Genomic DNA, 288358 nt, shown 5'->3' with positions numbered 1-288358 from the left:
TCCAACAGTAAGGGAGCGGTCGGAGCGTGGGTGACGCAAGCAGCTCTTTACAATGTCATGCTACCCCTGCGTTGTCAAAATGTTAAGCATTCTTGAACAGATGGTCGTCGCCTTTATTCAGTGCTAAGCATTTGTATCATCATGAACCTTAGACATCGAAAGAAGAGATGTAATATTTTTCTTTTTTGAAGCTTTTGAAAACGTAGCTATGAAGGAAACTGGCAACAAGGCGGTACTCGGCTAAAAGCGATGTGGAGAGGAGAAAACAAATGACTGTCAGTGACGAATCTACATATTTTTGGCCCATTATTTAAGTTGCCTTGAATGTAAAACAAACACACTTGTGAAAGGAAATGATAAAACATTTCCTCCTGTTCAGTTTCTTCTATTTATGTATGTTGTTTGCGTGTGTCTGCAAAGATTTGATTTTGTTATTTAGCATCGCTTTTATACCACTTTGGCTAATCGCGACGATGAGGATGAGTGATGATAGGATGAAATTAGGAAATTGATGCAGAAACACTTACAAAGTACACCCACGTCCAGGGGGAGATGCGAACCGTAACCATTGGCTTCATAAACACTGTGCTAAGCAGTCCGTGCGGAGATCGGAGTTTTTTAAATGTATAGTTTTAAGTTCACTTTTTTGCACAGATCGGTTAAATGGGACAGGACCTATAGTTTTAAAATGATATCTAACATGGTATACCTCTGTAGAGGGAGGTAGAATTGGAGAGGTACTGTTTGGCAAAATCATGTGCAGATGAAACTTTCGATAAGTCACTTGTGACAGATGTTTAAGGATACAATTCAGCTGGGAATGATGGACCAATATCTATTGCATAATATTTCTACATTTGCTCGCTTTTACTTTTAATTTGTCGAGATTTGGGTTGGGTATGCAGCGGTTGTTAGGTAACTAAATCACGTTTGATGGTTCCCAATGTAAATAGTACTTTCGTTCTATCCACGGGATTTTCGTCCCTGTCGCAATTATTAATCATTCATTGAACAAACCATTCGTTAACTTAATATTACGCACGTTCTCTCCAAGAACCAAGTACTAAAGTTAACTGTTGCATTTCGAAGTCCCTCCCGCCTTTCGTTTCACGCTACGGGGTTAAGAATTTCAAATAAGACGTCCTTATGTTTCTTTGTTTGATTTTCCTTGTAGATACAAGATTTAAAGAAGAATAATATAATATATAATAACGAAATATTGGATCACAGGTCTGTTTCCTAACTAAATCGTCAAAGAAAAGTAAACGCTGTTATTAATTTCGTTGATTCATAGTTCATTCTTTGCTATCTTCTTTATGTTAATTTTAGCGAAAGAGAAAACTATTTCACTAATTAATCTTTAATAATAATAATAATAATAATAATAATAATAATAATAATAATCGCCATGTTATAACACATGAGGTATAATTTTGTTACACATTGCTTGCAGCCAGCAGCGAAAATTACATACCAGTCAAAATAATTGAAAGCACTACTACTCTCGCAGCCTGGCAGGTGGAACACGGGAGTGTAGATTACTGAAGCAGATAACATCCACTCCTGCAAGCAGCAGAAGAGCTCTGAAGTTGAATTATATCGAGCTGAGGCATTTGTACATCTTATCATGACGCAAGAAAGGACAAGTGCAAAAACATGCTTTTCTGGGTTTCAAACACTAAAACTTTAACCTTTCGCGCTACACGTAAACAAAGACGGACTGCAAATAGAGAAACGCTCGTTTTTTTTTTTTAATTTTTAGTTGATCTTTGTTATGAGGGAAAGGGTATATGCAGCAGATCTTTGGAAACACTCATATAGTTTGCAGGTAATGATAATTCCGTGTTAAAGTATTATATTCTGTGAAGTAAGGTATTTTTTGGGGGATCAGTGTAGTATTTTTTTTGTCACCAAGTAACTTGAAGTTCTAAATTATAATTTGACTGGTACAGTCCGGCCAAGGGAAACGAAACTAGCTGGAAAGTACGATTCCAAACGCGAGAAGGGAAGCAGGTAGAACACCACCCTGTGGCTCTTGCTTGCTATAGTAAAACCACAAGCAAAAAAACCTGCTCAGACCAGCAAAGCCTGTGCACCGTACTCCTGCGAGGAGAGGAGGGGGAGAGTGGACCAGGCTTCCTTATGGCACGAGATGAACGCTGGGACATTTCGTCCATGGTTTTTTCCTTGTGGTCGCTCTGTATGGTCCGCTTGCTGTGTTTATTACTGCTTTCTGTGTTGTGTTTGTGATGTCTCTTACAATTCGTAACAAACCGTTTCGAAGTGGAACAAAGAAAACAAAGACGTATTGGTCCCTGTTGCACATTCTACAAAACACCCTTGATATAATACACAATGCCACAAACCAATCAGTTACTACATGTTCTTTACTGTATTTATAATAGTTTGCATAATAATACTGTTGATACTATTCTGATTACTGCTGTGTACATTTGTGCTAATTATACGATTTAATAAGGATACCAATTTAATTGAATGACCGAAAATGAAGTTCCATGTTTACAAACAAGTTTATCTACTAATGTGACGTAATGAATACTTTCCTGATATGTTCCGTTTGCTTATATAGTATATGGATGGTTATTTCTTTCATTCTGTACCCTTACATAATTCGTAAACATCTATACGTATTTTGGCGGCGATGTTACTACGTTTGAAACTTCATTGTTTTTTCAACAGCTGACGATTTTCACGAAACCGGCTTCCTGAACAAAGTGCCCCTATTTTGCCAATGCGCACTTTCGTCCATGGTCTCAGCTAAGGTAGCCAGACAGTATGTCTGTAGGGCCACCCCGATGGTGGCAATCTCTGTGCCTTGTAAGCAAGGGGTCCTGTGTTCGATGGAGACACGTAGTGTTATAATTCAACATTAAACTCTAGGTCCACCATGACTAACCTATTTGTACATAAAGTGGATTTATAATAAAACCTTAAATCAATTTAACTGATTCTTCTAAGCTTTTAGGCCCAAAACATTAACAAAATATAGGATATATATTATTCGTAACTCCTTTTCGCTCTTAAATTTTACAGTGATTTTATACTTCTTTTTTTTAAATCCTGCAATATTGTATATTTCCCACTATTGAAATTTTTCTATACATATATTAATGCTGGACTAAGAACGCCTCAATTTCCAATCAAGCTTTGTAATCAAGGGGTCCCGGATTCGATGTCTAGTAGACACACATATTGGTTCGGATCCCATTCAGTCCCGATTAGTCTATCTGTTCACAAATCAGACTTGCAACAATCCATTATCTCTTTACCTTAATATCCAGGAACGGTAACTTGTCGATCTGAATTCTAATTTGCTAATTCTTCACATGTTTACCAACACGAGTCTGCGAGGAGTAGCGATCGACAAGCGAAAATAACAATTATACCAATACAAAATTAGATTATAGCAGTATACATTGACTTGCATTTTGTTACTTCCAGTTTGCAAATGCAGCAGTAGTCACGTTGTCATTGTGCACATATTTTGATTGAAAGAAAAGCTATAAGAAAACCGAGGACAATGTCAGAATGTCAAAGAACACGGCACACAGTAGTGGCAAGAGAGAGGGGTGAAGGTACACGTCGCGAAAATTGGTTGCTATTGCTAAGACCCTTCATTCATTTCTGACATTCACTTGCAACCTCGCAATTAGCCAGAAGTGGTAGAAATGCGACGTCAAATAAACTAAGTAAACTAACAATAAGTATAAAACAATTGCAAAAAACATGCATGACGCTTCGAAATATGGATTTTTGAATTTAGTAATCCTCTCTCAACAGTGGCGTAGCAACATATAGCGAAGCCCTGGATGAGATTAGAATGCGAGGCCCCCATCCAATGGTGGAAATTAAATGGAAGTGGGGGTGAGCAGTCGCTCCCCTCTTTTTTCAGAACTGTGCTGAACCTTATCTGCCAAGGGAAACTAAACTGACCTTGTAATTTTTGTTTTCTAATCATTGATGCGTGTTTACAAGACATTCCAATTTAGTCGGAACAGTCTATTCTTTCAAATCCCTGTCCCAATTTCTTTCAAACTCAAGTCGTAATTTGACTAAATGTTTCGAGGTTTTATTTTGGAGGCGTTAACCCCCATTTAAACATGTTCTTCATTTTAATAATGATTGCTAATTATTAATAATAATTAATTAATAATTATTTCTTCCTGATACTTTGGACCTTAACATTGCAACTCTACAATTCTACAATTAGGAAAGATAATAGTAGGCAAATTGTTCACCACCATTTTAATTCTCTCATTACTCTTTAGTGTTGCCCATGGGACGAGACGGGACAGGCTTTTAAACGAGACGAGCTTGACCATGTGTCATAAGACAAACGAATATTTTCGAGACGAGACAGCATTTCCACGAGACTCCACGAGACGAGATAGGCCAAAGTCACGTCTCGTGGGCAACACTACTCTACATCCTGTGTTCTTCTAAGGGGTCATTGATTCTTTTGATGCGAAGCTTATGTTGACTGCGTTTCTATTTCAACCCATTATCATGACACTGTGGAAAACAGACTGAATGAAAATACAGTGGAGATGGACATATTGCTTTTACCGTTGGGTGTACACTTAGCACTATTCGAGCTACGAGCTAGCACTAGCTCGTACAATAATACTACCGAAACATTGGTGGTCACATCCAGTACTCCCAACAGCATTTCACCGACCAGGGTCGACCACCTGGTTAGCACAACGCGCTACGACGCTGTGGGTTCCGGGTTCGAATCCAGGGTTGGGCATGGACGTTCTTTGTGAGTGTTCCGTGATCAATTTTCATCATATCATCACTCATCCTCATCATCGCGATCAGCCAAAAGTGTCAGAAAATCGACGTAAAATAACCTAACTCAACAAATCCAATAGAATTTCGGATCTTCTCTTTTGTTCCACATTTTCGGATCTGTCTCCAACCTCCTCAAAAAAATTCTGGGTACGGGCCTGTTCTAGGAAGGAAGGAAACAACGCAAGCGTTTAAATGTCTCGCGCTTGCTTCGTGCCAGTTAGAGGTGTTTGTTGTTAACTTATTAAAATCGGGAGTGCAGGGTCAAGAGATTGAAGAGAATACAAGACAAAGGACGTTCTATTCAATGAAAGAATAAATGTGTAAAAATGTCTAAGCAAGTTTTCGTAAATTTTTCCTAACTGTTTCACATGAGAAATACGACGATCATTTTTTACTTCTTTCGTGCCCCTTAGACTTAAGACCTGCCTGCCTGTATGTTATGCCTCTGATTGGACGTATTCTTTCAAATTATAACGTTTAACTAGAATTTAAAACCAGATAAATACAGAATGTTTTAATATTACTGCTCACAAAAAAATAGCATTTTCCATGACCCCCCCCCCCACTTCTATTTATAACATTTTTCATATCAAGCTCCTTTAAGCGCGAAGTCCCGTGCGGTCGCGCACTTCTTCCACCCCTTGCTACACCCCTGCCTCTCAATGCCTTGGATTGTCTCGAAAGTGAATATTCTTTACGTTGCTAAACTAACATTTTCCCCCTAGGATAGTGAAATGATCCACATTAATGAAGCGACTAAAGAATGCGACGTATGTTTACGTTAATTTTAAGCGTTTTTCTACGTCGTAGGTTAATCGTTAATGAGCATTAATGGTGGAATCCGAATGAACACGATGATATATTCATTCCTCACCCAGGATTCAAAAGTAGGGCTTCTGGCTTCGTAGCCACTTCTTCATGGAGGCTGGAAGGTAAGTAATGAATACATTTGATTAGATGATTTTTAGCGTCGCTTTTTTCATTTTTGGCTAATCCAAACGACGAGGATGAGTAATAATATGATGAAATTGATGAAGGGCACCGTCAAGGGAACACCATGCCATGTTCCTCCACCGCGTGTCGAACCCGCGACCCCTAGATACATCAGAGCGTGGTGTGTATCATTCATGTATCCTTCACTACGGCAGAGATCGAGAATGTGTGGAGCCATATCATTTGCTCGAATGGTGTCACGGCAGACTGCCATACACAGGGGAGAACTTTACCTTTTGTAGCAGTCGCCACATATATTTTGATGGCATAAAATCTTCGCTGTCCCTTCAAGTACAGTTGCTTCTGTAACTTTGTAAATATTGTTATATAAAGACCACACTGAGGGAAGGAATACGCTATCTTTCACTAAACCTGAATACTGTGTGACCATTTACTTCATTGCATTATTAATTATAAAATTCAATCAAATACACGGCTATAAATTATCAGGTTTAGAAACGGGAAGAGTATTTATGTCGTTTACATTTTATTTTGCCATCTAGAAAGTAATGTTTACTACAGTGGATTTAATATTTTCGTTAAGGTCATAGAAGGCAAATATGTTGTTTCCAGGCATTATATAAAAAATTAAATCGATGTCTTCAACTCGAGCTTTTTCCCTCAAAGTTTTCTGGTGGGGAACATTATCAAATGTACATGTCATTGTTCTCTCGGTTGTTTTATGCATAAGATGGCGCAGTGGTAGCGTCGTTGCCTTGTAATCAAGGGATCCTGGGTTCGATAACCGGTGGAAGCTCATAGTGGTTCGGATCCCACTTTAAACTGTAGGTCCAGTCCCGATTAGCCTTATTGTGCATAAAGTGGACTTAAAACACCAAATCAATTAATCAATTATGTATAAGCGAATATCTCTGCGTAAGCATTTGTATGTTATCTTTTTACATTTGAACTATGAAGAAACACACGCAAACCGAAGTGACGAGCAGGACACAGTTCCTACTTTGTGAAAATAACGCAATGGAGAGATCAAGCGTAAGATACCGTGACAACAGACACAGGGGGAAAATGCGCGGTGAACTTACTACAAGCAGGGAAGCGAATGGTTTGCCCCTGCGACGTTTTGGGGTAAAGACTTTCCCCTCTCGTTTAGTCGCACGTTAAACAGAGCGAGCGAGTACAGAAGACGTCAAATACGTGTAGCATGCAACGTCGCAAAAAGACATCGCAGCTCTCTGTCCACGGTTTCGGCGCGGCTGCAGAGGCGAGAGTGAAAACTTCGCTTCACTTATCAGTGTTGCCAAACACGACTGTTAAAAAAGAACTGCATTGAAATTAAATGTAGTTAAGGATTGCAATCAAGCCGTTAACTTTGAGAAGTATAAACGTTTGTCTTCGTGTTCTACGAATAGGGATCCTATGTTCGAATACCGTACGAGTCTTGGGATGCTTTCAGACCGAAGCGAGAAGCGACACGTGTCACTTGGAAACAAACACTCAATAATATATGCTATGCTGCACGGGTAGTGTTACTTCAGTGAGAAACCCCTCGTTGCTCGTCGCTTCGTCCCAATGGAACTTTCGTACCGAAGCGATAAATGGCTTTGGAAACAAAAATTCTTAAATAAATAAAACTTTCTAACAAATGTGATATGACAAACTACACGTGCCACTTGCATGTTTCACGCACTGGGGACGTTATGGTGTTACTTCGGTCTGGTGGTCATGCCTACGCATTGAATGCTTTCTTGCAGAGAGATTTTAAACCGAAACGACAGGCAACAAGTAGCAAACGACGGCTGCAAATGACACTGAAGTTCATACCGAAGTGACAAGCGAAAAGAAAGACAAGCCACTTCAGTCTTCAAGTAAGCATTCACTGTTAAAGCCCGAACACCAGACCTAGGTGACCCAATTCAGGATATTGACAAACGGAAGTAACAGGCGAGACTTGCTTCTTCGTTTCGAAACGTGTCGCTTCTCGGCTTCCGCTTCTGAAAGTCATGGATGTCATGCAGCGTGTCGCCTTGGTCTGTTAGAGCATTTGAGAAAAACGCTTGCTTGTAGACAGAGGTATCGTGTCACTTGTCACTTCGATATGAACACCCCCTCCCTTTTGCCGGATCGCTTGTCGCCTTGGTCAGAAATCTCCATTCTTATCCTCATCATGGCCGAAAGGAGACAAGTAACGAGTTTCTACTGATAGCATCGTTTCCTGGTAATGGAAGAAAATGAGCTTTACAAATGGAATTCTGTTTACCAGTATTATAGTAAAACCCAACTAATAATTTGTTATAGGCACATATAGAAGGGTCACATTTGGAGGAATAAATTCTATTGTAGCATTTTGTTTGATTGCAGGATTAAAGCCGACCCCCGTGGTGGAGTGGTTAACACATCGCGCTACGACACCAGGGTTCCCGAGTTCGAATCCCGGTCTGGGCATGGATGTTGTGGGAGTCGATTCATCAATTTCATGATATCATCAGTCATCCCCATCTTCGCAAATTAGCCATCAGTGGTACAAAAAGCGAAGTAAAACAAAACAAATCAATTACAATTACACTTGAGAAGATAATAGAAAAACAGATCTGGTTCCAAAGTTTTAAGTTGGCAACATTGACAGCTCGGAAGCAACAAGACGGCCAGGCGAGAGGGGAACCCCGTCGGCATTTGCACGTACCTTTCCTCGCCTCTCAACCCCCTGGGATGTTCGGTACCAATACATGCGAAATAGATCCAAGATTTTACACACCCACACTTCACGGTACCAAGGGATGCGATTAAACACCACAGTTTTACACAGCCTTGAAGGTACCAGGTTTCACCAGCAGGTGGCAGAGTGTAACACAGCGACATAAACACTAATCCAATAAATATGAACTTTTTGGTACCTTCGAAATACTTCGCGTACAGGTCGCAAGGGCTCTCAGGAGTCTCGAAATGCCTTTTCCTTATTGGGACCGGCAAAAAGTCCCAACATTTTTTTTGGTCCCATTAAGAAAGGTGTTTAAAGATACGCCGGTCCTAAGAAGAATATATCTGCGTACCCACACATACACACACACACACACACAGCACAGTGCTGAACCCAACTGATATTTTTTATTAAGCATAGAATTTTGATTTGACCCCCAAGAAATTGTATATAAATACCAAAGCCAAAAATATTAACACACATACACACACACACATATACACACACAGCACAGTGCTGAACCCAACTGATATTTTTTATTAAGCATAGAATTTTGATTTGACCCCCAAGAAATTGTATATAAATACCAAAGCCAAAAATATTAACACACATACACACATACACACACACACATATACACACACAGCACAGTGCTGAACCCAACTGATATTTTTTATTAAGCATAGAATTTTGATTTGACCCCCAAGAAATTGTATATAATAAACAACAACAAAAATGCCGAATCAAAAATATTGTAATCAATGCAAAAAAAATATATCCAGCCCCAATTGGGCTAAGCATCAAAGGAATTGTAATCCAGACAAATACAGAACTCCCACAAAAATTTGCCCCAAATGCCATAGAAAATATAGCATGGAATATTTCACATATAAACATAAAAATACTTGTTCTGCACAGTCATCAACATTGCCTCCACAACCATCTACATCTGGTCTGAAAAGAAAGCATGAAGCACCTCTTAATGCCAGAGCAGCAAAGCAGCCACGCTATGAACCTATCCATAGCAGTTTTAATGCCCAACTTAGGGATTACCGGTTTGTATCAGAGCCAAGATGTGGTATTAAGAATTTTTTGAACAATATAAATCCTGATCTGCAGGCAATTCTAAATGCACAAAATGGCTCTTATAAGCTGTCCCTCAAATTGTTTACACAATATAAGAAACCAAATGGCACAAAATTTACACAGCCCCACATAACAGAAACTGTACCTGTATATTCAAATGCAAATTCAGACAAAATAATAAGCAGATTGATAGATCAATTGAATATTAAACACTCTGAATTTGCTGGAAAAGAGTCTGGATGGAGCCTATGCGGATCTCCACACAAGTTATATGTTAATATTTCTGAATTCAGCCCATTACAAGGTTCCACATATCTGCCATTACCTGCCAATATTAAAAACAAAAGAGCCGTGGTTAATATTGAAAATAATGATGAGAAATGTTTTTTGTGGTGTATTTTAGCTGCTTTGTATCCAGTTTTAAGGGATCCAGAAAGAATAAGTTATTATAAACAACATGAACATGATTTTGATGAAGCAATGGAGGGTTTAGAATATCCAATGTCTATTCAGAATATTGATAAATTTGAAAAAAAGGCCAGGAATATCAATGATAAACAATTATCTATTAATGTATTTATTTGTTCCACTGGCCGTGGCAATTGCTTGATAGAACCTCTCAGAATCAGTACATTTGATGATGAATCTGCTGTTCCGATTGATTTGCTCTTAATTGAAGGGGATGGCACATATCATTACACTCTGATACATAATCTTGAAGCTTTAGTGAGAACACAACTTGACAAATCCAATACAATATTCAAGTTGTGCAGAAGATGTTTAAGTGTATTTGATGGCAGGAAAATGGTAAATAGGGTTCGGGAAGAGAATGCAGAAATTGCTAAAAACAAGTTAATTGAGCATCTGAAATACTGTGGCAACTATAAACCTGTTCATATGGTGATGCCAATGCCAAGTGAAAATTGCAAATTCAAAAAATTTGAAGCCTGGTTGGAACACCCAGCATATATTGTCTGTGATTTTGAATCAAACCTCAAACCTCTTGCATTCTGCAATCCAGATCCTGAAGAATCTTCAATTACACCATACCAGTTACATGAACCTTCCAGCTTTTATTATGTAATTGTACAGGATGGTGTTGTTAGTAAAAAAGATTCATACATGGGGCCAGATGCCATCAAAAAATTTGCACATAGAATAGAAATTGAGTGCTATGACATAGCATCTAATATCTTATTAAAATCAAAACTCATGTTGCCTTTAACAGAGAAACAGATTGAAGATTTCAACAATGCAGAAAAATGCCCGGTATGTAATTCTGAATTTTCAGATACAAAAATCAAGGTGAAACACCATTCTCATACAGATGGTAAATTCAAAATGGCCCTGTGTAATAGCTGTAATATTAAGATCAAGAGACCAAAATTTGTGCCAATATTTTGCCATGGAGCATCCAATTATGATTTTCATCATCTGATCAGATATGAGGGGTTTGACAAGCAGAATTTAAATATTTTAGCTGAAAATGATGAGAAATATATATCTATTAGCAAAATAATTAAAGTTAATGGTGTTCCTATTCACATAAGATTTCTTGATTCATACAGAATTTTATCTGCTAGCCTGGCTACACTGGCCACTCAATTATGTGATGATCAATTCAAAATCACATGTGCCTTGTTTCCAAATCAGGACCTGAAATTAATTAGGCGGAAGGGTGTATATCCATATGACTATGTTACAGATTTTTCTAAATTTGATGAATGTTCTTTGCCACCACAACAAGAGTTTTACAGCAAAATCAGAGGATCTGGAATCACTGATGATGATTATCACCATGCCCAATTGATGTGGAACAATTTAAAATGCCAGACATTTGGTGATTATCACATGGCATATTTGAAACTTGATGTCACTCTCTTAGCTGATATACTTCAAGCATTCAGAAAATCTTCTATGCAAAATTATAGGCTGGACCCAGTCTATTTTTACAGTGCCCCAGTCCTAGCATGGGCTGCAATGTTTTTAAATACTAAAAAGCAATTGGATCTAATCCAAGATCAGGACATGTATCTGTTTATGGAGCAATGTATAAGAGGAGGCATGGTGCAATGCTCTCAGAGATATGCCAGAGCAAATAATAAATATATTCCCGATTATGATCCAGCACTGCCATCAAATTATATACTGTATGTAGATGCCAACAGCCTCTATGGTTATGCCATGATGCAAAAACTGCCATATGCAGGGCTTGAATGGGTCGAAGATTTCAATATTGAAGATCTTCAGGACTTTGATGACAGTGACTATGGCCTCTTCTTAGAGGTTGATCTGACAATTCCTGATGATTTACACAACAAATTTTCTGATCTGCCCCCAATTCCCGAGGTTCAGTGCTCACCTGGCTCTAAACAGAAGAAGCTCATGATGACACTGGAGCCAAAACAGGGCTATGTTATATATTACAAAAACCTTCAGTTCCTGATGCATCATGGTGTTCAAGTGACCAAACTTGGCAAAGTTTTGAGGTTCAAGCACTCAAGATGGTTGAAAAAATATATTGATACAAACACAGAGCTTCGAACATCTGCAAACAGCCAATTTGATAAGGCCTTGTTTAAATTGATGGTCAATTCTGTATATGGCAAAACTATTGCAAATGTCAGAAAACATACCGATGTTAAAATAATTACTGACCCCAGCCCGAGCAAAAAATTGATTGCAAAGCCTAATTTCAATTATAGAAGAATTTATGATGAAAATATGGCACTTTTCAACATGTAAAGAACAAAGATTAAGTTTGATAAACCTATTTATGTAGGGGCTGTGATATTGGAATTGGCCAAATTACATATGTTAAAGCTCTATTATGATGTGTTGAAACCTTTTTATGGTGATAATATAAAATAAATGTACATGGACACGGATAGTTTTATTCTTGATATTCAGACAAAAGATGTTTATCAAGATATGTCACAGCCTGAATTGCTTGAATATTTTGATACCAGTGAACATACAAGGATTCAACCCCACAACAAAAAGGTGCCTGGCAAGTTAAAAGATGAGACACTTGGTGATGTTATTGTGGCATTTGCTGGGTTAAGAACCAAGATGTACAGTTTTGAGACATGTAGTGGTGCTGTTGCAAAAAAAGCCAAGGGCATTGGCAGAGTAACTGTTGAAAAAGAGCTTGAATTTGAGGATTACAAAAATTGCCTCAAATTATGTAGCACAATCAAAACATCAGAATCCAGAATTCAGAGTGTGGATCACTTATTGTCTAGCAATATTGTAAGAAAAGTGGCTCTGGACCCACATGATGATAAGAGATGCATTTTATCATGTGGCATACATACTCTACCATGGGGTCATTGTTATTTGAAAAATGGCAATCAATGCCCAATTACAGAGCATGATTTGAAATAAATAAACATGCCTATGAACTTATTTGGGTTCAAAAAACGGGCTGTTATGGAGCTGCCAACACCACAACCCTCTTCTGATATGATATCTAAACTGAGTGGTTTCTTAATTATTCATCTGAACAGCATACTTACAGATGTTGATGATGAAACAGGCAAAATATTGTACATATTTAACAATAATTTAAATCATTACCAATTACCTGTAGGTGGGCAATTACAATTTATTTCAACCCCTGAGGGTGATGTTAAAATTTCAGTAGGGAGAAATATTTATAGAATTAAGCACTCCAACATGGTTTCTGGCACTGTTTATACTGTTTCTGCTGGTGACTGCTTATATATTGAGGTCCCTGGATCATATGACAAGCTTATACCTTTTTTTATAGAATTAAGAATCAGATACTCTATAATAAATAACCACTAAATCAAAAATGCCTAATGATATTTTTGGCCATACAAGACATGAAGATCACAGTGATGAGATTCTGATGCTTGATGTCAGAGTCAAGAAATTAAGAAGTGATTTACAAGCTTTACAAACCACACTCAATGCCAGTCTTCAATTAGAAATTACAAATTTACAATCACAATGCATGGACCCTCTTCTTAAAATTGATTCTGAACTCAAATTGCTGCTTCAGAAATATACTGACCTGGCCACATTGGATAATTTTCAAAGTTTAGAAGAGGCTGTAGCAGCTCTTCAAGCCAAATTTAAGACCCAGGCCAACAACTCTGAGCAATTGAAACAGCAATTGGAAAAGCAGATAAATAATGTCCAGACACAGCTCCAAACAATTGTCAAAAGCATAAAATCACAAGAAGATTTTGATCTAGTGATTTCCACTCTAAAAGAACAGATTCAGTCACTCCAAATACCTAATCTGGACCCTCTGAACAATGCCATAGCCGAGGTTAAAGAAAAAATTGAGACACTTGAAAATTTTATGAACAACTTGCCATCTTCTGATGCTTTGAATGCAATAACTCGGAGTGTAGCAAATATTAAGCTGCAACTTGAAACATATGAAGATTTTGGAAAAATTCAAAGTTCCATAACCCATCTTGAAGGTACAATAGCAGCAGTGCAAAGTGATTTGACAAATGTACTAGAATCCCGATTGCCTGGGATTGTAGATACCCTTGTTAGTGTCCAGCAACAAATCACAAAGCTTGAAAACCTCAACACTGAATCTGAACTGTCTCATTTTCATTACTTGATAGATGATATCCAAACAAAACTTGAAATTTTACAACAATCCACACCCACTCAGGCAGATATAGCCCTGCTCCAAAATGCTAAGCAAAATATGGCTGATGCTTCTGAATTAAACAATGTGAAATTGGCACTTGAATTTTTGCAGAATACTGTATCAAATTTGCCTACATCACAGGAACTTAAAAATATTAAGAGGGCAGTGAATCGCATATTGAAATCAGAAGATATCAAGAATATCCAAGCAGAGATCAAACATCTCACTCAGACAGTGGCCACTCTACCAACCAATCAACATATTAATGAACTGCATGCCCTGTTTGAGGATATCAGAAGACAGGTCCATGATCTTACAGCTCAAAATTCAAAATTGGCAGTTGTTGAAAATTTGCAACAAATTGTAGCTAATATCAAGCAACAGCTAGGGACCATGGAATCCAATCAAGCAAATGCTCTGTCTGTTTTTGCCACCCAGCTTCAAGAAATTGTGCAACAATACAAGAAACTTGTTGTGGACATAAAAATCAAGCCAGGCCATGATGATGTTGTTAGGACCATCAATGAGCACCTTGAATCTGTAACAAGCAGATTGCTCACAGCAGAAAAAGAAATAACAGGCATAATCGAGAATCCAAAACATACAGTAATTCTTGAATTGTACAGCATCCCCAACAAAGAATATGATTCTCCATTTACACCAGGTGGCAAAATATATATGCTGTCCCCTGCACAATTTTATTACCAATTTTTTGTTGGGGGCACATTGAGACCAATCAAGATCAAATATTGGCTTCAACCACAGGCACACCACTACCCTACCTTATCAATAACAAATGCTGATAACAAAGTGAAAATCACTAGTGTAGAATTAGAGGATTTTACAGATCCCAATACATTAGAAACAGCATATGTTGAAGATGATGGCTCTTTGGAATTTAAAATACAAATAGGGGACAAATTATATTTAGAAAATCCTGTAGTATCAGCTGCTGAACACCCCATAGTTGCAATATTCTTGTTTACATATTATGTCTAGACAAATTATTGTTGATGAATTACACAGACAGGCCAGACATAATTTTAAGAGACTCCCAGTAGTCACAAAAAGCATAGATGATTTATGGCAGAGCGACTTGATTGAAATGTCAAGTGGACAGTTGAAAAACTTAGACAAAATCAACAAGAGCTACAAGTATCTACTCACTGTAATAGACACATTTTCAAAATTTGCCTGGGCTGTGCCACTCAAATCCAAGACTGGGGCATGTGTTACAGAAGCCATCAGAACAATCATCAATCAGAGTGGAAGATCCCCGCGCTATTTGCAAACAGATAATGGCAAAGAATTTTATAATTCAGTGTTTCAACAATTTATTAAAAGCCAGGCAATAAAACATTACTCGAATTACAGTGATCTCAAGGCCTCAATTGTAGAGAGATTCAACAGAACCCTAAAAAATCTTATGTATAAACAATTTACACTGCAGGGTAATTATAAATGGATTAATATTCTTCCAGAACTTCTACATAAATATAACAACTCGGTCCATTCCACAATCAACATGAAACCCTCTGAAGTAACTTCATCTGATGAGCAAAAATTGATCAGCACTGTTTATTATCCTAGATACCAGCCAACAACAAGAAGGGCCAAATACAAGATTGGTGATCAAGTAAGAATCAGCAAATATAAGCACTTATTCAAGAGAGGCTTTACAAGAAACTTGAGCACTGAATTATTTACAGTGGTTCAAGTTAAACCCGGGACTCTTAACACATATATAATAAAAGACCACCGAGGAGAAATTCTCAAAGGCCGATTCTATGAAGAAGAGCTCAGCAAAACTAAACAGCCTGACACATATCTTAGAAAAAATCATCCGCAGAAAAGGCAACAAGTTACTTGTCAAATGGCTAGGACTCCCAGAACACAGCTGGATCGATGCAAACAAAATAATAATATGAGCACCTGGGATGTTATAAAAAGGCTGCCAGAACCTGAACAACAGAATAAGAGAAATGGCAACTTGCTGCCTGATAATATTAGGTGTCTTATTGTTGGGCCATCTGCTTGTGGTAAAACTACACTAATGGTTGATAATTTTTTATTGGCACCCAACTGGTTAGACTGGAAAAACAGGCACTTGTATATCTTCTCTAAGAGCTTGGAACAATTAAAATATCAGCAGCTGATGAAGCTATATGATGGATTGGATATAGCCACTTTAGAACCAGATGTTAAGCCACTTCATGAATGTCTCGATAATTCTGTTGTTGTGTTTGATGACATTATACTGGATAATCAAAACAAGGTTAGAAATTTTTTTACACAGGGCCGACACAAAAATATTGATTGCTTCTACCTGGCACAGATTTTTCAAAAATACCGAAGCAACTGATCCGAGACAACAGCAATTTTATATGTGCGTTTCATCAGGATCATACCAACCTCAAACACATACATGATGAATATGTAGGTGGGGACTTGAGCTACAATGATTTTTCCAAGTTTTGCAGTTGGTGCTGGAACCAGGATAGTTATGGGTTTGTCACAATTGATATGACAAGAACACCTAACACTGGTAAATACAGAAATAAAATCAACAATTTTCTAGACGTAGAGACGTATATAAATAAACATGAAAAGGCCAATTATTGATGATCTTAAATTAAGAGATTATCTTGTAAAAAGATTTAAGGGATGGAAATCAGAGAACCGGGGAATTTATGAAAAACACAAACAAACAGAACAGCCCATAATTGATGCTATTCGTGAATTAGGTAAAAATATCAAAGCTGTTACAGAGCAAAATCAAAATTTGATCACAGAGCTTGTACCTGTAGCTGCAAGGAACATATTAGATTATCCATTCACCCCACTTTCCAGTATTTATACACCTAGTCCTATTGCTCCTAGAAGAATTGAAGCTACTCAGGATCCTATTGAATTGGGTCTTCTTGCTCAAAAATATTTAACCACACCTAAAGACAATAAAGATGAGGTTTTTGGCTTATATGCTGACACAGAGCTTGATGGTAGCATCATACATAGAATTGGCAATTTCAGAGTAACATTTATGGGAGATGATCTGATTGTATATTCAGAATCTCGTCTTGGAGAAAAAGGTGCTTTTGTTAAGTACCCCGGCACACCTGGAGTGTGGGAACTGATGACTAGGAAAAGGTCTGGCAGCTATACAGATCAAGATTATGAACATTACAAAGAAATATTAATAAAAGCAGATGCTCTATACCAGAACAATGATCCCACACAAAAAGGAGTCAAGTCTAGCAGTGGGGCAAAATACAACAATTTAATCAAGCCCATATGGTCTCAGATCAAGACTGGCAGTGGAATCAAACAATACAACACCCTGCCTAAAGAATTTGTGTGGGTTGATGATGTCAGGAAACTTGTAGATAGGTTGCTGGTGATAGCTGGGGAGGAAAATGCTGGGAACCACAATTTTTACAATGAAAAGGTTGGAATTATGGACATGATCAGCACCAAATTGTCTAATTTTATAGTGAATGACACTAAGGGGATTGGATATCTTATAAAAATTATTAATACTCTACCCCCCAAATTTTGGAATATCTCTGAGGGTCGGGGCTTGGTTAATGACATTATAAACAAACTGCCATTTGAACTACACATTCCAGGCTATCAGTATTGTGGTCCAGGCACAAAATTGGACCATAGATTAAACAGAGGTGATCCTGGTGTTAATCCCCTAGATGCTGCTTGTAGAGACCATGACATAGCATACAACACACATTCTGATCTTGACAAGAGACATGTTGCAGACAAGAAATTAGAAGAGGCTGCATTTGGTAGATTTGTAAGCAAAGATGCTTCTTTGAGTGAAAAAATAGCAGCATTGGGAACCACCATAGCCATGAGCACCAAACAAAAATTGGGGTGGGGGTTGTGAATATGTATATAATAAACCTACAATGAAGGCCAAGGGTGTTATGTATCAAATACCTTATGCTGGTCTCAAATCTCTTGGGCCTATTGATAGCCTTTTGACCAAAAAGCAGCGCAAGAAAAAAAATTCTTGTCTTGCAAAGGGACATGGTATGAAATTGTTACTTAGTACCCCCCAATTAAAAAAAATTACAGCAATCAAGAAAAAAATCACATGTGGGTGGATTTATATTTACTATCCCTGCCATCTTAGCAGCACTCGGGGCTGTTGGGAGCTTGGCCGGGGGATCAGCTGCCATAGCAAAAACAGTAATAGATGCCAAGAAGAATAGGGCAGAATTAGATGAGCAGAGGCGCCATAACCTGGCCATTGAGAAACAAGGCAAAGGTGTTAAGAGAGCCATGAATAAGTTTAAAAAAAACAAGAGCCGCTTACAAACCAAGATATTGAAGCTTTAATCAAGCCACTGGGCATCAAACATTTTAGAGGTGTGTACATGTCTGATTCTTTACCAGAACAACCACTCAACAAAGAGTGTGGCATTGTTAATTTGGATAAGTACAAAAATCAGGGCACTCACTGGATCTGCTATCTTAAATATTTAAAAGATGAGGCATTTGTGTTTGATTCATTTGGAGGTATTCCACCTGAAAATTTAATAAAATATCTAAATTCAGCTAATCTTTATTACAATAATGCCCGTATTCAAAACTTCAAAGATGTTAATTGTGGACATTTGTGTTTATCTGTTCTTAGATATATGTCTCAAATAAATAAACCATCAATTGAAGATTTTCAAAAAGCCCTGTGGTATTTAAAACATCATGGGGGTATTCCATCTCACCAGCCAAAATTCAATATTGAAACTCAAATTACATGATGACATAGTGTATCCCAAAACAATAGCTCTCAGGGCATTTTATGGCATGTACTTGATCCCTAATATTACACACCACAACAACAAAATTGCAGTTGGGGATGAAAAAATTGTCATCACTCCAGGGCAGTATAATCTGTCCACTCTAAATGCTCAATTACCCAGAGGTATAGTGTTAAGTCAAAATTCTGTCACTCACAGAGTAGAAATTGTATCTGCTACAGAAACAGTGGATCTGGGTACTATAGGAGAGCTGTTAGGCTTTGAGAACAACACAAAACTTGAACAAGGCATCAAACACACTGCTATGAATATACCTAAATTCTTAGCCATAGAGACTCTAAATATTCACTGTAATGTAGCAGAGGGTATGATCACCAAATCAAACGGCATAGGCACTCACAAACAAACTGGGATTATTGCAACATTCAAACCTAATTCTGAATTTATGGAGCCCATCATCTACAATCCATCCCCAACATTATATTTTCCTGTGTGCCATAACAGAATAGATTATATTGAATTGATGGTCACTAATGAAAAAGAAGAATTAGTTGATTTTGCTGGAGCCACAACAACTGCAATCATAGAGATTAATATTTAAATAAAAATACATACAAGAAAAAAATGGAAAATATTGAGAGTTATGAGCTACAATCATTCCCCCCAAACAGGAGGACATTTGCAAATTTAAATCAACCCAACACAGAGATTGAGGTTGATCTTGATGTAGGGGATGGCTTTATACACCCCCACAGAGCAGATCTATACATCAAATTTGATGTTGTAAAGCTCGATGGTACAGATTATCCGGCAAATTCAAATATAAGATTGGTAGATAATTTTGTGCCGCATCTGTTCTTTGAAATTGAGATCAGAAAGCATGGTGTTGTTATAAACAGAATAGATTATCCCGGCATTACCTCCACACCTTTGGCCACATTAAAATTATCCAAAACCGAGGCTTCTTACTACAAAATAGGTGGATTTGAGGCTGGTGATAAAATATTATCTAAAAACCACACTGTGCTGTTCCCTATGCGCCTATTGCCAGGATTCTTCTCAGATTACGAAGATATTATGTGGAAGGGTGGTTTAAGAATCACATTTAGAAGAGCTGCAAATGATAACAATGCTTTGATGAGGTACAGTGCAATAAACTCTACAGGGGAAGCTCTGCCTAATACCCTACCTGATGAGGGCAAATGCATTATTCAGACTATGGAGCTAAGAATCCCAGTTGTTGAATATGAGGCCAGCTATGCTCTTAAACACAAAGCAGATATAATAAAAAATCCACAGATTCCATTACAATTTTATACATATCAATGTGTACAGAAGCCCGCATCTGGTACCTATTATGAGTTTGATGCTACAAATTCATTCTCCAGCATACAATATGACATGCCTGATTTTGTGGTGGTACTGTTTCAGACTGGAAGACACAACAATCAGGAAAAAAATTCAAGTAAATTTGATAACTGCAACATCAAGAACATATATCTTAAAAATGGCAGAAATGAGGTATTTCCTAGAGAAAATTATAATTTAGACATGTCCAAGGATGATTTCCTCAAATTATATGAGGCATTTTCAGCATTCAAAAGGGTCACTACTGGCAATACTGACATGTATTACACACCAGATGAATTCAAAGCACAGAGACCCATGTTTGTAATCAACACTTCAAAAAGAAAACAAGTTGTGGTGAATGACAGGACAAATATTAAAATTATCTGTGAATTCCATGAGGCATTACCTGATGACACCATATGTAGTGTTATTCTCATAGGTGAAAAATCATATGTTTATGATGTAAGAAATGAGAGAGTCACGGAGCAATTCTAGAGGGTCTCTGCATATTGCATTGTTTTAATATACAATTTGAACCTGGTATCCAATTGAACTTAAACCGGAAGTAAATATGAGTGTGTGTGGGTGGGTGTAGGTGTGTATATGGGTGTGGGTGGCTTAGTTTTAAGTGTGGCCAAAAAAAAATATCAAGAAGAGCATATTTTTAACAAATTTATGGACAACAATCTCACAGAAGTGCCTTTTGTAAGTGTAGCCAAATCAATCTGAGGGGGGTCATACTTTCTCAGGAAATTTTTGAGGGCATTTTTACAAAAATCTTGGATTAGACAGGGTTCCACACTTGAGCAAAAAGCTCATATGGGCATGTTGAGCTTGTTTTAAGTATAGCCAAATCTGCTTGAGGGGGGTTCATACTTTCTCGCGCCAATAATACCACAAATACAACTACTGGAGGGACACAGGGGTCAGATCCTCACTTCAATTTTTCCTCATCTTGACATTTAAGGGGGTTTTGCCCCCTAAAACCTTTTTTTAGCTGAAACAAAAAAACACGTATTTCTTCATTTGGGCCCGTTTATACACACACCTGCCAAGTATCATGGAAATCGGAGGGGGACACAGTGGTCAGATCCTCACTTCAATTTGTCCTCATCTTGACATTTGAGGGGTTTTTGCCCTCTAAACCCGTTTTTTAGCTGAAACAAAAAACACGTAATTCTTCCTCTGGGCCCCACTATACACCTGCCAAGTTTCATGGAAATCGGAGGGGGATACTTAGATAACCTCCCTTGTAATTATTTAACACTGCATATATTATAATGTTTTATTTTAATTTGTAGAACTGTAACTGTAGAACAATTGTATATTTTTTGTATAACATTTCTATCTTGTTATATGTGTTAAAGGTTTCATCCTGGAATGGAATGTCTCACATTTATATGTGTTTTCATTTTCAATACATTCGAATGAATACATTTTCGTTTCAATGGCATTTACAAAATCACCTCTGACATGTGTGCACGAGTGTGTTAGCCGATGCGTAGCAAAGTATTTTAGGAACAACACTTGAAAAAAATTCTTGTAGGACTAACGAAAAATTTCTTTGTAATCGAAGATCATAATACCTTTTAAGGTGTGGTAATATTATAATGGGATTGAGATACGAAAATCTCGGATCCGGATCCGAAATTTTCGGATCCGGAACTCTCGGATCCGGATCCAGATCAGGAACTTTCGGATCCGGATCCAGATCCGAAACTTTCAGACCCGGATCCGGATCCGCGGATCCGGAACTCTCGGATCCGGATCCAGGTCCGGAACTTTCTGATACGGATCCAGATCCGAAACTTTCAGACCCGGATCCGGATCCGGAATTTTCGGATCCGGATCCGTTTGGCCATCCCTAGTTCAAATCCGCATGGTGGCAAAAACTTTTCGTAAGCTTTATTCGTTCCCATTGTTACTATTTGAATTATTCTTCTTTGAAACTAACAACGAAAGATTATACAATTAACTCTCTCTCTTTCAAAATGGTAATATGAGGACAGGTTTCTTATTATAAGAATTGGAAATTTTAGTGGTCTCAACGCATCTAAAATCCAAAATACTAGATCGACGTTATTTTCTACTGAATTCTAAATCCACATTATACACAGATAGGCTAATGGTGCCTGGACCTACAGTTTAAAGTGACATACGAAAAACTATGTGTCTCCACTTGTTATCCTGCACTGAACGTAAAACAAACAGCTCCCCGCCCCCATTTTTAAAACAAGTTTCCATTAAATATAGTATTTATAAGATAATCATCATTGATTTGATTGTTTTTATTACTGAACGTCAAATAAAACATTTTCCACAATCACCTCTTCGTCCCATCTCTCCCAATATCTTTCTGTCCCTCTCTTTTCCCCCTTCGCCACCACCCCCCGCACACACATGTATCAAAATAAATATTTTCTTAGGTTTTTATGTGTATAAATATAACATTAAATACCCCCAAAAATACTATTTATTTTCTACTTTACGTCACCCCTCTCCCACTCCCACAACCCCTCATTATTATTGGCGTTCGCCAGACCAAGTGGTAATGTATCGACGTCTTGTAATCAGTGTGTCCTTTTCCGAGTTCCAGTCAGGTCGCATAATGTTTCAGATTCCAATTTAAATGTATCCCGAGTCGTGATTAGCCTATGTGTGCAAAAAGTGATGTTAAAACGAACTCTTGACCTCAATAATACAAGTTGTGTATTTTCTTTCAGCTGTGGTTCCCTCTTTTCGCGAGAAATAACGAATTAACCTAATCATTAACTCAACAAATAAAAATGCATCTCTAAATTAATTAATGAAAACTGATATTACACCCAAACCACTATTTTATCGTAAATGTAAATGAAATGTCATCTCACGTAGTGAAAACAATGTGAAAATTGTTCTAATGAGTGATATATAATTGTCAAACACATACATGAATACATTATATTAAGCTCGTGAACTATAACTGGGACAATTTAATACTAATTTGAAACGATTAAAGGCATTAAAACGACAAAGTAAACTTTTGCGCAATCTTTCTGCTGATTCGCATTATTGAAACAATATTTAACCAATGGGGACGTTATCTCATATTTGGAAATGCTGCATTGGTTGAACTTCCTGTGGACAAGACCGTGAGTCACGCCTCCTGCTCCTCCGAATCGAACTTCACTCTGATTGGAGGATCGTATATTTCACAACACTTCCTTGTTTCAGAGCTACCAACATAATTTCGTAAGACGTTGGACTTAAAAAAAATCCATGCGACAGATTTTTTGAACATGACTGTACCATACATACACATGTATTCAAAATATCCAACTGGGTTCAGTGGTTGCCGGCTAGAAACAACTATATGAAGACGATAAGGAGTCATCATGTTGGGAAGCTCCACCTTGAAACGAATGCCTTAAAATACATGGCAGTGTTCTTACAAAATCAATACAATACAATAGAATTTCAATTACTTCTATTTTTCAGAAATCAAATTGGGTTGTACATAAATTGAATTTCTCTTAAATATGTTATTTAAGGTAAATATATAAATTCAAAAAATAGTATTTTAAGGGTTTAGTTTGTCTAAAGTTTTCTAACAAACATTTCCTAAAGTTTATAAATATACAACATTATTGTATGGTTCGAGAATTATTAAGACTTTTAACTCGGAGTTATTCACATAAAGTATTATAGTTTTCCATACAAAACCACTATTTTCATTTTTCAAAAATAGATTTATTGATATATTATGAAATTTTATACTATTTGAGCTTTTCTGAAAAATCCTGAAGTTGACAGGTGCTACCGTTCCTGAGATATACAAATCAAAAATATCCAATATGGCAGACTCCTTTCAAGATGACAGCCATCAGCACGCAGATGGCGATTGGCTACTCGACTGAACACGTCTTAAGTGGTATAACAATTGATTCTACCAAGTCTCATATGCTTTTATCGAAAACTCAGTGATTCTGGACTTTAAAGTGGACTGTGATAAAGACACACTTATTTGATGCTGTCCTCCATTTGGAGACACATTTTATGGCGCATCTTTCATTAAAATATATTACAACTCATATCGTTTTAAATCTTATAAATTAGGCCAAAACTTTTATTCAAAACAATTTTTTGTCATTTAATTTGATCGAAAGTTACAGGGCAAAAACTTCAGAAAGTACTATAAAAAAATCACTTTTTGAAGATTATTTTTTAATTACGGCAAAACCATTAACATTATCGAAACAGTTAAAAGAATCGTTTTTGTAGCCCATCTAATGAGAATTAAGAGTAAAAAAGGTTACCTGTCTACGATCCTTGGTTACGAAGATATAGGTGAATAACTGAGATTCTGCAAAATTGATGTTTGGGGGGGGTGCGGGGGGGAAGCACCGCGGGGAAGGGTGGGTATGTTTGGGATTTTGCACTACTAGTAGTGTTCTAACAACTGACCAAAATTCAGCTTTTACGGAATTATTCCCGACATTGGCCTTTTTGTCCTTGACTGGCTTTTGTATTAGCAGTACAGTTCAGTTACTGAAAACAGTAGACACAGTTGGGCTACTGAAAACAGTAGAAGACACTAGCAGTACAGTTCACCTCCTGAAAACAGTAGACACAGTTGGGCTACTAAAAAACAGTAGAAAACATTAGCAGTACAGTTCAGTTACTGAAAACAGTAGACACAGTTGGGCTACTGAAAACAGTAGAAGACACTAGCATTACAGTTCATCTACTGAGAACAGTAGATGTTTCAAAACAGCCATTCATCTACCGAAAACAGTAACAGAATTTTCAGTAGGGCTATCAAAAATAGGTTTGCACTGTACCATTGGAATTGATGGTTGAGATCTCAATTAATAAAATGGTTGCACCACAGTTGTAGACATGAAGTAATGATTTATATAATACAGAGCTCGGGATCCAATCCCAAATGATATATGCACAGAATGACAAGAATTTCCAGAGATTTCTACACAGAAACACCATTCCCTGTGTGCAAATGGTTCTTAAGTTCTATTTGCTATGCACCCTCGTCACATGTTTAGTAACTATATATATATATATATATATATATATATATATATATGGGTAAAATACTTGTCACATTTTAAACAATTAAAGAGTTTCTATTTGTATGAATTCTCATGTGTCTATTAAGGTGATATTTTTCGGCAAAATATTTGTTGCAAATTGTACACTTAAAAGATTTTTCATTCGTGTGTCCTCATATGTATATTAAGTGAGTCTTTGTAGGAAAATATATATGAATATATGTATAGAACAATTAAAAGTTTTCTCTTTTGTGTGTACTCTCATGTGTTTATTACGGTGATGTTTTTGGGAAAAATCTTTGTTCAAATTGTACACTTAAAAGATTTCTCCTTAGTGTGAATCCTCACATGCACTCGAAGACCTGCTTTCCGGGCAAAATCTTTGTCACAAACTGAACACTTAAAAGGCCTCTCTTTGGTGTGATACCTCAAATGCACATTACAGTCTGCTTTACGGGCAAAACCTTTGCCACAGATTGAGCACTTAAAAGGTCTATCTTCAGTGTGAAGCCTCATAGGTAGCTTAAGACAAGATCTCCAGGCAAATTCTTTCTTGCAAATTGCGCAAGTAAAAGGTTTCTCTTTGTTGTGAACCCTCATATGCATATTAAGACCTGTTTTCCGGGTAAAATGTTTGTTGCAAATTGAACACTTAAAAGGTTTCTCTTTGGTGTGAACTCTCATATGATTATTAAGGGTTGCTTTCTGGGTAAAATTTTGTTGCAAATCGAGCAATTAAAAGGTTTATCTTTGGTGTGAACCTTCATATGAATATTAAGGTTTGATTTCAGGGTAAAATCTTTGTTGCAAATTGAACAATTAAAAGGTTTATCTTTGGTGTGAATCCTCATATGAATATAAAGGTAATATTTCTGCGTAAAATCTTTGTTGCAAATTGAACAATTAAAAGGTTTATCATTGATGTGAACCCCTTTTTGTGTGCAAAGTTTATTTTCAGGAATAAATTTTCTCTTGCAAACTGAGTGATTAAAAAAATTCTCCTTTGCAAAGACATTTGAATGAAAAAATAAATAAATCTTCCTTGGAGAAAACTTGTTTGAACATTAAAGAGAGATGTTGTTTTTTCCTGTTACACTGCTTGGTATCTTCAATATCTGCCTTAGTTTTAGAGTATTTTGGTGAAGGTTCAGGTTCAAAGTTACCTTCTCTATTGACACATTCTGTAGTGTCGTTTGCTTGTTCTTGTTCATTTAATTTTCCTGATGGTACTAGTGTAACTGACCTTGAAACATCTTGGCTCTGTCCTTCCATGTAGTTCTTGTTCAGATATCTTAAAAAAAAAAGTCAGAGATTTACAGATCACTGAGAAGAAAGAATAGTAGAACAGACTGTCATTAAGAACATACTTGGAAAAATGTAAATATGTTACTGGTTCAGCAATATTTTTTGTCAGCTTTTGCCAAATCTATTAAGGTCAGTCAAATATTATTCACACGTTTGCAGTAGTTCACTTTAGGCTCGCCTTATTGCATATCAAAAGAGTGTACATTGTCATTGCATTAGTAAGTGAATGAAGTGAAAATTCCTAGTTGAGAGATGCTTGGTGAAATTTCAGGATATGCATGTATGTATTGATATCACTTATTAAATCGAACTATTTACATGCTTTGTAGCACATACAGTATTTGTATGGAACCATGGGTGCACCATGGGGGCAGTCCTGACACCATCAGGTCTTCATGACATTTTTCCAAAATTGTGTGATGGAAATTTTCTCATCCTTGTGGCATTTTCAAATAAGAGGATTCATTGTTTGGAATGGTACAGCAGCATGCATTAATTGTTGGAACTTATGATAACCTAATTCACGATTCACAAGTATACGTAAATTTCAAGATGCGTAATGAATGAATGTTTAGCGTTATTCAATAAGTGTGCCGAGTAGTGCGAAAAATGAATCAACATGATGGTCTTGCATTTACTCATGCAAAAGAGTGAGAACTGTCAATATTAATGGATGGGTTCACCTTCCACATAATCACAGTGTAGTATTTTGTTTTGAAGTGAAAAGGGGGCATGACTAAATAAGCGAGTGGTTAACTAACTAACTAACTAACTCTCTAGCCTTCTTAAACCCAAAGGTTCATGGCTGCAGCAACACAGGTCTTCCATCTGGCCCTATCTTGAGCAAGATCTATATACTCTTTTCCATCTCTACCGATTTCCTTTAGGTCCATCTCAACGTTGTCCCTCGATCTTCGTCTTGGCCTTCTTACAGGTCTCTTACCATCAGGTTTCCCAACAAGAATCCTGTAAACTCCTCTTTCCTCTCCCATTCGTGCCACATGGCCTGCCCACCTAAGTCTTGTTGATTTAATTATTCTAATAATATCTGGACATGAATACAAATTATGTAGTTCTAAATTATGTAACCTTCTCCACTCACCTGTCTCCTCATCCCTTTTAGGTCCAAAGATTTCCTAAGGATCCTATTTTCAAATACTCTCAATTTATGTTCCTCTTTCAATGTAAGGGACCAAGTTTCACACCCATATAATACTACAGGCAAAATTACTGTTTTGTATATTTTAACTTTTAGTTTCTTAGATATTAAACGAGAAGACAAAAGTTTATGAAGAGAGAAGTAACATGAATTTCCTGAATTAAGCCTACTTTTTATTTCCTCTTTAATATAATTTTCATTTTTTAATATTACTCCTAAGTATTTGAATTTGGAAACTGGTTCAAACAAGTTGTTATCAATAATTAGATTTTCATTATTACCTAACACTTGGTTTCGGCCTGTAAGCATATATTTAGTTTTCTCTTTGTTAACTTCCAAACCTATCTCTTTAGCAGTTTCGAAAAATATTTTAGCATTATTCTTAATTGTATTCACATCATCCCCCAGTAAGTCTACATCATCTGCATATGCTAACAACTGAGTCACACCATTTAATTTTAGTCCTTCTTTAGTTTCTTTTACCTTCCTAACAGCATATTCTAAGGCAAAATTAAAGAGCAATGGAGATAATGCATCTCCTTGTTTTAACCCATCATGAATTGTAAATTTGTCAGACATATTAATACCCACACGAATTTTACTTTCTGTTTCACTGGTGCATATTTTTATCATACTAACAAGCTTCTTAGGTATTCCAAACTCTACTAATATATTATATAATTTAACTCTTTTGACCGAATCATATGCTTTTTTGAAATCAATGAATAGATGATGGACATTTTGATTATATTCCCACTTTTTTTCAAGTGTCTGTCTGATGTGAAAAATTTGATCTGTAGTTTATCTGTTGCATTTAAATCCACATTGATAATCACCTATAATTTCATTAGCATATGGGGTTAGTTAAGCGAGTGGTTATCAATAATAATCGAGAATTGTTGAAGTTCTTGGATACCTTGAAAATATGTAACCTTGGCACAATACAATTTAGATACACGTGGGAAAAGTGAAACAATTTTTAGACATTCATGTTCCACATGAAAATTCTTGCAAATTAGAAAATAACCGTTCCCTAATTAGAATCTTACCTCCCTGAAAACATGAAGAACCAATAAGCATTCATTAATTAGGATTAAAATTTTATTTATATTGTTCAATATACATTATTTAAAAGTGATCTACTCAGGAGACATTTACTGTGGTAACACATGGTTAAGAAGTATAGATCGACCACAAGGAAAAAAACCTTGGGACGAAAAAGTCCCCGCGCAGCTTTCCCTTCTTCCCTCCACCTCAGGCCATAAGAAAGCATGGTCCACTCTCCCCCCTCCCCTACTCACGGGGTACGGTGCACAGGAGTCGCGAGTCTGCGCAGGGTGTTTTGCTCGTGGTTCCACTATAGTACTGTTTTATGGCATAAATGCACAGTGCATGAACTGCTGATTAATAACTGGCATCTAAAACAAAAACCTGAAGGTAATTTTGTAATTTGTCCTGGGGGGGGTCATGGACTATTGTATTTGCATGCCAAAACATATATACATAATTATAAGCTTGTTATTGGGAATTTACAAAAAAATAACGAATGGTGCAGTGTAGAAATTAATTATTTGTGAAGTGAATTTTCAATTATTGGTATGGCCATGAATTAATTTCATGAGTGCATGTTGCAATCTTATTAGCCAAACCACATGATCCAAGAGTAGTTACAATCATCAGATTTTCTATGTTTGTTATTATGCTATTGATTAATCAAAATTATTTTTTGATCATTTACACAACCCTAAGGCAAAGCAAATTTTGAAACTGTATTATTCTGGTCATATGACTTTGTCGGGATTTAGGGCCCGATCTATGATCAAAGTTATGTCGACCAGGAAACCCATTACATGCTGGACCATTTGTTATGGATTGACCCATATTGGTTTATTACTAGACATTTAGCATAAGCCATGTGGTTATTCATCTAGTCACACACACTTCTGGGTTGTAATGATCCCACTGTAAGTCAATGAAATTGTCACCACCCGGAAGTGTCCATGACTGTACTCTGGAAAAGTAAATGTCAAAAGGCAGAGTTTCTTTTTCCAAAACAGAAGTCTGGTTACTTACATTTATTGAAAGGGTGACTGTGTCATTCAGGCTCTTCACGGGACATGTTAAAATGTCTTTCAGATTAATAAAATATTGTTTTGTATCAGTGACCAAATGCATTCTGGTCCTTGAACAACAGCCAATTCTACTGAAGTTCAGAGTATTAAATAAATACAGTCAAAACCGGTTATAACGACTCCGAAAGGACAGCCAATTTACGGTCGTTATAGCCGATAGTCGCACAAACCGTTCTTTTTTTTCCTAAACATTTCAAATACATAAGTTTTATGTTTTAAACTTACTGTATGTGCTATAATAGTCATGAATGAAACATCCTCGTTCCAGTTACTGTATTAGAAAAATTCTGGGGTCATATTGTAAAACAAGCCAGTTTCATCTGCATTGAATAGATCATCTGGGTTGTAACCTTCACACAAAGCAGGCCACTTCTTAGATAGCCCCTTGTCTGTTACGCCATCAGGTACACCGGCAGCTTCGCCACAAATTTTCCTGGCGACAATATCATGGCGAGCTCGGAAACGTTGTATACAAGAGGAAGAACGGAAGAATTGCCCAACTGACGTGCAAATTCATTCGCTTTCGCTTGCAGAATAGGTCTATTGATCAGCACATTACTTGTTCTTTACTGCTTAAACCATCTAAGTAAAGTTTATTCAATGTCTTTGTGCTCAGATGATCTTGCCCACTTGATTTTTAGAGAATTTTGTTTGAAAACAAACTGTATTTTCTCTGTCCTTCCAAATTGTAGAAATTGTTGAGTGTGATACACCTAATTCCTTCGCGATGCAGACGTTTGTTTCCCCACTTTCTAATCGCCATATTATGTGTGAATAATCTTCAATATTAAACAGTTTCCTTTTCTTTGGCGACATCTTAACAGCGATGCTTACCTTGACTATTTAACAGACATACTGATTTGAAATCTACAATCTGCTGAAAACAAGAGTTTGAAAATAAGTGTTACATTGTTGTTGGCAATCCCCCCCCCAAAAAAAAAACATTGGATGTTATAGCCAACACATTTCTCCGAAAATGTGATAAAATATGTACGTCGCCTTATGTGATATGTCGTAATAAGCGATGTCGTACTAAGAGATTTTTTAAATATAGTGTTTATATAGGATTTAGACGGGACTGCTAGATTTCACCGTTATACCCAATACATTGTTACAAGCGATGTCGCTATCAACGGTTTCGACTGTAATTGTATTTCTTGTTACATACTTTCTGGCACCTTTGGCCAAATGCATTGATGAGGATGAATGATGATTGGATAAAATCGATGAAGTAAGTATGACATATCACAATTTGAACCCAAAACCTTTTACATAAAATGACTTGGGTTGACCTCACAACATTTTTTTCCAACAAAGCAGAAAAAGTAATAAATAGTAGGTATGAAGGAAACTAAACAACGAAATGACATATATCACTTAATTTATATTAATATTATTTAACACTACAATATGTAATTCGATGTTTTATGAACTTAGAAGGAATCGTAACCATATATTGTTGTATGAGGTTTGAAACACATACTATTTCTTCCATTAACATTCCTCACCTTGTGTCAAATTTCAGCCTCCCTACATATTTGCCTTAAAAGTATGTTATATTGCATCCCTAAAATACATCACAAGTTGGGATTTCTGTCCCTGGCTGTGTTTGCAATTATCAACCTTCATTTGTTTGAATAAAGTTCTCGCAAATGTCCGAGGGCTCTGCTGGTCATTCCTTCCTTCCCAGCAATTCCAAAACGAGAAAACTACTCTGTCGTTACAACTACTGGAAGCAACATGACCTAGTTACAGGCACGCGTCTACAAAGCCACACACATGCACGACGTCAAAAGCAACGAGCCTGAGAATGGGGGCAAGTGCATTGAAACGCTTCTTTGAGTATTGTGTTATAACTATGTGAAATGAACAGTGCTGTGAGTTTTATTTCTACTACGAGTAACAGTTTCATGATTTATGTCAATGTTTTGGAAGATTAAATTACCAGATTCTTGTCACGCCTGCAACATTTGTACATACGTCCTCAAGTATTAGATTGGAGTCCCGATACAGGACAGACAGAGAAACCAAGTACTGAAGGTTTCCACCATCCACATCAACTGTCTGAGACCTGGGTTCCAGTGTTGTAGAAGAAGGGGGGATGCTATATGAAGACCTGGCTGTATTCGCACACTCCATCCAATACTCGAATCACTTCTCTGGATCACAAAAGGGGGCACTTTATCAAGAAGGTATGAGTAGTGGAAATTAGTTGTTTCAAAGTAGCACTTTGTAGGTATCCTCTTTTTTTATCAATTGAATATCACTTTTTGACATATTTTGACAATTTTTTGTCAATGTTTTAGCGTTTAGCGATGTTTTAGTACAATTTTCAATGCACCACTTTTTTTCCCACCTCGCACTTGTAGGTATATCACGATCTTACGTGATATAACTTAACCTATTCATTTTTTTCGTGCTAAACTACACGAGAGCCTCTACGTGCTTTGACCTACTTTAGAGTAGTGCAGGTGGGACAGTTCACCAACATTAAGTGGGGTTCAGTGTTGCCAACCCACTCCAAGAAAATTTCACCATTGTGATATTTTACAGGCAAAGCTAACCTACCAATAGGAGTTGGCAACACTGACTAGTTGCTTCACAAACCTCTTGTTTTTTTTAAACATATGATATTTCACAGGCGAGGCTAACGTACAAGTTACAAGTTGACGGCGTAACCTTCTATAAGATGATAACTATGCAGTAAGATGAAGAAAAAGACGCCAACTGGCAATAGCGGTGTTAATGCTTCCTCCTCTCTACCCCCCCTCCCTTACCGGGCCTCCTCCCTTATGGCGGGAACCCAAAGTGTTCTGGCTGGGTCCTTTGATCTACTTTTTTTTTATTTTACGACGTGTTTTGTTTACGGAATAAACTAACCTACAATGGGAGAAAAGTGGACAGAAGAAAAGCTCTGGCATCACTTTTTTTTTAAGCTATTTTTTTACCTCCTGCTCTTATGCTAACCTCGCCCCTTTGACCTACTCTTGAAATGACTTTCCTATAAGTCTGCTGTCTCCTCTTACTGTAAGGTCCCTCATTGTAATCTACTACGACCTTGCTCTCAGCGTAATCTGCCACGATGTGTTTTTTAAAAACTCATGTGTGATCTTCTACAATGTGTGGCCCCATGCAACGACCTAAACGGGATACCTCTCCTACGATGGTTTTGGGCCCCTGCTACGATGTTTTTTTTTCTCCTCATGATGCAAAAAATGGTATTGTAGCGGTATTTGAAATCGACTGTGCTGCGTGAAGGGCATGTTCAGTGAACAATAGGAGAGTGGGAGAGTACAAGCAAGCGGCCCCCCCCTCAATATTTTTTTTTAAGAAATTCGATTTGTGATCCTAAAAAAAAACTCTGCATCCTTATTGGAGTGCTTTGGGCGTTTTTTTTAGATTAAAAATTTTGTAATGGGGTTGTAGAAAAGCTATTCTTGCTTGTTGGCGATATATTTAAAACTGCTCCGTGACCCTCTCGTTCTTCACGTCGTACGCGAAAGACTTCTCGGCGACCAGGATGACGCTGCACACGGTATCCTCGGGCAGCGCGTCGTGGAACCTGCAGACGACCTTGATGTTGGTGCGATCGTTGACCACGACCTGCTTCCTTTTTGTGGTATTGATGACGGACATGGGTCTGTGGGATTTGAATTCGCTGGGCGTGTAGTACATGTCCACGTTTCCCTCGGTCACGCGTTTGTAAGCAGAGTACGCTTCGTAAAGTTTGAGGTAATCATCTTTGGTCATGTCGAGGTTGTAATTTTCGCGCGGGAACACTTAGTTCCTGCCATTCTTGAGATAAACGTTCTTGATCTTGCAGTCGTCGAATTTGCTGGAATCTTTTTCCTGATTCTTGTCCCTCCCGGTCTGAAAGAGCACTACGACGAAATCTGGCACGTCGAACTGTATGTTGTTGAACTGCGTCGTCACGTCGAATTCCATGTGACTTCCGGACGCTAATTTTTGCACGCACTGGTAACCGTGAAAGTGAATCGGCACCTGCGGACTCTTCAAGATCTCCGCTTTGTACTTGAGGGCGTAGTTCGTTTCGTATTCCACCACCGGCATTCTCAACTCCATGCTTCGGATGACGCATTTGGCTGCTTCGGGTAAAGTGTTGGGCAGCGGCGTGGTGCCGTCCGGACCCAAAGTAGCGTATCGCATCAGTGCGTCGTTGTCGTTGGCCGCTCTTCGAAATGTGATTCTCAGACCTCCCTTCCACATGTTCTCCTTGTAGTCCGAGAAGAATCCCGGAAGCAGACGCATGGGAAAGAGCACCGTGTGACTTCTCGTCGATATTTTCGTCCCTGCTTCGAATCCTCCCGCCTGATAGTATGCTGCGTCCGTTTTGGATAATTTCAATGTTCCCACTGCCGTCGACGTGATGCCTGGATAATCGATTCTGTCGATGACGGTGTTGTGTTTCCTCACTTCCACCTGCGAGGACAGGTGAGGCACGAAGTTGTCCACGAGTATCAAATTTGCTGCTGCGGGGAACGCGTCTCCGCTTTCTTTCTTCATCACGTCGAATTGAAGGTAAAGGTCCGCTCTGTGAGGATGAACGAACCCGTCGCCTACGTCCACGTCGTATTCGATCTCCCGGTTCGCTTCGTTCAAATTGGCGAACGTGCGACAGTTCGGAGGGAAAGATTGCAATTCGTAACTTTCGATTTGCTCCATTTTTTTTTCACTATGCGTGTTATTTATTATACGTTGATCTCCTCGATGGCAGTGGTCGTTGCACCTGCGAAATCCACCACCTCTCCTTTCTCGTTCGTCACCACCAACTCTATGTCGTCTATGCGGTTGCGACATACTGGAAAATAGATCGGCGAAGAGGGTGTGTAGATGATCGGTTCCATGAATTCGGAACTGGGTTTGAACGTGGCGATGATTCCCGTCTGCTTGTGACTTCCCAGCAACCCCTCCCCGTCCGAAGATTTCGTGATCATGCCTTCCGCCACGTTGCAGTGTACGTTCAGAGTCTCTATGGCTAAGAATTTAGGAATGTTTGCTGCCATGTGCTTGATGCCAGCTTCGAGTTTTGGGTGATTGTTCTCGAAACCTAAAAGTTCTCCCATGGTGCCCAGGTCCACGATCTCCGTAGCGGACACGATTTCCACTCTGTGCGTGACCGAATTTTGAGAAAGGTACGTGCCTTTGGGTAAGTGAGCTTGCAAAGTAGAAAGATTGTATTCACCTGGCGTGACGACGATATGTTCGCTTCCGACGCTAATTTTGTTGTTGTGCTGCGTGACGTTAGGTATGAGGTACATGCTGTAGAATGCACGCAGAGCTATGGATTTAGGATAGACGATGTCGTCGTGCAGCGTGAGTTTCAAGATCGAATATTCGCTCGTGAGATGGAACACGCCCATCGTGATGCTGTTTCAGGTTCCACAATGCTTTCTGGAAATCTTCCACCTGCGGCTTATTTATTTTAGAGAGAAACGCGAGCACGGAGAGACAGAGATGACCGCAGTTTACGTCTCCGAAATTTTGAATGCGTTCGTCGTTGTAGTATATAGGATTGTTCGTTTTCAGATAACGAACTAAATTTGTACGTGGAACACCTCCGAAAGAATCGAAAACGAATGCTTTGTTGTTATTGTGGTAACATATCCAATGCGTGCCTGGATTTTCTTGACTGTCCAAGTTGACTACTCCACATTCTCTATTTTTAACGGTTGAAGGTAACGAGTCGGACATGAAAACGCCTCTGAAGTGTTTGATTTGTAATGGTTTGATCAGAGATTCAATGTCTCGGTTGGTGAGTGCTGTTTCTTTTTTTAAAACTTCCTCATGACCCCCTTCCCTTTCTTCTCCATGGCCAGATTGTGACGTTTCTGTTCTTCCAATTCCGCCTTGTTCTTCTTCGAGTCGATGACGGTTTTCGCGATGGCGGCGCTACCCCCAGCCAAACTTCCAACGGCCCCCAAAGCCGCAAGGATGGCCGGGATGCTGAATATGAACCCCCCTGTCTTTTGCTGTTTCCGCGAACGCTGCAACCGTCTCAATTGTGGAGTGCTGAAAAGTAATTTCATTCCGTGTCCTTTGGACAAGCAAGAACGTTTCTTCTCACGTTGTTTCTTGGTGAGTAACCCATCGAGGGCACCCAGCGTTTTCAGATTCGAATATGGTATCTGGTACACGACACCCTTGGGCTTCATTTTTTTTTCTTTCTTCACGGTATGTTATTTATATATGTGTTCTGAGATTTTTTTGTTTCCCTCAGTCGTGTAAATTTTTTTTTCAAGGTATGTTATTTTATATACTCCGCGCAGCCCGTTACACAAATTCTATTACGTGCTTCGTTTTCTTACCAAGAAGTTCCTTTGTCCCCTTGTACACGATTTGAGTTTTGTTCTCGATTAAAATAGCTAGCTTCTCGTCGGATAACATGATAGCGTATCGATCTGGTAAAAATAGACTGTATTGTCCGTTGAGCAACAGACGCACCTTGGGACCATACTGGGTAGAAACAATTGAACCGGAAGTTATCGAGTAAGGTTTGTCGACTTCCAATTCCTGAATTTTTACATACTCGACTGACAAATTTAGCATTTGTTTTAATGCTTGGAGGTCAGTCATATTGAACAGAAATTTCAGGGTGTTATAGAAATTTAATTTTTTTTTCACAATGTGTGTTATTTATATACCGAAGATTATTTTTTTTCACGATGTGTGTTATTTATATATCAAGTTATTTTTTTTGACACGTATATATTATTATTTTTTTTCACAGAGGAAGAAAGTTCGTGCTTCGGAAAACGCGATGATTTCTTCGGTCTCCTGTTTAGACTTGCGCCAATCATCCGTGTATCGTCTTCTCCCCTGCCTCGCCTCGTGAAGCTCGTCCATCTTCTTGTTTAATTTTTCCTCTGCGGCCGAAAGAAGAGTGTCGAGATAACCGCACCTCATGCCACTGATCTCCCGAAGATAATCCTTGACAACCATTTCACAAGGGATACGAAATGCAGGCGTTGTTTTTGCTATGATCAAAAGTTTCCCTACATCTCCGTTTACTGCGTGTTTGAATATTTTACATAGCAGTTCGTGTGGTAAGTCGGTTATACAAGACATGTTTCTATTATTATTTTTTTTACTGTATGTTATTTATTTATACACCCCATCCAAATTTTTGTTTCGTGCTCATGGCGATGGTGGTGCCCAGTGCTGCAACTCTTTCACCCAAAGAAGCGTCTCTGCTGACGAATCTTTCGAAAGCGGCATGCTCCACTTTCTTGTCTGCTTCGTGACGTGCATCCAGATCGGTGCGAGTATTGTTGTAAGCGATGTCGTGATCTTTGCATGCCGCGTCCAACGGATTCACACCCTTGTCTCCTCTCTCCAATCTTTTCTCGAGTTTGGTACCCGGTCCGCAGTACTGGTAGCCAGGTAAATGCATCTCGAAAGGTAACTTGTTGATGATGTCGTTCACGAGTCCCTTTCCTTCGGCCACGTTCCAGAATCTCGGAGGCAGCGTGTTGATGATTTTGATCAGGTAACCTATGCCCTTGTCGTCGTTCACGATGAAGTTGGAAAGTTTCGTGCTGATCATGTCCACGATGCCAACCTTCTCGTTGTAGAAATTACGATTGCCTGCATTCTCTTTGCCGGCTATCACTAACTATCGGTCGATGAGTTTCCTCACGTCGTCCACCCAAACGAATTCTTTGGGTAACGTGTTGTAGCGTTTGACGCCGCTTCCACTCTTCACCTCGTTCCAAATCGGTTTGATGAGATTCCTGTACTTCTCACCGCTGCTCGATTTCACCCTATTCTGCGAGGCATCGTTGTTCTGGTACATGGCATCCGTCATGATTAGAATTTCCCTGTAACTCTGGTAATCTTCGTCGGTGTAATCTTTCGGCTGCTTTTTCGCAACGAGTTCCCACAGTCCCACCGTACCCGGATACCTGGTCCAACTATTCTTATCGCCTAAATTAACTTTAATGTCGTTGCCTTCGAAGGTGACTTTCGATTTCCCAATCTTCCACACGACACCCTCGTTGGTTTCCATGCTCGGATACAATCCGAACACTTCATCCTTGTCGAATTTCCCCGTGCTCAGGTAGTCTCGTGCCAAAGGAGCCAACTTGATCTTATCCGAAGACGACGTGCTACCTATGGCTTGACGTCGTGCCGGTACTTCCTTCAGTTCGAACGGCGTCGAAGGAATGCTCGAAATGGGCGTGGGTACAGCGTAACTTTTAGCTGCGAGTGGTACGAGTTCGTTGATCAAATTTTTATTTTGTTCCGTGACACTTTTAATTTCTTTACCTAGACCGCTGATGGCGTCGATCACAGGTTGATCCTGACGTTTCTTCTCTTCGTAGAATCCGCGATTCTCGGATTTCCAACCTTTGAAGCGTTTCGCGAGGTATTCCCGCAACTTGAGATTTTCGTCTTCTTGAAATTGACGTTTTGACATTTTTCTATATACGTCGGAACGTTTCTGAAACGTCGAATTCTCAGCCTATACGTTCGGTTCTCGTAGTTTTCTTGCCGTCACCGCTTGAGACTATCCACTTTTCTAACACTCACTTTTTTGTTGTAATGGTTATTTTATATATGCTTGTCAGACGTTTGAAAAAAAAGAACGTTTTTTTTTCAAATTTTATTTTTTAGATTCTCGACCTTTGATTTTTTATTTTTTTCTTCTCGTTGCAAATCTGAAATTTTCCTCTTGTTAGCCTCTGAGACGTCTAGATAGACGTTTATTTTATTCCTATACTTTCCATGGTTTGCTTTTCGAGTCATGTCAATGGTCACGAATCCGAAATCACCTTGGTTCCAACAGTGGGAGAAGAATTTAGAAAATAGATTGTAATTCATTTCAGCCCCTACGTAATCATCATGTGCGTGTTTTAAATTGGTGTGGTCTTGTCGAAACAAGCAAATAAAATTAGCATTATCGCGTAGCAGTTGTTTCGGAACCTTGGAAAAAGTTTGTGCCAGGTAGAAACAATCTAATCCTTTGTGACGACCTCGAGTGAAAAAATTACGAATCTCGTTTTGATTTTCCAGGATCATGTCGTCGAACACCACAACGGAATTCTCGAGACAATCGTCCAGTGTAATGATTTCAGATGCGAAAGTTGCAATGCCCAGTCCCTTGTACAGTTTCATAAGTTGCTGGTATTTCGGTTGTTCGAGACTTTTCGAAAATACGTAGAGGTGTCTGTTTTCCCAGTCTAACCAATTGGGTGCGAGGATAAAATTATCAATGAGCAGTGTCGTCTTTCCGCACCCTGAAGGTCCTACGATCAGACACCGTATGCTATCGGGGAGCAATTCGCCGTTCCTTTTTTTCGTTTGACTTTCCGAATCAGGTAAACGTTTCACAACATTCCACGTACTCATAGAATCACTTCGTTCGAGTCGATCCAACTCGTTCCCGGGAGCTTATTATTGAAACTCGTTACGGTAGCTAGCTGACGAGTTGGTGGCTGAAGTCGGTTGCAAGACAAACGACATGGAATATACCGTATTATTGAAACTCACTCGTTCGCTGGCTCTCGAGTCGTTCCGTTCGCTAGCACTCGGTAGCTCATACCCAACCGAGATCAGTCGTTCGGTCGAGTCGTTTGCCATAATTGTCGAAGATGGATGTATATTTATGTTTGCTTTTGGTACTTCAGACAAGGATAATGTGAGATGCAAGAGAATACTTACATTCCAGGCCATCTTAGGGTGAGTATGTTACGATTTGTATTATTATTATTATAAACTTGCACATTAAAATAACAGTAATCAGCGATGTAAATATGCCGTTGTTAGTCAATGCATTTTTTTCGATTTCTTAAGGAAATATTGGTTTCCGCGTACGCATGCTTGACTTTGTTGAAGACATATTTGTCAATGTATATTGTATTGCAGTAGTACAAGGTGTAAATAAAAATATATTTAAAAAAATACAATAGGTTTTTCCAATGTTCTTCTAAGTTGCCTTCATGACACGGTGCTATATCCACGAAAAATATTACCTTTGCCCTTTTCTTGTGTAAAAAATAATATAAAAGCACTTTAATGCTCATGGGGTAAGGCGTTAATATATGATTGTCTCATCATATATATGTCATAAGTTCGCAGTTATTGTCGCGATTGATCCATATGATAGAAAAGCGGCGCAACAAATATTAAATTGAAAATACAGAAGCATCTTAAAGGTCATAAATGAGAAATAGAACACTAGCAGCTAACCTGAATTGTTTAACTACAAGAACACGTTTTGTGTTGATCAGAGTTACAAAATGTATAGAGAAATAATGGAATGGATATAAAATGCAAATGTGTACACACTTACTACTGAGTACTGATAATGTAGAACTAAATTCAAACATTTTTAGAATGTTTAGTGATGTTTATATTTGCTTTTTTGCAACAGGCAGGTACTAGTTGGCAGTGGCAAGAGATTGCAGAATTTCCATTTCCCAGGCCAGAGTCAGGAATTGCATCAAGCAAGACTTTCTCCCAAGAAGGGCAGAATACAGTGGAGAGGGTGAGTGTCTTTTTTAACACATTTATTCATGATTTCCAAAATTTAAGAAATGTTATTTTTGCAAAAGAAATGTAGAAAAAACTTATTTACCACACATGGAAGCGAATGTAGGTATTCTATTTTTCATTGATATGTGGTAAAATTTACATTTAGAGGTGTTCCACTAATTTATAACCATTGGTCCAATACTGACAATTTCAGAGGCCAACAAAATTAAAAATTAATACATACACATCAGTAATGTAAGTACTAATATAATCTGCATTTTTAAAAATATGTGGCAAACAAAACATTGGAACGTCAACTTATTCCTCTGTGTCTGACACATATACCTTGTATTAACAAAACCTTCCATGTCATCATCACTAAAACCCATAGCAGCCTCCCTGATGGCATAGCGGTAATGCAGTCACCTTGTAATGAAAGCATCCCAGGCTCGATACCTGGTTGGAGGCATATAGTGTTCCAGATTCCACTTTAAACTGTAGGTCCAGTCCCAATTAGTCTATCTGTGCATAAAAGTGGACTTAAAACAAAACTCAATCTCAAACTAAAGACCTCTAGCAGTTACAATTGAATGTATTACATAAATCATGACACCAGTATTCACTAGACTTTAAAAACTGAAACAAAATAAACAAGAGATAAGGTTACGTCAATGTCTGAACTTATTCTAAGCAGTTAAGAACATGGTTGACTGGAAGATACTGAGAATCCTCTCTTCTATGACTATGAGACTGAACTAACTAGTGTTGCCCGCGGGACAGGCTTTTAAAAATTCGAGACGAGACGAGATTGATCATGTGTCCCGAGACAAATGAATATTTTTGAGACGAGACAGGCCAAAGTCTCGTCTCGTGGGCAACACTAGAACTAACATGAAAGTTGGATGGTTAATGTAGCTACATAACAAGTTAGTGCATAACCACTGATTGAGATTTGCTGTGTTTATAACTGACAATACTCACAATACTTTGCTGCTAAAAAAAAATCTGCTTCTAAATAACAAATTTCTTGCTGATTTACAATATCGGAGATGAAATGCATGACATTATTTTAGAAAGTATTTAGAAAATGGCTCTGTGGAAGTAACTTCCCTTTTGAGGTCCTTAAGTTATATTCAATCTTAAGATTTTATGTTCATATGAACTAGATGCACACATAAATTCCCTTGCCTTAACAATTTGTATTTACTGTGCATGTAACCACAGTTAATATATATTTTATAATGTAAAGTTTCATGGATTTAGAAGGCCACAATTCTTGTTCTAGTACATAATGACACACTTATGCCATAAATGATTCCAGTAAATGTTTGAAAAAAAAATCAATTTTTTAACACGGTTGTGGGGATTACGGTAGTGATCCACTCGTTTATTTTCACATGCTTCTGTAGTTTGGCAACACTAATCACTTTGACTCCCAGTGTACAGTGGGATCCATGCGTATTACCGTGAAAATTGTCCATGACTATTTTAATTAATTTTTCTCTTACATCCTAAGTGTTTTTAAGCGATGGATTTTCATGTATGCTGGTGCAGAAGTTGTCAACAGCTTGTTTTGACTTTTCTTTTAATTCTTGAAGCTCTCATTGGGTCAAAGAAAGTGAACGAACATGGCGATGGACAATTTGCACGGTAATACTCATGGATCCCACTGTGCCTTCGTGGAAGAGTGCAGAAAGTCTGTTCAGCCATTATGTGAAATGTATCAATTGTTGACTTGTTATAAAGCTCACATTTCAGTGGAGCACAATAGGGATCCATGCAACTATTGACGGGAGTGTTTACAGACACACAGTATTTCTACATATACTAGTAATAGTTTCTAATATCCGTTATAAATGTATGAAATCCAAACTATGAAAAGCATGTATGAATTTTGTAGGGAAAAGTAACAATAAATGTAACAAACTAAGTTGTTATTTTCATCATATTGAAATGTAATTCATTAGATTTAGAATTTCCTTACCTCTGTAATGTATTGAGTGAAATGACTTTTTTTGCTAACGAAACCAGAATACTATTCATAGGACATTATTGCTGTAAAACCATGCTAGCATTTCACATGCTGCTGTTATCAAGCTGGTGTGCGTGTTTCTTTTTTTTAATAATCCTGTGTAAACAAAAATGAAAAATCCGGAGAGAAGTGGGAAAGTTTCTTTTTCCCATGGCATGACAGGTCGTGACGAACCTCTGATCATTGTCGTGGGTTTCCATGACCAGCTTACGCTACTCTTTCTTAGCTCCCCAATTTCCTCACGATGGCTGGTGGCCATGGGTTCCATACACAGGCTGAAATCTTGGGAAAATTTGTTATGCTTCCCCCAGGAGACCCAAACCTATGCATATCCCATAGTCAGAGCCAAATGCATGACACAGTGCAGATTAAACTTTTTTCCATTTATGTGTACTATATATATTTTTATAATCACAGTTTGTTACGAATGGGACAGCCCTATCGGTCAAGCATTAGTAGCAGCCAACATGAGCATATCACATTGGTCCACCCCAACCATATATATTTTTTTTTCCATTTTTCTCTTTGTGATACATGTACTATTTATACTCTTTTATTTTTTAGGATTTGAATATACTGCATGGCAGACAGACATGACCCTGGAACATATTGACACTGTGATGTCAGATTACAGGAACTTGCGAAGTATTTCAAGTGTCAAAAAGCAAATTTTACTGAAGACTTTCAATGAGAGTGCAGTTTTATAGTGGTCCCAGCAAGTTAACCATTTTAATGGCGGTTTCCCTGTGTTGAGTGCAGGCGCGGTTGGCCCTATAGCGCACAGGATCAGTGAACCCCCCAGTAATATACGATAATCACCTCGAGAATGAACAATAAACAATGTCTTTACATTTTCACATTATTTCGCTAAAAATTCTACACAATAAGTCATGTATTTGTGCCCGTAATACGGTGAACTCTTTTGCTGAGAAGAAGAAACCGCGATTCGGTCGCCCTGATACAGACCCTCAGTTGAACCCCCACAGGACAGCTCTTGCCATTGTGAAAGCTTCGTGCGGGAGCAGAAGCTCGAGGAGGGTATAGGACAAAATACATGGGAGGTGAGATTTGCAGAACCTATGTTCAACCCAACGGTCATGCGCAGTTCGTTCTCTCGCAGAAGGCGCGGGACAAGGCTCCGATCTCGCTGCTTCCTCCCTTCCAGTGTTGCTATGTGCGGTTCAAGTTTGAAGCGCACACATTACATATTCAATATTCTCTTTGTATCATTTTTGTACTGAACTTCTTGGAATAAATGCAAAATTGTGGCAGAGATGGATGAGTGGAAACAAATAAAAGCTGGAATTAGATGCGATGAATTAAAATAAAGGAGATACATTACCAAAATAGCTCGTGCATGCATTCAGAGGTTTTTCCTTAAAGGTGGAAACACTTCGGGTTCGCGAGAGAGAAAGAATGGCGCGAAGACGTGACTCGCTGTCGCTCGGTGTCAATCGTCTCAAGTTTGTTAGTTTTTGAAGTGCTTGGATACTTGTTGGAAAGTATTAAGTGATGCTGCGAGTGAAGCGAGGGATGGACTTTACCTAGGTTATGTCACATGATGCAGTGTAGGCGTTGCTGTCCGCGCAGGTAAGAAATGACCGATAGAAATGCACGTAATTAACGTAAACGAACTTCCTTGTCCACTGAAAAAAAGCGTGTGCTGGTCGACCAGCCCCAAATTCGAACAAAGCTATCTTGTATCAATGAAAGGGTCTCAGGTTCGATTTCTAGTATGCGCATGCCATTAGTTGCCATTTCCCTTTAACAAATGTAGGACCAGTTCTGATTAGTCAGCATGGACGTCCGGAAGGGGAATAGGGGGCCGCTCACCATGGAAATTGAATGTAAACCAAAAATTATATATTACACGCATATAATTTAATTTCAGTCACAGTAATTTTTGGTAATTATTATAAAAGCGTTGCAGTAACTTCAGACTGAAGGAGTGTTTTTTGCTCCTCCTGAGGAAAAAATATATTACTTGCCCCTACTTGAGGACGTCCATTCCAACAAAACTCAACTTTTTTCATAAAGGCACAATTTATTGTAGTTTCAGCCCTAAATTTATTCGCACACCCCTAATACAAAACCTTATACTCCCATATAAAAAAAATTCTGGACAAATCTTTTAAGCCCGCCCCCATCCTTTTGTTAGGCGAAGGAAGTTTATTTTGAGGAAACTGAATATATGTCACATGACTTCAGTGAACCCCCGGGTAAATAATGCACGAGCCGCGCCTGGTTGAGTGTACATGGGAGTTGTTCAGCATCCTGAATAGTAGACAAGTGGTCAAATGTCGTGTATATACGACTTTCTATCTGCAATACACTAGGAAACTGGCAAATTTCAGAAAACAAGTCGAGCAGGTGATTGGATGTTTGTTTGATTACAGAAAATATAGTATCCCGATATAAACAATACCTGCCCAATTTGTCAGTGCTAAACCAGGTGATGTAACACAAACAAAATTTTTCAAGTGTGTTGTGCTTTAATAATTTTTTGTTTGTCAGTGAATAGCTACGAATGTTGTTTTGACAACAGTGGAATTGCTAAACCCATGCAATGAATTCAAACTAATCTATTCTCTAAATATACTAGTGTGTATGGTGCAGTTTGGTTATTCACAGATCAACCCATATGCATAAATATTTCTAATAATTGTAATTTTTTTTTCTCTCTGGAAAGTGTGTATGTCTCTCCATATGAAATATTTTTGGATACAAATAAAGTACTATTATAGAAAAGTAGGATTTATTAATTTATATAAAAATAATAATCCTGTGCGTAACAGCCCATGAAGGGCCTTGGCTTACCTACCGGCCTCCCTCCTATGCTTTCCTTCATCACCACTAAGTGTGGAGATCTTCAACCAGGATTGGAATAGTCGGGGGGTCAGCGTGACGTATCCCCAACCATTGTAGTAGGTCTTCGTGACCGGATTACGCTTACTCATGATGGTGGATTGCCACCGGCCGAAAATTCCTGGAGACTGAACTTGGGATCGAACCCATACCGTCCCGCAGCTGCCATCCCGTGCCTTAGAAGGCACGGGCACAGAGGAGGACTTAATTTATATACGTTTACAAAATTAATATAATTGCAGTAGATTACAGACTATTTAGAGAAATATTGGATTGGTAAAAATATCTAATTTTACTTGAGTATATAACTGCTCTAATGAAAGTTGAAGTTGGCAGTGTGATTGGTATCTTCTGCACACTAATGTAAGTTATTTTTTTCTGTAAAATATATTTAAATATGCCCCCAGCATGGCAGTCAATGTCAAGGTTTAGTTGTGTGTGACCAAGAGCGGCTCTGCTGTAGTGCTTGTTAAAATATTGACCAAAGTGCTGCCTACAATGAAAAAAAGGTACAGCAGGTTTAGCTTAATTGCTTGTCAGTTTTGATTTGGTGAATCCTGCAATAACTGAACCGGTTACACGAATGCTCCCTTCATCAGACATTTATTTTTGAATAAATGTAAATAAAACTAAAAATAACAGTCTGATTAAGGGAGCATATGGTCTGCTGAAACGTCACAATGAAAAACTGTGTTTTTATGCTTGTAATGACTGTAGACTACAAGAGAAATAATTCTACAATGCAAGCAATGCGTACATACAAGAAAAATTATTTTCCAGAATATAGTAGTGGCACATTTTATGAACAGATGGAAAAGTTTTCGGAACCATGGAACTTCCTGTTTGAGGTAAAATGTATAACATAAAACAACATGGGTGATAATTGGTTTTCTTGGGATATCAACATGGGTGATTGTTGTGCTGTTTCTGTGGCATTGGGTTTTTGTTGAATACAGCATTCATTGTGTGACTAATTCACCTCATGCAATTAAATTTCAAGTACATATACTCAAGAACCTTCATTTCCTCTCAGTAGACCAAATGAATATGTTACGTTTAGTTGTTCACAACCAAATAAGAGCCCTTCAGCTTCTATGGTGCTTTCCACAACCATTAAGACTGAAGGGTGGCTGTGTAAACAATGCTAACTGATAAAGTATCAGGGGGAGGGAAATGGTGACAGAATTAACTTTTGCACACAACAATCACCACCAGAGATCTTTCAGAAAAGCCATTCACGAATGTCTCGCTTCTCATGCCAGCAGCACAAAGACATCCAAGCAGATTTTCATCTGCACCCATAGGATGTCAGCCAAAGGGTTGCAGGAAGCTTTGAAATATATTTTGCTTGTGAATTATTGTATGTTTGAAAAGAAATTGAGAACACTTTCAAGCACAAATAGAAACATTTCTTATAATTGAAAGGAACAGTCCACATAATTTGTCCTTTCAAGTTCCAACAAATGAATGAAGGTAGCTTTGTTACAGAAACCACTGTCACCAGAAAATAAGAAGAAATGTACTTTTAACCACTGTACCCCTTCGAGAGTTATCCTTTTTAATCAACCAATTTTGATGCTTTACGAAATATATAATTGATTATTGCATGCAGAAAACACAAACAACAGATATTTGAACCCAAATTATGGCCAGCACAAGTAGAAACCTGCCATCTCCGAATACTTTTGCTGCTTTTTATTAGTAAAAAATGCTTGTATGCACACTAAAATAATGAAAAACATGGAACTTTCTATAAGCTCCAAACCTAAGGCCCCCAACATAGTTGTGGAATGTCTTGTTGGGTGCTATATTCACTGACGGGAAGTCTTTGGGCTGTACTCCTTCACAGTAAAGTAACACGTTAAGGTATCAAATGTACTTTACTTCACAAAAACATGTTTCAGAGACCTAAAAACAACTGAAAATGTTCACAGCAAAACATTTCACAGGTACAGAGGGTTAAGGGTACCAAAGATACTTCAAATGAAGGATGAAAATACCCAAGCAAAATTTCTAATTTAGCAAAACACTTTTATTGTACGTAATAAACTAAGTAGAAAATAATTTTTTTTAAAAAAATTTACCGTTTTAGTTATGCATGTTTCTGCACTTTAGTTTATTTTTGTGGGTAGACAGGTATCAATTGTATTTATTTTATTTTGTTTCAATGAATGTGATGGTCACATAAAACATCTTATGTATTAATAGCACTGTTGAAAAATTGATTTAATGGTTGCAGCAACAAACTTAATTTTAAAACCAGTTTTCATTTTTAAAACATCAGCAAAAGTGAACATGTTAACAGCTCAAGAACATTCTTGTGATAAACAAAGCAACTGAATAAATTCACATCATTCCACTTGAAATCCCAGAACAAAACTGGAGCACATGCTGCATTAAGTAGATGCTCTAATTTTCCACATTACCGAAAACTATGTAAACTCACATGTATAACAGCCAGTCTCAGTGGCGGAGTGGTTAGCACAGCAAGCTACAATGCTAGGGTTGTCGGGTTTGAATCCCAGTCAAGGCATTGGTGCTCTTTTTTGAAAGTCCCTTCATCAATTTAATCTCATTACCATTCATCCTCACCTTTGCAATTAGCCAAAAGTGACAGAAAAGCGAAGTAATATAAACCAAACCAATCAATCACATATATAACGAAAACGAGCACTATACTTATTAATGGTAGTGTCACAGCACCCTTGCTGACAAGACAATATCTATGCATGTTTGATTTGGAATGCCTGGTCTTTTAGTACAGTACACATTTCAACATCCCCCAGAATCCTACATATGAACATTTTCTTCTCTGTAAATTTGTGTTTGTACCTGAAAGTAATAGGGATAGTCTAGTTTCAACTTCATGAGATCATTGTCTTTAGTTCAGCAAGATGATTTCACAGAGCAAATCTCATTCACAGTAAAGTTTCTCAAACTATGGGCACTTTATTCCATATAGTCCCTTCCCACAGCATCAGCAAATACTATTAACCATTCCATCTAGTATTGCGCCCATGCAAGGACAATTTTTGTTTAGGAATAACAGACATGTAGACATTAGTAGTAAGACCTTTGACTGTGTTCATACTCTCTCATGGGTTATACCTTAGTTACAAACTTCAGGAGAAAGGAAGAACTTGGTCTCAGTAGCTTAAAAAAATAGTGAAACAGATGGTGAAACTACCAGTTGTTTGATACAGTGTTCATCCCTGATTTGTACTGAAATCACTTTGAACTTCCTGCTTGACCACAAAATATAACTACATTTATTTTCCAACTCTGAGCACAAATACAGGTAGTTTGAGTGCAACCTGACATATTAAAGCACTTTTGATCACTAAATTTTGGCCAGGTGCCTAAATTGAATAACATAATTTTGAAGAAATACATCTCACTAGTCTTTTGTAGGTTTCGGAATGTTTACAAGAGACTGATATTTCATCGGTGATTTCGGTATCACTTATCATGTCCAACCTTCTTTTCTTCTGCACGGAAGCAACGAAGTCCATGATACTTATTGAAATGGTTAGTAGTGTTTACATATGAGGAAGCAGCCATTCATTTTCTTTTTCAATGCATGATAAATTATCCCTTTTTTGTACACCAGGTTCAAGCATGAAGATGATTGCAGCAAGATGAGACCTCTCCAATACCAGCCATACACAAACACAAGCCATATGTTACTTCCCCATCCTCTTTCAATTGGGAGTTCTGGGAATGCTTAATCTGAAACGCTGAAAGAAAAATGAAACGAATTAGAATGAAAAATATATACATAACTATCTGAAGTAATACACTAGCCAACATGGTAATGAATCAGATTGTGTAATGAAATTTGCAAGTTGTACAGAAAGATAAGAAATACATTTAGAATACTGAAAGTAAATTTAGAGAAACTGGTAACAGTTTAGTATATCGGAGACACATTTCTTCAATTTTACAGAAGAAACTACTTACGGAAATGAGTTTTTCCAAGGTTTACAATGTTCGTCAAGGTATTTTCTTTCATCGTGGAATATATTTGAGCAAGAAATCATGTATTTTTTAAGAGAAATATATCACCGATGCACAATTGCCATTGCTTTCATTTGCTTGCCCTACGACAACCGGATGCTGCATACGTTTGATAACGTAAGCCCCTGTCAGTGTTTCCAATCCCTTTTTTTTTAAAATATGCTTGCCTAACCTAACCAAACCTAACCTTATAGGAAATGGTTCGTGGGGCTATCCGTCAGCTACCCGTGCATAATGTACAATTTGCACAAGTGACAAACATGACAGTAGGTATTTTTGGTGAAGAAGGTTGGAAACACTGTATACCCACTACGGTAGTCAACCTCAGCCCGCCATATTGTGTGTTACGAAAGCGAAGAAATGAATCAAAAGAAGTACTCTGTATGTGAAAATATTTTTTTTTTCTTTTCGTGTAAAAAGCATAATGGCACCTTGAACTATGTTCCGCAATACACAATTGGTAAGTACGAACCATTCCAAAACAAAATATTAGATTTAAATGTGTCTCCGATATACTAAACTCTTACCGACAAACTAATTTGTACATTTTAAATATGAAGAATGCATTAATTCATGAGGAATTGTTGTGAAAAGTAGCTTGTGCAGGCTACTCTGCCACAAATCACTGATGTATGAAAAATGTTCTATATTTGTGTAGCACATCAAGGAACATGTGGAAATGTTAAAGTATCCAAACCCACTTAAAATGTAAAATTAGTAATACTGTATGTGTATGCACATAATGCTAAGGGCACCAACCCTAACCTACTGATGTAAGCCTACAGAAACATGTTGAAAAATCGATCTGCACATAAAAACGAGTTAAATAATAATGAAACATGTTCAACATGTGCTTATAGTGATGTACGGAATTCGATTCAAGTAGAAAATAATGTGTATCATTATAACAATGGAATTGGAAAAACACAGTAACAATAATGAAAATCATTCTTAAATACAGGTGGAGATTCAAAGTACGTAATACAAGCTTTCACAGTAGAATAACAAAATTATGCTAAAAATGAAGAAAAGTGGCTTAAAATAGAAAAGAAGCAAAATGCAGACACACATAAGCACAAGTTGTATTTTTTTGTGGTTTCTTTCTGCTCGGAGTATTTTGGTGTCGAGCAATAATAGAAATGATGTCTGTGAGTAACACAACATCCAGACCTGATTAACTTTTTCACCACTAGGCACCGTTTTATTAGATTGTGCGTCTTCGCACAATTTCGCATGTTCGCAACAATTTAAATTAGATTAGATCGAAGACATCCTTGCTTATGAATGGTGCATACGGTTTTAATAAACTTATAACTGTGATTTCCATTCAACAAATACAATAATTATTTTTATATTAAAAATAGAATGGATACTTGCCTTTCCGCAGCAACAGAACTTCACTTATTCTTCATATCTTTGTCAACCGTGGAAGAGTTTTACTGCTATTTCCAGATGGCACAGCACGGTCATTAATTGTATGCGATGTCACCCACATTTTACACTTAACACATCCGTGCATTAAGATCATACGTGAAAAAGAGTATCGATACATCTCATTCTGTATTTCATTGCAGACGAAACAAAATTGTCCGCGATCAGCTGTGCATGACCGAGATGGAAAAAGTCGCAACGCCATTGGCTGATGGTACAGTAGCCTCTCTTGCCAGCCTACATTTCACTCGCATGCAACTCGAGACCCCAAATCCGTTAGCTGCTCAACTCGTTTAGTTTCAATAATTCGCTTTTCGGCTGGCGACCGACTTGGCTACCGAACGAGAAAACTCACTCGTGAGCTAGGTGTTGACTTTCAATAATAAGCTCCCCGGAAGTCCCAGCCATTTCACCAAAAGTTTGTCACCTCTCTTACGCAAAACTTTTTCGATAAGGTACGTGTCGGGGTGTTTAGTTTTAGAGAGTTCCTCCTCGTAGAAGCGCCCCAATAAAATTTTACTGCCACTGTCCTTTATTATATACGTGTGACGGTTCCCGGGTAAAACTCGAACCACGGTAAAAAGTTCCGTGCTCCAGTTTCGTGTGAAAGCCTTGTCGAACGTTCGCTTCAATTTACTGATCCTCACCTGGTCTCCAATATTGTATTTATGTCTTTTTGTCGTGGGTGTGTACTTTGGACAGTAAACGGTAGAAATTAAACGCTGCTCGTCGGACTTCGTAACGTCAGCTGGCTTCATGCCTATCGTTCTGTGCACCGTGTGATTATAGTCGTTAACGAGTTCCGGAAGAATGGTGACCCACTTGTAGCTTCCCTGAAGCGTAAAGCGTGACCACATGCGCGATTTCAGAGTCCGATTGAATCTTTCCACGATGCTGGCTTTGACGTCACTGAAGGTCGAGTAATGTTGAACGTCGTGTTTTCGAATAAACTGCCTGAACGTGGCATTGTAGAATTCCTTCCCGTTGTCCGTGTGCAAAAACCGAGGTCGTCTGTCGCTTTCGCGAAAAATTAATTTGAATGCTTCCGTGACGCATGTTCCCGTTTTGGCTTTCAAAGGTACTGCCCATGCGAATTTCGAAAATGTGTCTATGACGGTGAGGAGGTACTTGTTGCCCTTGTTCAATTTATGTACATTTTTTAACTTGCCGCTACTCATTTCCACGAGGTCACTTTCCAAGAGGTTATCGATGCAATTGGTTACCACCGCTAAACGTTCGTAGTTGCGGCGTGCAGGTTTATGCAATTCTTCGACGATGGCTTGCCTAGACATTTTTTAGAGATTACGTTTGAAGAGAAGCACGAGCGTGATGGGATTCAAAGAGGGTGGCACCTCGCTCGTGTTTTGAATGATCAGCTTATCGCCGGCACTCACGTCGAAAACGGTAAGATCTTCGTCTTCGTGTATTTCATATATTTTGTGCGTTTCGTTCCAACGTGCCAGAGGAATGTTTCCTGCTTTCTGGACACCACGATTCGATATCAAGGTCATGGTGGGAACGCTAGCTTTTCTGCCGTGAGACCAGTACGAAAATTCGTTTATCTGAATCGTGCCATCGAGGAGAAACTTGTAATACGGATGATAAGGATGTAACATGTACAGTTTGTTACCTTCGACGAACGTGGAGATTCTCTGCTGATTGGGTACGCTGTTGATTTCGATGGCTTGCAAGGTGAACAATTTGGCGATTTTAGTGTCGACGCTGAGCAGATTACTGTGAACGTGTCCAAGTTTATTTTCAATGGGCAACAAATGCTCGACTATGGTATCCGTTATGGCAGAAAATGACGGTTTGATTTTCACTTCCACGTTCAACTGCTTGTAGTTTTCGTTCAGTTCTTGCAACTTGGCACCGAAAGAGGCCAGCGTCGATTCCTGCGTGGATTCCAGCACTCCAACTTGATCTCTGATGTTGACGACAATGTTATGAAGGTTCTCAACTTGATTCAATTTCGAGCTTTTCTCGGTAAGATCGTTCACGATGCTTCGCATTTCGGTAAACTGCGTGTGAAGATCCGTGACGCTCTGCGAAGTGGGCAAGGTCGACACCAGCGAACTAATTTCATCTCGAATCTGTTCCACGTTTGCCGTTTCCGTATCTAGTCGTTTCAGCATTCGAGATATGTTTCTTTTCAAAGCGTGTAATTCTTTGGAGGTGGGGAGATTGGCCACCGTACTTTCGAGATCGCTCAATGAACTTTTGATGTCGCTCGAATCGGATAATGCCGTCACTGATGTTTTCAATTTTTCCAAATCTTCCTTCGAAGGCACGCTCGTCCGTAACGATTCCAAGTCACCCTGTATGTTGTCGAGTACGTGATGAAAATGAGCAAGGTTCGATTCGACGTTCAAATTTTCTAAATATTCGATCTTCTGCTGAACCGTGCTTAACGTGTCTTGAATACTCGTCAACGCGCTTGCTTGAACGTGAATATTTTAAATTTCTTCGTTGATCAACTCCAAAGACGCCTGAAGCGTAGCGATGGTGGTTTGAATGTGTTCGAAATCTTGATAAGCCTCCAATTGAATTTTTATGTTCGCGACGCTTTTACCGATGACCTGCAGTTCGTCTGACGATGGTAGGTTCGTCATGGTATCTTCCAAAGTCTGTAACTTGGATTTAATTTCTTCCAACGTGCCGGTGAATTCTTCTTGTAATTTGGAAACGACGACATGCAAGCGTTCTACATCGATATCATTCACGACGGTTTGAAGTTCAGAGAAATTCTTTTCGATTGCGGAAGTTCGTTCTTCGATTTCGAGTTTCAATTTTTCCAAATCTTTCGATTGAAATTGCTGTAATTTGGCCAAATCATTTTGAAGCGAATCCACGCTCAACTGTATATTTTGAACGTTGTCGTAAGAAGGTACGTCAACATAATTTTTTATGAGCGTTTTCAGTTCGGAATCGATTTTCAGAATAGGATCGAGACATTGCGTTTGGAGCGTAGCGATCTCCGACTCTAAACTTTTGTTTAAGGTCTCCTGCAAAGCGATCAAATCGCTCCTCAACTTTTTAACTCGAATATCCAGCATGAGAATCTCTTCTGCGTGGTCTACACGCTTGGTGTGGCCGAAAATGTCGTTAGGCATTTTGTTAACGGTTATTTATTAAAGGATAGACGATTCGTAATTCTACGAAGAGAGGAATGAGTTTGTCGTAATCTCCGAGGAGTTCCACGTATAAACAATCTCCTGCAGAAACATCGTACGCCATGTTAGAAAGCACCTTGTCGTGCTTCATTCGAAAAATGTTCTTGCCGGTAGAAATTTTGATTTTTCGCCCTTCGTTCTCCGGATTCACGATGATTTGAAGTTTTCCGCCGATCGGAATCTCGTAAAAATGTAAATTGTTATTGAAGACGTAACAGTTTATGCCCACGTCGTCATCCAATTTTGTCCAAATGCTGTTGAGATGAACTATCAACAGGCCGTTGAGTTTAGATAACACGGAAGGTAGATCTGTCGTGCGGTGTACAATTTCCATATTGGTTTGCTTTCGGAAGCCAAAAATATTCATTGTCCCTGCTATTTATTTATTGTGTATGTGAGACAGTTAAAGTTTTTTTTAATTATTTTAGTTATAGTTATTTAAGTTTATTATTTTTCATTTGCATTGCCTACAATTTTTACTAATTTCTAAACGATAGTGCCCCCAAGGCAACGTGTGGATTCCACAAGACAAAATACATCTTTTATCGTCATGCGGATCTAATGCTACTTTCCTAACTTTGTTTGTTGTAATCACATGGTCTACACTTTGGATTCTTTGTTCTACACTTAGTATCGTCGATTGTGAGTAAAGGCAATCGATGTAATCGTGGAAGGTGAGTTTGTTCTCCACCGTATTCTTGCACACACCTTTTGCTTTCTTCGTGACGCTACTTTCTGTTCTCATGGCATACATTTTCGAACGCAAACCCGCGAACTCGACAATAATATCACCGTTACATTCATCTTTCAGTTTACCTAGGACTTTTTTGTTGAGGGAAGGAATCCCAAATCTGTTGGGTTGAGGATATGCAGAAGTATCGAAATACTCGAGCATGGAAGGATTTTTTATGTCTTCATAGAGGTTAGGTTTTTGTATGCTGTAAATGAAGCTGTCGGTGTCCGTGTACAAAAGTGATATCTTATCATTGAAGAAGGGTTTCATCACGTCATAATGAAATTCGAACATGTAAAGTTTCGACAAGTCGAGAACCGTTGCGCCAACGTAAATTGGTTTTCTGAATTTCATCAATTTTATATCTAGATTGAAAAGTGCCAAATTCTCATTGTAAATTTTTCTCGACTTGAATCTAGGATCGGCCACCCACTTCATGCATTTATTTTTATCTGAAACCAATTTCACGTCTACATGATTCCGCACGTTTTCCATCGTCTTGCCATACACCGCGTTATTCATCAATTTAAAAAAATCTTTGTCTAAATCGGAAGTGGCAACTGTCCTATGTTGCGTGTTTGTTTCAATGTACGGTTTGAGCCACTCGGAATGTATAAACCTGAGGACTCTTCTAATATTCGCTACCTTAACACCCTTCCCGATCAAGAATCGGAGATTCGAGTAATGAACAACGTATCTCTTTTTCCCCTCTAGAGTGAATAAAAGCTTGCATTGATTAGAATGAGGCGAAGATTTGAACTCGGATGCCGGTGGTAAATCGCTGAACAGATCGTGTAAATGGTCGGGGAATTCGATATCCACCTCTGCGAAGAAGCCATACTCACTATCATCGAAATTTTCTATATCTATTGATGCCCATTCGAATCCCCCGTAAGGAAGTTTCTGTACCATGGCATGTCCGTAGAGATTATTAACGTCGGCGTAGAAGATGTAATTCGATGCTCGATTTGAATCATAATCTTCTTTCATGTGCACGTTGTTGGCTTTTGCATATCTCTGTACACATTGCACCATCCCGCCCCGAATCCCCCTCTCGATGAAAAGTAACATGTCCACGTCCGATATCAGTTCCAGCTTGACCTTTGTCTGGAATAACATTGCCGACCACGCTAATCCCGGTAGGCTGTAGAAATACGCTGGATCTAATTTATAAATATTCGTTGCCGTTTTCCTGAACGCTTGAAAAACATCCGCGAGTATCGTTACGTCTAATTTTAAGTAGGCATCGTGGTCGTCTCCGAGTGTCCTACATTCTAATTTCTCCCACATGAGTTGCGCGTGTTGGTATTCTTCGTCCGTAATTCCTTTCTCTCTGAGTCTGCTGTAAAATTCTCTTGGAGGTGGGAGAGCGTCGTCATTAAATTTAAAATTATCACTAACATATTCGTAAGGATAAATCCCTTTACGTCTAACGAGTTCTATGTCTACGTTGGGAAAACTAGCTTTTGTAATTTTGAATTGTTCGTCTAAAAGTTTGCTGGCAAGAGCGTCCAGGCTGGCAGAGAGAAATCTGTATGAATCCAGAAACCTCATCTCGATGGTATTTTTAGTCTCAGGAATCATAACTTTCTTACTTATAGAGATGTATCGTTCTTCGTTTTGAGCAAGAATATCTATTTTTTGAGTGTCGTATCCGAGTTTCCTAATTAAGGGATGAAAGTCGTAATTAGAACCATTGTGAAAGAATATGGGGACGAATTTTGGTTTTTGGATTTTGAGGTTGCATGCATTACAGATTCCGCTTATGAAGCGACCGTCCGTATGCGAATGGTGAAACACTTTACTATTGTCGTCTGTGAAGTGGTTATCACACACAGGACACTTGACAGTGTCATAGTAATTTTGAAGTTCGATAGCAGATAACGGAATCATCGGTTTCGATGTTTGCAGCATGCATCCAATTTTCCCAACCTCCTCGACCATCTTTTCGAAGAAGCGTTCGATTGCATCGGGTCCTCGGTATACGTTCGGTTCATCTATTTTATCCTGTCGCACGACAACGTAACCGAAACTGTTTGGTTCGTGAAGCTGGTAAGGTGTGGTGGAAGAAACTTCGGGATCCGGATCGCAGTATGAGAGTGGTTTGAGGAACGCCTCGAAATCAGCAACGATGATTGCGGGATGTTCCAACAACGCCTTGTGCATCCTAAATTCTTCCACTTCGTTTTTTTCGGGCATCAACATTCGAACCGGTCTGTTGTTGCCGCAATAAATTTTATGTTGAACAAGTTTATCGATAGCAATCTGACGTCCGGTGTATTTTCGATAATTGGGTTGTTTTTGATCGTCGAACGTGGTCAAAAACCTTGGGCAAACTTCGATGTGGTTTGCATGCTTGGTTGATTGACTTCTGATCAAACGTGATAGTGAACGAATAAGACAGTAATGGTGAACACTGTCGTTTGAAATAAGAAGATTAATCACACGAGCATCGTCATCGTCGACATCGCTTATCCTGACGGGATGCACGACATGTTTATCCAACGTATAGGAATACACGTTGATGATTAAGCGTTTTCCTTCTGCATCTCGTGCTCGTGTTTCGAATTTTGATATATCAGAAATGGTCACCGGGTATTCGATGCCAGCCATTGCATTTTCCAGTTCAGGTTCATGCTGCTTGTAATGATAAACCTGTTCTGGATTATTTGACCAATGAATCGGGTGAAGTTCCGCCAACACACACCAAAGGAAACACTTGTTATCGCTGTTCTGTATATTTAACACAGCCCTCTTGTGTTGAATGTTCGGTGGAAGAGGAACGTAGCTGGAAGCGCGAAGAGGCGAGAATTGGTTCACGTAAACAGTTAACGTGTGAGGACTTCCACACAGAGACCATCCCGACCCTTTAGCCTCGAAATCGTCGTGTTTCTTAACCAGCTCATTTGAAAGATCAGAATAAAATTCGTCCAAATTATCGACGTCCGCCAAATGAAGAGCCTGGTTTTTTGTTCGATGATAAAAGACTCTTGTTGTACCATCGACTTTTTCGTATTCGGAAAATAGATCAACGTATACTTTTATGGAATTATTTTCCAATTTATTTTTTAGAATATTTATCACGGATGCTTTCGTTTCACGCAAGAAACTAAGAATGTCGCAGCCTGGTTCCGAAGTAAAAGAGAAATCCTGAATATGACCGTTAAATGCAGATCTAATTGGTTTTCGTTCATCGGATAATTTAATTTGCTTGGAAGTGGAAGCTTCGGTTTCTGAATTATCGATTTTCCTTTTCAATGTTCCTTGTTCGGTCGATGGTTTGCAAATTTTGAGGTGTTTACTTAAATGTGTAATGCTGATCATCTTTCCGCATCGAGCACAAGGCTTAGAAGGTAACGAACGATTAATTCTCGAACCTGTTTCGCTACATCTTGCCCTGTGTACCGATAAATTGTTCCTTGAGATTAGCTTCCCACAAGTAACACATTCAGTTTTATCATTTTTTCGATTGAAACTGGTGGTGGATGCCATTGCTTTCTCCAAACTCACAGAAATCAAAAAATGTCTAGTATATAATAGCGATACAATTTTCAGGTATGTTATTTTATATAGAATTTCTTGGGCGTGAATACAAAACTCAAGAATTTCAATCTATACTGTGAATAGAATTTTAGGTATGTTATTTATATAGGATTTCTTGGGTGCGAATACAAAAAAACTCAAGAATTCAATCTACTGTGAATACAATTTTCAGGTATGTTATTTTATATAGAATTTCTTGGGGGTGATTACAAAACTCAAAAAATTCAATCTATACTGTGAATAGAATTTCAGGTATGTTAATTTATATAGAATTTCGCGGGGGAATACAAAAAATCAAAATTCAATCTATACTGTGAATATAATTTCCAGGTATGTTATTTTATATAGAATTTTCTCGGGGTTCATACGTCCCTCTACCCGAGCGTCATGGTCGCAGCGGGGCTCTCGCCACTCCAAGTTCACGTTGAAGGGCGTGAATTCCACACCGGAAACACCAGGCACGGAAGTGGACGTTTACCGCGGCAGCACGAATCCCAACCGGCTGCACGGAAGCGGTTCGCCCGACACGCTCAACGCCCTGTGCATCCGCAAGATCATGTCCTTGCGTAAAAAAAATCAAGGAAGCCAAGAACTGCAAGACCCTGCCGCCGGGCAAATTGCTCGAAATGGACGCGAAACAGAACACTGCGAAGTTGATGATGAACAGCATGTACGGTCAGATGTACGAGCTGAAAGACATTCCCGAAGAAATTCGCGCTCACGTGAACCAACCTGACATTCGCAGGCCGTACGGGGAAAAACGTTGGGTGCTCGTTCGTTTCGAAGAACACCCCGCTTGCGCGTCCCCATCGTCACTTTTCTGTCGCGAACCATCCTACTGAAATCGCGCGACGTGCTCGAAAATTTTCCCTCGAACCCGCGACCGCGCATGATGTACATGGACACAGATTCGCTTTTCATACTCACGGACAAACGTGCTCAGGATAGCTTGATCGATCACCTGCACGAGCGGTTGGTTCCCGAACTTGCGGGTGAAGGTCGAATTCGTACTGAACAATCGCACCAACATCAAGGTCGTCTGCGAGTTCCACGACGCGCTGCCCGAGGATACCGTGTGCAGCGTCATCCTGGTCGCCGAGAAGTCTTTCGCGTACGACGTGAAGAACGAGAGGGTCACGGAGCAGTTTTAAATATATCGCCAACAAGCAAGAATAGCTTTTCTACAACCCCATTACAAAATTTTTAATCTAAAAAAAACGCCCAAAGCACTCCAATAAGGATGCAGAGTTTTTTTTTTAGGATCACAAATCGAATTTCTTAAAAAAAAAAATTGAGGGGGGGGGCCGCTTGCTTGTACTCTCCCACTCTCCTATTGTTCACTGAACATGCCCTTCACGCAGCACAGTCGATTTCAAATACCGCTACAATACCATTTTTTGCATCATGAGGAGAAAAAAACATCGTAGCAGGGGCCCAAAACCATCGTAGGAGAGGTATCCCGTTTAGGTCGTTGCATGGGGGGCCACACACATTGTAGAAGATCACACATGAGTTTTTAAAAAACACACCGTGGCAGATTACGCTGAGAGCAAGGTCGTAGTAGATTACAATGAGGGACCTTACAGTAAGAGGAGACAGCAGACTTATAGGAAAGTCATTTCAAGAGTAGGTCAAAGGGGCGAGGTTAGCATAAGAGCAGGAGGTAAAAAAATAGCTTAAAAAAAATGATGCCAGTGCTTTTCTTCTGTCCACTTTTCTTTCATTGTAGGTTAGTTTATTCCGTAAAAAAAACACGTCGTAAAATAAAAAAAAGGTAGATCAAAGGACCCAGCCAGAACACTTTGGGTTCCCGCCATAAGGGAGGAGGCCCGGTAAGGGAGGGGGGTAGAGAGGAGAAAGCATTAACACCGCTATTGCCAGTTGGCGTCTTCTTCTTCATCTTACTGCATAGTTATCATCTTATAGAAGGTTACGCCGTCAACTTGTAACTTGTACGTTAGCCTCGCCTGTGAAATATCATATGTTTAAAAAAAAAAACAAGAGGTTTGTGAAGCAACTAGTCAGTGTTGCCAACTCCTATTGGTAGGTTAGCTTCGCCTGTAAAATATCACCATGGTGAAATTTTCTTGGAGTGGGTTGGCAACACTGAACCCCACTTAATGTTGGTGAACTGTCCCACCTGCACTACACTAAATTAGGTCAAAGCACGTAGAGGCTCTCGTGTAGTTTAGCACGAAAAAAATGAATAGGTTAAGTTATATCACGTAAGATCGTGATATACCTACAAGTGCGAGGTGGGAAAAAAAAGTGGTGCATTGAAAATTGTACTAAAACATCGCTAAACGCTAAAACATTGACAAAAAATTGTCAAAATATGTCAAAAAGTGATATTTAATTGATAAAAAAAGAGGATACCTACAAAGTGCTACTTTGAAACAACTAATTTCCACTACTGGTATGTGCAAAGTGAAAGTGACACTGAGAATTTTACCATTGCTGCATTCTACTACACAAACATACTGATAATGTGCTGATAATAGGAATAAACTAAATAGGGATGATGGGAATTTGGAAGACGGCTGTATAAACTTTTTTAAAAAATGGGATACAGCTGCCGGGAGTAGAGACGAGATGGGCTTCCATGTTAGCCCTGAGGTTAGGAAGGCCGCCGAGGTGGAAGTTGAACTCACGAGCCCCAGTTGAGGAAAGACCGGGGGGAGGAGTTTTCCTTCTCCAGGTATGAGCTGACACCATGCATTCGCCTACCCCGAGCACCGATCCGCAGTTCGCCGTCATCAGCTTTGAACGTTCTTTTGTTTTTATAGAGTATTGCGCGGTTTTAGTATGTGTATTTTACATTCTTTTTTTAGAAAGTGTCTTCCCTATACCATTTTAACCTAAATCCTCAACCATCACTTTCTCGACGAGGCAACATGTCAGGTGTCTGAAAACATCGTTTCAACCTGAAGAAGGAGGTAGTATAACCTTCGAAACGTAGTTTGGTAAATCCCATGCTCACACACGTAAGTTACTGATCTTTAATCTTTTAACCTTTAGCTTGTGTCTACTACAAAAAACTGTCAAATTATGTCAGGAGTATTTTTGTACTCAACACACAAAGAAGTTCGAACTAACTTATAAGTTGCAAAAGAAGTATCTCTGCATTACATAATAATGTGTGCTTATTTTGGTTAAACGAGATGCTTGTGTTTGAGTTCGAGCTGGACTCCTTGGAACATTGTCGTCGATTGATCTATTGTTGTTTAAGCAACCTAATTATTTATTTTCATTTCCATTAGTACCGAACTCACCCACCAGTAGCGCTGTCAGCATTGTTCCTCAAAATGGTTACTTTTACTGGTGCGGAACGTGTTCGCTGAGTCTTTCGATTTCACGAGACACAATCAGCAACTTCATTGCAACGTACGTAAGTTTCGTACAGAGTATTGTAAGGCACATCCTAGCAGGCCTACAATTTACTCTTGACACCAAACCTTCGTTGAGACTGTTTGTTCTGTACAGCATGGAAAATCAGCAGGATGTCCAGATGTTCCTGAAGCTGATGTGGAACAACTCAGAGAACGCTTTGCCCAGAGTCCTACGAAATCTTCACGGCGTGATGATAACAAGACATTCCCAGACAATGTTATTTTTAGTGATGAGTCAATGTTTCACATCATTGGACAGGTGAACACCCATAACTGCAGAATATGGGGTAGTGAAAACCCTCATGAAACTGTGCAGCATATTGGTGATAGCCCTAAGGTCAATGTTTTTTGTGCCATTAGCAAACAAAAATTGTACGGCCTGTTCTTCTTCCAGGAGGCAACCATAAATGGTATCATGTTTGAAACCTTGATGACATGTGTGGTGTCTGATTGCATAATTTATTTTTATCCTTTTGATTTGTTCAACTTTTCTTTAATACAGCGTGTCCACAAAAACATTTTGTGATTATAAACACATATAGCATTGCTCTCGGTACTCACATTTATAAAAAAATTGGTGCAATTAGAAACAGAAACTCAAAAAATTTTAATACTTAACTACCTACCTCAGTGGCACTCAATGTGTGTCCTCGTGTCAAGCTGCAGGGCCTCCCCCATGGTGCACTGGTAGCGTCATTGCCTTGTAAACAAGGGGTCCCGGGTTTGATACCCGGTGGAGGCACAAGTGGTTCGGATCACACTTTAAACTGTAGGTCGTGTCCCAATTAGCCTTACTGTGCATAATGTGGACAAAACAGCAACTCAAACCAAACCAAATGTCACGCTGGAAACATCAAGGCGATATTCCCACTCATACCACACACATTCCAACATATCTACAGTGACGGACCCGATGGCGGTAATGATTTGACATTTCCGATGTTCCAGATCTTGAAGCAGTCGACGGATCTTGAAGCAGTCGAGGTACGTATACAAGTTCTTTTGTGTGACCCCATAAGAAGTAGTCATAGACAGTCAGGGGATCTCAGTGGCGACTTGCAGAACACAGCATCTTTGTTTCCAGAGCACCCAATCCATTTTCCTACAAGTTTCTCATTTAGAAAATTCCGAACATCGAGATGCCAGTGAGGAGATGCTCCATCTTGTTGGAAAATAAATTCATTGTCTTCTTCTTCTAATTGTTTAAAAAGCCACTTACTGAGCCATATCAATGTAATTCATACTGTTGATAGTGTCCTCATGAAAAAAAATGGCCCATATACTTTCAGTTTGAATACGGCACAGAACATATCTACCTTAGAGGAGTCACATTCAACCTCCACAACAAAATGTGGTTTCTAGGTCCCCCAAATCCTATCTTTGTATTTGTTTACTTTCCCATTAACCTGGAACGTTGCTTCGGCACTGAAAATTCTCCATAAGTGTTAATAAATGTTCACAGAAAGCAAGTCGCTTTTCACTGTCATCAGGTTTCAACTCTTGCAGTAACTGAAGTTTGTAGGGATGAAACTTCAAACGAGTACGTAGGATTTTTGACACGGAGGATTTAGGGATGTTTAACTGCAAGCTAGCTCTATGCCAGACTTCATAAGACTACGTACAAATGTCTCCCGCACCTGTTCTACAATTTACACATTGACAGATGGTCTCCCTGAATGGCCTTTGCTATGATCACATATACATCCTCACTCTACAGAATCTCTGTACCATCTCAGAATCATCTTGTCAGTAGGTGCCGCATGCCGGAAGGTCCGTCGGAAGGCACGATGAACAGTCGTGTTATGGTATTCCAGTACACACCAACTATGTGGTGTGGGTTTGCTATGAATCTCTAAACGCTTCACAATTCACACTGAACTGAAATGCAACCTAAACATCCAGTAAACATCAACAGTAACACAATTTGCTTCTAACAACAATGCCATTTACAATAACACATTAACAATCGAAAGATTGCTGTCCTTTTCTTCATTCTCTTATTGTTATGCCATCTATTGTTGTAGTTAACACCAACAATTACACATCCACTAAAATTCTTTGAGCTGTTCTTTCAAATGGTATCGGCATGAGTTTCGTAATATACATAATTAAAAATTTGTGGTCGTTTATAATCACGGAATGTTTTTGTGGACATTTTCAATTGATATAGCAAGTTAATAAGCTATTATAAGACAACATAAATTCACACACAGACACACAAACTTCCCGCATCTAACATTTTCTCCTGGGCCAGGCTTTTGCACAGTAGTCCAACCGAATTCACCATTAACTAGAAGCTGTGAAAATAGGTTCAGTACACTTGTGGTTCAAGAACAGAAAGCTACAACTGGAATATAAGAATCCTAGAATTGAAAACTACCTGTGGTTATAAGATGAGGGTCATCTCTTGACGATGTCATCTATTTTAATTTGTAATAGTGCAGGCTTTTTCATCCAGTTAGCTCTATGTTTTTACAAATCTTTATTGATGCCAATTTTGGTGTGAAACTTAGCTTTTTGGCCTCCACATTGGTGCAGTGGTAGCGTCATTGCCTTGTAATCAAGGGGTCCTGGGTTTGATACCCGGTGGAGGCACAAGTGGTTCGGATCCCACTTTAAACTGTAGGTCCAGTCCCGATTAGCCTTACTGTGCATAAAGTGGACTTAAACCAGCAACTCAAATAAAAAAATCAAAGAAACTTAGCTTTTGTACTTCTAAGATCTAATTTTAAAGTGATCTTATGTAGTGTTGCATATGTAATATGTCATAACTCAAGTTTGTGAATAGAGTAACAAAACAACAAACAACCAGAAGTTAAGAATGTTAGCCTAATGTTTCAAGTTTCAGGATTAATTAATTCTTGCCCTTTTTAATAAAATGTAAAATGTTGTACATGATATTTTTTCAAGAAAACTGCTTCTTCGTATTTAACACCTTCATCAATCATTCAGCAAAACATGCACTCTTCATATAACCAGGTTCTGGAAGCCATGAACAGATCTTTCCTGAAGGAGTTCATGAAAACTAAATCAGATGTTGAAGCTACCCTTCAGTCAGTGCTAGACCATACTAAGAATGACCTGAACACCAGCAGGGGACCAAGAAGAGAGATTACAAGACAAAGGCATTTACTTCCTGTCCCCTGTGTCACTTCATATATAGTATGAATCTAAGGAACTATGAGAAGTTGCTCTTTGTCAAAACTTTCGACCATCACTGAAAGGGTTTTTAAAGACAATCAAAGTCATAAAATTTTACGCAAACAACTAAAAAATAAAAATGAAGAAAAAATAATGAAGCTGAGTTACTTGAAATATTTAGACAAAGTTGAGCATCTTGTGGAAAATATCTTCAGATAGCGTAATTGGAAACAAGTCAGCATTCTTCTTTTTTCAATTCAACGATCCAACAACAAATGTAGTGTTGGCAGCTGCCAAGTTGCTTCTTCCTGCTTCAATTCTTCAGCATGCAGGTGGAAATGTTAAGGTCAACTCACGCATGGGCTGGACAAAGAGTGATGCAATTCCTCGCATGGAAATGCAAAGTTTAACAATACCACACCATCAGGTTGAAGACAGTGCCAAAATTATTGTCAGAAAAAGAGTAATGTTGTGGTTGGCAAGTCCAGCTTTAGGTGACTAGCCACAAAAGTGGTTGTGAAGTGTTTAATTCAGAGTGAGAACAAGAACTTAAGAAACTAATTGTTCTAAAATGTTTAAAGATTGTGACCACTAGCACATTAGGGTTGGCCGGCCACAAGATCCAGGTAATGGGTTTCCATATTCAAATCATCTGATATTCATTCATTTTGGATACAACAGATAATCTGAATATCCTGATAATTTGGATAGTACAGAGCTGATGGATGATTTGTATGGTGGAATCAGCAGCAAATGAACCTGCGCACATCCGCAAGGAGGGGAGGAGCAGAGGGGAGCATGATTCCTTGTGGACAAAGCTGAATGGATCAAGTGGGGAAACATTTTAGCAGAAGGTTCTTTTGTTTGTGGTCACTATGTAGGAAATCCATACAGTGAAATACGAAAATGACAAATAAATGATAGGATAGCCTGTAAACAGATAAATGGTAAAACTCCTCAGATAATGAACACATTTGTTTATCCGAAAAATCCAGACAATTCAGATATCCAAATAATTGATATATATTCATATCAGATTATCTGATGTCTAAATATTTGAAATCCAGATAAAAAAAATTCCAACATCCGGATAACATTTTATAGGGATTTGGCTATCCGTATTCGAGATCGTACTAGTATGTTTTGTAGTAGGTGGATGCAAGTCCATAATTGTTATAATTTACAGGGTGTATTTTTCAAATGTTATACTATAGAATGCACATATGCGACTGTAAAGTCATGTGCAAAAATCCCAAGAAGAATAAAAATTAAAATTGCAAACCTACAAAGGCATACAATATGTAACCTACCTGACAAAAAGTAAAAAACTATGGAAGTAGATTTCCATGTCAAATGTAGTTTTCGAATGTCAACCATTATGAGGTTAAATCCCATGCTTGTATACCTACTTACTCAATTTCATTGATACAGTTAACATAGCATCACAGATACATCTTCATAGTAAAGTGCATACACAAAAGAAAGTGATATTGTCATGAAATTATCAACTAACATGGAAATCAAATTTGCCCCTTTCATTACATGACTTACCTACCTTAAATGCAATGAAGCAAGTTTATAAAACATCCTCACTTATTGACTGATAGACAACCCACATGGGTGCTTGCATACTTTCACAATTCTTAAAGTTCCTTAGTCTAAGGGCACAGTGCAGGTGGGTAGTGTTGGCTTGGAAACTATATGATAAGTGGTGTAGTAACCTAGGTGCCATCCTAGAATCTGTCAATCATGAAGAACTTGCTCCTCTCAAATTCTTTATAGAAGACTTCTCTCCTTTGGCAGACCTTAATTCAGATATTTTAATTCCATTAATGAAACGAGTTTTAGTCCAGGGTCAATGAATTTAGCAGAACTGTTACTCTTGTACAGAATAACACCTATTTGACAAAATCATATAGAAAATATGACAAACCCATTGAATTGCATCCTACATAAGTACTTTGTATACAACACAGCACATGTACTAGGGTTGAGATAACACTAGCCTGAACCAATGTGAATATTACTCATACGAATTTTTGCTGATATTGAGACATACTTGGAAATTTGGCAAAATAAAGAAGTTCAAAATACATCGTTATTAAATGTGGAAAAGAAAGGATCATCTTGCAACCATACCATTTCAGTCTACCATATTTCCATATCCAAAAGTTCATGTGATATTAATGTTCTCACATTTGCTTCTTTCAGTCATAAAGATATTGTGTGCACCCTGTAGTATGTTATAATAATTTACTACAAACAACATTTACGATCTGCTACAAATCGCCATGATCGGCTGCTGCACCAAATTGTTGGATGGGTAGATCAGTGTCACTGATTGGTTGATTGATGACGTACTTCACCCACTGCCCTAGATAAACCTGCACTGTGGCCACTGAAATCCTATTGGCCCCTTTGGTCCCTTTCCAGTCAGACCCATCAAACAAAAGACCAAAATAAACATTTCAACACTTCAAATAACAGACTAAAAATGAGCATGACAGAACAAAATTTGGTTTGATTTTATTTTCCAGAAAGCTCTGCTAGCTAAATTGATTGTTACAGTGTGAAATCTCACAAACTGCTGTTTTTCCCATTTGTTTATAATGAAAGGATGATACCAAAAGTTTCCCTGTAATTATATGAGGCAGCATTGGCAAAATCTGTTGAGTTTGAAGAACAAACAAAGTCAGCAAGTATGTGAAAGAGGGGCGGAAGGGGTTTACTTTTGTTGCACAATCCATGCAGGTCACTCAAAGAATATCAACCTGAGGCAATTGTTGAAAGGAAGTTGTTCAGACATTTGACATATTAATTTTGTAATGAAGGAAGGGATGCAAATGTCAACAATTATTTTTCCACTGTCTTGTAGTAAATTGTATGCTCTTCCCTATAGCACTCAGAGTTGGCTGGATCTTTTTAAGTACTTTGAGGATCAACGATTGTCAAAATTTAGAAAAATTCTAAGAAAATAAATAAAGACTTAGAAGAGCTTCCAGCACTCCAAATAATTAATACAGTAAAAGTTAACAAGTTCAAGGTTTCATTCATTATGCAATTTTCCTCAAATCATACTAAAATTGGTTATTGGCAATTACAACAAAAAAAGGTACATATTTCCAGCATATAAGGTTGAACAAAGTTATAATTTTAAAATAATGTGTGGTAGCACCTTAGTACTACAAGTATGGAAATGATTTGATTATGGCATTCCTAGATATAGAAAAGCCATACTGTAGCATGGACAGAACAAAGATTTGGAAGGCTCTAAGAGAGAAAGGAGTCGAGGAAGAGATAGTGTGCAGAGTGCAGAGCACATACAAGGCCAACCAGAGTTGTGTGAAGACACCAGTGGGAAGAATGGAGTGGTTTGGTATAAATAATGGATTAAAACAGGGAAGTGCTCTTTCTCCACTGCTCTTCATAATTACAATGGATTCAATTAACGAATAGGTGGGTAAGAAGATAGGAGAGGAGGAGATGAAGGCCCTGTTGTTTGCTGATAATAATAATAATATGGGGGAACAGGGAAGAAGAAGTACAGAGACAGCTAGATATTTGGAATGAGGAAATCAGAAGAGCAGGAATGAAATTCAGCGCAGAAAACAACAAGAAACAGAGCCAGAAATAAACCAAGAATAGAGATGGACACTGAAGAGTTGAGGGTAGTGGAGAGCTTCAAATATCTAGGAAGCATAATTGAGAGAAGTGGAAGAATAGATGAGGAGGAAAAGAGAAGAGGGCAAATGGGTGGTGGAATAAATCACAGCATTCGAAGGTTAATATGGAAGAGGGATGTACCTATGAAATGCAAGAAGGTAATATATATATACTATATGCTGATAATTATTTATGGAGCAGAGACTTGGACAATAACAAAAGAGAGATGCAGGCAGTGGAGATGACATTTTTAAGGAGTATATTGGGGAAGACTAGAAGGGATAGAATAAGGAATGAGGAGATCCGACAGACAGTGGGTGTGGTGAAGCTTAAGGACAGGATAGATCAGGCACAGATGAGATGGTTCGGACACGATGGTTTGGAGGATGGATGCAGAAAGACTATCACTAAGAGCTTACCATGCACAAGGAGTGGGAATAAGGACAAGGGGGAGACCAAAATGTCGGTGGAAGGATCAGATAACGGAGAGTGTTAGGAGAAGAGGACAATATTGGAATACCGTGGAAAGAGAGGAGTGGTGGAAGACCAGGAAAAAATGGAGAGGCTTGACTTCTATGCCGACCCAGCCAGAGGTAGGACAGGACGGCAAAGGATGATGATGATGACTTTAGTTACCAGTCACTTCTTCATGTGGGAACTTTGGCTGAACATCACAGTGGGCAAGGGTGGATGGTTGAGAGGGCAAAAAGGAAAAAGTCATGTATTAATTAACTACAATAACTACTAGGGCTCAGCCGATAGATACCGATGTATCCATATTGGCAAATACCAGTGGTATTGGTAAGTATTTGTTGAAATTTTCAAATGATACCTTCCAATAACATTGTTTTTGAATTGCTAGATCCAAGGCTAAGAGCAACAATTGCCTTTCCAGAAATTCACTGACCCTTCCTTGTGGCAATTAGCTTTACAGAGAATTACCGAACAAACCCTCCACCTCCAGGGAAGCAGATGATTGACAAGATCAAAGGCATGGGTAAAGGGAAAGGTGTGCCCAAACTTCTTGAAGGCATGGCACTACCAGGTAGATAAAGGATGTGTGGAAACAGAAGATATATTTCATTTCAAATTCCTGCTTGCATGCTCGTGGTGAATATCTTTAAAACCAGCATTACTACCTTGCTGGGCTGTTTCTGGGTCAGATGATTTTGGGGTTCTTGCAAAAGACTTGTCAAGGCCGCTGTAGAATTTGATTTGTTTTATCTAAAATCAAGCAGGGCACGAGGGTTGTGCATGAATAATTTATTCTTGCACTCTTCCCTTCTGTTTCTTTTATGTCCTAATAATCCACAAATAATGGAAATATATTTGCTCAAAAGAACTTCCAAATCCCAGACACTTGCTATCACTTTGCAGACAGGAACTTGACAATAAGGAATGCAGTGTCAGATATTACCTAAGCTTTACTGGGTCACCAAAGATGTAAACAGGTGTAATCAAGGAAGAAGTTGCAGGTGACTGACTCGGCATTGCTTAGTAAAATCCATCGTAATAAATATCTAGGACAATGGGAGTCATTAGGCAGTGTTGAGCTATCAGTCAGAGGGTGCAGAATTACAATCAAGAAGTCCAGGAGAAGGAGAGTGAAGTCTGAGCATTCAGACTAGCATGAGAAACAGCCACCTTGATTATTAATCAGTCCGTATCTAGACACCTCAAGAGAGGAGCTCCGCACAGTGAGAGACAGGTATTTCCATGTAGCATGCTGATCCAGTCTTAATGGGTATAAAAGCCAAGTGTTGTGTTTGCCATTCAGTGTGTATGTGTTACCTCTCGCATGTTATCATTAAGTTCTTCATGAGCAGCGAATATGCCATCATCGAGGAAGAATGATAAATGAGCTACAACACCCAGATTCGATCCCAGTTCCTCAGGGAACGTTATGATGTGACTGTTGGTATCAGCCTATATCGCAGTGACTTGTTTTTGTTGTAAATGTCAGAGAATGATGGACAGCATGGCATAAAGAGGCATTATTTTAATAACTGTATTTGCATATATTATTATGTCTCTTTTCTCCACCTCCAGGTTAACCCAAAAGGCAGGAATGTTTAGTATTTATGTGAAACTGAAGAAGAGACAATCAACCGATTTTTTAATTAATTTATTTATTTTTTATTTATTTAACTGCAGCATGTTAAAAAGTCTTGCAACACTTCAAAAATCCTATCTTTGCATCCTCTGGGTCTACAGAGAAGTTAAAAAAAACATTACTAAATGTCACAAGACGTTTTAAAGTATCATAATGCTTAAAAAAAACAGTTCCCCGTGCATATAGCACAATGCCATGAAGGCACATTTAGGGGATGTGGGGGTACGGCTGGACACATTCTCGATCTCTACCATTTTTGTAGTAGGTGGTGTGATCAGAACCACAATCCAGCTGCCTTTACCCACACGGGGTTACCCCCAGGTATCCATTGATTTGAGGATGGGTGAGCCCCAGAGATGGTTTAGGGGGGCAGGGGGGAGAAGGCCACAAAAATTCTGACCTTACATCACCCACCCTGAGAATCCAAACACAGCATTTCCCAGCTGTTCGATGAGGTTTAGGTGTTGCAAAACGATTTTCTCCTGAAAATTGCTCATTAAAACTTCCTTTTTCAGAATAATAATCTAGAACTGGCCCTTGCTTACTATTCATGAATCACTGGCATTGAGTATTGCTTTCTGAAAAATGGGAAGTTTGAAATATTACACATTTACAAAATTCTTCATCAAAATTATTCAATATGTTAAGAAACACTAAAACTTCATGCACAAAATTGAACATAAAATATCACAATAATTTTCAAAGAGAAGAAATTAATTTCAATCAATGCAATCTCATTCAACCACAACAACATAATATTTAAACATTATTTCAAAAGAGGTAGAGTTTATCAGTGCATTAAACTTTATCAGCTTTAAAAATAAATTTGTCAGTAACATATCACAAAATCTGTGTCCATAAGTGATTATAACTTTGCTAGTATAAGGTGGCCACAGCAGGATCATGATAAAATTCAAGTATAATTCCCGGTATCCAAGACGAACTTTCCGAACATTCCAGGGTACAAGCAAATGTTTTCTCTATTTCAATATTACATATTACCGCCTCCCACCACCCACACACACACACACACACACACAAATATATTAACAATATAAAGCATAAATGAGATTCCATTGTATCAAAACAGTCTAATACAATTCAATTAAAAGGTTCAATTCAATATTTAAAATATTTTATTTCATATGTGAAGTATACATTTGCCATTTCACATACTTAGACATGAAATACATATACAAACACGAGTCACAAATGTTACAGGATATACTAATCTATAAGAAATTGTTAATTGCATAAGAATTTCAAACTCAAATTTACCTAATCAACTTCAAGATATTTTGATATCTGGTAAAAATGTTTTCAATATAATTATTCAAGCATTGATTGGTTGATTTATTTTACTTCACATTTCTGCCACTTTTTGCTAATTGCAAAGATGAGGATGAGTCATGATATGATTAAATTGATGAAGGGTTGTTGAAGAAATTTTTTTCTCGTACAATTTAAGACTCGATCCAAGTTGCATATTGTTTCATTTCAATACAGAATTTGGACCCTATTTAAACTGATTAGGATAAGAAGATTCTTGAGACATACTTAAATTGATCTCGAAAAAAAGGTTCCTGAACAATATTTAAATTGATCCTGGAAAAAAGGTTCCTGGACCGAATATAAATAGATTCAGAAAAAATGTTCCTGGACCGAATATAAATAGATTCGGGAAAAAGGTTCCTGGACCGATTATAAATAGATTCAGAAAAAAGGTTCCTGGACCGAATATAAATTGATTCAGAAATAAGGTTCCTGGACCGAATATAAACAGATTCGGAAAAAAATGTTCCAAGACTGTATTTAAATTGACTCAGGAATAAGGTTCCTAGACTGTATTCAAATTCATCCGGAAAAAAGTTCCTAGAGCGAATTGAAATACTTCACAGATAAAAAGGTTCTTTACGGTCCAGAACCCATTTACGCTTCCTGATTTTCTCTCCTGGACAGGAATTGAATTTACTTAAAATGTCTGGAGCTTTAACAACCCAGCCTCGAACCCTAGCATCATAGTGTGCTGTGCTAACCACTCTGCCAATAACATTGGTATCACAAGTAAATATTCATGGTGAGGGAGATCAGTCTGTTGAAAAAACAATGTCTAGAAGTCATTTACATTTGCAGATTTTCTCTCCCAGTCTGGCATTCAATTTATTTACAACTTCTGGACCAGGGTTAACGGATTAAAGTTACCTTCGAAAAATGTCTGTGAGTATGTTATACATTGGAATGCCACACTGCGGTTGTAGAAATCGTAGTGAAGGAAAAACATCATAACGTTGTTGCTCTCTCATGGGCCATGTTCAAAAACCTACTTTGACGACAGAATGCTGTCACATTAGTGTGATGTCACATTGAGTGCAAACGAATCTGTCACGTGTTGCTCAGGCATGCAATTCAGGAACCGCAGCCAATAGGAGCTATCGATGAGGTAACATGAGGCTCCACCTATCATAACAGGGACTGATAATGTTGCTAAATCAAGGGAAATTGTCCTTTATGCAAGGAAATTCAGAGTAAATGGGGCTGTTCATTGCCAAACTTTTCTGGTGCCGACCCCACCTCTGTCATGTCCCTAAAGAATTTGTTCCTCACTTAGTTGCCCTAAGATTTACATTGCAGTGCAATGAGATGGCTATTCAAACATTCTTTTCAATGAAGGGAACAAGCAAGCGAACGACAAGTCTGCGCAAGTAGTGACTCGAGAGGTCTCAACCAAGAGAAAGAACACGTGCGAGAGAATGGGGTTACATGGAGAGGGGTAACGTGACCGCAGCATTTGCATTCACCCATTTCTGCCGCTATGCACGGACTTCTTCCTTAGATTCTCAAAAGAGCCAGCACCTGGATTAGTCTTTCATGCTCAAAAGTGGTTAATTGTTTCTTGTCAGGTCCGTAATGAGAAACAGGGTTGTTGAAAGAACTCTTTTCTCACACAATTTAAAATTCCATCCAAGTTGTGTATTGTTTCATTTCAATACAGAATTTGGACCAGATTTAAACTGATTCTGAATAAAAGATTCCTGGGCCACATTTAAATTGGTCTCGGAAAAAAGATTCCTGGACCGTATTTAAATTGATCCTGGAAAAAAGGTTCATGGATGGAATTTAAATTCATCCAGAAAAAAAAGGTTCCTGGACCGAATTGAAATACTTCAGATAAAAAGGTTCATTACGGTCCAGAACCCATTTACGCTTCCTGAATTTGAATCTGAATTTGAATTTGAAGTTAAAATTTTGGGAGCGTCAGCACTTGGGCTATTTTGCTCCCGTCACATTATACGGGGGCCAGCCCCTTATCATTACAAACAACAACTCTAACGTTGAATAACTAAAAATCTTAAAATGTTCTGACTTATGTTAAAAGCTGAGGCTGTAAATGGGCACTCAGCACACACAAGGACAAAAAACAGGACAACACACACAAAATTATACTGGCCATAGTGCCAGTCGCCAGAGCCTCGTTAGTCTTTAGTCCAGGGCGCACTACGTGGAAGTGAGGTTGACTTTTGGGCGCCTACGTGGAAGGTACCCCTTACACCCCCATTTACGCTTCCTGATTTTCTCTCCTGGACAGGAATTGAATTTACTTAAAATTGCCTGGACCTTTAACAACACTAACTGGGACCCCTAGCATCATAGTGCACTGTGCTAACCACTCTGCCATGGACAATGGTATCACAAGTAAATATTGCATGGTGAGGGAGATCAGTCTGTTGAGAAAACCGGAATAATACAAATCATAACAATAATTATCATGAATTAATAAAATAGGGAAGCTTTACCACCAGTTACAGGGTGGCCACTCTAAGACAGTGATAAAATTCAAGTATAAATGCCAGTCTTCAAATGCTAACTTTCAAAAAATTTAAGGCAAAAAAATTAAGGACACAAGCAAGAGGTTCCTCTGTTTCAACCTTACTTATTACCCCGCCCTCCAAAAAATATTAACATTAATACAAAGGGTCTTTGTGGTTCCAATGTGTCGAAAAGATCTAATTCAATTCTACTGAAAGATAAATTTTGTGGTTCATTGTTAAGTGACCCAAGTTCCAATCACGAGTTTGGACATTTCAGGTGGGAATATTCAGAAAATGTCCCTGCAGAAGAAGTTCTGTGGCTTACCCAACCTCTCATCAATGGGTACATGGTGGGGGGGAGGTACAGATGGACAAAGTGTAGTCCTGATCACGTCACCTCCAGTATGGTCGAGATCGATAATTTATGAAACTCTATCCTCCACACCTTCGGTATTCCTGAATGGCATGGTGCAACGTACAGTTACAGGCAATAAAATTGGGACACCTAGATCCTCAAATCCTCGTTTGCCTACAAGGCATTGTGTGTGTTGCATAAATATACAGGGCTTGTAGAAGTTGCCGTTGAAACTTCCCTATTAAAATACGCTTATCGCCGTAGAGTTAGGCAACACACACAACGCCTCACAGGGAAGCGAGTATTTCAGGTCTCTGTGTCCAATTTTTATTGCCGGTGAGTGTACAGGGAAAACTTTCCTTTACAATATTCCTAGTGTTAGAAAGAAACAATATGGGCAAAAGCACTTAAAACACACAATATAGATTAATGGAGTTGTATTTCTAAAATGTTACGTTGTTCAATAAACACGATTCAGAATCATATGTTTTGGAGTCTGTTTTTTCGAATATACCTAGAATGTATCCAAAAAATGAGGTTCATCCAAGATTTAATATGGACCCTATTGCATGCAAGTACTGAACAGCGTGAAATAAACCAACATTGCTGTTTGTATCCTAAAGAAATATCAATGGTCTCTCATATTGTACTCGTACATAAACGTTCACAGTTTTAGAAATCAAACACCCTTCAAAAAAATAAGTTTGAAACCAATGACACTTAGCAAGGCAAGCAAAAATAAGGAAAGACTGCACGAGAAGTTAAAATAGGAATCTATACGTATTCCATTACTATACTGTATTTTCCTCTGGGATCTTTTTCGCATTTAGCAATTATCCTAGCCTACCAACGTTATACATTTGTCCTACTACGAGTTCACAGAAGAATTCTGTTTTAATATACTTTCCAATGCAGCATTCTTTTACTTCCTTGACAAACATAAAATCTAAACTCTGAAAAACATGCCTCACAACATTTATGAATATGTATATATAAATTTGAGATCTGGATTAACAAAAGTTGCAATTTTTCACGTTGAAGGAGCAATATTCCCGCATAATTCACGTATAATTCCCGAAGCCAATAATTCATGCATAATTCCTGGAATTCAAGGAATTCCCGGTGAGTAGCCACCCTGAGTCACTGCTACTGGTGATGAAGCTTCCTTCTTTGCTTTGTACTTTGGCTAAAAAAAATACTTAAACAATGGCTAGCTATTTAAAAAGCCCACATCCTGTTATGAATGGTTATTTTCTTACAACTCCCTGCTGGAAATTTATACTGTTTTCAGTAGACAAATTCTACTGTTTTCAAATATCTCCTACTGTGTACTGTGAAATCTAATGGAACCCTATTGCAGATTACTGTACAGCTAATGTACTCTGCAGTAGGACTACTGGACTGAAGAAACAATGTGAATAATTATGCATAATACTTGCTACAATATATTATAAAATCATTTATTTATTCCAAGAATAGGCAAATTCATTCTTGACACCATATATTCAGTAATTTTGAGATTTTGAAGTGCATTGGAAAAAAACACTACACGAACTGAATTTCTACTGTTTTTGTAATGAATACTACTGAAGTCAGATATATCTTAATGAATAAGTTACTACAACTCTTTCTTAAGAAATAGCTCAGCCATAAAGCAGCTAGTAGTTTTAATACATTATCATATCAGTTGATTTTCTTTTCAGCTTTGAATTTCCATGGTTATTATTATGTCTGTGTAGTGCAATTGCAGAAAAGAGCCATCTCTTGATCAACATAGTCAACAATGTTTGCTTATTTTGGTTTATCGAGCATTGAGGATCAGGTCTTGTTTAAAATAATTTTTTGATGTTTTCGTGTGAATATATGAAAAACAATATGTCAATTTATGTATAAAACCGTGTGTTTTTCAATTTTCTACAAGTGCATTAACCACAGTGAAGCTACACACTTAAAAACATGTTCCTACACTTAATTTTTTTGTGTGGGCTCATTCCTTAGTAGCAAGTTCCACATCCTTTACCATATATTCATTTTAGTTGTTTATATGATCTCTCCATTGCATTTTCAGTTGTACTGATAAAAAATATTTCATTACTGTTTTTATAAATAAATATGCTGAACACAATAATAAAAGATCTTGGTTGTATAATTATGTTACTGAAAACATAAAGAGTACAGTTCAGCCACAGCCACTTAAGATAGGAAAAACCATTGGACTACCAAAAACAGTAGAAAACATTAGTAGTACATGAATAGATTCTCCCGGGCTATCGACCAGGTGAGTTGTGGAAAATATTCCAAGCTTTTGAGAGCTTTGCCACTCTCATCTTCAGGGTTGAAGTGAGATAGCTCGAGAGAATCTATTCATCATTGATCGCCAGGATAGCTTCAAGTCTTACTATTAGTAGTACAGTTCACCTACTGAAAACAGTAGACACAGTTGGGCTACTGAAAACAGTAGAAAACATTATCAGTACAGTTCAGCTATTGAAAACAGTAGACACAGTTGGGTTACTGAAAACAGTAGCATTACAGTTCACCTACATAAAACAGCATATGTTTCAAAACACCCATTGATCTCTACAGAATTTTCAGTAGGGCTATCAAAAAAGGTTTGCACAGTACCATTGGGAAGGATGGTTGAGATCTCAATTAATAAAATGGTAGCACCATAATTGTAGATATGAAGTGATGATTTGTATAATACAGAGCTCGGGATCCCATCCCAAATGATATATGCACAGAATGACAAGAATTTCCAGAGATTTCTACTCAGAAACACCATTCCCTGTGTGCAAATTGTTTTTAAGTTCTATTTGCTATGCACCCTCTTCACATGTTTAGTAAATATATATATTTATGGGTAAAATACTGGTCACATTTTAAACAATTAAAGGGTTTCTCCTTGTGTGTAATTTCATGTGTCTATTAAGGTGATGTTTTAGGGCACAATCTTTGTTGCAAATTGTACACTTAAAAGGTTTTTCATTTGTGTGTGTCCTCATATGTTTATGAAGCGAGGATTTGTAGGAAAACTCTTTGCTACAAATAGAACAATTAAAAGGTTTCTCTTTTGTGTGTACTGTCATGTGTGTATTAAGATGATATTTTTGGGCAAAATCTTTGTCACAAATTGAACACTTAAAAGGTTTCTCTTTGTTGTGAACCCTCATATGAATTTCAAGGATAGATTTATGGGTAAAAACTTTGTTGCAAATTGAACACCTAAAAGTCCTATCTTTGCTGTGAACAAACACATGACGATTATAACTTCCTCTACAGACAAAACCTTTTCCACAAATTGAACACTTAAAAGGCATTTCTTCAGTGTGATACCTCATATGTAGATTAAGATAATTTTTCCAGGCAAATTCTTTTTTGCAAATTGCACAAGTAAATGGTTTCTCTTTCTTGTGAACCCTCATATGAATATTAAGAGTTGATTTCTGGCTAAAATCTTTGTTGCAAATCGAGCAATTAAAAGGTTTATCTTTGGTGTGAACCCTCATATGATTATTAAGGGTTGATTTCTGGGTAAAATCTTTGTTGCAAATTGAACACTTAAAAGGTTTCTCCTTAGTGTGAATCCTCACTTGCACTCGAAGATCTGCTTTCTGGGAAAAAGCTTTGTCACAAATTGAACAATTAAAAGGTTTATCTTTGGTGTGAACATTCATATGAATATTAAGGGTTGATTTCAGGGTAAAATCTTTGTTGCAATTTGAACAATTAAAAGGTTTATCTTTGGTGTGAATCCTCATATGAATATTAAGGTTTGATTTCCGGGTAAAATCTTTGTTGCAAATTGAACAATTAAAAGGTTTATCTTTGGTGTGAACCCTTCTTTGTGTGTAAAGATTATCTTCAGGAATAAATTTTCTCTTGCAAACTGAGCGATTCAAAAACTTCTCCTTTGCAACGACATTTGAATGAGCAAATAAATTTCCTTCATTGGAGAAAACTTGGTTGAACATTGAAGAGATATGGTGTTTTTTCCTGTTACAGTGCTTGGAACCTTTAATATCTGGCTTGGTTTTGGAGCATTTTGGTGAAGTTTTAGGTTCAAAGTTACCTTTTCTATTGACACATTCGGTATTGTCTTTTGCTTGTTCTTGATCACTTAATTTGCCTGAAGGTACTAGTGTAACTGACCTTGAAATATCTTGGCTCTGTCCTTCCATGTAGTTCTTGTTCAGATATCTGGAGTGAAAAAAAAAAAAAGAATTTGTCACTGAGATTTACATATCACTGAGTAGAACAGACTGTCATTAAGAACATACTTGGAAAAATGTAAATATGCTATTGGTTCAGTAATATTTTTTGTCAGCTTTTCCCAAATTTATTAAGGTCAATCAAATATTATTCTCACTTTTGCAGAAATTCACTTTAGGCTGGCCTTATTGCTTTCTGCATATCAACAGATTGTACATTATTATTGCATTAGAAAGTGAATTAGTTGGGGGATGCTTGGTGAAATTTCAGGATATGCATGTATGGATTGATATCACTTATTAAATGGCGCTACTTGCATACTTTGTAGCAGATACAATATGTGTATGAAAGGATAGGTGCATCAAGGAGCAGAAGAGGGGGGGGGGGGTCAGGTAACCTAGGTCTTCATCTTACACAGCAAAATTCTTATTTGCACAATTTTATGATGGAGATTATCTCATCCTTGTGGCATTTTCAAATAAGAGGATTCATTGTTTGGAATGGTACAGCAGCCTGCATGAATTGTTGGAACTTATGATAACCTAATTCACGACTGGCAAGTATACGTGAATATCAAGATACATACCCAATGAATGTTATAGTGTTATTTAATAAATGCGTCAATAGTACAGCGAAAAATGAATCAAAGTGATGGTCTCGCATTTACTCATGCAAAAGTGTGGAAACTGACAAAATTAATGGATGGGTTCAGCTTCCACATAATCACAGAGAAGTCTTTTGTTCTGAAGTGAAAAGGGGACATAACTAAACAAGGGAGTTGTTATCAATAATAATGGGGAATTGTTGAAGTTCTTGGGTACCTTGAAAATATGTAACCTTGGCACGACGCAATTTAGATACATGTTCCATGTTCCACATAAAAATTCTTGCAACTAAGACAATAACCATTCCCTAATTAGAATCTTACCTACCTCAAAACTATGAAGCACCAATAAGCATTCATTAATTATGATGATTAAATTTTTATTTATATTGTTCAATGTTCATTATTTAAAATTGATCTACTCAGGAGACATTTACTGTGGTAACACATGGTTAAGAAGTATAGATCGACCACAAGGTAAAAAAACCTTGGGACGAAAAGTCCCCGCACAGCTTTCCCTTCTTCCCTCCACCTCGGGCCATAAGGAAGCATGGTCCACTCTCCCCCCTTCCCTACTCGCGGGGTATGGTGCACAGGAGTCGTGGGTCTGCGCAGGTTGTTTTGCTCGTGGTTCCACTATAGTACTGGTTTACAGCATAAATGCGCAATGCATGAACTGTTGATTAACAACTAGCATCTGAAAGCAAAAACCAGAAGGTAATTTTGTAGCTTGTCCTGGACTATTGTATTTGCATACCAGAACATATATACTTAATTGTAAACATGTTATTGGGAATTTCCAAAAATGAACGAATGGTGCAGTGCAGAAATTAATTATTTGTGAAGTGAATTTTCAATTATTGGTATGGCCATAAATTAATCTGTTGAGTGCATGTTGAAATCTTATTAGCCAAACAACATGATGCAAGAGTAGTTACAGTAATCAGATTAAAGTTGAGTCTATAAGATTTTCTATGTTTTTCATTATGCTATTGATTAATAGAAATTATTGTTTGATCATTAACACAACCCTAAAGGCAAAGTGAATTTTGTAACTGGATTATTCTGGTTATATGCCTTCATCGGGATCGTTTAGGGCCCGATCTATGATCAAAGTTATGTCAACTAGGAAACCCGTTACATGCTGGACCATTTGTTATGGATCGACCCATATTGGTTTATTACTAGACATTTAGCATAGGCCATGTGGTTATTCATCAACAGTCACAGACACTTCTGGGTTGTAACGATCCCAATGTAAGTCAATGAAATTGTTACTACCCAGAAGTGTCCATGACTGTACTCTTGAAAATTAAATGTCAAAATGCAGGTTTTCTCTTTCCAAAACAGAAGTCTGGTTGCATTCATTTATTGAAAGGGTGAATGTGTCATTCAGGCTCTTCATGGAAGATGTTAAAATTTCTTTCAGATTAATAAAATATTGTTTGTATCCGTGACCAAATGCATCCTGGTCCTTCAACAACAGCCAATTCTACAAACGTTGAGAGTATTAAATAAATATTTGTATTTTTGTTATATACTTTCTGGCACCTTTGGCCAATTGCATTGATGAGGATGAATGATCATTGGATAAAATCGATGAAGTAACACCTATGACATATCACAATTTGAACCCAAAACCTTTTACATAAAATGACTTGGGTTGATCTCACAACATGTTTGTCCAACAAAGCAGAAAAAGTAATAAATAGTGGGTATGAAGAAAACTAAACAAGAAAATTACATACAAATTACATGCAATTCAATGTTTTATGAACATAGAAGGATGCGTTAGCATTTATTGTTGTAAGAGGTTTGACACACATACTAATTCTTCCATATACATTCCTCACCTTGTGACGAATTTCAGGATCCTTAAATATTTGCCTTAAAAGTATGTTATATTGCGTCCCTAAAATACATCACAAGTTGGGACTTTTGTCCATAGCTGTGTTTCAATTATCAACCTTCATTTGTTTGCATGTAGTTTTCGCAAACATCCAAGGGCTATGATGGTCATGCCTTACTTCCCAGCAATTGCAAGACGAGCAAACTACTCTGTTGTTACAACTACTGGAAGCAACATGACTTAGCTACAGGCACGCATCTACAAGGCCACACACATGCACGACGAAACGAACCTGAGAATGGGGGCAACTGCATTGAAACGCTTCTTTGAGTATTGTGGTATACCTATGTGAAATGAACAGTGCTGTGAGTTTATTTCTACTACGAGTAACAGTTTCAAGATATATGACCATGTTTTGGAAGATGGCACTACGAGATTTTTGTCACGCCCGCAACATTTGTACATACGTCCTGAAGTATTAGATTGGAGTCCCGATACAAGACAGACAGAGAAGACAAGTACCGAAGGTTTCCACCATCCACATCAACTATCTGAGACCTGGGTTCCAGTGTTGCAGAAAAAGGGGGGATGCTATATGAAGACCTGGCTCTATTCCCAAACTCCATCCAATACTCCAATCACTTCTCGGGATCACAAAAAGGGGCGCATCATCAAGAAGGTAAGGTCAAAGTGAAAGTGACACTGAGAATTTTAGCATTGCTGCATTCTACTACACAAAACTGTCAAATTACGTCAGGAGTATTTTTGTGCTCAACACATACAGAAGTTTGAACTAACTCAGAAGTTGCTTTGTGAAAAAAGTATTTGTGCGGCGTTGCCTAATAATGTGTGCTTATTTTGGTTAAACCTGATGCTTGTGTTCGAGTTCGAGCTGGACTCCTTGGAACATTGTTGTTGACTGATCTATTGTTGTTTAAGCAACCTCATCATTTATTTTCATGTCCATTAGTACCGAACTCACCCAAAAGTAGCGCTGCCAGCATTGTTCCTCAAAATTACTACATTTACTGATGTGGAACGTGCTCACTGTGTGTTTTGATTTCGCGACACGCGATCAGCAACTGCAGTACAACATAAGATTCCTACGGAGTATCGAAAGGCACTTCCTAGCAAGTATACAATTTACTCTTGGCACCAAACCTTCGTTGAGACTGGTTGTTCTGTACAACATGGAAAATCAGCAGGACGTTCACAAGTTCCTGAAGCTGCTGTGGAACAACTCAGAGAACGCTTTGCTCGGAGTCCTACGAAATCATCATGACGTGCATCACGTGAGACTGGCATTCCACAACCAACTGTTTGGCGCGTATTATGTAAACGCTTCCTATTGAAGCCATACAAACTAACAATGGTTCAACACATTATGGATGCAGATAAAGTTGCTCGCCAGCAATTTTGTGTGCAAATGTTGGATAGAATTGCAGATAACAAGACATTCCTAGACAATATCATTTTTAGTGATGTTTCACATCAGTGGACAGGTGAACACCCATAACTGCAGAATATGGGGTAGTGAAAAAACCCATGAAACTGTGCAGCGTATTTGTGATAGCCCTAAGGTCAATATTTTTTGTGCCCTTAGCAAACAATAATTGTACGGCTTGTTCTTCTTCCAGGAGGCAAACATAAATGGTATCGGGTATCTGGATATACTACAAAAATTTCTGTGTATCTGCATATGTTACACAATTTTCTAATTCCTCAGTTCGACAAGGATAACCAAGATGTACAAATTTACTATCAGCAAGATGTTGCACCACCTCACTACCACTTAGCAGTCAGGAGATTTTCTTGATACCCGATTCCCAGGTCGGTGGATTGGTCGTACAGGTCCAATTGCATGGGCCCCTCGCTCCCAAGATTTGAACCCGCTAGATGTTTTCTTGTGGGGTTTCATTAAAGATCAGGTTTTGTACAACCTTTACCTGCTGATCTTGCTGAAATGAGACTTCACATTACCGCCGCTGCTGCAGAAGTGATGCCTTACTTACTGGTGAAAGTCTTGAATGAAATTGACTTCAGGTGGGATGTATGCCGCATTACAAATGGTAGCCACATAGACCAAACATGAATGTTGTATGACAAACTTGATGTCTTTTGCTTTGCAATGGCACCTCAACCGACTCTGTAAGTTATCTGAATAAATTTCAATATGCTTTCAAAGTTGTAAATCCTTTTTGAATCACCTATATTTGCTATATGCCAATTTAGTACAAAATAAACATTCGTAAAAATAAGTTTTGATCATTTCTCACATGAAAAATTAAAGACTCATAAATTAAGGTGTCATGCAGTAGCTGTAGATGGGGAAACAGCGTAGATAGTAGAATTGTAGTAAATGCATGATTAAGTGTTGGAATTGCATCACTGTTTTGCTGATTCTGAATTAATTGAATGTTGGATTATGAGTATTCTTGAACATATTACTGTTTTGGGTTACAATATCCCAATTCCTAGTGAAACTCTTAAGAGTCTTGAAGCGGTGCATTAACCGCAAGCCATTGTTTCACAACAAAGTTATTTCTGTTAATGCTAGTTTGGGATTTGACATCCACAACCTCAGTTGCACTCCAATCATACCCTTGCTACCAACTATTACATTATAACCGTAGATTCTTTTCTTAGTTTAGTGCATTAATTTGAATGTTAATCTGGCAAAATTGACATTTGTGTCTCATTATTACTTCCCCCTCTTTCAGACGTCAGAACAGATACTACAACAAATATATCATCAGCATTCAAGATATCCCAATTACATCCATGCCATTAGCATCAGAAAACTCCAGGCAAACAAGTTTACAAGATTACCCAAATAACTATTTATAATATATACATGAATGGGAGAATAATGAAGCTTGATACACCCTATAGTTCTAGAGACTGCAATGATAGTAACATGATGTAAAATAATTTTTGGTTAGTTAGTATCTTGAGATAATTTTCTTGAAATGACACACATTTTAATACACGTGGAAGTGGGGAAAAAAAGGTAGTCAAAATGAAACCAAGAGATAATTTATGATTTCAAGACAAGAAAAGTGATGTATAATAAGCTAAACACAAAAACCCATATTTCAAGTCTATCACATTAAATTTGGAGAATACTGTATTTACGCGTGTATAGTGCACGTGCGTGTATAACGCACACCCTGATTTTTCATGGGTAAAAGTTACAAAAAATTATATCTTGTATATAATGTGCAGTACAATCCACTTTCAAGAAATAGCTTTTTTAGTTGTAGGTCGTAGAGCTGTTGCTATGCTGATCAAGAGTGAATAACATCATATCTATTCAATGAGTTGCTGTTGCTATGTGGACCAAGAGGAGAATATCCTCTTGTGTAAACAATAAGTCTCCAACCCATGCCACCTCCCCCCTCTCCCTCCACTGTGTTTAGCATCCAAAGCTTTCACTCTTTAACCACCTTATTGATTCTGTAATAGTAGAAACCGAGATCAAAATTACGTTATGGATTTGCAGTGCTCAGGAAGTTATTCCCTATTATTTCTCGCCCAACAAATACTGCTGATATGCATCCCATGTGACGGAAGGTCCCGCCAGAGTTGCCTGGCTTTCCTTGGTGTCACAGAACATTACATTACAAAGTGAAAAAATCGTGTGAAATGGCCTTCAAACTTTTATACGTGGTTTTGCTCATTACTTCTCTCATTTTTCTAAAATAACTTCAAAATATATACTTTTTCCGTGACTAATGTAACATTTATTAACAGCACAAGATTTCTTTCATTAAGGAATTTACACACTCCATATATATATTATTATTTGGCCAGTAATACACTTTAATTATTGTTTTCTTTTTCCTTATGTTTTCTTTCATCCAAAGCACCATAGGAATTAGACAGATTGATCACCGCTATTTACATATCACTGATAAAGGCATATAATTTTATTTGTATGGTTGACAAAACACAAATATTTGCAGAATACTTACAAAAGAGAATACTCAGAATTGACATTTTGAATTGTGTTTCTCATAAGGGACATAGCTACAGACGAGCCGAGTCTTCTTATTGGAATTTCCAGAAAAATAATGTTACATGATGTCTGTATTTCCCTCATGCTAAACAGTGGAGACTTCCATCAGGATCTTGGTTATGATTAGTAAATGACAAATATATTTTGTATTTAATTTCTATTATCATTGTAATAACATTGTTTGAACATGAATAGGCATTTCTTTTAATGGATACCACTGCACAGTTAAATATTCAGAAAGTGAATGATTGGTAAATTCTTGGAAAATCTTAGCATAAAATGTTAACAACCGCATTGTATAAGTGTATGTATATTTGTTATTTACTGTTGGCTTTGATTTCTTTTTGCATAATCAGGAGAATGAAGCCTGCAACCTTCTGTAATGAGATCATTTGTCACTCAACCATCAACGTGGCATTGTGTAGTTACCAATACTGAAGGGGCTGTATATATTGAATGGAAATTCTCTCCATTCTGGGAATTACGTGAAGTTCATTTTCAACAATTCATCATTTGCTCACATTGTTGCAAACTTATCTAGTTCTAGAGACTGCAGTGATAGTAACATGATGCAAAATAATTTTTCGTTAGTTAGTATCTTGAGATGGATGCAAATAGCTGGCAGTCCCGATGCACACACACATTTTAATAAACGTGGAAGTGAAAAGAAAAAACGTAGTCAAACTGAAACCAAAAGATGATTTACGATTTCAAGACCAGAAAAGTGATGTATAATAAGCTAAACACAAAAACACATATTTCAAATCTATCACAATAAATTTGGAGAATACCCATGTGATGGTCAGTTTGTTATAATCCTGACACATTCTTATGGAAAAATAGTGAATGTAAAAGTTACAAAGGCTAAGTATTTATAATCTCAAAGTCCCTGTGACTAACATAATTGAATTTCTTGATGCATATGTGAAATTAATTCACATTGGCAACATTAACAGTGGTGCTATCATTGAACTGATGAAACACCGTAAATTTTCAAGTGATATCCTAGTTCTTCTGTAACTACCATGTAAAGAGAAAAACTTTGTGTAAGGCAGGTTGCTTACACAATCGCCAACATCTTGCTTGACATGCATTTGTATCTTATACATATTAGGTGAAACTTCTTGTAGATAAGTGTCTTCCAGGTATCATGCAGGCCTCAGGTAATGACTCAACTCTGTTCATTTTTTTATAATTACTTTTAAAAGGTGTTTCCAGGTGGTAGTTGATTACATTTTATTACTTATTTATTATTATATTTTAGAGAGTTTGAACATCCAAAGTCATAATTCTGTATTAAGTTTCAGTATTTTTCCGCTATGGACAGGAACACCACACTTACATTTCCCTACTACAACAGGTAGCGCTGTGGAATAGCAGACGACATGAACACAGACAAACAGTTACCAACAGGGCACCTAGCGGCAGCTGGAGAACTACAAACAATAAAAGCACGCCACACAACAGGACAACAAGTTCCAACGAGGATGGTGGCAGTAGCCGCTCAAATTAATAGAACAAAAAAACAGATTTGCAGATAAAGTGAGTACTAGTTTCTCTGTATTTATCTACTACCGTGTTTCTCATTTCCCAGTTATGAATAAATAATTTACATGACAATATTGTGAGTTTTGTTAAGGATAGTACCGCATGTCTGAATAATCAGATGATTGTGAAATGTGCAGATTCTCTGGGTACATAAAAAATTCTATACAGTTGAATTAACAAAATTGCTGTGTGAAGACAGAATTTAAGACAGGTTTGAAATCTATCGATGACATGTGTGGCTCTGATTGCATAATTTATTATTATTCTTTGGATTTGTTCAACTTTTCCTTAATATCTTTAATTGATATGGCAAGTTAGTAAGTTATTATAAGACAACATAAATTCTCTCTCTCTCTCACACACACACACACAAACAAACAAACTTCTTCTAGTATGTAACATTTTCTACTGGGCCAGGCTTTGCACAGTGGTCCAAGTGAATTACCATTAACTAGAAGTTGTGAAAATAGATTCAGTACACTTGTGGTTCAAGAACAGGAAGCTACTACTGGAATATAAGAATCCTAGAATTGAAAACTACCTGTGGTTATAAGAGGAGAGTCATCTTCTGATGACGTGATCTATTTTAATTTGTAATACAGGGTGTCCCACGAACGGTGCAACTGGGAATTAAGAGTGGTGTTACTTTGTAACCGAAACCTGTACATACATAAGTCATACACCAAATGTTAGCCCTGTCCAAGTAGATATTTTTAAACATAGAAACAACAAACGGGGTGCAGTGTTGTTCATGCAGTGTTGCCAAATGTAAGTGAAAGTGTAAATTTATTTTTCCACAAAGCATGGAAAATTGCATGTCAAACATTCGAACGGAAATTTGGACGTCAATTTCCACCTTGGGTAGGTGGACTATTTCGCCATCTATAGTTCAGAGAAGAAAACCGATCGTTTTCGCGTATAGCCAATCCTGAAATGCCTCGTAAAGGCGTACCAGTCCAAATGGGTGTTTTAAAAAAAATTATGAGGTACAGTGGTTCGTAGGGGAAGATTAGAATTGTTCTGTGAAATGAAGTACTCTTTGGAAGAGAGGGTGTTCATTGTGGAACATTATTTTTGTTCCAAATCGTACACTAGCGTAAAAACTGTGTTTCGCGAGAAATATCCGAATAACAATGTTCCAGAAAATTCGACGATATATCAACTTGTTTCCAGATTTCGTGAAACAGGATCAGTTAATGACAAACCCTACCACAGACAACCACCAGTTTTGACACAAGGTGTGCTGCAGGATGTGGAGCAGAGAATATCACTATCTCCCAGGAAATCTGTTCGTAAACTTGCTGCACAGTCAGGTGTATCAAAAACAACAACTCACCGAGCGTTAAAACAATTGCACCTACGTGCATATAAGGTACAGGCTGTGCAAGAACCGAAGGAAGCAGACAAAGGTGCACGTGTAAGATACTGCCAGTGGTTTAGAAATTTTATTAGAGACAATGGTGTGAATATTTTGGATAAGGTTTTTTTCACGGATGAAGCATGGTTCCACTGAAATTGATATGTCAACAGTCAAAATTCTCGACACTGGTTAAGTAACAATCCCAATTTGTTACATGAACAATCACTTCATCCACAAAAGATCGGTGTGTGGTGCGCGATTTCGCGGAGAAAAATAATCGGTCCATTCCTTTTCAACACAACAGTTGACGGAATAGTTTATCGTGACCTTATCACACAGTTTATTTCTCTGTTGGAACGTGATGAATGTGATTGTTGGTTTCAACAAGACTCCGCAACATGTCACACGTCTAATGAAACTTTAGACATGTTGGCAGAGTTTTTTGGCGATCACATTATAAGCAAAAACTTATGGCCCAGTCGCTCCCCGGATCTGACATCTCCAGATTTTTTTCTGTGGGGTTATTTGAAACAAACAGTTTACATTAATAACCCAAGAACACTTGATGATCTAAAAATAAACATTTGCACAGCCATTAACAATATAAACTAATCAACCTTGCATAAAGTTGCTTCCAACATTATAAAACATGTTGATGAATGCCTCAGGGAAAATGGTTGTCATTTTCAACATCTTTTGTAAAGCTACACTGCCTGTTACGCGCATTGCATGGTTGCCAGGAGTAGGTAAGTAACATTTTTTTCACCATAATTTTCATTTTCTTTTTTTCCTGTTTCCAGTATTTCCATGTCATGGACCATCACTAAACACACCTTTTGTTGCCTTCAAACATCAACAGTGTTGCCACTGTACCTCATAATTTTTTTAAAACACCCATTTGGACCGGTACGCCTTTACGAGGCATTTCAGGATTGGCTATACGCGGAAACGATCGGTTTTCTTCTCTGAACTATAGATGGCGAAATAGTCCACCTACCCAAGGTGGAAATTGACGTCCAAATTTCCGTTCGAATGTTTGACATGCAATTTTCCATGCTTTGTGGAAAAATAAATTTACACTTTCACTTACATTTGGCAACACTGCATGAACAACACTGCACCCCGTTTGTTGTTTCTATGTTTAAAAATATCTACTTGGACAGGGCTAACATTTGGTGTATGACTTATGTATGTACAGGTTTCGGTTACAAAGTAACACCACTCTTAAATCCCAGTTGCACTGTTCGTGGGACAACCTGTAGCATAGACTTTTTCATCCAGTCAGCTATGTCTTTATAAACCTGATGTACTTCAAAGATCTAATTTTGAAGTGATCTTATGTAGTGTTGCATTCTTAATATGCCATAACTCAAGTTTGTGAATAGAATAACAAAACAACAAACAACCAGAAGTTAAGAATGTTAGCATAATGTCTCAAGCTTCAATATTAATTAATTCTTGCATTTTTAATAAAATGTAAAATGCTGTACATGATATTTTTTCCAAGAAAACTGCTTGTTGGTATTTAACACCTTCATCAATCATTCAGCAAAACATAATCTTCATATAACCAGGCTCTGGAATCCATGAAGAGTTGCTTATTCTGAAGGAGTTCATGAAAACTAAATCACATGTTGAAGTTACCCTTCAGTCAGTGCTAGACCACAAAATCCAGGTAATGAGTATCCATATTCAAATCATCTCATATTCATTTTGGATACAACAGATAACCTGAATATCCTGATAATACGGATAGTACAGCTGATGGAAGATTTGTATAGTGGAACCACCAGCATATGAACCTGCGCAGACCTGCGACTCCTGTTCACCACACTTCCGCAAGGAGACGAGGAGCAGAGGGGAGCATGCTTCCTTGTGAACGGAGATGAACAGATCGAGGGCGGAAGCGTTTTAGCAGAAGGTTATTTTCTTTATGGTCCCTCTATAAGGAATTTGTACAGTGATATACGAATATGATAAATAAAATATTGGATAGCGTGTAAAACAGATAAATGGCAAAACTGCCCAGATAATGAACACATTTGATTATCCGGATAATCCAGACAATTCAGACTTCTGAATAATTGGTATATCTTCAAATCAGAATATCTGATGTTTCGATATTTGAAATCCAGATAAAAAATTTCCAACATCCGGATAACATTTTATCGTGATTTGGCTATCTGTATTCCAGATCGCACTAGTATGTTGTAGTAGGTGGATGCAAACAAATACATAGTGTGAGTGAGTGTGACTTGCACTTTGAGCAATGAAAAATAAATGTGTGACAGGTAGAATTTCTAAATTTATTAAAACGAACTATGGCAGAAGTCCATAATTTACAGGGTGTATTATTCAAATGTTATACTATAGAATGCACATAGTATGTGACTGTAAAATCATGTGCACAAATCCATAGAAGAAGTATAAAAATCAAAATTGCAAACCTACTAAGGAATACAATCAGCAAAATAATCTTATACAGTTATTTTTAGTGTTTATTATTTTATTTTATCTGCGATGTTTCATTCTGGTTTCCGAGAACTTTCTGAAGCTACACTAAGAGATACATACAAAAACAGAATCTCACTTGGCTAGTCACTTTACACTTCTCTCACTTGGGGCTCTACAAAAGCGTAGATTGACTAGCCATGTAAGGTTGTGTTTTTGTATGTATATCTTAGTGTAGCTGAAAAAATTTCTGGAAAACCAGAACGAAACGTCACAGATAAAATAAAATAATAACCACTAAAAATAACTGTTAGATTATTTTGCATCTATAAAAAGTGGTTATGCATATCGTTAAGAAGAACATAGGGATACAATATGTAGCCTACCTGATAAAAAGTAAAAAAACTATGGAAGTAGATTTCCATGCCCCTTGTCCACTATGAGGTCAAATCTCAAGCTTGTATACCTACTTACTCAATTTCATTGCTACAGTTAACACAGCATTACAGATACATCTTTATAGTCAAGTGTATACACAAAAGAAAGTGATATTGTCATCAAATTATCAACTAACATGGAAATAAAATTGTCTCTTTCATCACATGACTTACCTTAAATGCGATGAAGCAAGTTTATCAAACATCCTTATTTATTGACTGATAGACAGCCCACAAGGTTGCTTGCACCCTTTCACAATTCTTAAGGTTCCTTATTCTAAGGGCACAGTGCAGGTGGGTAGTGTTGGCTTGGAAACTATATGATAAGTGTTGGAGTAACCTAAGTGTTATGATAGAATCTGTCAATCATAAAGAACTTACTCCTCTCAAAATTTAAATGAAAACTTCTCTCCTTTGACAGTCCTTAATTCAGATATTTTAGTCCCATTAATGAAACGTGTTTGAGTTGAGGGTCAATGAATTTAGCAGAACTGTTACTCTTGTACAGAATAACACCTATTTGACAAAATCATATAGAAAATATGACAAACCCATTGAATTACATCCTAGATAAGTACTTTGTATGCAGCACATCACACATACTAGGGTTGAGATAACACTAGCCTGAACCAATACGAATATTACTCATACGAATTTCTGCTGATATTGAGACAACTTGGAAATTTGGCAATTTAGAAGTTCAAAATACATTGTTATTAAATGTGGAAATAAAAGGATCACCTTGCAACCATATCATTTCAGTCTACCATATTTCCATATCCAAAAGTTTATGTGATATTAATGTTCTCACATTTGCTTTTTTCAGCCATAAAGACATTTTGTGTACCCTGTAGTATGTTATAATAATTTACTACAAACAAGATTTACGATCTGCCACAAATAGCCATGATCGGCTGCTGCAACACATTGTTGGATAGGTAGATCAGTGTCACTGATTGGTTGATTGATGACATACTTCACCCACTAGCCTACACAAACAAGCACTGTGGCCTGTAGCGATTTATTGCAATTTAGATCGCAAAATCGTACAACTTCCAACTCTGCGTGTTGGAAATTGCTCCGCTCAAAATTAAGTGATAAAAATCACTCATTATTTAATTCCCTGAACTTCCGACAGATGGCACCACTAACTATTCGCGAGATATCTCGTCGTAATCACGCCATCTGGAACTCGGACCTAACCAGGAAGTCAAAGAGCAGGGATGTGTGCGTGTGCACAGCGGCCAGTTGCGTCTTGTGCTTGATATTGCCAACAGACGTTATTCACGCGCTCCACTGCAAATGTTTCTCGGGCACGTAGTTTGAATTTTATCGGCTGGACTTACAATTCAGAACTCGTGATGAATTGCCGAAGTTTGTTGAATGTAAATCACGGGGCTTCGATGTAAAATAGACGTCGCAACATTTCAAATAAGGTACCAGTTGCCAAATTGACGCATGGAATGGAACGTGCCATTTAACAGTTTGCAGCAGGAATGATATTGGAAATGGGCAAATGAGCTACTTCAGATTCTAACTATGAGGTACACGCACCCATGTGGATTTGTCTACCCAAAAGTGAAGGAAGTCGTCCCCTTTCAGAACTCAGAACTTTACCATACATAAAACGAAGGTAGGCAATGGATATTGTTGTTTTTTGGTGAATTATAGTGCGAGTGAAAAATGCCAATTTTTACTTGACAAAAAAACTACGCAAAATACGTAAGATTTGCATCAAGTGGTAAAAATCCCTATTTTGTCAGCGAGGAAGTTCTATCTTACGTCATACATAAATATGTATACATGTTTGCTAGATAAACAATAATATTGAAACTTGTAAAATATCACGAAGCCGTAATTTGATTGCAGCACGTCGTAAAATTACTGGTATGTCACGTGCTTGCGATGAACCTCGTCCACTTTGAACATATAGACTATAGTTAAAATTGGTGATGTTAATACGCACATGCAAAACTGTTTGATAATTGTAGTTCTTCAGCGTGTTCGTTTTTTGTGGAGAGACTTGTAGGATTTTGGGAAACCCGTCACAAATATGTACACTTCGCAACATCTTATTTGACCGCCCTGAAAGAATTCTAAGTCCCGAAATCGTAAACTTAGCAACATTGCACTTCAGCTCCAGGTGTGAGTAGCCAACTTTGAGTAGGTCCTTCCACTAGACGAAAAACGCTGTGGTGATAGGTTTTCAATTTAACACTTTCCATGAACTTAGAAACTATAAACAGCTATTATAATACACAATCAAACAGAAATAATAAATTGGAAAAAGAACCTTGAAGGATATTTACGATTCTGCTTGATCGACTTGAAATTTGGGGGGTTTGAAACACTGAATAGAGTTTTTCTCCACCTGGAGGAAATTGCCATCAAGTTTGTGCAGAAAGAAACAATTTGTGAGGAGATTATGCGACATTTTATTTACAATACCTTGCATAATATCGAACAGTTCTCAAAAAACATATATTTTACACGACTTGTCGAGAAAATGTGCTTGAAACACAGGAAGGTGGGAGTCTTCATATACGTCAACATGTTTTTAAGGGTATAAAGTCATTAAGTTGACGTAGAGCAGTTGGTTAGGCGCTGCTATCCTTATTTTTCATCAAGCGTAAAAGGTCGCGGGTTCAAATCCCACCCTCTCCTCTTTCTTTTTTTCCTTTTTTTTCTTGTTTGCTGAACAGATACCGTTGATATTAGAATATTTAAAAAATGTATCCGATGCACACTTGAGGAACGTCCCTTCTGCACATATTTCCCCTTAGAAGTTGGAGATTTCCAGGATTTAAAGTTAAAACTTTTCTTTTTAGTTATTGTTCATATGTTGTGTTAACACACACATCATGATTAATTCACAAATCACATATATGTATTCAGGATGCAAAATGTAATGTTATTTAAGTTATGTATTGTTTGTTCTTCACTGACACCTAAAATATTGATTATTTGATTTCGATATACTAAAAAAAGATATACAGTTATGTTAAGTAGTGATGTAGTGCAGTACTGTAACGTTGGAGAGCGTTTAATGAGTTCAAATTGCTAAGATTTGTAATTTTATGTCCGTTCCTTCGTAATGACTGTTGTCAATCCCCTCACCACCAGCTTACCATGCGTCTAAAACTAATAGTAAATCGCTAATTAACATAAATAAATTGTTATTGCGACGAAGGCCGATTCGATAAGAAACTACTAATAAGTATTTATATAGTGAGTGACAAACAAAAAATTCAAAACCTCATAATGATCGTTAATTCCTCACTGCTTTGTATCTAAAATGTTTGTCTTCTTTGAACAGAAAGTACGAGTATCAGATATAACAAACTTTCTGCACTAACTTTGCAATATTCGAAACAACCATTACAGACTTAGCTCTATGTAACTTGATTCTGCGCATTCCACGTGGCATGTGACTTCCTCCTATCATCGAAATAACTTTCTCTTACTATTTCCTTTCCTCTCGTGAAATACAGAGACCAATGTTAACTTCTTAGCATGGTGGATAAACTTTACACCCAACGATATACTCCTGAAAAAAAACCTGCCTAGGTGGAGGTTCAAACCTACGACCTCCCTCGTAAGAATCAAGCAGGCTACCTTTTATCCAGGTAGCTCATGTTAAAATATGCTACCAGTTTGAAGAAACCAATTCACACATAATGTCATATCTATAATTTCCGCATGGCAATTTTCATGAGGAAATTAATTCAGATAAAATCGAGAAACGCTGAAAGGGAAAAATGATGAACATGTCTATTGGCGTTTTGTCATAGTTTGTAAATTGTGTAAAAATTCCATGTTTTGAACAAGCAATCATTTAGTTACGAAGTATTTTGTTGCTTGTTTAAAGTAGGAACAGGAGAGCGAAAAGGAGTCATTTGAACCAGACCATGTTTGACAAGAAACTTCATCTTTTTTCCAAAGACTGTATGAAAGAGAGAGGAACGTATGTAATATAAAATATGTGTGAAATTAAAACAATGGAAACCTTGAAAGATAATACTAACGATCTTCAAACTATGAAAAACATATTTCCGTGGTGGAAAACTCCAAGTCATTTTCGAAATATGTTTTTCTTTATTATGAAGTGGAGATATGGGACGATACGATCCCTCAGCAAAGTAAGCCTACCTTCAACTTTTTCAATGGTCATAATTACTAATTAGGGTCCGGAAGTTGATGAAAAATCAACTTTTTTCTGACCCTTAAAAACAATGCTAAACCTGATATCATGTCCGTTTCCCTTCAGTTAGAGCCGGAAAACACTTTCTATTTTACATTTTTTTTTTTTGCATTTTTTGGCCTTTTTTGGCTTTTAGTTTATTTGTCAGTATTTTTAACAGTTTTTGTTGAATTTTTACTTATTTTTGGGGTTTATTTTTCTCCTCCCCTGTTGTTTCGTGCATTTTAAATGCATTTACTAGTAAAACTTACAAATATTTAGATGTCTTCACATGGTCCTTTTAGCAAATTCACCATGAATCGAAAATACGGCCAATGGAAAAGCATAATGTTATTCTTAACTTAAATGTTTGGCAATGGATTAAAAAACTTTGTGTGAAGATCTACTTTGAGGTTCTTTTTCTGGACACTATTATCACTTTAATCTGTAGTTTTAAAGTAAAATTAGTCACAATATTAAATGCAATTACACTCTGGTATACGCGAAGCAGAACTGTATTTTCAGATGCTGGCTGACTAGAGTATCACTCTGAATGGAGATGAATTGGTTGATTTGGTGTTTTAAGTCAACTTTATGCATAGTAAGGCTAATCGGGACTGGACCTACAGTTTAAAGTGGGATCCAAACCGAGGGGATAAAATAACGTGAACCGTGTGGTGTGGGGGGATCGTTTGCTTATGGAATGGAAGGTCATAGGTTCAAACCTACTTCTTTGCAAAATCATTTACGGGAAGTAAACGGCTTTGGATGAGAATGCTTATCTACGTTTCTTGGATATTTCCGTTGATATTTATACGATTTATGTCCAGCATTTCCGGATGCAGAAAGTTGACATGTAAGTTCTTAATATGTGTTAACTTATAACAGCTGAATGAAAGGAAAAGTATTTCCTAAAATCCTGCCAATCACTGAAAGATTAAAAACATTAGTAGAAGCATTACTTGAGGCATGCACAGTGGCGAAGATTATGGAGTGTGGAGGGGCAGATGACCCAGCACTATGCTTAACATTATCTACCAAGGGAAAGAAACTGTCCTTGCCCCCTCCCCCAGCTTGCCCCATCAGTTTGAAACCCAATCGCCGCCACTGAGCATGCATCGCATAAATATTTACAGTAATATCAAATAATATTATATTACGTTATTAGAACACTTCGTACTCAGTAAATAAAAAGGAAAAAATAATAAGCAAAGCGTGGGATTTGAACCTATGATGTTCAGATCTTGACGAAAACAGTAAAAGAAACGAAAGTGCTATCATCCAACCAACTACTCCAGGAGATTGCTAACAGAAAGCTCAGTAAAACACGTTAATCTCAGTTGAAGCAACATTGTGCCGGAGTTTCGAACCATTTTTCGCCAAGAACCAAGGAAAAGACACACTTTGCAGAATCGTTTGGTGTTGTGCAAGGTATCTTTACTTAACATTTCGCATAAAATCATCATAAATTTGCCTTCTTGCATTCAAATGTGACCGCAATTCTTTCCAGGTGGATGAGAACCTGTTCAGTGTTTCACAATGCACATACATTTTCCTATTTTCAAATTCAGAACAAAGAATCTTGAAATATTTTCAACATTCGTATTTCTACTTAACATTTTTTTGTCTACTTATATATTTTATTACTGCTTTAGGGTATCTTTACTTTATGGAATGTGAAAGAATGAAAAAAATCACGAGCGTTTTCATTCAGGAAGAAGAAATGTTGCAAAGTTGGTTACTCTTAGTTGGCTCTGAAGCGCTACTGCAAAATTTACGAATTCCGGACTTTGAAATTTTTCAGGGCGGTCAAATAAGATGTTGCGAAGTCATTGCGACGAAGTCCTTCAACACAATTCCCCCCTTTCCCCCCTTTTTTTTTTTTGGATTCCGTCAATTTACTGGCAAATTGTGCAAAGTAATTCAATTACTTAGTTCCGAATGAGCATCTACGGCATCTTCGACAAAAAAAGGAATAAAAAGGGTTTGTGCAAATTTGTCTCATATTTCTTAGTATGGGCCTTTTTACACTTTATGAATCTATAATAATAATGACGACGGTTTTGAAAGAGTAAAATCATTTCATTTAGTCTACATCACAAAAAATGGTTGAAGCGTAGATAAGAAAGCAAATTAATAAAAATTGTAGATTCTCCAATTTTGCTGATTTACACATTTTTGAACCCTTTTATTGAATAGTTGCTTAAGATTATTTGAACTACAAACATAAGCATAGTCATAAATGTGATGAAATAGTTTAAACGAACTGTACCTAGTCAACGTCAAAAAGGATGTAATTTCTTGTTCAATTTGGATATGCCAATATTATCCTAAATGTTAATGAAGAACGTTGTTAATGGTTTTCTTGACGTAATCTTGTTATGGTAATTAACAAAGGATTATATTCGTTTTGTTGTTAACCTTTAATGTTTAATAAATGACGTCATTGAATTGTTAAAAATTGGACATCTGTTTTTGACTTCATTTGCGCTGAATTTTTCCCTAATCACTGCGTGCTTCCATGATAGAAAACGAAGAGGAAAAAAGGGGGATTTGTAGCTAGAAACAATTGTACTTTGGTGAAGGTAAATAATTCTAGATTATCATTATGTTCACTGTATCGTATAACACATTTTGGAAACTTGTGGCAGTACTGTGTTCTTAATTTTCAGGATCGGCTTGTAAACAGCAATATTATTGTGTTTATCCCCAAATTGGATTTAGGATATCGTGAAGTTCATAAGCAACTTTGAGGTGTCGCGAACAACGTGACAAGTAACCTCCACCCAATTGATTTTATAACTTATTAGCAAGGAGCTTGAACCAGACCACAGCCTTTGAGGTGGTAGAACAACGATCAATCCAAGTCGCGACTAAAATATAAAAGCACCTTGCGAACTTGAACGTTACAGGCCACGGAAATCCTATTGGCCCCTTTGGTCCCTTTCCAGTCAGACACATCAAACAAAAGACAAAAATAAACATTACAACACCTCAAATATCAGACTAAAAATGAGCATGACAGTCAAAAATTTGGTTTGCTTTTATATTCCAGAAATCTCTGCCATTTGTTTATGATGAAAGGATGATACCAAAAGCTTCCTCGTAATTATATGAGCCAGCATTGGCAAAATCTGGGGAGCTTCAAGAAGAAAGCCAGCAAGAAGGGGAGAGAGGGGAGGAAGGGGGATGACTTTTGTTGCACAATCCATGCAGGTTACTCAAATAAAGAATATCAACCTGAGGCAATTGTTGAAACAAAGGAGTTTAAACATTTGACATATTAATTTTGTAATGAAGGGAAGGATGCAAATGTCCACAATTATTTCTCCACCCTCTTGTAGTAAATTGTATGCTCTTCCCTATAGCACTCAGAGTTGGCTGGGTCTTTTTAAGTACTTTGAGGACCAACGATTGTCAAAAGTTGGAAGAATTCAAAGAAAAAAAACTACATTTAGAAGAGCTTCCTGCACTCCAAATAATTAATACAGTAAAAGTCAACAAGTTCAAGGTTTCACTCATTAGGCAATTTTCCTCAAATCATACTAAAATTAGTTGTTGACAATTACAACTAAAAAAGGTACACATTTCCAGAATAAGGTTGAACAAAGGTATAATTATGAAATAATTTGTGTGGTAGCACCTTAGTTACCAGTCACTTCCTCATGTGGGAACTTTAGCTGAACATCATAGTGGGCAAAGGTGGATGGTTGAGAGGGCAAAAAGGAAAAAGTCATGTTTTAATTAACTACAATAACTACTATGACTGAGCAGATACAGATACCGACGTATCCATATTGGATGATACCAATGGTATCTGTAAGTATTGGTTGAAATTTTCCAACAGATACCTTCATATACCATTGTCTTTGAGTAGCTACAATCAAGGCCAAGAGCAACATTTGTCCTTTCCAAAAATTCGCTCACCCTTCGTTGTTGCAGATTAGTTTTTCAGAGAATTACTGAACAAACCCTCCACATCCTGGGAAGCAGATGATTGACAAGATCAAAGGCATGGGTAAAGCGAAAGCTGTGCCTAAACTTCTTGAAGGCATATAACTTCCTGGTAGGTGTAAAGGCTGTGTGGAAATAGAAGATATAATTCATTTAAAATTCCTGCTTGCACGCTCATGGTGGATGTTTTCAAAATTAGCATTACTACCATCCTGGGATGTTTCCGGGTCAGATTATTTCGGAGTTCTTGCGAAAGACGTGTAAAGGCCGCTGTAGAATTCAATTTTTTTTATCTATATTCAAGCAAGGCAGGAGGGTTGTGGATTGTATAATTTCTGCTAGCACTCTTCCCTTCTCTTTCTTTTATGTCCTAATAATCCACAAATAATGGAAATATATTGGCACAAAAGAACTTTCAAATCCCAGACACTAGCTATCACTTTCCAGCCAGGAACTCGACAGTAAGGAATGCAGTGTCAGATGTTACCTAAGCTTTACTGGGTCACCAAAGGCATAAACATGTAAACAGGTGTAACCCAGGAAGAAGTTGCAGGTGACTGACTCGGCATTGCTTAGCAAAATACATTGCAATAAATATCTAGGACAATGGGGGTCATCAGTCAGAATTACGATCACGACATCCAAGTAAAGGAGAGTGAAGTCTGAACATTCAGACTAGTATCACAAATGGACACCTCGTTTATTAACCAGCCCGTAGTTCGACACCTCGAGGGAGCAAATCCACGCAGTGAGAGTCAGGTATTTCCATTTAGCATGGTGATCCAATTTTAAAGGTTATAAAAGCCAAGTGCTGAGTTTGCTATACAGTGTGTATGTCTTACCTCTTGCATGTTACCATTAAGCTCTCCATGAGCAGCGAATATGCCATCATTAAAGATGATGGCATACATGAGCTACGCCACCCAGATTCGATCCCAGTTCCTTAGGGAACGTTCCGCAGTATCTTTTGGTGTATCAGACTATAACGCAGACTTGTTTTTGTTGCAAATGACAGAGAATGATGGAACGCATGGCATAAAAGAGGCATTATTTTAATAACTGTATTTGTATATATTATTATGTCTATTTTCTCCATATCCAGGCTAACCCAAAAGGCAGAAACGAATAGTAAGTTTTAAATTATCATAATGTTTTAAAAAAAAGTTCCCCTTGCATATAGCACAATGCCATGAAGGCACATTTAGGGGATGTGGGGGTACGGCTGGACACATTCCCGATCTCTACCATTTTTGTAGGTGATGTGATCAGAACCACACTCTAGCTGCCTTTACCCACACGGGGTTACCCCCAGGTATCCATTGATTTGAGGATGGGTGAGCCCCAGAGATGCTTTAGGGGGAAGGGGGGAGAAGGCCTGAAAAATTCTGACCTTACATCACCCTCCCTGAGAATCGAATCCAGATCTCCTGCATGGAAACAGACACCCTACAGAATACACCTCCGTGGCTCAAAGTATTATAGAAATGCTGCAGGAGAGTAATTAGTGAGTTAATTAATGTCATGAAAGGAATGTGATATGCGACTTGGTAACTAACCTTTATTATTTTAAAATGGAATCGATTGCAAACACAGCATTTCCCAGCTGTGAGATGAGGTTTAGTTGTTGCACAACGATTTTTTCCTGAAAATTGCTAATTAAAACTTCCTTTTTCAGAAGAATAATCTAGAACTGGCCCTTGCTTACTATTCATTAGGGATGTGCCGAAGCCGATTACAGATGTATGAAAATCGTCCGAAATTGACACATCGGCATCGGTATCGGAATCGGCAAAAATCCTATATATAAACCGGTACAGATTATACTAGAGTTTTTACCTTTTAATAATTTTATATTCTAGTTTTGAAAGATTTATTGAAAATTTGGTTATGATTCGTCATTATTGTAGAGTTTTTGTAATAAAATTATTGCAAACTCATTCAGAGGATCAACTTAACTCAAAATCGGGAATATAACAGTACATTGCTGAACCATGATCTGCTGTTGTATTGGAAATTCAAAAATGAGTATTCAAACCTGAAGCAAGTGCTGAGAAAAACTTGGGCATACCTGCTGCATCAGTATTCAGTGATTGAGTATTCAGTGTTGCTGAACAGATTTGAGATAAGAGAAGAAGTAGGTTACTTCCTGAAGTGCTTCCAAATCTCGTGGTTCTGAAGTTGAATCTGGCAGAACAAGAATTCATGTTGCATTTCAATGAACTGCTTGTGTACTAATGTTTAATCTCTTGAGAATCCATGTTCTTCTTAAAGGTTTACATAACATTTTGTAGATGCAAATGTACATTCGCATCTCTTGAGAATATATATGTATATACGTACATATGATATGCAATAGAAATGTACATAGCAAATTTATTTTTGTCATGCTGAAAATAACATCCCATTTCTGTTTAATAATCTTATGTATCGGAATCGGTTAAATATCGGCATCGGTATCGGTTCCAAAAATTATCGGTGAGTACATCGGCATCGGTAAATTTTAAGCTTCGTCCCATCCCTACTATCATGAATCACTGGCATTGAGTATTACTTTCTCAAAAAATGGGAAGTTTGAAATATTACACATTTACAAGATTCTTCATCAAAATAATTCAATATGTTAAGAAACACAAAAACTTCATGCACAAAATTGAACATAAAATATCACAATAATTTTCAAACAGAAGAAAATAATTTCAATCACTGCAATCTCATTCAACCACAACAACATAATATTTAAACATTATTTGAAAAGAGGTAGAATTTATCAGTGCATTAAACTTTATCAGCATTAAAAATAAATTTGTCATTAACATATCAAAAAATCTGTGTCCATAAGTGATTATAACTTTGCTAGTATAAGGTGGCCACTGCAGGATCATGATAAAATTCAAGTATAATTCCCGGTATCCAAGACGAACTTTCCGAACATTCCAGGGTACAAGCAAATATTTTCTCTATTTCAATATTACGTATTACCGCCTCTCACCACCCACACACATACGCACACAAATATATTACCAATATAAATCATAAATGAGATTCCATTGTATCAAAACAGTCTAATACAATTCAATTAAAAGGTTCAGTTCAATATTTAAAATATTTTATTTCATATGTGAAGTTTACATTTGCCATTTCACATACTTAGACATGAAATACATCTACAAACACGAGTCACAAATGTTGCAGGATATACTAATCTATAAGAAATTATTAACTGTATAAGAATATCAAACTGAAATTTACCTAATCAAGTTTAAGGGTAAAAATGTTTTCAATATAATTATTCAAGCATTGATTGGTTGATTTATTTTACTTCACATTTCTGCCACTTTTTTCTAATTGCAAAGATGACGATGAGTCATGATATGATTAAATTGATGAAGGGTTGTTGAAGAAACTTTTTTCGTACAATTTAAGATTCGATCCAAGTTGCGTATTGTTTCATTTCAATACAGAATTTGGACCCTATTTAAAATTATTGGGATAAGAAGATTCCTGAGCTATATTTAAATTGATCCTGGAAAAAAGGTTCCTGGACCCAATATAAATAGATTCAGAAAAAAGGTTCCTGGACAGAATTGAAATACTTCAGATAAAAAGGTTCTTTACGGTCCAGAACCCATTTACGCTTCCTGATTTTCTCTCCTGGACCGGAATTGAATTTACTTAAAATGCCTGGAGCTTTAACAACCCTACCTGGGACCCCTAGAATCATAGTGCACTGTGCTAACCACTCTGCCATGGACATTGGTATCACAAGTAAATATTGCATGGTGAGGGAGATCAATCTGTTGATAAAACCGGAATAATACAAATCATAACAATAATTATCATGAATTAATAAAATAGGGAAGCTTTACCACCAGTTACAGGGTGGCCACTCTAAGACAGTGATAAAATTCAAGTATAAATGCCAGTCTTCAAATGCTAACTTTCAAAAAATTTAAGGCAAAAAAATTAAGGACACAAGCAAGAGTATCCTCTGTTTCAACCTTACTTATTACTCCGCCCCCCCCAAAATATTATCATTAATACAAAGGGTCTTTGTTGTTAAATATTGTGGTTCATTGTTAAGTGACCCAAGTACCAATCACGAGTTTGGACATTTCAGGTGGGAATATTCAGAAAATGTCCCTGCAGAAGAAGTTCTGTGGCTTACCCAACCTCTCATCAATGGGTACATGGTGGGGGGAGGTACAGATGGACAGAGTGTAGTCCTGATCACGTCACCTCCAGTGTGGTCGAGATGGATAATTTATGAAACTCTATCCTCCACATCTTCGGTATTCCTGAATGGCATGGTGCAACGTACAGTTACAGGCAACAAAATTGGGACTCATAGATCCTGAAATCCTCGATTGCCTACAAGGCATTGTGTGTGTTGCATAAATATACAGGGCTTGTAGAAGTTGCCGTTGAAACTTCCCTATTAAAATACGCTTATCGCTGTAGAGTTAGGCAACACACACAACGCCTCACAGGGAAGCGAGTATTTCAGGTCTCTGTGTCCAATTTTTATTGCTGGTGAGTGTACATATAAAACTTGCCCTTACGATATTCCTTGTGTTAGAAAGAAACAATAGGGGCAAAAGCACTTAAAACACACAATATAGATAAATGGAGTTGTATTTCTAAAATGTTACGTTGTTCAATAAACACGATTCAGAATCATATGTTTTGGAGTCAGTTTTTTCGAATATACCTAGAATGTACCCAAAAAATTAGGTTCATCCAAGATTTAATATGGACCCTATTGCATTCAAGTACTGAACAGCGTGAATAAACCCACATTGCTGTTTCTATCCTAAAGAAATATCAATGATCTCTGATATTGTACTCGTACATAAACGTTCACAGTTTTAGAAATGAAACATCTTTCAAAAAAATAAGTTTGAAACCAATGACACTTAGCAAGGCAAGTAAAAATAAGGAAAGACTGCACGAGAAGTTAAAATAGGAATCTATACGTATTTCATTACTATACTGTATTTTCCTCTGGGATCTTTTTTGCATTTAGCAATTATCCTAGCCTACCAACGTTATACATTTGTCCTACCAAGAGTTCAGAAAAGAATTCTGTTTTAATATATTTTCCAATGCAGCTTCCTTTTACTTCCTTGACAAACATAAAATCTAAACTGTGAAAAAACATGCCTCACAACATTTATGAATATGTATAGATAAATTTGAAATCTGGATTAATAAAAGTTGCAATTTTTCACGTTCAAGGAGCAAAATCCCCGCATAATTACCGGAGCCAATACTTCACGCATAATTCCTGGAATTCAAGGAATTCCCAGTCAGTAGCCACCCTGAGTCACTGCTACTGGTGATGAAGCTTCTTTCTTTGTTTTGTACTTTGGCTAAAAAAAGTACTTAAAGAATGGCTAGCTATTTAAAAAGCCCACATCCTGTTATGAATTGTTATTTTCTTACAACTCCTTGCTGGAAATTTCTACTGTTTTCAGTAGACAAATTCTACTGTTTTCAGTTGACAAATTCTACTGTTTTCAAATATCTCCTACTGTGTACTGTGAAATCTACTGGAACCCTATTGCAGATTACTGTACAGCTAATGTACTCTGCAGTAGGACTACTGGACTGAAGAAACAATGTGAATAATTATGCATAATACTTGCTACAATATATTATAAAATCATTTATTGATTCCAAGAATAGGCAAATTCATTCTTGACACTATATATTCAGTAATTTTGAGATTTTGAAGTGCATTGGAAAAAAACAGTACACAAACTGAATTTCTACTGTTTTTGTAATGAATACTACTGTAGTCAGATATATCTTAATGAATAAGTTACTACAACTCTTTCTTAAGAAATAGCTCAGCCATAAAGCAGCTAGTAGTTTTAATACATTATCATATCAGTTGATTTTCTTTTCAGCATTGAATTTCCATGGTTATTATTATGTCTGTGTAGAGCAATTGCAGAAAAGAGCCATCTCTTGATCAACATAGTCAACAATGTTTGCTTATTTTGGTTTATCAAGCATTGAGGATCAGATCTTGTTCAAAATAATTTTTTGATGTTTTCGTGTGAATATATGAAAAACAATATGTCAATTTATGTATAAAACAGTATGTCTTTCAATTTTCTACAAGTGCATTAACCACAGTGAAGCTACACACTTAAAAACATGTTCACTACACTTAATTTTTTGTTGTGTGGGCAAATTCCTAAGTAGCAAGTTCCACATGCTTTACATATATTCATTTTAGTTGTTTATACGATTTCTCCATTGCATTTTCAGTTGTATTGATAAGAAATATTTCATTACTAATAATAGTACTGTTTTTATAAATAAATATGCTGAACACAATAATAAAAGATCTTGGTTGTATAATTAAGTTACTGAAAACATAAAGAGTACAGTTCAGCCACAGCCACTTAAGATAGGAAAAACCATTGGACTACCAAAAACAGTAGAAAACAGTAGTACATGAATAGATTCTCCCGGGCTATCGACCAGGTGAGTTGTGGAAAATATTCCAAGCTTTTGTGAGCTTTGTCACTCTCATCTTCAGGGTTGAAGTGAGATAGCTCGAGAGAATCTATTCATCATTCATCGCCAGGAAAGCTTCAAGTCTTACTATTAGTAGTACAGTACAGTCCATCCCAAATGATATATCCACAGAATGACAAGAATTTCCAGAGAATTCTACTCAGAAACACCATTCCCTGTGTGCAAAATGTTTTTAAGTTCTATTTGCTATGCACCGTCTTCACATGTTTAGTAAGTATATATATTTATGGGTAACATACTTGTCACAACTTAAACAATTAAAGGGTTTCTCCTTGTGTGTAATTTCATGTGTGTATTAAGATGATGTTTTTGGGCAAAATCTTTGTTGCAAATTGAACACTTAAAAGGTTTCTCTTTGTTGTGAACCCTCATATGAATTTCAAGGCTAGATTTATGGGTAAAAACTTTGCTGCAAATTGAACAATTAAAAGGTGTATCTTTGGCATGAACCCTCATATGATTATTAAGGTTTGATTTCTGGGCAAAATCTTTATTGCAAATTGAACACTTAAAAGGTTTCTCCTTAGTGTGAATCCTCACATGCACTCCAAGATCTGCTTTCTGGGAAAAAGCTTTGTCACAAATTGAACACTTAAAAGGTTTCTCTTTGGTGTGAACAAACACATGACGATTATAACTTCCTCTACAGGCAAAACCTTTTCCACAAATTGAACACTTAAAAGGTATTTCTTCAGTGTGATACCTCATATGTAGATTAAGATAATTTTTCCAGGCAAATTCTTTTTTGCAAATTGAACACTTAAAAGGTTTCTCTTTGGTGTGAACAAACACATGACGATTATAACTTCGTCTACAGGCAAAACCTTTCCCACAAATGGAACACTTAAAAGGTATTTCTTCAGTGTGATACCTCATATGTAGATTAAGATAATTTTTCCAGGCAAATTCTTTTTTGCAAATTGCGCAAGTAAATGGTTTCTCTTTGTTATGAACCCTCATATGAATATTAAGGGTTGATTTATGGGTAAAATCTTTGTTGCAAATCGAGCAATTAAAAGGTTTATCTTTGGTGTGAACCCTCATATGATTATTAAGGGTTGATTTCTGGGTAAAATCTTTGTTGCAAATTGAACACTTAAAAGGTTTCTCCTTAGTGTGAATCCTCACATGCACTCGAAGATCTGCTTTCTGGGAAAAAGCTTTGTCACAAATTGAACAATTAAAAGGTTTACCTTTGGTGTGAACATTCATATGAATTTTAAGGTTTGATTTCCGGTTAAAATCTTTGCTGCAAATTGAACAATTAAAAGGTTTATCTTTGGCGTGAACTCTCATATGATTATTAAGGTTTGATTTCCGGTTAAAATCTTTGTTGCAAATTGAACACTTAAAAGGTTTCTCTTTGGTGTGAACCCTCATATGATTATTAAGGGTTGATTTCCGGGTAAAATCTTTGTTGCAAATTGAACAATTAAAAGGTTTATCTTTGGTGTGAACATTCATATGAATATTAAGGTTTGATTTCCGGGTAAAATCATTGTTGCAAATTGAACAATTAAAAGGTTTATCTTTGGTGTGAACCCTTCTTTGTGTGTAAAGGTTATCTTCAGGAATAAATTTTCTCTTGCAAACTGAGTGATTCAAAAACTTCTCCTTTGCAAGGACATTTGAATGAGTAAATAAATTTCCTTCATTGGAGAAAACTTGGTTGAACATTGAAGAGATATGTTGTTTTTTCCTGTTACAGTGCTTGGTACCTTTAATATCTGCCTTGGTTTTGGAGCATTTTGGTGAAGGTTCAGGTTCAAAGTTACCTTTTCTATTGACACATTCTGTATTGTCTTTTGCTTGTTCTTGATCACTTAATTTGCCTGAAGGTACTAGTGTAACTGACCTTGAAATATCTTGGCTCTGTCCTTCCATGTAGTTCTTGTTCAGATATCTGGAGTGGAAAAAAAAAAGAATTTGTCACTGAGATTTACATATCACTGAGTAGAACAGACTGTCATTAAGAACATACTTGGAAAAATGTAAATATGCTATTGGTTCAGTAATATTTTTTGTCAGCTTTTCCCAAATCTATTAAGGTCAATCAACTATTATTCTCACTTTTGCAGAAATTCACTTTAGGCTGGCCTTATTTATTTCTGCATATCAACAGATTGTACATTATTATTGCATTAGAAAGTGAATGGAGTGAAAATTCCTAGTTGGGGGATGCTTGGTGAAATTTCAGGATATGCATGTATGGATTGATATCACTTATTAAGTGGCGCTACTTACATACTTTGCAGCACATACAACATGTGTATGGAAGGATAGGTGCATCAAGGAGCAGAAGAGGAGGGGGGTCAGATAACCTAGGTCTTCATCTTGCACAGCAAATTACTTATTTGCACAATTTTATGATGGAGATTTTCTCATCCTTGTGGCAATTTCAAGTAAGAGGATTCATTGTTTGGAATGGTACAGCAGACTGCATCAATTGTTGGAACTTATGATAACCTAATTCACGATTCGCAAGTATACGTAAATTTCAAGATATACACCCAATGAATGTTATAGTGTTATTTAGTAAATGTGTCAATAGTACAGCGAAAAATGAATCAAAGTGATGGTCTCGCGTTTACTCATGCAAAAGTGTGGAAACTGACAAAATTAATGGATGGGTTCAGCTTCCACATAATCACAGAGAAGTCTTTTAGTGAAGTGAAAAGGGGACATAACTAAACAAGGGAGTGGTTATCAATAATAATGGGGAATTGTTGAAGTTCTTGGGTACCTTGAAAATATGTAACCTTGGCACGACGCAATTTAGATACATGTTCCATGTTCCACATAAAAATTCTTGCAACTAAGACAATAACCATTCCCTAATTAGAATCTTACCTACCTCAAAACATGAAGCACCAATAAGCATTCATTAATTATGATGATTAAATTTTTATTTATATTGTTCAATGTTCATTATTTAAAATCGATCTACTCAGGGGACATTTACTGTGGTAACACATGGTTAAGAAGTATAGATCGACCACAAGGAAAAAAACCTTGGGACGAAAAGTCCCCGCACAGCTTTCCCTTCTTCCCTCCACCTCCGGCCATAAGGAAGCATGGTCCACTCTCCCCCCTCCCCTACTCGTGGGGTACGGTGCACAGGAATCGTGGGTCTGGGCAGGTTGTTTTGCCCGTGGTTCCACTATAGTACTGGTTTACAGCATAAATGCACAATGCATGAACTGTTGATTAACAACTAGCATCTCAAAGCAAAAACCTGAAGGTAATTTTGTAGATTGTCCTGGACTATTGTATTTTCATACCAGAACATATACAGGGTGATTTCGAACTCCCATTACAAACTTAGGGGGGTGAATCTAGAAGGAAAAACAAGCCGAAAGTGCCATGTGGCAAAATTACGAAAACGGCACCCTGTGGCTGCCAGAGCCGTGAGAAAATCGGTTCACACCTCTTTCAAAGTCTGAACCACGAAAGATACGAAGATCGGCTCTGGCGGAAGTGGAGGAAGTCGTATCCAAACAATATCAGGGCGTTGAAATTGCGGCGCTTTTCGTAATGTGCAAGGGGAATCCCCAAAGGAAATGGGGAATCCCCACTACATGTGAGCGGAATCTCGCGCAAAATGGAGAAAGACGACGAGGGAACATGCTGTCACAGGACGGTCGAAAAGTGACACATGGAGGGAGTCCCCAGAGGAGCGCATGAAGTGCGACAAATGGAACATGCTTGGACAGTGACTGTCGCGCATCCCAGATGGTACGCAAAACGGAGTGATGGATGTACACGTGCATGCTACGTGGAACGCAACGTGCAATTACAATTGCGATATGAACCACTACGTGCCCCCTCCCACCGGGAATTCGTTGAACCCGGGACCTCGGGAGTACCAGGTCAGCCGGAAGTCGGCTCTCTGAGGAGCAGCACCAAATATCCACGTGCCCCACGAATGCAGGGACACCTCCCTAAAAGGCACAGCCAAAAAAAAAAAAAAAAAAAGGAAAGAAATTGGCACGTACGTATGAAGGGTTTCACATTGGAATGTACAGTATCACTTTGGCGGAAGGAAAACAGAGAGTAGCACAAACAGATAAAAATCAGTAACACAGATATTGACCCTTTGTCCTGAAAAATAGGCAACTTGTGCTAAATCTTGAATCACTGCTGCTTGATGTTTCTGTTCATTACCGATGGTATGAAGGAACGACGATGAACTCGGAATGCAGCACGTAAGCACTGCGAAGGACAGTATGAAAACATCCTTTGGTGTGCAGAACGGAAACTCACAACAGGGGCTCAATATGACGACCACCAACATCGATGCACACATTGTACCTTCGAAGAATGTTCTCATACAGACGATTGAAGACCAGTGGATTCTCTCGAATGAAGTCTGCTGCTGCCACAATCCTAGCAACCAGGTCATGCTCAGACTCGATGGGGGTTTCATAAATGAGACTCTTCATGCGCCCCCATAGAAAAAAGTCCAGGGGCGTTAAGTCGGGAGATCGTGGGGGCCACGGCACGGGCCCGGGTCGCCCTATCCATTGCCTGTCATATCTGTGGGTCAGATGGTCCCGTACGTCCCGTGCAAAGTGGGGTGGCGCCCCATCATGCTGGAACCACATGTTTTGCCTAATGGCCAATGGCACATTTTCCAACATCTCGGGCAATGTCTCTTGGAGAAAAATCAGATAAGTACGACCTGTGCGATTGGTGGGAAGTACGTATGGGCCAATTAAACGACCAGCCAGTATTCCTGCCCAGACGTTGATGCCCATTCGCTGCTGGAACCCACGAGCTTTCGTTGCGAATGGGTTCTCTTCATCCCACACATGGCTGTTGCGGGAATTAAAAACACCCTCTCTGGTGAATTTCGCCTCATCCGTGAAGAGCACCAACTGTGGAAACTGAGGCGTATTCACGCAACGACGCACAAACCATGTGCAGAAGCGAACACGTGGTTCAAAATCTGTGGGACCCATGGCGTGCACCTTCTGGGGGTGATATGGGTGCAGTTGTTGATCATGAAGGACATTCCACACTACAGACTGAGATACACCAACATCCCGCGCTACGATTCGGGTACTCGTACCAGGGTATTCGTGCACAGCATGAAGAATTGCCTCCTCCACCGCAGGCGTGCGCCTCGTCCTTGGGGCACCTATGTCCACTCTACTCACAACAAATGTTCCAGATTCACGAAGACGACAGTTCACTTTTTCGAATATGGTGTGTGATGGCGTCACACGTTCCGGGAAACGTTCCTGGTACATCGCACGGGCAGCCCTTCCATTGCATCTCGCTTCCCCGTAAATGAGCATCATGTCTGCATACTCCTCGAAACTGTATTGCACCATCGTGGGAGTTTTCACGTCCACACACACCCACAACGTCGTAATGTTCCCAGAAGATACGTCGCGTGTACGTACTCAACCAATGTGTCACGTCCAGCGCTCTCTCCATACAGTCTTGCAATACCCAGAGGGCGCAAGGGTCAACTTCGACCAGGGATAGCGAGTGACTCCTAGTATGACGTCAGCGCACACCTTCATGCATCACAGAGGCTACGAACGGGAAGGAACGTCAGTAAGTACGGGTTGGTCGCTCCCGTTCCATGTCCTTCACGTGAGAACGTTAATGACTAACGTCGGACTCGCATGGGATACCTCTACACGCTCTGCAGTAATGTAGTACAGAACAATACGAACGTGTCCCAGCATTTGTGGGGCACGTGGATATGTATTTGGTGCTGCTCCTCAGAGAGCCGACTTCCGGCTGACCTGGTACTCCCGAGGTCCCGGGTTCAACGAATTCCCGGTGGGAGGGGGCACGTAGTGGTTCATATCGCAATTGTAATTGCACGTTGCGTTCCACGTAGCATGCACGTGTACATCCATCACTCCGTTTTGCGTACCATCTGGGATGCGCGACAGTCACTGTCCAAGCATGTTCCATTTGTCGCACTTCATGCGCTCCTCTGGGGACTCCCTCCATGTGTCACTTTTCGACCGTCCTGTGACAGCATGTTCCCTCGTCGTCTTTCTCCATTTTGCGCGAGATTCCGCTCACATGTAGTGGGGATTCCCCATTTCCTTTGGGGATTCCCCTTGCGCATTACGAAAAGCGCCGCAATTTCAACGCCCTGATATTGTTTGGATACGACTTCCTCCACTTCCGCCAGAGCCGATCTTCGTATCTTTCGTGGTTCAGACGTTATTGCTCTTTGAAAGAGGTGTGAACCGATTTCCTCACGGCTCTGGCAGCCACACGGTGCCGTTTTCGTAATGGCACTTTCGGCTTGTTTTTCCTTCTAGATTCACCCCCCTAAGTTTGTAATGGGAGTTCGAAACCACCCTGTATAATTGTAAACATGTTATTGGGAATTATCCAAAAACGAACGAATGGTGCAGTGCAGAAATTATTTGTATGGCCATGAATTAATCTGATGAGTGCATGTTGAAATCTTATTAGCCAAACCACATGATGCAAGAGTAGTTACAGTCATCAGATTAAAGTTGAGTCTTTAAGATTTTCTATGTTTGTCATTATGCTATTGATTAATAAAAATTATTGTTTGATCATTTGCACAACCCTAAGGCAAAGGAAATTTTGTAACTGGGTTATTCTGGTTATATGTCTTCATCGGGCGAGTGGTTATCAATAATAATCGAGAATTATTGAAGGTCTTTGATAACTTGAAAATATGTAACCTTGGCACAGTACAATTTAGATATATGTGGCAAAAGTGAAACAATTTGTAGACGTTCATGTTTCACATGAAAACTCTTGCAAATAAGAAAATAACTGTTCCCTAATTAGACTCTTACCTCTATGAAAACATGACGCACCAATAGGCATTAATTAATTAGGATTAAAATTTTATTTATATTGTTCAATGTGCATTATTTAAAATTGATCTACTCAGGAGAAATTTACTGTGGTAACACATGGTTTACGGAATAAATGCACAGTGCATGAACTGTTGATTAATAACTGGCATCTAAAAGCAAAAACCTGAAGGTAATTTTGTAGATTGTCCTGGACTATTGTATTTTCATACCAGAACATATACAGGGTGATTTCGAACTCCCATTACAAACTTAGGGGGGTGAATCTAGAAGGAAAAACAAGCCGAAAGTGCCATGTGGCAAAATTACGAAAAAGGCACCCTGTGGCTGCCAGAGCCGTGAGAAAATCGGTTCACACCTCTTTCAAAGAGCAATAACGTCTGAACCACGAAAGATACGAAGATCGGCTCTGGCGGAAGTGGAGGAAGTCGTATCCAAACAATATCAGGGCGTTGAAATTGCGGCGCTTTTCGTAATTTGTCCTGGGGGGGGGGGGTCATGGACTATTGAATTTGTATGCCAGAATATATACTTAATTATAAGCTTGTTATTGGGAATTAACAAAAAATTAACGAATGGTGCAGTGTAGAAATTAATTATTTGTGAAGTGAATTTTCAATTATTGGTATGGCCATGAATTAATCTCATGAGTGCATGTTGCAATCTTATTAGCCAAACCACATGATCCAAGAGTAGTTACAGTCATCAGATTTTCTATGTTTGTCATTATGCTATTGATTAATCAAAATTATTTTTTGATCATTTACACAACCCTAAGGCAAAGCAAATTTTGAAACTGGATTATTCTGGTCATATGACTTTGTCGGGATTTAGGGCCCGATCTATGATCAAAGTTATGTCGACCAGGAAACCCATTATATGCTGGACCATTTGTTATGGATTGACCCATATTGGTTTATTAATAGACATTTAGCATAAGCCATGTGGTTATTCATCTAGTCACACACACTTCTGGGATGTAATGATCCCATTGTAAGTTAATTAAATTGTTACCACCCAGAAGTGTTCATGACTGTACTCTGGAAAAGTAAATGTTAAAATGCAGGTTTTCATTTTCGAAAACAGAAGTCTGGTTACATTCATTTATTGAAAGGGTGAATGTGTCATTCAGGCTCTTCATGGGACATGTTAAAATTTCTTTCAGATTAATAAAATATTGTTTTGTATCAGTGACCAAATGCATCCTGGTCTTTGAACAACAGCCAATTCTACTAAAGTTCAGAGTATTAAATAAATACAGTCGAAACTGGTTATAATGACTCCGAAGGGACCGCCAATTTACGGTCGTTATAGCCGAAAGTTGCACAACCGTTCTTTTTTTCCATAAACATTTCAAATCCATAAGTTTTATGTTTTATACTTGCTGTATGTGCTATAATAGTCATGAATGAAACATCATCGTTCCAGTTACTGAATTAGAAAAAATCTGGGGTCATATTTTAAAACAAGCCAGTTTCATCTGCATTGAATAGATCATCTGGGTTGTAACCTTCACACAAAGCAGGCCACTTCTTAGATAGCCCCTTGTCTGTTACGCCATCAGGTACACCGGCAGCTTCGCCACAAATTTTCCTGGCGACAATATCATGGCGAGTTGAGAAACGTTGTATACAAGAGGAAGAACAACTGAAGTTCGAATTGCCCAATCGACGTGCAAATTCGTGGCTTTCACTTGCAGAATAGGTCCGTTGATCAGCACATTACTTGTTCTTTACTGCTTAAACCATCTAAGTAAAGCTTCTTCAATGTCTTTGTGCTCAGATGATCTTGCCCACTTGATTTGTAGAGAATTTTGTTTGAAAACACACTGCATTTCCAAATTGTAGAAATTGTTGAGTGTTATACACCCAATTCCTTCGCAATGCAGACGTTTGTTTCCCCATTTTCTAATCGCCATATTATGTGTGAATTTTCTTCAATATTAAACACTTTCCTTTTCTTTGGCGACATCTTAACAACGATGCTTACCTTGACTATTTAACAGACATACTGATTTGAAATCTACAATCTACTGAAAACTAGAATTTGAAAATAAGGGTTGCATTGTTGTCAGCAATCCCCCCGCCCAAAAAACAAATCAACATTGGATGTTATAGGCGATACATTTCTCCGAAAACGTGATAAAAATACGTGAGTGATGTCGTTCTAAGAGATTTTTTAAATATAGTATTTATATAGGTTTTAGATGGGACTGCTAGATTTCACCGTTACACTAAATACGTAGTTACAAACGATGTCGCTATCAACGGTTTCGACTGTATTTGTATTTTTTGTTACATACTATCTGGCACCTTTGGCCAATTGCATTGATGAACACAATTTGAACCCAAAAACCTTTTACATAAAATTACTTAGGTTGACCTCACAACATGCTTTTCCACCAAAGCAGAAAAAGTAATAAATAGTGGGTATGAAGGAAACTAAACAAGGATATGACATGTATCACTTAATTTATATTAATATTATGTAACACTACAATATGCACTTTGATGTTTTATGAACTTAGAAGGAAGCGTAAGCATTTATTGTTGTATGAGGTTTGACACACATACTATTTTTTCCATTAACATTCCTCACCTTGTGCCAAATTTCAGGCTCCTTGCATATTTGCCTTAAAAGTATGTTATATTGTGTCCCTAAAATACATCACAAGTTGGGACTTCTGTCCCCGGCTGTGTTTGCAATTATCAACCTTCGTTTGTTTGAATGTAGTTCTTGCAAACGCCTGAGGGCTCTGCTGGTCATGCCCTCCTTTCCAGCAATCGCAAAATGAGTAAACTACTCTGTCGTTACAACTACTGGAAGCAACATGACTTAGTTACAGGCACGTGTCTACAAGGCCACACACATGCACGTCGAAAGCAACGAACCTGAGAATGGGGGCAACTGCATTGAAATGCTTCTTTGAGTATTGTGTTATAACTTTGTGAAATGAACAGTGCTCAGAGTTTATTTCTACTAGGAGTAACAGTTCCATGATATATGACGATGTTTTGGAAGATCGAACTACCAGATTTTTGTCATGCCCGCAACATTTGTACATACGTCCTCAAGTATTAGATTTGAGTTCTGATACGAGACAGACAGACAGTCTGAGGCTCAGTCCGAAAGGTACAAAGTAGAGACGTGAAGTATGGTCTTGGCGGAAGTGACGTCACCTAGTACAGTTCGAAAGCGCCAAGAACAGAAGCACGCAAGTGTACAGCTTGCAGTACAGATGGTTGCTGACTAGGTCACGTGGTTTCTGCACTCGTTGTTCATTTGTTTATAATCACGGAGGTAGAAAGCCAGCAACACAGGTAAGTATACGTTATGGGCCAGCAAGTTGTTGGTTATACTTCTTCTAACGTGTGGAAATGTATGTGTACGAACACTTGAAAATGCTGTGATTTCTATGGTGAAAAATGATTGTTTAAAATGCGAGGAAAACAACGAGTAGTCAGTTTTATCTACTGATCGTATTTGGCGCTGCAGTCGAAGTGCAATTCGAAAGACGTGTACTTCCAGTCGACGACTTGAAGACCGCACTCCAAGACCATACGCGGAGGATGCTCGCTTCAAGTACGGTCTTGCACCTTTCGGACACGGCCTGAGTCTTCTTATTGGAATTTCCAGAAAAATGATGTTTCATGATGTCTGTATTTCCCTCATGCTAAACAGTGGAGACTTCCATCGGGATCTTGGTTATGATTAGTAAATGACAAATATATTTTGTATTTAATTTCAATTATCATTGTAATAACATTGTTTGAACATGAATAGGCATTTTTTTAATGGATACCACTGTACAGTTGAATATTCAGAAAGTGAATGATTGGTAAATTCTTGGAAAATCTTCGCATAAAATGTTAAGAACTGCATTGTATAAGTGTATGTATATTTATTATTTACTGTTGGTTTCGTTTTCTTTTTTGCTAATCAGGACAATGAAGCCTGCAACCTTCTGTGATGAAATCATTTGTCACTCAACACACTCAACCATCAACGTGGCATTGTGTAGTTACCAATACAGATGAGGCTGTATATGTTGAATGCGAATTCTCTGAATTCTGGGAATTATGTGAAATTTCTTTTCAACAATTCATCATTTGTCCACATTGTTGCAAACTTATCTAGTCTAGAGACTGCAGTGATAGTAACATGATGCAAAATAACTCTTTGTTAGTTCGTATCTTGAAATGGATGCAAATAGCTGGCAGTCCAGATGCACCCACACATTTTAATAAATGTGGAAGTGGGGGAAAAAAAGGTAGTCAAAATGAAACCAAGAGATAATTTATGATTTCAAAACAAGAAAAGTGATGTATAATAAGCTAAACACAAAAACACATATTTCAAGTTATCACAATAAATTTGGAGAATATCTATGTGGTGGTTAGTTGTTATAATCGTGACATATTCTTAATGAAAAAAAAATGAATGTAAAAGTTACAAGGGCTAAGCATTTATAATCTCAAAGTCCCTGTGACTAACATAAATCGAATTTCTTGATGCTATGTCGAATTAATTCACATTGGCAACATTAACAGTGGTGCTAACATTGAACTGATGCAACACCATCAAGTTTCAAGTGCATTTTAGTTGTTCTGTAACTACCATGCAAAGAGGAAAACTTTGTGTAAGTCAGATTGCTTCCACAATCACCAACATCTTACTTGACATTCATTTTGCATATTATATTAGGTGTAACTTCTTGTAGATAAGTGTATTCCTGATCATATTCAGGCCTCAGATAATGACTCAATTCTGCTCATTTTTTATAATTAATTCTAAAAGTTTCTGCATGAAGTTACATTTTTCCAGCTGGTAGCCGATTGCATTTTATTCTTATTTATTATTATATTTTAGAGAGTTTGAAAATCCAAAGTCATAGTTCTGTATTTAAATTTCAGTATTTTTACATTAAAACAAATTAATGTAAATTCCTGTCGATGGTGGACAGGAACACCACACTTAGATTCCCCTACTACAACAGGTAGCGCTGGGAAATACCAGACGACATGGACACAGACGAACATTGAACAACAGGGCACCTAGCGGCAGCCGGAGAACTACAAACATTAGAAGCACGCCAGGCAACAGTACAATAAGTTCCAATGAGGTGGTGGCAGTGGCCACTGAAATTAATAGAACAAAGAAAAAAGGATAAAGTGAGTACTAGTTTCTCTGTATTCATCTACTACCGCGTCTCTCATTTCCCAATTATGAATAAATAATTTATATGAAAATATAGTGAGTTTTGTTATGGATAGTACCGCATGTCTGAATAATCAGATGATTGTGAAATGTGCAGATTCTCTATACAGTTGGATTTTGTAATTAACACGATTGCTGTGTGAACACAGAATTTAAGACAGGTTTGAAATCTTTCGATGACATGTGTGGCTCTGATTGCATAATTTATTCTTATTCTTTTGATTTGTTCAACTTTTCTTTAATTTTACAAATGATATAGGAAGTTAATAAGCTATTATAAGACAAGATGAATTCACACATACAACTTCCAGTATGTAACATTTTCTACTGGGCCAGGCTTTTGCACAGTGGTCCAAGCAAATTCACCATTAACTAGAAGTTGTGAAAATAGATTCATTACACTTGTGATTCAAGAACAGAAAGCCACTGGAATATAAGAATTCTAGAATTGAAAGCTACCCGTGGTTATAAGATGAGAGTCATCTTCTGATGATGTAATATAGTTTACTTTGTAATAGGATAGACCTTTTTATCCAGTTAGCTTCATCTCTTTACAAACCTTTATTGATGCCAATTCTGGTTTCAAACTTAGTTTGTGTACTTCTAAACTCTAATCTTAAAGTGATGTCTCATAATCTGTTCTTATGTAGTGTTGCATTTTTAATGTGCCATAACTCAAGTTTGTGAATAGAGTAACAAAGCAACAAACAACCAGAAGTTAATGTTTCAAGTTTCAAGATTAATTAATTATTGCCCTTTTTAATAAAATGGGAAATGTTATTGAGTACATGATATTTTTCCAAGAAAACTGCTTCTTCGTATTTAACACCTTCATCAATCATTCAGCAAAACAGGCACCCTTCATAGAACCAGGTTCTGGATGCCATGAAAATGGGCAATCCTGAAGGAGTTCATGAAAACTAAATCACATGTTGAAGTTACCCTTCAGTCAGTGCCAGACCATAGTAAGTATGACCTGAACATAAGCAGCGGACCAGGAAGAGAGATACAAGACACACACATTTACTTACTGTCACTTGTGTCACTTCAGATATACTATGAATCTAAGAAACTATGAGAAGTTGCTCTTTGTCAAAACTTTCGATAGTCATTGAAAGGGTTTTTAGAGAAATCAAAGTAATACAATTTTATGCAAACAACTAAAAAATAAAAATGAAGAAAAAATAATGCAGCTGAGTTACCTGAAATATTTAGACAAAGTTGAGCCTCTTGTGCAAAATATCTTCAGAAAGCGAAATTGGAAACAAGTCAGCATTCTTCTTTTTCAATTCAACGATTGGACAACAATGTAGTGCTGGCAGCTGCCAAGTTGCTTCTTCCTGCTTCTATTCTTCAGGATGCAGGTGGAAATGTTAAGGTCAACTCACACATGAGCTGGACAGAGAGTGATGCAATTCCTCGCATGGAAATGCAAAGTTTAACAATACCAGAATATCAGGTTGAAGACAGTGCCAAAATTATTGTCAGAAAAAGAGTAATGTTGTGGTTGGCCAGTCCAGCTTTAGATGACTAGTCACAAAAGTGGTAATGAAAAGTCTAATTCAGAATAAGCACAAGAACTTAACTAACTAATTGTTCTAAAATTTTTAAAGATTGCAACAACTACCAGGTTAGGGGTGGCAACAAAATCCAGGTAATGGGTATCCATATTCAAATCATCTGATATTCATTCATTTTGGACACAACAGATAATCTGTATATACTGATAATTCTGATAGTACAGAGCTGATGGATGATTTGTATAATGGAACCACCAGCAAATGAACCTGCGCAGACCCACGACTCCTGTTCACAGCACTTCTGCAAGGAGGGGAGGGGCAGAGGTGAGCATGATTCCTTGTGGACAAAGCGGAACGTTTCGAGGGGAGAAGCATTTTAGCAGAAGGTTATTTTGTTTGTGGTCACTCTGTAGGAAATCCGTGTAGTGAAATATGAAAATGACAAATAAAAGATTGGATCGCCTGTAAAACAGATATCTGGATAATCCAGATAATTCGGATATCCAAATTATCGGTATATCTTCATATCTGAATATCTGATGTTTGGATATTTGAAATCCAGATAGAAAATTTTCCAACATCTGGATAACATTTTATCGGGATTTGGCTATCCTTATTCCAGATCGCACTAGTATGTTGTAGTAGGTGGATGCAAACAAATACATAATGTGAATAGGTGTGATTTGCACTTTGAGCAATGAAAAATAGATGTGTGATGGGTAGAATTTCTAAATGTATTAAAACGAATTATGGCATAAGTCCATAATTGCTAAAATTTACTGGGTGTACTTTTCAAATGTTATACTACAGAATTCACATATGTGACTGTAAAATCAAGTGCAAAAATCCCAAGAAGAAGCAGAAAAATCAAAATTGCAAACCTACTAAGAAATTCAATATGGAAAATAATCTAACACAGTTATTTTTAGTGGTTATTGTTTTATTTTATCTGTGACGTTCTGGTTGTATGTATCTCTTAGTGTAGCTTGAGAATGTTCTGGGAAACCAGAACAAAATATCGCAGACAAAATAAAATAATAACCACTAAAAATTTCTGTTAGATTATTTTCCATCTATAAAAAGTGGTTATGCGCATCTTTAAGAACACAGGAATACCATATACAGCAGCCGAGAAAGAAAAAACATGGAGAGAGGTCAAGGAGTTGGCACGTCACAGAGCCAAATGGAGGCGTCTCACTGAAGCCCAATGCTCCTGATGGAGCAAAAGGAATTAAGTCAAGTAAGTTAGTCTAAGGGCACAGTGCAGGTGGGTAGTGTTGGCTTGGAAACTATATGATAAGTGGTGGAGTAACCTAAGTGCCATCCTAGAATCTGTCAATCATGAAGAACTTATTCCTTTCAAAACTTTTATAGAAGGCTTGTCTCCTTTGACAGACCTTAATTCAGATATTTTAATTCCATTAATGAAACGAGTTTGAGTTCAGGGTAAATGAATTTAGCAGAACTGCTACTCTTGTACAGAATAACACCTAGAAACTATGACAAAGCCATTGAATTGCATCCTACATAAGTATTTCATATACAGCACAGCACACGTACTAGGGTTGAGAGAACACTACCCTGAACAAATACGAATCTTACTCATATGAATTTCTGCTGATATAATTACGGGGAAGTATGTCTCAATATGAGCCAGCATTGGCAAAATCTCTTGAGTTTGAGGAAGAAAGACAGCAAGGGGGGGAGAGGGGAGGAAGGTGGTTGAGATTTGTTGCACAATCCATGCAAGTCACTCAAATAAAGAATATCAACCTGAGGCAATTGTTGAAAGAAAGCTGTTTAGACATTTCACATATGAATTTTGTGATAAAGGGAAGGAGGGATGCGAATGTCCACAATTATTTTCCACCCTCTTGTAAGAAATTGTATGCTCTTCCCCACGGCACTCAGAGTTGACTGGGTCTTTTTAAGTACTTTGAGTATCAACGACTGTTAGAAAAGTTAGAAAAATTCAAAGAAAAGTAAAGACTTAGAAGAGCTTGCAGCACTCTAAATAATTTATACAGTAAAAGCCAACAAGTCAAAAGGTTTCATTCATTAGGCATTATTCCTCAAATCATACTAAAATTGGTTGTTGGCAATTACAACAAAAAAAGGTACACATTTCCAGAATAAGGTTGAACACAGTTATAATTTCGAAATAATGTGTGGTAGCACTTTAGTTACCAGTCACTTCCTTATGTGGGAACTTTGGCTGAACATCATAGTGGGCAATGGTGGATGGTTGAGAGGGCAAAAAGGAAAAAGTCATGTATTAATTAACTACAATAACTACTAGGGCTCAGCTGATACAAATACTGATGTATCCGCATTGGCCGATACAAGTGGTATTGAAAAGTACTGGTTGAAATTTTCCAACCGATACCTTCCGATACCATTGTTTTTGAGTTGCTAGAACCAAGGCCAAGAGCAACATTTGTCCTTTCCAAATGTTTGCTCACCCTTCCTTGAGACAGATTAGTTTTACAGAGAATTACTGAACAACCCCCCCCCCCTCCTGGGAAGCAGATGATTGACAAGATCAAAGGCACGGATGGCTAAAAGAAAAGCTGTGCCCAAACTTCTCGAAGGCATGTAACTACCTGGTAGGTAAAGGCTGTGTGGAAACAGAAGACATATTTCATTTTAAATTCCTGCTTGCACGCTCATGGTGGATGTTTTAAAAACTAGCATTACTACCATGCTTGGCTGTTTCCGGGTCAGATGATTTCGGAATTCTTGCAAAATACGTGTGAAGGCCGCTGTGGAATTTGAGTTGTTTTATCTACATTGAAGTGACGCAGGAGGGTTGTGGATTGTATGATTTCTTTTTGCACTATTCCCATCTGTGTCTTTTATGTAACTGTTGGTATCAGCCTATACCACAGTGACTTGTTTTTGTTGCAAATGACAGAGAATGATGGACAGCACGTATAAAGAGGCATTATTTTAATAACTTTATTTGCATATATTTTTACGTTGCATTTCTCCCTCTCCAGGTTAACCCAAAAGGCAGGGATGAATAGTATTTACATGAAACTGAAGAAGAGACAATCCATCGATTTTTCTATTTTTTCTTTGTAACTGCAGCATGTTAAAAAGTCCAGCAACATTTCAAAAAACCTCAATGTTTGCACCCTCTGCGTCTACAGAGAAGTTCACAAAAAAACTACCAAATGTCACAACACATTTTAAAGTATCATAATAATTTTTCTTTTTTTAAAAAAGGGAGTTCCCGGTGCATATAGCACAATGACATGAAGGCACATTTAAGGTATGTGGGGGTAGGGCTAGATACATTCTCGATATCGGCCATTTTTGGAGGTGTGTGATCAGAACCGTGACACTCCAGCTGCCTTTACCCCACAAGGTTGGCCCCAGGTATCCATCGATTTGAGGCTGGGTGAGCCCCAGAGATGCTTTAGGGATGGGGGGAGAAGGCCAGAATAATTCTGAAATTACATTACCATCCTGGGAATTGAACCCGGGTCTCCTGCATGGAAAAAGACACCCTACTGACTACACCACCATGACTCCAAGTATTATAATGCTGCAGGAGAATAATTAGATACTTATTTAATGTCATGAAAGGAATGTGATATGATGAATTTGTAACTAGCTTTTCTTATTTTAAAATGGAATCAATTGCAAACACAGCATTTCCCAGCTGTGAGATGAGGTTTAGATGTTGCAAAATTATTTTTTTTTTGCTGAAAATTTCTAATTAAAAGTTGCATTTTCAGAAGGATGATCTAGAACTGGCCGGCCCTTCTTTACTATTTATGAATCATGAATCACTGGCATTGAGTATTGCTTTATGAAAATTGGAAATTTGAAATATTACACATTTACAAGATTAAAGAGGTATTCTTTAAAAAAAAAATACAAGACTAATTTTACTTACGTTTTGTGAGTATCCGGTTTTCCTTGAACGACATTTCGAGAACAACTGTTCCTTTCTTCAGGTTATTACATTACATGGGCTATTCAAAATACATCATAGCCACGTCAAATCTTTTCTCCCAAAATTCCAGGAATAAGCATATAGGTTTGGTTATTAAAAAACGAAAAATTGGAGTACATATTATGAGACGTATTCGCCAGTGGAGGGGTCTTCCCTACATTCCACCGCGTGACAAGAACCACCAACTAATATTTCAACCTTGCCCGAAACTCCCAACTAAATTCCTAAACCATTCAATGTGTTCTCGTACGTCTCGCCAGTAGCGCTAGAAGCTATGACTGGAGGGCCACAAGTTAAACTTATGTTCGTATAATGTGATTCCAAATAAATTTAATAAACTTCCTAGGGAAACCACCTTTCGTTGTCGAATAAACGCTCGCTATAGGTAATGTGGAGCCTAACTTCCACAATAAATCACAAAGTCTTTTATTTATTTATTTATTAACAAACTATACCTTTCCTTTAGGTACACCCTGTACGTTACGTTGAGCCAAACCTGATTAAGTCTTCAAATTGTTAGTTATCAAATTTCATAACACTATCCGACTTTCTCATTTAACTAAAATGTACCCCCTTTTTAGGCACACCCTATATGCTGAATTAGACCAAACTCAAATAATCCTTCTGATTATTCATACGAATCTTGTGCTTTGAAATTTCATTTCTCAAAGTGACAGGTTATACTAAACTGGTATGCCACCTGGGATCAAAACCACTGACAATTCCCGCGAGAGATGAAACTAGAACTTTACTTAAGCCTATGCCACCATACTAGATTCCCTCGAAATTACCATGGGACTATCATTCCGATAACTGAGAACACCATTTCAAGGTAGTACTGGTTAACAACTTAACAGTAATGTATGCCCCTAGATATCCTCATAATTCAATTATTACTGATAAATCTCAGGATGAAAAGTGGGAGGTGGGCTTCCCCCCCTTCTGGAAAGAAACTGGTATTAGTACACAAAATGCTAATATATTCTACACACTGAGGTATCCTTTGGGTTAAATTGCAACACCGCGAGTTAACAATAGGAACTTTATTCATTAATTAACATGAAAAGAATTCGTAAGTTAGTTTCACAATCATTAATGAACGCTGAAAAAATAAAGGCCATATGTTAATGACAACTACTACATTTTTACTGGTGTCGGTATGAAACAATTAATTGACACTGCTCAAAACTTTCTAGAAGTACACCGATCTGTGACAGACAACACTTTAATATCACTCAAAGGATGGCGGTGTACCTTTTATTCAATCTTCCCGACTCTGTGCATCTCTTACTGATATGGATGCGTAATAAAAATAAAAAAAAAATCAGCCGGAATTCAAAATGAACTTATCATTAGACTTTTGTTTTTAAATGAGACGTTGGTCTTCTAAACAACGAATTTTACTGAGATTTCAGCATCTACTTTGATAAGAGCTAAATCATATGATATCATGCGTCACGTGACCTTGACCTAATTACGCCTTTGCGCTACATACAAGCCAATGAATGAGAAATCAATACTCTTTTACAGACAATTTGAGTAGATTACCTATGTTGTTCATAAATGTTTATTATGACTAGTCAACGATATTCTTTCACGTAGGTATTCTTAGAATCCTTTGTTACCGACCACGCTATGCGGTATTGCGTTAACGCGAATATGTTATGGCCATAACCCGTTGCACACGAATGCTAGCATAATACAGAATGCGATGAATAGTGGTTTTCTCAATTATCCTTACATCAGCATCTGGTAGTCACTTAGATAAAAGAATTTTACGTACTTACATAGTCACTGTGCATATCAATCATCAATTCCTGTAAGCCGAAAAGAAAAATTCACTCATCCTTCGTAATAACGTCCATCGGCTTCATATTTTCATCAAATCGTCAAACATCAACTTTCGTGCTCAAATCTTTCTATTTAGATCAACTCGTACGTTCATGATTGAGCGGATATCCCTCGATTTCCATCATCATGTCCAATTTACTCGTCCATTTTTTCTTCTTTTCTCTCCAGAATCCGTTTTCGTTCCGTCCTTTCTTCCGGGTTTTCCCAAACACTCCGATCCTGCCGTACTCTCTACCTCAGATCTTATGCACATTCATTCTTCCCAAGATGAATGCATAAATCCCAGATGATATCGTATTAATAGTACAATTTGCATAATGTCATTACTTAATTAAATTATAATTCACAGAAGTATTTTTATAACAAGCGACTAAAAAAAAAATAAGAAAGAAGACTATTTCTTTACAAAGTGTCAACCGAGGACATCTATTGAGTACCATTGGTATTACAAAAGAACTTCAAATGTATTACCGCCTACTGCTGCCATCTCACGTGCAAACAATAAATTAGGTAACTTGTTACGCTAAATAAGCAATTTGAGGTTGGCAGTCCTGAATCAAATATCTTACAAATACTCACTTGAGTATATAGCAAATTAATTCACAGCGGAATGTCGCTTATGACAAATTTTGTCATAATATTAAAACCCCTTAAAAACTTACAAGCCCTTCGTTATAGCTAAGTCACGGTATAAAACCATCTCAGGTTAAAAGAACACTTCCACAATGAAACTGTAAAATGTTAAAACTATGTTTTATTGTGGAAGTGAAGATTTTATACCATGACTTAGCTATAACGAAGGGCTTGTAAGTTTTTAAGGGGTTTTAATATGTATCCCAAACAATTTCTCCCTTTTTAATAACCAAACCTGTATCCTTATTCCTGGAACTTTGGGAGAAAAGAATTGACGTGGCTATGATGGCTATTTTGAATAGACCATGTAACGTAAGAACCTGAAGAAGGGAACAGTTGTTCTCGAAATGTTGTTCAACAAAAACCAGATACTCACAAAACGTAAGTAAAATTAGTCTTGTATTTTTTAAAAAAATACCTGTTTAGTTGTTAATAGTGAGTAATTCGCACAACAATTAACTATGAATTTATTTCCTCATCAAAATTATTCAATATGTTAAGAAACAAACATTTAATGAACAAAATTGAACATGAAATATCACAATAATTTTCAAAGAGAAGATTTAAACCCTATTTGAAAAGAGGTGGAGATTATCAGTGCAATAAACTTTATCATCATTAAAAATAAATTTGTCATTAACGTATCACAAAATCTGTGTCCATAACTGAATATAAATTTGCTAGTAAAAGGTGGCCACTGTAGGATTATGATAAAATTCAAGTATAATTCCTGGTATCTAAGGCAAACTTTCCAGAAATTCAAGGGTACAAGCAGATGGTTTCTCTACTTCAATATATTACGTATTACCGCCTCTCACCACTCACACACACACACACACACACACACACAAATATATTAACAATATAAAGCATAAATGAGATTCCATTGCATCAAAACATTCTAATGCAATTCAATTAAAAGGTTCAATTCAATATTTAAAATATTTTATTAAATATGTGAAGTTTACATTTGCCATTTCACATAATTAGACATGAAATACATCTACAAACACAAGTCGCAAATGTTACAGGATATACTAATCTATAAGAAATTGTTAATTGCATATGAATTTCAAACTCAAATTTACCTAATCAAGTTCAAGATATTTTGATATCTGGTAAAAATGTTTTCAATATAATTATTCAAGCATTGATTGGTTGATTTATTTTACTTCACATTTCTGCCACTTTTTGCTAATTGCAAAGATGAGGATGAGTAAATTGATGAAGGGATACTCACAAAGAACATCCATTCACAGGCTGGGATTCAAACCTAGGACCAGGGTTGTTAAAGGTCCATGAACCCATAAATTCTATTGGGTTCCGCTGCAGGACCAGAACCTTTTTCCTCACACAATTTAAATTCGGTCCAAGTTGCGTATTGTTTCAATGAAATAAGATTCCTGGACTGTATTCTAATCAATCCTGGAAAAAGGTTACTGGATCATATTTTAATTGATCCTGAATAAAATTTCCTGGACAGTATTTAAATTCATGAAGGAAAAAAGGTCCTGGACCAAATTTAAATTCTTCTGGAAAAAAAAAAAGTTTCTGGACTGAATTTCAATACATCCCAAAAAAAAGGTTCCTGAACAATATTTAAATTGATCCAGAAAAAAGGTTCCTGGAGCAAATAGAAATGCTCTAAATATGAAAAGATTTTACAATGTCTAGTAGTCATTTACATTTGAGATTTTCTCTCCCAGTTGGGAATTCAGTTTATTTGCAATTCCTGGACCAGGGTTGATGGATTAAAAGGTACCTTCTAAAAATGTCTATGAGTACGTTATACATTGGAATGCCACACTGCGATTGTAGAAACCATAGCGAAGGAAAAAGATCATAACGCTGTTGTTCTCTCGTGAGCCACGTTCAAAAACCTCCCTTGTCGAAGTGTTACAGAATGCAATGAACCATATTAGTGTGATGTCACATTGAGTGCAAGCAAACCCGTCACGTGTTGCTCAGGCATCCGATGCTATCAATGAGGTAACGTGAGGCTGCACCTATCATAACAGGGACGGGCAATGTTGCTACATTAAGGGAAATTATCCTTTATGCAAGGAAATTCGGAGTAAGTGTGGCTGTTCATTGACAAACTTTTCCAGTGCCGACTCCACCTCTGTCATGTCCCTAAAGAATTTTGTTCGTCACTTGGTTGCCTAAGATTTACATTGCAGTGCGATGGGATGGTTATTCAAACGTTCTTTTCAACGAAGGCAACAAGCAAGTGAACGACAACAAGTCTGCGCAAGTAGTGACTTGAGAGGTCTCAACCAAGAGAAGGAACACACACGAGAGAATGGGGCTACATGGAGAGGGATAATGTGACTGCAGCATTTGCATTTGGCCCATTTGTGCCACTATGCGCGGCCTTGTTCCTTAGATTCTCGAAACAGCCAGCACCTGGATAAGTCTTTCATGCTCACAAGTGGATAATTGTTTTTCGTAAGGTCCGTAATGAGAACCAGGGTTGTTGAATGAACTTTTTTCTCCACAATTTAAAATTCGATCCAAGTAGCATATTGCTTCGTTTCAATACAGAATTTGGACCCTATTTAAACTGATTCGGAAAACAATATTCCTGTGACATATTTAAATTGATCTCGGAAAAAGGGTTCTTCGACCGTATTTAAATTGATTCTGGAAAAAAGGTTCCTGGACCGAATATAAATAGATTCGGAAAAAAGTTTTCTGGACCGTATTTAAATTGAGTCAGAAAAAAGGTTCCTGGATGGAATTTAAATTCATCCAGAAAAAAGGTTTATAGATTGTATTTAAATTCACCCGGAAAAAAATGTTCCTGGACCAAATTGAAATACTTCACAGATAAAAAGTTCCAATCATGAGTTTGGTGATTTCAGTTGGGAATATTCAGAAAATGTCCCTGCAGAAGGAGTTCTGTGGCCTGAAATCCTCGTTTGCCTACAACGTGTTGTGGGTGTTGCATAAATCTACGGGGCTGGTAGAAATTGCCATTCAAATTTCACTGTTAGAATCTGCTTATTCCCGTAGAGTTAGGCACCACACACAACGCCATGCAGGGAAGAGAGTTTTTCAGGATCTATATGCCCAATTTTTATTGCCAGGGACTGTTCAGGTAAAACTTTTACTTTACAATATTCCTTGTGTTAGAAAGAAACAATAGCGGCAAAAGCACTTAAAACACACAATATAGATAAATGGCGTTGTATTTCTAAAATGTTACATCGATCAATAAACACAATTCAGAATCATATGTTTTGGAGTCAGTTTGTTGGAATACATGTACCAAAAAAAATGAGGTTCATCCAAGATTTTATATGGACCTTATTGCATGCAAGTACTCAACAGAGTGAAATAAACCCACATTGTTGTTTCTATCCTAAAGAAATATAAATCATATCTGATATTATATTTGTACATAAACGTTCACCGTTTTAGGAATTAAACATTGTTCATACAAAGAAATTTCAAACCAATGACACTTAGCAAGGCAAGCTAAAAATAAGGAAAGGCTGCACGATAAGTTAAAATAGGAATCTATACGTATTCCATTACTGTACTGTACTTCCCTCTGGATTTTTTTCGCCTTTAGCAATTATCCTTGCCTGCCAACGTTATACATTTGTCCTACCATGAGTTCAGAGAATTATTCTGTTTTATTATAATTTCCAATGCAGCTTTCTTTTACTTCCTCATGTAGCGATTTTCCGTAAAAACCTGGTTTAATATTTATAAAATTACCAAAAATCCTACAATTTCTCAACATCGAGTGTTGTTTGCGGTAACCCGCTCATGTAACGAAAGAAGTGATGTAGTTCTAGAAACTCGCAATAGGTGGCAGCACCTGTCTTGCTAGCTCGGCTGTTTTCATAATGATGCCATCGGTTCATGACGCAACCAGGTTATGTTTTTTGCAGTAAAACAAAAAAAAACATTTAAAAAAGAAAGATACCGTCACAAAGAGTAACATTTACTAATCGCAACATCATTGATTTTCGTCATGTTACATGCGAACACTTCTGAATGAAGTAAAGAAAGTAATTACTCCCGTAACCTTCTTTCCAAATGAGCATCTAGTTTAATGCATGTCTTTTTGTGTTAGTCTTGTAATTTATCGTAAACTACAAAAAGCATCGAGGTTCTTAAACAAAGCAATGAAATGAAAGCCACGTAGGTAAACATTGTAGTGTTGTATCTTATGAATGCCAAGTGTTGACACTTTTGATTAATCAAGTTTTTGCTGGACAAAAAGTTATAGTTGTTGTTGTTTCTATCCTAAAGAAATATAAATCATCTCTGATATTATATTTGTACATAAACGTTCACAGTTTTAGGAATTAAACATTGTTCATACAAAGAAATTTCAAACCAATGACACTTAGCAAGGCAAGCTAAAAATAAGGAAAGGCTGCACGATAAGTTAAAATAGGAATCTATACGTATTCCATTACTGTACTGTACTTCCCTCTGGATTTTTTTCGCCTTTAGCAATTATCCTTGCCTGCCAACGTTATACATTTGTCCTACCATGAGTTCAGAGAATTATTCTGTTTTATTATAATTTCCAATGCAGCTTTCTTTTACTTCCTCATGTAGCGATTTTCCATAAAAACCTGGTTTAATATTTATAAAATTACCAAAAATCTCAACATCGAGTGTTGTTTGCGGTAACCCGCTCATGTTACGAAAGAAGTGATGTAGTTCTAGAAACTCGCAATAGGTGGCAGCACCTGTCTTGCTAGCTCGGCTGTTTTCATAATGATGCCATCGGTTTCTGACGCAACCAGACCTTCTGTGGGAAGTAAGCCTGAACTGACACACACAATTCTAATCACGTAGCAGCATGAGGCAGTTGTAATTGCCGTTTTGGTAGTTCGAATTGGCATCGCATGGACTTTGCCTTTTTCAGCAAATGCAATACCAGGGGGGTATGATTCATGTACTAGTTAGTAACGTCAATGAAATAGAATAGATGAACATTTGACGATTGTATGTGAAAACGTAGATGTACAACGTTTGTGAGGGGGCAGAACTTGGAAATCAGCCCCATACTTCTTAGTGAATGATGTGCTGTAAATACGTTTTGGGAAACACGACAGATACCTATACTAGTGCATGAAACATCACATTGAACTTCCAAATAAGGTATGAAAATTACGTTCTTAAAGTGTGCCCACAGTATTTGGTGTTATATTGGGCTCACCCCAGTTTTCCCAGTGTTAGCACAAACTAGTGCAAGTGCCCAAGAAAATAGTTCCGGTTGCATAATGCACGTTTACTAGTACTTTAAATGCACAAAACGTATTTAAATTAACTCCCCCAGTGAAGTTGCTCACTTTGAACTTCCTGGCAAATAAGTTTGAACAGATAAATCATTATTGAATTTATGTAATCGTGATTCTTGTAAAATTGGAAAAAGTACTGACCTAGAATTCTTAATTATTTGCAAGTAGAACATTTTGGTGTTACCAGGTTGTGTTTTTTGCAGTAAAACAAAAAAAAAACATTTAAAAAAGAAAGATACCGTCACAAAGAGTAACATTTACTAATCGCAACATCATTGATTTTCGTCATGTTACATGCGAACACTTCTGAATGAAGTAAAGAAAGTAATTACTCCCGTAACCTTCTTTCCAAATGAGCATCTAGTTTAATGCATGTCTTTTTGTGTTAGTCTTGTAATTTATCGTAAACTACAAAAAGCATCGAGGTTCTTAAACAAAGCAATGAAATGAAAGCCACGTAGGTAAACATTGTAGTGTTGTATCTTATGAATGCCAAGTGTTGACACTTTTGATTAATCAAGTTTTTGCTGGACAAAAAGTTATAGTTAAGTTTAAGCAAACATGTACGTTACAATATTGAAGAGTTTGCTAAAATTCTTATTTAACTTTTTACTCATTTATGCAAATGTTGGAATTACTGATTGATGAACTTGAAATTGACAAATGTGATGTTCGCAAAGTAATTGTTCACTTCTTGTTATTGCTTGCTGTTCATACAAAAGTTATTAATGCAAGATAAGCCTGTGAAGATTAGAAGTTGTTGTTAAAACGAAATATTTGAACAAAGTTGCCAAAAGTTCTTAAAACTAAACTACAAGTACGATAATTTAACCTTGCCATACCAATCAATAAGTGTGGGCATACATGACTTGTGTAGTTAGTGGTGAAGGTAATAATAGTGATAATTATACTTTCCGTCCGTTACTCGTACGCAATTTTGGAAATTTCGCCTAACGTTTATTTTGCATTGAATTAGGCATAAAATCAGAAGCCTAGCATACGTCCCTTATTACAAATAAATATCTGTAATTTAGTTATACACATGAGTAGCATATGATGCATATTTGATTGGGTCGAGATTACTATTACAATTGTAATTGAGGTGCTGTGAACAACACTGCAAATACCTCACGCCGCTTTCCAACTTCAGTAATTTTGTAAGGGTTCTGAAACGTTAATATTTTTTTGATCTCTGCCTAGATTTATAACTTGGTAGCTTACTTTTCTTTGTACCACCAAAGCAGAATGTTACACTCGACAAACCTAAAATCTAAACTGTGAAAGCATGCCTCAGAAAATTTATGAAATAAAAGTTGCAATTTTTCACGTCCAAGGGTCAAAATTCCTGCATAATTCATGTATAATTCCCGAAGACAATAATTCATGCATAATTCCCAGTGAGTAGCCACCCTGAGTTATTGCTACTGGTGATGAAGCTTCTTTCTTTGCTTGGTACTTTGGCTAAAAATAATTCTTAAACAATCGCTTACTATTTAAAAAGCCCACATCCTGTTATGAATGTTTTTTTTTTTTTTTACAACTCCCTGCTGGAAATGTCTAGTTCTCAGTAAACAAATTCTAATGTTTTCAAATGTCTTCTACTGTGTACTGTGAAATGTACTAAAATCCTATTGCAGATCTACTGTACAGGTACTGTACTCTACAGTAGGACTACTGTACTGAAAAAATAATGTGAATAATTATGCATAATACTTGCTACAATATATTATAAAATTATTGATTGATTCCAAGAATAGGCGAAATCCATTCTTGACACCATATATTCAGTAATTTTGAGATTTTGAAGTGCATTGGAAAAAACAGTACATTAACTGAATTTCTGTTTTTCTAATGAAAACTACTGAAGTCAGATATATCTTAATGAATAAGTTACTACAAATCTTTGTTAAGAGATAGCTCAGCTTTAAAGCTGCTAGTAGTTTCAATACATTATCATATCAGTTGATTTCTTTTCAGCATGGAATTTCCATGGTTATTATTACGCATATATCTGTGTAGTGCCTCTTTTCATCGACATAGTTAACAGTGCTTGCATGTTTTGGTTTTTCAAGCATTGAGGATCAGGTCTTGTTTAAACTACTTTTTTCTGTTTTCATGTCAATATATGAAAAACAATATGTCAACTTATGTATAAAACTGTATGTTTTTCAATTTTCTACAGTGCATTAACCACAATGAAGCTAAATACTTAAAATCGTGTTCACTTTTTTTGAATATGATTTTGAATTTAAAATCTTGGGTGTGTCAGCCCTTGGACTATCTTGCACCAGTCACATTATATGGGGGCCAGCCCCTTATCATTACAAATAACAACTCGAACGTTGCAGAACTAAAAATATTAAAATTTTCTTGACTTCTGTTAAAAGCTAAGGCTGTAAGCGGACACTCAGCACACACAAGGACAAATAACAGGACAACACGCACAAAATTATACTGGCCATACTGCCAGTTGCCAGAGCATTGTTCATCTGCAAAATGCAGTCCAAAGTGTACTAAGTGGAAGTGAGGTTGACTTTTGGGTGAATACGTGCAAGGTACCCCTTACATTATAAATTAACTTTATTTGATTTCTTTGTTGCGCATTCCTAGGTAGCAAGTTCCACACGCTTTACCGTATATTTATTTTAGTTGTTCGTATGATTTTTCCATTGCATTTTCAGTTGTATTGATAAGAAATTTTTCATTACTGATAATAGTACTGTTGTCATACATCAATATGCTGAACACAATAAAAGATGTTGGTTGTACAATTATGGTACTGAACACATAAAGAGTACAGTTCAGCCACTTAAGATAGGAGAAACAATTGGACTACCAAAAACAGTAGAAAACATTAGTAATACAGTTAACCTACTGAAAACAGTAGACACAGTTGGGCTGCTAAAAACAGTAGAAAACATTAGCTGTACAGTTCACCTACTACTGAAAACAGTAGATGTTTCAAAACACTCATTGATCTACTGAAAACAGTAAACAGAATTTTCAGTAGGGCTATCAAAAACAGGTTTGCACAGTACCATTGGAATGGATGGTTGAAATCTCAATTAATAAAATGGTTGCACCATAGTTGTAGACATGAAGTATAAATTTGTATAATACAGAGCTCGGGATCCTATCCCAAATGATATATGCACAGAATGACAAGAATTCCCAGAGATTTCTACTCAGAAACACCATTCCCTGTGTGCAAATTGTTTTTAAGTTCTATTTGCTATGAACCCTCTTCACATGTTTAGTAAGTATATATATTTATGGGTAAAATACTGGTCACATTTTAAACAATTCAAGGGTTTCTATTTGTGTGTACTCTCATGTGTATATTAAGTTGAAGTTTTTCGGAAAAATCTTTGTTGGAAATTGCACACTTAAAAGGTTTTTCATTTGTGTGCCCTCATACGTTTATAATGCGAGGATTTGTGGGAAAAATCTTTACTGCAAATAATACAATTAAAAGGTTTCTCCTTAGTGTGTACTGTCATGTGTGTATTAAGGTGATGTTTTTGGGCAAAATCTTTATTGCAAATTGTACACTTAAAAGGTTTTTCATTTCTGTGTGCCCTCATATGTTTATTTAGTGAGTCATTGTAGGAAAACTCTTTGCTACAAATAGAACAATTAAAACGTTTCTCTTTTGTGTGTACTGTCATGTGTGTATTAAGGTGAGTTTTTTGGGAAAAAACTTTACTGCAAATTGAACAATTAAAAGGTTTCTCCTTAGTGTGAATCCTCATATGCACTCGAAGATCTGCTTTCTGGGAAAAATCTTTGTCACAAATTGAACACTTAAAAGGCCTCTCTTTGCTGTGATACCTCACATGTACACTAAGATTTCCTTTATGGGCAAAATTTTTGTTGCAAATTGAACACTTAAAAGGTTTCTCTTTGTAGTGAACCCTCATATGAATATCAAGGCTAGATTTCTGGGTAAAATCCTTGTTGCAAATTGAACACTTGAAAGGATTATCTTTGTTGTGAACCCTCATATGAATTCCAAGGATTGATTTCTCGGAAAAATCTTTGTCACAAACTGAACACTTAAAAGGCCTCTCTTTGCTGTGAACAAACACATGACGATTATAATCTCCTCTACGGGAAAAACCTTTGCCACAGACTAAGCACTTAAAAGGTTTCTCTTTGTTGTGAACCCTCATATGCATATAAAGTTTTGATTTCCTGGAAAAATCTTTGTTGCAAATAGCACACTTAAAAGGTTTTTCATTTGTGTGTGCCCTCATATGTTTATTAAGAGAGCATTTTTGGGAAAAATCTTTACTGGAAATACAACAATCAAAAGGTTTCTCCTTTGTGTGGATCCTCATGTGTCTATTAAGGTTATTTTTTTTGGCAAAATCTTTGTTGCAAATTGAACAATTAAAAGGTTTATCTTTGGTGTGAACCCTTCTTTGTGTGTAACGGTTATCTTCAGGAATAAATTTTCTCTTGCAAACTGAGTGATAAAAAAACTTCTCCTTTGCAAGGACATTTGAATGAGCAAACAAAATTCCTTCCTTGGAGAAAATTTGGTTGAACATTGAAGAGACATGTTGTTTTTTCCTGTTACACTGCTTGGTATCTTTAATATCTGCCTTGGTTTTAGAGTATTTTGGTGAAGGTTCAGGTTCAAAGTTAACTTCTCTATTGACACATTCTGTATTGTCTTTTGCTTGTTCTTGATCACGTAATTTTCCTGAAGGTACTAGTGTAACTGACCTTGGAACATCTTGGTTCTGTCCTCTCCTGTAGTTCTTGTTCAGATATCTGGAGGGGAAAAAAAAATAATTAGTCACTGAGATTTACATATCACTGAGAAGAAAGGATAGTAGAATAGACTGTCATTAAGGACATGCATTAGCAAGTGAATCAAGTGAAAAGCTGGGGGATGCTTGGTAAAGTTTCAGAATATGCATGCATGGATGGATATCACTTATTAAAGGGCGCTATTTACATACTTTGTAGCACATATAGTATGTGTATGGTAGCATAGGTGCATCAAAAAGCAGAGGGTGGTCACACCCCACAGCTTACACAGCAAATCCTTTTTTCCCCCCAAATTTTATGATGGAACTTTTCTCATCTTTGTAGTACTTTCAAATAACAGGATTCATTGTTTCGAATGGTACAGCAGCATGCATCAATTGTTGGAACTTATGATAACCTAGTTCACGATTGGCAAGTATACGTGAATTTCAAGATACATACCCAATGAATGTTATAGCATTATTCAATAAGTGTGTCAAGAGTAGTGCGAAAAATGAATCAAACTGATGGTCTTGCATTTACTCATGCAAAAGTGTGAAAACTGACAAAATTAATGGATGGGTTCACCTTCCACATAATCACAGTGAAGTCCTTTGTTTTGAAGTGAAAGGGGACATAACTAAATAAGTGAGTGGTTATCAATAATAATCGAGAATTTTTGAAGTTCTTGGATACCTTGAAAATATGTAACCTTGGCACGACACAATTTAGATACATGTGGCACAAGTGAAACCATATTTAGACTTTCATGGTCCACATGAAAATTGTTGCAACTAAGAAAATAACTGCTCCCTAATTAGAATCTTACTTACCTCCCTGAAAAAATGACACCAATAAGCATTCATTAATTAGGATGATTAAAATCTTATTTATATTGTTTAATGTGCATTATTTAAAATTGTTCTACTCAGGAGAAATTTACTGTGGTAACACATGGTTAAGAAGTAGCAAACTACTCTGTCGTTACAACTACTGGAAGCAATATGACTTAGCTACAGGCACGCGTTTACAAGACATCTAAAAGCAAAAACCTGAAGCTAATTTTGTAATTTGTCCTGGTTGTTTAAGCAACCTAATTATTAATTTTCCTTTCCATTAATACCAAAGTCACCCACCGGTAGTGCTGTCAGCATTGTTCCTCAAAATGGCTACTTTCACTGGTGCGGAACATGCTTGCTGTGTGTTTTGGTTTCACGTGACGCAACATAAGTTTCATACAGAGTATCGTAAGGCACCTCCTAGCAGGCCTACAATTTACTCTTGGCACCAAACCATCCTTGATACTGGTTGTTCTGTATGACATGCAAAATCACCAGGATGTACACACGTTCCTGAAACTGATGTGGAACAACTCAGAGAACGCTTTGTCTGGAGTCCTACGAAATCAAGACGTGCATCACGTGAGACTGGCATTCGACAACCGACTGTCTGGCATGTATTATGTAAACGCTTTCTCTTGAAGTCATACAAACTAATAATGGTTCAACACATTATGGATGCAGATAAAGTTGCTTGCCAGCAATTCTGTGTGCAAATGTTGGATAGAATTACAGATAAGAAGACATTCCTAGACAATGTCATTTTTAGTGATCGTTTCACATCAGTGGACAGGTGAACACCCATAACTCATGAAACTGTGCAGCGTATTCGTGATAGCCCTAAGATCAATGTTTTTTGTGCCCTTAGCAAACAAAAATTGTACGGCCTGTTCTTCTTCCAGGATGCAAACATAAATGGTATTGTGGATCTGAATATGCTACAAAGTCTTCTGTGTATCTGGATATATTACAAAATTTTCTAATTCTTTAGTTCGACAAGGATGACTAAGATGTACACCTTTACTATCAGCAAGATGGGGCACCACATCACTACCACATAGCAGTCAGAGATTTTCTTGATACCCGATTCCCAGGTCAGTTTATTGGTCGTACAGGTCCAATTGCATGGCACCCTTGCTCCCCAGATTAGTCCCCGTTAGATTTTTTCATGTGGGGTTTCATTAAAGATCGGATTTGTACAACCTTTACCTGCTGATCTTGCTGAACTGAGATTGCATTACCGCTGCCACTGCAGAAGTGATGCCTGACTTACTGGTGAAAGTCTGGAATGAAATCAACTTCAGGTGGGCTGTATGCCGCTTTACAAATGGTAGCCACATCGACCCAACATGAATGTTGTATGACAACTTGATGTGTTTTGCTTTGCAATGGCACCTCAACAGACTCTAAGTTACCTGAATACATTTATATATGCTTTGAAAGTTGTAAAGTCCTTTTTGAATCACCTGTATTTGTTATATGGCAATTTAGTAGAAAATAAACATTGGTAAAAATAAGTTTTGATCTTTTCTCACATGAAGAATTAATGAAACATAAATGAAGGTGTCCTAAAGTAGTTATAGATGAAAAAACAATGTAGATAGTAGAATTGTAGTTAATGCATAATTAAGTGTTGGAATTGCATCACCATTTTGCTGATCCTCAATTTTGAATTAATTGAATGTTGGACTTTGAATATTGTTGAACATATTAGTGTTTTGGGCTACAATATCCCAATTCCTGGTGAAACTCTTAAAAGGTTTGAAACGGTGCATAAACAGCAAGCCATTGCTTCACAACAAAGTTATTTCTGTTAATGCTACTTTGGGATTTGACATCCACACCCTCACTTGCACTCCAATCAAATCCTTACTCCCAACTTGGACATTATAACTGTAGATTATTTTCTTAGTTTAGTGCATTAATTTGAATGTTAATCTGGCAAAATTGACATTTGTGTCTTATTATCTCTCCCCCTTTTTCAGACGCCAGTACAGATACTACAAGGAAAGTATCATCAGCATGCAAGATATACCAATTACATGCATGCCATTATCATCAGAAAACTCAAGGCAAACAACTTTACAACAATACCCAAATAACTATTTATAATGTATACATGAATGGGAGAATAATGAAGCCTGTATCTTCACCCATACTTCCAGAAAGTAATAACGAGATTATTCAATATGCTAAGAGAAGAAGAAACAAATGTATGTTTCAGTATTAGCAAATATTTTATCTAAAAGAGAGATTTCTTAAGACACAAAATGTTCATATGAAAGAGAAACAATAAAAACCTGATCAATTTGCAACAAGAATTGTACCCAAAAAGAATTTCTCACTAGGTAACTAGTATGTTCTCTCTAATGTTCTATTAACAATAAGTGTGATGGCGGCGGCCACCAAAATTAGTTTTAAAAAATAAAATAAAATAAACAGTTTCATGGAAACCATGAGTAACAAGTTTCACTGTCATTAAAACCAAACTGTTCATAATTGATTTTTTTAGCAATTTCATTATATCCTTGGAAGTAGACAGATTAATCAATGCTATTTATATCAGCTGATAAAGGCATATAATTTTAATTGTATGATGGACAAAACACATATATTTGAAGAATACTTACAAAAGAGAATACCCAGAATTGTGTTTCTGATAAGGGACATAGCTAGAGAGGAGACACTGCCCACTTTGAGTCAGCATTTCGACCACTTTGAATGGGCTGAGTCTTCTTATTAGAATTTCCAGAAAAAAATGTTTCATGGTGTCTGTATTTGCCTGATGCTAAACAGTGGGGACTTCCATCGGGATCTTGGTTATGATGTATTAGTAAATGACAAATATATTTTGTATTTAATTTCTATTATCATTATAATAACATTGTTTGAACATGAATAGGAATTTCTTTTAATGGATACCACTGCACAGTTGAATATTCAGAAAGTGAATAATTGGTAAATTCTTGGAAAATCTTAGCATAAAATGTTAACAACCGCATTGTATAAGTGTATGTATATATTTGTAGTTTACTGTCCGTTTTGTTTTCTTCTTGGCTAATCAGGACAATGAAGTCTGCAACCTTCTGTGATGAAATCATTTGTCACTCAACATATTCAACCATCAACGTGGCATTGTGTAGTTACCAATATTGAAGAGGCTGTATATATTGAACGGGAATTCTCTTGAATTCTAGTAATTATGTGAAGTTTCTTTTCAACAATTCGTCATTTGCCCACATTCTTGCAAACTTATCTAGTTCTAGAGACTGCAGTGACAGTGACATGATGCAAAATAATTTTTTGTTAGTTAGTATCTTCAGATGGATGCAAATAACTGGCAGTCCCGATGCAGCAACACATTTTAATAAACAGGTGGAAGTGGAAAAAAGGAAATTAGTCGAAATAAAACCAAGAGATGATTTATGATTTCAAGACCAGAAAAGTGATGTATAATAAGCTAAACACAAAAACCCATATTTCAAATCTATCACAATAAATTTGGAGAATACCTATGTGGTGGTCAGTTTGTTATAATCGTGACACATTCTTATGGAAAAATAGTGAATGTAAAAGTTACAAGGGCTAAGCATTTATAATCAAAAAGTCCCTGTGACTCGAATTTCTTGATGTGTATGTGAAATTAATTCACATTGGCCACATTAACAGTGATACTAATATTGGACTGATGAAACACCATCAAGTATCAAGTGACAACTTCCATAACTACCATCTAAGAAGGAAAACTTTGTTTAAGGCAGATTGCTTACACAATCGCCAACACCTTGCTTGACATGCATTTGCATATTAGACGTATTAGGTGAAACTTCTTGAAGATAAGTGTCTTCCAGGTCTCATGCTGGCATCAGGTAATGACTCAATTCTGTTCATTTTTTATAATTAATTCTAAAAGCTTTTGCATGAAGTTACATTTTCCAGGTGGTAGCCGATTCCATTTTATTACTTATTTATTATTATATTTTAGAGATTTTGAACATCCAAAGTCATAGTTCCGTATTTAAATTTCAATATTTTTACATTAAAATAAATTAACGTAAATTCCTGTCGATAGCGGACAGGAACATCACACTTAGATTTTCCTAATACAACAGGGCACCTAGCGGCAGCCGGAGAACTACGAACAAAAGAAGCATGCCAGGCAACAGTACAACAAGTTCCAATGAGGATGGTGGCAGTGAGTGGTCACTGAAATTAATGGAACAAAAAGAAAAAGTTTCACAGATAAAGTGAGTACTAGTTTCTCTGTATCTATCTACTACCGCGTCTCCCATTTCCCAATTAGGAATAAAATAATTTATATGACAATATTGTGAGTTTTGTTATGGATGTGCCACATGTCTGAATAATCAGATGATTGTGAAATGTGCAGATTCTCTGGGTACATAAAAAATTCTATACAGTTGAATTAACAAAATTTCTGTGTGAAGACAGAGTTTAAGACAGGTTTGAAATCTTTCGATGACATGTGTGGCTCTGATTGCATAATTTATTTTTATTCTTTTGATTTGTTAAACTTTTCTTTAATATTTTCAAGTGATATAGCAAGTTAATAAGCTATTATAAGACAACATGAATTTACACACACACACACAAAAGTCCAGTATGAAAAATTTTCTCAAGGGTCAGGCTTTGCACAGTGGTGCAAACGAATTGACCATTAACTAGAAGTTGTGAAAATGGATACAGTAAACTTGTGGTTCAAGAACAGAAAGCTACTACTGGAATATAAGAATCCTAGAATTGAAAACTAGCTGTGGTTATAAGATGAGAGTCATCTCTTGATGATGTGATTATTTTAATTTGTAATAGTATAGACTTTTTCATCCCGTTAGCTTCTTGTCTTTATAAACCTTTCTTGATGCCAATTTTAGTTTGAAACTTAGTTTTTGTACTTCTAAGATCTAATTTTAAAGTGATGTTTCATAATCTGATTTTATGTAGTGTTGCATTTTTAATATGCCATAACTCAAGTTTGTGAATAGAGTAACAAAATAACAAACAGCCAGAAGTTAATGTTTTGTAACGTTTTTATACCCACATATCACAAACGCTACATAATTGGAAAATTTCACGTAAAATATTAGTTTAATTTTCCGCCATCAGAGGCCGTTGTCCTCGATAGCTCAATGACCAGTGCTGCCTCTTGCGGCAGACTTGGTACAAGCGCGCAGGGCGTAAAACACCTCGGCAGTGCTTCAACGACTTTTGAACTGACGGGAACGAGAAGGTCAACTCCTTTCGCACAACATAGCCAGCGAGAGACGTGCCCAGCCGTGCTGCCTTGACTGACGGAAGTTTCCTCGTTTGCCATTTGTGGAATGGGCCAACATCAAAGAGGACAAGGGCATAAATAGGGCAGCGACATTACAAGGACTTTGAGGCCGAAGTTTGTTTGGCGTAGGTACGTAAATTCTCTCTGCTCTGATAATGAACTTAACATCTTTGTGCCGAAGTTCCACGTCGTATTCCCTTTAATCATGCATAAGCATTGCGCGTAAAACTTTTGTTGCACTCTGGTTTCCCCCCCCTTTTTTCCCCTTGTTGCGTGCCACCTTTTGGACGCCTTGAACGCTTTAAGTGAACTAACGAAAGATAATTATACGTCAAAATTAGTGGGAACAGAACAAATTAAATTCTTACTTGATATTTGGCTCAAAAAAAAAACTATTTTTTTTTGTCGCTAAAGATTCTGGTTTTCATAAGTGATTCCTAACAAGTGAACCTTTTGTGCAGCGAACGAGTATTGCAGTTTTCGCCAATCTTGTGATGCGTTCCTTAGGCTGGAATTTGATGATTTGAGCTGGTAGTCAAAAAAGGGCGTCGAGTTGAAGTCCTCGTCGCAAAAAGCAAAATTTACGAACCTTCATTTCCCCTTTATTAATTGATTCGGGACGTTTGTTCCATTTGCACCTTTCCACCTTTTTCCACGATAGCATTAAGAATCAGGAGAATTGGGGTAATATTGTTTAAATGCAAAACTTGTTAATGTAAAAGTAAATCAGCGTGATGCAAAAGAAAACTTGCTTGTAGTAAACGCATGAGCTGTAGTGTTTCGTTAATTGTTAAACCTTTATGTTTGAATGGGTCGAGGGAAAGATCAATACACTGAATACGTATTGTTAATGGAGTGAATGGTTGAAGTCAGTTAAATTTATACACGCAGGACGTGTTTTTTGGAATTTTGACGTGGACGCACGTCTCTTGTGAAATTAGTATTTGACTTATGTCGACCTTGTTGATATTGGGCTATTTTTACGTGTTGATTGTTGTTTATGAAATACATGATATTTGTGCAATGCAATACGCTGTTGATGATTGAACATAGTAAATTGTAATTTTACCTTACTTGAAATCTATTGTGCGCCAGCAAAATAAAAACGCGCATGAGATACGCGTCACATGGTAACCATAGACTGATATCAAAGGTACTACTGAGTAATTTTGTATTTACGTGAGTGCAATACCAAACAATAAGAGCGGATGATATAGTAATTGAGAGTGTGAATGAACTCAACGGAGAAGGAACAGAGTGCTATTCGTTGACGGACCCTTTAATTTTGTGTGCGTTATATACATATATATATAGGGTGTACATTTATTACAGGGCTTTGTCTCGCGCTTCTCGTCGACTTTGCTTGTAGACTCCTGCATTCTCGTGCGAGAAGGGCGACACAAAAAAATAGTATTTGTGATATATAGTGTAGGTTTTCACTCTAACTTGAAGTTGCGATCGCCGTACAGCCGCTTCCTCATAAACATCTCGTGTGATCGTGGCTTAACCCCACTATACCATTACAAAATTTGGTATCAGAGCATCGTTTCATTTGATACGTTGTAGCAACATTACTATTGTTATCATACAACCTCACAAAATTTCCCCCCCACCCCTAACTTTTGAGTATATTGATTTTTTTTCTTTGCAAATCACCCTTTCTTTTTCTTCAACATATTTACTGTTTTGCAATAATATTTTTTTTTTCTGAAAATTGTAATTAGGTGTGGTACAAAATTGACAGCGGAGCATTTGATCTCCGGTACCCACAAATTTGCCAGTACAGCATTTGACATACGTGATATAATAAATAGTGGTTAATAGTGCAACACAATTTCTACCTGTGCATTTTGATCTGGGGTGTGACCATTAGCCTTGCTATAACTTGTTCTGGTGGGACATTGAATATTTTTTTTACTTTTCTCCTCCCATTTGTATTTGTACCCCCTCACTTTCATTTTTTTACCAATAAATCATTTCTTTTTCTTTTCTCACTCTGCCCCCCCCCCCTTATTTATATTTTGATAGATTGGATAGATTGGTTATATTTTCCCCTTGTACACATACATCTTTATATTGTTGTTTTGTGCTTGGGTCTTTACCTTTTCTTTCAGCGAAATGACATCTGCCATACCTTTTCCATATACGCCGCCACATTTACCTCCACCTTCACCCTCAACTTTGGATTTTGTACGTGGCTTGGTTTTACCCCAGCCTCCTACCCCCGTGCAAGATTTGGCGCGCGTTAGTGCCATCAATTTCCTTTTTAAGGACTTGCCAACATTGCATGGCCGAGATATACATAACTTGTTTATCTTTTTGTTTACCTTACATAAAATCATTTGTTTGGATTTGATGGAAGTCGAATCCATTTTGTTATTGGCCTTACAATATACATTGTCCCCTCTTACAGAAATTTGGCTGGAAGGCCTTCCGCAGAAACTGCCCTGGCACTTGTTCACCTTAATGATCTGGAATCGTTTAGTTCCACATTCTGTCTTACTACCTTTTCAGATCGATGTTCTTCATAGGGTACAACAACCGGATGAAAGTTTGTACTCCTACGTTCGGGATATCTATGATGCTAGCCACGTATTCCCCATTGAATGGTCTGAGTCACAGTTAATTGATACCATTATCGAGGGTATCGGCTTTCCAGCTCGCTCGCTACTCTTGGGACGCTCTCGTCCCCAGACCATTCGGGATTTATTTCTTTTGGCGCAAAATATATGGCAGCCCGAATTAAAATGGAATTCTCAGCGAGGTCCGGAGACACGGGGTATACAACATAAAGTCCCGGTGCAGCCGTTGTTGACAGATAGTTCCTTTGCTTGTGGTGATCCGCCCATTGAACCGGTTTCTGCTTATTCATGTATGCCCGCGGTAGAAATTTCACCGCAGGCTGAACGAAAGACACATGTTCAAGATGACAGCGATGCCCCTGTTAGGGACATTTCTCCTACTTTGCTTCATACGGAATATCCGTTATTGTTTGAGGGCCATCCAACGCCCACAATTCGAGTTCTCATAAATCAACAACCTGTTTTTGCATAACTCGATACAGCCGCATCGGTGTCCTTAATTTCCTTTTCCTTTTTGAATACACTTAAAGATTCCCCCCCCCCTCTTTTTACTGATCACTCTATAGAATTGCGGGATGTGACTAACCATCCATTTTCCTTATCGGCTTATAGTCATTTGACTTTACGTCTTGATCGTCTATCTTGGAAGTGGCGCTTTTTGGTATCAGAAACCCTTCCTTTTCCCTTAATATTGGGTACCGATTTCTTGATGCACACAGGAGCTATCCTTTCCTTTGAAAAGAAGCTTTTGTCTTTCCCTTTTCATATTGATGGCATTCAAATGGCCTTTTCTTTATCACCCCCAGTAAATGTTCTTGATGTATCTCTCCCTTCACCGAATGCGCCTTCAGAAGTTACTCATCAATCAGATGAAGATTTACAGTTTCCTGTATCCTCAAATAGTTCAACTTTACAATCCTTGTTGTGTCAGTTTCAGGATGTGGTAACAGACAAGGTGGGTTCTTGTACTTTAGATCCCGTTTCGATACCTGTGGTGTCGGACATTCCCTTTCGATCCAAACCGTTTCAACTAAATCCGGTCCAAACTGAAATTTTGAGAAAACAGATTGAGGATCTACAGGCACAACAAATTATAGAGCCGTGCCGGTCACCTTACTCTAGCCCTGCCTTCCTTGTACCCACCGTTTGGTATATTCTTATAAAATTCTTAATCGCCTCATAGCCTATGATCAATTTCCACAACCACGTATTGATCTTTTGTTTCAGCATTTACAATCGGCAGCAGTATTTTCTTGCTTGGATCTATGCCAATCGTTCCATCAAATACGATTGGATGATAAAAGTAAACACTTAACGGCTTTTGTTACGTCGTTTGGACAATATAGATATACTCGTGTTCCATTTGGTATCAACTTGGGGACTCAAATACTATCAAGGGCACTGGATGAAATCCTGGGAAAATTCAAATACAAGTTTCTTATGACATACGCCGATGATTTGCTGATATATTCACCCGATATGCCGTCCCATTTGCAACATATAAAAGAGGTTCTTCTAGCCTTGCGGCAAGCTGGTCTTACCATAAATCCTCAAAAATCTACTTGGATGGCTTCCGAGATAAAATATTTGGGCTATATCATTCGCAAAGGTCAGATGCTTATGGATCCTGATCGGGTTTCCGCTATACAGGATATTCCCCCTCCTAAGAGCCAGAAGGGTGTTTCTCAAATCATGGGGTTACTTTCATATTTTTCCCGTTTCATACCTCAATTTGCGGAGCGCACATGTTTTCTTACGGATAAACGTAAGAAGGATCTTCCCTTTGTTTGGACTTTGGAAGATCAGATCCGGTTTGACAACCTTAAAGCCGCTTTTATTGAACATACGGTACTAGCATTACCTGATTTCACTCAGGAGTTTGTTTTGCAAACGGATGCTTCAAGTTTGGCCCTTGGCGCCACCTTAAATCAGAGAGAAATGGATGGATCCTTACGTCCCATTGCCTTTGCGTCGAGGAAACGCACCAATCTTGAGCGTAAGCAATCCATATACGAAGCAGAGTGCGGCACCATCGTCTTTGGTTTTAAGAAATTTCAAACTTATTTGACGTCTAAGCACTTCACTTTGCAAACGGATAATCAGGCCTTGTCGTGGTTACTTAAACATCCAGAACAATTTGGCAAGTTCGGACGTTGGTTGTTATACCTTTCGCGTTTTTCTTATGATGTGGAACATATTTCGTCAGCTAAAAACCCGGTAGCGGATTGCCTTTCTCGCATGCATTCTTCGGAAGATTTTGCTGTGTCTTCGCTGCCTTTTACCAGCTTGGCCTGCGCTGCTCCGAAGTTTAATATAATTCCCTTCAATAAGTCAGACATTTCAGCCCTCCAAGTCCAGGATCCTGCTCTATCTCCCATCATTGCTCAATTGAAGGATAATTAACAGGTTAAACATTACCGCCTGTACCAACACCTTTTGATTTGGCAGCCGCCTCGTGCAACCTCTTCCTTGGTTGTGCTTCCCAAGGCCCTGCAACACTTAATTTGTCGCTATTACCATGATACTCGTAGGTGGTGCCCATTTAGGCGTTAATAAAACAATAAAGAAAATTGCATCGCTCTTTTGGTGGCCAAATTATCTTTCTGATATCCGTCTGTACATGCGCTCTTGTGACATTTGCCAGAGGGCTAAAATAGCTGTACGCAAGCCTCCGGGCCTTCTTTCTTCGGAGGTTATTCGCCATCCCTGGAGACGTCTATATATTGACCTAGTCGGTCCTTTGGTTCGCTCGACTAAAGGTAATGTGTACATTTTGGTTGTGGTGGATGCCTTTTCAAAGTGGGTCTCATTGTACCCGCTTCGATCGGCCACGTCCCATCATATTATTGATAAGCTACGAACTTTATTTTTGTCCTTTGGGTGCTCCTTGTGAGTTGGTATCTGACAATGCCTCCTACTTCCGTTCACATTTATTTAATAATTTCTTGTTTGAATCCAATATTAGACATATATATACTAGTGCATACTACCCAAATCCCTCTCTAGCAGAGAGATTTATTAGAAACCTTAAGGCTTCCTTGATTTGCTACCATTCCCAAGATCATACTAAATGGGATGTTCATTTAGGTAGCATTGCCTTTGCATTTAATACTGCACAACATGACAGTACTCATACTACTCCCTCCAAACTCATTTTTGGTCGTGAAATAGATGGACCCATGATTTTTTTTTGGGAACTGCAAATGGATAATGAACTGGCTGCTCTTCCTTCGCCGGAACGAGCTCATCGTTGGGGTGAGGCGTACCAACATTTGTTAAAATCTTGGCATTCTCGCCAACGTAGATATGACCTATCTAGATCCCAGGTTTCATATAAGCCAGGTGATATGGTACTTTATCGTACCTTCCCTCATAGCAATGCTTTACAACGCATTTCTTCGAAACTTCAAGAGCGTTGGTCGGGTCCAGCCCAGGTTTACAAAATGCTGGGTCCTGTGACTGCTTTGTTGGTTGATCCCGACACTCAGCAGATAGTTAGAAAGGCTCATGTGTCACACATTAAACCATATATTTTACGCGACTTGGAGGTTGTTCCCCAAATAGAGGATTTGGCAACTTCGGACATAGCTCAGCAACTTCAGTCCTCTCCAGCCACATGTTAATGACTCTTATGCTTAATTATGCTCATTCTCTTACATTTATTTTTGTACCTTCGTGTAAATGTTTCTGGATATAAGTGTATCTATATATATATATGTATATGTATACCTTTTTGGTTAGTAATATTGCTGACCTATATATATATCTATGTGTCTTGTATAATCTTTGATATTGAATTAAGAGTGTTAATATTATTTTGTGTGTATTCTATGTATGAGAGAAAGTCATGCTCTCTTGAATGAAATTTGTTTACTTTGTTATGACCTATGGTAACTCCTAATTCTCCGTACTGTTGTAATAATGCTATCTCCTTGTTCCTTCCAGTAGTAACCTTCTCCTCAACTTTCCTATTTCTTCCTTCTTCTTTCATTCTTTATCTCGATTTTGATTGCGTTCCTTTTTTTTTCTTTCCATGTTTTTTTGCTCTACGAGGATACGTGTGTGCTACCTGGAACTATTAATGGAACCGCCAACCTTCTACATCGTCATGGTTACGAGTTTTTTCCTTCCATCTTCAAGCGTACGGATTACCTTGGTTACGGCAAAAGAGGCAATGTGTGCTGGTTACTCCACAACTTTGTCATGAAGAGTGTTACATCCAGGTGTTTGACTGGGAGGCGAACACGATGTAAGGTGCCTTCTGTCGTCGACATGCGTCTTATCATGTTTAATATGCTTATATGCATCATTATGAACCTTTGAGTGACTATTTTCAAAATTGGTAACCTAAAAGTTTTAGGCGTGTGAATTTTGAGTGTGGATCAATTAAGTGGGATTAGATCCTTCCTGAAAGAACTTGGTATTAATTGCAACAATGTTTTTTATATGTTGTTCAGGTTATTCAGTATATATATATATGTTTCATATACATTTTGGGGTGTGCATTTTTTTTTGGGGAGTCTGGGGGAATTTGTAACGTTTTTATATCCACATATCACAAACGCTACATAATTGGAAAATTTCACGTAAAATATTAGTTTAATTTTCCGCCATCAGAGGCCGTTGTCCTCGATAGCTCAATGACCAGTGCTGCCTCTTGCGGCAGACTTTGTACAAGCGCGCAGGGCGTAAAACACCTCGGCAGTGCTTCAACGACTTTTGAACTGACGGGAACGAGAAGGTCAACTCCTTTCGCACAACATAGCCAGCGAGAGACGTGCCCAGCCATGCTGCCTTGACTGACGGAAGTTTCCTCGTTTGCCATTTGTGGAATGGGCCAACATCAAAGAGGACAAGGGCATAAATAGGGCAGCGGCATTACAAGGACTTTGAGGCCGAAGTTTGTTCGGCGAAGGTACGTAAATTCTCTCTGCTCTGATTATGAACTTAACATCTTTGTGCCGAAGTTCCACGTCGTATTCCCTTTAATCATGCATAAGCATTGCGCGTAAAACTTTTGTTGCACTCTGGTTTCCCCCCCCTTTTTTCCCCTTGTTGCGTGCCACCTTTTGGACGCCTTGAACGCTTTAAGTGAACTAACGAAAGATAATTATACGTCAAAATTAGTGGGAACAGAACAAATTAAATTCTTACTTGATATTTGGCTCAAAAAAAAAACTATTTTTTTTTGTCGCTAAAGATTCTGGTTTTCATAAGTGATTCCTAACAAGTGAACCTTTTGTGCAGCGAACGAGTATTGCAGTTTTCGCCAATCTTGTGATGCGTTCCTTAGGCTGGAATTTGATGATTTGAGCTGGTAGTCAAAAAAGGGCGTCGAGTTGAAGTCCTCGTCGCAAAAAGCAAAATTTACGAACCTTCATTTCCCCTTTATTAATTGATTCGGGACGTTTGTTCCATTTGCACCTTTCCACCTTTTTCCACGATAGCATTAAGAATCAGGAGAATTGGGGTAATATTGTTTAAATGCAAAACTTGTTAATGTAAAAGTAAATCAGCGTGATGCAAAAGAAAACTTGCTTGTAGTAAACGCATGAGCTGTAGTGTATCGTTAATTGTTAAACCTTTATGTTTGAATGGGTCGAGGGAAAGATCAATACACTGAATACGTATTGTTAATGGAGTGAATGGTTGAAGTCAGTTAAATTTATACACGCAGGACGTGTTTTTTGGAATTTTGACGTGGACGCACGTCTCTTGTGAAATTAGTATTTGACTTATGTCGACCTTGTTGATATTGGGCTATTTTTACGTGTTGATTGTTGTTTATGAAATACATGATATTTGTGCAATGCAATACGCTGTTGATGATTGAACATAGTAAATTGTAATTTTACCTTACTTGAAATCTATTGTGCGCCAGCAAAATAAAAACGCGCATGAGATACGCGTCACGTGGTAACCATAGACTGATATCAAAGGTACTACTGAGTAATTTTGTATTTACGTGAGTGCAATACCAAACAATAAGAGCGGATGATATAGTAATTGAGAGTGTGAATGAACTCAACGGAGAAGGTACAGAGTGCTATTCGTTGACGGACCCTTTAATTTTGTGTGCGTTATATACATATATATATAGGGTGTACATTTATTACAGGGCTTTGTCTCGCGCTTCTCGTCGACTTTGCTTGTAGACTCCTGCATTCTCGTGCGAGAAGGGCGACACAAAAAAATAGTATTTGTGATATATAGTGTGGGTTTTCACTCTAACTTGAAGTTGCGATCGCCGTACAGCCGCTTCCTCATAAATATCTCGTGTGATCGTGGATTAACCCCACTATTCCATTACAATTTCAAGTTTCAAGATTAATTAATTATTGCCCTTTTTAATAAAATGGGAAATGTTATTGAGTACATGATATTTTTCCATGGAAACTGCTTCTTCGTATTTAACACCTTGATCAATCATTCAGCAAAACAGGCACCCTTCATAGAACCAGGTTCTGGATGCCATTAAAACAGGCAATCCTGAAGGAGTTCATGAAAACTAACTCACATGTTGAAGTTACCCTTCAGTCAGTGCTAGACCATAGTAAATATGACCTGAACATCAGCAGGGGACCAAGAAGAGAGATACAAGACACACACATTTACTTCCTGTCACTTGTGTCACTTCAGATATATTATGAATCTAAGAAACTATGAGAAGTTGCTCTTTGTCAACACTTTCGGTCATCATTTAAAGGGTTTTTAGAGCAATCAAAGTAATAAAATTTACGCAAACAACTAAAAAATAAAAATGAAGAAAAAATAATGAAGCTGAGTTACCTGAAATATTTAGACAAAGTTGAGCCTCTTGTGGAAAATATCTTCAGATAGTGAAATTGGAAACAAGTCAGCATTCTTCTTTTTCAATTCAACGATTGGACAATAAATGTAGTGCTGGCAGCTGCCAAGTTGCTTCTTGCTGCTATCTATTCTTCAGCATGTAGGTGGAAATGTTAAGGTAAACTCACGCATGGTCTGGACAAAGAGTGATGCAATTCCTCACATGGAAATGCAAAGTTTAACAATACCAGACCAGCAAGTTGAAGACAGTGCCAAAATCGATGTCAGAAAAAGGGTAATGTTGTGGTTCGGAAATCCAGCTTTAGGTGACTAGCCACAAAAGTGGTTATGAAATGTTTAATTCAGAGTGAGCACAAGACCTGAACTAACTAATTGTTCTAAAATTTTTAAAGATTGCAACCACTACCAGGTTAGGGGTGGCAACAAAATCCAGGTAATGGGTATCCATATTCTAATCATCTGATATTCATTCATTTTGGATACAGCAGATAATCTGAATATCCTGATAATTCGGATAGTACAGAGCTGATGGATGATTTGTATAATGGAACCACCAGCAAATGAAACTGCGCAGACCCGCGACTCCTGTTCACCACACTTCTGCAAGGAGGGGTGGAGCAGAGGTGAGCATGCTTCCTTGTGGACAAAGCGAAACGGTTCGAGGGGAGAAGCATTTTAGCAGAAGATTATTTTGTTTGTGGTCACTCTGTAGGAAATCCATGTATTGAAATACGAAAATGACAAATAAAAGATTGGATAGCCTGTAAAACAGATATCTGGATAATCCAGACAATTCAGATATCCAAATAATCGGTATATCTTCATATCAGAATATCTATGTTTGGATATTTGAAATCCAGATAGAAAATTTTACAACATCCGGATAACATTTTATCGGGATTTGGCTATCTGTATTCCAGATCACACTAGTTGGGTGCAAACAAATACATAATGTGAGTGAGTTTCCCAGAACTTGTAAAAGCTACACTAAGAGATACATACAAAAACACAACCTCACATGGCTAGTCAATCTACACTTTTGTAGAGCCCCAAGTGAGAGAGGTGTAGAGTGAGTAGCCATGTGAGGTTGTATTTTTGTATGTATCTCTTAGTGTAGCTTCAGAAAGTTCTGAGAAACCAGAACAAAACATCGCAGATAAAATAAAATAATAACCACTAAAAATAACTGTGTTAGATTATTTTGCATATATAAAAAGTGGTTATGCGAATCTTTACGAAGAACATAGGGATACAATATGTAGCCTACCTGATAAAAAGTAAAAAACTACGGAAGTAGATTTCCATGTCCCATGTAGTGCTCGAATGTCAAACAGTATGAGGTTAAATCCCATGCTTGTATACCTACTCACCCAATTTCATTGCTACAGTTAACACAGCATTACAGATATCTTCATAATAAAGTTCATACACAAATAAATGTGATATTGTCATGAAATTATCAACTAACATGGAAATCAAATTGTCTCTTTCATCACATGACTTACCTACCTTAAATGCAATGAAGCAAGTTTATCAAACATCCTTACTTATTGACTGACAGACAACCCACATGGGTGCTTGCATCCTTTCACAATTCTTAAAGTTCCTTAGTCTAAGGGCACAGTGCAGGTGGGTAGTGTTGGCTTGGAAACTATATGATAAGTGGTGGAGCAAACTAAGTGGCATCCTAGAATCTGTCAATCATGAAGAACTTGCTCCTCTCAAAAGTTTTATAGAAGACTTCTCTCCTTTGACAGACCTTAATTCAGATATTTTAATTCCATTAATGAAACTAGTTTTAGTCCAGGGTCAATGAATTTAGCAGAACTGCTACTCTTGTACAGAATAACCTCCATTTTGGTGCAAGGTGCATGAATCTTAATCTTAAACCTCAGCTAGAATATCTACAGGGTAGGGTTCTTTGTAGACAACGAAACCAGACAGGATGCCTATCAATCGAGACGTTTAAACAAATATATTATATAAACAAGGATACATGGAAAAATAATATTTCCATGATGGGCTACTTTTCTCTGTAATTCTCATCTACAGTCAAGTTTTATCTCAATATGTTTTTTATTATTTCTTTTCTTCAATTTGTATATTCTTCTATCTGGACTTCCTTCTTAATGGACAGGTCAGAACTTCCTCCTGGATTTCCTATGTGAGCTTCCTTCTTAATGGACAGATCTGGATTTGGACTTCCTTCTGGATTTCCTTCTACTTCAGTCTCTGACGATTTATGAATTCATATATCCTTTTTCTCTTAAGCTTTGGGAAATATACTAATCTCCTCCCTTGCAGCTGCGATTTGAACGTGCCAACAATAACTGGGTACAACAGAGTGTATACTTGGTGCCAAACGACTGACACGCGCATCCAAGTATGTGCTACAGTTGAAACGCGCAACCAAAAGTGCTGTGGGGTGTCGACAGAAATGTGCTGCCACTGATGTAAACAAAATTTCCGCTATGGGAATGGTAAATCAATCGGACAGATGCAATATCTGTTCAAAGACACAAACTTGTATCAGTGCTTTGACTTCTTTAATTTTCATATTAACTTACATATGATCACTTATTTGATTAATTGAATATATATATATATTAATTTATTTCTTTTATATTTATTCTTCATCTTCTTATAGTAGATTTTATTATTTTTCATGTTTCCAATTTCCTTTGTTCTTATTTATAAAGTTATTTAATATATTATGCTAATTCTTAATCTTGCACGCCTGGTGCTGCCATTACTATTCCTCTTTAGCAAACTATTTACATTACTTGGTCCTATTGGGTACGTAATAACCTATTTGACAAAATCATATGACAAACCCATTGAATTGCATCCTACGTAAGTACCTTGAATATACAGAACAGCACACATACTAGGGTTGAGGTAATATTAGCCTGAATCAATACGAATATTACTCATACAGATTTCTGCTGATATTGAGACATACTTGGAAATTTGGCAATTTAGAAGTTCAAAATACATCGTTATTAAATGTGGAAATAAAAGGATCATCATGCAACCATACCATTTCAGTCTACCATATTTCCATATCCAAAAGTTCATGTGATATTAATGTTCTCACATTTCCTATTGTGTGTACCCTGTAGTATCCCCTAATAATTTACTACAAACAAGATTTACGATCTGCTACAAATGGCCATGATCGGCTGCTGCGAAACATTGTTGGATGGGTAGATCAATGTCACTGATTGATTGATTGATGACATACTTGACCCACTACCCTAGATAAACCTGCACTGTGGCCACTGAAATCCTATTGGTCCCTTTGGTCCCTTTCCAGTCAGACACATCAAACAAGACACAAAAATAAACATTACAACACCTCATATAACAGACTAAAAATGAGCATGACATAACAAAATTTGGTTGGCTTTTATATTCCAGAAAGCTCTGCTAGCTGAATGGATTGTTACAGTGTGAAATCTCACAAAGTGCTGTTTTTCTCATTTGTTTATGATGAAAGGATGATACCAAAAGTTTCCCCGTAATTATATGAGTCAGCATTGGCAAAATCTCTTGAGTTTGAAGAAGAAAGTCAGCAAAGAAGGGGAGAGAGGGAAGAAGGGGGGGTGTTGATTTTTGTTGCACAATCCATGCAGGTCACTCAAATAAAGAATATCAACCTGAGGCAATTGTTGAAAGAAAGCTGTTTAGACATTTGACATATTAATTTTGTAATGAAGGGAGGGATGCAAATGTCCACAATTATTTTTCCACCCTCTTGTAGTAAATTCAATGCTCTTCGCCACGGCACTCAGAGCTGGCTGGGTGTTTTAAGTACTTTGAGGATCAACGCCTGCCAAAAGTTAGAAAAATTCAAAGAAAAGTAAAGACTTAGAAAAGTTGGCAGCATTCCAAATAATTAATACAGTAAAAGTCAACAAGTTCAAGGTTTCATTCGCTAGGCAATTCTCCTCAAATCATACTAAAATTAGTTGTTGACAAATACAACAAAAAAGGTACACATTTCCAGAATAAGGTTGAACAAAGGTATAATTATGAAATAATTTGTGTGGTAGCACCTTAGTAACCAGTCACTTCCTCATGTGGGAACTTTGGCTGAACAGCATAGTGGGCAAGGGTGGATGGCTGAGAGGGCAAAAAGGAAAAAGTCATGTATTAATTAACTACAATAACTACTAGAACTGAGCCAATACAGATACTGATGTATCTGCATTGGCCGATACAAGTGCTATTGGTAAGTATTGGTTGAAATTTTCCAACTGGAACCATTGTTTTTGAGTTGCTAGAACCAGGCCAAGAGAAACATTTGTCCTTTCCAAATGTTCGCTCAGTCTTCCTTGAGACAGATTAGTTTTATGGAGAATTACTGAACAACTCCCCCCCCTCCCTCACACCTCCTGGAAATAAGATGATTGACAAGATAAAAGGCATGGGTAAAGGGAAAGCTGTGACTAAACTTCTCGAAGGCATATAACTACCAGGAAAAGGTTTTGTGGAAATAGAAGATATATTTCATTTTAAATTCCTGCTCGCATGCTCATGGTAAACGTTTCTAAAACCAGCTGTCTCAGATCATAATTAATATGTTTGATATTGTTAACAATAGATGTCAGGGGCTTTCAGTTTTGCTTTTTATGTGCACTCTCAAATCCAGGTGAGCGACACTCAAGACAGTTCCCTAGACAATATGGCGAAGTGTGTGCGGTGATTCGTTCCATCTACCACGTTGCATTACAGCAAGTTGTATATACGGTACAATTAATCAATATAGCATCGTTTGTTATCAGTGGGTGTCATTCTGCAAACTTCTGAGTTGAATTACCCTAAGGAACACGACATATGGTCCTCCACTCCAGAGGCAAGGGTTTGTGCTAAACACGACGCCCAGTAAGTAATATCATTTTCTTTCGCGTGCATCGTGCAAAATTAGACAGACTCAGCTCACTCCAACAGACAAGCACATTTTGGTACATCAGACCAACACAGTACATATTTGGTCCACCAGGGCAACATACAAAAAACACTAGCATTACTACCATGCTGGGATGTCTCCATGCCAGATGATTTCGGAGTTCTTCGGAAAGACGCTTGAAGGCCGCTGTGGAATTTGATTTGTATTATCTACATTCAATCAGGGCAGGAGGGTTGTGGATTGTATAATTTCTTTTTGCACTCTTCCCTTCTGTGTCTTTTATGGGACTGTTGATATCAGCCCATACCACAGCGACTTGTTTATGTCTCAAATGTCAGAGAATGATGGACAGCATGGCAAAAAGAGGCATTATTTTAATAACTGTATTTGTATATATTATTACATCTCTTTTCTCTTTCACCAGGCTAACCCAAATGACAGGAATGAATAATATTTACATGAAACTGAAGAAGAGACAATCCACCGATTTTTTAATTTTTCTTTGTAACTGCAGCAATGCTAGAAACACTTCAAAAAACCTCTGTCTTTGCATCCTCTGGGTCTACAGAGAAGTTCACAAAAAAAAATACCAAATGTCACAACACCTTTTAAAGTATCATAATGATTTTTCTTTTTTTTAAAAAAAAAAAAAAAAATGGAGTTCCCGTGCATATAGCACAATGACATGAAGGCACATTTAGGGGATGTAGATACATTCTCGATCTCGGCCATTTTTGGAGGTGATGTGATCAGAACCACACTCCAGATGCCTTTACCCCACGGGGTTGCCCCCAGGTATCCATTGATTTGAGGCTGGGTGAGCCCCAGAGATGCTTTGGGGGGGGGGAGGACAGAAAAATACTGACCTTATATCACCTACCCCAGGAATCGAACCCAAGTCTCCTTCATAGAAACAAGACACCCTACAGACTACACCATCATGGCTCAAAGTACTATAATGCTAGTGAGTTATTTAATGTCATTAAAGGAATGTGATGTGATGACTTGATAACTAGCCTTTATTATTTTAAAATCAAATTTAGAAATATTGGTATCAGCGTCAGTGTGTATCAATGAGAGTATCAGTATTGGTTCAAAGTGGCATCAGCTCAGCCCTAATAAATACCGTAATTTTAGAATCAATTAGATAATTGTTACTCAACTAAAAATCTTTGTAAACTGCAAGGTTATTTCATCAAGCAAAACCTGTTAAGGTGTATCAAGATTGCAGATAAAAAAACAACAATTTTCCACTTGTTGCACACACTATACTGTGTTGTACAAATATTTTAGTCATCTGAAGTTTGCTGTATCACATGATCCAACACCTCTACAAGAAATGCCATGAATTAGTGCATAATATATGCACACTATTCCTCAATTTGTGTGTGCATGGTTTGGGAAGAATTAGTAATTCAAAATGGTTGTGTCAACTTCACACTAGCCTGATCAATGGTTCAAAATGGGCCTAAACCAGTGCCAATATTCAGTGCACAATTCTTGCTTTTTTGTGCATGCTATGCTGGAATTTGTGCACACTCCTATGAGGCATTAAAAAAAGTATTAAATATTATGAGATAAATTTCTCACCTGCGTGACCAAAATTAGTGCATGCTCCTACAAGGGATTTGAAGCATTAGAAATTCTGATATATCACCAGCATGACCACTTGCTTGAAACGGACAATATTGATTAAATCATTCCAGAGTTTGATATCTTCTAGGAAGTTTATTTATTCACAATCATGAACCGTTTGTCTTGTACTTGAGGTGAACAGGCTGTGAATGGTATAATCTACAAATGACTGTTTTATTTGTATACCTCGCATTGTAGCTGGTTGAAATTTTGTCAACAGGACACAGAGAACATGTGCTGAAGTATTGGCCATACATTTAAATCAAAAATTATAAATTCTGTATTTGCACTACTGAGTGAATCGAACACAACACTGGCTACACTGACTTCTCATCACCACTACCACCACTACTGTGCCTGACCACACTACTAGACTGGCACAATGTGACTTCATTTCACAAATCATATTTCCGAAACCAATAACGATACTTCAAGTAATCGATTTTATGACCTGTTCAAATAACGAAATAATAAATTTATTTTCAGTGCTTTATGAAAACTATTTTTAAGGCTCGAATAACGAAATAATAAATTTATTTTCAGTGTTTTATGAAAATTATTTTTATTGCTTGAATAACGAAATAATAAATTTATTTTCACTGATTTATGAAAGACTGCCTCCCCCCCCCCCAAGGAAAGATCTGCAATGTTATTTAAGTCAGGCTTTGCCATTGGGCCTGTGGGCGTAAATAGCTTGACATTTGGAGGTAATCATGACAAAATAAAACTTTTGAAACTTTTAAACATGTCACTGTCATATTTACGAAGTGCCTGCCTGGAATGCTCAATCCTCAAAAGGTTCATTGGAACAGCATTTGTGCATTCTTACAGAGTATTCTCTCTACTACTTGCCCTTATACTCGTATGCAAGAGTTTGTTTGTGCAAGTTTTTGTTTTATGTCCACTTTATACATAATAGGAGGGACATGGTGCTGATCACATCACCTACACCTTTAGCCATGATCAAGAAAATGTGGGGCCCTAACTCCACACTCCTATACACCTTCATGGTGGGAAGCATAGCACAGGGGAGCACTTTATACTTTAATTTTTTTATGCATAATAGGGCTAATTGGGACTGGACCTAAAGTTTAGAGTGGAATCCAAAATGCTGAGTGCCTCCACCAGGTATTGAACCGAGGAACCCTTGATTACAAGATGACAATGTTACCACTACATCACCATGGATGCCCAGGCATGCAACAGGTGTTCCAAAAAAAATCTTGCTTTTGCTGTACTTCAAAGAGCAACAATTTTATGAATGGTGGGTCGATTTCTGGAAACCAGCAATGCATGAGGTGTATGTAGGACCATATAAATATATTCATTCAATGCACATGATTAGTTTAATGACTAAATTGGGACATTTAAAGGCCAAACTGTACTTTTTTGGAAAAGAAGTCTTAGAGATTAAAATGAATATACAGACATCTAGTTGCTGTATTTATGACTAGCTCTTGGAATTTCAAAACAAGCTACGTGAACTGGCATCTAGCAACAGTGTTGCCAAGTGTACAAAATTCCAGTGCAAACTTACGATTTATAATTCTCCATGTGAATATATGGCCAATATTTAGGCACATGATGCTTGCGTCTGTTGAAAAAATTTTAACCCACAAGTGTTGCAAACAAGCTGAAATACCTAAGTTTTGATTCCCCACATGGTCAAAGTAATAACCCCCCTACCAGCACACACACCAACTGGGTGCCAAGTAAAATATTTTGCTGTCAGCTACTCAATACAATTTTGAGTCTGGAGTGTATGTTTCTTTACTGGAAGATTGAACATTAATATTCTTAATAATTAAAAAAAAATATTTTCTTAAAAAAAAAATGAAGTGCAGAAACAAAAATTCGAAAATTGTGGATCATATTGATCAATGTATTTCAGTGTGCTCTGTCATTCATGCAGCAAATTCCCTTGTTTCACACACGCACACACATATGCATGTAAATGTCTGGGTCAGGCCCGTACCCAGGAGGGCAAGGGGGTCATGCCCCTCTCGAGGCATGAAATATTTTGATGCAAACCTACAAAAATAACGGATTTTGCAAGAATTTAGATTTTCTTCTTGTATAAATGAATGGGTTGTCTCTGGAAAGAGGCATTACAAAGGAGAATTGAGTACATTTTATTGAAAAGTCGTGAAAGTAGAATAAAGTAAACTGTGGTATAATTAAACCAAACACTTTTCAAAAGATTCATTTCATTTCTCAAAATTTAGTATGTGTGCAAATGTTCTGTTTTCCTTCCAATGCCTTGCACTGGGCACTGACCCCTCCCTCCAGTTCAGTGCATTGATTGAACGTCATGGGTTCCTTGCCAATGTAGGATAAATCTTATTTGTGGTTAGGAGCTCTATACCCAAGAAGTCGAGCACTCTCATAATCTACCACGATTTCTTTTTATCTTAAATATAGGGGGTATACAATGCATACGTATACTTCCTTACTTTGACCATTTTTGACATTTTCAAACCTTTTTACAGACTACAATTTCTAGGTTTGTGCATAAAACTTTCAGGGGCATTCTGACATTACTGGCACTGAAAATTCACAATAAAAGTATCAAAATATAATGGATGACTTAGGAGGAGCATGGGTGGGGTGGATGGGCAAAGAATGACAAGTCATATATTAGTGACCATGATAACATGTTTCTGCACCTTGAAAACTTGACAGACTGCAATGGTATTACATGTCAGTGAAATTGAACAATGTGTTTCAAGATTGTGAATGAAAAACTGATTTTCCTCGTGTTGCATACACAATCTATACCATGTTCTCTTTTTCCCCAAAAGTGTCTACAATGATATTCAGAGTATAAGAAACTAAACCCAGTCATTGTAGATAATTCCTCGGTCTGCAATTTTGCAGTAAAACTATTAAAATTATATTTCATAGTTTAGGAGAGGGGTGGTGGTAAAATCGCAAACATACATTTTGCCATAAATGTAAAGCTTTTGAGTTGCAATTTTTAGAGTTACAAGATAACTTAAAGGATTGGAGTCATGTTTTAGAAAAATTTGTCACCATGTTTAAAGATGGTGGACGACAGACTGATTTAACATGCCTTGCGAGAGTTTGAAGTTATGCAAATATTTGAGGTTAGATTTTCGTAGATTAAGAAAACAAGTCTCAGCTATGTTAGGACAGTTTTAAGCTCAAATTCATGTTGCAAATAGATACACCCAGGGAATGGTTTTATTTTGCATTTGCATTTGTTGAAAGTATTTCAAGATGGTGGATGAAAAATATATTTTTCGGTAACACTTCGATATAGTGAATATGTATTTCTTCATTTTTACAGAAAAAACTACTTATGGAAATCACATTCTGCAGCATTGTGGAAGTTCGTGAATGTGTTTTCTATCCTTTTTAGTTCGAATGCATGTTTTTTTTTAGGAAAATATATCTCCGATACGCAATTGACGTTGCTTTAATTTCCTTCCTGTACGTGAACCGGATGTCCCATGCGTTTGATGACATAACCCCCTGCAAGCGTTTCCACCCACACCGTTTTTTAACTATCTTTGCCTAATCTAAGCAACCTAACCTTACCGCGATGGTGTATGGGGCTACTGTGAATGGTTTTTGGGGCTATGCGATAATGGTTTGTGGGGCTATCCGTGAAAGGTTTGTGGAACAATGCGATCACAAACCACAATTTCAAACCCGTGGAAAAAATACGAAATTAGTAACATGAAAGTAGGTATTTTTTGGTTAAGAAGGTTGGAAACACTGCATACCATCGACAAAACACAAGCACGACCATGATGAACCATTACTCTCGTGCCATATTGTATGTTAGGGAAACGAAAAAACGAACACCAATAAGTACTCGTAATGTGAAAAATGGACATTATTTCCTTGAAAAATTCATAACACCACCTTAAGGAATGTACCGCGATGCAGAATACGTAAGTAGCAATGTAAAAATGTATGAAATGAATAAGTTATAGGTGTATTCAGCCGATCAAAGTGGTATTGATTTTTCATATTCTGAGGTAGCTTCTGATGCCACTTTCAAATATCTGCCTAAACTATATTTTTGGACATTAAGAAAAGATACCTAAATATTTTAGGGCATTTCTTAAGCTACGGCTTGACAAATAATTTTTCTTAACAATCTAGTCCATATGTATGTTGGGATCCAAATAAGGGCCACTAATGGGAACTGTTATAGTTTCATACCAAACAGATACTTTGGAGGATTGATACAGTATTCCATTTGGATGAAATCAGCAAAGACAATTAAACATGTCAGCCTTATAATATTGACATGGTTAATACACTGAGGAGATATTTAAACTTGAAACATCCACAAAAATAAAGGGAAAACACAAACTGTATTGAAGCAGAATTAAAAGTGTGTGCAGCTACTCTATGTTGTATAGTAGGTAAAGGTAAAGTCCCCCATGCATACAGCACCACGCAATGAAGGCACATTCGCGGGATATGGGGGTAGGGCCCGACATATTCTTCATCTCACTCATTTTGAAGATAATGTGATCAGAACCAAACTCCGGCTGCCTCTAACCCCCCCCCCCCTCCCCAAGGATCCATTGATCTAAGGGTGGGTGAGTTCCAGAGAAGCTTTATGCAGGGACAAGACTGGAAAAATTCTGACCTTAAATCCCCCAGCCCAAGATTCAAACCCGAGTCTTCTGCATGGGCAGTCAGACAGCCTGTCTACTTTTTTCTTTACATTTGTAATAAAAGTAATCCTCCTAAGCAGTAGTATCCCCCCCCTTTTTCCCTCTATTTTCTCAATTTTCACACACATCAATTTTCTATATTTTTTCTGTATTCTCATTGGAACAAACACAAACATCCATGTCTGACCCAGGGACCCATTGATTGATTGATTAATTTGTTATGCACAGTAAGGCTAAACGGGACTGGACCTACAGTTTAAAGTGGGATCCGAAATACTATGAGCTTCCACCGGGTATCGAACCCGGGACCCCTTGATTACAAGGCAATGACGCAACCACTGCACCATCGGGGAGGCCCTCCCTGGCATTGCACCACTCTGCCATTAAGGTCGACTAAACCACCACAGCTATCAAGTATTAGTATAGAATTGCAATGCGCAACCCTGGGAACTGATATATTAACTGTTACACCATCCAGCAAGAGTAGAATTTTCCAGAATATAGTATCTTAGATAATTTAATCACTTTTCCCGCACTGTGGTTGTGCGGTCATGCTTTGGGCTCCAGCTATCGGACGCGTGCAGGTTTGTCTCTCCTTGGGGAAACGTAACAGCTTTTCTCCTGAGATTTTGGCCTGTGTATGAGACTGAACACTCGCCATCATGATTAAATTGGGGAGCTACGAACGAGTAGTGTAACCCGATCATGAAAAGCTATGACGACGACTGGGGGTTCGTCGTGCTGACCACACATCACCCCGTAACTGGTTTGATGATCTCCCATCTCAGAGTAGGATCAAGTGGGAGTACGGCCGGGTGTCTGTAGGTAGGCCTGGGTGCTCAATAGTCTGTTGCAGCATGGATTATGTATGTTTTTAGTTTAATCATTTCAAGGTGTGAGACCTTAATTGTCAATTCTTCACTATGTTAACAAAAAATATTAAATAGTTTTTGATTCAGTGAACTAAAACAATACAAATTGTTCAATATAATACTATCAGGGAAAAATGTATTATTTTATTTTTAATATATATGTATTTATAAATAAAACCTGAAAAATCAAAAAAATGAATTTTGCACGGGTTTTTTCTGGGTTTTTTCTTTTAAAATAAGGTAAGATTCTACTTTACATTCTTTCCCTAAGGAATACGTGTCATATATTGTTGGAAAGGTTATTGCATAAGGAATTCAACAAAGTAAATACCAAAGCAAGGAAAAATTACCTGGAGGAGGAAATCGATAAAAACCGATGTTGTCCGGATATGCATAATTCAACGTACTGAGGAAATTCTTTGATGATGAAGCACATATTTAGGGGTGAAATGAGTGCTGATGGAACCTAACCTAACCTCATAGGCATACCTCGCCCCCGTGAATGGTTAGTGGGGCTACCTGTGCATGGTTCGTGGAGCTACCCATGAATGGTTTTTGGAGCTTACGTGAATGGTTTGTGGGACTACCCGTGCATGGTTTTTGGGGCTACCCGTGAATGGTTAGTGGGGCTATCGTGAACAGAAAGTGTAAAAAGAAAAAGAAACCATGCAACCAGATGTACGCCATTCTGATCTGTGATCATACACATGCACAACACACCATGAACGCAAAGAAGCAATCACCACGCAGACGAGCAAAGCACACACATTCACAATGTGGACACAAAAAAGGAGCCTACACTGTTGTTAACTCCCATCGGTTACCACCAACAAAAAGCAATAAGGACGTAAAGTAGAATCTAGCCCCAAAAAAAAATAAAACGGCAAAATGCCAACCCTAGGATGCAGGTAAAGATGACAAAATGAAGTCTGACAACCAACAAAGTATATGTAGTCCCCCCTTTCAAAAATCCTGGACATGCCACTGTATAATTTGCTTGATCCCACAAGAAAGGGGGGCATCAAATGGCAGGAAATTTCAAAGGACTATAAATTCCAAACTAGAGTGAATATTCCAAATATAAAAAAATATGGGTTCTTATATATCTAACAATATCATGTAACAAATTTCATTCTAATCTGACATGGTGGGGTGGACACTCATGGACAATCTTATGTGTAACACTGCAGCTCTGGTGGCACAATACAGAAATTACATGAATCATAACTCTTAAGTAATAAGGTCCAATCTTGAACCTTAGTGCTCTCATGCTCATTTTCAATCCATGTACTAAAATTTCCTTCACCTACCTTTCTGCAGGCTCTGCCACTTCACTTTCTACTTGGTCAGGATTCTCTACACTATACTTCATGTCTTTATCTTCACTTAAAATTAATTCACCATTGTCACCATCTTCAGCTGGCATTTTTTCAACAAATTGTCTGTGATCACATGGATAAAATCCTTCACTTTTAGGAACATTTTGTCCACTAGGAACTTCCGGAGTTTTGCCTTCAAAGTGCATCCAACTATCACCATTCACACTTTCCACTTTACAAACTGACATTTCTTTCATGTACTCACTAGATAGTTTGATGTCAAGAGAAGAATCTTGTATGCACTGCTTAGATGGTTTGATGTCAACAGAAGGATCCTGTATGCACTGATTAGATTGTTTGATGTCAACAGAAGCATCCTCTATGCACTGATTAGATGGTTTGATGTCAACAGAAGCATCCTCTATGCACTCGTTAGATGGTTTGATGTCAACAGAGATATCAACATCAGGAGGCTCCTCAAATGATTCTGTTTCAGTCTTGACACACGACTCATCCGGAAGCCACACATTCTCCAGAGATAGTTGTTCACAAACTAATGGATCAGCACTTTCTGTTTCAGACTCAATGCGCACTTCCACAGAAGAGAAACCCGTATCAGACATTGGAGCAGCCAAATTTTCTTGATTATCATGAGACCAGCACCACTTCTGAAATACAATCACAAGGAGGGTGGATTAAAATCACGATTTTTATTTAAAAAATATTTAATCAGATTTTCTTTAAGTCACAGTTTATAATTTTTAAAAAAATGAATGCGAGGTTTGATACACTCAGTGCATCATTTCTCAACCTATGGGGCGCTGCCCACTGGAGGGTCCCAAGAGGGCATTTGGTGGGTTGCAAAGTAGTACTCGAAAAATTATCTAATGTGTCTTAAAAACCTTTCTGTTTTAACAATTTGAATTCAACCCATGCTGCACATAGTCACATGCATGTTGACTTCAGGTGTCACTTGATATTTCCAACCACCTTTGTGTGTGTGTGTGTGTGTGTGTGTGTGTGTGTGTGTGGTTATTGAGAGGTGTCAAGTGTCATAATTTCACATTGCTATCGAGCTAAGTTGCTAAGTATCCAAAAGAAACCTTGTTCGGTTACCATTATTGAAACACCTTGTAGATTGAACGTTATGAGCTGCACAAAAAAAATCTCTACATTCAAACTACATAATTTTCTAACATAATATTTTATTTGCAACTTTTGATTGAGAATTTGATTATCATAAACTGTTTAGATGCTGTACTTCTTCCCACAATCCTTTATGCGAGTTTAATATCTTCACACATGCTCAGTTGCTCACACATATATATGCATTGGTTACACATTGTATAAGTTACACTATTCACAGTAATGCAGTATGAAGTAGCACACACACGTTTACAGGCATAATGTATGAGTAAAATTTTACTAATCCTGATTAAACAAAGCAGTGGCATTTTGGAAAAATATTTTCAACTTCTACTCGACTTTTACGAAAGGAAACAACATTCAATGAAATATTTCATGGTCCATATATTAGGTTAGTCAAAAAGTAAATGCAATGCTTTTCTTTTCTTCCGTAGGTTGGCTGTACAGCTTTCTCCACTCGCAAGTCTTCGTCTGTGGCAGGTTACAGCGTCATCACTTCAGTTCGCTCTGCAGTGTTGCCAAGTAAATGTCGGCTGTGCCACTGTCCATTTGCACCACAGAAGAACAGTGTTCTGTAATCTGTTTTTTTGTGGTCTGAAGGTGTACCAGGAGCTGAAATTCATAGAAGACTTTCAGCACAATACGGTGACAATGTTTTACCGCTCCAAAGTGTTTACCAGTGGATTGAAAATTTCAAAAGCAGTAGAACAAGTGTGAAGGACGAGGAAAGAGCAGGTCGTCCAGCCACATCCACTACTGATGACAACATTGAGCAAGTCCGCAAGCTGGTTCTGAATAACCGAACAGTGACTGTTGATGAAGTGGCAAACCATATGCATGTTAGTCATGGTTCTGCATATGAAATTATCCATAACAGGCTCAACTTTCATAAAGTCTGTGCGAGATGGGTCCCTAAAGAACTCACTGATGAGAACAAGTGAAATCGTGTGAGAATCTGTCAGCAATTATTGGACTGACATGCTAACGAAGGTGAAGCCTTTATGAAACGAATCATCACTGGAGATGAAACATGGATCCATCACTTCGAACCTGAGAGCAAATGCCAGAGCATGGAATGGAAACACCCTGAATCTCCAGTGAAAAAAAAAGTCAGGCGTCAACACTCTGCAGAAAAAGTGATGCTCACACTTTTTTGGGACTCAGAAGGGGTAGTTATGTGGAAAAGGGGACAACAATAAACAGTGAACGATACAGTGATATGCTTTCGAACAATTTGAAGCCTGCAATTCGAAGCAAACGATGAGGTAGATTGTCGAAAGGCATTCTTTTGTTGCATGACAACGCACATCACCTAACCGCCGCCAACACCACTCAAACTCTTCAGAATCTGGGCTTTGAGGTGTTAGAGCATACTACAGTCCCGATCTCACCCCATTGGATTACCATCTGTTCGGTCCACTCAAGGATGCTTTAAGAGGCCGTCGATTCGACACAGACCAACAGGTGAAGGAAGCGGTGCATACGTAGCTTGTTGCTCAACTGAAAACCTTTTTTCCTCAGGGTATCGGAAAGCTTGTGGACCGTTGGACCAAGTGTATTGAAGTAAAGGGGGGACTTTGTTGGAAAATGATATCATTGTAAGTTTTCTATTGATGCTGTGAAAAAAAAATGATTGCATTTACTTTTTGACTGACCTAATAGTATTAATATTATCCAGTTTCTCCTTAAGTACTTGACACAGTGCCAAAAGGTTAAGATGCTTTTGAGTCATTGTACTTCGTAAATAGTTCTTGAGCCACTGCAATGAACAAACTAAACAAGAAAAATATAGCATACACACTAGCTTTCTGCTTTTCTTAAATAGAAGCAGTGGGTATTTGCTACTAGGTTATAGCCAGTGACGTGCACTGAGGAGCTAGCAGAGTTAGATCAATCAATCTCACAACTCTAATTATTATCAATTCACAATATTTATTCTCTTGTTGAAGCCCCGGTCCATATGCAACACTGTTTTTCACGTGCTTCTCATGATCTGCAGAGAAGGCTGCCCTAGCTGACTGTTCCTCCCCCTCACCAGTTCCAGGTAGAAAGAGCCGATGGAAGGGAAAGTGAAAATTCCTGCCTCTATCTCCCTTGCCCTCTGCTGCAATGGCTTCAAGGTCGTGGTTTCAAGTGCTCCAGTCTATCTCCTATAGAAATAGATAGGGGATTGGTTTCCCCTTGATTTCATTGTAAATCCTCTAAATAACTCGGGGAAAAAAAATTCTGCAGTACTTATGTTCTCTGTATTTACACCACAACTTTTAAACATTGTACAATGTGTATGTATAACATGGAATGTAGTTTTATTATTTATGAAATGGGAACATATTATGTGCAGACAAAAATGTTGTGCTTTCTTTAATATTTTTTCAAATATGGAATGCATAATGGTTAAATAACAAATATTTGCTCACTCTCTTTTTAGTAGTGTTTTACTTAAATGTACTACTCTCTTGGCCTCCAATTAAAACAATTGGGTAAGCTAAACAGTCAATAAATAAATGTTCTTATTGTTGTTGTAGGTTTGGTTTACTTTACTTCGCTTTTCTGACACATTTGGTTATTGCAAAAATGAGGATGAGTGATATATGATGGAATTGATTTAGGGACCTCACAAAAAACAATCTAGGCCGGGAACACGTGACGAGCGCGCATTATTGTTCATATGTGTTGTACTCTGCAGTGAATAATAAAATAATGTGGAATGAAAAATTTATTCCAGAACTCAAAAAGCTAAATGAATATTATTGAATTAACTACAAAAAGATGTTTATCCCCTTTTATATATTGACTTTTTGCCACCTCACATCACTTCTTCTAACTGTATAGATTTAATCGCAATAAGTAGCTAATGTACTTATGGAAGTCGTGAGGGCAATCATAAACAGAGATCTCTCGATTCCTGATTTCACAGTGCCCTGCAGATGCACTGGGAGGAAATTATTTTTTAATTTATTTTTAGCATTTTTCATCCATCACATTACCTAACTTCTGCCATGACGATGAACGTTGATTAAATTAAACGGGTGAAGAGTGGTTACAAGAAACACTCAAGTACAGGCCAGGGCTTGAGCCTGGATCCTTCAGTAACGAGATCGTGAGGTGGAGAAATTAGGGAAATCAAGCAATGCAATATTTACGTATCCGAATGGTTAGTGCTTTCCTCTCATCTTTGTTGTAGGCCAACCTACGTGCTGGGGGCGGGGGGGGGGGGTTGCAAGTGGTCTTGGGTTAGCAACCAGTGGAGGCACATAATGGTTTGGGTTTCACTTTAATCTGTAGGTCCAGTCCCGATTAGTCTTTATGTGCATAATGTGGACTTAAAAGACCAAATCAACCAACCATGGCAGAGTGGTTATCACAGTGTGTACAGTGTGCTACGACACCAGGAGTCCCGGGGTCGCACCCCGACCTGGGCATGGGTGTTCTTTGTCTTTGTCCCTTCACTAATTTTATTGTATCATCTTCACGATTAACCAAATGTGACCAAAAATCTATGCTCAGTAACAAAAATGAAATCATTGATTGATTGTTTGATTTGGTTCATTTTACTTTGCTTTCCTGCCACTTTTGGCTAATCGCGAAGATAGTAAGATAAAATTGATGAAGGGACATACACGAAGAACACCCACAGCCAAGCTGGGATCTCTGGCTTACTAGTCAAATCAAATCATTTTTGATTCTCGAAAGGAGGTGGGAGTTACGTGTACTGTTTTTAGTAGTCATTGCTCATTTTATGTCTTTGACGTCTTCTTTTTAGGGATACTGACCGATAAAGGGAGGGGGGGGGCTATGACCCACACCAACCTGCCCTTGGGCAACTCACTGATTGCTACCCCAAGTATCAACGTCACCGCACGTCACTGGCTATAGCCTAAGGTTGCTAGTCCAGGAAGAGACCACACAAAAATGAGACGCTGAAGAGGCAGAAGTGACAAAGACGATTGATTATTGAAATTCATTACATTTGTAATAATTGCAAAGTAAATCAACATGTCAAGTCCTTTTACTTGCTTTTCCATGAAAAAAAGGTAGAGGGAAGGATTTCTAGCATTTAAATAACTTCTTTTTACAGTACTGCATTTTAAATCATTTTTCTTCTCAGATGTGTGTATATTTTAAAGTTTAGAAGTGTTTTTAATACAGAGCATGCAATTAATGGAAGTAATGATGATGATAATGTCGGCAGGGCCCAAAACAAAGAATAACCTAGGGGCCTAAATTATATAAATACCCTCCTGAATAGTTGCCTTAACTGTGCATCATGATAATAGTTTAATTTGGATAATTAATATTCCACCAAATTGTTGTCATACTGGTATTTCCACATAATACTTTAGTTCTCTGAGATAGAGACAAGATTAGGCATCTTTAATGCCGTTTGGAGGCACAAAATCATTAGTTATATATCCCCATCACAGGCACGTACTGTAGAGAGAACTATATTTCAGGATGGATCTGAGCCAAGTGTTTTACATGTGATAATAATAATAAAGTTTATAATTAATATGGTTGATGAGATCTAATAAGTGAATTAAGTTTTATATAAGAGTTTGCAAACCAAGTTACTATTCACATTTTTGGATTTCTTCTTGAAATAGTCAAAAAGTGTTCGAGATTTTCATTTTTCCACTCTCCTCTCAACTCGGAGCTCAACAACATCCAACCACCACAATTCACTGCTATGTACTGAACGAAGATGATCAATTTGTTTTCTCATTCCTTTCATTTTTCTCTTTCGAATGCAAACAATCGAAACCAAAACCTTCCACATTTTGGCACATAAGAAGTTCATAAGGTGAGGTAAACCATGCATCAACAGATGCCGACAATGAAAGCTAAAAGTAGCTTACATCCATGTGCAAAACCTACCTATTTTTCGATGCACTGACTCACTCAAGAACACGAGGACTACAGTATTCCCATGCTTCTTTCTCTATAATTGTACTTAATCATAATATACAATGCGCATTCCTTAAATAACTGTGTACTTGGAAATAGAAATACTGAGATAGAGTAAAACACCACATTCAGAACAGAATTCTGCGTAATTTCAAACAGAGTTCTCAAACAATTTATGAAATTTCAATCACATAAATAATATTTCGTTACAAAATGAAATTGGGACATGCCTATGATAAAAGTTCCCTGTGCATATTGCACTGTGCCATTAAGCCACAATTAGGGGATGTGGGGGGTAGGGCACCAGACATTCTCGATCTTTGACACTTTAGACATGATGTGATCAGCAACCATTTTTCAGCCACCTTTACTCCCAGGACCTATTTATTTGAGGCTGGGTGAATCCCAGAGGTGCTTTGTACATGGACAAGACCAGAAAATTTCTTACCTCAGATCACCCAACCAAGGAATCGAACCTGGATCTCCCTTGTGGCAGTCAGATGTCCTATCTACTAGACTACGACAGCACCAAACATGCACTATGGTTTCTACAAAAACATGGATGGGCAGAGACGTGAATAGACAGGCAGAATACTTGAAATAATACATAAGACAGTCAGCATGTTCCAATGGAGAAATCTAATATAACAGTGGTTAATAATTTTTTGGTTCATTTTGTCCATGCTGCATCCGATTATTTCATTGTCCTCCAAGTCAGAAAATGCAAAACAGTAATTGCTCTTACAGTGAAACTTAGAATAAATATTCCTCAGGGTGCTTAGCTAAAGAGCTTAAAATGTTGGGAGAAAAAATAAGATCGAGGAACTTAAAAATGGGGTTCCACTGTGTGTTATCTGATTTTGTTGTGTAAAATATACAAATTAGTTATGGAAGATCTACTGGGATTGTTTATTAAAATATAAAATGCAGAGTTTTATTTTTTAAACAAAGGTATCCATCCGGAATGTTGTGAAAAAAACTAAATTTGTCCTACAAATTAGCCTTTCAATAATCAAACTCATTATGAATGTGCGACTTACTCACAATAGCAATATAACATGTAATTTTTAAATATTTAAAAAAATATTCAAAATTTTTTTTTAAAAAATGGTACTTACATTTTGTGAGTATGTTATTTACACAACAACATTTCGAGAATCTACTGTTCTCTTCTTCAGGTCCAAAACTTTGACTACGAAAAACATTCCATTGCCATGTCAGGATATTTTAAAAACCAAGAATAAGGATGTGGGTTTGATATGGGTTAGACAGGAATTCAAAAACTATGCCTAAAACTGATGTTGCCTACATATTCTGTTACAAATTAACAGTCCCTGAAGTTAAAAGACCCTTTCCTTCTAAAACACGTATTTCAACACTGAACAATTTAAAATATCTTGACATGGCTAGGGAAAGTTTTTCGTAGCCAAAGTTTTGGACCTGAAGAAGAGAACAGTAGATTCTCGAAACGTTGTTGTGTAAATAACATACTCACAAAATAATCTTTTTGTGTGTTTTGATTATTTTTAAAATATTTTAAAAATATGTGTTATATTAGCCTTTCATCCTCCTCATTGTACAAAGTTCCTGATAAACGCTCACGTTAGAAAACTGAAAAGTTGAATGTGGTGTTTTTATTACCCACTCTAGGTGTGGTCTTAATTATCATTATTTTATTATCAACAATGTATGGTAAAAAATAATGAATTTAAATTTATCTTTTAAGCATGGCAATATCTTGTTCTAGTTACATATATTCCATTCCTCATGTATTTTGAAAGAGTTTTACAACGAAGTCCACGCCACACACACATATGAAAATACAACAGAATAGAGTAAAATGAAATACAATTTTATTCACAAGAACCCTGATCCTTACATATTCCTTTCACAGTGGTTCTTCAAGAAGTATACATGATTTCATTATTAGTAACAGCACGTGCAAAAATAATACTTTCTATACCTTAGAAATACATCTATTACCACACCAAGAGCAAATAAGATTCGATGGTAAGGATGTCCAATCGACCCTTCTGAATAGAAATATGTATCATACATCATTGGAAAGGGTAGGAATCAAGGATTCCAGAAATGTATGATTTAAAGTAAGGAAACAATTGGAAGTGTAAAAATTTCATAAAAATTGCACCCCCACCCAATTACAGGCTCCGCCCCTGGGGTAACTGACCTACGCCCCCTACCACTACTGCGCCCAGCCTTTTTCTAAAGATATACTTTAAAGGCATGTTAGAACCTGCGCAACAATAAAATATGAATGAAAACATGATTTAAAAAAAGTTCAATCCTAGTGAAAATTCGTATACATATCCACGTTGAAAACCAAAGTTCGACCTGGCAATACTGTGTATTTAAAAGTAACATGGATTAGGTTAAAGGAAACCATCTATGGTGAGTAATGTAGTAGTGATTTTTTTATTATTTCATAGAAGTGTAACTGCAAATTGAGAAATGAATAGTGGCAAATCGTAGTGTGAAATACGTACTATTAGCGAACATCTCTTTCTTTTATTTCAAATGGTAAAACACAAGGGTCAATTGTGCAGTCTAGCCGATTAGACTACTTGTTAGTATTACAACATAAAGTACAAGTAAAAAAATTAACTTTACCTCAAAGCTCGTCTCCCCTCTCTGCTTCTCTTCTGCAGATGACGGGTATTCATTGAGAAGGTTTTGTGATTCAGAAGACATGTTATGGAAGTCCTGTAAGATTCTCTGGCATGTCTATGCATGGATAGCACACGAACTTTGGCAAACTGTCATCCTCTGAAACCTAGAATGAAGAAAACTGAAGTCATAAGTAGGGTAGGGCTGGGACATGGGTATTTAGACACTGGGTAGCTAAATTAAATTTGGGTAAATACTGGGTATTTATTAAAACTTTAGTCATCTACCAAGAGCCACCCCGCCATAGCTCAGTTCGTAGAGCATCTGGCTATCACTCGGAAGACCTAGGCTCATTTCACGGCAGATCTGCACAATGAAATTTTCCAGTCAATTCCCTGTTTCTGCATGGCTCCGAAGATCACCCAGCCTCATATAAATGGGTACCTGCGGGCAATCCTGGAGGGAAACTGATCGCCATCACAACTTTGGCCACAATCAAGAATACGTGGAGCTATATACCTCAACATCACCCCATGTGCCTTTCTCTTTATTTTAGTTACGTACCTGAAAGGTAGATATTTATTCCAAATTAAATGTTCCCATTTATATTTTGTATTGAGACAAAAATATAAACATTCCTCTTAGCAAATGTTACAGTTGAACATCTGGATTCCCTACCAAACTTGCAAAAATTTGTTGTAAACTGTATTTTTAAATTATACAAAGCTTTGTATATTTCTATTCCTATTATATTTTGGTCATTCCCGTATTATATATTGCATGTCCTCACTTTCCTAGATACATTCACATCTCTTACTCAGTATGGACACTACAGGACCATGATGAAATTGAAGTATAATTCCTGGTTCAAGGTGAACTTTCCAAAAATTCAAGGGTATAAGCTGATGTTTTCTGTATTTCAACCTTACAAATTACCACCTCTCAATTCCCAAAACAAATATAAAGAATATGTGTCTGTGATTACAACGTATCCACAAAATACTAATTCAATTAAATGGCATACGTACACACACACACATCAATTTCTACATAATATTTAATTTCAGGTCCAGAGTGGTTTACATTTGCCATTTCACTAGTTCATGCTCGAAATACATACATCTACGAACACAAGTCACAAATGTTAAGGAATACATTAATATACAAAAATAATTATTAATTGTATAAGAATTTCAAATCCAAATTTTAATTGTTTGAAATTAATTTGTTGTACTTCCAGTGGTACTCTAAAATTTGGTAGTGTGTGCTGTAGGTCAATATTTTAAATATTGTTAAAATGACACTTTATTAAATTGTAAGCGAGTGTGCGTGCATCCAAGACCGATTGCAGGTTAATATACAATATTATACTCTTGAATATAAAAAGATGAAGCATTTTCAAGCTCATAAAAGTTTCAAGCAATGATGGAGCATTTTTCTTATGTGATCAAATTCATCAGTGACATAGTTGAGATGTTTAAAACTCTTGGACCAACAGAATGAAGACTGTATGATAGAACAGGGTGTAATGCTCTGAACATTACATTGTGATTCTTTGTTATTTAGTTAAAATATAGTATTTGTGTGTTTTTAATTATGAAATATTTATGATGCCATAGAGAACTAGTGTCAGATAGAAAATAAACTAACCTTGATGTGCCAGGACCTGGCAACATGTAAGAAACTAATAGATGTATCAACAAGCAAGAAATAACATAGCAACTAAATAATATAGTGGAAAAAGATGTCTTGAAAAATTGCAATATGTGACTTAAAGTTCATTTAATTGATAAAAGTCTTGTGACAACGACATGCGGAGCGACGGGTAAATTCCTGAACTTGGTGAAAGGTACGTAACAAGAGGTTCCCAAACTTTTTTCATTTCATGGGGCCCTTATGTTTGAAAAGTTTTCTGCAGCACCCAAGTCAGAATGTAAGCCTATTAGATAACTTGCTATGCTCAGTTAGTGTAGTTATGTTGCTTGCATTATGTTAAAAAATAAACACATATATGAAATTCACAAACATTTTACATGTAAAAAGTACAGTAACTGTTCGATGTCTGCCGAACAGATTTCTTCATTTTTACAGAAGAAACTACTTACGGAAATCACTTTCTGTAGCATTGTCAAAGTTCATGAAGGTGTTTTCTCTCATCGTGTAATCTGTTTGAGTGCGAATTCTTTTATATATATATATATATATATATTCTTGAGAAATATCTCTCCAACACGCAATTGCCGTTCCTTTCATTTGCTTCCTCTACCTGAAGCGGATGTTGTGTGCGTTTGATGACGCAGCCCCCTGTCACTGTTTCCAACCATGCAGTGGTTTTGCAAGAAGGTGATGTGTATTTCCTGACATTATTACGACCCCCAATTTTAACTAGATTTCCTAACGTAACCTAACCTTACCGTGCATGGTGCTATCCGTGAATGGTTTTTGGGACTATCCGTGAATGGTTTGTGGGGCTACCCATGCAAGAAGATGACATTACTACGACCCCAAATTTTAACTATGTTTGCCTAACCTAACCTTACCGTGCATGGTTCATCGGGCTACCGGTGCAAGAAATCATCGAAACATGTAAAACGATAAAGTGTAATAGTAGGTATTTTTTGGTTAAGAAGGTTGGAAATGCTGAAAATCGACAATCACGACACGCGATGATCCAGAATACCACAGCTGTGCACGCCATATTGTGTCCCCAAGTGTCGAGGTCACCGAACGTCACTGATGTTAACAGACGGATAGACTCTACTTTACGTCCTTGGTACTACTTTACTATACCAGAGACACCTGTCAATGATTTATTTCGCACTTTTTTACATTGCTAACGTACTATTCTGCATTGCGGAACATTTATTTAGGTGAAATAATGAATTTCTAATGAAAATAATGTCTATTTCTTACATTAACGAGTACTTACTGTTCTTCCTTATTTCCACACAATATGGCGATAGCTTACCTGTTCATCGTGCGTTGTGCCAGTGTTTTGTCAATTTGGAGTGTGCATGCAGTGTTGCAACCTTGTTCACCGAAAAATAATTAAATTTTAAAAACACTTCACGAAATTTTTTCACGAAAAAAAGTTCAATTTTTGACATAAAGAGTAATTGTTAAACCATTGCTGTTAGCCCCAAAAACCATTGACGTTAGCCCAAAAAATCACGATAGCCCCACAAACCATCATGGGGATGAGGTATGCTTACTAGGTTAGGTTAGGCCTGTTAGGTTAGGTTCCATTAGAATTCCTTTCATTCAATTTAGCATATATGGACAACAATACGTCATCTAATAGCAAAAAGACGGCGTGGGTTGAAACACTGACTATGGCATTTACGTCATCAAACATATGGAACATTGTGCTCTCATGCAGAAAGCAAATGGCGGCAACAGCAATAGCACGTCGGAAAGAGATTTTTGTAGAAAACCACATGCATTCGCATTAAAATGGATCAAAACTACATTACCAAACATCAACAATGCTACAGAAAATGATTTGCGTAAGTACTTTCTCCTGTAAATTTGAAGAAATCCGTCTCTGGTATAGTAAAGGGTACTATTATCGTATGAGGGAAACACCTACGAATCATATATTTCGGACTTCTTTACATTGCTAACGTGTTATTTTCAAATGTGGAACATTTCCTAAGGTGAAATAATGCATTTCTAACTAAGATAATGCCTATTTCTTCTATTCACGAGTACTTACTGTTACTTGTTGTTTCGAATCTGTAACACATTATGGCCATGATAGCGTACTGGTTTAGGGGGTGTTCTGAGAGTGTTTTGTCCATTTATGCAGTGTTGCAACCTCGTTCACCGGAAAATATCTACTTTAGTGCCCGGATTTGAAATTATGCTAATACGTCGCAAACCATTGACATTAGCCTCACAAACCATTCACGTTAGCCCCACAAACCATTCACGTTAGCCCCAAAAACCATTTCCGTAAGGTTAGGTAAAAAAAAAATTAAAAATACTAGACACATGATTCTAGTGAAAACAAGGCGAGGCTGAAACACTGGCTACGGGGTTGCATCATCTTAACACACGAAACATTGCAGTCTCATGCAGAAAGCAAACGGCGGGAGCAGAGACAGCATGTAGGACAGAGATTTTCGCAGAAAACAACACGCATTCACAGTAAAATGGATCAAATCTACATTCAGGAACTTCCACAACGCTAAAGAAAATGATTTCCGTAAGTACTTTCTCCTGTAAATTTGAAGGAATCCGTTTCCCTTATATGATAATGTTACACAAGCCATTTTCCCCGAATGGGTGTCACTTATCGCACAACACTGTAGCAACATTGTGTTCTGACGTCACAGGAGAGACCTTTTTCATGTTAGGCAATACAAGGTAACGCGTCTCTTAGCGAAAATATTAATTTTTCTTTTTATTTATGCTAATGGAACCTAACCTAACCACGTAGGCATTCCTCGTCTGACATCAATATTCAAGGTTGCAAGAGTGTTGTGCGTAAAGGAAGAGCATTAACGAATTGCAAAAGAAAGATGGTTCGGAATTGCTGTGTATGGACAATGAACGTGGTAAATCGCAAGGTTATTTTACAAGTTCTACACGTAAATGCGACGTATTAGCATAATTTCAAATCCGGGCACGAAAGTAGATATTTTCCGGTGAACGAGGTTGCACCAATGCATAAATCGACAAAACACTCTCACAACGCCCCCTAAACCAGTATGCTATCACGGCCATAATGTGTTACAGATTCGAAACAACAAGTAACAGTAAGTACTCGTAAATAGAAAAAAATAAACATTATCTTAGTTAGAAATGCATTATTTCGCCTTAAGAAATGTTCCGCAACACGTTAGCAATGTAAAGAAGTCCGAAATATATGATTCGTAGGTGTTTCCCCCATGCGATAATAGTACCATTCAAATTTCCTTCAAATTTACAGGAGAAAGTACTTACGGAAATCATTTTCTTTAGCGTTGTGGAAGTTCCCGAATATAGATTTGATCCATTTTAATGTGAATGCGTGTTGTTTTCTGCGGAAATCTCTGTCCGACACGCTGTTTCTGCTCCCGCCATTTGCTTTCTGCATGAGAGTGCAATGTTCCGTGTGTTAAGATGATTCAACCCCGTAGCCATTGTTTCAGCCTCGCCGTGTTTTCACTAGAACCACGTCTTTTTAATTTTTTTTGGAACGCGATATAGATCAAATCTATATTCGGGAACTTCCACAACGCTAAAGAAAATGATTTCCGTAAGTACTTTCTCCTGTAAATTTGAAGGAATCCGTTTCCCTCATACGATAATGTTACCAAAAATTGCAATAGTATCATGATGAAATCGCAATAAGACAAAAGGAACTTGAGCCCCTTTGGGTTTAGGCTCCGCTCTCTTCCAGCTTGAATTCAATGCTAATTTCACCCCTCTAGAGATCACACACAGATGAAAAGTTCTGCATAAACCCCTCGCACTGATACGCACTGGAATTACATTACACCTAAAGTATACACCACTGAAGGTACTAACATCCATGGTACTAACTTTCTTACACGGGAACAAAGTAAACAGCCTGACACAACTGCATGTGTACGAGGTAAACACAAAGTTGAAAAAACAAAACACTAACAAAAGCGCCAAAATGGCTGCAGTGTTGCCAGGTCAAAATCAGAAAAGTCCTTCTCATGTTCTTCCTATTTTGGCCCACAACGCTTTTGCAGATATATATATTTGATGTACGAACGTGATAATTTCAAATTGAAGTGGTGTTTTCTGAGAGGGCAACATTATTACGGGGTAATATGCCTTGTTTACCCGCCTGATAAATATACATTTTTTCCCCCCTCGCTGAAAAAAAAATGAGGACGTCCCCTTGCCCCCAGTGCGCACGCCTAGGCCCCGCCTCCGAGAACGTTGTTCATCCGCTACTATTAGATCATCGGATTTCGTAGCAGATCTTCTGCAGAGCGATTCACGAAAATGTCTACAAAATCGAGTCCACAACGAAGTAGTAGTTTTTAGTAGTAAAAGATGTAGTAAAGTGCGATTCACGAAACCGTCTACTAAGAATCGACTATAGACCGTGTTAAAAATGTGAACATAAACATTGGTGAGGTCTATCCCGGGCCGAGTCCGGATTGGCAAGAGCTCCGCCCCGTTCTCTCCCGTGCCGTCGAAGTCACGTCCAAGTCGTCCGAATCTACTGAGGACATTTTTCGATGTTGAAGCACATATTTAGGGGTGAAATGAGTGCTAATGGAACCTAACCTAACAGGCCTAACCTAACCTCGTAGGCATACCTCGTTCCCGTGAATGGTTAGTGACAGAAAGTGTAAAAAAAAAAAAAAAAAAAAAAAAAAAAACTAACTTGCCCTACGGATGCCGGAGCGCCGGCTGTCTGCTAGAACGGTTTTGCGTGATTGAACGTACCGACATGGCCGTATTTAGAGGGGGGGTTTCTATGGTTCAAACCCCCCCCGAAACTTCCGACATGTTGGATTAATGGAAGTTCAGAAACCAAAATCTGTAACAAATTTTCAATTTTTTTCTTCTTCGAAGCATCACAAAAATACAAGGAGACAATGTTGAAGCGATCGAGCTACAATTTTCATAAATTTGGAATTCTGAAACTTGAGTGAAACAGGATTTATTATCAGAATCGTAGCCCACCCGCGGCCCCTCCATTATCACTTCTGTTGTCATCTTTCCAGTGTTGCTCTCGCGTCACAAGGAATATAGACTGAAGATTCCCTTATGATTGTCCCAAAATTCCCTTTCCAGCTTTTAAATTCCCTGTCCCATAAAGTCGAAAATCCCCCTTGATAGGAGTTTCCAGTTTCGTAGAGGATTATGTTCGCGATTGAGATTACAATCCATGCACCAGGCTAAGTTTTTAAAAGGAATAATTGGTTCCACACTTTTCAAAATTCGGAACATTTAATTTTAAAGTGAAACAGCAAAAATTTTATGACTAAAATTTCCATCTAACTTTTAAAGCTCTTTCTTGAAGGTATCTAGAGTTTAATGACGAATTATAATAATAGTGCATTTCAGTACACACTGTATGAAAAAAAATTGAAAAAAAAAACAATAAAAAAAACTTGTGCTGGATATTCACTCCTCTTCTGGATTGAGTAAGCCCCCTCAAGGATATAACAATAATATAATAATAATTATTAGTATTATTATTATGGAATGAAATTGTTTCATTATTATGAAATTTTAATTATTAGTACAATTATTGTTATTATTTATATTATTCAAATTTCTGGTGATGCCCATGGGAACAATTTTGAATGAACCCTCCCCGAAAATTTTTTCTGCCTACGGCCATGCGTACCGAGGACATTTTTCGATGATGAAGCACATATTTAGGGGTGAAATGAGTGCTAATGGAACCTAACCTAACAGGCCCAAATAACCTCATAGGCATACTTCGTTCCCGTGAATGATTAGTGACAGAAAAAAAAAAAAAAAAAATTACTTACCCTACGCACGGATGCCGGAGAGCCGGCTGCGGGCAAGAAGGATGTGTCATGGAATAAATACGTGAAAGATAATGTGAGGGTAAGTTAACCTCTTATTTTTTACTAACGTAACCTAAATAAAACAAAACCAAACCTGGCTAACTTTGCATGTTTCGTGACTTGAAAGTATAATTTAAAAGACCCAATCATTCGTGGAACATAGGAATTTTCATGCACAATAGAGTTGGAAACACTGATATTCGAAAACAAAAGAAGCGTTATTATTCGCAAAGCAAGCGATATCGCACCGTGAGGTGCTTTCCGTAGCATTCAGGAAGATGGCTTATTTTAGCAGAAAATGTGTTTGTTTTCGTGCAAAAAGCATAATGGCACCTTCGGCTATGTTCCGCAATATATAATTGGTAAGTACTAACCACGAGAAACACAAAATATCCGATTTAAATGTGTCTCCGATCTATGAAACTGTTAATCTAACCTTGTAAGCATTCCTCGTCTGAAATAATGAAAGAAACTGCATCTGTGGGTGGAATCCGGAGCGACAAATCAACTCGAATGCCGCGAAACGAAGGATCTCACTTATCGCACAGCACTTGAGCGCGTAAACAATATGGACGTGAACAAATGGAGAAATGCATTGCTTTTAGTAGCAAGAAAAACGTCTGTGAAGTTCTCCACATTTTCCTCAGGCACAAATAGAACACACGCCCACGCCCACTACGTTTCCTGTAGTATTGTCTAACATCGGGAAGGTGTTTTGTGTGAAATTGAGGTAAGTTTTCCGTATCCTGGAAACGGATTTCTTCAAATTTAAAAGTTTGAGGCTCATTTGGGGTAGGTGACTCCGGCCAATTTCTAACATGCCTTGGTCTCGCTGCAGAACATGGGCTGCTTTTTTCTTCTAAATAGACGAACGAAATTTATATCCCCTGAAAGTACGTACCTTCTACTTCTATTTTCCGGTGTTCCTTTTACGATTACTATTATATTATTACGCGTAAAAAAATGTTTTTCTTGCTACTAAAAGCAATGCATTTCTCCATTTGTTCACGTCCATATTGTTTACGTGCTCAAGTGCTGTGCGATAAGTGAGATCCTTCGTTTCCACCCACAGACACACAGTTTCTTTCATTATTTCAGACGAGGAATGCTTACAAGGTTAGGTTAGGCCTGTTAGGTTGGGTTCCAATAGCATAAATACAATGAATTTTTTTTCTTGCTACTAAAAGCAATGCATTTCTCCATTCATTCGTGTCCATATTGTTTATGCACAGTTTCTTTCATTATTTCTTCGAGGAATGCCTACAAGGTTAGGTTAGGCCTGTTAGGTTAGGTTTCATTAGCATAAATAAATGACGGTAAATTTCTCGTATCGGACAAACGGCTGAAATTTGCTAGTTCATTTAATTTGAATATTCGTACTTACGTATTCTGCATTGAGAAACATTGCTGAAGGTGGCATTTCGCTTATTTCACGGAAATAAGCTCTATATGCGACATATCGAGTAAGTTTTCTTCGTTTCTTTTACTAATTATTATTTAGGCTAAGAGAACTAAACCTAGCTACCTAACAACATAGGCATTTTTTGCTTCCACTAGATTTGTGCAGGAATACGCCTTTTCCTTGGTTGCTACGATTTCAATATCGCCCAACCTGGACATGTTTTTCTGGTGTTTTTTTTTAAAGAAAAAATTTGTTCCGCACGTTAAAACTTACTTTTCCCAATTACTAACTACAAAACGTTAGCAAAAAATTATGAACCACGTTCTTCCTAAGCAGCCCATATTCTGCAGTCAAACCGATGTTTCTTTAGTATCATGTCATAACTCAGGTTTTGTGTCAAAAATAATATAAATTTTATTTTCTGTCATTCCATACTTTTAATTTCTAGAAAATAACCCAAAATTTTAAAAAAACGTTTTCGCGGTGGACATAAAGTACCCACCCTTGGTGTAACGTGTTACCATAATGTGCATGTAAAAAACCAGGAAGAGGAAGATGTGTTCTTTGTTGCAAAGAAGCCAGATCGAAAAATGTACAGTTGAACAAGTTTGCAAAAACAACAATTGTATGTGGAAAATGTGAAGCCTTTGTTTATGGAAAGGATAGTGAAAAAAAGTAACGAGTGCCGCTCTTGCAAACGCAAGACTATTGATTCAGAGTAACCAACAATGACTTTTGGAAAGTAATATAAGACAATAATGCTTACTCTGTAGCTTCCAACAACAAAAATAATTTATGTCTGTAGTACTACATCCTTGCTCATATACATATACATATACATATTCGGGAAATATGTGAATAAAATTTCCATAATGTTAAAATATATTGTAAGAATAACAAATAAAAAAAAGTGATATACATAATACCTGCTCTGCTCGTAGCCTTCAGTTGTCTTAGTTTATAGTTACTACAAAATAGATAAGAATATTAAGTTTTATGGGGTTGTGTGGTGGACATTTTTAACCCTCCCTTGGTGTGTGGTGTTACGCGTAACCCCTTGGTGTACATAGGGTTAACAGGGAGTCTATAGAAAAGGCCGGGGAGCCGGAGCAGAGGCGGGGCCACGTTAGCGGTTGGGGGTGGTAGGTCAATTACCCCAGGGGCGAAGCCCAGAATCTGTTGGAAATTTCGACTCTAAATTCAAACGACAATAATGAAGAATTGCAATTACTTTGATCAAAAAAACGTCAATACACCTTAAGTAATGTTCCGCAAAGCAGATAGGTAAGTAGGAATGTCAAAAATTGACGAAACGAAGAAATTATAGGTGTTCGCAGGATAGTAAATTTTTACCCCCCAGGAACCCATTGGTTTAATGTTGGGCGAACCCCAGAACCACTTTATGCAGGGACAAGGCTAGAAAAACCCAACCTTAGATCACCCACCCTGGAAACTGAACCCGGGTCTCGCACTTGGCAGTCAAATGGGTAACAGTTGTCAATCGGCCAAACGGATTTCAGTAACATTATCGTATGAGGGAAACTGATTCCTTCAAATTTACAGCAGAAAGTACTTACGGAAATCATTTTCTTTAGCGTTGTGGAAGTTCCTGAATGTAGATTTGATCCATTTTAATGTGAATGCATGTTGTTTTCTGCAAAAATCTCTGTCCGACATGCAGTTTCTGCTCCCGCCATTTGCTTTCTGCACGAGAGTGCAATGTTAAGATGATGCAACCCCGTAGCCAGTGTTTCAGCCTCGCCGTGTTTTTACTAGAACATGACGTGTCGAGTATTTTTTTTTTTTGTTAATTATGCTTGCCTAACCTAACCTAACCTTATGGAAAATGTTTTTTTTTTTTAGGCTAAAACCTAAAACCCCTAAACCAGTACGCTATCACGGCCATAATGTGTTAAAGATTCGAAACAACAAGTAGCAGTAAGTACTCGTAAATCTAAGAAATAGACCTTGATATGCATTATTTCACTTTAGGAAATGTTCCACATTCGAAAATAACACGTTAGCAATGTAAACAAGTCCGAAATATATGATTCATAGGTGTTTCCCTCATACGATAATAGTACCCCGATTTCTTCATATTTACACAAGAAAGTACTTACCGAAATGAGTTTCTGTATCATTTTCGAAGTTCGTGGAGATGTTTTCTTTCATCGTTGAATCTGTTTTACCAGGAATTCATGTATTTTTAAAGAGAAATATCTCTCGGTTGCACAATTGGCATTGCTTCCATTTTCTTTCTGGTGAACCGGATTTTGCGCACGCTTGATGACATAATATCCTGCCATTGGGCCCAAGTTCCTTTTGTTTTATTGCGATTTCATCATGCTACGAATGCAATTTTTGGCATGAATTTACAATACCAGACCACTCTCCCATGTCTATAAAATTTCACCTGCTTACTAATTTCGGTGTCCTGATCACGTATCTGTAGTTCATAATTGGCGGTCACTTGTTAAAATTGTACATTTACGTGTAGAACTTGTAAATTAACCTTGCAATTTACCACGGTGATTGTCCATACACAGCAATTCGGAACCATCTTTCTTTCGCAATTCATTAATGGTCTTCCTTTATGCACAACAATCTTACAACCTAGAATATTGACGTCAGACGAGGAATGCCTACAAGGTTAGGTTAGGTTCAATTAGCATAAATACAAAGAAAAATTAATATTTTGGCTAAGAGAATTATGCCTTGCCTAACATGAAAAAGCTATCTCCTGTGACGTCAGAACACAATGTTGCTAATGTGTTGTGCGATAAGTGAGACCCATTTGGGGGAAAAGTGGTGTGTTCCGTGTAGGTACTGTTCTTATGGTAGGGTTACGTTACGTTAAACATAGTTTATTTCGTTTTTTTTTTCCTCGATTTCCATACTCGACTACCAATTATTACATACAGATTCGTGATTAGGAGTTCACAATTAGTGAGTAGGCGAAATTTTATAGAAATTGGAGAGTGGTCTGGTATTGTAAACTCGTTCCCAATTTTTACATGGTTCGCTTTCGATTTATGTCTGTTAACACATACTGATGAGTTTTAGCGATCACTTAATATTTTGTTCAATATATGTTATCGTGGTTAGGTTAGGCAGGTTAGGTTTGGTTCCCTTGGCATTAAATTAAAGTCCCTAAATGCATTCTACTAAGGTTCCGATTTACTTCTACATTCATTCCCACGCTTCTACGTTATTTACTGTCACTTGTCGACGGAGAATATCTTGTCCATGAGAAGTGTGTAAGGTAATTATAAAGTTGTTTTTTTCAACATAAATAACTTTTTTCGATTCCAAACAGTGCTCATTACGTTAAGGAAGGTTCACATTTCGTGTGACAATGATTTCCAAAATTCTACGATAATTAGTCTTTGTGCTAGGAGAAATCATAAAACAATCGGAACCATTACCGAAATGAGTGCTAATGGAACCTAACCTAACCTCGTGTGAATGGTTCGTGGAGCTACCTGTGGATGGTTTTTGTGGCTAACGTCAATGGTTTGTTGGGTTAACGTGAATGGTTTGTGGGGTTACCCATGGATGGTTTTTGGGGCTATCTGTCAAGCATTTTTTGGTTAGTAAAGTTGGAAACACTGCATATCCACTACACAAATCAAGCTGCGGGGCTATATTGTGTGTTATCCACTACGCAAGTCAAGCTGCGTGGCCACATTGTGTATTGCAGAAGGGAAACAAGGAAGAATATTGGGGCTATTATTGACATTATTTTCATCAGAAAAGCAGAGGAACACCTAAAAGAATGTTTCGCAATGCACCATAGGTAAGTTCCAATGTAAGAAGTGACGAAATAAATGAGTGCGAGGTGTTCGGCCGATAGACAACTTGTAATGTCAAATGCCCTACCGACTAGTGTGAGTGCTTTGCTTTTTTGCTTTTTGTGCCATTTTTGGCTAATTTCCGAAGAAGAGGATGAGTGATAATATTATGAAATTGATGAATGGACACTCACAAACATTCATGCCCAGCCTGGATTCAAAGCCGGGACCCCTGGCATTGTAGCACGATGTGCTAATCACTCCCATCATGGGGGATGGTCCTTACCGACTAGACCGCTGTGATATTTTGCGTGGTTTGATTTCTAATTATGTCTGTTAACACATATCATACGTCAGAGGTTTCGTGACTACTTCCTGCATGTTTTCTGGAGAACAATATTTCCCTCCCATGCACTTCTATCTCATTGTTTGCAAGTAGTCATTCATTTACTATTGTCTTAGTTACAGACTTCTGCTACCATCTTCTTTCACGTGTGTAAGATGTGAAGGAGTATTATTTCACTCCTAAATGTTTTTGTTGTTATGTTAGTCAGGTCAGGTTTAGGGCTCTTGGAATTAATAAAATATTCTGAAATCCTTTCATTGTTAGATTAGGTGGATCACCTTTAGGTCTCATAGCAGTAGAATAATTGGTAACAGTTAGATATAGCGAAAATGCATTTCTTCAAATTTACAGGAGAAAAGAAGGAAAAGTACTTACGGAATTGAGTTCCTGTGGACTTTTGGAAGCTGGGAATAGTGTTTTTTCCATTCGTGCAACTTATTCGGCTGGTAAATAATGTAATTTTCCACATTCATGTATCTCTGTTGCACGATAGCTCGTGCCACCATTACCGTCGTCTATGTGAAACAAATGTTCTGTGCGTTCGATTACGTAACCCCCTGTCAGTGTAGCAACCGCGCGGTAGTTTTACAAGATGACGTGTGAGCATTTTTTTTTTCCAATTTAATTTTCTATGTTTGCCTAACCTAACCTAACCTTCCGTGAATGGTTTGTGGATGAATTTTTGCTTAAAAACCTTTTGTGAATAGGTTGTGCGGCATTTATCGGTTCATAAGTTTGGTAACACTGAATATCAGCTGACGATAGACAACGTGAGTCAAGATTTGACTGCCAATTAGCAATGACCAATAAATACTTGTAATGTTAAAAATAACGTGTTTTTTTTTTCAATGAAAAAAACGTAATCCCACGTTGAAAAATGTTTCGCTATGCATATGAGGTAAGTACAAATGAAATTAATTTCAATATAAACGAGTTAATTGTGTTTTCGCTATATCTAACTAGTACCGAATAATTAATGCCCCTAAATGCTTTAAACACCTGATCACTTCTTGATCTGTCTTTGAGCACAATTCTTCCTTCGAGCCTCTTATAACAATTTGCAAATAATTGACGAAAGTTCAGCAGGGGGAAAGAGAAACTACATTCCATCTTACTATTTCACAAATTCGGTATTACGTCCAAAACAGGGGTATAGCTAGGATGACTCCCAAAAATCCCATTCCTGTCTACATTTAGTGTAATTTTACATGTAATTATATAGTGTACATTTGATACCTCTGATTCAGAAATGGAACCTGTATTAACCATGTAAACAAAACCAAACTAAAAGTTTCACTACTCACCTGGTTGCAAATTGACTGCACATATATGTACAAAAATTGGATAGCATATGAAACACTGTTGGTACACATGAGAATGAATTTGTGCAGCTTTTCAAAAATGTTCTATCACAGTGGTTCCCCAAGTGTGCTTCACGGTGGGGTGGGCCACCATGGATACCTTACAGGGGTGCCGCGAAATGTTCCAATATTTTCACTGAAATGACGCTTCCAGATATGTGCTTATTTAGTACTTTTAGTACCTTTTCGATCTCTGACGAACACTTCTCACTCGTTTATTTCGTCATTTTTAACATACCTACTATGTTGCCCATGCTACTGTGCACCGGTAGCCCCATGAACCATGCACGGTAAGGTTAGGTTAGGCAAACAGTTAAAATTTGTGGTCGTAGTAATGTCATCTTCTTGCATGGGTAGCCCCACAACCCATTCACGGATAGTCCCAAAAAACGTTCACAGATAGCACCATGCATGGTAAGGTTAGGTTACGTTAGGAAATCATAGTTAAAATTGGGGGTCGTAAGAATGTCAGGAAGGACACGTCATCTTCTTGCAAAACCACTGCGTGGTTGGAAACAGTGACGGGGTTACATCATCAAACGCACGCAACATCCGATTCAGGTAGAGGAAGCAAATGAAAGGAACGGCAATTGCATGTTGGAGAGATATTTCTCAAAAAAAAAAAAAAAAAAAAGAATAATAATAATAATAATAATTTGCACTCAAACAGATTACACGATGAGAGAAAACACCTTCACGAACTTTAACAATGCTACAGAAAGTGATTTCCGTAAGTAGTTTCTTCTGTAAAAATGAAGAAATCTGTTCGGCAGACATCGAACAGTTACTGTACTTTTTACATGTAAAATGTTTGTGAATTTGATATATGTGTTTATTTTTTAACATAAGGCAAGCAACATAACTACACTAACTGAGCATAGCAAGTGCTAGATAGGCTTACATTCTGACTTGGGTGCTGCAGAAAAATCTTCAAACATATGTACCTTTCACTAAGTTCAGGAATTTACCCGTCGCTCCACATGTCGTTGTCACAAGACTCTTATCAATTACAAGGAAAACAAAACTCACTGTTTCACTTTTATTCAAGGTTTATTCTTGGAAACTCACACTTAACAGCAATTAAATGAACTTTAAGTCACATATTGCAATTTTTCAAGACATCTTTTTCCACTATATTTTTTAGTTTCTATGGTATTCCTTGCTTGTTGATACATCTATTAGTTTCTTAAATGTTGCCAGGTCCTGGCACATCAAGGTTAGTTTATTTTCTATCTGACACTAGTTATCTATGGCATCATAAATGTTTGCCAAATTGAAAACGCACAAATACTATATTTTAACTAAATAACAAAGAATCACAATGTAATGTTCATTACACCCTGTTCTATCATACAGTCTTCATTCTGTTGGTCCAAGAGTTTTAAACATCTCAACTATGTCACTGATGAATTTGATCACATAAGAAAAATGCTCCCTCATTGCTTGAAACTTTTATGAGCTTGAAAATGCTTCATCTTTTTATTTTCAAGAGTATAATATTGTATATTAACCTGCAATCAGTCTTGGATGCACGCCACACTCACTTACAATTTAATGAAGTGTCATTTTAACAATATTTAAAATATTGACCTACAGCACACACTACCAAATTTTAGAGTACCACTGGAAGTACAACAAATTAATTTCAAACAATTAAAATTTGGATTTGAAATTCTTATACAATTAACAATTATTTTTGTACATTAATGTATTCCTAACATTTGTGACTTGTGTTTGTAGATGTATGTATTTCGAGCATGAACTAGTGAAATGGCAAATGTAAACCACTCCACACCTGAAATTAAATAAGTAGAGATAGATGTGTGTGTATGTATGCCATTTAATTGAATTAGTATTTTGTGTATACATTGTAATCACAGACACAGACCCTTTATATTTGTTTGGGGAGTTGAGAGGTGGTAATTTGTATACCCTTGAATTTTTGGAAAGTTCACCTTAAACCAGGAATTATACTTGAATTTTATCATGGTCTAGTAGTGGCCATACTGAGTAAGAGATGTGAATGTATCTAGGAAAGTGAGGACATGCAATATATAATACGGGAATGACCAAAATATAATAGGAATAGAAATATACAAAGCTTTGTATAATTTAAGAATACAGTGTACAACAAGTTTTTACAAGTTTGGTAGGGAATGCAGATGTTCAACTGTAGCAATTGCTAAGAGGAATGTTTATATTTTTGTCTCAGTACAAAATATAAATGGGAACATTTAATTTGTAATAATTATCTACTTTTGAGGTACATAACTAAAATAGAGAAATGCACATGGGGTGATGGGGAGGTATAAAGCTCCACATATTCTTGATTGTGGCCAAAGTTGTGATGGCGATCAGTTTCCTGCCTGGATGCCTTTACCCTCCAGGATTGCCCCCAGGTACCCATTTATATGAGACTGGGTGATCTTCGGAGCCATGCAGAAATGGAATGACTGGAAAATTTCCTTGTGCAGATCTCCTGCCGTGAAATGAGCCTAGGTCTTCCTAGTGATAGCCAGATGCTCTATGAGCTGAGCTATGGAGGCTCTTGGTAGGTGACTAAAGTTTTAATAAATATCCAGTATTTACCCAATACTACCCAGTGTCTAAATATCCATGTCCCAACCCTATCCTACTTATGACTTCAGTTTTCTTCATTCTAGGTTTCAGAGGATGACAGTTTGCCAAAGTTTGTGTGCTATCCATGCATAGACATGCCAGAGAATCTTACATGACTTCCGTAACATGTCTTCTGAATTGGGTAACCTTCTCAATGAATACCCGTCATCTGCAGAAGAGAAGCAGAGAGGGGAGACAGGATTTGAGGTAAAATTAATTTTTTTACTTGAATATTTTGTAATACTAACAAATAGTCTAATCGGCTAGACTGCACAGTCGACCCTTGTGTTTTACCATTTGAAAGTAAAAGAAAGAGATGTTCGCTAATGGTATGTATTTCACACTACGATTTGCCACTATTCATTTCTCAATTTGCAGTTACACTTCTATGAAAGATTAAAAAATTTACTACTACATTACTCACCATAGATTGTTTTCTTTAACCTAATCCATGTTAGTTTTAAACACACTTTATTGCCAGGTCGAACTTTAGTTTTCAGTGTAGATATATATACGAATTTTCACTTGGATTGAACTTTTCTTAAATCTTGTTTTAATTTGTATTTCTTTGTTGCGCAGGTTCTAACATGCCTTTAAAGGATATCTTTAGAGAAAGGCTGGGCCGCGGTAGTGGTAGGGGGCGTAGGTCAGGGGGAGGGGGCAATTTTTATGAAATTTTTACACTTCCAATTGTTTCCTCACCTTAAATCATACATTTCTGGAATCCTTGGTTCCTACTCTTTCCAACGATGTATGATGCATATTTCTATTCAGAAGGGTCGATTGGACATCCTTACCATCGAATCTTATTTGCTCTTGGTGTGGTAATAGATGTATTTCTAAGGTATAGAAAGTATTATTTTTGCACCTGCTGTTACTAATAATGAAATTGTGTTTACTTCTTGAAGAACCACTGTGAAAGGAATATGTAAGGATCAGGGTTCATGTGAATAAAATTGTATTTCATTCTACTCTATTCTGTTGTATTTTCATATGTGTGTGTGGCGTGGACTTCATTGTAAAACTCTTTCAAAATACATGAGGAATGGAATATATGTAACTAGAACAAGATATTGCCATGCTTAAAAGAAAAATTTAAATTCATGATATTTTACCATACATTGTTGATAATAAAATAATGATAATTAAGACCACACCTAGAGTGGGTAATAAAAACACCACATTCAACTTTTCAGTTTTCTAACGTGAGCGTTTATCAGGAACTTTGTACAATGAGGAGGATGAAAGGCTAATATAACACATATTTTTAAAATATTTAAAAAATATTCAAAAGACACATAAAAATTATTTTGTGAGTATGTTATTTACACAACAACGTTACGAGAATCTACTGTTCTCTTCTTCAGGTCCAAAACTTTGACTACGAAAAACTTTCCATAGCCATGTCAAGATATTTTAAATTGTTCAATGTAAAAATATGTGTTTTAGGAGGAAATGGTCTTTTAACTTCAGGGACTTTTAATTTGTAACAGAATATGTAGGCAACATCAGTTTTAGGCATAGTTTTTAAATTCCTGTCTAACCCATATCAAACCCACATCCTTATTCTTGGTTTTTAAAATATCCTGACGTGGCTATGGAAAGTTTTTCGTAGTCGAAGTTTTGGACTTGAAGAAGAGAACAGTAAATTCTCGAAATGTTGTTGTGTAAATAACATACTCATTTTTACCATTTTTTTTAAAAAAAAAATTTTTGAATATTTTTTTAAATATTTAAAAAATACGTGTTATATTGCTGTTGTGAGTAAGTCGCACATTCATAATGGGTTGGCTTATTGAAAGGCTAATTTGTAGGACAAATTTAGTTTTTTTACAATATTCCGGATGGAAACACTGCATTTTATATTTTAATAAACAGTCCCAGTAGATCTTCCATAACTAATTTGTATATTTTACACAACAAAATCAGATAACACACAGTGGAACCCCATTTTTAAGTTCCTCGATCTTATTTTTTCTCCCAACATTTTAAGCTCTTTAGCTACTGCACCCTGAGGAATATTTATTCTAAGTTTCACTGTAAGGGCAATTACTGTTTTGCATTTTCTGACTTGGAGCACCATGAAATAATGGGATACAGCATGGACAAAATTAGCCAAAAAATTATTAACCACTGTTATATTAGATTGCTCCATTGGAACATGCTGACTGTCTTATGTATTATTTCAAGTATTCTGCCTGTCTATTCACGTCTCTGCCCATCCATGTTTTTGTAGAAACCATAGTGCATGTTTGGTGCTGTCGTAGTCTAGTAGATAGGACATCTGACTGCCACAAGGGAGATCCAGGATTGATTCCTTGGTTGGGTGATCTGAGGTAAGAAATTTTCTGGTCTTGTGCATACACAAAGCACCTCTGGGTTTCACCCAGCCTCAAATAAATAGGTCCTGGGAGTAGAGGTGGCTGGAGAATGGTTGCTGATCACATCATGTTTAAAGTGTCAAAGATCGAGAATGTCTGGTGCCCTACCCCCACATCCCCTAAATGTGGCTTAATGGCACAGTGCAATATGCACAGGGAACTTTTATCATAGGCATGTCACAATTGACATACAAAAGGGGTGCTACATCTAGTCCATATTCTTGTTTCTGCAGTTAAATTAGCCAATTTTCTTTGCCTCTGTATCCACTAGAGCAGTGGTTCTCAACCTTTTCCAATCGAGGACCCACCTTGAAGAATATTACACTTCGTGGGACCCAGGGACACCGAAACCGGGGGGCCTCCCCCCAGTTCTCTGTTGGTACACCCTGTAAAGGGCCCAATGTATAACTCAACACAATTTAATTTTGTAACAAAATATTATTTATGTGATGGAAATTTCATAAATTATTTTAGAACTATGTTTGAAATTATGCAGAATTCTGTTCTGAATGTGGTGTTTTACTCTCAGTATTTCTATTTCCAAATACACAGTTAATAAAGGAATAAGCATTGTATATTATGATTAGGTACAAGAATAGAGAAAGAAGCATGGGAATACTATAGTCCTCATGTTCTTGAGTAAGTCAGTCCATCGAAAAATAGGTAGGTTTTTCACATGAATGTAAGCTACTTTTAACTTTCATTGTCGGCATCTGTTGATGTATCGTTTACGTCACCTTATGAACTTCTGAGGTGCCAAAATTTGGAAGGTTTTGGTTTCGATTGTTTGCATTCGAAAGAGACAAATGAAAGGAATGAGAAAACAAATTGATCATCTTCATTCAGTACATAGCAGTGAATTGTGGTGGTTGGATGTTGTTGAGCTCCGAGTTGAGAGGAGCATGGAAAAAAGAAAAACTGGAACACTTTTTGACTATTTCAAGAAGAAATCCAAAAATGTGAGTAGTAACTTTGTTTGCAAACTCTTATATCTACTTAAACAAAATTTACATTACGTTGCGATTTCCTCAAACAAACAAACCGAATATCTACCTATAAAACTTACTTTGTTTGTTAGATCTCATCAACCATGTTAATTATAAACTTCCTGGACTAGCGACCCTTAGGCTATAGCCAGTGACGTGTGGTGACGTTGATACTTGGGGTAGCAATCAGTGAGTCGCCCAAGGGCAGGTTGGTGTGGGTCGTAGACTCCCCCCCCCCCCTTTATCGCTTTGTATTCCTAAAAAGAACAAGTCAAAGACAAGAGAAGATTGTAAAATGAGCAATGGCTTCTAAAAACAGTACACGTAACTCCCACCTCCTTTCGAGGATCAAAAACAATTTGATTTGACTATACTGTTTCCAACTTTAAAACGAAGTAGGTGTGGCCAATAAGTTACCGAAATTTGTATTAATGCGCGCGGTGCCCACTTTCCATTCGCCAGCACTTGCCCCTTCCTCCCAGCACACGTGTTAGCTTCAGTGTCAGTATTTTCCACAACGTTTCGAAACTAGAGTGACTTTTAAAAATGTGCAAATATTAGTTTCTAAAATGAACACTGTTGTAAATACGAGAGATGAAAAAATATAATAAAATAGAGGTAAACACTTACCAACGATGTCAGTTCTTGTCAGTGGTAATATACAATATAAGATGAATTCACACAGCTGGCCATTGTAGTGGAGTGGGTATCACTGCATGCTACGACGCCAGGAGTCCCAAGTTTGAATCTTGGCCTGGGCATGGATGTTCTTTGTGGGTGTTATTTCATCAATTTCACCATATCATCACTCATACTCATCCTCGCGATTAGCCAAGAGTGGCAGAAATGCGAAGTAAAATAAATAATTCATGGAATAATTTAACGAGCGTAGACAAACTCACATCCATGAAAAAAAAACAGCCACTTTCCTGCTGACGGCAGCAAGTACAAAATCGGCTAAAATGTGCCCTCCGTGTTTTTGTTCGGCTGAATTTCCTTGCAGACCGTATAAATTCTTGCTTTTAAGACACCTGTTCAGAAGTTAACGATCAACACAATACTCTGGATTCACCACAATTTTGGTATCTCCACTTGTTCAAGGTTTCAAATGTAGATGTTTTGTAACACTTGCTGTTGAATCCACATCAACATTCAATGATACTTACAACCTAAAAACACTACGCAAAATCTCGAAAACCACCACACGGCAATAGAGAGGAGGGCAGGTTTTGCAGGGTCGAGGTGAGGAAAGCTATAAATAGCCGTGTGCTTGAGGGTAACAGTGTTTCAGAAGATTCTTGACCACGAAAAGTAGTGTCTCCATCTATGTTATTTTTTCCCTTATGAATTAGATACAAGAAATGTGAAGGTCTTATTACGTACACCCGTGTTGGAACATTAATAAAATTTTGTAGTTGCAAAGTTGGCTATATAGCAATTAGATACGATAACAGCTTTGTAATATTCCCGAATTGTAACGATGTTTCTATAAAGGTTGGGTAGCAACACTGAATGGCACAGTTTGCCCATCTCTTATGCCAAAAGCTTGTGTCCCTGCCCTCTACAAATTCCTTCTTGGAAGCAGTTGCCAGTGTATGCATCTGGCATTTTTCTTTGACAAGCTGGGAGAATTCAGGTTCCTGATATCTGACCATATTTTATGTGGGAAGTAAAGGAAAGGAAGCGTAGGTGGATCATTTAATAAATGCTAAAGTAACAGTCTGTACGATTTTAAGCATCACTGGTTGTATTTGCACCAAGCACTTTGGCTTTCTCAAAGGTTTCCCTACAATCTTTTGCAGTGTGTTGGTTTTACCATTCTAGATAAAATGCATGAAGTTGAAAGTAGTGTGTGCGTGTTTGTGGTATATGCATCAACACGTGTATAATCTAGAGATTCCCATGTCAGTCACTGTCAGTCTTAATCATGTTTTCTGATTCTGTCTAGTCCGGTGTTTCAAGATTATAGACTTTACTTAATATTGTGAATTTGCAACACTGCACAACACAGGGTGACGGACAAGTAGCGGGAATTTTGTTAATTTGAATGAGTCAATGTCACCGTAGGTGCTTTACTAAAGAATGGTTATGAATTCATAAGCAAGGATAAGGCTAGTAAATGCTTTGAACAGCATACAATTCTGTATTACTGTAGTTTCAAGACGGCATTGAATGAACTATCTATCAAGGTGCAAAAGGTCTGCGGAGGGACTACTGCCAGAATCCACCAATAGGGCTGCACTGGCTTTGTCTAGAACACGTGCTTTTGTTTACATTCACTTCGTAGTGGAAAAAAATGGACTATAGTATGCCAGAGATCCTAGCTTGGCCATGGGTGTTCTTTGTGTATGTCCCTTCATCAAATTTATCTTATCATCTTCGTGATTAGCCAAAAGTAGCAGGAAAGCAAAACAAAATTAACCAAATCAATCAATCAATGATTTGATTTTTGTTACTTAGCATCGATTTTTTTGTCACATTTGGTTAATCGTGAAGATTATACGATAAAATTGGTGTAGGGACACATGCAAAGAACACCCATGCCCAGGTCGAGGTTCAAATCCGGAACGCCTGGTTTCATAGCACACTGTGATAACCACTCTACCATGGTTGGTTGATTTGGTGTTTTAAATCCACATTATGCACAGAAATCCTAATTGGGACTGGACCTACAGTTTAAAGTGTTAGGTAAAGTGATGGAAGAGCAACGCTAAAAATAAATTAAAAAGTAATTTCCTCCCAGCGCATCTGCAGGTCACTGTGAAATCAGGAATCGAGAGATCTCTGTTTATGATTGCCCTCATGACTTCCATAAGTACATTAGCTACTTATTGCGATTAAATCTATACAGTTAGAAGAAGTGATGGGAGGTGGCAAGAAGTTAATATATAAAAGGGGACAAACAGCTTTTTGTAGTTTCTTCGATAATATTCATTTGGCTTTTTGAGTTCTGGAATAAATTTTTCATTCCACATTAGTTCATTATTCACTGCAGAGTACAACACATATGAACAATATGGATTGTTCTTTGTGAGATCCCTAAATCAATTCCATCATATATCACTCATCCTCATTTTTGCAATAACCAAATGTGTCGGAAAGCGAAGTAAAATAAACCAAACAAACAACAATAAGAATGTTTATTTATTGACTGTTTAGCTTACCCAATTGTTTTAATTGGAAGCCAAGAGAGTAGTACATTTAAGTAAAACACTACTAAAGAGAGAGAGAGAGAGAGAGTTATTTAATTATTATATTTTCCATATTTGAAAAAAAAAAAAGAAAGAAAGCATAACATTTTTGTCTGCACATAATATGTTCCCATTTCATAAATAATAAAACTACATTCCATATTATACATACGCATTGTACAATGTTTAAAAGTTGTGGTGTAAATACAGAGAACATAAGTACTGCAGATTTTTTTTTCCCCGAGTTATTTAGAGGATTTACAATGAAATCAAAAGGAAACCAATCCCCTACCTGTTCCTATAGGAGATAGACTGGAGCACTTGAAACCATGACCTTTAAGCCATTGCAGCGGGGGGCATGGGAGATAGAGGCTGGAATGTTCCCTTTCCCTTCCGTCGGCTGTTTCTACCTGGAACTGGTGAGGCGGAGGAACAGTCAGCTAGGGCAGCCTTGTCTGCAGATTGCGAGAAGCACGTGAAAAACAGTGTTGCATATGGACTGGGGCTTCAACAAGACAATAAATATTGTGAATTGATAATAATTAGAGTTGTGAGATTGATTGATCTATCTCTGTGAGATTGATTGATCTATCTCTGCTAGACTAGCTACTCCTCAGTGCACGTCACTGGCTATAGCCTAGTAGCAAATACCCACTTCTTGTATTTAAGAAAAGCAGAAAGACTAGTGTGCTTGCTTTTATGCTATATTTTTCTTGTTAGTTTGTTCATTGCATTGGCTCAAGAACTATTTACAAAGTACAATGACTCAAAAGCATCTTTACTTTGTGGCACTGTGTCAAGTACTTGAGGAGAAACTGGATAATATTATTACCATTAGGTCAGTCAAAAAGTAAATGCAATCATTTTTTTTTATTTTTCACAGCAAAAATAGAAAACTTACAGTGATATCATTTTCCAACATAGTCCCCCTGCACTTCAATACACTTGTTCCAACGTTCCACAAGCTTTCCGATACCCTGAGAAAAAAAGGTTTTCGGTTGAGCAGCAAGCCACGTATGCACCGCTTCCTTCACCTGTTGGTCTGTGTCGAATCGACGGCCTCTTAAAGCATCCTTAAGTGGACCGAACAGATGGTAATCCAACGGGACGAGATCGGGACTGTATGCACGATGCTCTAACACCTCAAAGCCCAGATTCTGAAGAGTTTGAGCGGTGTTGGCGGCGGTATGGGGACGCATGTTGTCATGCAACAAAAGAATGCCTTCCAACAATCGACCTCGTAGTTTGCTTCGAATTGCAGGCTTCAAATTGTTCGAAAGCATATCACTGTATCGTTCACTGTTTATTGTTGTCCCCTTTTCAACATAATGTTCCATAATTACCCCTTCTGAGTCCCAGAAAAGTGTGAGCATCACTTTTCCTGCAGAGTGTTGACGCTTGACTTTTTTTTTCACTGGAGATTCAGGGTGTTTCCATTCCATGCTCTGGCGTTTGCTCTCAGGTTCAAAGTGATGGATCCATGTTTCATCTCCAGTGATGATTTCTTTCAAAAAGGCTTCACCTTCGTTGGCATGTCTGTCCAATAATTGCTGACAGATTCTCACATGATTTCGCTTGTTCTCGTCAGTGAGTTCTTTAGGGACCCATCTTGCGCAGACTTTATGAAAGTTGAGCCTGTTATGGATAATAATTTCATATGCAGAACCATGACTAACATGCATATGGTTTGCCACTTCATCAACAGTCACTCGTCGGTTATTCAGAACCAGCTCATGGACTTGCTCAATGTTGTCATCAGTAGTGGGTGTGGCTGGATGACCTGCTCTTTCCTCGTCCTTCACACTTGTTCAACCGCTTTTGAACTTTTCAATCCACTGGTAAACACTTCGCAGTGGTAAAACATTGTCACCGTATTGTGCTGAAAGTCTTCTATGGATTTCAGCTCCTGGTACACCTTCAGACCACAAAAAAACGGATTACAGAACACTGTTCTTCTGTGGTGTACATGGACAGTGGCGCAGCCGACATTTATTTGGCAACACATCAGAGCGAACTGAAGTGATACGCTGTAACCTGCCACAGACGAAGACAACGATACTATCTATCGGCTTGCAAGCGCAGAAAGCTGTACAGCCAACCTATGGAAGAAAAGAAAAACATTGCATTTACTTTTTGACTAACATATGGGCCATGAAATATTTAATTGAATGTTGTTTCCTTTTGTAAAAGTCACCATTTTCACGTTCCATGGTGCAGTGGCCTTGTACTGTAGGTGTTAAGTGACTTATTGAGCCATAACTTTGTGGTATTGTTAATTCTGCAACAATTAAAGTTAGGTGAAAACAAATGTCTTAGGTGAAAACAAATGTCTCAGTTGTTTTCCTGGTGAAATTCTAGCCCATTTTGATATGTCGCACGACCCCCTTCCCATTTAAATTTCTGAAGTTGATTCAAGATGGCGGACATCAAGATGGCTGCCGACCATGCGGGTGACGTCAATGTGGTTTCCCCTTGGCCAGGCAATGATTGGACATCGCCATTTTCATGTTCCATGCCGCAGTGGCCTTGTACTGGGGGTGTTAAGTAACTTATTGAGCCATAACTTTGTGGTATTGTTAACTCTGCAACAATTAAAGTTAGGTGAAAACAAATCTCACAGTTGTTTTCCTGGTGAAATTCTAGCCCATTTTGATGTCGCACGAACCCCTTCCCATTTAAATTTCTGAAGTTGAAATCAAGATGGCTGCCGACCACCTGGGTGACGTCAATGTGGTCCCCCCTTGGCCAGGCAACGATTGGTCATCGCCATTTTCACGTTCCATGCTGCAGTGGCCTTGTACTGAGAGTGTTAAGTGACTTATTGAACCACCCTGTAGTTTAAAATCTAACTAAATACACATGCTGAAATTGAAAACAATTGTTTTATGCAGCTAGCTTTGTAATCCAAGCAGTCTCGATAGCAATGTGAAATGATGACACTTGTAAACTGTGACTTAAAGAAAATCTGATTAAATATTTTTAAATAAAAATCGTGATTTTAATGCACCCTCCTTGTGATTGTATTTCAGAAGTGGTGCTGGTCTCATGATAGTCAAGAAAATTTGGCTGCTCCAATGTCTGATATGGGTTTCTCTTCTGTGGAAGTGCGCATTGAGTCTGGAACAGAACGTGCTGATCCATTATTTTGTGAACAAACATCTCTGGAGAATGTGTGGCTTCCGGATGAGTCGTGTGTCAAGACTGAAACAGAATCATTCGAGGAGCCTCCTGATGTTGATATCTCTGTTGACATCAAACCATCTAACAAGTGCATAGAGGATGCTTCTGTTGACATCAAACCATCTAATCAGTGCATACAAGCTGCTTCTCTTGACATCAAACTATCTAGTGAGTACATGAAAGAAATGTCAGTTTGTAAAGTGGAAAGTGTGAGTGGTGATAGTTGGATACACTTTGAAGGCAAAACTCCGGAAGTTCGTAGTGGACAAAATGTTCCTAAAAGTGAAGGATTTTATCCATGTGATCACAGACAATTTGTTGAAAAAATGCCAGCTGAAGATGGTGACAATGGTGAATTAATTTTAAATGAAGATAAAGACATGAAGTATAGTGTAGAGAATCCTGACCAAGTGGAAAGTGAAGTGGCAGAGCCTACAGAAAGGTAGGTGAAGGAAATTTTAGTACATGGATTGAAAATGAGCATGAGAGCACTAAGGTTCAAGATTGGACCTTATTACTTACGAGTTATGATTCACGTAAGTTCTGTATTGTGCCACCAGTGCTGCAGGGTTACATATAAGATTGTCCATGAGTGTCCACCCCACCTTGTCAGATTAGGATGAAATTTGTTACATGATATTGTTAGATATATATATATAAGAACCCATATTTTTTATTTTTATATTTGGAATAATCACTCTAGTTTGGAATTCATAGTCCATTGAAATTTCCTGCCATTTGATGCCCCCCCTTTTTTTGTGGGATCAAGCAATGTATACAGTGGCGTGTCCAGGATTTTTGAAAGGGGGGACTACATATACTTTTTTGGTTGTCAGCCTGCGATGGCCGCAGTGGCTCAGTCGGTAACGTGTCTGACTACCATGCTAAAGGTCCTGGGTTCGATCCCTGGCCGGTTCAAATCCGGGAACTTTTCTAAGGATGGAAGCGGCCCTGGTGATTACCCAGTGTCGAATAACATGGGTACCTGGGGGAAACCCTGGTGGGTAAAGGTGGTCAGGGGCGTGATGCTGATCACATCATCCCCACTCACGACCGGATCAAGAAAGTGTGGGGCGTTACCCCTTATACGCCTTTATGGCGTGCTGCTTGCACCGGGGAGCACTTTACCTTTTTTTTGCCTGCATTTTGTCATCTTTTCCTGCATCCTAGAGTTTGCATTTTGCCGTTTTTTTTTTTTTTTAGATAAAACCCAGAAAAACTCAGGCAAAATTCGGTTTGTGGTTTTTTTCAGGTTATGTTTATAAATATATATATTTTAAAAATGAAATACATTTTTTCCTGATAGTAATATATTGAAAGATTCAATTTGTATTGTTTTAGTTCACTGAATCAAAAACTATTTAATATTTTCTGTGAACATAGTGAAGAATTGACAATGAAGGTCTCACACCTTGAAATGACTAAACTAAAAACATACATAACCCGTGCTGCAACAGGCCATTGAGCACCCAGGCCTACCTACAGACTGCCAGCCGCACTCCCTCCTGATCCTACTCTGAGGTGGGAGATCATCAAGCCAGTTACGGGGTGATGTGTGGTCAGCACGACAAACCCCTAGTCGTCGTCGTAGATTTTCATGACCAGGTTACGCTACTCATTTGTAGCTCCCCAATTTAATCATGATGGTGAGTGTTCACCAGTCTCATACACAGGCCAAAATCTCAGGAGAAAAGCTGTTACGTTTCCCCAAGGAGACTCAAACCTGCACGCGTCTGATAGCTGGAGTCCAAAGCATGACCGCACAACCACAGTGCGGGACAAATGATTAAATTATCTAAGATACTATATTCTGAAAAATTCTGCTCTTGCTGGATGGTGTAACAGTTAATATATCTATGATCAGTTCCCAGTGTTGTGCATTGCAATTCTATACTAATACTTGATAGCTGTGGTGGTTTAGTTGACCTTAATCGCAGAGTGGTTGGCACAGCATGCTGCAATGCCAGGGGTCCCTGGTTCGGACATGGATGTTTGTGTTTGTTCCAATGAGAATACAGAAGAAATAGAGAAAATTGATGTGTGTGAAAATTGAGAAAATAGAGAGAAAAAGGGGATACTACTGCTTAGGAGGATTACTTTTTTACAAATGTAAAGAAAGAAGTAGACAGGCTGTCTGACTGCCCATGCAGAAGACCCGGGTTTCAATCTTGGGGTGGGTGATCTAAGGTGAGAATTTTTCCAGTCTTGTCCCTGTATAATTAAAGCTTCTCTGGAACTCACCCACCCTTAAATCAATGGATCCCTGGGGTGGGGGGGGGGAGGCAGCCGAAGTTTGGTTCTGATCACATTATCTTCAAAATGACTGAGATGAAGAATATATTGGGTTCTATCCCCATATCTCCTGAATGTGCCTTCATGGTGTGCTGCTATATGCATGGGGAACTTTACTTTTATACTAAAGTGCAAGCTATCTTGACAGTGACGTCAGCTGGGACCGCACTACAGGTTGATGCGAAACCATTGTATCACTCCGCGCAAAGCATGAAAGATTCTCTTCATCACAGTTGTGTTTCAGAGTCCGCAGAGAAAGCACACAGGAGGAACGGAACTTGTTTCTTCAAGGGTTGGGTCGGGTGGGAGGTGGGGGGTAGCAAGGACTGCTGGACTTCTGACACCCTTTCAATGTTGCCAAACTTACATGGACGAAAGGTCAATTGAGTTCGAGTGCGTCTGTTGTGTATGTTGTTTGTACCGAAATGAAGGGCAAAACCGTACATAGTGAGAGCCGACAGGTGATTTCGAATGTTGTTAAATTTTTTGACAAGAAGCGAGAGAAGGATGTTACACGTATCTGGTCAATCAAGCTACACAGCATGCGACTGCTGCAGTTCAAGTGTCGGACACTTTCATTAAGAAGAACAGGTCTGCCAAAAAGCGTAGAATTGTTGTAGACAACTTTGACAAGTGTTTGATTAGAAGAACTATTGGTAATTTTTATAAGGTTGAACATGAAGTGCCAACAGTAAAAAAAGTGCTTTCGAAATTAAAGAAAGGAATTAATTTTCTGGGTAGTCTTTCTTTTCAAAATGTAAGCTGTGTGTATATTTGATGGGTTATTTATTTACATAAATATTGTTTATGCGAACCTTACCGCCCCAAATTTATCTTAAGTTAGGGCCTCTGGCCTGGTCCCCCCAATCGCCCCCACCGTCTCTAAAGATATAATTATAATTAATAATTAAATTGAAGATAAAATCTGTTTCTTATATGGTAATATTTACTATCGCATAGTAAGAATCACAACCATGACAATAGATTTTATTGTTATTAATTATTTAAATCGGGAATCGTCACGAACGCTAACCATACTTCTTCAACCACTGACCGCGCCATCCTGAACGTCGCATTTTGCGGCAGGTCCGCCAGAATTTCGTCTGTCAGAGAACAGCTGTGAGGCATCATGGCAACAGTGTGCCATTTGAGAGCAGAGGAAAAGAAGAATTTCCCCCATATTCTCGTCTGCTGCCATTCACCACGACAGAAACAAGTGGGGGTGGATTTTAGTTCGCATATTTTCCGGTGGTTTTCTCTTCTTTGCTGAGCAGTGTATATATAATTTTAACTTTGACTTGTAACAAAATAATGGTGCCAAATACTCTACATTTCAACAAGTTTTTAAGTATCTAATATTTTTAACACATTTATGTGCTCTGTATACGCTGTAACATGTTTTCATTAAGGAACTATATTTTTGTGCTCAAGCCTCCCGAACTTTCCGTTCAAAAGCACGTTGCCATCTCGTATTCATTATCCGATTCCGTTCATTTTCTTGTATTTATACATCGTGCTCGTTTTAATTGCTCTTTATTTTACATGATTCCATTCTAAAAGAAACCTCGCATTGCGACATGTTGGACTTCCTTCTCTTCCATTTCAAACTATTGAAATTCTTTCCCTTGTTTGTCTTTTTTCTTAGTGCAGACAGTGAAAGTATCAACGATGGAAGTTTGCAATGCTGTTACTACGTCACTGTCAAGATAGGTTGCACCAGAGTATAGCAACATACAGTAGCTGCAAACACACTTTTAATTCTGCTTCATACAGTTTGTTCACAGTTTGTGTTTTCCCATTATTTTTGTGGATGTTTCAAGTTTAAATATCTCCTCGGTATATTAACCATGTCAATATTATAAGGCTGACATATTTAATTGTCTTGACTGATTTCATCCAAATGGAATACTGTATCAATCCTCCAAAATATCTGTTTGCTTTGAAACTAACAGTTCCTATTAGTGGCCCTTATTTGGATCCCAACATACATATGCACTATATTGTTAAAAAAATATTTGTCAAGCCATAGCTTAAGAGGTGCCCTAAAATATTTAGGTATCTTTTCTTAATGTCCAAAAATGTAGTTTAGGCAGATATTTGAAAGTGGCATCAGAAGCTACCTCAGAATATGAAAAATCATTACCACTTTGATCGGGTGAATACACCTATAACTTATTTATTTCGTACATTTTACATTGCTACTTATGTATTCTGCATCGCGGAACATTCTTTAAGGTGTTGTTATGAATTTCTCAAGGAAGTAATGTCCATTTTTCACATTACGAGTACTTATTGTTGTTCGTTTTTTTTTTTGCTTCCCTAACATACAATATGGCACGAGAGTAATGGTTCATTGCACGTCGTGCTTGTGTTTTGTCGATGGTATGCAGTGTTTCCAAGGTTCTTAACTGAAAAATACCTACTTTCATGTTACTAATTTCGTATTTTTTCCCCGGGTTTGAAATTGTGGTTCGTGATCGCATTGCGCCACAAACCATTTAATGATACCCCCACAAACCATTCTCGCTTAGCCCCAAAAATCATGTACGATCGAATAACCATCCACGGGTAGCCCCAAAAACCATTCACAGTAGCCCCAGACACCATTATGGTAAGGTAGGTTAGGTTGCTTAGATTAGGCAAACATAGTTTAAAAAACTGTGGTTGGAAACACTTACAGGGTGTTACATCATCAAACGCATGGGACATCCGACACATACAGGAAGGAAATTAAAGCAACGTCAATTGCATGTCGGAGATATATTTTCCTAGAAATAAATCATGAATTCGAGCTAAAAAGGATAGAAAACACATTCATGAACTTCCACAACCCTGCAGAAAGTGTACTTCTTTTCAGTGGCATTCCACAACCAACTCGTTCGCACGTATTACGTAAATGCTTGATCTCGAAGCCATACAAACAAACAACGGTTGCTACCTCTATTTGGTGCAAGGTACATAAATCTTAATCGTAAACCTCAGCTAGAATATCATCAGAGTAGGGTTCTTTGTAGACAAAGATGCCTTCCAATGGAGACGTCTAAACTAATATATTATTCAAACACAAGATACAGGGAATAAGAATATTTACATGATGAGCTACTTCTCTCTATAATTCTCATTTACAGTCAATTTTTATCTTTATATGTCTTATATGTATATGTATTACATGAATGCCAGTCTCACGTGATGCACACCGTGATGATTTTGTAGGACTCTGGTCAAAGCGTTCTCTGAGTTGTTCCACAGCAGCTTCAAGTACTTGTGGCCATCCAGGTGATTTTCCATGTCGTACAGAACAACCAGTCTCAATGAAGGTTTGGTGCCAAGAGTAAATTGTAGGCCTGCTAGGAGGTGCCTTACGATACTCTGTACGAAACTTACATTGCACTGCAGTTGCTGATTGCATCTCGTGAAACCAAAACACACAGTGAGCACATTCCACACCTTTAAAAGTAGCCATTTTGAGTATTGTACTGACAGGGTTACTAATGGGTGAGTTCGATACTAATTAAAATGAAAATGAATAATAAATAATTAGGTGCTTAAACAACAATAGATCAATCAAACGACAACATTGTTCCAAGGAAGCCAGCTCGAACTCGAACACAAGCATCTGATTTAACCAAAACAAGCACATTATTATGCAACACAGAAATACTTCTTTCGCAAAGCAACTTATGAGTTAGTTTGAACTTTTGTGTGTGTTGAGCACAAAAATACTCACTGATGTAATTTGACAGTTTTGCGTAGTAGAATGCAGCAATGCTAAAATTCTCACTGTCACTTTCACTTTGCACATACCTTCTTGATAACGTACTCCCTTTTGTGATCCAGAGAAGTGATTGGAGTATTGGATCCTCCCTTCTTCTACAACACTGGAACCCAGGTCATTTTATGTAAAGGTTTTGGGTTCAAAGTGTGATATGTCATAGGTATTACTTCATCGATTTTATCCAATCATCATTCGCCTCATGAATGCAATTGGCCAATGGTGCCAAGAAGTATGTAACAAAAAATACAAATATTTATTTAATACTCTCAACTTTTGTAGAATTAGCCATTGTTCATGGACCAGCATGCGTTCGGTCACTGATACAAATCAATATTTTATTAATCTGAAATAAATTTTAACATGTTCCAGGAATATCCTGAATGACACATTCACCTTTTTAATAAATGAATGTAACCAGACTCTGTTTTGACATTTACTTTTCCAGAGTACAGTCATGGATGCTTCTGGGTAGTAACAATTTCATTGACTTACCATGGGATCATTACATGCCAGATGTGTGTGTGACTTTAGATGAAATAACCACATGGCTTGTGCTAAATGTTTAGTAATAAACCAATATGGGTCAATCCAGAACAAATGGTCCAGCATGTAATGGGTTTCCTGGTCAATATAACTTTGATCATAGATCGAGCCCTAAACAATCCCGATGAAGACATATAACCAGAATAACCCAGTTACAAAATTTGCTTTGCCTTAGGGTTGTGCAAATGATCAAACAATAATTTTTATTAATCAATAGCAAATGTAGAAAATCTTATAAAGACTTGCCTTTAATAATCTAATGACTGTAACTACATGAAAATGTTCCTCATTGTATTTTAATTGTTTTTGAATCAGTTTTTCACACTGATTTCAAATCTGTAATTACTTTGTTTCTAATGTGGACCAATTCAAAGTTATTACGATTTTCTTATATTTTGTATCATTTCATACTAAATCGATAGGCATGGCCTGATTCCTTCTCAGTGACGTGCAGTGATGTTGACACTTGGGGTAGCAACCGGTGGCATGCCCAAGGGAGGTTGGTGTGGGTCATAATCCCCCTCCCCCCTTTGGGGCTCAGTATTCCTAAAAATAGAACGTCAAAGAAAGGAAAAGCTTGCAAAATGAGAAAGAACTACTGAAAATAATTGATTGATTGAATTGCTTTATATTACTTCGCATTTTGTGCCACTTTTGGCTAATTTGCAATGATGAGGATGGGTGATGATATGATGAAACTGATGAATGAACACTCAACAAACATCCATACCCAGACCAGGATTCGAATCCGGGACCCCTGGCATCATAGCGCGATGTGCTAACCATTCTGCCACACGGACCAGCTTCTGAAAAGAAGTACACATTAATCCCACCCCCTTTCGAAAATCCAAAACATGTTGATTTGACTACTAAGCCAGAGATCCCAGGGTCGAACCCCGATCAAGGCATGGGTGTTATTTGTGTTTGTCCCTTCTTCAATTTTGTCGTATCATCTTCACGATTACCCAAAAGTGGAGGAAAGTGAAGTAAAACAAACTAAATTAAACAATAAATCAATGATTGATTTGATTTATGCTACTTAGCGTCGCCGACACATTTGGTTAATCGTGATACAATACAATTAGGGAAGAGACAAACACAAATAACACCCATGCTGAGGTCAGGGTACGAACCCGGAACTCCTGGTGTCATTGCATGCAGTGATAACCACTCCGCGTGTTTGGTTGATTTAGTGTTTTAGTCCACTTTATGTACATAATAGCTAATCGGTACTGGACCTACAGTTTAAAATGGGATCTGAACCACTATGTGCCTCCACCAGGTAACAATCCGGGGCGACTTGCACTCTCCCACGGAAGTCGGCCGACAACAAAGATGAGTGGAAATCGCTAACCATTCGGATATGTGGGTATCGCTAAAGTAAACTGCATTTTCCTCAGTGGCAATTTTCAGTTGCATTTTTTGAAACACCATCCTCGTATATGATTAACTTTTATTCAAAAAAATTGCATTGCTTGATTTCCCTAATTTCTCCATCTCACTATCTTGTTACTGAAGGATCCAGGCTCGAGCCCTGGCTTGTGCATGAGTGTTCCTTTGTAACCATTCTTCATCAGTTTAATTTAATCAACGTTCATCGTCATGGCAGAAATTAGGTAAAGTGATGGAAAAGCAATGTTAAAGTAAACAGTAAAGTGGACCCCTGTGCTTTGCACCATGCCATGAAGACGTATATGGGGTGTGGGATTAGTGCCCCACACTTTCTTGATGGGGTGATGTGATTAGCACCACTCCCCTGACTGCCTTTACCCCACCCCCCAGAGTTTCCTCCAGGTACTTACTTTATACGATGCTGTTCGGCACTCTAGAGCCTCTTACACAAGTTGAGAAAATCCCGGTTTCCCCTGCCGGGATTGAACCTGGGTCTCTCGCATGGTAGTCAGATGCCCTAATGACTGAGTTACTGTGGCAACTAAAGAAAGGGGGAAAATACAAATTATTTCCTCGCAGTACATCTGCAGGGCCCTGTGAAATCAGGAATCCAGAGTTCTCTGTTTATGATTGTCACTCATGACTTCCATAAGCTCATTAGCTACGTACCGCGATTAAATCTATACAGCTAGAAAAAGCGATGGGAGGTGGCAGAAATTCAATATGTTAGAGGAGATTAACAGGTAAGAAAACACACTTTTTTCTAATTTCTTCAATGATATTAATTTGGCTTTTTGAGTCATGGGATACATTTTTCATTCCAAATTATTCACTGCAGAGTACAACACACAGGAACAAGAATGCATGCTCATCTCGGGTTTCGAATCCCGGCCTGAATTGTTCTTTGTGAGGTCCCTTCATCAATTTTATTATATCATCACTCATCCTCATTTCCACAATAACCAAATGTGGCAGAAAAGTGAAGTAAAATAAACCAAACCAACAACAACAATTAGAACGCACATTTTCTTGCCCAAATTAATAAATCTGTATTTATGACTGTTTAGCTTATCCATTTTTTTATTGGAGGTCAAAATATTTGTATTTTTTTTAGAAAGAAACTACTAAAATGAGAGCAAGAAAGAGAGCATAAGCAAATATTTATTTAATCATTATATATTCCATATCGAAAAAAAAAAAAAAAAACTAACATTTTTGTCTGCGCCTAATACAAGTATGTTCCCATTCATATACAAATGAAACTACATCCCATACATTCATATTGTACAATGTGTAAAAGGTTATATAAATACAGAGAACATAAGTACTGAAGAAAATTTTCCCCTGAGTTTTTTTAGGGGATTTACAAAGAAATCGAAGGGAAATCATTCCCTTATCTGTCCTATAGGAGATAGACTGCGAAAGCTGAAAGCACGGGCTTTCAACCATTGGAGTGGGGTGCGAGGGTACGAGGGAGGTACAGGGAGAAATCTTCCCTTTCCCTTCGGGCGGTTGTCTTTACTTGGAATTGGTAAGGTGGAGAAAGAGCCAGCTGATTTGATGGAGGGACAAGAAGCACGTGGACAAAAAATGTTACATTTGAACTGTGGCTACAAGACAATAAATATTATGATTTGAAAATAATTAGAGATGTGAAATTGATTGATCTATCTCTGCTAGACTAGCTACTCCTCAGTGCACGTCACTGTTCCTACTGTTATGTTTGTGGATATTAAATCGCTCCCAAGCAGAAGCAGCACTACACAACACCTGGCAACAAGTATTACACAGCGATAATGCTTACTTTGGAGTGCTGATGGGTGACCAGGACATCTGTGGTTCCTGTAAATCAACTTTGTTAGGATGGCTACGAGGATGTCGGAAAAGCATGCCTTTTGCAGTTCCCAGAATTTGTAGACAATTGCTACATTTGCATGGTCAATTTGTCATTGTTGAAGTATCGAAAACATCGAAGTAGAATCCAGTATCCAGATATCCCATCGTCAATTGCACCTGTCCCATATGGGCCAGTTTTGCCTATTCAGGAACCACCTGCCTCTTACACAGAAGACTCTGCATCACCAATGTGGCATGTACCTGTGTCCGACAGTGACTGTGAGAGTGATTATGATGATTCCATCAAGAAACCTCATTTTCCAACTCAGGAGGAACTCGATGACCTGATTCGTGATCTGGAATTACCAAAATTGAAAGCAGAGCTCCTTGCATCCCGTCTGCAAGAGTGGAATTTATTGGATAGCAGCTGCAAGATCTCAAAATATAGGACACCGCACTAGACATTCGCACCATACTACATTAGCAATGGGAATCTTTGTTACTGCAGGGACATCAGTGGCCTGTTTGATGAAATTGGAATAGTGCACAATTCCGCTGAGTGGCATCTTTTCATAGATAGCTGAACTAGCAGTTTCAAGGCCGTGTTGCTGCACAATAACAACAAATATCCCTCTCTTCCTGTTGGCCACTCTGTTATATTAAAGGAGAACTATGTTAAACAGCTGCTAGATCAAGTACGATAGCTACGAGTGGGATATGTATGGTGATTTCAAGATGCTGGGGTTTTTACTAGGACTCCAAGGAGGATTCACAAAGTATCCATGCTTCCTCTGTTCGTGGGACAGTTGCGCAACTGGGCAACACTATATCCAAACACAGTGGCCTTCGCGGAATGAACTTCTTCCAGGACAACAAAATGTCCTACATGAACCTCTTGTTGACAGGAAGAAGATCTTACTGCCTCCTCTTCACATTAAATTGAAAATAGCTGAACAGTTTGTGAAAGCCTTGGATGAACAATCAAGTGCTTTGCAACATATGGGCTCCATGTTTCCACGTTTATCTGAAGCAAAGGTATTTGGTGGGGTATTCACTGGACCTCAGATCAGACAGATGCTGCAATCCACAGAGTTGGAAAACAAAATGACAACTGTAGAAAAAGTGCCTTCTTGGCATTTTGTAATGTTGTGCATAACTTCCTAGGTTACAACAAGAGCCCACGTTACAGTGAACTGATCCAGAATTTACTGGATACGTTTCATACCTTAGGTTGCAGAATGTCAATAAAGTTGCATTACCTGCACTCGCATTTGGATTTTTTTAGACCAGATTTGGGCGATGTGACTCAAGAACATGGAGAACAATTCCATCAAGATATGCAGAACATGGAATCGCAGTATCAAGGCAGATGGGACTATATGTGGGGCTTGGTGAGGGATAGTCCCCAGAAACACAAAAGAAAAATACTATCACATCTGCATTTCTAACATACTAAGATACTTGAATGCCAATTCAGTGTTGTGGTAACTAATCATATATTATATTCTGTCAGACAATATCCAAATTATATGGATCGATCATTGTTATTACATTATTGGACAATTTTCTTTGTGATACTATATATGCTAGTATATATGCAAATTACTCAAACATATTTGGTTAATTTTACAGATAACTATCCATGCCATATTACGGAAATTGGCATTTTTTAAATCAGTGGTTGTGAATTATATAGGGAACATAAAAAAAAAAAAACTTGGGAGAAACAACAAGTTGCTGAAATTTTGTTGCCCAGTTGCAATTAATTTTAACATTGCACTATTCGTGCATTTTTGGTTAATACCCAATAATTATGTATATATGTTCTGGCATGCAAATACAATAGTCCATGACCCCCCCCCCCCACTTCCAGGACAAATTACAAATTTATCTTCAGGTTTATGCTTTTAGACGTGTGCTTGTAGCTAAGTCATGTTGCTTCCAGTAGTTGTAACGACAGTGTGGTTTGCTACTTCTTAACCATGTTTACCACAGTAAATTTCTCCTGATAGATCAATTTTAAATAATGCACATTAAACAATATAAATGAAATTTAATCATCCTAATTAATGAATGCTTATTGGTGCATCATGTTTTCAGGGAGGTAAAATTCTAATTAGGAACGCTAAAAATTTCCCGCACCCGTACAAAATCCACAGAAATGGCTCCCCTGCGAAGAATCTGTAGCTTGCATAATGAATGGTTAGAGAGGGGCATACACTTGGACATATTTGCTAAATTCTCTGAATATAAATGCTATTTAATGGACAACATTCTTACTTAATTTTTTTTATTTTTTATTATTATTATATTATTTATTATTATTATTATTACTATTATTATTATTTTACCTTCTTTATGTCTATATATATATACCCATACATATATATATGAAATTGTGTAAGGTTTGATTCATTTTTTATCCACGGTAATGTATAAGGACGATATGTATAACCTCTATATGTATTTTTTTATATCTGAAATGTGTATAAATATTATTTTTATGTGTATAAATCCTATGTAAGACATTTACTGTGCACTGTAAGAGGGCAGATGCCTGTTGTGCGCAGGATAATAAATAAATAAATAAATAAAATTGTGGAAATTCGTTAATATGTCAAATTCATAAATTAATTTGTTTAATATGGAATAAAGAAGATATCCCTCAACAGAGGAAAGAATCCATAATTGTTCCTGTGTTTAAAAAAGGTGATAAAATGAACTGCAATAATTACCGTGGAATTTCTCTACTCTCAACAACATATAAAATATTATCTAACATTCTTTTAACAAGAATGCTAATGAAATTATAGGTGATTATCAATGTGGAGTTAAACGTAGATCAACAACAGATCAAGTTTTTCACATTAGACAGACACTTGAAAGAAAGTGGGAATATAATCAAAATGTCCTTCAGCTATTCATTGATTTGAAAAAAGCATATAATTCGGTCAAAAGAGATAAATTATATAATATATTAGTAGAGTTTGGAATACCTAAGAAGCTTGTTAGAATGATAAAAGTATGCACCAGTGAAACAGAAAGTAAAATTCGTGTGGGTATTAATGTGTCTGGCAAATTTACAATTCATGATGGGTTAATACAAGGAGATGCATTATCTCCATTGCTCTTTCATTTTGCCTTAGAATATGCTGTTAGGAAGGTAAAAGAAACTAACTAAGGACTAAAATTAAATGGTGTGAGTCAGTTGTTAGCATATGCAGATGATGTAGACTTACTGGGGAATGATATAAATACAATTAAGAATAATGCTAAAATATTTATCAAAACTGCTAAAGAGAGAGGTTTGGAAGTTAACAAACAGAAAACTAAATATATGCTTACAGGCTAAAACCAAGTGTTAGGTAATAATCAAAATCTAATTATTAATAACAACTCATTTGAACCAGTTTCCAAGTTCAAATACTTAGGAGTTATATTAACAAGTGAAAATTATATTAAAGAGGAAATAAAAAGTAGGCTTAATTCAGGAAGTGCATGTTACTTCTCCCTCCATAAACTTTTGTCTTCTCATTTAATATCTAAGAAACTAAAAGTTAAAATATACAAAACAGTAATTTTGCCTGTAGTATTATATGGGTTCGAAAATTGGTCCCTTACATTGAAAGAGGAACATAAATTGAGAGTATTTGAAAATAAGATCCCTAGGAAAATATTTGGACCTAAAAGGGATGAGGAGACAGGTGAGTGGAGAAGGTTACATAATTTAGAAGTACATAATTTGTTTTCATGTCCAGATATTATTAGAATAATTAAATCAAGAAGACTTAGGTGGCCATGCCATGTGGCACGAATGGGAGAGGAAAGAGGAGTTTACAGGATTCTTGTTGGGAAACCTGATGGTAAGAGACCTGTAGGAAGGCCAAGACGAAGATGGAGGGACAACGTTGAGATGGACCTAAAGCAAATCTGTAGGGATGGAAAAGAGTATGTTGATGTTGCTCAAGATAGGGACAGATGGAAGGCCTGTGTTGCTGCAACCATGAACCTTCGGGTTTAAGAAGGCTAGAGATTTAGTTAGTTAGGGAACGCTTCTTTTCGTAGTTGCAAGAATTTTCATGTGGAACATGAACGTCTACAAATTGTTTAATTTTTGCCACATGTATCTAAATTGTGTCGTGCCAAGGTTACATATTTTCAGGGTATCAAAGAACTTCAACAATTCTCGATTCTTATTGATAACCACTGACTTATTTAGTTATGTCCAGTTTCACTTCAAAACAAAGAACTTCACTGTGATTATGTGGAAGGCGAACCCATCCATTAATTTTGTCAGTTTTCACACTTTTGCATCAGTAAATGCAAGACCATCAGTTCGATTCAATTTTTGCACTACTCTTGACACACTTATTAAATAACACTATACATTCATTGGGTATGTATCTTGATATTCACGTATACTTGCAAGTCGTGAATTAGGTTATCATAAGTTCCAACAATTGATGCATGTTGCTGTACCATTCCAAACAATGAATCCTCTTATTTGAAAATACTACAAGGATGAGAAACTTTGCATCATAAAATTGTGAAAAAAGGTAATTTGCTATGTAAGCTGTGTGATCTGACCACCCTCCGCTCTTTGATGCACCTATGCTACCATACACATACTGTATGTGCTACAAGGTATGTAAGTAGTGCTGTTTAATAAGTGATATCAATCCACACATACATATCCTGAAACTTCACCAAGCATCCCCCAGCTAGGAATTTTCACTTCATTCACTTGCTAGTGCAGTGACAATGTACACTCTGTTTATATGCAGTAAGGCCAGCCTAAAGTGAACTACTGCAAACGTGTGAATAATATTTGACTGTCCTTAATAGATTTGGCAAAAGCTGAATAAAATATTACTGAACCAGTAACATATTTACATTTTTCAATGCATGTCCTTAATGACAGTCTATTCTACTATCCTTTCTTCTTGGTGATCTGTAAATCTCTGACAATTTTTTTTCCAGATATCTGAACAAGAACTACATGCAAGGACAGAGCCAAGATGTTTCAAGGTCAGTTACACTAGTAGCTTCAGGAAAATTAAGTGAACAAGAGCAACCAAAATACAATACAGAATGTGTCAATAGAGAAGTTAACTTTGAACCTGAACCTTCACCAAAATACTCTAAAACCAAGGCAGATATTGGAGATACCAAGCACTGTAACAGGAAAAAACAACATATCTCTTCAATGTTCAACCAAGCTTTCTCCAATGAAGGAAATTTATTTGCTCATTCAAATGTCCTTGCAAAGGAGAAGCTTTTGAATCGCTCAGTTTGCAAGAGAAACTTTATTCCTGAAGATAACCTTTCCACACAAAGAAGGGTTCACACCAAAGATAAACCTTTTAATCGCTCAATTTGCAACAAAGATTTAACCCGGAAATCAAGCCTTAATATTCATATGAGGGTTCACACCAAAGAGAAACCTTTTAAGTGTTCAATTTGTGACAAAGCTTTTTCCCAGAAAGCAGTTCTTCGAGTGCATGTGAGGATTCACACTAAGGAGAAACATTTTAAGTGTTCAATTTGCAACAAAGATTTTACCAAGAAATCAAACCTTAATAATCATATGAGGGTTCACACCAAAGATAAACCTTTTAAGTGTTCAATTTGCAACAAAGATTTTTCCCACAAACATCGCCTTAATACACACATGACAGTACACACAAAAGAGAAACGTTTTAATTGTTCTATTTGTAGCAAAGTGTTTTCCTACAATGACTCGCTTAATAAACATATGAGGACACACACAAATGAAAAACTTTTTAAGTGTACAATTTGCAACAAAGATTTTACCCAAAAACATCACCTTAATACACACATAACAGTACACACAAAGGAGAAACCTTTTAATTGTATTATTTGCAGTAAAGATTTTTCCTACAAATCCTCGCTTAATATACATATAAGGTCACACACAAATAAAAAACCTTTTAAGTGTGCAATTTGCAACAAAGATTTTGCCCAAAAAACTCACCTTAGTGCACACATGACAGTACACACAAAAGAGAAACGTTTTAATTATTCTATTTGTAGCAAAGAGTTTTCCTACAATGACTCGCTTAATAAACATATGAGGGCACACACAAATGAAAACCTTTTAAGTGTACAATTTGCAACAAAGATTTTAACCAAAAATATCACCTTAATAGACACATGAGAATACACACAAAGAGAAACCCTTTAATTGTTTAAAATGTGACAAGTATTTTACCCATATATAGTAAGTATAATATATATACTTAACATGTGAAGAGGGTGCAAAGCAAATAGAACTTAAAGACCATTTGCACACAGGGAATGTTGTTTCCGAGTAGAAATCTCTTGAAATTCTTGTCGATCTGTGCATATATCATTTTTAATGGGATCCCGAGCTCTGTATTATACAAATCATTACTTCATGTCTACAACTATGGTGGAACCATTTTATTAATTGAGATCTCAACCATCCATTCCAATGGTACTGTGCAAACCTGTTTTTGATAGCCCTACTGAAAATTCTGTTTACTGTTTTCGGTAGATCAATGGGTGTTTTGAAACATCCACTGTTTTCAGTAGATGAACTGTAATGCTACTGTCTTCTGTTTTCAGTAGCCCAACTGTGTGTACTGTTTTCAGTAGCTGAACTGTTCTGCTAATGTGTTCTACTGTTTTTAGTAGTCCAACTGTGTCTACTGTTTTCAGGAGGTGAACTGTACTACTAATAGTAAGGTTTGAAGCTTCCCTGGTGACGAGTGATGAATAGATTCTCTCGGGCTATCTCGCTTCAACCCTGAAGATGAGAGTGAAGTTAGCTCTCGAAAGCTTGCAATATTTTCCATAACTCACCTGGTCGATAGCCCGAGAGAATCTATTCATGTACCACTAATGTTTCCTACTGTTTTTGGTAGTCCAACTGTTTCTCCTATCTTTAGTGGCTGAACTAGACTATTTATGTTTTCAGTAACATAATTGTACAACCAACATCTTTTATTGTGTTCAGCATATTGATGTATGAAAACAGTACTATTATCAGTAATGATTTTTTTTTATCAATACAACTGAAAATGCAATGGAAAAATCATATAAACAACTAAAATAAATATATGGTATAGCATGTGGAACTTGCTACTTAGGAATGCACCCATAAACAAAAAATCAAGTATAGTGAACTTGCTTTTAGGTGTGTAGCTTCATTGTGTTTAACTTACTTGTAGAAAATTGAAAGACATACTGTTTTATACATAAATTGACCTATTGTTTTTCATATATTCACACGAAAACAGCACAAAATTAATTTAAACAATGCGTGATCCTCAATGCTTGAAAAACCAAAACAAGCAAGCACTGTTGACTATGTTGATCAAAAGATGGCTCTCTTCTGCAATTGCACTACACAGATATACACTGACTGAGCAAAACTCACGGGATACCCACCTAATATCTGGTCGGGCCCCCTCTGGCCCTGCAGAGTGCAGCTATAAGGTGTGGAAGTGAGTCTGCAAGGCCCTGGTACATGTCCAGAGGCAGTTGACACCACTCAGTCAATTGCATTCTGTTTATGGGTGGAGGATCCAGTGCATTGAGCCTGAGTTCAACGGCATCGCAGATATGCCCGATGGAGTTCATATCAGGGCTCCGGGGTGGCCATGTCCATGGACGACATTGGAGCGATGTGGCGGTGCATTGTCATGTTGAAAGACCGCCATATCGTCAGTGTGTTGAAAGGCCAGAAACGGGTGGAGATGGTCTCCGAGCAGATGACAATACTGTGGACCAGTCACCGTGTCTTCCAGAACAACCAGAGGGCCCAGTTCATACCACGAAAATGCACCCCAGACCATGACTGATACCCCACCACCCTGGACCATGCCCTCTTGGCATGCGGGATCCATCGCTTCATGCAGTCTGCGCCACATAAGGTGCCTCCCATCGGCATGGTGCAGTTGATACTGTGACTCGTCAGACCATATGACGTTACACCACTGTTGCAGTGTCCATCCGCAGTGATTGGTGGCAAATTCACGCCGGAGTGTCCGATGACGTGGGGTTAGCAGTGACACCCGTGTAGGGCGACTGCTCCCATACCCGAGGGCACGCATGTTCCGACGGATTGTCCACTGGGAGACGTTTCTAGCATGGCTATTGTTGAATTGGACCATGATTTGTTGCACTGTTGCCCTCCTGTGTCTGTTGACCTTTCGTCCCAGATGTCGCTGGTCTCGGTCATTGAGGGCAGCTGGATGCCTGGTATGGTGTCTGTTGTGGACTGTGTTGCCTTCATCTACCCATTCTTGGTACACCCTGGACACGGTTGAATGTGGGAAGCAGAATTCCTGCACCACCTCCGAAATCGAATGTCCCATGCATCGGGCACCCACCACCATGCCCCGTTCAAATACCGCCAACTCACGACGACGTTGCATTGCACATGAATCTCTCACACAGTCACTTCCCACAAGGTCTCGCACACAACTGCAGCTGTCGCGCAGCCCTGCAGGGGGCGTGGAACACACGTGGTGTCCACCCGCGAATCACTGACCTCCGAACCCATGAGTTTTGCTAAGTGAGTGTAATAATAACGATGGAAATTCCTTGCTGAAAAAATCAACTGATATGATAATGTATTCAAACTACTAGCTGCTTTTAAGTCTGAGCTATTTCTTAAGAAAGAGTTGTAGTAACTTATTTATTAAGATATATCTGACTCAGTAGTTTTCATTAGAAAAACAGTAGAAATTCAGTTCGTGTACTGTTTTTTCCAATGCACTTCAAAATCTCAAAATTACTGAATATATGGTGTCAAGAATGAATTTGCCTATTCTTGGAATCAATAAATGATTTTATAATATATTGTAGCAAGTATTATGCATAATTATTCACATTGTTTTTTCAGTACAGTAGTCCTACTGAAGAGTACAGTAGCTGTACAGTAATCTGCAATGGGATTTCAGTAGATTTCACAGTACACAGTAGGAGATATTTGAAAACAGTAGAATTTGTCTACTGAAAACAGTAGAAATTTCCAGCAGGGAGTTGTAAGAAAATAACCATTCGTAACAGGATGTGGGCTTTTTAAATAGCTAGCCATTGTTTAAGTACTTTTCTTAGCCAAAGTAGCAAGCAAGGAAAGAAGCTTCATGACCAGTAGCAGTGACTCAGGGTGGATACTCACCGGGAATTCCTTGAATTCCAGGAATTATGCTTGAATTATTGGCTCCGGGAATTATGCGGGGATTTTGCTCCTTGAACGTGAAAAATTGCAACTTTTATTAATCCAGATCTCAAATTTATCTATACATATTCATAAATGTTGTGAGGCATGTTTTTCACAGTTTAGATTTTATGTTTGACAAGGAAGTAATAGAAATCTGCATTGGAAAATATACAAAAACAGAATTCTTCTGTGAACTCTTGGTAGGACAAATGTATAATGTTGGTAGGCTAGGATAATTGCTAAATGCGAAAAAGATCCCAGAGGAAAATACAGTATAGTAATGGAATACATACAGATTCCTATTTTAACTTCTCGTGAAGTCTTTCCTTATTTTTACTTGCCTTGCTAAGTGTCATTGGTTTGAAACTTATTTGTATGAACAATGTTTCATTTCTAAAACTGTGAACAGTTTACGTACAAGTACAATATCAGAGATCATTGATATTTCTTTAGGATAGAAACAGCAATGTGGGTTTATTTCACGCTGTTCAGTACTTGCCTGCAATAAGGTCCATATTAAATCTTTGATGAACCTCATTTTTTTGGATACATTGTAGGTATATTCCAAAAAAACTGACTCCAAAACATATGATTCTGAATCGTGTTTATTGAACAATGTACCATTTTAGAAATACAACTCCATTTCTCTATATTGTGTGTTTTAAGTGCTTTTGCCCCTATTGTTTCTTTCTAACACAAAGAATATCGTAATGGAAAGTTTTCCCTGTACACTCACTGGCAATAAAAATTGAACATAGAGACCTGAAATACTTGCTTCCCTGTGAGGCATTGTGTGTGGTGCCTAATTCTACGGTGATAAGCGGATTTTAATAGGGAAGTTTCAACAGCAACTTCTACCAGCCCCGTATATTTATGCAACACACACAACGCCTTGTAGGCATTCGAGGATTTCAGGATCTATGTGTCCCATTTTTATTGCCTGTAACTGTACGTTGCACCATGCCATTCAGGAATACAGAAGGTGTGGAGAATAGTTTCATAAATTATCGATCTCAACCATACTGGAGGTGACATCAGCACTACACTCCGTCCATCTTTACCTCCTCAGGTACACATTGATGAGAGGCTGGGTAAGCCACAGAACTTCTTCTGCAGGGACATTTTCTGAATATTCCCACCTGAAATGTCCAAACTCGTGATTGGAACTTGGGTCACTTAATGATGAACCACGAAATTTATATTTCATTTGCATTGAATTAGATCTTTTCGACCCATTGGAACCACAAAGACCCTTTGTATTAATGTTAATATTTTGGGGGGCGAGGTAATAAGTAAGGTTGAAACAGAGGAAACTCTTGCTTGTGTCCTTAATTCTTTTGCTTTAAATTTTTTGAAAGTTATCATTTGAAGACTGGCATTTATACTTGAATTTTATCACTGTCTTAGAGTGGCCACCCTGTAACTGATGTTAAAGCTTCCCTATTTTGATGTATTTTTATTAATTCATGATAATTATTGTTATCATTTGTATTATTCCGTTTTTTCAACAGACTGATCTCCCTCACCATGAATATATACTTGTGATACCAATGTCCATGGCAGAGTGGTTAGCACAGCACACTATGATCCTAGGGTCCGAGGCTGGGTTGTTAAAGCTCCAGATATTTTAAGTAAATTCAATTCCTGTCCAGGAGAGAAAATCAGGAAGCATAAATGGGTTCTGGACCGTAAATAACCTTTTCATCTGTGAAGTATTTCAATTCGGTCTAGGAACTTTTTTCCGGATGAATTTGAATACAGTCTAGGAACCTTTTTTCTGAATCAATTTAAATACGGTCCAGAAATTTTTTTTCCGAATCTATTCATATTCGGTCCAGGAACCTTTTTTCTGAATCTATTTATATTCGGTCCAGGAACCTTTTTTCTGAATCTATTTATATTTTTGGTCCAGGAACCTTTTTCCCGAATCTATTTATATTTGGTCCAGGAACCTTTTTTCCAGGATCAATTTAAATATGTTTCAGCAACCTTTTTTTTAGATCAATTTAAGTATGGCTCAGGAATCTTCCTATCTGAATCAGTTTAAATAGGGTCCAAATTCTCTATTGAAATGAAACAATATGCAACTTGGATCGAATCTTAAATTGTACGAGAAAAAAGTTTCTTCAACAACCCTTCATCAATTTAATCATATCATGACTCATCCTCATCTTTGCAATTAGCAAAAAGTGGCAGAAATGTGAAGTAAAATAAATCAACCAATCAATGTTTGAATAATTATATTGAAAACATTTTTACCAGATATCAAAATATCTTGAAGTTGATTAGGTAAATTTGAGTTTGAAATTCTTATGCAATTAACAATTACTTATAGATTAGTATATCCTGTAACATTTGTGACTCGTGTTTGTAGATGTATTTCATGTCTAAGTATGTGAAATGGCAAATGTAAACTTCACATATGAAATAAAATATTTTAAATATTGAACTGAACCTTTTAATTGAATTGTATTAGACTGTTTTGATACAATGGAATCTCATTTATGCTTTATATTGTTAATATATGTGTGTGTGTATGTGTGTGGGTGGTGAGAGGCGGTAATACGTAATATTGAAATAGAGAAAACATTTGCTTGTACCCTGGAATGTTCGGAATGTTCGTCTTGGATACCGGGAATTATACTTGAATTTTATCATGATCCTGCTGTGGCCACCTTATACTAGCAAAGTTATAATCACTTATGGACACAGATTTTGTGATATGTTACTGACAAATTTATTTTTAATGCTAATAAAGTTTAATGCACTGATAAACTCTACCTCTTTTGAAATAATGTTTAAATATTATGTTGTTGTGGTTGAATGAGATTGCATTGATTGAAATTAATTTCTTCTGTTTGAAAATTATTGTGATATTTTATGTTCAATTTTGTGCATGAAGTTTTTTGTGTTTCTTAACATATTGAATAATTTTGATGAAGAATCTTGTAAATGTGTAATATTTCAAACTTCCAATTTTTCAGAAAGCAATACTCAATGCCAGTGATTCATGAATAGTAAGCAAGGGCCAGTTCTAGATCATTCTTCTGAAAAAGGAAGTTTTAATTAGCAATTTTCAGCAAAAAATCGTTTTGCAACACCTAAACCTCATTGCACAGCTGGGAAATGCTGTGTTTGCAACCGATTCCATTTTAAAATAATAAAGGTTAGTTACCAAGTCGCATATCACATTCCTTTCATGACATTAATTAACTCACTAATTATTCTCCTGCAGCATTATAATACTTTGAGCCATGGAGGTGTATTCTGTAGGGTGTGTTTCGATGCAGACCTGGGTTCGATTCTGAGGGTGGGTGATGTAAGGTCAGAATTTTTCTGGCCTTCTCCCTTCCAAGGCATCTCTGGGGCTCACCCATCCTCAAATCAATGGATACCTGGGGGTAACCCCGTGTGGGTAAAGCAGCTGGAGTGTGGTTCTGATCACATCACCTACAAAAATGGTAGAGATCGAGAATGTGTCCAGCCGTACCCCCACATCCCGTATATGTGCCTTCATAGCATGGTGCTATATGCACGGGGAACTTTTTTTTTTTAAGCATTATGATACTTTAAAACATCTTGTGACATTTAGTAATGTTTTTTTGAACCTCTCTGTAGACCCAGAGGATGCAAAGATAGGATTTTTGAAGTGTTGCAAGACTTTTTAACATGCTGCAGTTAAATAAATAAAAAATAAATAAATACATTAAAAATCGGTTGATTGTCACTTCTTCAGTTTCACGTAAATACTAAACATTCCAGCCTTTTGGGTTAGCCTGGAGATGGAGAAAAGAGACATAATAATATATACAAATACAGTTATTAAAATAATGCCTCTTTATGCCATGCTGTCCTTCATTCTCTGTCATTTGCGACAAAAACAAGTCACTGTGGTATAGACTGATACCAACAGTCACATAAAAGACACAGAAGGGAAGAGTGCAAGAAGAAATTATTTATCCACAACCCTCCTGCCTCGCTTGAATTTATATCAAACAAATCGAATTCCACTGCGGCCTTCACACGTCTTTCGCTTGAACTCCAAAATCATCTGACCCGGAAACAGCCCAGGATGGTAGTAATGCTGGTTTTAAAAATTTTCACCACGAGTGTGCAAGCATGAATTTAAAATGAAATATGTCTTCTGTTTCAACACAGCCTTTACCTACCAGGTTAAGAAGTTTGGTCACAGCTTTCTTTTTATCCATGCCTTTGATCTTGTCAAACATCTGCTTCCCAGGAGGTGGAGGGTTTGTTCAGTAATTCTCTGAAAAACTAATCTGCAACAACGAAGGGTGAGCGAATTTTTGGAAACGACAAATGTTGCTCTTGGCCTTGATTCTAACAACTCAAAGACAATGGTATCCATTGGAAAATTTCAACCAATACTTACCGATACCACTGGTATTGTCCAATATGGATACGTCGGTATCTGTATCTGCTCAGTCCTAGTAGTTATTGTAGTTAATTAAAACATGACTTTTTCCTTCATGCCTTCTCAGCCATCCACCATTGCCCACTATGATGTTCAGCTAAAGTTCCCACATGAGGAAGTTACTGGTAACTAAGGTGCTACCACACAAATTATTTGAAAATTATAACTTTGTTCAACCTTATTCTGGAAATGTGTACCTTTTTTAGTTGTAATTATCAACAACTAATTTTAGTATGATTTGAGGAAAATTGCCTAATGAATGAAACCTTGAACTTGTTGACTTTTACTGTATTAATTATTTGGAGTGCTGCCAGCTCTTCTAAATTTTATTATTTTCTTTGAATTTTTCCAACTTTTGACAATCATTGATCCTTAAAGTACTTGAAAACACCCACCCTACTCCGAGTACTATGAAGGAGAGCATACCATTTACTACAAGAGGCTGGAAAAATAATTGTGGACATTTGCATCCTGTTACGTCAAATGTCTAAACATCTTTCTTTCAACAATTGCTTCAGGTTGATATTCTTTATTTGAGTACCTGCATGGATTGTGCAACAACAGTCATCCCCCTTCCTCCCCTCTCCCCCTTCTTGCTGACTTTCTTCTTGAAACTCAAGAGATTTTGCCAATGCTGGCTCATATAATTACGGGGAAACTTTTGGTATCATCCTTTCATCATAAACAATTGAGAAAAACAGCAGTTTGTGAGATTTCGCACTGTAACAATTCATTTAGCTAGCAGAGCTTTCTGGAATATAAAACCAAACCAAATTTTGACTGTCATGCTCATTTTTAGTCTGATATTTGAGGTGTTGCCCAAAGGGGCCAATAGGATTTCAGTGGCCACAGTGCAGCTTTATCTAGGGTAGTGGGTGAAGTACGTCATAAATCAACCAATCAGTGACGCTCATCTACCCATCCAACAATGTGTTGCAGCAGCAGATCATGGTCATTTGTAGCAGATCGTAAATCTTGTTTGTAGTAAATTATTATAGTATACTACAGGGTACACACAATATATTTGTAACGGAAAGAAGCAAATGTGAGAACATTAATATAACATGAACTTTTGGATATGGAAATATGGTAGACTGAAATGGTATGGTTGCAAGATGATCCTTTTATTTCCACATTTAATAACAATGTATTTTGAACTTCTTTAAATTGCCAAATTTCCAAGTATGTCTCAATATCAACAGAAGTTCGTATGAGTAATATTCATATTGGTTCAAGCTAGTGTTATCTCAACCCTAGTACATGGGTTATGCTGTACTTATGTAGGATGCAATTAAATGGGTTTGTCATATTTTCTATATGATTTTGTCAAATAGGTGTTATTCTGTACAAGAGTAGCCGTTCTGCTAAATTCATTGACACTGAACTGAAACTCGTTTCATTAATGGTATTAAAATATCTGAGATAAGGGCTGTCGAAGGAGAGAAGTCTTCTATACAAATTTTGAGAGGAATAAGTTCTTTATGATTGACAGATTCTAGGATGGCACTTAGTTTACTCCACCACTTATCATATAGTTTCCAAGCCAAAACTACCCACTTGTACTGTGCCCTTAGACTAAGGATACAAGTACCCTTGTGGGCTGTCTATCAGTCAATAAATAAGGATTTTTGATAAACTTGCTTCATCGCATAATTTCATGACAATATCACTTTCTTTTGTGTATGCACTTGACCATGAAGATGTATCTGTAATGCTGTGTTAACTGTAGCAATGAAATTGGAGTAAGTAGATATACAGCCTTGGGATTTAACCTCATAGTGTTTGATATTCGAGCACTACATGGGACATGGAAATCTACTTCCATAGTTTTTTTTTTTACTTTTTATCAGGTAGGCTACATATTTTATTACTATGTTCTTCTTGAAGATTCGCATAACCACTTTTTATAGATGCAAAATAATCTAACACAGTTTTTTTTAGTGGTAATTATTTTATTTTATCTGCAACGTTTCGTTCTGGTTTCCCAGAACTTTCTCAAGCTACACTAAGAGATACATACAAAAACACAACCTCACATGGCTGGTTACTCTATATTTCTGTAAAGCCACAAGTGAAAGACAAGGAGAAGAAGTGGCAGGCGATCAACATCATTGATCAACAACAACCACCTCAGGGATGATGAGCTCTTTCGAGAGGATAGACGCATCACCATCCAGGAAATTTCTGATGCAGTGCACATGTCCTATGGGTCAGGACATGCAATGATTGAGAGTGTGGGATACCGTACAGTTTGAGCTAAGTCTGTGTTTCGTGACATGAGGTTCGATGACCTACAGGAGGTTGAAACAGCTCTAAACGGTGGGGCAGGTAGTGTTTAGTGGAATTTTTCCAAACTGGTTTTGAGGGCTGGATAAAACGCTGGCTCAAATGCATCAAATGTGATGGAAACTGTGTGGAAGGGTAACTCTGAGTAGAGGACACTACAGCAAACTACATGTACGTTCATCGTTTCAATCTTTCCATTATTAAATAAATTATATCTCAACAGGCATTACTTTTTGATACCCCCTCATATAATATGCAAAATGCATGGCAGGCAAGGTGTTGGCGATTGTGTAAGCAACCTGCCTTACACAAATTTTCCCTCTTTACATGGTAGTTACAGAAGAACTAAAATGCACTTGAAACTTGACGGTATTTCATCAGTTCAATGTTAGCACCACTGTTAGTGTTGCCAATGTGAATTAATTTCACGTATGCATCAAGAAATTCACAGGGACTTATAAATGCGCTAAGCATTGTACCGTATTTACTCATGTATAATGCGCACATTTTTCCAAAATTTTTGCTCCCAAAAACTGAGGTGCGTATTATAATTCGGACAGCCAACATGAAACCGTACAGGGTTATTCCTTGATTTTGGGACACTTGCATTGATTTTTCATGTTTATGGAACCCTATCATGTTATATATTGTTGTAAAGCTTAAATCCTGCAGTTTCTGAATATGGCATCAATATTCCATTCAAGATAAAGACACTAGTGTGAAATGCGGTTGAAATAAGTTCATCACAAAATGAAGGAACGTTCTGATTTATATGGTGCTTTGGATGAAAGAAAACATAAGGAAATAGAAAACAATAAATAAAATGTATTACTGTTCAAATAATAATAAAATAATTAAATTGTATTACTGGCCAAATAATACAGGAGGTGGCATGGGTTGGAGACATATTGCTTACACAAGAGGATATTCTCCTCTTGGTCCACATAGCAACAGCAATTCATTGAATAGATATGATGTTATTCACTCTTGATCAGCATAGCAACAGCTCTACGACCTACAACTAAAAAAGCTATTCCTTGAAAGTGGATTGTACTGCGCATTATATACGAGATATAAATTTTTTGTAACTTTTACCCATCATAAACCAGGGTGTGCATTATACATGCTCGCGCACTATACATGCGTAAATACAGTATTCTCCAAATTTATTGTGATAAACTTGAAATATGGGTTTTTGTGTTTAGCTTATTATACATCACTTTTCTGGTCTTGAAATTGTAAATCATCAATTGATTTCATTTTGACTACTTCCCCCTCCCCCCCACTTCCACGTTTATTAAAATGTGTCTCATTTCAATAAAATTATCTCAAGATACTAACTAACCAAAAATTATTTTACATCATGTTACTATCATTGCAGTCTCTAGAACTATAGGGTGTATCAAGCTTCATTATTCTCCCATTCATGTATATATTATAAATAGTTATTTGGGTAGTCTTGTAAACTTGTTTGCCTGGAGTTTTCTGATGCTAATGGCATGGATGTAATTGGGATATCTTGAATGCTGATGATATATTTGTTGTAGTATCTGTTCTGGCATCTGAAAGAGGGGGAAGTAATAATGAGACACAAATGTCAATTTTGCCAGATTAACATTCAAATTAATGCACTAAACTAAGAAAAGAATCTACGGTTATAATGTAATAGTTGGGAGTAAGGTTTTGATCGGAGTGCAAGTGAGGCTGTGGATGTCAAATCCCAAACTAGCATTAACAGAATTAACTTTGTTGTGAAGCAATGGCTTGCGGTTAATGCACCGCTTCAAAACTCTTAAGAGTTTCACTAGGAATTGGGATATTGTAACCCAAAACAGTAATATGTTCAAGAATACTCATAATCCAACATTCAATTAATTCAGAATCAGCAAAACAGTGATGCAATTCCAACACTTAATCATGCATTTACTACAATTCTACTATCTACGCTGTTTCCCCATCTACAGCTACTGTATGACACCTTAATTTATGAGTCTTTAATTCTTCATGTAAGAAAAGATCAGAACTTATTTTTACCAATGTTTATTTTGTACTAAATTGGCATATTACAAATACAGGTGATTCAAAAAGGACTTTACAACTTTCAAAGCATATAGAAATTTATTCAGATAACTTACAGAGTCTGTTGAGGTGCCATTGCAAAGCAAAACACATCAAGTTTGTCATACAACATTCATGTTGGGTCAATGTGGCTACCATTTGTAATGCGGCATACATCCCACCTGAAGTCAATTTCATTCAAGACTTTCACCAGTAAGTCAGGCATCACTTCTGCAGTGCCAGCGGTAATGCGAAGTCTCAGTTCAGCAAGATCAGGAGGTAAAGGTTGTACAAAACCTGATCTTTAATGAAACCCCACAAGTATACATCTAGCGGGGTCAAATCTTGGGAGCGAGGGTGCCATGCAATTGGACCTGTACGACCAATCCGCTGACCTCGGAATTGGGTATCAAGAAAATCTCCTGACTGCTAAGTGGTAGTGAGGTGGTGCCCCATCTTGCTGATAGTAAATTTGTACATCTTGGTTATCCTTGTTGAACTGAGGAATTAGAAAATTTTGTAGTATATCCAGATACCCTATACCATTTATGTTTGCCTCCTGGAAGAAGAACAGGCCGTACAATTTTTGTTTGATAAAGGCACAAGAAACACTGACCTTAGGCCTATCACAAATACGCTGCACAGTTTCATGGGGTTTTTCACTACCCCATATTCTGCCGTTATGGGTGTTCACCTGTCCACTGATGTGAAACATTGACTCATCACTAGAAATGACATTGTCTAGGAATGTCTTGTTATCTGTAATTCTATCCAACATTTGCGCACAAAATTGCTGGCGAGCAACTTTATCTGCATCCATAATGTGTTGAACCATTATTAGTTTGTATGGCTTCAAGAGAAAGCGTTTACTTAATACGTGCCAAACAGTTGGTTGTGGAATGCCAGTCTCACGTGATGCACATCTATATTTCGTAGGACTCCGAGCAAAGCGTTCTCTGAGTTGTTCCACAGCAGCTTCAGGAACTTGTGGACGTCCTGGTGATTTTGCATGTGGTAGAAAACAACCAGTCTCAACGAAGGTTTGGTGCCAAGAGTAAATTGTAGGCTTGCTAGGAGGTGCCTTTCGATACTCCGTAGGAAACTTATGTTGCACTGCAGTTGCTGATTGAGTCTCGTCAAAGCAAAACACACAGCGAGCACGTTCCACATCAGTAAGTGTAGCCAGTTTGAGGAACAATGCTGACAGTGCTACTGGTGGGTGAGTTCGGTACTAATGGAAATGAAAATAAATGATGAGGTTGCTTAAACAATAATAGATCAATCGACAACAATGTTCTGAGGAGTCCGGCTCGAACTCTAACATAAGCATCTGGTTTAACCAAAATAAGCACACATTATTAGGCAACGCAGAAATACTTCTTTTGCAAAGCAATTTATGAGTTAGTTCTGTATGTGTTGAGCACAAACATACTCCTGATGTAATTTGACAGTTTTGTGTAGTAGAATGCAGCAATGGTAAAATTCTCACTGTCACTTTCACTTTGCACATACCTTCTTGATAACGTCCCCCTTTTGTGATCCAGAGAAGTGATTGGAGTTCTGGATGGAGTGTGGGAATGCAGCCAGGTCTTCATATAGCATCCCACCTTCTTTTACAACACTGGAACCCAGGTCTCAGACAGTTGAGGCGGATGGTGGAAACCTTCGGTACTAGTCTTCTCTGTCTGTCTCGTATCGGGGCTCCAATCTAATACTTCAAGACGTACGTACAAATGTTGCAGGTGTGACAAGAATCTCGTAGTGCCATCTTCCAAAACATCGTCATATATCTTGAAACTGTTACTCATAGTAGAAATAAACTCGCAGCACTGTTCATTTCACATAGGTATACCACAATACTCAAAGAAGCGTTTGAATGCAGTTGCCCCCATTCTCAGGTTCGTTGCCTTCGACGTCATGCATTGGTGTGGCCTTGTAGATGCGTGCCTGTTACTAAGTCATGTTCCTTCCTGTAGTTGTAACAACAGAGTAGTTGGCTCATTTTATAATTGCTGGGAAGGAAGGTATGATCAGTGGATCCCTTAGATGTTTGCGAGAACCACATGGAAACAAATAAAGTTGGATAATTGCAAACGCAGCCAGGGACGGAAGTCCTAAATTGTGTTGTATTTTAGGGATGCAATATAACATACTTTAAGGCAAATATTTAAGGATCCTGAAATTTGGCACAATGTGAGAAATGTAAATGGAATAAATAGTATGTGTGTCAAAACTCTTACAACAATAAATGCTACATTTCCTTCTAAGTTCATAAAACATCAAAACACATATTGTAGTGTTGAATAATATTAATATAAATTAAGTGATATATGTCATTTCCTTGTTTAGTTTCCTTCACACCCACTATTTATTACTTTCTATGCTTTGTCGGACAAACATGTGAGGTCAACCTAAGTCATTTTATGTAAAAGGTTTTGGGTTCAAATTGTCATAGGTGTTACTTCATCGATTTTATCCAATCATCATTCATCCTCATCAATGCAATTGGCCAAAGGTGCCTGAAAGAATGTAACAAAAAAATACAAATATTTATTAATACTCTGAACTTTTGTAGAATTGGCTGTTGTTGAAGGACCAGGATGCATTTGGTAACTGATACAAAACAGTATTTTTTAATCTGAAAGAAATTTTAACATGTCCCATGAAGAGCCTGAATGACACATTCACCCTTTCAATAAATGAAAGTAACCAGACTTCTGTTTTGGAAAAAGAAACAGTGCATTTTGACATTTACTTTTCCAGAGTACAGTCATGGACACTTGTGGGTAGTAACAATTTCATTGACTTACAGTGGGATTGTTACAACCCAGAAGTGTCTGTGACTGTAGATGAATAACCACATGGCTTGTGCTAAATGTCTAGTAATAAACCAATATGGGTCAATCCATAACTAATTGTCCAACATGTAATTGTTTTTCTGGTCGATATAACTTTGATTGATTGATCAGGCCCTAAACAATCCCGATGAAGACATATAACCAGAATAACCCAGTTACAAAATTTGTTTTGCCTTAGGGTTGTGTAAATGATCAAACAATAATTTTTATTAATAAATAGCATAATGACAAACATAGAAAATCTTAAAGACTCAACTTTAATCTGATGACTGTAACTACTCTTGCATCATGTAGTTTGGCTAATAAGATTTCAACATGCACTCATCAGATTAATTCATGGCCATACCAATAATTGAAAATTCACTTCACAAATAATTAATTTCTGCACTGCACCATTCGTTCATTTTTGGTAAATTCCCAATAACATGTTTACAATTAAGTATATATGTTCTGGTATGCAAATACAATAGTCCAGGACAAGATACAAAATTACCTGCAATTTTTTGGCCACGGTGGCTCAGTCAGTAACACGTCTGACTATCATGCTAAAGGTCCCGGGTTCGATCCCCGGCCGGTTCAAATCTGGGAACTTTTCTAACGATGGAAGCAGCCCCGGTGCCCACCCAGCGTCGAATAACATGGGTACCTGGGGGAAACCCTGGGGGGTAAAGGCGATCAGGGGCGTGATGCTGATCACATCACCCCCATTCACAACCGGATCAAGAAAGTGTGGGGCATTACCCCCACACCCCCTATACGCCTTCATGACATGGTGCTATGCACAGGGGAGCACTTTACCTTTACCTTTTTTTTTTGCTTTTAGATGCTAGTTGTGAATCAACAGTTCATGCATTGTGCATTTATGCTGTAAACCAGTACTACTTCTTAACCATGTGTTACCACAGTAAATGTCTCCTGAGTAGATCAATTTTAAATAATGAACATTGAACAATATAAATAAAAATTTAATCATCATAATTAATGAATGCTTATTGGTACTTCATGTTTTGAGGTAGGTAAGATTCTAATTAGGGAACGGTTATTTTCTTAGTTGCAAGAATTTTTATGTGGAACATGGAACATGTATCTAAATTGCGTCGTGCCAAGGTTACATATTTTCAAGGTACCCAAGAACTTCAACAATTCTCCATTATTATTGATAACCACTCTCTTGTTTAGCTATGTCCCCTTTTCACTTCAGAACAAAAGACTTCTCTGTGATTATGTGGAAGCTGAACCCATCCATTAATTTTGTCAGTTTCCACACTTTTGCATGAGTAAGTGCGAGACCATCACTTTGATTCATTTTTCGCAGTACTATTGACACATTTATTAAATAACACTATAACATTCATTGGGTGTATATCTTGATATTCACGTATACTTGCCAGTCGTGAATTAGGTTATTATCTGACACCCCCCCTCTTCTGCTCCTTGATGCACTTATCCTTCCATACACATATTGTATGTGCTACAAAGTATTGAAGTAGTGCCATTTAATAAGTGATATCAATCCATACATGCATATCCTGAAATTTCACCAAGCATCCCCCAACTAGGAATTTTCACTCCATTCACTTTCTAATGCAATAATAATGTACAATCTGTTGATATGCAGAAATCAATAAGGCCAGCCTAAAGTGAATTTCTGCAAAAGTGAGAATAATATTTGATTTGGGAAAAGCTGACAAAAAATATTACTGAACCAATAGCATATTTACATTTTTCCAAGTTTGTTCTTAATGACAGTCTGTTCTACTCAGTGATATGTAAATCTCAGTGACAAATTCTTTTTTTTTTTTCCACTCCAGATATCTGAACAAGAACTACATGGAAGGGCAGAGGCAAGATATTTCCAGGTCAGTTACACTAGTACCTTCAGGCAAATTAAGTGATCAAGAACAAGCAAAGGACAATACAGATTGTGTCAATAGAGAAGGTAACTTTGAACCTGAACCTTCACCAAAATGCTCCAAAACCAAGGCAGATATTGAAGATACCAAGCACTGTAACAGGAAAAAACAACATATATCTTCAATGTTCAACCAAGTTTTCTCCATTGAAGGAAATTTATTTGCTCATTCAAATGTCCTTGCAAAGGATATGTTTTTGAATCGCTCAGTTTGCAAGAGAAAATTTATTCCTGAAGATAACCTTTCCACACAAAGAAGGGTTCACACCAAAGATAAACCTTTTAATTGTTCAATTTGCAACAAAGATTTTACCCGGAAATCAAACCTTAATATTCATATGAGGATTCACACCAAAGATAAACCTTTTAATTGTTCAATTTGCAACAAAGATTTTACCCTGAAATCGACCCTTAATAATCATATGAGGGTTCACACCAAAGAGAAACCTTTTAAGTGTTCAATTTGCAACAAAGATTTTAACCGGAAATCGAACCTTAATAATCATATGAGGGTTCATGCCAAAGATAAACCTTCTAATTGTTCAATTTGCAGCAAAGATTTTACCCGGAAATCAAACCTTAATATTCATATGAATGTTCACACCAAAGATAAACCTTTTAATTGTTCAATTTGTGACAAAGCTTTTTCCCAGAAAGCAGAACTTCGAGTGCATGTGAGGATTCACACTAAGCAGAAACCTTTTAAGTGTTCAATTTGCAACAAAGATTTTACCCAGAAATCAACCCTTAATAATCATATGAGAGTTCACACCAAAGATAAACCTTTTAATTGCTCGATTTGCAACAAAGATTTTACCCAGAAATCAACCCTTAATATTCATATGAGGGTTCACAACAAAGAGAAACCATTTACTTGCGCAATTTGCAAAAAAGAATTTGCCTGGAAAAATTATCTTAATCTACATATGAGGTATCACACTGAAAAAATACCTTTTAAGTGTTCAATTTGTGGAAAAGGTTTTGCCTGTAGAGGAAGTTATAATCGTCATGTGTTTGTTCACAGCAAAGAGAGGCCTTTTAGGTGTTCAGTTTGTGACAAATATTTTGCACGTAAAGATGACTGTAATGTGCATGTGAGATCTCACACCAAAGAGAGGCCTTTTAGGTGTTCAATTTGCAACAAAGTTTTTACCCATAAATCTATCCTTGAAATTCATATGAGGGTTCATAACAAAGAGAAACCTTTTAAGTGTTCAATTTGTGACAAAGATTTTGCCCAAAAACATCATATTAATACACACATGACAGTACACACAAAAGAGAAACCTTTTAATTGTTTTATTTGTAGCAAAGAGTTTTCCTACAAATGCTCGCTTCGTAAACATATGAGGACACACAAATGAAAAACCTTTTAAGTGTACAATTTGCAACAAAGATTGTGCCCAAAAACATCACCTTAATAGACACATGAAATTACAACACAAGGAGAAACCCTTTAATTGTTTAAAATGTAACAAGTATTTTACCCATAAATATATATACTTACTAAACATGTGAAGAGGGTGCATAGCAAATAGAACTTAAAAACAATTTGCACACAGGGAATGGTGTTTCTGAGTAGAAATCTCTGGAAATTCTTGTCATTCTGTGCATATATCATTTGGGATGGGATCCCGAGCTCTGTATTATACAAATCATCACTTCATATCTACAATTATGGTGCTACCATTTTATTAATTGAGATCTCAACCATCCTTTCCAATGGTACTGTGCAAACCTTTTTTTGATAGCCCTACTGAAAATTCTGTCTACTGTTTTCAGTAGATCAATGGGTGTTTTGAAACATCTGCTGTTTTATGTAGGTGAACTGTAATGCTACTGTTTTCAGTAACCCAACTGTGTCTACTGTTTTCAATAGCTGAACTGTACTGATAATGTTTTCTACTGTTTTCAGTAGCCCAACTGTGTCTACTGTTTTCAGTAGGTGAACTGTACTACTAATAGTAAGACTTGAAGCTTTCATGGCGACGAATGATGAATAGATTCTCTCGAGCTATCTCACTTCAACCCTGAAGATGAGAGTGACAATGCTCTCAAAAGCTTGGGATATTTTCCACAACTCACCTGGTCGATAGCCCGGGAGAATCTATTCATGTACTACTAATGTTTTTACTGTTTTTGGTAGTCCAATGGTTTATCCTATCTTAAGTGGCTGTGGCTGAACTGTACTCTTTATGTTTTCAGTAACATAATTATACAACCAAGATCTTTTATTATTGTGTGCATCATATTTATTTATAAAAACAGTACTATTATCAGTAATGAAATATTTCTTATCAATACAACTGAAAATGCAATGGAGAAATCGTATAAACAACTAAAATGAATATATGGTAAAGCATGTGGAACTTGCTACTTAGGAATGTGCCCACACAAAAAAAATTAAGTGTAGGAACATGTTTTTAAGTGTGTAGCTTCACTGTGGTTAATGCACTTGTAGAAAATTGAAAAACATACTGTTTTATACATAAATTGACATATTGTTTTTCATATATTCACATGAAAACATCAAAAAATTATTTTAAACAAGACCTGATCCTCAATGCTCGATAAACCAAAATAAGCAAACATTCTTGACTATGATGATCAAGAGATGTCTCTTTTCTGCAATTGCACTACACAGACGTAATAATAACCATGGAAATTGAATGCTGAAAAGAAAATCAACTGATATGATAATGTATTAAAACTACTAGCTGCTTTATAGCTGAGCTATTTCTTAAGAAAGAGTTGTAGTAACTTATTCATTAAGATATATCTGACTTCAGTAGTATTCATTACAAAAACAGTAGAAATTCAGTTGTTGTAGTGTTTTTTCCAATGCACTTCAAAATCTCAAAATTACTGAATATATGGTGTCAAGAATGAATTTGCCTATTCTTGGAATCAATAAATGATTTTATAATATATTGTAGCAAGTATTATGCATAATTATTCACATTCTTTCTTCAGTACAGTAGTCCTACTGCAGAGTACATTAGCTGGGTAGTAATCTGCAATAGGGTTCCATTAGATTTCACAGTACACAGTAAGAGATATTTGAAAACAGTAGAATTTGTCTACTGAAAACAGTAGAAATTTCCAGCAGGGAGTTGTAAGAAAATAACCATTCATAGTAGGATGTGGGCTTTTTAAATAGCTAGCCATTGTTTAAGTACTTTTCTTAGCCAAAGTACAAAGCAAAGAAAGAAGCTTCATCACCAGTAGCAGTGACTCAGGGTGGCTACTCACTGGGAATTCCTTGAATTCCAGGAATTATGCATGAATTATTGGGTCCGGGAATTATATGTGAATTATGCAGGAATTTTGTTCCTTAGATGTGAAAAATTGCAACTTTTATTAATCCAGATCTCAAATTTATTTATACATATTCATAAATGTTGTGAGGCATGTTTTTCACAGTTTAGATTAATGTTTTGTCAAGGAAGTAAAAGAAAGCTGCATTGGAAAATATATTAAAACAGAATTCTTCTCTGAACTTGTGGTAGGACAAATGTATAACGTTGGTAGGCTAGGATAATTGCTAAATGCGAAAAAGATCTCAGAGGAAAGTACAGTATAGTAATGGAATACATATAGATTCCTATTTTAACTTCTCGTGCAGTCTTGCCTTATTTTTACTTGCCTTGCTATGTGTCATTGGTTTCAAAACTAAACATTTCTAAAACTGTGAACGTTTATGTACGAGTACAATATCAGAGATCATTGATATTTCTTTAGGATAGAAACAGCAATGTGCGTTTATTTCACGCTGTTCAGTACTTGAATGCAATAGGGTCCATATTAAATCTTGGATGAACCTAATTTTTTGGGTACATTCTAGGTATATTCGAAAAAACTGACTCCAAAACATATGATTCTGAATCGTGTTTATTGAACAACGTAACATTTTAGAAATACAACTCCATTTATCTATATTGTGTGTTTTAGGTGCTTTTGCCCATATTGTTTCTTTCTAACACTAGGAATATTGTAAAGGAAAGTTTTCCCTGTACACTCACCGGCAATAAAAATTGGACACATGGGGCTTGGGGTCAACAAGTCGGTCTCGCCACACCACAATATAAGCAAAACTCGAGGCCTCGTGGGGTTGGTAAGGGATAGTAGAGGAAACTTCGGGATTGGGATTGGGATCGCGTGTGGACATAGGTTTGAGGAAGGCCTCAAAATCGGCGATGATGATAGCAGAGTGCTCTACCATGGCACTGTGTATGTGAAATGTTTCTTTAGTGCCAGGTTTGGGCAAAACTGCCACCCCTATCTCGTTGGCATTGCAATAGAGTTTGTGGTGAGCAAGCTTCTTGGCAGCAATGTTGGGACCTCTGATGCTCTTATAATCCTGCTGTTTTTGATTATCAAAAGTGGACAAGCACCTGCGACAAATTTCTATGTGGTGTTCGTGTTTGCTTGTTTGGCTAGAAACAAGCCTAGAGAGCGAGCGAATAAGAGTGTAGTGATGGTGAGTTTCATCCTTGATGAGTAAAAGATGGGTTTCTTGAGCATCATTGGTGTCTACGTCGCTTACCCGAATAGGGTATACTTTGTTTTTCTTCTCCGTGAGGCCATAAACATTGATAGCCAACTGCGGGTTGTGTGTACGGACCTCGAACTTGCGAATATCCGAGACCTCCACAGGGTACTCGATCCCAACCATCGCATCTTCCAGCTCTTGCTCGTAGGGTAGGTAGTGGGCAACACGATGCAGTTGTTTTTTTCCAGTGGGCAGGGTGCAATGCTGCAAGCACCGACCAGAGAAAGCACTTGGCGTCACTGTTCTGAATATTCAGAACAGTCAGAACAGCCTTCTTTGCCGCAAACTTGAATGGCAGTGAAACATAGCTAGACCCCGACAGTGGCATGAACTTGGTAAGTTTGACGCAGAGTTTGTGCGGGGTGCCACACAGCGAGCCACGCGAGCCTTTAGCCTCGTGCTCCTCCTGTTTGGCCAGCAGCTCTTCGACAAACTTGTCATAGATGGTTGCGAGGTTGTCGCCATCCGCCAGATGCAATGTCTTTGCCTTGGTGTTGTGGCAGAAGCTGTACGTTTCATTGGATGGCTTTTTGTACTTGCAACATAGCGAGACGTAAAACTTAGTGGAATGCGTGGCCAATGCATCGCGAAGGATGGAAATTATCCTGGCCCGTTTGCAATCTAAGAAGCTTCGCACATCGCATGAGCCATCCGAAATAAGAACAAAGTCTTCCAATATACGGTTTGGTCTGCTTTTGCCACAGGCTTGACGCGTTTGGCAGATGGTTTGTTGATGGGAACTGCTTCTGCCTTCCTCTTGGTCGAGGTGGACGGTTGTGGAACTGGGGCTCTGTCACCCTTGCAAGCAAGTCGATGCCTTTTTATGTTATTTATAGTAATGTGTTTACCACATCCGGAACACTGTTCGGTAGCAGTCACATGTTTACCAGGCACACAGTGGTGGTACAACAATGTTTTGTGTAATATTTACTTGAAATATTTTTCTCGCACACAGGGCAAGTCTTCATGGAGCGCATGTCGGTGAAATTTTTTTAGGGTATGTTATTTTATATGTGTTGTTTGGTTGGTGAAGTGTGTATGTTCACAAAAAAATCCTTACAGAAGAAAATCTTGTGAGGCTAATTCGCAATTGTTTTTTTTTTTTATGTATATGTTATTGTTGGGTGATGTTGTCTTCTACAAATATGCTTCTTAATTAACCCTGTAAATAAATAAAATATATATATATATATATATATATATATATATAAGAAAATATGTTTGCGGATCGAATGTGTACATAATTCTATTTAACTTGTTCTACCAAACAATCTGTTTCTAACCCTGAATCCTCTTGACGTATGAAATATAAATCATAATTCCAGAAAACTGTTATTTCCAGTCGCTATTTTTTTAAAATCAAACAATAAGCATTACACTAGACTCTCGGGCATTCGGCACCCATATGTGCGAGGAATGGCCAGATTAGCGAGAGAGTTAATAGCAATGGCTTTCTGCGAAGAGCCTCGGTTCAACTTATCTAAAATTTCGAGTTTCTGCTTGAGGTCAAGGGTAACGTATTTCCTTTTAGAAACCATAGTATGTACTGAACTTTACTGTAAGCAATTCACAATTTCAAATACTGTACGTACGTATAGCATTGTTTAACATTTTTTTTAACTAACAACATTGTTGAACACAATAATTTATTGTTGCGCGCGTCGTTTCTGCTTGAGTAACTACAGGCCAAATGTGGGCCAGACTACTGAGAGGAGCAGACTATTGAGGGGCCAGATTAGCGAGAGTCTAGTGTATTTATGTTTATACTATTCGTCGAGCAATAGCAGATAAAACAAGAATGGGTTTTCTACAACCCATAGTTTATGAATTACAAAACATCTTAGAAATTACATCTTGAAATTTTAATCCAAAATAACTCGAAAACATCAAGCACTAATCATCATCTCTCTAATAGGTTGTAGAGTACTTCTAATTTTTTATCGAATGGTATTAAAATTTTCGAATTAGGGTAAAAACTAAGCCAGCAAAATCAAGTTTCTAAAAAAAAAATGTCTGTATTTCCGAAACTTGAGGGGGTAGAATTGATTTTATTTGCTAGTCGAATAGTTCTCGTCGAATCCTATCCAACAAACCTAAAATCATCATCCTAGCTCAATTAGGAACCAAGAAAATCAATGTCTTGGGAAACGTCTTAAGATATTTGTCTTAAGAAAATTTTCTTGGCAGACCGGAAGTAACATCTTGACAAACCGGAAGTAGACTTTCTTAAAGATTAAGATATTTGTCTTAAGATGTTTTCCAAGACATTAATTTTCTTGGCTCCTATAGGACCTAGAACCATGTGACTTTGGTTTATGTGTATACCATTGTTTTTCCTACATATTCACTCACCTTACAACCCACCCAAACAAAAAAATAAAATTCACCCTTGCGCATGCTCACATGTATAAATTTAAATATCGATGAGAAGCTACGCTCGATATTAAAAAAAATATCACTTTTCTTGTTCTCTCTGGCCAAGATTGCAAATAATTGCAGGAATAATATCATAATATTTTAGACTGTAGGTCCAGGTCCCGAGCCAGACAACATATTTGCACTACAACACCAAAAAAAATAGAATAAAAAAATTCATATCTGTGCATATGTGAACATAGGGAAGTCCAATACGTAGCTCCAACATAGTTGGCAATGTGTGATGTGATCAACACCAAACATTTAATTTATATGTATGTATATTTAAGTTCCACAATATTTGTGTTGCAATCATGAAATTAAATTTTAATTAACTTTTCTATCCATCTCTCAATCTATATAGCCTGTTCATATTTGGCACAGTCATTGCGAGTCGACCATTTTGTTTACGTAGCAAAAACGAAATCTCAAGCCACATCATTGCCATTTTGCGAATGCTCGCTGTGACCATAAGCATAATTGGATATAGTTGCCATTAATTAGAAGATTTTATTTAATTTTAGGTTGAATATCAATAATCTTTTTTTCTTTTCCGTGCATTAAATTTGCAAAATATCACAGTTTCAATTCGATCCATTTATCTGAATCGAAGAAACCGACAATTCACATATCCTCATATCATTGTATGCTTGCCCTATTTGCCTCCTTTTTGCTGTTGTGCTCAATTAGTTTTCACTAATTGGCGATTTTCTTGAAGAGGTCTAATAGAACAAGATACGGCGGTATGAGAAATATGTAAATTGAGGATATTTTAACAATATACGACGTCTTAAGAAAGGCATATTCAGCTCCAAAGTACTTTGTCTAACACTTACTACCATTCCCTATTGATGGCAAAGAGAGTTTAAAATGATGTAGTATTGAAAAAAGTTGACTTGTTCCCAAGTGTTCACCGATTTCAGACATTTGTTGTTGTCGCTTATCAAATATATTTTTTTAATTTTATATGTACATTTAAGTCCAACAATATTTGTGTTGCAATCATGAAATTAAATTTTAATTAACTTCTCTATCAATCTCTCAATCTATATAGCCTGTTCATATTTGGCACAGTCATTGCGAGTTGGCCATTTTGTTTACGTAGCAAAAACAAAATCTCAAGCCAATTCATCGCCATTTTTGCGAATGCTCGCTGTAGCCATAAGCATAATTGGATATAGTTGCCATTAATTAGAGGATTTTATTTAATTTTAGGTTTAATATCAAAAAGTTTTTTCCTTTTTTCGTGCATAAAAACTAAATATTTTAAATAATAAGATTCGAATTACTATGTACCTCCACTAGATATCAAACACACAACTCTTCAATTACGCCCCTCCAATTTCTTGCCTTCCTCTAACAATTTAACACATTTCGACCTTTTATTATTTTTAAAATATGCCCCGCACACATATTTCCTACCAACAACGGCACACAGAAGAGATAAATATTCCAGCTACCCACATACTGAAAAAGCAATATACAACTAGTTTTTTTAAGAATTCACGAATAACATATTGCTCACAAATTCTTAAAAATAGTTACATTAAATTTTCAGCATGCTCCAAATATATAAAGCAGAAAGAGACATGAAACACCTTCTATATTCTCTCTCTTTGCATGTTTTGTGAGTATATTTTCTTCCACAATACATAAGGGCTGTTTGGTTTTTCAGGAAGTTACCTCCCATCCACAATCCCTTACGTCTGTTAGGTTTTTCAGAATCAACTCACAAAAGCAACGCCATATTTATAACTCAAAGCCAACCCATGCAAGCTAAGAAACAAAGTTACTCACTTTTTGGAAATCCTGCTAAAATATTCTTCTTCACCTAAGTTCAAAATGGAACCGAACAATCCACACTAGAGCTTTTAGTTTTATCCGTTTTAGTGGGTCGAGGAGTGATATGTAAGCCAACGCAACGTGGACCAATAGAAATCCGAGACAATTCGCTCTAGAAAATAGTCCCTTACATTCCAGCCACATCATTTTTGCGGTTTCGAAAATTCACAAGCTAATGCATCACATCACTCCTACCAATGCTGTTAACTAACGTTACTATTCCTCAACAGTTGCCAGGGCTGATGTAAAAACTGCTGTACATACATAGCATCGTCTGTATTGAAACATGAACAAACAGATTTATACGCCAGTGAGGAATTCAATCTTTATTGTTTAGCTACTGAAAAACCTGGAAGTATAACTTCCGCTGGCCAAGGTCTACCTATTGTTCATTTTGTATCCTAACTCAATATTGTTAGCACACAGGAGGACGAAATTGCAGGTTCCCAGATATCATATTTTTTACCACAGAGACAGCACAGTCGCTTTCAATAACAAAAAAACTAATTGCTATAATATAATAAGTATATTTACAATTAATAGCAAAACATTAATATTTATTTTTTATTAGCAATGTCTATGAATTTGTCTCGAACAAAAATATGTTATAGAAACATTGCCAGCCATAAGTTCAAAATTGGCCCCCTTCTTCCCCCCCCCCCCCACAAATCGCATTACATACATGTGGAGGACAGAGGTATGCATATTTCCATCCGTGGCATTACAAGAGAAGAGCCTGCCTCCCAATATTGCTTTGCTTAAGAGTTTTGGTTAGCATGCAATAGATCAGTATGCTAGAAAAGATAGGGGGGAAAGGGAGGGGGGCATTAACACTGCACCACCACTATTACCAATCAACATATATTAGATCATAATCATTTGTTACCAACTCTCCATCTTACTGCATACTTATCATCTTAGAGGGCTACAAAATATTACAGAATAGATCGTAGTCAGCGCTGTCAACTCCTCTTTGTAAATTAGCCTCGCCTGTGAAATATGATATGGCAAAATTAAAAAAAAAAAAGGTTTGTGAAGCAAATTTCTTCGTACTAGTCAGTGTTGCCAACTCCTATTTATAAATTAGCGTCGCCTGTAAAATATCATATGGTGAAATTTTCGTGGGGTGGGTTAATAACACTGCCAGCCCACTGTGCCCAAAAAGAGGTTGGTCAACCGGCTATTTACCTCTACTCTTTTACTTGCACAATTTGAAAAAAAGATAATTTGCCTGAAAACCTTATCTTAATCTACATATGAGGCATCACACTGAAGAAAAACCTTTTAAGTGGTCAATTTGCAACAAAGATTTTGCCCAGAAGCCAGCTCTTCGAGTGCATGTGAGAATTCACTCCAAGGAGAAACCTTTTAAGTGTTGAACCTGCAACAAAAGTTTTGCCCAGAAAGGGACTCTTCATCGGCATGTGAGGATTCACACCAAGGAGAAACATTTTTAAGTGTTCAATTTGCAACTAAGGTTTTACCCAGAAACAAGATCTTTAGTGTGCATGTGAGGATTCACACCAAAGAGAAACCTTTTAAGTGTTCAATTTGCAGCAAGATTTTGTCCATAAAGGTAAACTTGCTCTTCATGTAAGGAGAGTACACCTCAAAGAGAAACCAGAAGGCTATGCTATCAAGGTAAAGTTTGATTTTTTCAAACTGCGATTTCTTTGATGGATTTAAATGTCTGATGGTAGTGTTCCTAAATGTAAATTACATTGAAATGTATTTAAGTTTGTATGCATCTCATATGCAGTAGGATGCTGATCTATGTGTTATAAAAATCAGTTGCTGCCATGTAAAGTCGAGCTATATTTTTTTTATCCAGCAGAGATCTCACCTATCCTTTCATGGCACTTTGTAAATTAGCACTAGTTGTAAAGTAGAAGATGCATGCTGCTTGCTTTTTAACAGAGCAAGTAAATTTTTTTTACGCCACTCCAGAGCCAAGGTACAAAACAAAGAAGGAAGCTGCCACAGCAGTCAACCTAGATTATGTGGACAGTTCGTTGTGATTAAAGACTGTACATACTGCCAGTTTGATACCATGAACACATAGCCTTAGATGCAACATGAAATTTCTGGAAAGATGTTTTTGTCAATAGAGAAAATTCAAGTTGTATTCTTTCCTCCATTAATGCACTTACAAAAATTACTGAATATTGAATCATTTTGATTATTTTCTGAGTATCTTGTAATGATCCTCAAAACCAGGAGTGGTATAGAACCTAGTATACAATAGATGTTGTAAGAGAAACAAATCATGAAAGTTAGTGGGTTTTCTTGGTTTCACACGATGATACTTGTAAAGGATCATGTGACATGTTAATCAGTTGTCAGGGTGTCTACCTGTCTGGAAAATCTGAAAATCCTGGAAAAGTCAGGGAACTTTACTTTTTCTGGAAAGTCATAGAAATGTCAGAAAAATTTACTTTGTTTCTGGAAAAAAGCAATATTTTTGCAGAAGTGCACTAAAAATAGGTTCTTCAACAAAGAAGAAAAGGACAAGCAAGAAATGTTATATTTGTTGTGGACAAACTATGAGGTGTGGCTAACAAAAGACCGGATTGATGTTGCTGTCGAGAAATGGCAATTGTGTCAAGGTCAAACGGCGCATGAGTGTATAAAGTGATATCCTGTGTATCGACTGTGTGATTGCCCAGGGTGCACAGCACTCAGTTCCCCTGTAGCTTGTGGACGAAGTAAACCGTACATTCGTGCTCCGTCGGAAAAATGTTAAGTGTGAAACTGGAACAGCGTATAAATGTGAAGTTTCTTATGAAACTCGGAAAATCCGCCACAGAAACTGATGGTTTGTCGAAGGAAGTGTACGGAGATGAATGTTTATCACGCATGCAAGTTTTTCAGTAGTTTCAAAGGTTTAAAGAGGGACGAGAAGTGACCGGGGAGGACTCGCACCTGGACGGCCTTGCACGTCAAAAACTGAATCAAGCATTGCAAATGTCATTGAATTGATTCGAAAAGATTGTCTCTTGAGTATTCGAGATATTGCTGAATTTACCGAAATAGACAAAGAAAGTGTCAGATTGTACACGAAAGTTTCAACATAAGCAAAGTGTGTTCGATATTGTTGCCACGAAACCTGACAGTATAACAAAAGGGCACTCGAGGTAACATTTCTGGTGACATTTTAACACACATTGAAACTAGGGTTGTTAAAGGTCCACGAACCCATAAATTCTAATGGGTTCTGCTGCAGGGCCGGAACCCTTTTTCTAGCACAATTTAAATACGGTCAAAGTTGCATATTGTTTCATTGAAAGAAGATTCTTGGGCCGTATTTTAATTGATTCGAAAAAGGTTCCTGGACCGCACTTAAATTCATTCGGAAAAAGTTCCTGGGCCGAATTTAAATTCATCCAGAAAAAAGGTCCCTGGATCATATTTAAGTTGATCCGGGAAAAAGTTCCTGGACCGATTTCAAATGCATTAAATATGAACAGGTTCTAGACTGTCCAGAAATCATTTATGTTTGCTGATTTTCTTTCCCAGTCCCGGATTCAATTTATTTACAACTCCTGGACCAGGTTTGACCGATTAAAAGTTGTCTTCTAAAAAGGTCCGCCAGTACGTTTGGAATGTCACACTGCGGTTGTAGGAAACGTAGCGCAGGGAATACATCATAACACTGTTGTTCTCACATGGGCCACGTTCAAAAACCTCCCTTGTTGAATTGTTACATGTTAGTGTGACGCCACATTGAATACAAACAAACCCTCACTTGTTGCTCCGGCATCCAATTCAGGAACCGCAGCCAATAGGAGCCGTCGATGAGGTAACGTGAGGCTTCTGTACTCCCAGCAGCTATCACAAGGACGGACAGTGTTGCTACATCAAGGGAAATTGTCCTTTATGTAAGGAAATCGGAGCAAATGGGGCTGTATATTGCCAAGACTTTCCGGTTCCGGCGCCACCCCTGTCGTGTCCCTAAAGAATTTTGTTCGTCACTTGGCTGTTCTAAGCTTTACTTTACAGCGCGATGCGATGGCTATTCAAACGTTCTCTTCAAAGAAAACAAGTCTCTGCGCAAGTAGTGACTCGAGCAGTCTCACCCAAGTGAAGGAACACGAGCGGGAGAATGGGGCTACATGGAGAGGGGTAACGTAACTGCATCGTTTGCGTTTCGTCCAGTTCTACCCTTATGAACGTCCTTGTTCCTTAGATTCTCGAGACAGACAGCACCTGGATTAGTCTTGCATGCTCCCAAGTGGATAATTATTTTTCGTCAGGCCCGTAATGAGAAACAGGGTTGTTGAATGTCCAAGAACCCATATATTTTATTGAGTTCTTCAATAGAATCAGAACCTTTTTTTCTCGAACAATTTGAAATTCGATCTAAGTTGCGTTTTGTTTCATTTAAATACTGAACTTAAACCCTATTTAAACTGATTCCGAAAAAGGTTCCTTGACCGTATTTAAATTGATCCTGGAAATAAGGTTCCTGTACCGAATTTAAATTAATTCTGAAAAAGGTTCCTGGACCGTATTTAAATTTATTCAGAAAAAGGTTCCTGAACCGTATTTAAATTCATCCGGGATAGAGATTCCTGGACCGTATTTAAATTGGTCCGGAAAAAAGGTTCCTGGAGCGAATTGAAATACTTTACAGATATAAAGTTCTTTACGTTCCAGAACACATTTACGCTTGCTGATTTGCTCTCCTGGACCGGAATAGAATTTATTTAAAGTTCCTGGACTTTTAATACCCTTTATTGAAACAGACCCTAGATTTTTAGAGAGAGTGATAACCTGTGAAGAATCGTGGTTTTTCACCTACAATACTGAAACCAATCGCCAACCAATGCATTGGAAGAAGCAGAGTTCGCCACAACAAAAGAAAGCTCAAATGAGGTAATCAAAATTTAAAGCCATGATGATTGTTTCTATCGATATCCGTGGGATTCTATACTTTAATTGGTTACCCGAAGGTCAAACTGTCAACCAACATTATTACATTATGGTGTTGACGACCCTTCGTGAACCAGTAAGAAGACGACCTGGTTTGTGGAAAAGGAAGTCTTGGATTCTTCATCAGGAAAATAGTCCTGCCCACACGGCATTGTCAGTCAAGTCTTTTTTGACGAAGAATGGGATCCGAGTGTTAGAACATCCACCCTATTCGCCGGATCTCGCTCCGTGCGACTTTTTTTTTAAGGAAAAATCCCAAAGGTCAAATCAGCACTGAAAGAGACCAGATTTACGACCATGGATTTTGTTAAAACAGAGGCGACAGAGGCTATGAACATGGTTTCAGAAAGTTATTTCCACCACTACTTCCAGCAATGGAAGATTTGTAGTGCAGGGGAGTACTTTGTACAAAATAACCAGTAAAAGATTTTGTAGCAACAGTCCTGTTTTCTTCTAGCCACATCTGGTATATCCCAGTTTGATATACTTAATATTAATGACAGTTACAGTAGAATTGCACATTAAATACTCTGGGAAAAGGGTTCATGTTTTGAACTATTTGCAATACATATCTACTGCATTGAGTTGTTATTGGCATTTACCACATCCTTACATTTTAAATTACTAAAATTTTATTATAATTATATGTATATTTTTTCTACTATTCTTTGCTTATCATTAGTCAATACATAGGAAGTATTATGTAAAAACTCAACTCTGATGAAGACCCTATCCAACAGTCAAATTCTGTTTAGTTTTTCTTCTGGACTTTTAACTTCATTTAGTAAGTTGATAAACTGTTAATCCTGTACGCTTTTCTCCTTGCACACTCCGAGGTTTTTTTCTTTAAAACAGAACACTGCTGAAACGGGCGTTGTAAACAAAACATACGTACCGTAAAGGATGGAAGGCTTACAGGCACGTCAGTTGTAAAATGACAAGCGTATGATAAAAATGAAGTCAGTGGCGGATCGTAACCATACATTCACATTTGTCTCGAAAGGGTTCATTTGCGACCCCATGTTTACCGAGACTTTTTTGATTCTACTATCGTGTACTTTTCACCCTTTCAGATTGCGCTAACACTTATGATACACTCTGTATATCTATCTCGAAAAAAAATATTGCCTTTTCTAACGTTGCTGCTTGTCCAACACAGATGTAAACAAGGAACGACGTATGTGAACTCGTGAGCTAGTAGGGGGGCTGCTCGGGCACTTCCTTTAGTCCGTCGTCTTGTGATCGTCGTTATCAGACTCATTCGTGGGGTGTTTTAACAGTTGAATGCCAATCTCGTCAATCACTGTTTCACCTCTTTTGGATTCAAATTGTACATTGTACGTATTGGGGTTGAAGCGTTCTACTAATGCTCTGCCGATGCGGCGCGCGCTTTTTGTAAGATTCTAAAGCGCCTTTCATTTTCCACTTTCACGCGCATATCTCGCTGAAGCATGGCGGATGAGGGTGTCCTGTCTTCGAAACCGTGAGGCAGAAAGAACGGGATATGGCGTAAGTTCTGTTGGCGGGATGTATTATATGAGAAAGAGGCTGGTCGGAGGAAATCCGTCGAATTCGTATGCTCGTTATTGACACAATTCTTGAGAGTTTGCTGAAGGAACCCATGGTTTCTTTCCTGAAGACCGATGGGATTATGACATGCCGTTGGCGCGAATTTTGGTTGTACTCCTAGCTTCTGATTTAATTCCTGGAAGGGCTTGGAAGTAAATTCACTACCCTTATCCGTATGGACCGTATCGGGGACGCCAAAACGGAGAATCATGTCTTCATACAGGAACTCTGCTGCGGTCTGTGCCGACACGTCGGGTGTCGATCTAGTCACCATGAAGCAATTAGAGAAGTCAGTTGCCGCGAGGATATATTTGGGTTTCAGTGGCCCTGAGGCCGAACATGGGCCACTAAACTCAATCGCGATTGACTGAAACGTTTTTTGCGAGGGATGAATCGGCAACTCGCCGGCCTTGTAACCAACAGGTCGCTTGTTAGCTTGGCAAACCGCACATTCCAGAGGTTTGCCCTGAATAAAGTGCTTCATGTATGGAAAGTATATTTTTTTAAGGGCCTGTTATATGTTTTCGAAAATCCAAGGTTCGCGCCCTCGGTGGGCAATGAATGCAGAGATTGAACCACCCTGTTACGCAAGGCGTTACGAATACCCAGGAGTTTTCTGTGTACCAGAGACAATTTTATGAAGGCGGTACAACAACCCGTTTTGCATGGCATAATTACGTGCTTGTCTTTGAAGGGAGGGGGCTCGATTTCCCTCTCCCTGTAGATCTTCCAAGATACGAATAAGAGCGCTCAAGTGCTCATCCGCACGCTGATGCGAAGCGATGCCAATGGTTTTATCCTCCATAAATATAACCGTAGGCTTTTGCAAATCCGGTTCATCGTCCATTGGTTTAACGCCGGTATCTCTACTCAATGAATCTGCCGGATTTTGCTTCGATCGGCAATGGGAAACTGAAAAAAATTCCTCAATGGCAGCTACCCAGCGTAGGATCTTTGGAGACAGGTTTTTCACAGTTTTCAGATAAGTAATGCTCTTATTATCTGTAAACAGATCAAAGTGGCGCCCTAATAGATAGAAACGGAAGCTCTTTAGTTAGGGCGTAAAGAATCGCAAGATGTTCCAATTCAATAATGTCTAGTCTGGTTTCGTGGTGTTTGAGCTTTCCTGAGTAGTAGGCCACCAGAAGCCACGCCTTTTCTGAGTTCTGTTGCATCAAAATTCCGAAAATAGCAGAAGTGCTTGCGTTAGAATAAACGCGAGTTTGTTTGTCGGGTTTATACGGCCAAAGGATGGGAGCCGTGATAAGAGCTTTTTTTAGAGCTTTAAAGGCGTCTTGTTGCGGTTGTCCTCCTTGAAAAAGTTTGTTTTTGCCCACGAGGGCCTGCAGGGGGCTGCAATGTCAGAATACACTTTAATAAACCGCCGGACGTAGGATGTGAATCTGAGGAAACTGCGTATTTTACGGACAGTCGAAGGGCGGGTGTAGTGAGTAATGGATGCGATAATCTTATCAGAAATGCGGCAACGAAAACGCCCAACCAAGTTCCCGAGCGCGAGAATTTGAAAATAACCAATCCGACATTTAGAGGGTGTGAATTTATCTAAAACGCGGAAGAGGTCATCCATGTTCGACGTGAATGTTGATGAGTCCGTTCCCGCACATGTTAATTGAATTCAACGTGTTAGCCCAGCCGGACTGGTACTGGCACCCATAGCGGCAACATTTAGTTCGTAGTGTCCTTTACCTGCTTTATCTGGGACTGTAAAGGCAGTATAAGGCTTAGAATCCTCAGAAAGCGGTAAGTGAAAATAGCTTTGATGCAGATCCATCGAGCAGTAAAACCGTTTTCCTCTCATCGATTAGAGGGTTTCGTTCAAGTCATTGATCGCGATGGCGTCAAACACTTTGTTCCCATTATGCAATCTGAGATCCTGGACTATGCGGTATTTTCCCTTGGATTTCTGCACGAGGAAAACCGGCGATATAGATTCTCGGGTTATCCCGTCTTAAAAGCGTGTCAATTTGGTCATTCAACTCTTTACGCAGGTATATGGGGACCGGATACGAGTTAGACCGGAACACAAAACCATCCTTAAGTCGGATCCGGTGTATGTAATTTGTAGCTCGACCTACGTCTTGCTCCGACCATGAAAAAACATGAGAATATTTAAGAAAGAGTTGCAACAATTCTTGTTTTTCATCCGTGCCCAATTGAGGGTTAATATCAAAGGTTTTGCCATCCGGGGATGCATTACTTGCATTTCCCGTCTCCTCAGCGACATTTACATGTTCAGAGGGACTACTTTCTCCAGCATTTAACAGAAACGTCAAATGATCTTCGGGTATTAGACCGAACACTTAACAAATGGAGACCCAAAACGATATTATGTGAGTCTATTGCTATGAAAATCCGATTGTTCAAAAAATCGTTTCCCAGAATAGCACTTTGTTCAAAGTTTGGGATAATCCTAAAGGCATGTCCAACAATATACCCGTTTATGGAAAATGTTAGCAGAGCTATTTCTTTAACGGGCAGGGGTGTTTGACACACGTTGTATTATTGTGTCGATCTTAAAACGTCTAGCACCATTTGGAACGTTCTTTAGGCCAATGACCAAGATCATCGAGCCCGTGTATAGGAGGAACTTATATGGCCGTCCTTCCTGTAGGACATTAATATAAGGTCCGCCCATAAAAGAACTTTTTTTAGGAAAGAAAAAGGTAATTGCCTTCAAATGACTATCACCTTCAAAATAATGACCAGAGGAGGCAATACAATTTGACGAGCGTTTGTACGTCTTGGAAACACTGTTGATAGTCATTGACAGTAAGTGTTCGCAAAATACACGTAACATTTAATTTAATGTACGCGAAGTCGTCAAATCTTCGTCCTTTCATAGCCATCTTAAGCTTGGAAAAAAGGAAAGATTCAGCAGACGATAAGTCCGGAGAATATGGAGGGTGATCGATCACTGTCACTGAATGCTTGGCAAGGTATTGTTGTACAAACAATGCGGTATAAGGCCGAGCGTTATCATGTAACAGAAACCATTGGCCAGAATCAGAGAGGTCCTTCCTAACTCTCTTCATCCTGTTGGTGATTCGACCAAGCACTTCCTTCTAATACCACTGATTGACTGTTTGGTTTTCAGGGAAAAATTCATGGTGGATCAGTTTTTGGGATTAAAAAAATGGAATCAGCAGCACATTTGTCTTCGATTTCGACATCCGTTCCTTTTTTCTTGACGTCGAGAACTGTTCTTTGCACTGCGCACTCTGTCCTTTTGTTTCCGGGTCATATTGTAAAAACCAGGTTTCATCTCCCACCACGATCCACTTTATATGATGAGCTAAACAACAATCTTCAGCAATATGGAATTTTTCATAAACAACTCAGCATCGACGAATCGATGGTTCCCTATTATGGGCATCATTCTTACGAGATGTTCATAAAGGGAAAACTGATTCGTTTCGGATTCAAAATCTGGACTCTTAGTTCAAGTGATGGATATCCTTAAGTTATGAAAATCTATCAAGGAAAGGAAGAAGATGAATCTAACTCTCCACTTGGGACTAGAGTGGTGACAGCCTTATTGAATGTTGTCACTAATTCTCTGCAAGTTGAGGTTTTCTTTGATAATTTTTTTAGCTCATGCACATTGCTGAAAGAGCTGAAAATGAAGGGGTTCAAAGCAATGGGTACAGTACGAGAAGGAAGGACTGGTAGATGTCCCTTGGTTCCATAAATGAAATGAAGAAAAAGAAAAGAGGAGAGTTTGACTTTCGATGTGATGGTGATATTTACATTTGTAGATGGAATGATAATTCCATAGTCATCTTGGCATCCAACTATCAGACACACTTGCCATTAGGAACAGCAAAGCGGTACTCTTGGCAATCAAAAGAGGATTAATGTCCCTGAACCTCACTTAGTACGAAAGTACAATAAAGGAATGGGGGGCGTCGATGTCTTCGACCGTATGCTCTCCAGCTACATACCTCAGCTGCGAGGGAAAAAATGGTGGTGGAATTTATTTTCCAATTCTTTGAATGTGTCAGTTATTGCAGCCTGGAAAATTCACCAAGAACTTCATGGGAAGAATTCAAAGATTCACTTGGATTTTCGAAGAGAAGTAGCTACTGTCCTCATTCGCAAAAATCCACGAACATCTTCAAGGCCAGGACTACGATTTGAAATCACAGGGGTTATGAGGAAAACTGATTTCGCGTGTGTGCAAGAAATATGCATTTACACTACTTCCCAGCTTTCCATGGCTTATAACCAGTTTATTGATTGATTGATTGAGTTAGTTTATTTTACTTCGCGTTTTGTGCCTCTTGGCTAATTTGCGAAGATGGGGATGAGTGATGAAATGATGAAATTGATGAATGGACATTCACAAACAACCAAGCCCGACCGGGATTCGAACCCGGAACCCTTGGCGTCGCAGCGCGATGTGCTAACCACTCGGCCACAGGGTCGGGCTATAACCAGTTTAGGACATTCTGTGTGTCTGTATTTCTTTTTCATTTTCAAATGTGTAAACTACATATATTTTAAAATTTGGTATTGCTACATTTTCAATAAGACAAATTCTTTTCTCCTTGAGTAAAATTGCACACTGACGTTTTCTCATTTTTATACAATTATGTTATGCTATTATGTATTTTGTAGTTTGAAGGTTGTAATGTTGTCTCACTCTCTGTAAGCTTATATGTAATATTTCTGTACATTTACTATGCTAATATATAAACGGCAAAGATGCTGGTCCAGTTGAATTATAATTAGAAAACTCTGTAATAATACTTCACATGAAACGCCAATGTTCCCAATCGGGAATACTCCAGTTTACATATAGAGAAAATAAAAAATAACAATATTTTGAATAATTATCTTTAATGTTCACCAAAGAGACAACAATTACTGATAAACTCATTAATTTCACATCCAAAGACAATTTAAAACAACCCTTAACTTCTATCGCTGTTTAGTGAGTTGATGATTTACGTTGCGATTAGGTAACCACGTGAAATCTGTTGATTAACATTAATGAGTTTTTAATATTAATGATGAAATGCCGTAACTTGAAGCAAAAATTGTGATATATCTATATTTTAAAGTTTAAAACAATATACAGCGTATTCGGCTTATATGTATAATAAAATAAAATTTTATAACGTAAAAAGTATTAGTGCTAATGAGAAACGGTTGGCACCATTGAAAAGAGCAATGTTGGAAATTTTAAATCCACTCGTGCGCATGTGCAACGTGAAGAAGTCGCGCGCCAATGCACATGAGCAGAAAAGTCACACCATGCTGTGAAGAGTGAGTCACAATGTGGATGGTTCAGCAAAAGGTTTTCTGTGTGTTGTCGCTTGTGAGTGTGTGTGCAGCGCCTTTTTCGTTGTGAGTACAACCTTCCACCGAGGACAGCTGCTCCAAGTTACCTGTCAATTATGAAATGGGAAAAACAACTTAGAAAGACTGGAAGTCTGCTGTCAAAAGCAGGTAAGCATGCCAAGCGTAAAGTGTCAGAGAAGCAGGGTTGGCATGTTTAAAACAAAAGTGTTTAAAACACTTTGTTTTAAACGTTTAAAACACACGGCTTTGTTTTTTTTACAAATGTTTTAAACGTTTAAAACAATGTGTTTTAAACATGTTTTTTTAGAAGTGTTTAAAACACATTTTGGTATTTGATATTTTATAGTCTGTGATATATTTTTTTTGTTTGGCAACCCTGTCTTTTCATTGAATCAGTGTCAAATAATCCGTGCTTTACGGGTCTCACTTATCGCACAACACTTGAGCAACCTTATGTTCTGACATCACGGGAGAAAGCTTTTTAATTTTGGCAGAGTCTGCTGCCACGCGCGTGTCAGCAGTAAGAATAAGCGTCAAATTTGCTCCTGCCACTTAATTCGTCTGCTAAGAGGATGTTACAAATCTTAAGAACAGATGAAGACGATAAAAATACAAGTATATGACTAGTGGGAATCAATGTACAGGTAATTTAGAACCTTTTTCTTAGAAAGCATTTAGTTACATTATTTTAATGCTAACAGAACCTAACCTAACTACGAGAGCATTTAGGTTTATTATTAGAAGAATGCTAAGGGACCTAATCTTAAAACATTTTTGTGTAATTAATCGCTAAAACTTCACAGTATGTGTTACGGACGTAATTGCATACATAGCATGATGAAATCACGATAAAACAGTCTGCTGCCACGCGCATGTCTCTTTTGGGTTACAGCAGAAAAAGAACGTGGCAGCAGACACTACCTTTAATTTTGGCTAAATGCCTACGTTGTTAGGTTAGGCAGGCTAGCTATGTATGCACAAGGTAGCAAAACTGTTGTGCGACAAGAAGGGCCCGTGCTTTACTGTAGAAATCGAAACTTCTCAGTTCTTTGTTTCGTACCGTACTGTAAGTTTGAGACTGGTGGAAGTATCTGAATACACAGTGCGTGATTTTGATCATGACGTGATTTTTTTTTCTTGCGATAGGATTCATGCGTTCGTATAACTGAATGAAGCGCAGACGCTTACTTTTGGTAACACAATTTTGTACTTTGGATAGATAAATTGATCTGGAGAATCTATTATGACACTGCAGGTTGTTTTCTCCTATATAAACTGTTCAGGCAGCAGGAAATATTTCACCCTCATTTTTCCACGACGAAGATAGTAATTCTATAATATTTAGTTTCTTGAAATTTAGATGAATATGAATCCTAACCTACTTCAGCAGTGGCGGAAAAAGGGGGCTATTACCACCTACTTTTGTCCCTGCAGTAGAGGTGTGCGGGATCCCGAAAATTCGGTACCGGGATCGGGGTGGGAATCCCGTCCCGATCCCAACTTTTCGGGGTCCAAAGCAGTAGGGAAATACAGAATGGTCATTTTAAAAAGTCGTCAATTCTCGACATTTTCTTCTGTAAATGTATGTCTGGAACGTATCGGAAAATGTTAGTTTTTGTACCAGAAGTGCAAAACCAAACACTTAAGATGAAAATTACGTGTAGAATTCGAGATTTTAAGAGCTTCGGGAAATTTCGAACATATCCCGTCCCTAAAATTTCCCGTCTCGAATGTCGGGATTTAAAGAATTTCCCGTCCCGACCCAAAAAATTCTGTTCCGCACACCCCTTCCCTGAAGTATGGTAAACATTATCTCCAAAGGGATATAAACTGTCCTTGCAGCCACTGTACTTCAGTAATATAGTTTCATAAAAATGAGTATTTTTTTCTAGGGGGTGTGCGAGACAGAATTTTTTTGGTCGGGACGAGAATTTTTTTAAATCACGACATTCGGGACGGGAAATATTCGCCATTTCCCGAAGCTCTGAAAATATCGAATTCTACACGTAATTTTCATCTTAAGTGCTTGTTTTTGCACTTCTGGTACAAAAACTAACTGCTCGGGAACCCGAAAAATCGGGATTTTTTTTCCAGATCCCGGTCCCGACTCTTTGGGATCCCGCACACCCCTATTTTTATCTTTAACGACTTTAACTATAATTTACTGGGAAAAGGTTGACTTTCTTTTGTTTAAAACACATGTTTAAAACATGTTTTTTTAACTCATGTTTAAAACTATGTTTAAAACAAAAAAAAACATGTTTTAAACAAAAAAACAGTTTGTTTTGTTCTTTTTAAAAAAAACACAAATTTTGCCAACCCTGCAGAGAAGAACGTTGAACGCATTCAAGAGGTATTCCAAAGAAGTCCACGCAAATTCATCAGACAAGCTAGTGTACAACTAAACATCCCACCAACAACTGTGCATACCGTGCACCTATGGGCATACAAGATCCAACTTCATCAGAAGATTTTGCCGAATAACAGGAAAGTGCGACAAAAGTTTGCTATTGACATGTTAGAAAAGATTGACACTGACAATGCATTTCTCGAATATGTTTGTTTTTCAGATGAGGCAACATTCCACATATCTGGTAAGGTAAATAGGCACAACTGCCACATCTGGGGGCCAGAAAATCCCCGGGTCGTCATTGAGTACGAGAGGGATTCGCCTAAAGCCCCTATCCCACGGAACTGGATTTCTAGTAGGAATGCCCTAGTTGGCGCAGAACTCACTTTCTAGGTAGATATGATGGCTGCCTGGCTGACTGCTTGACTGGTTTTGAGGAATAGGACATGTTCCAATTCCTACTAGCTTTCCTCGACTGGATTCTGTGGAACAGCCAATCAGGGCAAAGTTTGTCCATGTGAAGATAATCTATGAGTTTGCAAAGTAGCGTTTTTTGTCTGTGGTTTCCGAGTGCTGGCTGTTTATAGTTTATCCATTTCTCGATAAAAAAAAAAGTGAAGAGATGATTTGCAATGCATTCGTGTTCAGTTCATTAATATTTAGGCATTTATGCAAAGCGATGAGATGTGTACGTGACAAATATGATTAGCAGAAAATGAAAATCCTTATTATTACAAGGGTATTAAAATATATTTTTTTACTTTTTTTGTGAATGAATCCTGTGGATCTCATGTATGAATAATGCTAACCCAAGTTAAAAAGCATGTTCGGTACGCATTTATGACCATATTTTTTTTTTCGAGCCAATCTCTAGTTCATAATTTTCCTTTTTTATTAAAAGCACAAAGCGGTAATTCTCCTACAACATTCTTCAAATTGCTCATCCACCTTTAAGCCAGCTTTAGACGAAAGCATTTCCATTAACATTTTTGATAGCATAAATGCTACTTAAATGCTTCCAAAAATCTTATAACAGATAGTATTTACAGTTTTAAACCAAAGCATTTCATGGATCATATTCATTTCAGTTAGCTGTTCTAATTACAATTACAATTGATATATTCATGTAGAAACTAGAAAATTTGCCTACTCCACAATGAAAGCTTTCCTGTAAAACAATTAAATATAAGAAATAAAGAAAAATCCTGGATAACAAATGGAATAAAAATATCTAGCAGAAAAATAAAATTACTTTATGCAGAAAGTAAAGTAAATAATGACCCAAATTTTATAGCCTACTACAAAAAGTATAAGAAAACATATCAATTAGTATTAAAACAGGCAAAAATCAGATATAATGACATAAGGATACAAACATCAGATAACAAATGCTAAGCCATGTGGGATATAATCCGAAGCAGCAGCGGCTCAAGGGGTAGAGCCGCCGTGCCATGACACTACCCTCAGAAGAAATGCATACCTTGCCCAAGTATTGTTAAATGAATACATTGATAGTTTACAGACAAGGAGATTCGAATCTTGCAACCGGTCAAGCTGACGTGACGAACGCCCCAACCTCCTCACTGCATGGCCAGCTGTTTCGTTCATACCCTTGTGAGGCAACATTCCGTGCCGCCCAAGAGCTGGCCTAACCAAGTTGACACACGTGCAGAGGGTTGAAGAAGTCTCAGCGAGGAACATTTCCACCATGAGCCAAGAACAAAGTGGCAGAGGGTGGGTGTGGGGTTAGCCCATAAATAAGACACCAACCGTGACCGTTTTTGCCTGGCATGGCAAAGGAACTTTCGCAGTGTTGAACAGTTGCCACCTTCTCTTCCGTAACTTCCGCTTGCTGACATTACCCTGTTTGTATATCTATGAATGTCTGGTATACATCAAACAAAATATTAGTACTTTCGAAACCAATGAAGATATCCATAGCCTGAACACGAGAAATAAAGATAAAATTCGAATGAAGACATGCCGTCTTACTCTCTACAAGAAGGGACCTAAAAACTCAGCAGTTGACCTGTATAACAAGTTTCCCAGAGAGTTAAGACATGAACCAAAAGTGGAAAGGTTTAAAAATAAAAGCAAAAACATGCTAATTACATTCATTTTACAACATACAAGAATATAAAGAGGCAACACTCATCTTTTGAATGCATACAGACATATCTATTGGTCAGAATGCGAAGATCTCAAGGTCTTGTGTATGTGTAACCAGAATAAATGTTAAAAGGAATGTTTAGGTTAGTTACCATACATGCAGAGCTTGCTGTTGCACATCAAACTAAAATTGTCAAGTATAATATCTTTATATGCAAGGGTTATAATACACCAATCCAATATATATGTGTGTGTATCTTATGTGAAAATTACCAAACTTTATTATCATGTACTTCTATTTGACATGTCCTATACTACAGATGTACCTACTTGGACAAAATTGTAGTTCTTGGATGCAAATAAATTATATCATATCATATTATACATACAGCACAAAAGGCATGTCGAGTTACACCATCTATGGTGAGTGCACAGTGTTTTTTCCAATTGAAAAAGCTAAAATATTATTCTATACGTGTACAGTGAACATTATAAAGTATGTATTTTATCAGCGCCATTCTTCTCTACCTAAAACCATTTAATACGAAGCGATATTCCTCTCGGTTGAATAGTTATCAAATTTTAAAAGTGTGAAGTGATACGTTGTTTACATCTCACGCGGCCGCCATTATGGGAACAAAAGAGTATCAACAAGTACAGTGTAACAAATATCTTGTGAGGCGAAAACTAGCAAATGGATAGCCAGTCCAGCGTCAACTAGAACATTCCTACTAGAAATCCAGTTCCGTGTGCTAGGGGCTTAAATGGAATGTTTGGTGTGGGGTTCTCCATAACAAAAGCATTGGCCCTCTCTTTTTCTCTGAGCCCACGATCAATGGCAACACTTACCTTGATATGTTACAATTGTATGCTGTGCCTCAACTCACTCACAGAACAATTTTCCAGCAAGATGGTACTCCCCCGCACTATGCCAAAGAAGTTCGCAATTTTTTGAATGAGCAGTTTCCTGATTGATGGATCGGAAGAGGGTCAACTTTTCTTCTGTGGTCTCCCAGATCCCCAGACCTCATTCTACTTGACTTCTTTCTATGGTGATTTGTTAAGGACCAAGTTTACTGTACATCGGAGCGTGATCTTGCAGAATTACGTAACAGAATTTGTGGTGCAGTGAACAATGTAACACCTACAATGATTCAAAACACATGGAAGGAGGTGGAATACTGACTGGATATTTGTCGTTCCACCAATGGAAGCCATGTTGAGGTTTATGACACATAACTTTAAAATAAAAAAAATCCCACTTTCTTTCATCTGGATAATGAGTTTCATAAATAAATATCTATAAATAAAGAATTTTTGGCCATTTCTTTTATTATACATATAAGCCGAACATCCGGTATATATATATATATATATATAAATGCACATGAAGTTTAAGGTATTTAAAGTTCAAAGCTATAAAATACGAAGAAGGAATATGATGGCTGCTGGAAAAGTTTCTGAAATTAATATGAAAAAAGACACGTGAAATTCTGGGAATGACTTTATTGTTTTTCAGAGTATTCACCCTTCAGATCGATACACTTATGCATTTGCTCAAACCAATTTTGAAAGCATTTTTTCCACTCTGAAGCTGATATCTCAGAAACCGATGTTCGGAATGCATGATCAGCTGCTTCAGGCGACACAAATCGCTCACCACGCATTTTATTTTTCATGCTTGGGAACAAGGAAGTCAAAAGGTGATAAATCAGGTGAGTACGGGCAATGAGTCATTAATTCGACATTTTTACTGGACAAAAATCAATAGTTTCGTGTGCTGAGTGGGAACGGGCGTTGTCGTGGTGAAGAATAATGCGACGATTTGGGTTTGTTTTACGCAATTCATTGATGACCTCTGGCAAACAAATTGTTGTATACCACTCAGCATTTACACTCCTTCGATCTTCTAAAGCTATTGTTGCCACATGTCCGATATAACTGAAGAAACAAGCAATCATTTGCTTGGCAGCACTTCTCGAACGAACAACTTTTGTTGGTTTCGGCTCACTTTGAAACACCCAAACAGTGGATTGCTGCTTAGTTTTGGGTTCGTAGGAATAGATCCAAGTTTCGTCCCTTGTAACGATGTAGTGCACCAAATTTGACTTGCCTCGGTTGAATTTTTTGAGCATTTCTTTACACCAATTTACACGAGCCTGTTTTTGAGCATTGGTCAAGTTGTGTGACAGGGACGGCACTTTAGAAACTGTAAATGTCGAATTTTGGCATAACTTGCATGTGAAGTTCGGAAAACCAATTGTACACAGTCCAATTGGATGGTGCCATAGAATAGTTAGGGTATAGAATATTACCCCACATTTAAACCTCGCTGCGCTTTGAAATTGCATTTCCATCGGTGGCCAGTAGATGGCGCGGCCGTCTTCTTTTGCTGTTTCCAGCACAAATTGGGGGGAGAGTTCTTTCGGTGACAGTCACGTGGGTTTCAAACGTCCTTATTGGTCAGATCTCTTGTATCCCAGCAAGGCTGTTACCAATGGCAAGGGCTTTCTTTTTCGCTGGTTCCCTTCCAAGCACCGCTGTTAGGGGTGGGGTGAAGAGATGGGATGGGTGATGCGTTTCCGCCACCGCAAAGTTCTTCGGAATCTTTTACTCGAAAGTAAGGTTGCCTTTCCTATGCAATTAACAGATTCTTTGAGTGTTTATTTGAAGGCGAAATTGGGAATGTAAAATGTAGGCATTTTCAACTGGCGCCTGAATTTTCAAATTCAGTTCTCAAAAAACTTTTTTTAAAAAATATTTCAACTTCGCTTGTGGAAATTTCCATTACCACTTTTGAAATAACGAGTACAGTGTGTGGGCCTCCCCGATGGCGCAGTGGTAGCGCCGTCGCCTTGTAATCAAGTGGTTCCGGGTTCGATACCCGGTGGAGCTACAAGTGGTTCGGATCCCACTTTAAACTGTAGGTCTAGTCCCGATTGGCCTGAGCAAAAAGAAAAAAATAATAACTCATAACTGAACTACAAACTGGGGGCGGCGAATTCCATGCACCGGCGCAACAATCATTTCTTGACTGCAACAATCTTTACTCGACCTCGCCGCACAAGAAATGAAAATGAACTGAATAGCGTGAAATTCAAATAATTTTTGTTTCACTTTGCTCGAAATAAAATCGTTTCTTTAAGATAGGGTGACCATTCGTCTCGTTTTGACCGGGAGAGTCCCGTTTCATAGGCGTGTCCCAGTTGTCCCGTCGATATTATACAAGAAACACTATTTGTCCCGTTTTTTAAAAGTCTAGGAATTAGCTTGAAAACCAAGTCTAAATTTGAGAGATTCTTAAAAAGAATGACTTTCTGTGTCTTGGCGGAAATTCAAATGTCGAATCCCGCGTTTTGTGTTAGATATTAATATGTGATGCAACTTTTTCGGGGAGCTTTATTAACGGTTAGTAAAGAATAAAGTTGTTCTCAAGAAGATTGGTCCTTCTGCAAAATACTTCTGGCATAGTAGTCATACCGAGATTATAAAAATTAATAGCTCTTGGCAACGAGAGATCATATTTTACATAGATATTGTTCATGATGTATCATTTATGTGATCCATACTATAATAAATAATAAAAAAGGTAAAGTGCTCCCCTGTGCTTTCCACCACGCCATGAAGGCGTATCTCGGCCGAAGCTTGGAGTGATGTGATCAGCACCACGCCCCTGGCCGCATTTACCTCCCAGAGTTTCCTCCAGGTATCCACATTATACAACACTGGGCGAGCGCCGGAGCCGCATAAACAGGTGGAAAAAGTCCCGGTTTTCTCAGCCGGGGATCGAACCCGGGCCTCTCGCATGGTAGTCAGACGCCATACCGACTTTTTTATATATAAAATAAAGAAATACCCCTATTCGGTGGTATCCCCCGTCATTCACACACATTTTCTCAACATTCGTACATATCAGTTTTTCTCTATATTCTCGGTTTTCTAAATTTACGGACAACACAAACATCCAAGTCCTAGCCGGGATTCGAACCCGGGACCACTATGCTAACCACTCCTCCACGGAGGCCGACCACCGACTGAGCTACAGCGGTTACTATAAATAATAATAATAATACGTTAATGACAATAATTTTATAGCTAATTAGGCCTAACCAATTTTTCAGGAGGGAGTAAAGTGACCTTTGGGTCAAAATATTATGGTCACCCTACTTTAAGAGCAACATCAAATCGTACTTGACCATGTTTTTATGTTTAAATTTTTGCAGCTTTTAAAAATTAAGATATACTATTGATGAAATCCTACGAGCAATATTTGTATTTTCCTCAACCACTACAAATTTTTAATTCACCATGCTCCAAAAAAACTTGTAAAATTATTGCTTTTTTATTTTATTATCTTTTTTTTTCTTCTTTGAAGAGTGACAATTGTCAATTCAACCTGTATGTGGAGTGAGTTGACGATATGTTCGGGGTCAGTTGACAATATTTGTAATTCTACCTTTGAAATGGTTTGGAATATTTTATTTCAAACAATATACTGCCTTAAAATTACAGATTACAAAAAATGTGATTTAATGAACAGCATAATATGTAAATGTTCATAATGAACATAAATGTTCCAAACCAGGGTGCGGAATCCCGGGGGGACGGGGGAATTCCTCCCACCAACGATCTTGTCTTGAAATTCCCCCCTCCCCCCACAAAAATTCTTCCAAGGGGGGAAGAGTTTTTGTTTTAACAACAAATATAAACAATTAGTTTGAGATTCGAATATACATGACTGGAATAATATCGAGAACATACAAAAAGAACGTACAACAAAGAGCCTCACCTCTAAGGACACTAAACCCAGCAATCCCCAGAACACAGAAATTGGACCGACTTGTTACTTCTTCTCCATTTCTCATCGTCTTTCGTTAGCAACCAGGAAGTACATAGATATATTAATAAAACACGTAATAGCATTTATATGTGAATTTTATACATGAAACTATTATCATCTTAATATATCTTATTTTTTATCCCTCCTCCCTTATGCACATCATTGTTCATCTATTTGCAATTATACATTTTGAATGAAAGACAGTCGATATAATATATTGTATATTTTATAAAATAATTTGAGACATTTAATGACATTATATATATAAATATGGGTCGGGTCATTCATTCCATGTCAAATCAGGCAGGAGTTGACCCTCATAGTCACGATGTTGATGATATTTCGGACACAGCTTTGCTTTGCTCCAAAACCTGTGAAAGGATTTTGCTGAAATATGATTATTACGAATTATATGAGGGTTGTTCAAAATGTCAGTTTTGATCATGATGCTCTTTTCAATTAAGTATATCTCGGGAACGAACAAAGATACAGAAGCGTTCTTGAGCTCGTTGTAAAGGGGAAAAACGGTTGCATATTATGATATGATAAAATGTTGAAACTTTGTAAAATTTGAACAAACAGTTCAAATGTTCAAATTTCAAGTTTGAACAGCTCAAAACATCCCCCCATCGATTTTTCTCATTTTTGAATATTTTTAACTACCATCCTTCCTCTTCATACTAATAAAGTTTTATCGAGGGTTTTTTTTATATAAGAGAGAAAAATGAATTTGAAATTTGTCCTGCATCAGCAATGAACTGAGCTATAATGAGACTTTTCATTTGTGTCGCGCTAGAGGATATACATACGTACTGTTCAGGGACAGATGATATTCCTCTTGATAATTGCCTTTATTTTGTGCTGTTATTGCTAATTTATACGTTACTGTTTTCATATTTTTAGCCGCGTTCATGGGGACGAGATGTGAGAGTGTTGTGAAAACTTCTGTGTTAGCAAAAAAAAAAAAAAAAAAAAGTTGAAAACGACGAATGTTGGGAATGATTCCGTAAAAGATGGATTTTGGTCAGTTGTTAGACCTCTACTAGAAGAAAAAAATCTCAAAAGTTCACGTCCTTCTCCCCTGTGCTTCCCCTCAAGAATCGGATTCACAGACTCTTAGTTACTGGCTTATATCTAAGCAGTTATTTTTCTATTAAACTTTTGATCCTCATTAGATAGACTGAAGAAAAGGTAATGTTTCGTTGTTCAATAATGCGTAACGATCTGTAGGATTTTATGTTTTGGTAATGAACGATACCCCTATAAGATTGGATCACATATAAAGACGAATTCAAAGGAATTATTTCCCGGAGAGGGGCATCGTAACGATCTGTAGAATATTTTAAATATAACGTACAACGAACTCTAAAATCCCAGACATTTAGCCATCACTTTCCAAATCAGGAAATTGCTAGAACCATCTAAGGAATGAATGTCTTGTCAGACATTGCCGAGCTTCCTTGATCGCCGTCGTTGCAAACAGGTGTAAACGATCGCAATCAAGGAAGAGTCTACAGATAACTGAGTCGGCATTACTGAGTAAATTCGATTGGAATAAATGTCTGGAAGGAGAGAGGTCAGTGGTCAGTTCTAAGTCAGTCAATCGAGGAGCGAGTACGAGGATTACGAAGAGAGATAAGAGGACGCCTTGGGGAGACCGTGTCGAGACGAGTCGCAAGTCAGACTCTTTGTATAGTCTCGAGCGTAACCTCTCATCGCATATCTTCAGCTGTAGTGCAGAGACAAGTATACCCTTTCCAATAAGCCATGTTGATCCAGTCTTTGGGGGTTTAAAACTCAAGTGGTGTGTCTTGCCACACGTAGGGTTACCAGACGTCCGGTTTTTCCCGGACATGTCCTACATTTTAGCCTTATGTCCGGCGTCCGGGAGGAATTTGAAAAATATCATAAAAGTCCTACATTTTGAGCGTCACAAAATATTAATTAGGAAAATAGGTAACAGAAAGAAATCATGCTAGTTACAAGTCTATGGACTACGCTTCCAAACTCAATAGTGAAATTTATTTTGCTTTAGTCATTGATGTCCGTGTGCACGAACGAAGATCAAATTTTAAACTCGGATCGGGAAAGGATCACTGGAAAATTCCATTGCACGAAGACGGTTCAACACTTGTTTACCTTCTGATCGGCCATTCGCGACCGTTTTGGTGTGTGATCCTGGTTCACGATACTGACGCTTCGACTGCAGGCAGTTGTTTTTTAATATAAAAGAGCGGAAAGTGATATCGAGGGCGTGCAAAAGCTAGAGATGTTGGATGTACAATGCTGATAATTCGAGAACTATGTAAACTAAAAACTGCTAAAATAATAATAATAATTTGTGGTTCTGTGGTGCAAAGTTGTAATATTTATAAATACTGTACTTTCTATCCCAGAACACAAAACATATATAAATGTCATATATTACGTGCAAGGTAAATTAGAACACAGCAATGTTTACGATATTGCTACATAGTGTTGGAAATATGATTGTATAAATTTACGAAAATACATGTTACTGGCTATTTACACGACACGACAATATAAATATATAAGAATTAAGAAATGAAAAATTCAAATAGTTACCACAGTACAGTAATAATAGAAATAATAATAATAATATATCTTTGTTGCGGGCGAGGTTCAGCGTACACTGTTCTCTCAAAATCGAATGTATTTCGTAAGGCATTAAAGTGCCATGCTTTCTCCTCCTTTTGTGTTGTGCCGTCAGTTCTTTTTTAATATCATTATTTATTTACACTCCACTACATCCTTGTACATATTGACAAGGTTGATTACTACATCTCTCAAATTCAGAGAAGTTTGCAGCCCGAATTATCTTCTTCTCCTGCATGTTGATACTTTACCACATCACATTACTCTATGGAGTTTCTTGGTTGTAATTTGTGTTAGCCAACCAATCAGGTATAGCCTTACAAATTAATCTCGGATCAGTTGAACGGAATCTCCTGAACGTCGTTTTTCGTTGGTGCAATGCAAATCCTTAAACCAAGTTCATTTATTGTGGATTAAAATTGATCTCGTTCATCTGAACTTCGAAATAATCGGAATTGGTGAACGCGGCCATGAGTCATTCCCCCCCCCCAAAAAAAAAAGTTTGTCCTGCTATTAAACAAACAGGAAAACGGAAGCACTTAATGAACAAAGTTTTGGAACCACTTTCTGATAACGTCACTGTTCAATGCCTGAGCAGAATTTCTTGCCTTAGGGTTAATACTGATGGAACAAGGTCTTGCCCATTCTGATTCAATATTCAATACAATTTAATTGTAAAGCAGGGGTATAGATAACAAAATTATTCATGGTGTCTGCCAGTCAAGAAAGTCATGGTAGTCAAGAAAAAGTAAATATATTAACAAGTAGGTCAAGAAGTCAATAAAAAGGCAATAAATTATTCATGTGGTCAAGAAGTTTTGCTATCATAATGACTGATTGGTTGATTTAGTTTATTTTACTTCACTTTTTCTGTCCCTTTGGCTAATCGCGAAGATGAGGATGAATGGTGGTAAGATAAGATGGATGAAGGGACAGTCACAAACATATGGGGACAACCGACACAAGCCCCACATGAGTTTATACTGGCTGTGAGTAGACGCCAAAGCCTCGCTTATCTGCCAAACACAGTTCAGGCTCTTTAGTAGGGTTTTTCATTAAATAAATATTTATTTTCTTAATTACTAATTTTCAACTTTACCTAAGTAGCGGTCGAATAAATAGACATTAAGAAAAACGGAAAAAGGTATAGAAAAGTCCAGAAAAAGTCAAGAATTCTGGATGTGTTATTTTGGTAGACACCCTGGACACTACTCAAGATGAAACTTCTCTAACCATTTTCAATTACGGTAACTGCTGAATATTTGTTTGCCATTACAGGTCATAATTCAAATGTTGAGAGAGTACTTTCATTACCATCAGCACAACAGACTCACGAGAGAAATTATTTTTTCATGAAGTCTGTAAAATGTTTGTTTGGTACTGGTCCCTATAATTTCAAAGAGTTTGACTGTCCACTCTAACATAAATATAGTTTGGCTAAACCTGAAATTTTGATAAGGATTGTCTCCTCTGAGAAGTACCGCTTAAATCATGTAGTGAGAGGTGCATTGATTAGTATGATTGCAAGTTTTGAAATTTTGCATTTAAAAATTCATTAAGAATTAATTTTTTTTAAACTGAAAAGTGTCACTTTTCAACTACTTTCTAAAGTGTTCTATATAAATATCTATTATTTATTGAGAATGTTTTGTGTCCTACCTACATTTTGGATAGCATGTCCTACATTTCCCTTACAGCGATCTGCTAACCCTAGCCACACGTATGTGTTTAGTCAGTACCACTTGCACCTTACCATCAGGTTTGCCATGAACAGCGAGTATGCCAATAGTTGGGGTGATGAATGATGAATGAGCTACATTACCCGTAGTACGATCCCACGTGGTGATAGATGCGGGATATTCATTTATTTCAATTCGAAATAAATGAAAATTGGAAGGATAGGCAATGATACGAATGTAAGTGGTTTTCACGTTATGTAAGAAATCATCTTTTAAAATAAAGACAAGTCTTGTCTTCCCCTGTAAAATAGAGACAAGTCTTCCTGTACTTTTAGAATTTTCTCGATTGTAACTATCAAATAAATTATGTGACAGAATATTATTTGGAATAAAAATTATAGCCTAATTTATAAACGTTAAACTTATATAAGTTTTAATGTATTTAATTAAAGAATCGCCATAAGATGTGTCTCCAAATAGAGGACTCGTACCCACCATCTTGATCACTGTCCAGCGGCTAAGTCCCTAATGATTGACGAATTGTTACACTTTTTGATAAAAGCAAGAGACTTAGTAGTATAATTGTTATGCCATTTAAGGAATTTTCAGTCGAGGAGCCAATCGCTATGTGCGTGCCGATGCCTCCCATGTTCAAAATAGTCCACCGTATTAGATTTATTTTGGTTTGATATTTCTCGGAAACGGTGACGCCTATGAATGTCTGGTTTTCTCAGAAGTGCTCCAAATAGTATAAACTTTCACACTAAATCAATAAATCTATTTTTAAAAAATAAACGATTATTTTGTGAAATATTCATTTTTAAAGTATTTTGTGAGAATAACTGCATATTGAAAATTTTGTTGATGGTTATGTTCTTACATTTTCAGTCATATAAATTAGAGCTCATTCCAACATCTCGAATTGAGGTCTCAAGCAATAAAATTTTGTATAACTGTCATTTGTCCAGTAACTTTATAAATATAAAAATAGTATTTTAAGAGGAAATCATGCCCCTTGCCCGAGCGCGACCGTCTGCCCCTCCCTTTCCTAGAAAGACGAGTTTTCCCCGTTTATTTGTAAAAGAAGTAATCAATTCCACTCCTCGGTAACTATTGGACTTACGACCTTCATATTTTTATGGGACACTTTTTAAAGGTTTATTTCATAATCTATTCACTCAAATTCTCTGTAGCAATAATGATTTCATACTTGATTTTAATTATATTGAGTTTGGTAACAGCGTACAATTGCCTCACTAAATGGTCGGCTTCTCACTTTCCGATTCCGAGGGTGAACAAAACAGGTTTCGAGAATCGACGGGACCGAGCGGGCAGTGGTTTCTAGTGTTTCGCCCGATGGGAGGGATTGAGAGAGAGGGGAGGGGGGAGTGAACTGCCTCCTCCAGAATAAATAGCCTCGGCCTTTTACTATAGCCATGGGCAGGGGCAGCGTGACAAAATTCGCAGCAGCTTCTATTCTCCACTTGCTTGTGTCCATAGGAACACAGAGCAGATGGTAGGTTGGTTACTCTATCCCAGTGGTTCTCAACCTTTTCGAGACCTCGGCCTAGTATTTTTTTATTTTATAGGACGATGCCCAATCCCAACAAATTTATTCGTAAATACTTTTCATTTTTTTTATAGTTTATACTAACAATTGGAAAGTGTGGTATAATCATAAAGACTGACAAATATAAATTTAAATTAGTTACCAATCACTGGACCAATGCAATATTAGAGCATATAAGTTCCTCAAGCCATCATCATTAAATTAATTTCTGTTCATTATTATTGACAAACCCCTTTCTGATAAAAAATATATAATATTATTCCGTATAAAATTGATTATTGTTTTATTAAATTGATTGATTTTAATTGTGTAATTAAAACTGCCGGCCCCCGTGGCGGAGTGCTTAGCACATCGCGCTACGACGACAGGGGTCCTGGGCTCGAATTCCGGCCTGGGCATGGATGTTTGTGAGTGTCCATTTATCAATTTCATCATATCATTCCTCATCACCATCCTCGCAAATTAGACAAAAATGGCACAAAAAGCGAAGTAAAAGAAAGCAAATCAAATCAATAATTTTAATTAAAACTGTACTCACTATAGAAGTCAATTAAGCAGGAAGCCAGCAGAAGAATGACAGCTTATCGGCGAAACCCTGTCCTATCATATACACACAACAAATATGTACATGCGTAAAATATATAATTTAGTCAATAAACACTAGTTCAACACTAATACCAGGCTGTCCCAGAAGTCCTGCACCATCCGCACACTGAGCCCTAAGAGATGAAGTTTGCGAGGGTAGGTGGCACCACCGGTGAAAGGCTGTTGGCAGGCATAGAGGACAGGTTCGTGTGATCAAGTGAAGGCACGCGCAACATGTGTAGCGAGTGTTCCTTTGAAATTAAAGTGGGCACGATGAGTGAGGACCAAATTGCACTTCGTGCAGTGCTAGCTTTTTTATGGAAAAAATGTCTAACAGCAAAAGCGGCAGCGGAGGAAATTTGTCGTGTGGAGAACGAAGAAGTGGTGAATCGATGGACAGCTTCCCGTTGGTTTAAAAAAATCGCTTCGGGTGATCTACGCCTTGCGGACAAGGCCCGCACGGGGTGACCTCCGATGGACATTAACGAGTCTCTGCAGGATGCTGTGCATGCTACTCCACAATCCAGCACACGTGTTAGCCAGAGTGGTTGGGGCATCCAAATCGACAGTAAAACTTCGCTTGCATGACATGGATTACACCAATAAACAGTCTCGACAAAGTCCACACGAGCTGACAGAGGTGCAGGCCCAGCGCAGAGTTGCAATTTGCCAGACATTGCTACAAAATCCGCATGATCTTCGTTTTTGGAGGAGAATTGTGACAGGAGACGAGAAGTATGTGTTTCTGAAAACCCCGATACACGTAAACAGTGGGTGGAAAGAAAGCAGGAGGCCATCGCAGTAGTGTAATTGAGGATAATATAAAATCGCAAAATGATGAGGTGTTTTGACTGAATAGAAATACTTAAAACTAAGGCAAAATGTCTATAAAATTTCATTGTTACTGTGTATAACCTACGATTTTTGTAAAAAAAAACTTCCGAGAAAAGATGACCCCCTCAAATTGATGTGGCTAAACCTGAATTTGCTAAAATTGCTGTTTATAAATTTGTTAAAAATAAGCTTTTCTCGATATTATTTTGACTACACTTAAAACTAATCCAAGATGCTTTTAAGAATTTTTTTGATTATAGTGTGCTATTTTGTCTAATCCAAGATTTTTGTAAAAAGCTCTCGGGAAATTCTTGTAAAAAGTATAACTCCTCGGGAATTTCCCGCAAAAATTATAACTCCTCAGGAAATTCCCGTAAAAACAAAATTCTCGGGAATTTCCCGTTTTTTTTCTTCTCAGACCGAGTTTAGCTACATCTATAAAAAGCTGGATCTAACTATAATAGTTAATATTGTGAGAATAGTTGAAGAGTACAGACGTGTTGTTCTAGTGCTCCTCATATTATAGCTCTGTTTGGTTTGATATACTGAATTTCTTATTATTTATATTAAACATATTTCTAGTATACATAACAAGAATCTTATATTTTATATAAAAGAGTTTGATATTTGTTACATCTAGTTGTAATTAGTTTATATTTAGAGTTTTGGCTTCCAGCTGTTGCAATCTGTCTCCGTGTGTTATACAAGATCAATACGCATTAGGTCATTGCCAGTGCTGACATGCAATTGTGGTAGGTTACTGATTCTGTGGATCAATACTTATTCTATCTTCGTGCACGTAAGCTATTGGCATTACAATTTGTCATAGTTTTATTAAGTATAAAATTTTGATTTGAATCCCAAGAAATCTGATATAATAAACCGAGAATAAAAATTAATAATATTAACATATTAAATATATACAATAATTATATAAAATACACTGCTAAACCCAATTGATATTTTATATTAAATATAAAGTTTTAATTTGAACCCCAAAAAATCTTATAACTAATAACAAAAATGCCAAATCAAAAATATTGTAAACAATGCAATAAGAATACATCTAGCTCTAATTGGGCTAGGCACCAAAAGAATTGTAATCCAGACAAATGTAGAACACCTACAATAATATTCCCAAAATGCCATAGAAAATATAGTCTGGAATATTTCTTATATAAACATAAAAATAATTGTTCTGCACAGTTTTCTACTTTATCACAACTATCTACATCTTCATCTGGTCTAAAAAGAAAACTTGAAACACCTATTAATTATAATCCAGCAAAGCAGTTCTGCTATACACCTATTCATAGCAGTTTTAATGGTCAACTAAGTGATTACCGTTTTATATCAGATCCAAAATGTGATATTAAGAATTTTTTGAATAAAATAAATTCTGATGTGCAGGATATTCTAAATAAACAAAATAACTCTTATAAATTATCTTTCAAATTATTTACACAATATAAAAAATCAAATGGATCAAAATTTACACACCCCCACATAACAGAAACTGTAGCTATATATTCAAATACAAATTTAGACAAAATAATAAGCAGTTTGATAGAGCAATTAATTATTAAACACTCTGAATTTGCGGCAAAAGAATCAGGATGGAGTTTATGTGGAAGTCCACACAAGTTATATATTAATATTTCTAAATTTAATCCACTACAAGGTTCGACATATCTGCCATTACCTGCCAATATTAAAAACAAAAAAGCTGTGCTTAACCTAGAAAATAATGATGAGAAATGCTTTCTGTGGTGCATTTTAGCTGCTTTGTTTCCAGTTTCAAATAATCAAAAAAGAATAACGTATTATAAACAATACGAACATAATTTTGATGAAGCAATGGAGGGCTTAAAATATCCAATGTCCATTCAGAATATTGATAAATTTGAAAAAAAGGCCAGAGATATCAATGGTAGACCATTATCTATTAATGTATTTATTTGTTCTCCTGGTGCTGGAAATTGCTTGATAGAACCTCTCAGAATTAGTACACTTGATGATGATTTTGCTATTCCGATTGATTTGCTTTTAATTGAAGGAGATGGCACATACCATTATACTTTAATACGCAATCTTGAAGCTTTAGTAAGAAAACAAATAAATAAATCTAAAACAATATTTAAGTTGTGCCGAAGATGTTTAACTGTATTTGATGGTCAAAAAATGGTGAATAAAGTTCGTGAAGAGAATACAGAAATTGCTAAAAACAAGTTAGTTGAACATTTAAAATATTGTGGCAACCATAAACCTGTTCATATGGTGATGCCTAATCCAAATGAAAATGCAAAATTCAAAAAATTTGAAGCCTTGTTGGAACACCCAGCATATATAGTTTGTGATTTTGAATCAAACCTCAAACCTCTTGCATTCTGCAATCCAGGTCCTGATGAATCTTCAAGTACATCATACCAGGTACATGAACCTTCTAGTTTTTGTTATATTGTTATACGGGATGGTGTTGCTAGTAAACCACAATTATACATGGGACAAAATGCTATCAAAGAATTTGCACATAGAATAGAAAATAAGTGCCATGACATAGCATCTAATATCTTATTAAAATCAAAACCTATGATGCCTTTAACAGAAGAACACATTGAAAATTTCAATAATGCAGAAAAATGCCTGGTATGTGATTGTGAATTTTCAGATACAAATATCAAGGTGAAACACCATTCCCATACAAATGGTAAATTCTTAATGGCACTGTGTAATAACTGTAATATTAAGATCCAGAGACCAAAATTTGTCCCGATATTTTGCCATGGTGCATCTAATTATGGTTTTCATCATCTGATCAGGTACGAGGTGTTTGACAAGCAGAATTTAAATATTTTAGCAGAAAATGATGAGAAATATATAGCTATCAGCAAGATAATTAAAGTTAATGGTGTTCCTATTCACTTAAGATTTCTTGATTCATATAGAATTTTGTCGGCTAGCTTAGCTACTCTGGCCAGCCAATTATCTGATGATCAATTTAAAATTACTTGTGACACGTTTCCAAATCAGGACTTGAAATTAATTAGGCGAAAAGGTGTATACCCATATGACCATGTTATTGATTTTTCTAAATTTGATGAGTGTGCTCTGCCACCACAAAAAGAGTTCTACAGTAAACTCAGGGCATCCGAAATTACTGATGAAGATTATCACCATGCCAAGTTGATGTGGGACAACTTAAAATGCCAGACATTTGGTGATTATCATAAGGCATATTTAACTCTTGATGTAACTCTCTTAGCCGATATACTTCAGGCATTTAGAAAATCTTCAATACAAAATTATAAGCTAGATCCAATTTATTTCTATAGTGCTCCAGGCCTAGCATGGTCTGCAATGTTTTTAAACACTAAAATGGAATTGAATTTAATCCAAGATCAAGATATGTACTTGTTTATGGAACAGTGTATAAGAGGAGGGATGGTGCAATGTTCTCAGAGATATGCCAGAGCTAATAACAAATATATTTCTAATTATGGTCCAGAATTGCCATCAAATTATATACTTTATGTGGATGCAAACAATTTGTATGGGTATGCTATGATGGATAAATTGCCATATGCAGGGCTTGAGTGGGTTGAAAATTTTAGTATTGGGGATCTTCAGGATTTTGATGACAGTCACTATGGTTTATTCTTAGAGGTTGATCTGACAATTCCTGAAGATTTACACAACAAATTTTCTGATTTGCCCCCAATTTCTGAGGTTGAGTGTTCACCTAATTCTAAACAAAAAAAGCTAATGATGACTTTGGAATCAAAACAGGATTATGTAATATATTACAAAAACCTTCAGTTTTTGATGCATCACGGTGTTAAAGTAACTAAGGTTGGCAAAGTTTTGAGGTTTAGGCACTCAAGATGGTTGAAACCATATATTGATACGAATACCGAGCTTCGAACATCTGCAGTTAGCCAATTTGATAAAACTTTGTTTAAATTAATGGTCAATTCAGTGTATGGCAAAACTATAGAAAATGTTAGAAAACATACTGATGTTAAATTAGTTACCGACCCCAGCCGGAGCAAAAAATTAGTGGCAAAACCTAATTTCAATTATAGAAGAATTTATGATGAGAATATGACACTTTTTAATATGAAAAAAACAAAAATTAAGTTTGATAAACCTATTTATGTAGGGGCTGTCATATTAGAATTAGGCAAATTACATATGTTAAAACTCTATTATGATGTGTTGAAACCTTTTTGTGGTAATAGTATAAAATTAATGTACATGGACACATAGTTTTATTCTTGATATTCAAACAGAAGATGTTTATAAAGATATATCACATCCTGAATTAATTAAATATTTTGATACCAGTGAACATTCAAAAATTCAACCCCACAACAAAAAGGTGCCTGGCAAGTTAAAAGATGAGACACTTGGCGATGTTATTGTAGGATTTGCTGGGTTAAGGGCCAAGATGTATAGTTTTGAAACATGTAGTGGTGCTGTTGCCAAAAAAGCAAAGGGTATTGGTAGAGACACTGTAGACAAAGAGCTTGAATTTGAAGATTACAAAAATTGTCTCAAGTTACAGAAGTTAATCAGAACATCAGAAAATAGAATTCAGAGTGTGGATCATTTGTTGACTAGCAATATTGTAAGAAAAGTAGCTCTAGACCCACATGACGATAAAAGATGCATTTTATCATGTGGCATACATACTCTACCCTGGGGACATTGTGACTTGAGAAGTGGTAATCAATGCCCAATTACAGAGCATAATTTGAAATAAATAAAACATGCCAATGAATTTATTTGGATTTAAAAAAAAAAAGCTATTATGGACCTGCCGACACCAGCACCCTCTCCTGATATAATATCTAAACTAAGTGGTTTCTTAATTATTCATCTGAATAGCATACTTACAGATGTTGATGATAAAACAGGTAAAATATTATATATATTTAACAATAATTTAAATCATTACCAATTACCTATAGGTGGACAATTACAATTTATTACAACTCCCGAGAGGGATGTCAAAATTTCAGTAGGGAGAAATATTTACAGAATTAAGCACTCAAACATGATTTCTGGCACTGTATATACCGTCTCTGCCGGTGACTGTTTATATATTGAGGTCCCGGGATATTATGACAAACTTATACCTTTTTTTATAGAATTAAGAATTAGATATTTTATAATAAATAACCTCTAAATCAATAAAATAAAAATGCCTAATGATATATTTGGCCATACAAGACATGAAGATCACAGTGATGAGATTCTGATGCTTGATGTCAGAGTTAACACACTTAATGCCAGTCTTCAACTAGAAATTACAAATTTACAATCACAATGCATGGACCCTCTTCTTAAAATTGACTCAGAACTTAAATTATTGCTTCAAAAATATATTGATTTGGCAACATTGGATAAATTTCAAAATTTAGAGGAAGCTGTAGCAACTCTTCAAGCCAAATTAAAACTCAGAATACCAACTCTGAACAATTGAAACAACAACTAGAAGAGCAGATTAGTAGTGTTCAGGCACAGCCCCAAACTATTTGCACTGTGAGCGAAGCGAGTAAACTTTTTTTCCCTTTGAAAACTTAGCAACATATTGGGTAATAATAATTGTTTCCTAAATCCTTGTATCCCAAGTGAAGCGAGTGGGGAAATTTTCTCTTTCTCTTTCCCCAGGAAAATTTGAAAAACGTAGAGTACCCAACCCCACTTCGGTGCGCCCCTGTTATCTTTTCTTGTTCGAGGATATCTGACCATTACTTTACACTTTTATGATTTTCATAAATATTTAATAATAATAATAATAATAATAATAAAGTTTGTTCCTCAGGGAAAAATATTAACAGCAGGCCCCTAGCTAAGCTTTGACAATGAGTGGGTTTCAAAGTCCGACATTCATTGCGCCGCAGATGATTTTTTTTTTTGGTGTGGGGATTTTTAAAATATATTAGTGTTTTATTTTAAAATTCAAATGTTTATTTTAGGATAATTATATTATGAAACTATGATCAGTTTCTGGTATTTGGTAACATTATCGTATGAGGGAAACGGATTCCTTCAAATTTCCTTCAAATTTACAGGAGAAAGTACTTACAGAAATCATTTTCTTTAGCGTTGTGGAAGTTCCAGAATATAGATTTGATCCATTTTAATGTGAATGCGTGTTGTTTTCTGCGAAAATCTCTGTCCGACACGCGAAATTTCTTTTTCCACATAGGACTGGACTAGCACCGGAAGTGATGATGAAATCCTGATTAAGGGGCCTCGCGCAATCGTCATGTAAACAAATGAAGATCCGTTACCGAAGCCGTGTTGTTTATTGTCCTATTCTGTATATTAATTGAATATATGTTAATTATAAAGAAGAGTGTGAATAATTTGTCGGATTGATATCATTTTCAGGTGAAATTCTTTTACAAACTCCCGAAAGTGAGTAGACAGTTGAATCGATAATGCAATAACTGGAGTATAAAATTATTAGTAGTCTTAGTAGTTTTAATAATAAGCCTTTGTCTAATATCCTTGAATATCATCCAATAAATTCAAAAGTCAAGCTTGAGGAAGTTGTTAGTAAACCTGAATGTGCCACTTCTTCATACTCTGAACGATCAGGTGTTAATTTTAGTTTTGAGAATTCTCATGCGGAAGTTAGAGCATGGTGTTCTAACTCCCACACGCCATTGGATTTAAAGATAGGTTATCTCAATATACAGGGATTTGGCAAAAAACATGAAATTATTAATGATTTTGCTAATGAAAATAGTTTTGATGCTGTTTGTTTAAGTGAACATTGGTGCCATAAAAGTGAAATTTCCTTCAAAATACTAGATGACTTCTATCTGGTTAACAGTTATAGTAGGAAACAAATTCAACATGGTGGAGTGTCTATATATGTAAAAAATGCATTTGTTCATGCTAGTCATAAGTTAGATCTTGAATTCCTCTGTAGTGAATTAAACTTTGAAGCGACAGGTTTATTTATTAGAGACCTCAGAATTGTAATAGTTGTGCTTTATAGATCACCAAATGGGGATCCTACTGTTTTTCTTGAAAAACTTGAGGAAATGTTAGATTTTTTCAGTAAGTCTCAATGGAAACACTTTAGTATCGTAATTGGTGGTGATCTTAACTCTCATTTTGATGTAACAGAAGATAAACAAAGTGTGACGGGATTTAAAAATCTGCTTAGGCAGTTTGACCTTAACTATATGAATAATAAACCCACTAGGGGTTCGGCATGCCTGGACAATATATTCACAAACATAAAAACATCTCGTATAACATGTGATGTAACTGTATTTGCATACTCAGATCATGATTCTCCTTGGCTAAAAATACATAACTTAAAACCCTGTGATTGTAACTGTAAGGAATCTAAAATAGTGATCTCAAGACCAATAACGGATGATAAAATATTAAACTTCAGGAATTTGCTCTGTAATATAAACTGGCTAGATCTGTTAAGTAAACCTCAGTCCTTGGATACAGAACACACATTGGCTGATGTAACATTTGAAAAGTTTCTAAGGGTATTTCTAGATATTTATGATAGGAGTATTCCCCAGAAAAAGTGTAAAGTTAGTCTCAAAGTTAATAAGAAAAAAATACAAAAAAAGAATGCTGATTGGTACACTCCTAAGTTAGCCGGTATGAAATGTAGGGTTTTATTATACTTAGATTTATTTAAGAGGGATAAGACAGATCTGGCTAAATCAATCTACCTGAGGGCAAGAAAGGAATACAAATGGGCTATAAATGAATCAAAGAAATTGTATAATCTAAATAATATTGAGGCATCCAGGAATAAATGCAAGACTGCCTGGAAATTAATTAATTCGATTGCCAAATACAGCAAAAGAGATGTTATAGAAATCTCCCCTAATGACTTTAATAAGTTTTGTATTAATTCTGTTGAGGAAATTCGTAACAACATTGTACGACCCTCTGCAACAGTTTCCGACTTACTTGAACAGTATAGCGTAAGACATTCTGAAATAAAATTTGTTTTTTCTGAAATAACTCCAGAGATAATTAAAAATGTTGTGAAAAAGCTGAAACCATCAGATAGTGTAGATATCTATGATTTATCCAGTAATCTTGTGAAAAAAATCATAGATTCTATAATTCTTCCACTGACCTTTTGTATAAATATATGTCTTAGGGAAGGAACATTTCCAAATGTATTGAAATTATCAAGGGTTGTACCAATTTATAAAAAGGGTGAGAAAAATTGTTTAGCCAGCTACCGTCCCATCTCACTGATTCCAGTGTTTTCAAAAGTTTTAGAATCAATTATGCATTCTCAATTATGCAATTACTTGGATCATAATAACTTAATTTGCAAATCACAGTTTGGTTTCAGGAAGGGTAAGTCAACAATTGATGCCATGGACTCTCTAGTCAAAAGTGTACTTAAGGCTTTTGAAGCAAAGGACTTTGCTCAGGCCTCTTTCTGTGACCTGAGCAGGGCTTTTGATTGTGTAGAACACACTTCACTTTTAAAAAAGATCAAATACTATGGCATTGGTGGTACAGATCTTAAACTATTTCATTCATACCTTCAGAACCGTAAACAAATTGTCTGCATAGGAATGGAGAGGTCAAATGTAGCTGAGGTCAAATGCGGTGTACCTCAAGGTTCGGTTCTTGGGCCTTTATTGTTTGCTCTCATGATGAATGATTTACCATTTTGCGTCACTGCTCACACAATACTATATGCAGATGATACTACGTTCTTTAATGCCAGCTCTGACTTTAACACTCTTAAAGGCATAACTGATAATACCCTGTATCAGTCTTCTTTATGGTTCAGAGCTAATGGTTTTTTGCTGAATGAAAGTAAAACCCAGCATATGTTTTTCAGTCTTAGAGGCATCCCGATCGATAATAGTTCAGACAATGTGAAATTTCTAGGTATTGTCATTGATAATAAATTATCATGGGAACCACATATTAAATACATAACTGCCAAGCTCTCCAGGGTTATATATTTGTTAAGGAATCTAAACAGTCATGTACCTGAAGATTACGTAAGATCAGCTTACTTCGCTTTCTTTCAAAGCATTATTTCATATGGAATTTTACTTTGGGGGAACTGCAGTTATGTACAAGAAATTTTAATACTGCAGAAAAAAGCTGTGAGAATAATTACCAACTCACACAAATTAGTTCATTGTAAGCCACTGTTCATTAAGTTAAAATTTATGACTGTGATAAATCTATATATTTACACTGTGCTGTTGTATGTAAAGAAAAATTTGCCACAGCTACAAAGTAGACAAGATGTACATGCCTATACTACAAGAAACAGCAGGCGTATAAATATACAATATCATAGACTCTCAAAATCCCTGAATAGTTATGAAGTTCTAGGATTAAGACTATTTAATAAGCTACCTCTTGATGTGACAAATATGCCTATGAATGTATTTAAACATAAACTGTATGCCTGGTTAGTTGCTACACCATTGTACTCAACTCAAGAATTTCTTGAAATTAAAAATATTGTATTTTAGTGCAACTTAAACATAAAATGGGTTATAATTTTATATTATTTTATAATATGTTTCACATGTATTTTGTTCTTGACGTTGTCTATTGCTGTGAAAGCTTAATGACAATAAAATATTATTATTATTATTATTATTATGATATTGAAAACTGCAAGAGGAGCTGTGACGAAAGAAATGTCTGTAAGAGAAACCTTAGAATTGGCGTAATGATCGTTTAGTGCAAGATTGCAGCAATATGCAACATGTTGATATGGGTATGTACTGCGAGGCAGTGATTTATCAGTACAAACCCCATATTTTTTCACAAATGTCCAATTTACAGTTATTTTGGCTCTAAATTTACCCCTACACCTCTCTAAATGCAATGTTAGACCTAGCCAGATTAATATTTCCGAATAAACCTCTTCTGTGAGGGGTTGTAGTGCATTGTTTTTTTTTTTTTTACATTAAATAGTTGATGATATTTTAGTGCAAGCTTTTTGAAATATGTTGATATGAGTGTGTTATGTGAGGCAGTGATATATCCGTACAACCCCCACATTTTTTCATAAATGCCCAATTTATAGTGATTTTTGGGGCCCAAGTTCCTTTTGTTTTATTGCGATTTCATCATGCTACGTACGTAATTTTTACATGGTTCGATTTCGATTCACGTCTGTTAACACATTCTGTGGAGTTTGGCACCCTTGACCCTGTGTACACCCTCTATAGAATGTGAAAGGTTTTGCATGGTATATGAATATTTTGTTGTTTGTGAACGTTTTCAGTTGATTTTAGCTCGCGAAAATGTGCCACTGTGAAATAAAATGTTTCTTTACCAATAAGAGCCTGAAAGCTTCGCGCAATTGAATCTAGCACCCAAAACGACATTCTACAACAGCAAGTATAATTTTACATAGTTAGGTTAGGTTTGGTACCAATAGTTATTATCGACTTGTTCTTTTGCTATTTGAGTGTGCATACAAAGGGTTTTAATAATAAGCGGCGGAAGCACTCCAAAATGGCAGGTTTGTACTTTTGCTGGTCATACTTTATGATCGAATATCTCAGTTATTTGTGTTTTCCACACGCTGCAACTAATTTTATATTATGCAAAACATCAAAATCTGTCGATTAATATAAATTTCAATGTAATTCTGGAGGGGTATGATGGGTAAACGGCCCCATGTGCTTGACACCAGTCATTCGTGTATCAAAATGTTTGAAGATTTTGTTCAGTACCCTTCTGCAGGTGCCATGATTGCCAAAATACTGCAATTTAAAGGTGTTTAAAAAATTGCACATTTTGCACTCATACTTTCGTAGTTAGGTGGGTCAGGTTTAGTTCTTTTAGCATTTTTACATGGAATGACCCTGTTTAGAATTTGATGATAAATTACAGAACACAAAGTTAAAATGCCATTATGTCCATGATGAAAAGGACCAAAATATATACTTCAGGAAATGAGTTCATGTTAATGCTAGTATAAATTCTGCGGTAAATATGCGATAACGCCCGGACACCTTTCACTCATTTATTTCATTAATTTTACCACTGGTACTTACCTATTTTGCCTTGCGGAACATTCTTTAAAGTGAAGTTATGCCTTTTTCCATAAAATACTGTCAACTTTTCATATTACAATTGATTATTTGTCTTACTTTTTCCGCTTCTGTAATAGACAATATGGCGTGCACTTGTAATGGATCATCGAACGTCATAATGCGCCAGCTTGTGTTTTGTCGATTTTCAGTGTGCAAGCAGTGTTTCAAACCTTCATGACGGAAAATTACGTACTATTTCGATTTTTTTTTTCATGTTTACCTCCACAAACCATGCACGTTAGCCCCAAAAACCATCCACGGGTAGCCCCACAAACCATTGACGTTTTGCCCCACGAACCATTGACATTAGCCCCAAAAACCATCCACGGATAGCCCCACAAACCATTCACACAAGGTTAGGTTAGGTTCCATTAGCACTCATTTCACCCCTAAATTCATCGAAAAAAGAATGTGCGTCGAACATAGATAAAAATCAGGGTTGGCAAAATTTGTGTTTTTTTTAAAAAGAACAAAACAAACTGTTTTTTTTGTTTAAAACATGTTTTTTTTGTTTTAAACATAGTTTTAAACATGAGTTAAAAAAAACATGTTTTAAACATGTGTTTTAAACAAAAGAAAGTCAACCTTTTCCCAGTAAATTATAGTTAAAGTCGTTAAAGATAAAAATAGGGGTGTGCGGGATCCCAAAGAGTCGGGACCGGGATCTGGAAAAAAAATCCCGATTTTTCGGGTTCCCGAGCAGTTAGTTTTTGTACCAGAAGTGCAAAAACAAGCACTTAAGATGAAAATTACGTGTAGAATTCGATATTTTCAGAGCTTCGGGAAATGGCGAATATTTCCCGTCCCGAATGTCGTGATTTAAAAAAATTCTCGTCCCGACCAAAAAAATTCTGTCTCGCACACCCCCTAGAAAAAAATACTCATTTTTATGAAACTATATTACTGAAGTACAGTGGCTGCAAGGACAGTTTATATCCCTTTGGAGATAATGTTTACCATACTTCAGGGAAGGGGTGTGCGGAACAGAATTTTTTGGGTCGGGACGGGAAATTCTTTAAATCCCGACATTCGAGACGGGAAATTTTAGGGACGGGATATGTTCGAAATTTCCCGAAGCTCTTAAAATCTCGAATTCTACACGTAATTTTCATCTTAAGTGTTTGGTTTTGCACTTCTGGTACAAAAACTAACATTTTCCGATACGTTCCAGACATACATTTACAGAAGAAAATGTCGAGAATTGACGACTTTTTAAAATGACCATTCTGTATTTCCCTACTGCTTTGGACCCCGAAAAGTTGGGATCGGGACGGGATTCCCACCCCGATCCCGGTACCGAATTTTCGGGATCCCGCACACCTCTACTGCAGGGACAAAAGTAGGTGGTAATAGCCCCCTTTTTCCGCCACTGCTGAAGTAGGTTAGGATTCATATTCATCTAAATTTCAAGAAACTAAATATTATAGAATTACTATCTTCGTCGTGGAAAAATGAGGGTGAAATATTTCCTGCTGCCTGAACAGTTTATATAGGAGAAAACAACCTGCAGTGTCATAATAGATTCTCCAGATCAATTTATCTATCCAAAGTACAAAATTGTGTTACCAAAAGTAAGCGTCTGCGCTTCATTCAGTTATACGAACGCATGAATCCTATCGCAAGAAAAAAAAATCACGTCATGATCAAAATCACGCACTGTGTATTCAGATACTTCCACCAGTCTCAAACTTACAGTACGGTACGAAACAAAGAACTGAGAAGTTTCGATTTCTACAGTAAAGCACGGGCCCTTCTTGTCGCACAACAGTTTTGCTACCTTGTGCATACATAGCTAGCCTGCCTAACCTAACAACGTAGGCATTTAGCCAAAATTAAAGGTAGTGTCTGCTGCCACGTTCTTTTTCTGCTGTAACCCAAAAGAGACATGCGCGTGGCAGCAGACTGTTTTATCGTGATTTCATCATGCTATGTATGCAATTACGTCCGTAACACATACTGTGAAGTTTTAGCGATTAATTACACAAAAATGTTTTAAGATTAGGTCCCTTAGCATTCTTCTAATAATAAACCTAAATGCTCTCGTAGTTAGGTTAGGTTCTGTTAGCATTAAAATAATGTAACTAAATGCTTTCTAAGAAAAAGGTTCTAAATTACCTGTACATTGATTCCCACTAGTCATATACTTGTATTTTTATCGTCTTCATCTGTTCTTAAGATTTGTAACATCCTCTTAGCAGACGAATTAAGTGGCAGGAGCAAATTTGACGCTTATTCTTACTGCTGACACGCGCGTGGCAGCAGACTCTGCCAAAATTAAAAAGCTTTCTCCCGTGATGTCAGAACATAAGGTTGCTCAAGTGTTGTGCGATAAGTGAGACCCGTAAAGCACGGATTATTTGACACTGATTCAATGAAAAGACAGGGTTGCCAAACAAAAAAAATATATCACAGACTATAAAATATCAAATACCAAAATGTGTTTTAAACACTTCTAAAAAAAACATGTTTAAAACACATTGTTTTAAACGTTTAAAACATTTGTAAAAAAAACAAAGCCGTGTGTTTTAAACGTTTAAAACAAAGTGTTTTAAACACTTTTGTTTTAAACATGCCAACCCTGATAAAAATAGAAATTTTCGTAAAAAGAAGGCACGTTTGGAAACACTGCAGAGATCAGTGACTTTCAACGCTCTCGCCATCTGCACGCACACAATGGAAACAACGGCATAATGTGGCAGGCAATGCCAATTTCTTACGTAAAAAGTGATTAATTCTTGTTCGGCAGCATTAAACTATGAAGTTTTTACTTTCCGTGAAAGAAAATACCTCCAAGAACGTCCAGAATGCTAAAGAAATTCATTTCAGTAAGTAGTTTCTCCTGTAAATTTGAAGAAATCCGTCTGGCCGATATCACATATTTACCAATTCTGCTTTTGGTAACAGTTAGATATAGTGAAAACAGAATTCTTCAAATTTACAGGAGAAATGATGGGAAAGTACTTACGGAATTGAGTTTCTGTGGACTTTTGGAAGCTGGGAATAGTGTTCTTTCGATTCGTGCAACTTATTCGGCCGGTAAATAATGTCATTTTCGACATTAATGTATCTACGTTGCATGATAGCTCGTGCCACCATTACCGTCGACTACGTGAATCAAATGTTCCATGCATTCGAATATGTAACCCCCTGTCAGTGTAGCAACCACGCAGTCATTTTACAAGATGACATGAGCGAGGTTTTTTTTTCCAATTTAATTTTCTATTTTTGCCTAACCTAACTGAACCTAACCTAACCCTCTGTGAATGGTTTGTGGATCAATGTTAACCTAAAAACCATCGTTTTTCGGTTAATAAGTGTTAGTGTAGCAACCACACGGTAGTTTTACAAGATGACGTGTGAGTGGTTTTTCCCCCAATTTAATTTTCTATGTTTGCCTAACTTAACTGAACCTAACCTAACCTTCCATGAATGGTTTGTGGATCAATTTTCGCTTAAAAACCTTTTGTGAATAGTTTGTGCGGCATTTTTCAGTTCATAAGTTTGGAAACACTGCATATCAGCTGACGATGGACAACGTGAGTCAAGATTTGCCCGCCATATTGTGTGTCACGAAAGAGAATTAGCAACAACCAATAAATACTTGTAATGTGAAAAATTACACTTTTTTCAGTGAAAAAACATAATCCCAAGTTGAAAAATGTTCTGCTATGCATATAAGGTAAGTACAAATGTAAATAATTTGGAAATAAATGAGTTAAATGTGTTTTCACTATATCTAACTGGTACCCTGCTTTTTATACAGTAACGCACAGGTTTCTGAAAATTTGATCTGGTGTACCAGATATAGGCCTATGTAATAGATGTAATATAGTATGTAATGGAAGAAAAACACTAATGAAGGCATGCTAGTAAATAAAAGAAAATGGAAATCCAACAACTTTAAATTTTCTGCTTTTTTTAATTTTTCATAAAATTCCCTCTTTATCTACAATTGGACATAGGTTTTCCTGTACCAAGATAAATTTCCCTTCACATAACAACACTGCCTCTGCCAAGCACCCTGAAGCCTCGTGTTTTTAAATAACCACTCGTCCTACTTTCTTTTCGTCTCCCTTACCTACAATCTGGGAGGAAACCTGGTCATCAGAAGGGTGTGATGGAGACCAGTTTTTAAGTTTTTTTTAAATAATTTACTTAAATTCTGGTTTAGAAGCTTGTTTTCGTAGCTTTCAGAATATATAATGAGCAATAAACCATGCTTTAAATGAAATACAATATGAAAAAAAAGTTCGTTTACTAGCTGTAAACGTGGTAATTGGAGAATGTGCCACTGTAATTTACATACACAGATACGGACATCCGAAAGGAGCCAAGGAAAATGACTGTCCACCTAAAAACTACATATTTCACACATAATTTCATTTCAGTCACCGTAATTCATGTTATTTATTATAAATTCATTGAAGAAACATGATAATTTCAGACTGAAATAGTGTTTTTTGAGGGGTAAAAATATTCCTGAAGAAGCATCGAAGGTGAACAAGAAAATGGATGCTCTGAACAACAGTGGTTCTCTACATTTGTAAGCCCACAGCCCAGTAAATTTGTATTTTCAAAGTTGATGCTCCGATCCCAACAATTTTTCTCGCAAATATCATCCTATTTTTTTCAACTTTATACATTAATTAATATGTACCCTTGAAATTTAACATTAATACATGAATTATGGAATATTCAAAGAGAGTATCAGTCTGTGTCCAAAAGATGCAAGACTATACTTGAAGCGAGTATACTTCGAGAATGATCTTGCAGTGTGGTCTTGAAGGTGTTGACTGGAAGTGTAAATCTTTCAAACTGCACTTCGACTGCAGTGCCAAATACGATCAGTAGATATAACCGAGAACACGTTGCTTTTCCACATTTTAAACACTTGTGTTTCACCACAGAAATCACATAGCAAATGTTCTTATACATACATTTCCAAACATTTGAAGAACTGCAACAAACAACTTGCTGGCTTTCTACCTCTGCAATTTCAAACAACTGAACAACAACTCCACTTGTCATGTGACCAAGCCTGTAACTTGGCGTGCTCTTTAAAATCTCTGTGTACGCCACTTGCGGCTCCACCTTGAATAACACACAATAGGTTATAAATGATGGTATTTTCCCTCAGGTTTTTTTATCACCCTGTCTCTGAACCACGCATCCCAATTTTTCCATCAGGCATTAGCACACACTCCGAGCTACCCACATATAAAATTGGTGGGAAATTGAAGGGGGGGGGGGTATTGCACAAAATTCGCTATTGAAGTAAGTAATTTATTCTTCTAAAAATTACATGGATACATAAAAATACATGGTTATTAATACATTCATCTGAAACCTTATTTTAATGAAAGCTGACACCATTTTTAACAAAAGAAAAGAAACTTGAAGTTTCTACGGCAAACCTGAGGAAAGATACTATCATGTATAACCTAATGCGTGTCATTCAAAGTGGATATGCAAGTGGCGTACACGGAGATTTTAGAAAGTGCGTTAACTTCTGAACCCCTAGACCAATCTAAAAAATATTGTCGTTTTTGTAATCAGCATTACAAATTGTATAAGTATACTGAATTTAGTCAAAATCGGGGTTGGTGGGTGACATGACCTGGATGAATTGACATCCAATGACCGCGAAGCAAGTGTCACTTGTTACTTGGCCTGTACTATTTTCTCAGGGAACTTTCAGACTGAAGCAACAAGTGACATGTGTCAGTCACTTGGAAGCAGACTCTCAGTAAACCATTCAACCTTTTAAAACAAAGTGTGACAATGACCTAAACATGTCGCTTGCATGTTGCTCGGACTACACTGTTTTCTCAATGGTATGCATGGTAAATGTTTTGCTTTATACTGAATGAGACTGTGTCGCTCGTCATCTGTGACTTCGGTCTGAAAGCTCCTTCAATGGCACACATCATTTCACCTCGGGCTTGCTTGTGCATGCATGGTGGATGCTTGCTTACAGACTGAAGGGGCCCATGTCAGTTTTCATGGCCCCCCACTGTCATGTGTTGCTTTGGTCTGAATATTCTCTAAACTTAACAAGATTGTTAGCTACTTCATCAGACATTAAGATTTAATTTAGCCTGTAAATCACAGAGAACAAATTGCTAGTACTATTGTTGTAAAAAGGCCGGCTTTTTGATAGAAGTTTCCTTTTATAATCACGAATGGGCCTCTGGAGTGGAATAAATTATTAATGTTGCCTTGTAACAAGAAGATTGAACCTCAGTGGTCAGAGTGCTTCGGATCTCATTTCAATCTGTAGGTCCAGTCCAGAGTTCTAAAATAGGACTTTTTTGCTTGACATTTGTGACCAGTCTTATTTGCTTCTGCTTCAGTTTTCAGTTCCAGTGTTTTTCAACTGCTGGGCCGCAAAAATCCATTGCACCCAGGGATTGACAACAAATTTAAATCTAATTTTATATTTGACAGCAAGTCTATACATAATTCAACCATGATTATGCCAGAGTTGATATATAAATATTAATTAAGGGTGCATATTAATTTCCATATAAACTTTAACCTCTTAATTGGGTATGACGTAATACTCTGTTCTGGCTCTACTGATTTATAATGGGCATGACGGGATACTACGTTCTAATGTTCTTACTGCTGATATCTGTTGTGTATGACGAGACACTTCGTAAAATTACTTTCTTCTCTGTTTCACCAGATGGCTCTGACTTCCAGACTGTTGTAACCGTTAGAGTAAGCGGGAAGCAACGAACACAGCCAGACGTTCAGTTTTATCGCGAATGCAATAATGGCTCAGGCAAATCGGAAGCGACGGTGTGTTTTTCCTGCTGAGGAAATCCGAGATATATTGGATTGTGACGACAAATGGGAAGAGTTTTCGGGTGAATCTAGTAATGATGACTGGTGCACTTCAGATAACGATTATTCCAGCAGTGAGGCGCATCCTGAAAGTGGGACAGACAATGAAGAAGAGGAAGAATTGGAACCTGCATCAAAGAGTTTCGTAAGTAACGGAGGAGTTAGACCAAAGTTTACATTTGTTGCAGTAAGTGGTTTGGATGCTCAATTTGATGATGAAAAAGACGTTGTAGAGTACTTTGACACATTTATAGGCAGTGATATGTGTCAGTTGATTGCCGAGCAAACAAATACGTATGCGAGTCAGTTTTTGTTGGC

General features: G+C 37.3%; 2 protein-coding genes across 5 annotated transcripts; one reads left to right on the top strand and one right to left on the bottom strand.

Annotated features, from left to right (window-relative positions):
• Nucleotides 1-78870: 78870 nt before the first annotated feature.
• LOC145999740 (uncharacterized) lies at nt 78871-184631 on the bottom strand. Of its 3 annotated transcripts, XM_083137024.1 has the most exons (6): nt 179041-179094; nt 173515-173677; nt 164827-165503; nt 135889-135936; nt 107651-107778; nt 78871-78913 (listed from the first exon to the last, which is right to left on the bottom strand). In XM_083137024.1, the coding sequence occupies exons 2-6, from the start codon at nt 173593-173595 to the stop codon at nt 78906-78908; spliced, it is 942 nt and encodes a 313-aa protein (XP_082993150.1). In that variant the 5' UTR covers nt 173596-173677; nt 179041-179094; the 3' UTR covers nt 78871-78905. The 3 variants fall into 3 exon arrangements, with proteins under 3 accessions (XP_082993150.1, XP_082993149.1, XP_082993147.1); XM_083137023.1 differs by lacking the exons at nt 78871-78913; nt 107651-107778; nt 179041-179094 and adding an exon at nt 184545-184631 and having other exon boundaries at nt 134536-135936; XM_083137021.1 differs by lacking the exons at nt 78871-78913; nt 107651-107778 and having other exon boundaries at nt 134536-135936.
• On the top strand, nt 181608-221538 carry LOC145999741 (uncharacterized). 2 transcript variants are annotated; one of them, XM_083137026.1, is made up of 4 exons: nt 181608-181752; nt 190586-190748; nt 200129-200721; nt 220843-221538. In XM_083137026.1, the coding sequence occupies exons 2-4, from the start codon at nt 190668-190670 to the stop codon at nt 220874-220876; spliced, it is 708 nt and encodes a 235-aa protein (XP_082993152.1). In that variant the 5' UTR covers nt 181608-181752; nt 190586-190667; the 3' UTR covers nt 220877-221538. The 2 variants fall into 2 exon arrangements, with proteins under 2 accessions (XP_082993152.1, XP_082993151.1); XM_083137025.1 differs by lacking the exon at nt 220843-221538 and adding an exon at nt 215098-220832.
• The last annotated feature ends 66820 nt before the right edge of the window (nt 221539-288358 follow it).

The sequence above is a fragment of the Lepisma saccharinum genome, chromosome 15, assembly GCF_977018435.1.
Source record: "Lepisma saccharinum chromosome 15, izLepSacc3.1, whole genome shotgun sequence".
Taxonomy (NCBI): domain Eukaryota; kingdom Metazoa; phylum Arthropoda; class Insecta; order Zygentoma; family Lepismatidae; genus Lepisma; species Lepisma saccharinum.
This window is presented reverse-complemented; position numbering and strand designations above follow the sequence as displayed.

Bases quoted from the DNA above. Each gene is read 5' to 3' on its own strand.
- LOC145999741 (XM_083137025.1), top strand. From the start codon at position 190,668: ATGTCTTCTGAATTGGGTAACCTTCTCAATGAATACCCGTCATCTGCA. The intron at 190,749-200,128 runs GTAAAATTAATT...ATTGTATTTCAG, and splicing joins GAGGGGAGACAGGATTTGAG to AAGTGGTGCTGGTCTCATGA. The intron at 200,722-215,097 runs GTAGGTGAAGGA...TTTTTTTTCCAG, and splicing joins GTGGCAGAGCCTACAGAAAG to ATATCTGAACAAGAACTACA.
- LOC145999740 (XM_083137023.1), bottom strand. From the start codon at position 173,595: ATGTCTTCTGAATCACAAAACCTTCTCAATGAATACCCGTCATCTGCA. The intron at 165,504-173,514 runs GTAAAGTTAATT...ATTGTATTTCAG, and splicing joins GAGGGGAGACGAGCTTTGAG to AAGTGGTGCTGGTCTCATGA. The intron at 135,937-164,826 runs GTAGGTGAAGGA...TTTCCCCTCCAG, and splicing joins GTGGCAGAGCCTGCAGAAAG to ATATCTGAACAAGAACTACA.